Consider the following 285,023-nt stretch of genomic DNA (forward strand, 5'->3'; position numbering starts at 1 on the left):
GAAGAGGGGCTTCCAGAATGTTGCTTCTTCATGCCCAAAGTCATAGGCGCTACCTGCTGCAGATCGTGCAGGTGGTAAGGCAAAGGAGAGAGGTGAGAAACCCTGGTGTCAAAAGGCTGAGCTTGCTACTCTGAGGTGGTAGTGTCCACAGAGCAAGACAGGTGTAAGACTGTATGAAGAAGCACAAGGCCCAGGCCCTGGGACACCAAAGAACCTGCTCTCCTGTCCCTCCCTATTCCTTAACTGTCTCCTGTGTTCTCTGGGCTGCTGAGACGGGACTAGGGGATTCCTGGAGAAGGACAGAGAGGTAGAGCCAGGTCAGTTAAAGTAATAGAGGATGCCTTTACCCCAGGGAGAAGCAGCTCCCACAGAATGGAATTCTGTATTCTCCGGACCCCCCAGAAGCCACAGCAACTCAAAAGCTAAAAGGACCCATAGCTAGGAGCGTTCCCAATCTTCTCCCTTAGTGTTTCTATTAGCTAGGCAATGTCACAGTGCTAAGTATGTGGATGCCTAGGTGACCTCTTTACCAGGTAGATGCTCGAAACTTTATTCCTTTCTAACAGATGGAGATAACAAGGCACAGAGACAACTTTCCAAATTACAGCCAGAATTTGGTCCCAAGCAAGGTGGCTCCAAAGCCCGTGCTCTTAACCAGTATATCCCTGAGGGCAAAGACTGCATGCTGACCCTAGCCCCCCTTACCTCCCAATTGTCACCCTGGGCCTGTTCCCTCTGGGGGGCCAGAATTGCTGCAGTGGTTTGGGGGGAAAGGACATAAGGACACAGATACAAATGGTCCAGGTCAGAGCCATATGAACCCCTGATTGCCCAGGAGACCCTCAGTTAGTGGATGATAGGGGAAAGGGCAAAAGTGGGGGCAGGTCTGAGGAATGGGGCAAATTCGTGGTCAGCTTTGAAAGAATCTAGAAGTAGGAGTCATAACCCCAGGGTAACCGATCCTCTAGGCCTTACTGTCCTTATGTGCCCATTCCATGGGAATCCTGAGTCCTCTAGGCTTTGCTGAACAAAATAACTCTCCACTACCCCCAGGATAGCCTTGGGCTCTAAGGGGGAAAAATGGTGGAAGCTGAGTTATGAGCCCAGGGACCCTCACTGCCACCAGGCCAAGAAACATTCCCAGTGAAGGATCTGGGGAGGATTGGGGGGCTGCAAGTTGGCAGAAACATCTTTCCCATTTCAACAGGAGAAAGAAACTTGAAGATTGAGGCTCTGCCCTTTAGACCACCTCCCTGCACCCCAAACACAGGATATGAAGAAGAGGAGAGAAAGGGTCAGGGTCCTTACCAGGTCCTTAGAGGTGCCGAGCCTCTTGAGGCTGTCCAGGGGCAGCAGGTCAGCCGAGTCCTTGTGCAAGAACTGGGTGGCCTGTTTGAGTCGGCGCTGCTGGCTCAGGTGGGCTCGGTCCCGAAGCGAGGCTTCCTGGTCTTTCCTGGAGTCTCCCTCATCTCTCCTGGCCTCTTGCCCAGTGCTCATGGTCCTCTGTGGAAAGCAGACAGGATGTATGGGAGTCTCTCTCCACCTCCTTTTTGCTCCCAGCTCCCCCTATAGCTTCTGCCTTTCTCTGTCTCCGGACTGCAGTTCTCCCTCTGACAGGAGGGTCTCAGCAGGAAGAAAAGAAGAAATAAATAAATAATAGGCGAGAGCAGCCGCGCGCGTCAGACACCAGTTTCCAGAGATTGCAGTAGAGGGAGCGAGGTTCCGGCTGGAAAAACCCAGCCCTAAAGGAGAGGGAGGGTAAGCAGGGCCTGCAGCTGGTAGGCTGCAAAGCCTGCAGCTCTGGGGTCCTGCTCAGAGTGGGTGGTGGATGGTGTGTGTGTGTGTGTGTGTGTGTGTGTGTGTGTGTGTGTGTGTGTGTGTGCATGCGCCCGCGCTCGGGTGTTGTAAACTGTCAGGAGGCTGTGCCAAGTCATCAGAGAGAGGTGAGTGCCATTGTGTGGGGGCGCATGTTTGGTATGTGTGGGGAGGCAGGCATGCATGTCCCTTGTCTCTTGTGTTTTGTGGATCGGCTCTGCTGATCCCCTTCCAGTCTCTGAACAGTCAGCCACCTAGCTCTTTCCTCCTGCTGCTGTCCTTTGCTGCTAGGGTTTGAGGTGCTGGCCAGAGAGGGATAGTATGAGAGTGGTCTCCCCATCTCTCCTCCATCTGCCATCAGATACCCTCCTTGTTTGGCCTCCCCCTGTCAGTCCCAATATCTCTCTCGAATTGCAACGAGATCAGGAACGTTCTAGTAATACACACCTCTGAGATCTTCCTTGTTAGACGATGAAGTCCCAGTGATTCCATGCTGAGGAATTCTGGGGAATGTTCTGGGCCTATATACATCTCTCCAACTGGATTAGTCTGTGACTCACCTTGGTCCCCTCCCGTCCTTGTTAGAATCCCAACTACTTTTTTTTTTTTTCGTTTTTTGAGACAGGGTTTCTCTGTGTAGCCCTGGCTGTCCTGGCACTCACTTTGTAGACCAGGCTGGCCTCGAACTCAGAAATCCGCCTGCCTCTGCCTCCCGAGTGCTGGGATTAAAGGCGTGCGCCACCACGCCCGGCCAAGAATCCCAACTACTTGGGAAGGTGAGACAAGAGGATCACAGTTCAAGGCCTGCCTGGACTACAGTGTGAGTTCACTCTCAGGCTTTCAATTTAGTGAAATCTTTTATATATATAATTTGTTTATTATATGTAAGTACACTGCAGCTGTCTTCAAGCACACCAGAAGGTATATGATCTCATTACAGATGGTTGTGAGCTACCATGTGGTTGCTGGGATTTGAACTCAGGACCCTGGAAAAGCAGTCAGTTAAGAGACCTCAGTTAAGAGCAGCTCTTAACTGCTGAGCCATCTCTCCAGCCCAATTTAGTGAAAACTGTCTGTAACCCCAGTTCCAGGGGGTCCATGGCACCAGACATGCCCGTGGTACATATATACATATACATGTACATATGCACAGAGGCAAAATACCCATACACATAAAATAAAAATAAAAAGAAGGGTTGATGTCCCAGAGAAGGGGGATGCTAGTAGGGTGAGCACCCTCTTAGAGGCAAAGGGAAGGGGGAGGGGAGGGGGGCTCATGGAGGGGAGACAAGGAAGGGGAATAATATTTGAAATATAAACAAAAAAAGATTAATAAATAAAAAACAAAATAAAACAAAAAATTAAAATAAAAAGAAGGGCCTGGAAAGATGGCTTGGGACTTAAGAGTGCTTACTGCTAGCCCAGCAGTGGTGGTGCACGCCTTTAATCCCAGCACTTGGTAGGCAGAGGCTAGACGGATCTCTATAAGTTGGAGGCCAGCCTGATCTACAGAGCAAGTTCCAGGACAGCCAGGCTGCACAGAGAAACCCTATTGAGAATCCCCCCAAACAAGAAGCTTTCAGGTGGCTTACAGACACCTGTAACCCCGCATATGTTTCAGATACTCTCACAGACACATAAATACAAGGAATAAGAATAAAGTAGCAAAATTAGCTTAAATGACAGTAATCATAAAAGGGGGTGGGTGGGAAGAAGAGATAGCACAAACTGTGCTTACCGCCCTTGCAGTGTGGATCCTGGCGTCCCAGACAGCTCCTATCCACCTACAACTCCAGTGCTAGCCAGGAGATCTGACACCCTCTTTTGGACTCCTAAGCACATGTACCCAGAGATGTACCTGCTCCCACCCATGCACATTTCCAAACACAAAAACACATTTACACGTAATTAATTGCTTTTAGACAACTTTTTAAAAGTAAAAAGCTGCTGAAGGTGGTAGAATGTTTGCCTGACACATGCAGGCTCTGTTCAGTGCCTTCAGTCCCCAGTACTCCAAAACAGCAATAGAAAACACAGAATCCACAAATCCCCCAGGGGCCTGAGGCAGAGGGTTGCTCAAGCCCAGGATTCCAGGGTCAGCTTGGGTAAATCATTAGCTTGGGCAAGACCTTGGCAAATCATTTCTGGGCCTGGAGAGATAACTCAGAAGCTACAAGCTGGCTGCTCTTGTAGAGGACCAGGCTCAGTTTCTAGCACCCACACATGGTAGCTCACAATTGTCTATTTTAGGGCTTTCATACTCTCTTCTGGCTTCCTCAGGCACCGGGCATGCACATGTTTCACAGACATAGATGCAGACAAAACATCCATGCACAGAAAATAAACAAGTACATTTAAAAAAATCACTTCTAAGGAATAACTATTTGTAATTATTGTAATCTCTAACGAAGACACAGGAAGAAATTTCCAGCAGCCCTCTGTAAGGTTCTTGTCTCTTTGGTTGTGAGCCTATCTTTTTTTCTTTTCTTTTCTTAAGTAGTACTGGCTGTCCTGGAACTCCCTATAGAGAATGGTCTGGCCTCTAACTCCCAGAGATCCTCCTGCCTCTGCCTCTCTGCATGCTGGGATAAAGGCACCATGCTCTGTTTCTGTTTTTGGTTTTTTTCTTTTTTAGATTTATCTTATGTGATGAGTGTTTACCTGCATCCATGTATGTGTAGCATGTGTGTGCCTGGTGGCACAGGGGTCAGAAGAAGAGCCTTGGATCCCCTGGATCAGATGGTCGTGAGCCATTATGTGGGTGCTGAGAATTGAACCCAGGTCCTCTGCGAGAGCGCCAAGTATTCTTAACCACTGAGCCAACTCTCCAGCCCCCCTCGGTAGCACTCTTAAGGGATGGGGTGGAGGGAGGGTGTCCTTCCCAAGACACTTGAAAAATATGTCACTTCTCTCGTTTGGTTCATCTTATGGTTTACGTAAATACCAAAGTGGATGGATATAAACTCAGAAGTCTTGAGAGAAAAATGGAGGTGCCAGGATCAACCTCACTCCATGTCGCAAGTTCACCTTTGAGTGGTGTTCTTCATGCTTAGAAAACAGTATTTCCTGAGCCTCTTCAATGTACTAACTAGTCACTAAGCTAGCCTGGAGCATACAGGGGTATCATGGTTATTTTAATGACAACTTGTAACAAATTAAAATTACCTGAGTAGGAAGACTTAACAGAGGGTCCTGGCTGCCTTGATTGATGTGGGAATCCCCGCCCTAGCTGTGAGTGAAACTTTCAGGAAGATCTGCCCTAGTTGTGAGTGGCACCTTCAGACAGCAGCACAGAAAAATCACCTAGGCAGAAGAGTGTCTCCTCTTTTGCTTGCTCAGCCTCTTTTTCACTCGTGGTTGATCTCTCCTCTTGTTGTTTGCTTCACTGATATCAGAGTCAACATCTCCAAGCTTCTGTTGCAGACTAGGGACCAGTGGCTCTCCAGGAAACTTCCCAGCTTCCAGTGCCAGATTGGGGTTACTGAGGTACTAGCCTTAAGGACCACGTAACTACAGGGTTCTCAACACTCAGGCATGAGTCTGCTGCTGTTGCTCTTTTAAAACTGACTTAATAGTTCAGGTGTGTGTGTGTGTTCACTCAATCTTGTGGTTCTGTTCCTCTAGAGAATCATTCATATCCAGAGTGAATCTTCTCTCAGTTAAACCTCTCTAGAAACACTCTCACAGACTATCAGAGTTACATTGCTGTGAAGAGACACCACAGCCACAGCAACTATTATAAGAGAAAACATTTAATTCCAGGCTTGCTTATAGTTCCAGAGGTTTAGTTTATTATCACCGTAGCGGGGAGCATGGCAATAGCCTCGTAGGCAGTGGAGCAGCTGAGAGCTACATCCTGATCTGCTGGCTGAGAGAGGCAAACAGACTGGACCAGGCATGGGCTTTGGAAACCTCCAAAGTATTCAAATATATGAACCTCTGGAGGCAATTCTCATTCAACCACCATGTAGACATGTGTCCCTTAGCTGACTCCATATCTAGTAAGTTGGTACTGAAGATTGTGTGTGTGTGTGTGTATGTGCACGCATATATACCACATGCATGCTGAGATGAAACCTAGGGGTTCACACATACTAAACACATGCTCTACAACCATACACTCACTCCCAGGCCCATTTGTGATTCTAGGCTCATACTGTATCATACAGTCATTGAACATTTAAGACCAGCTCACTTGAAATAAGGTCTGCTTAACAATCCACCTTCCATTTGAAAAGCATATAGAAAACACTGTGAGACATCTTAGTTATTTCCATATGAATTACATTGTTGGGCATGAATAATATTTTGGATCTGTTTGGTTCAACAAAATTGAACTTATAAAGTCAATTTGTTTCATCTTGTTTTTTTTCACATATATAATTTTCTCACATATATAATATTTTACAATATAATTTGTTTATTTATATATTTAGGTTTGCCAAGGGCCTGACTATACACCTATGTAGCTCTGGATAGCCTAGAACTCATTTTCTACACCATGCTCACCTTGAGCCTGTGTTGGTCTTCCAGCCTCTCCCTCTGCATTTGGAGATTGTAGATTGTACCACCACACCCTGCTCATCTATTTTGTTATTGTCAAGGATGGAGCCTAGGGTCTCATGAATACTAAGGACGTGCTTTACCTATGTGCTGTATCCATGATCCTAGCTACTAAAATGTTTGAACCTACGGGGGAAACGCTGTTGTATTTCTATTGAACAACCATTGGTTTCAACAGGTGACACAGCTTGCTCCTCTGACATGTATAATTTAATTCCAGCATCTGTTAGTGATATCAGGAAATTCTTTATGTCTAATCTAAATCCCTGTGAGAATATATATATATATATATATATGCATATATTTACACATGTGTAATATGCATGTAATATGTGTGGGTCCGAGTTCTGCCCCACCGCAGGGCATGGCCTTTTGGGAGGCAAAATTCGGGGATCTTGACTGCGCTTATCCCATACCATTGCCAAGAGGTGCTGGGCTGTTCTGGGGGTGGAAAAATGAAATCAAAGCTGAGGTTCTCAGATCCCCGGGCACCCAGCCATCCCTGGGGTACAGCACAGAGGAGTCATGAACAAAGGATCAGAAAGGAGGGGGGGTCCACGGGCCCTCAATGAGGCCAGGACCAGAGGCTCCCAAACTCCTGGACATGTAGGCGTCCGCAGGCTGAGGACAGTGTCTAGCCTGCAGGTTGGGGGAAATGGGAGCTCGGGCTTAGCTCAGTGGTGATTGTCCTTAGGTTGGTGGCGGTTGTGGCTGGAAGTGCAGAGAGGCCTCTGCCAGAGACTTTAACTGCAGCTCTGTAGTCAAAGTCCTTCTCGATGCTCCCCATGGCAGATCTTGATGAAAGAGACAGTCCTTGGTTCCAAACTGTTCATGGTGGAAAATGGATACATACCAACTTCTCAGGGTGGACCCGAGATTAAATACCTTTTGCAGGGATGAATGTCTGGGAAGGGGAGCTTATTGGCTAAACTCTTAGGACCTCTAGGTACCTCATTAGCACGGAGAACTCTGTTTTGGACTACCTGACCAATGTGGGGAGCATGGCACGTGTTCAGACCAGGTGGGGAGGCGACTACCATCTCAGGTGTGTACCCACCGAGTCTCTGGGGGTCTCAGTCCTGCTCTACTTTACCAAGCTTCCTGGCATGGTTTACCATCCCACATATATGTATACATATAGTCTGACTAACCCAAGCTAACCTCAAACTTACTATGTAGCCAAGGATGACCTTGAACTCTTAACTTTGTTTTTTGTTTTTTGGTTTTTTTTTGTTTTTGGTTTTCGAGACAGGATTTCTCTGTGTAGCCCTGGCTGTCTTGGAACTCACTTTGTAGACCAGGCTGGACTCAAACTCAGAAATCCACCTGCCTCTGCCTCCCAAGTGCTGGTATTAAAGGAACCTTGAATTCTTTATCCTCTAACTCACTGCAGCTATTGTTTAAACCACAGGCAAGATCTAAAGGCATTTTTTTTTCCTTTTTTTGCCTTTAAACATCGTCATATCCTTTCAATACTCATTTCTTAACGCTGAATAGTGCAGCTCTTGCTTTGCTGATACCATGAGCTGGACCTGTGGGCTCCATGAAATCTCCTGGGCATCCAGTCTACCACATAAGGAAACTCCCAGAATATTCGAAGTAGACTGTGTTATTCAGAGCTGGACAGATAGCTCCCTTGAGCCACTGGAAGGTTGAGAGTAGCCAACTCTATTTCAGGCTTTGTCCTCTGGGCCTGTCAGATCTGCTGAAGGCATGAATGATGTGGCTTTCGAGAATTCCTCTGCTCAGCAAGGGTCCCTGGAACCCAGTGCCAATTTTGAAATCTATTACCAAGAGAGGAAACTGTCCTGCTTCCATGCTAAAAGAAAGAGCTTCCAAAAGACAGTCAGGTCAAGCTCACATTTGGTATTAGTGGCTCTGGCCTGATCCCTCCACTCTGTGGAGGCCAAAGCCAGGGTTCAGAAAGGATGGTGGCCTGTCTTAGCATGAAAATGAGCAGAGCAAGGGATGTGGAATTCAGATGTCTCTGCTAAGATTACCACAGCGTTGCCTGAGCAGGTAAAAGTGCCTGCCACAGAAGCCTGACCACCTGAGTTCAATGTTCAGAACATACTGAGGAAAGAGAGAACTGAGCCCCCCAAACTGTCCACACACACACACACACACACACACACACACACACACACTCACTCACAGGCAAACATGAACATACACTAAATAAGCAAATAAATTAAATAAAAAAACATGATGAGTAAAACAAAAGGCAGCTAATCCCAGCACTCAGGAGGCTGAAGAAGACTCACCAGCTGGAGGCCAGCCTGAGCTACATAGTGATGTCATGTCCGAGAGAGAGAGAGAGAGAGAGAGAGAGAGAGAGAGAGAGAGAGAGAGAGAGAGACTAAAGCCATATGAAGTGACTCATGCCTACAATCGCCATCCCAGGATATATCTCCAGGCATGTTGGCACATGACTTTATTCCAAGAACTCAGGAGGCAGACAGCAGGATCTTAGGATCTTTGTGAGTTTAAGGCTAGCCTGGTCTATACTGCAAGTTCTAGGCCAGCCAGTGCTACATAATGAGACCCCATCTTAGAAAGTAGAACATATCTGGAGCCAGTCGATGACACCAGGAAAAAAGTAACAAGGATTTCATGTTATTTTACTGGGCAATTCAGAGTGAGATCTGAAATACATAATTTGTAGAACTGGAATGAAGTTTAAATAAGAGATAGGCCAGCAAGAAGAAACTCTCTGCCTCGGTTTACCTATCTCTAAAATGGGGTGCACTACAGGGATTGAATGGGTTGGTTCTGTAAGTCCCTCACAGCAGCGCCAGACACAGCAAATGCCGAGAAAGCCGCTGTTATGGTGCCGTGAGTGCGCATGCACTCTGACTTGTCTGCCACTTTCCTCGCTCTGGGGTCCAGATGGATCTGTTACATTGGCTGTTGTTTTGTATTTAGGGTTTTGGTGGAGGCGGTGTTTTGAGTTGGGTTTTGCTCCCTAACCCAGACTGGGTTGGAATTCACTGTGATTCTCCAGTCTCAGCCTTCCCGAATGTGGGATTACAGGGTAGCTATCACACCTCATGATGCCTTACTTGTCCATTGCCCCATTCATCCAAAGGCTTACAAGAAGAGAAACATTTATTCCTCTTTTTGCACAAGATTTTTTTTAATTATTTCTTTAATTTTTATTTTACATGCATGAGTGTTTTGCCTGCTTATATGTCTGTGCGCCGTATTCCTGTCTCGTGCCTGTGGAGGCCAGAAGAGGATGTCAGCTGCCCTGGAACTGGAGTCATAAACAGTTATTAGCTGCCGTATGAGTTCGTGAGAAGTAAACCTGAGCCATTTGCAAGAGCAGTCAGAATTCCTAACTACTGAGCAACATTTTTAGCCCCTCTTACAAGGTGTTTGGTTGTTTGTTTCTTTGGTTTTTTGACACAGAGTTTCTTTGTGTTTCCCTGGCTGTCCTGGAACTAGCTCTGTAAACCAGGCTGGCCTTGAACTCATAGAGATCCACCTCCCTCTGACTCCAGGGTGGATGAACCCCATCACCATCTGGCTAGGGGTTGGTTTGTTGGTTTCTTCTTTATTTTTCTTTTCCTTCCTTCCTTCCTTCCTTCCTTCCTTCCTTCCTTCCTTCCTTCCTTCCTTCCTTCCCTCCTTCCTTTCTTATGAGTAAATTTGCTCACAAGATTCTACAGAGAAAACATTGTCATTATTCCATCTCTCTGCTGACAAAACAGTAATCCACTTCCTAGTTTGAATCTCAAAGATCAACGAATACCAAAGGTTCGCTCAAGACCCCTTGCTGCCTCTCACTTTTCCCTTACTCTTCTCTTTGGAACTTACTCTGACTATGCCATTAGGGTTTGGAAATGGTTAGGATAATTCATCCATTGCTTAATTCCTTACTTAATTACTTAATACCATTACTTAATTCAAGTAATGTCCTTGTGATAGAGCCCCGTGATTGTAGATTCTCTCTCTCTCTCTCTCTCTCTCTCTCTCTCTCTCTCTCTCTCTCACACACACACACACACACACATACACACGGTGTGGGTGGGGGGGAGGTGGGGGAGGGGAGGGGAGGAGGAAGGGGAGGGGGAGAGAGAGGTTGATTGAGAAAATCCCCATGTTATGATGAAGCCAAGAGAAGGGCAAGAGGTGGGGATTATTTTTGAGAGCCTTCTCCAGGCTGTTTGGATTTCCAGCCCTCGCAAACTGCAAGGTACGGCTGGAGAGATGACTCAGTGGTTATGAGGACTGGCTGTTCTTTCACAGGTCCAGGGTTCAATTCCCAGAAACCACATGGTGTCTTATAACCATCTATAATGAGATCTGGTGACCTCTTTAAAAAAAACCCAAAAACCTGCAAAGTAAATAGACCTCTTCTCTTTATGACGTTGTCTACCTCAAGCGCTTCATTATAGTAATGAAAAACTGTTTAATATAGTTTCCCAACTTTATTCTTTCTGTTGGTCTAGTTTTTATTTGCTTTTTATTTGAGTTCTTCAAAAGAAGGTCATGGTCATGGTCATGGTCTGTATCACAAGGTGGCCTTAAACTCACAAGGTAGCCCCAGATTGACTTAAAATTCATGGCAATTCTCCTGCCTCACCCTCTTGAGCAGCTGGGACTGTAGACACTGTAATATACTAGAATACTTTTCCAATCACGATCTTGTGAATTCTCTGAAAATATGTCAAAATCGGAATTGTGGTTCCTTCTAAATATTCTGGCCGTCCAGGCCTTAGTGAAGACTCCTGCCTTGCTCCTCCAGCCTCAGTGGTCCGCCCCTCCCACCCCTTCCAGCCTCTTCTAGGATCTACTTCTTTCCTTCCTCCTACATGGTTTGGGTCTGCCTCAACACCCATGCACACCACCTTTCTTTTCTGTCTCGTGCAAGCTACAGAAGTCACTGGATGTTATGAGTCACAACACCTAGCATCAATGTTCAGTGAACATATGTTGGTGACCTAAGGAAAGCCACAGTCAAGTTCAGACTCAGCCGGATGTAGCAGCATGATCAATAAGTACGTAGGCCTCTGTTGGACTCTGTCCATAGGCCTACAGGGGGGATGTTGGCTCAGGACTGATGGATGTATGAGGGGCAACCTCCTTTGTGAATAGTCAAGCAGTTAGTAAGTATTCAGTAAATCAGTAGCCTCTGAGTGGCTCCTGTAAGGCTGTCCAAGATCAACACAGTAGCTGCACCCGGGGAACTTGCCAGAAGCAGGACTCTCAGCCTCGCCAGATCTAACCATCTAGAAAGAACAGCTGAGTAGAACCCAGCAGTGTGTGTTGTAATGAGTTCTCTAGGGGATTTGGACACCAACATAGCTTAAGAGCCAGTCCCTTCAGGACATGCCCTCCAGGTGAAGTCTATAGGGCTTTTTATTGTTTTTGTTTTTATGGTGTATGTGTGTGTGTGTGTGTGTGTGTGTGTGTGTGTTTTAAGAGTCTTGCTTTGTTTCAATGGCTTGCCTGGAGTTCACTGTGTCATCCAGTCTAGACCGGAACTCACATCTGCTTCTGCCTCCTGAGTGCTGGGATTACAGTCTGGTCCTTCTTCCCTCCCCACAAGCCCTCAGGAGCTCTTCATTCCCATGGCTTTTAATACCCACCAGATCTGATCTTCCCTTAGGCTTGCAGCTGTTCAGATTACTTTCATGCAACCTGGCTCCTGGGACCAAGAGTGGAGGCTGAGAAGGGATTACTGGCTCTGAAGGCTTCCTGTATATCTGTGAAGCTGTTGGCAATCAGCAGGGTACAGGCTGTTTCTGGGTGTGGCTTGCTAAGTAATGCGCAGAGAGATGGACTCTACCCTTTCATCTTTTCTTCCCCTCAGATCTCCAGGTATGAGGCAAGAGGCCCTTTGGGCGGATCCAGTTGCTGGGCCCCTTACCCCTAACATCCACTTCTCACTACCTCACTGAAGGTCTTTAAGAATCCTATATTCATCAGTATATGGGTGTTGATTCCATATAATGAATTGGGGTATCTATGGTCACCAGGTGGCTTTATGTCATCTTCAAGACCCCAGACTCAAGAGAAGAATGGGTTCCATTGTCCCCCATGTCTCTAATGCCTACTGGGTGCAGGGTTTCAGGAGGCCTGCTTCCACATCCTTGACTTGCCTAGCTGGCAAGAAAGTCCTGCTTATGCACCAGGCACTTACCCATCATGGAAAAGGCTGGCCCAGAGAGAACGATGGGAGGGTGTTGAGGTCAGGCAGATGTCGTCATTGAGACTGGGAGTCTTTTGTGTTGGTGGGGGTGGGGGTGGGGTGGGGGTCTGGGTCTGCCAAGGTGGGGCTCTAAAGCACTTTCTGCTCTTTTATACTCTAAGGACAGCGAGTAAGTGAATTGCTCTCAAAAGCCCCAGTAGGAGGCTAATCAGGACCTGGGAGCCTGAAGGTAGAGGATCATCAGTTTGGGGCCAGCCTGAACTACATAGTGAGTTGCTGTTGAAAAAGAAGAGAGTAGGGGAGAGGGGAAAAAAGAAACTTGGGATGGGGTACGGTGAGAGGTGCCATAGTTCTGGATATTCAAGAATACAGTACTGGGCCAGCAAGATGGCTCAGTGATAGTCACTTGCTGCCAGTTCTAAAGACCTGAGTTCAATCTCCATGGCCCACTTGGTGGAAGGAGAGAATAGAGTGCACAAGTCATCCTCTGAACACACACACACAATTTAAAAATCAAAACATGGATCTAACAGTTATTTCACTCTGGTGAGGACTCTTGCCTGTCATGTGAATAATACACTGTTGGGGCGGGACAGAGGTGAGAAGGTGGCACAGCCACTACAAGGCCAGAGAGTGGTGTGGGCTGGTCTTGCTCCTTTATAACACACACTTTATGAGACCAGCATTCGGTTGTCCTGTGGGAAGAGGCTATGCCCACAACCTAATAACCCCCCATTAGGCCCCATCTCTTACAGTGCCACACTGGGGACCAAGCTTCTAAATCCTAGCCAGCCTGTTTGTGACCTTTTGTATCTGGCTGCTTTCACTTAGCATAATGTTTTTCTTTTGCAAAAATGCCATTGTGGGGTTCACTGGGTCTGCAGGCCTGTCTGAGGCCAGTCCAGGCTGGAACTCAGAGAGATCCACCGGCTCCTGGGTTCTGGGATTAAAGGTGTGCAACACCACAGCTGGCTCCCATCTGAAGCTCCTTGCTCCCTTACTCTTTTTCTAAAGCCACCTGTTGCTGTGTGCATGGCTTCCATGTGTGTCTTCTCCTTCCCCCCTGCAGCCTTGAGAGTCACAGCTTGCCTGCTCTGCGATTCCCTCTTAAACTCCAATAACTTGTCCTTGAGACTCAAAATTACTTTTCATTGTGATAAAGCATGCACACAAAATTGATCATTTTACTTATGTTATCATAAGTGTGAGTTGAGGGCATTAACAACACTCCCCATATTACACTGCCATTATCACCATCAATTTCTTCATCATCCCAACAGGAATTCTGTGCATATTAAACAATAACCCCTGGCCCCTCCCACAAACCCCTGGCACTTCTCTACTTTTTCTGTGAATTTGCCTATCCCAGGCCTCATCTATTATACAGTCTTTTGTGCTTAACATAGTGGTTTCCAGTTGTCTCTTCACTGTGGTGTTTATCAGTACCCTGCTCCTTGTTTGTGAGTGAATAATAGGTACTTTATTCTGTGGACGATGGCGGAGAGTCATTTAGAAGGCCTACACTATGCCAATGGTTTCCATTGTAGAAAACCAACCCAAATTCCAGAGGGGAGAGGTTACTTTCACACAGGGCTCACAGCTGCTGAGTGGTTGGTTGAGCCAGTGCTAGCTAAGCTCTGTGGTGTTTCAAATGCCAAGTGCCTGCGGAGCTTTAGAGGGGCTTAGAGAGATGGCTCTGCAGTTAAGCGTGCTTGCTGTTCTTCCAGAAGACCCCAGTTCAGTTCTCAGCACCTGTCCATACCAGGCAGTCCCCAACTGCCTGTAACCCCAGCCCCAGAGGATCAGATGCTCTCTTGTGGGCTCTGGGGCACAGATGCACTTAGATGCATTTAGAATGCACGTGCACAATGCCACACACAAACACACATAAACACATAAGGAAAAGTAAAATATTTTGAACAAAAGGTAAGTGGAGTCAGATTTGAGGGCAAACAGGCAGAAGGCCAGCTTAAGCAGGCAACCCACTTGAGAATATGTTAAGGGAGGCGCTAAGGAAGGATACCCCACCATTTATGTTAAGGGAGGCGCTAAGGGAGGGTACCCCACCATTTATGTTAAGGGAGGCGCTAAGGGAGGGTACCCCACCATTTATGTTAAGGGAGGCACTGCCGCAGACCCTCTGGGTCCCTGTGTCTGCGTGGAACGGGTCTCTCAGGCAGGTGGGCAAAGCGTTGGATGAATTGACAAACAGATGCACACAGGAGAGGTGTTGAATCTGAATGTATTGTCAGGTGGAGCATCAGACTTTTTTGTAGTACAGAGAATACCAGGGATTGCAAGTCGCATCAGGCAAGGTACATTGAAGTTTTCCAGATACAAGGGAATGACTGGGAAAGGAATTGCAGGAACCAAATAAATGTTTACAATAGAGATTAGCAGTCCTGCCTAGGATCAGCCTAGTGACAGGCAAGAATTTCACACTTTAGTGTTAATAGCACCAGGGGGGTTTTACTCTCGGCAGGCCTCAAGAATAATGTAGTGTCATGGACCCCTAAATTCCTAGGCCTTGCTAATTCTTATCTTATCTGGAGAATCTCCATTTGTCAGGAGAGTATACCAACTTGCTCTTGGTATGGAATGTAGCCTGTACTAAAGATTTCTATCTCAGTGAGATTCCCAGGCTCTTTCTGCAGACCAGTTGAGTCACTGGCCTCGTCTATTGTAATGCTTAATTAGTTACTGAATAGGTTAAACTTACTTGCTGCTTTCTGGGATCTTGGAACACTGGGTTTAGCTATGTCAGAATTCAATCTTAAAAGGCACTTATAATAGGGTAATACTAATGGAGAGCACGTGGCTCCATACACTAGACTAACATGGGAATGGAAAATTAATGTATGGGTTAGAGAGGTTAGAGAGAATGCCAGACTCCAGGAGGAGAGCTTCCTTGAAACGCTTTTTTTCCTCATGAGCAGCTTCCAAGCCTCTGCCTGTCAAGCTGACTTGACTGGAGAGCGTGGCATTTCTCCCTTTCTTTTTTTATTTTTCAGCCGAAGTTCCAGGATGTCCTGCCTCATCGTAGCTACAGATCTCAGGAGCACTCTAAAGATGAGTGGAAACACAACGATTACTAATAAAACAATGCCAAAAATAATAACAAGTAGGATTATATATTGAACCCAAATCCAGGGGGTTCAATGCACTTAGGTTGTTTTTCAAATCTCTAGCCAATACATCAATGTTCCAAGTGTCCAGATGGCTTTTACTAATATCTGAAATTTTTGCCTTTAACTGTTCTAAGTCATGAGAAATATCAGTATCTTTCCATATTCCCTGTAAATGAGCTTTAGTCTTTTCCCAGTCAGTGGTTGTATTATAAGGTCAGGGGGTGACACAAATGTATTGGAAAGAAGCATGACATTTAGCAGCTAACCTGGTCTTAATATTAGCAATATTTTGCCCTATTGCCAGCACTATTTCTTCTAGGGCGTTAACCTTTGCTTCTAATTTTTTATCTATAATATACAACTCTGACAAGGCTACAGAAATATTCTTATGCATATCATTAACAAAATGAGCAGTATGCAGTTGCTGAACTAAGGCTGTAGTAGATAATGTAAAGGAAGTTAAAATTGCAATTAAGGCAGTAATTCCTAAAATCAGCACTGCTACAAATTTCTTAGGTCTAATAAGTTCGTTTAGTCTTTTTAAAATTTGCAATCCTGAATTCTCAAACCAAGGATCATTTCCTAACTCTACAGGCAGTAAAACATACCCATGTCTCTTAAGCAAAATCATAACAGCAGATTCCTTGTCTAAATTAGGATTTACACAATTAGTTAATTGACAAGAATTACAATGGATATGAAAAGACTTGCCAAGATTGGTGATCTTAACTCTTAAAATTATCTAACAATATAGCATACAGGTAAGGTACACAATTTTTACAGTTATAGGGGGCTGGCCTGAATGGCCAAAAACAATGTCTTTGATGAAATCTTGTCCAATACTCTATAGCAGTCCCTCTGCCTCACAAGTCAGCTTTTTTAGTTGTCCCCAAGTCGACACCAGGTTGGCTCTCCTTGCTGTAGCCCATGGCAGAGATAGGAAGAGTTTCTTTGTTTGTAAGTGGCTGCTCTCTGATTTCTTTTTCCTCTGTGCACTCAATACAGCTTTCTGGTCACCACTGTCAGGGCAGTCACAGGTCACAGGTCAGCCTGTCACATTGGAAGCTAGCATGCTCTTGCAGCATTCTGTGAAAAATCAGAAACATTCCCCCTTTTCCCCATATTAAATATCTGAACAGTATCATGCCATGTGCCAATAAGTGGATCCCTTCATCTCATGAGTATGTCTGATTGTAGGGTGCCATAGACATTTAGAGAGTTTTGGCATTTAAATTAAAAAGATATAGATTTAAAGTTCCACAGTACTGTTTCCTTGAGAATTATAAAAAAAATCTCAGTAATATGGATAACATTAAATTGTTGACAAAACATCTCAAATGTTTGGCTGTAATAGCCAGTTTTAATTTGATTTGGAACACCAAGCAAAAAAATCAACACAGGCAACTATACTTTTAGTTGCTTTTTTTTGTTAAAGCAGTTGTAATTAGAAAGACTACAAAGGTATCAATAGTCACATGTGTATATTTTATTTTTCTAAAATCAAAAATGAGTATTCATTTGCAATAATTGATTAAGTATACGTCCTCGAGAATTAACACCAATGTGTGGAACAGGTAGAAACTGAGGACACTGAGAGCAAATCTTTACAATATGACACGCACATTTATTTATTTATTTATTTATTTATTTATTTATTTATTTTAAATACCAAATTATTATCTCAAGCCATTACTATTTTGATGATGTAAAGAATGAGATTATATGGCCAATTATTTTTGTATAAGATCCATAATCTACCTGGGATATAAATCTACCGTGGCATTGCCTTAAGAGGTCTTTTCCAGGCAATCTTCAACATTTTAAAACACCATCTATAGCACATAATTTAATTATCTGTGCTGAAGCAGGCAGAAACTCAAAAGAATAAACATGTGATCCAATTCACATATACTTTTCTCCCATAGAAGGGTTGTTTTTTTGGTTTTTTTGTTTTTGTTTATTTTTCGAGACAGGGTTTCTCTGTGTAGCCCTGGCTGTCCTGGAACTCACTCTGTAGACCAGGCTGGCCTCGAACTCAGAAATCCGCCTGCCTCTGCCTCCCGAGTGCTGGGATTAAAGGCGTGCACCACCAATGCCTGGCAGAAGGGTTGTTTTTAAATACAGCAAATGAGATGCATGCATGTATGAATTTATAGAAGATACAAAAGCATGCATAAGCAATTAACTTATTTTTAGGATGAATATCAATTTTATTTAAAATGATGGTATGCAATAGGTCAAATATCAATATTTTGCATAACCAATTACTGTTTGGAAAAAGGAATTCTTAATTCTTAATTAGCACCACAGCAGCCTTATAATAGGATGTTAAAACTTTGAGGTGAAGAAGGATGATTTTACATTAATGTTTTTTCTTGCCAAAGAATAGCTGTGGACACATTTAATAATAATAACTAGAATATGTAGCTAATATTTGATTACCACCAATTACAATCGATACCAATAGATTACAGAAGTTTTCTCTACTTTCTATTAAAGCCTTTCTGGTTCTCACCAGTTAATTTGAATCTCACTTGATAGCACCTAACAAAGGCTTAGGTTCTCCTGTGGTGAGTTTAAGGTGAGGTCTTAGCCAATTAACATCTCCTGGAAGCTTTTGAAAATAAAATTTTGAAGCAAATTTGTACTGCAATTTTCCAGTATAACTAAAAACCCTAAATATTAAAAAAGATATTGCCTTTGAATCTTATGAAGCAACAACTATTCCCCAGAACTTTAAACTTCCCTTTAGAGACATTAGCTAATAAAATACTTTTCACTTAAGAAACAATATATACTGAAAGATTTAAACTTTTTGCTTCTTGTATTGAAGCCGACAATAAAAATTTCTTACATATTGTAAAGCTATGTTAGCCATACCTAGGGGCAAAACCCTTTAATGGTCACCAGTTCACTAGAAGTAAACTCTTTACAAATGGAAAAAATAAACTTTCAAATCTATAATAATTTTATATGAAGTAGGCAAGCTATCTTGTAATGCCTTTATAAGTTCTATAGCCTGATTGACCTTTTATAAATCTTGAATTTAGACTTTATTATGAACAACACCTGGGTAGATCTGAAAAGAAAAATGTTGTTTAGCTAATCTCCCTGAAGGCAGGGAGGGGTGAAGTTTCAAGAACTTCCCTAAGCGCAGTCTGTAAAACACAAGAAACATTGCACAAGCTTCCCTGAGGCTGCTCTAAGCTTTGTATCAACCCAAATGTATATATTTTCCAATCTGAGCATCTTGGCCCTCCTGTAATGAGGACAGATTCCAGGGGAACAATTCAACTGTCTGTCTATGCCTCTAATTTTGGACAATCTTTCTTAAGATGACTTATACCTTAAACATTTTCTTTTATAACCTTTTATGGTCCTGCAAGGCCGCAACCATAGCCAAACTGATTGTGTGAGGGTCTAATTTCTACACAAAGACGAATATATCTAGTTAACTCTGCCTTGCTTTGTATGGCTGAATGGCCAAAGTGAGCACCATTAGCACTCTCATAAGATGGTTACTCTTGTAACAATCTTAATTATGGGTGAGTTAAAAATCTTAAGCTTTTGAGCCGGGCGTGGTGGCGCACGCCTTTAATCCCAGCACTCGGGAGGCGGAGGCAGGCGGATTTCTGAGTTCGAGGCCAGCCTGGTCTACAGAGTGAGTTCCAGGACAGCCAAGGCAACACAGAGAAACCCTGTCTCAAAAAAAAAAAAAAAAAAAACCAAAAAAAAAAAAAAAAAAAAATCTTAAGCTTTCGATCAAACTGCAAACTGCAGTCAATGGGACACTGGCAATTTTAACCATAATTTTTAAGTTTCCGTTGCAATATTAGAATATATCTATAACTTTTGGAAAGCAAGACCCAATTTTAAACAATCTATTCTCCTTAAAATCAATACTAGAAACATCACTATCATGTTACAAAATTTGGCTGCCAATTCATTAATGTATGACAGTTTAAATTTTAATGTTCCATTAAAGAGACATTGTTTTAAAATCTTATCTCTATAAGTCTACTTTTTAGGATAAAAATTACGGGGCTGGTGAGATGGCTCAGTGGGTAAGAGCACCCAACTGCTCTTCCAAAGAAGGTCCGGAGTTCAAATCCCAGCAACCACATGGTGGCTCACAACCATCCGTTAACGAGATCTGACTCCCTCTTCTGGAATGTCTGAAGACAGCTACAGTGTACTTACATATAATCAATAAATCTTTAAAAAATTAAATTAAAAAAAATTACATAAAATATTATCTCAATTTAGAAGTATCTTTAGAGGACTAGTTTTCTGGGCTGGTTTATGCCAGGTGCTTTTGTTTGAAAATGACTCTAGCCCTGAGTTACTACTTTTAAGTTAACTTTATAACCAGTGTTACATCTTTTTAATCATACCCAAATAACGTATAAGCCAATTCTCTATGACCAAGATACGCAGATCATATTTATACCTTTAAGACCAATCAAAACCCAAATGAAGTGGCTACACGAATCTTATAAATTTAGATCAATCAAAGAATTTTACTTTTTATAGCTATACTTATAAGATAAAAAAGCAATTTGTCATTTGCTAAACACAATAATCACAAAATTTCAGAGATATTTTTTTAGGAAAAAACAACTATTAGCTTATTTGCCATAGAACTAAGAGGTTGCAGATTCCTTTTCTTTAAAAACAGTTTATCAGCAGGACCTCTCCTGCTGTGCATGATTTTTGGCTAAAGTGAGGGGTCTCTCTCAGCCTCCTTTGTGCAAACTGAGAGTGAATCAGCAGGTAAAGTTTCAACCATTTATTTTTATTTTATTTTTTCAACATGAAACATAAAACAGTCAGTCATTCAGACAACGAAACAATCATTCAGATAACGAAACAAAAAACATACATGAATTGACATGTGATTGGTGCACCAAACATAGACAATACAAAGAGGGTAGAGAATTTCTCCTGAAGGGGCCAGAGAGAATAAAACAGGGCATCCCCCGATTTCTCTCTGTCCCTGGGAGAGTTCTAAAATCCATTTTCTTTTATCCCTTCCTTTCCTTTCCTGCTTGTAAGAGGCAGCTTGTCAAACCAAGATTAAAATCCAAAATTTTCTAACAGCTACTGGAAAGCATCTAAAACTTCTAATTTATTTAATCTGAGGGCAAATTTTTGAGAAAACTTACAATCTTTATACACTAAATGTCTCAAATAGCCTAAAAGTTTACCATGCTGAATTTTTTTTTGAAGCCATCATCAGTCCACACTTAGTCAAATATTTCATAGCCATCTGCAAAAACACTCTCTATTTTCTGCAACCAACAAAAATACTATCTATAGAATGAATTATATATGTTTTAGGAAATGACTTCTTAATTTTCAATAAAGCCTTTTCTACGAATTTTTTGACACAATGTAAGATTGGGAAATTGTAAATAAGGTAACAGTAAGAAGTGACCTATATTTTGACCTTTATGAAGTCTCTTTTAATACTTTAACCATAATTTAACCATAACTTTTAATTTTACCTAAAGTATCAGAATCCACCACTTGAAGTTTTTCTTATAACTGGAGCTGTGTCCTATATTGAGCTCCACAGTTCCTGAACGGGGCTAAGAGACTGCCCCTTTAGTTTTTTGCCTTACCCGCTCCTTTAGTGAGCAGAGTCCCATCTTTATGGGACTTTGACCTGCAATCATTCCTCCAAGGTTTTCTCCACCGCAGCCTGGACAGAGACCTGGAGAAAGGCCCTTCTTGTTTCCTGAGGGATTCTTACAATCCTTACTCAGGTGCCCCGGTTTTTCACACCGGAAACATGCAGTTCTATAGTTCTTTGTCCTACCTGCTTCTCTAGTGAGCAGAGTCCCATCCTTATGGAACTTCGATTTACATTCACTTCTCCAGTGCTTGCCACAACGCTGGAAGGGACCCAAAGGAATGCTCTTCTTGTGTCCTGAGAGATTTTTACAATCTTTTCTCGGGTGCCCCATTTTTTTATAACCGAAACATGTAATTCCATAAGTATTTCTAACATGTGCGCCAAATTTCTTCTCTTTCATTGCTACGGCATAAGCTATCCCCTGAATTATGGCCGGTGAGGCGTCTAAACATACTTTAATATAATCTTGTAGGGAACTTGTCTTACGGATTGGTCTGTTCAGGTCTTGGCACAAGGTATTTACTTTTTCCCAAGCCAATTGTTTTATTAATATATCAGTCCCTTCCAAGGGAGGAAGCATCCTACCTACTCGCTTCCAATCCTCCAATGTTAAGCTTCCCTCCTCTGGTAGCCAGGGACTAATTTTTTGCACGAAATTATAAAATTTATCCGAGACCTTTAGGCCTCTGCTAGACAACATGTGCTTAAAGACTGACAGAAACAACCTCTTCCCTTTCAATTCTGACTGCCCCATGATAAAACTTACTTGTCTCTTAACTGATCTATGAATCAGCCCGTCTGCAGCACGGTCACGACAAGATCCTATCTTTGCCTGAGAAAATAAAGAAGAGAAAGAAAAAAGAAAGAAAAAGAAATAAAGACTGCCAGGCATGGTCACTTGGGAGGCAGAGGCAGGCGGATTTCTGAGTTCGAGGCCAGCCTGGTCTACAAAGTGAGTTCCAGGACAGCCACGGCTATACAGAGAAACCCTGTCTTGAAAAACTCAAAAAAAAAAAAAAAAAAAAAGAAAGAAATAAAGACTAACCTGCTCTGGTGTCCCTGTTCAGGCGCCAAATCTGCCGCAGACCCTCTGGGTCCCTGTGTCTGCATGGAACCGGTCTCTTGGGCAGGTGGGCAAAGCGTCGGATGAATTGACAAACAGATGCACACAGAAGAGGTTGTGTTGAATCTGAATGTATTGTTAGGTCGAGCATCAGACTTTTTTATAGTACAGAGAATACCAGGGATTGCAAGTCGCATCAGGCAAGGTACATTGAAGTTTTCCAGATACAAGGGAATGACTGGGAAAGGAATTGCAGGAACCAAATAAATGTTTACAATAGAGATTAGCAGTCCTGCCTAGGATTAGCCTAGTGACAGGCAAGAATTTCACACTTTAGTGTTAATAGCACCAGGGGGGTTTTACTCTTGGCAGGCCTCAAGAATAATGTAGTATCATGGACCCCTAAATTCCTAGGCCTTGCTAATTCTTATCTTATCTGGAGAATCTCCATTTGTCAGGAGAGTATACCAACTTGCTCTTGGTATGGAATGTAGCCTGTACTAAAGATTTCAATCTCAGTGCGATTCCCAGGCTCTTTCTGCAGACCAGTTGAGTCACTGGCCTCATCTATTGTAATGCTTAATTAGTTACTGAATAGGTTAAACTTCCTTGCTGCTTTCTGGGATCTTGGAACACTGGGTTTAGCTATGTCAGAATTCAATCTTAAAAGGCACTTATAATAGGGTAATACTAATGGAGAGCACGTGGATCCATACACTAGACTAACACGGGAATGGAAAATTAATGTATGGGTTAGAGAGGTTAGAGAGAATGCCAGACTCCAGGAGGAGAGCTTCCTTGAAACGCTTTTTTTCCTCATGAGCAGCTTCCAAGCCTCTGCCTGTCAAGCTGACTGGACTGGAGAGCGTGGCAAGGCACTAAGGAAGGGTACCCCACCATTTATGTTAAGGGAGGTGCTAAGGGAGGGTACCCCACCATTTATCTTAAGGGAGGCGCTAAGGAAGGGTACCCCACCTTTGATTTCTCTTCCTATAGCTACTCATCCTGGCCCTTCCCACCAGGCTTTGATACCTGCACCTCAGTCACAGAAGACTCCTGGCTATTGCCTTTTGCAGGCCTCCACTTCAAGTCTTGTCTCTGACCCAGAGTCAATGCTCAGATCTCTGTAGTCAACAGCCACTCAGGCCCAAGACCCTTCGATCCCTTAGATGACTGCTGGCTTTCTGTAGGGCTCTCTGAGACACCATGTCCAGCAGACTAATGCTTTCTGAGGGGCAGTCAGTCAGTTTGATTCAACACGACACAGTAGCTGGTGTTGGTTCAAACTCTGGAAGTCTGACCCCGAGTAGTTTAATTTGGGCATATTTAAGCACAGCACAATTGGGTGAAGGATTTTCTGGTGGAAATTAACTCAATTCTGTGCACACAACAGAGCTAAAGACATAACAGCATCCAAACTTTGTAAAGTACAAAGGATGTCATCTCTAAAGATGGAATAATCCTATAGATTGACTGAGAAGAACACGCTGGTTATAAGGATCTGGGGGAGGATCTGGTGTGGTCTCAGCCACACAGATTAGTGCAAAGGGCACCAGGCTGTTAACCAGCCTTCTGGGCAGAAAACAGGTTATACCCCTCTCGCTTTGAAGAGACAACCCTGTGCATTTAACATTTTGGTCTTCCTAGGGCTCTGTGACCCCTACACCTTTCACCTTCAGTACCTAATTCATTCCACCCTTGCCCTGCTGAGGAATGGCTCCCTTCCTCAGGCCCAATTCTCCTGTCTCCCGCACCATCTGTCATCAAATTCTGCAGGGGAACTGAGAAGCAGCATTAGAATGACCTAAACAGTTGTGTCTGCTCTCAGTCCAGGCATCTGAGAGTCCACGGAGGAGATGGCAGTGAAGTTACATTTTTGCCTGAGACGTTTACTGACCCCTAACCAATCTCAGTGTCATTGTGAATGTGTTCTGAGAATAGAGACAACTTATTATTTTTTCCTATATGATAGGAATTGAACTTAGGACTTCACCCTTGTTAGACAAGTGCTCGACCTCTGAGCTATATCCCCAGCCTGCAATTCCTTGCTCACATTTCTTACCACACCCCCACCCCACACACCGCTCTATTCTTAAGAGCTGGAACCTACAGGTATTCTAGCTGCCTTGCCCTCTTACCCTGCCCCAATTCTCCCACACCATGTTGAGTCTTCCAAGAAAAACACAGAACAATTCTAGCTTCAGTAATGTCTCCAGAAGCCTGATACAGAGATGGCATGAGGCTAGAAGATGGTTGAAAGGTTGTTCTGTAGGCCCAGAGTCCTCAGTCTCCTGGGGTCTCTTGCTGAAGAAGGCTAGGCTGCAAACCCTAAAGCCCACCATGGTCTTCTCTTTCAGACATATCCAGGTCTCCTTTTTCTCTTTCCCTCTGGTGTTTTAGCAGGTCGTGCCTTGGATAGGTAGTGGACAGGTAGGGCAAGCCGGTCTTTTATCAGGGCTTGGTAGTCCTTCACAAGGTCTTCGCTCAGGGGCACGGTGGGCAGCCGAGCCAGCTTCAGGACCTTTTCCTGGTAATGAGGCTGATGATTTGGGCAGGGCCAGCTCTTGCAGATGTTATTGGGAATTGGGTTGGGTAGGAACTGGAGGCCCCAAGGCACAAGCCTTCCACCAGTAGATATGTACTGGGACCTGTTGGGAAAGTGGTTCAGAAACAACAAAAGTCAAGGGAGGGAGCCAGGCATGGTGGCTAGAAGGAGAGATGATGGTTTCTACCAGCTATTCCGGAATCAGGCATTTTAACATGAGCCACAGTGTCTAGCTGAACACCTCTCATCCTTTGCACAATTGCATAGAAAGCACCTGCTTTTTTTTATTTGTTTTTTGTTACATATTTTATTATATTAATTTTGCTATTTTAGGTGTGTGAATATCTTGCCAGAGTGTAACTACTTGTTAGCATGATTATCAGTGGAAGTCATTAGAGGGAGTGAGATCCCCTCAGACGAGACTTTCAGATGACTGTGAGATGCCATGTGGGTGCTGGGCATTGAACTCCAGTGCCCTTAACTGCTGAGCCATCTCTCCAGCCCCTCACCTAGATTCTTTTTATATCTCTGTGTAGTGCCAGGGATTGAACCCAAGACCCAACCTGTGTGTGCATGGTCAGCACTCCACCACCGAGCTACACCTTAACCCAGTTATCCACTCTTTGCTTTCTTCATCCTTCTCTTCATCTCAGTATGTGGTCCATGCTGGTCTCCATCTTGACATCTTCTTGCTCCACCTTCAGAGTGCTGGGATCACAGGTTTCTACCACCCTCCCTGACTCTATTTCAGGGTTCTGTCTAGATTCCAGATGATCATCACATCTCCCCTGTTCTACTAATGCAGCGTATACAGGAAGACCGCCGAACTCAGCGAAGCGTAGCAGATGACTTCCTCTTCCTTGCTGGCCTGTAGTATTAAATTGAACAGTAGCAAATTGACTTAAAAACAAAACAACAACCCTGTTGAATAGTAGCAGATTTTCTGTGCTTCAACAGGCTTTGTGCTCAGCAGATAACCCTGGTTGCTGCTTCGAGTCTCTTGCATGGTAGGCAAAAAACTGTATTCCTGACCCAAGTCCCCACTCCTGTGATTAAAAAAAAAAATTCCCAGGGATGTAGCCCAGCTGTAGAAACCGTGCCAAACACGTATATGACCTTGAGTTTCTATCCAGAGTCTTAGGGATTAACATAGACTCTCATAGAGCCCAGATCATGCCCAGTTTATTTGGGGCAAAGCACTGAACCTAGGACCTCATGCACACTCTGCCAACTAACTGACCCTATGCATCTGCCCACCCTCTTTTCTGAAAGAGGGTCTCGTGTAGCCCAGGCTGGCATCAAACTTACTATGTAGCCATGATATGATAGCCATGAACTCCTGATCCTCCCGCCTTGCTCTCTCCTAAGTGCCAAAATATAGGCATGCACCACCATGTCCTACACAATTGTAACTCTTTCTGACGAGGCCTGTATGACACACACTAGTCACCATGTATGGACAGCAGAGAAAGCCAGGGTCCCCAAGGTGACTCACCTCAAAAAATTGCTAGCCTCTGGTGCTATATTTTAAAAATTATATGTAGATATGCACACGTGTGTATGGTACATGCGTGTGGTGTGTGCATATGAGTGTGCAGGTGCTGGTGCAGAGGCTAGAAAAAGCCACCAGTGCCCTGCTCCTTCGATTTCTGCCTTTCTCTCTCGAGACAGAGTATCTCACTGAGTCGGGAACATAACATTTCCTGGAAGCTAACTGACCAGTGAGTTCCCAGAATCTGCCAGTCTCCATCATCCAACGATGGGGTCGCAAGCGTGCGTGGCTGCGCCCAGCTTTTTCTACACAGGGGCTGAGGAGTCAGGCTTGGGTCCTTGCCCCTTCACAGCAAGTGCTCACCCCCTGATCCCTGTGCACATGAGTGCCTGTGTGTGCGCTGGAGGTGGGACCTGGCCTTGCACATGCTAAAGGTCCCCTGAGCTGCACTCCCATGCTTCGCTGGTTTGGTTAGTTGATTTTAACTGAAGATCTCTAGATGTGGTGGCACACACCTTTAATTCTAACACTGTGAGTTCCAGGCTAGCCAAGGCTAGAGACCCTATTTCCAAAAAAAAAAAAAAAAAAAAAAAAAAAAAAAAATTCTCTTAGGGCCGAAGAGATGGCTCAGTAGTCAAAAGAGCTTAGTGCTCTATCAGAAAAGCAGAGTTCAGATCCCATCATCTATGTCAGGGGCTCACAAAACCCTGTAACTCCAGCTCCAGCTCCAGAAAGGGGTCCAATGTCCCTTTCTGGCCTCCGTGAGCACCTGTTAACCCCCCCCCCCCCGCCTCCCTATGAGGGATAGGCATGAGAAGACCTGCACAATTCCAAACCATCCCTTCTAAGGCCTCTCTGCTGGAACCACTCTAGCTGAGCCTGGATGGTTCAAACCCCCCCCCCCAACCTTCTGAAGGCCTTCTAGCCTTCCAGCCTTAGCCCTGGTTTCTGTTTCGAATCGAGGGTGGAGGGGGACACTCTAGCCCATAGTAGTCCTGCCTGCCCAAGAATTTCTGCAACATCAAATTTCTAATGTCTGTCTTTTCTTTTCTTTTCTTTTCTTTTCTTTTCTTTTCTTTTCTTTTCTTTTCTTTTCTTTTCTTTTCTTTTCTTTTCTTTTCTCTTTTCTTTTCTTTTCTTTTCTTTTCTTTTCTTTTCTTTTCTTTTCTTTTCTTTCCTTTCCTTTCCTTTCCTTTCCTTTCCTTTCCTTTCCTTTCCTTTTTCCTTTCCTTTCCTTTTTCCTCTTTTTCCTTTTTCCTCTTTCCTCTTTTTCCTTTTTCCTCTTTCCACTTTCCTCTTTTTCCTCTTTTTCCTCTTTTTCCTTTTCCCTTTTTCCTTTTTCCTTTTTTTCCCTTTTTCCTTTCCTTTCCTTTCCTTTCTTTCTTTTTCTGAGACAGGGTTTCTCTGTATAGCCCTGGCTGTCCTGGAACTCACTCTGTAGACCAGACTGGCCTCAAACTCAAAAATCCACCTGCCTCTGCCTCCTGAGTGCTGGGATTAAAGGCGTGCACCACCACGCCTGGTTCTCTAATGTTTTTCTTATCATATATTATACAGAAGGGATTTCATTGTATTCCACTCCTGTATATAATGTATTTGGGTGGCATTCACTCTCAAGACCCTTCCTTGTCCTGCTTTTCTAGGGATCCCCTTCCTCCCAACCAAGGAGCATGACCCAGTGCATTTCATTAGGATTAGAGAAGCACAGGCTCCTAAGCAGTGGCCTCAAAGGAGGTCTCTTTCCTCCAGGAACCATCAGCTTGATGGCACCTCATGCATCCACCCTCCTCTCCTCCCTGACAAGAGAACACTTAGCTTTGGTTCAATTTCTTTCTCCCGTCTTTCTTTTCTCTGTGGACGATAGACCCCAGAGCCCTGAGCATGTAAGCAGGTATCGTCCCACCAAGCTGCACTCTAACCTCCTGGTGCAGATCTGTTCCATACCGACAACCATTTCATCCTCACCCAGTGAGGCAAGTGTTTATGATCCTCCTTTAATGACCGAGCCTGGAGAAACCAAACCACGTGTGTCTGAATGATAATCTTGGAACTTCATTCTGACCCCAGGTTTCATTTCTGCTTTCTCTGTTAACAATGAACTTTAAAGGCCAGATGTGGTGGCACATGCCTGCCCACCACTTGGGCAGTAAGGCAGGAGAATCATGAGTTAAAGGCCAGTTGTGGTTACATGAGACTCCAGCTTTGAAAAGGAGATTTACTGGGGGGCGGGGGGTTAATACTCTTGTGCCTCAGGAATGTAATACTTTCTGTATTCTCCTTGTTAGAGAGAGAGAGAGAGAGAGAGAGAGAGAGAGAGAGAAGAAGAAGAAGAAGAAGGAGGGAGGGAGGGAGGGACGAAGGAAGGAAGGAAGGAAGGAAGGAAGGAAGGAAGGAAGGAAGGAAGGAAGGAAAGAAGGAAAGAAGGAAAGAAGGAAAGAAGGAAAGAAGGAAGGAAGAGGGCTGGAGAGATGGCTCAGCGGTTAAGCGCACTGACTGCTCTTCTGAAGATCCTGAGTTCAAATCTCAGCAACCACATGGTGACTCACAACCACCTGAAATGAGATCATGAGATCTGGTGCCCTCTTCTGGTGTGTCTGAAAACAGCAACAGTGTACTTACATATAATAAATAAATCTTTAAAAAAAACAAAAAACAACAAAAACCATGGCTGCTTTCAATTGTCTGAAACTCCAGTTCCAGAGGATCCAACAGCCTTTTCTGCCTTTCTCATGTACTAGGTAGGCACGCTTGTGGTGTACAGACATGCACACAGGCAAAGCACCCATACACATAATTTATTTAAAAACTTAAAACAGAAAAAAAAAAAGGTAGGCAGCCATGATGGTATGCATATGTAATCCTAGCACTCAAGAGGCTGAGGCAGGAGAATTGCCAATCAAGGCCAACCTAGACTAAATGTGTGATACTGCCTCAATGAAACAAAAGAAATGTAATAATGACATACACCCTCTCTCTCACACACATTTTGGGTGCTTTGCGGGTTCAGTATGGTTTTGGTAGCTGTCTCTTTCTATCTTTTGAAAGCAGGGATTAAATTACATTTCTCAGCATCCCCAGGCTAAGCAGATGTTAAATTCAGAGTACCCTCTCTCCATTTATAGTTAAACAATAAAGGGCCTTTCCACTGGCTATTCTTCCCATGTCCACAGCATGTGGTCAGCTACTTTCAGGAAGCAGTCAGGAGTGTGCCCTCCACGGCAGAACACTTGCAAAGCATGTGCAAGGCCATGGGTTCCAGCCACACAAAAGAAAAAGGCACAGGTAGCCACGAGTGGGAAAGTTGGAGAAGCAAATTAGATACCAGAAACAGGACCGGGGAGAGGAGGGAGGGGACACAGGCACGTGGGCAGAATCACTGCCTGAGAAGGGGTGAGCTTACTTCTTGAAGTTTGGCGGAGGTAGGATATTGCCATTGGCATCGAGGGGAGGGGCCCTTAGTTCGCTCCTCAGCTTGAGTTTCTCCACTTCCTTCAGCTCCTTCACCGTTCTTACAATTATCTGCTTCCTTCTTTTCGAGTCCACGACTATGGGGCTAGCACTGATGAAGGACAGGAAGCTGTGTGGGCCCATCCAGGAGGGTGGAGGGATTCCAGGCTGCGCAGCAGGGAGACTGTGGGCATTGGCGTGAGTCAAATGGCGCCAGACGTTGCTGTCATAGGGTACGTCCGGTCTGGTGGGAAAGGTAGCAGGCAAACGTCCCACATCAAGCCATGTGTGAAAGCCCCAGGTGTGCTCGGCTGCATCCTTGCTAGGATAGAGTACCCGGTGACGCACCTTAGACTTCAACTCTGTGCATGGTGGCTGCTTCAGGGCCAGCTTGTGGTAGTCTTGTAGGGTGAAGCCCGGGAACTCCTTGGTCTCTTTGGGGAGGAGGAACTCACGCTGAGTCCAAGTCTGATAGGTTGGGGAGGTTTCTTTGGCATGGATCATCTAGGGAGACATGAAAGGGAGCCTAGAATGGCTGTGCCAGCAGAGAACAGGATATGGCAGAGGTGCTCTGCTTTCTCTCAGGATCAAGCTGCCAGCATCCTCCACTCCAGGCCTCATCAGGATTAGATGGTCCCCACAGGGAGGCATTTCTCCATTCCCACTCTATCAGGAATGTGTGTGCACACATGTACATTCCTGTGGGCACATGTATATGCATGTAATCTATATGTGTATGCATGTATATGTGTGGATGTCAGGAGACGGCTTTGGATGTGGCTCCTCATCGGCCATCCACCTTTAGTTTTTTTTTTTTTTGAGACAGGGCATCTCTGAGAAATACTCATGTGGCTACATTGACTGGCCATGGAGCCTCAAGAATGCACCTCTCCCCACCCCAGTCCCCAGCCCTGGGATTGTCAGTGTTACTATGCTAAACCTTAAAAGAAACTTACTTATAAAATTATTTTATTTTATGAGTGTTTTGCTTGCAAAATATGTGTGTGTACCGTGTGTAGTAACCTCAGAGATCAGAATCCAGGGAATCCAGTGGAGTTAAAGATAGTTGTGAGCTGCCCCGTGAGTACAGGGAATCCAATCTAGGTCCTCTGCAAGAGCAGCAAATGCTCTTAACCACCAAGCCATTTTTCTAGCCCTATGCAAAGGTTTGTTCTATGAGTTCTCAGGACTGAACTTTGTTCCTTATGCTTGCATAGCCAAGTACTTACAAACTGAGTTGTGTCTCAACACTGTGAGCTTGAAGGGTTCTAGGATCCGTAGGATGCCAGCCTCTGGCACACGTGAAAGGGACTACCTGGCCTAGGTTAACTGAGGTGGAAAGAACTGCATCGACTCTGGTGCCACCATGCCGTGGGCAGGGGTCTTAAACTGAATAAAAAGCAGAAAGCAAGCTGAGCACTAGCCTCCTCTCTGATTCCTGTCTACAATGTGAACACCTGCCTTAGGCTCTTGCCATGACACTATAGTCCTGAATTGTGAGCCCAAATAAGCCTTTCTTCCCTTCCCTTTGCTTGCGAGGTATTGGGTTTCAATGAGCCACGTAATTGCACAGTCCAGAAGTTACTGTACTATCCTTCATGAGTTCCACAGACTTATAAAATCGCATTCTCCACTGATCACATTTTGGCTTTGATTTCCCATTCTCTCAACTTTCACATCATATACATACATATGTATGTGTGATGTGACTTGCTTATGTGTATGCCTGTGCACCACATGCCTAGTGCCAAAGGAGGCCAGGAAAAGGCATGAGATCCCCTGGAACTGGTGTTAAGAGATGGCTATGAACAACCATGTAGGTAGGTGCTGGGAACCTGGGTCCTCTGGAAGAGCAAGCAGTGCTTTTAAAAATTGGACATCTCTAGCCCCGACTTGCTTAAACATTTTAATGTTTAATTTACTTAGTGTATGTGTCTGGGGGTGTGATGGAGTATGTGAAGGCCAGAAGACAACTTACAGAAGCCACTCCTCTTACCATTTCTGGAGAACTGAACTTGGGTTCAGGTTTGGTGGCAAATTTCCTTGCTCTGGATTATCAACTTTCACTCTTCACCACTCACCTCCATTCCGATGTCCTCTTATGTGTCCCTGTAGACACATCGAGCCTAGGGGATGACCCATGCCAGCCATTCTAGAAGCCTACTGTCTTAGTCAGGGTTTCTATTCCTGCACAAACATCATGACCAAGAAGTTGGTGAGGAAAGGGTTTATTCGGCTTACACTTCCATGCTGCCGTTCATCACCAAGGAAGTCAGGACTGGAACTCAAGCAGGTCAGGAAGCAGGAGCTGATGCAGAGGCCATGGAGGGATGTTCCTTACTGGCTTGCTTCTCCTGGCTTGCTCAGCCTGCTCTCTTATAGAACCAAGACTACCAGCCCAGAGATGGTGCCACCCACAAGGGGCCTTTCCCCCTTGATCACTGAGAAAATGCCTTACAGTTGGATCTCATGGAGGCATTTCCTCAACTGAAGCTCCTTTTTTTGTGATAACTCCAGCTGTGTCAAAACTAGCCAGTACACCTACCTTCCCCGTTCCTAGTCCTGGAGACACCTTAGGCAATTTCCCAAAAGGAGGGCTAGGTGCCTTTTCATGCCAAAGTCCACTTATTACCTGTGCTGTCATGGGCATCTTCCCTCATTTCTCACTAAAGGTCAGTTGGTCTACAAAGAATCTAGAATGTTCTTTCCTTACCTTTTCTGTGACCTCTTCCCTACACCCCCATGAGCAAATATCCAAATTCTGCTATGGTTTGTGTCAGTGTCCCTCAAAGGCCTTTGTAAAAGGCTTGGTTCCAGTCTGAGGACCAATTGGGAGGCAGTAGAAGGTTGATGGCTTAGTGGAAGTTAGGCCACTGGGCACATGCTCTTTTTTTTTCTTTTTTCTTTCTTTGCCTCCCGAGTGCTGGGATTAAAGGCATGCGCCACCACGCCCGGCTTGGGCACATGCTCTTAAGGGGGACAGTGGGACCCTGGATCCTTCCTGTCTCTTTCCACACTCTTCCTCCATGTGCTGCCTCCCAGGTCTAGAGCAGCAGGGCCAAATGACCACACACAGGAGCCCAGGTGACCCTGTCTTCTTTTGAGTTACAAGTATCTTGTCACAGCAGTAGAAAACTGACAAGTCCCTAGATCACATGTGGAAAGACCCTGCTGCAGTAAGGAATTCACACAAGGTCTCAACTGAGTTGAGTTCGGGTTTAAGCTGTGTTCAAACTGTGTACTTAGCTATATGAAAAACGCGAAGAGCTTGTTCATAGTCAACCCAGGACAGAAATGTCCCTCCCTCTCAGCCTCTCTAGGACATTCCTCACTCCCAATACCCCCACCAGTTTCTTCGGTACCATCCCCAAGTCTTACTTCTTAAAATCAGAAACCCTGGTGCGTGTGTAAACACACACGTCATAGCATGCATGTGGAGGCCCGAGGACAGCGTGTAGGAGCCTGTTCTTCCACTGTGTGTGTTCTAGAGCTGGAACTCAGGCTGTCAGGTGCAGCAGCTGATCTCAGCACCTTAGCCGGCTCAGTGGCCGCCTGCATGTTTGTTCTCTCTCTCTCCTTCCTCCTGGTTTTGTGAGGCGAGGTCTCACATGTATCCCTGTGGAGCAGGCTGGAGAATGCTAAAATTAAAGGCATGCCATGCTGGACCGAATTCCCTAAGTCTTCTACAAGAGGAAAGGTCTGTAAGCTAACACAAACATGCCTAGTCTATCCCAGGCATGACAGTTAAGTGCTTGTAACTCTAGTTAGGAGGCAGCACTCCACAGGGTTGGCAATAACCTGGTCCAGGTATGCATTTCAACCAGAGCTATATAGGGAGGTTCTGTCTCAAAATTAAACAAACAAAACCAAAACTGGTCATACTGGCACAGATTTATACTGCCAGCCCTTGAGAGGGTTGAGACAGAGATACTGCAGGCTGATAGTATCAAGCTAGCCCGAGCTACATAACAAGACTGTCTCAACAAAACAAAAAGACCTAAAATCTGAAAATGTTGTATCACAAATGCTAAAAAAATATCCCGCCACCCACCCCGGGGCAAAGGCATGGCGTCTCAAAGTGGAAAATTCCACATTTGACCTTTGTGATGAGCCTCAGTCAAATCCTAGACATCCTAAAAATGCTGCATGCATTAAATCACCTCCAGGCTGTGTACGAGGTACATATGAAACAAAGGAATTTTATATTAAGTTTGGGGTCCTTGCCCAACATAGTTTGACATACATACATACTCCAAAACCCAAAAGTAAACCCCAAAGCTAAGCACATTTCTGATCCCAAGTCCTTTAGATAAGGCCTCTTCAACCTGTTGTCCAGGCTCCTCCTTTCTGTTCTGAGCTCCAACTTAGGGTACCACAGGATGAAAGCAGAAACTGGCTTATGTACCAGAGACTACTGCTCAGGACAACCTGAAAGGCTGGCCGCATTGTTGGGCCCCACTCTACCTTCAGGAAAGGCTCCCTGGTACGAGATACTTGGCTCAGGCTTGGCTTTTGGAGGGATGTTTTCTTCAGGATGTTGGCCATTCTTCCTCTGTGCCACAGAGCCAGGAGAGGCAGCTTTGGAGGAAAGCCCTTTCTGGTACCATTGTTTGCTGCTAGGGTTGCTATGGTGATGCCTCCTGACTGGTGCTGCTGGGAGGAGGCCCTTGCCTGTCCTGGGAGGCTCCTCAGTCCCTGATGCTTTTCGATGTCAGTTATGGTTACAAACTTGGTAACATGAGCTGAGGGAGAGCCTTGCCTGGGAAGGCTCAGGAGCAGGAAGGGGGCAGGCTCCTGAGCTTGGAGCTGGGATAGAGGTGGTAATGAGACACCTACAACAGTTTTGGCTTTCAGGCCTGAATACTGAATGGAATGGGAGGGCTATAACTGCTGCTGTTACCAAGGGATCAACAAGGACCTAAGTCAGAGTCTGGTCCCATGGAACAAGGTCTGGGGTGGCAAGGAAGAGGTGGGCAGGACAGGGACCAGTGGGAACTGGACTCTGTTGGCAGAATCTCATGTAGCATAGAGGGCTGATCCTCCAGCCTCTACCTCTCAAAGGCTGAGATTATAGATATGAATCATCACAACAGACAAAGCTGGCAACCTCAGAGTCCAAGAAGGGTGCGGGAGAGAGCATCTGTGGAAGGCCCATGCAGCAGGGGCAGGCCTTGCCCATCACCCCCAGGCTCCACCTCTCGCTCAATTCCAAGACCAGTGCCACGGGCTTTATTCAGTAGGTAGTTACAGTAGTGTTGTTCTGTAGCTTGTAGAGTGGGGTCTAGGGTGGTTTTATGCAAAGCTCAGGTGCAAGCTAAGGAAGCCAGGCAAGTCAGGGGTCACTTTCTCCTTCTCAGGCCTCAGCTTGAGATCTCAACGGCAGACTCCCTGGCTTGATTGGGAACACTATCAGAGAAACACCTAGTAGGGCTCCTGTGAGTACCCATGCTTTTGCTTCAGGCACACCCATCTCCCTACACCCAAATCCAATAGGCTTTCACAGCAGGATTTCTTCATGCAGTACCACTGGCTTGGAGACATGGGGAGCTGTGAGAAAAGGGCAGTAAGCAGGATCCTGGCACAGCAACCTGTGTTTCTAGAAGCCTATAGCAGAACCCACAAGTGTGGAGAGACTGCACTGCAGGTCCTTCCCCCAGAGGTCACAAGCAAAGTGCAACCCCATCCCTCTACCCATCCTGGCCATCTCTGGATAATGAGCTAAGGAAATACGCTTACATTTATAATTACAGGACAACTTGGGGAGCTGACACCATTTATAAGGGTTACCTTGCCAGGAGCAACAAGTGACTAATGGGCACTTCCTGGTCCTCATGGCTCGTCACACCCACTTCACTTGCCAGCAGGGAGTGGAGGACTCAGACTCTGGGGGATCCTACTGCTTGCATAGGTCCCAGAGTGGCTTAGATGTGGCTATTATCTTGACATAATTAGGTCAAAGGGCACAGCTCAGCCCTTGCCTGCTAGCTTCCCTCAGACGGCTTGGGGTACACTGAGCCACACAAGCGCCAGGATAGCAGGCGGCTTGAGTGGCAAGGGCAAGACCTTGCCTCTATTGCAGCTAAGGGATGAACTGAGACCAGTTGATGTTGTCAGGGCCCAGAGGATCCTCCTCCAGGCCAGGGAAACTGATGTCTAGAAGGATCTTGCTGAGGCTATCATTCATTGTGTCCAGGACAAGGCCTTCTGTGAGAGAACGGTTGGCTGAAAGGCTGGGAATCTGCAGCTCGGGGGAGCCAGGCTTGGGGCCTTCCACATGTGGTGGTGGAGGGCTGCCAAAGGGGTCAGAGGCAAGGTCAAAGGGCTCTGAGTTGAGGAGCTCCCGGGGAGAGTCAAAGAGAGGACCACTTTTCAAAGGGGTGGTATTCAGCTCCATCAACCCCAGTGAGTCAGGCAGAAGGCCAAAGGCACCCTGGGGGGTTCGTACTGGGCTGAAATCTAACCCCCCAACTTTGGCTGGAGGTGTAAGCCTCCAGGACTCAGGGTCTCTAGAGAGCACAGACTTGCTAGGAGTGGAGGAGACAGGCAATGTCTCCTTGATGGGGGTCTTGAAAGGTCCTCCCTCTTCCTGAGGGCAGCTGAGCTGGGATGCAGGCTCGGAAGACTCCGCCAGGAGCTCCACAGCTGGCCGAAATGTGCTGGAGTCCTCTGAGAAGAACAGTTCAGGCTCATCCAGACAGGGTGGCTGAAGGTGCTGTTTCCTCCGGGATCGGCTCACCTCCCTTTTCTCTCTTCGCTTAGTCACCAGCATTTCTGAGACACACCGCGTTGGGGACTTGAGCCCACAATAGGACTTCTTGGGCTTTGGGGTAGGAGAGCAGGAAGAATCTTCCCAGGAGTTGGATAGTTCCTCTTTGAGTGATGCACATGGAGAGGGCCACTCTTCCAAGGGAGGGCTCTCCACTTTGATAGGCCTCTCTAAGTGTGGTATGACCTCCCCAGGCTGCATTTCTTCTTCCTTAATGGACTGAATAGGAAGTAAAGGCAATAGCCCTTCCCCTCCAAGCAGGGGTTTCTCCTCCTTCAGTGGCTCTGTGGCAGGAAGTGGGGCTATTCCTTCACTGGATAGCAACACCTTGGGTGCAATGCGGACTCGCTTGCTATGACGGGCGAGCTCTGAGCTCATAAGCGATGCTGCCAGAGGCAAGGGAACCTTCACTGAGGGCTGTAACACCAGGGACTGGTTCACTGGGAACTGGATGGGCACCAGGTATGAGCTAACCCGAGGGAGCAGAGGCTTCATCTTTCGCCCTAGGAGGAAGCAGGAGAGATCAGAGGTAGGCAATGCTAGGGGTCTACTACTTCCCACTCCAGGGGCACTGCTCAACTGTGAACTCAAACTCCCTCTGAATTAGAGACATAACCTGAAGATAAGCCCCAGAACCAGGACTGGACGGGTCTGAGACCCGCCCCCCATACTCACGTGCGCCCAGTGGGATTTCGGTTTTGATGGCGACGTTTCTATGGAGCTCAGGATTGGGTCGTTTCTGCTGCTGCTTATTGGAAGAGAAAGAAACCTGGACTAGTAAGGTAAGGGGAGAGGCAGAACCCCACCAACCTGAGCTGATGCAGAAACTTTTCTGGCCTAAAAACCCAGAAAGAAAAGCTGGTTTGAATGATAGATGCAGGTAGGTACAATCTATGAAGCCATGCTGAAGGGAAAGGTGGACAACAGACAAATGAGGGAGGGCAGGACAATGCTATGCCTGTCCCGTGGTACTCACCACCCCCAGGGAAATGCGGTTAACTATCTGAGAGACAGAGACAAGCCACGCTGAGAGAACAGGCTGCCGCTACTGCCTGCAGGGCCCATGCCACGCACCTGTCCTTGCGATGGCAGGCCTTGCAGTGCCCACTTTGCTCTGCTCGGCACACCTTTGTGGTACTGTGCTCAGGGTTAGCAGTCACAGGGCCAAACACAGAGCCCTCCCCACGTCACAGCGTCTGCCCACTAAAGCCATGCTGAGCAGTGAGGGAAATCAGGCCAAGCCCCAGCCAGAGGAGAAGAGCCTTACTGATTCCACGAGCTCGGGCGACTGTGGAGACCCTGCTTCCAGTGGCTGCTGGCGGCCAGGCATCGAGGGAGAGAAATGAGATGCAGTTACCACAAATGTGGTCGATCTACTCAGACTAGGAAGAAACCTACTGTCCAGGGGACACCATGGAGAACGCTTCCCTTCCAGAAGAACAAACAGTACAGCAACAACATCCTTCCGGGTACCTAGCAGCTCTCAAAACAACAACTTTCGTCCTGACAACATGTTCTTATGGCTCCATTTTTAGTCTCTAGACTTAAAGAAGGGCTTCTTCGGAGCAAGGCTGAAAATACAAATTTCAAAGCTGGAGAGATAGGTCAGTGGGTAAGAGAGCTTGCTGTACCAAGCCTAAGGATCTGAGTTCAGATCCCAGGACCTACATTAATAAATGCATCTATAACCCCAGACCTATGAAGGCAGGGGTGGAGACAGGTGGGTTGCAGGGGTTTGCTGACCCCAGTGTAGCTCCAGGTTCCACGAGAGAGCCATCCCAAGGAAATAAAGAGAGAGAGAAGGACACCCAAGGTCTGGCTCTGGCCTCTACACTCCTACACAGATGCCCTGCCCTGCCACACCAAATTACTAGGCCTATCCCAGATTCACCAATCAGAACCCCAAGTAAGAGACCTGGAAGCTGTATTATAACAAGTGTCCATACTAAATAGAGGAGTTAGAGAAACACTCCACTATTTAGACCAGAACAGTTTTCTTTACTCTCTGGTCTAGGGCAAGGACTGTCACTTGGTATCTGTCGGCTGGCTGTTCAGGGCATTACGCAAGTCATGAATTGGGTGACTGGCTTCTAGCTTTCCCTCAGTCAGAGAGCGTCAGGAGTGAGGCTGCTTCTTTACAGAAGGCTCAGTAATCCCCAACTGGCTCTCCAGATGAAACAAGGACACTCACCTTAAACACTTGGTCCAATGTCAAGTAGCGATTGGCACTGGGGTGAATGGTCCAGAAGGAGACCTTGCCATTGGCAGATGTCTCTCGAACAAACATGTCATGGAGAGAAAGGTTGTGACGAATGGAGTTCTGAAAGAGACAGATACGCAGTCATCAGTTCAGTTAACTTTGGAGACATTGCTCTCGGAGTGAGCTGGGAAAGGCCAGGGCATCTCCCACTGCTTTTAACAGAGATATGCCACACTGCAGAGCTAACCTCAGCCATACATGCACGGAGATAAAGATTCATAACACACCCCAATTAGTGACCAACAAAACAACAAAAACCAGATGGCCTATGCCCAGGCCCTGAAGGTCTTAGGTGGAAGCCTCCCTCTCTACCCCTGCTCTCTATCCCGGCCCAAGGCTCAGGGGAAGAGAACACTAAACAGGATCTTTACACCCGCAATGCTTGCCTCATCACCTGTGCGGAAAATGAGGCAGGCTAAGCCGGGCAGCCAAGAACCCCGTGATTTCTACAAGTGCATCATGCCCTTTGGCATCAGGAGAGAGCGAAGACTCTGTCCACCGCACAGTCTATAGAGAAACACTAAAGGCTCAAGAGCAGCAGCAGGACAAGCCATCTGTATGCCTGGCCATGGTGGTGTGCCCATATGCGTGGAACGCAGGAAGATGAAGCAGGAAGATACAGTTACGGAGCAAGATCCTATCTCAGAGACTGGACTGTGCCAATCTGAGGATCAGATACAACGGAAGCACTGCTACCTGTGGCCTGGTGTCAACATTGCAGACATGCAGCACAGGACAGGCAGAAGAGAGGACACAAGGTCACATGCTGGTTCAAGGTCAGTCTTTCTGGCAAATCCCACTTCAAAGCCGGACTCTAGTGCATGGCAGGGAAGAACTCTGCCACTGAGCTCCAGCCTGACAAAGTCCATTTCTATCCAAGCTTTTCAATGGAAGGGATTGAAAAGTGGGTACCTGGTGCCATCCTGCACTCAGTCCCAGAACTCCCATCAAGAGAAATAACTCCAGCAAGCTGTCCTCTGATCTTCCCATGCTCACATAATACATACACCCCTTCTCCCACGAGCATATAAGTAAGCAAAGCACGCGAGCATGGGCACACGCGCGCGCGCGCGCGCGCACACACACACACACGCACAAACGCGCACACACACGCGTACACACACGCGCGCGCACACACACACACACACACACACAGTGTGATTCTGACAAAGACTCTGTCATAGAGTTCCCATGCATCAGATGAAAACCAAGACACAACTTGCCCAGGGGTCAGGGTGGCAATACCCTTGCAGTCCCATCTACTCCCAAGATTGAAACAGGAAGTTTATATGTCTGAGGCCAGCTTAGAGCATGAATTGAGACTGTCTCAAAACAAGAAAGAAAAGGAGAAGGCCCCGCCCACTAGATGTTACAGGACATTAATCTTGGGGCCACTGGCTCACTGTTCCTTTGTTGTCTCTCATTAGGACACAACCTAAAGCATCATGAGAAACAGACCAGAATGGCCTTGACGTTGGCTATGGGACAGAGTACCTTCCAGCCTGGCTTGGCAATGTGCTTAAAGTAAGGGAAGTGGTCCTCAATCCAAGTGTAGATGTCCTTCAAGGTCATGCGCTTTCTCTCAGTGCTGTTGATGGCAAACTGTATCATGGCCATATAAGAGTAGGGTGGCCTCTCAGACACAGAGTCCTGCCAACATGTTGACACTCCTGAGGGCTCCTCAACCTGTAGGGTGAGAGAAGCCAAAGGGAAAGAGAAGAGAGAATGACAGGGAAGTTTACGAGACTCACTCCCCACCCCAGATCCATGGAGCATCCTCCAGAACTTCCTGCCTGACCCTTTAATAGACAGTGCTTCCCGTGGTGACCCTGAACCATGAGACTGCCTTCGTTGCTAGTTCATAACTGTAGCTTTGCTACTGTCACAGTTCTAATGTAAATATCTGGTATTCGGGATACTTAACATGCAACTCCAAAGAGGTCATGACCCACAGGTTGAAAATCACTGCTCTAGGGGATAACAGAAACAAACTCATTTGACACCATTATTTTGTAATGGGATTAAAGTTTAATTAGTTTGTCTAGGCCCCAGCCAATTAGCAACGGATTCCCTTCCATCCTTTTCCTCAAAATAAATTGCCTGGGAAGCCTGAGGCTGGGGCATAGCTCAGTTTGATAGAGTGCTTGCCCGATCGATATGCATGAAGGCCTGGTGCTGGTTTGATCTCCAGCACCACATAAGGAAAAAACGGGTCATGGTGGCGTATATCTGTACTTTCTGCAGTGGAGGGGTTGAGGCAGGATGAGCAAGAGTTTAAGGTCATCCTCAGCTAGTCTTTTCTAAGCTATCCCAGGTTACATAAGACCCTATTTCAAAAGCAAGAAAACAAATGAGGTCTCTTCCAGTAGATTCTCTAGCTGGGATCCGCACAATAATTTGTATGAATTTTTCAGACTTGCAGGTCAAAGGACTTAGGTCTGAGATCCACATGTAGTCCTGATGGGACGTAAGCCCACCTTGTCTCAGTGTAGGTATAGAAGAAACAGTCAAAATTGTGGGGAAATGCTTACAAAAGACACACTTGGACGAGTCTTAGACAAAGATCTGATCAGTTTAAAAATTTGAGATATAATTTTACAAGTCCAGATATATGTTTAAATATACAGTTTAATTGATACAAATAAAATTCCTATAGAATTTACTTTGCTAACAGTGTACCTCCTAATAAAACTGTTGTGTTAACGATGCTACATTCAATTTGTACTGTTGGGATGCCACTTTAAAAGTCCAAGTGGCTTCTTTAACCACGACCCTTCATCATTTCCTGAATATTTACAAAGGGCCACTAAACCCAGTGCTAGAGAAACACAAAGCCAGGATTATGCCTTTAATGAGCAACGATGGGGACAGTGAGAGGTCCCAGGCAGTAAAGTCACTCAGAAGGCTGTGGTGGCACATGTGATCCTAGTTCCTCAGGGGCAGAGGCGGGAGGGCCCAAGCAAGGCCAGTGTTAGCTTGACCCTGCTTCAAAGTAAAACTAAAAAGGGCTGGAAATGCGGCTTAGTAGTGCCTGTCTCTCTCTTGAATCAGGGCTTCTCTGTGTAGCTCTGGCTGTCACGGAGCTCACTCTGCAGACCAGGCCTGCCACTGCCTCCCTTAAAGGCGTGCATCACCACCACCACCCTCGTGGCACATAGTCTTATGTAGTATTTGGCCTTGGGTTCACTCCCCAATACCTCCAAAAGAACAATATTTAAAAGAAACATTATGGCCCGGCAGTGGTGGTGCTCACCTTTAATCCCAGCACTTGGGAGGCAGAGGCAGGTGGATTTCTAAGTTCGAGGCCAGCCTGGTCTACAGAGTGACAGGACAGCCAGGGCTACACAGAGAAACCCTGTCTCGAAAAGTCAAAAAACAAAGAAACATTACATAGAAAAGCCTTAAGTAGTGCTAACAGAACTTGGATGTTGTTCCAGTAGCTCCTTGCTCCATTTCCTGTCTTCCCGAATGAGTGACAGAATAGCTCACCTTAACCCGATTCTGCTCCAGGTGACAATTCTCCTTCTCTTCCAGTTCCTGCTTAACGCTGCAGGGGCCCAGCCCGTCAGAACTCATCTTTCCAAGCCACTGGATATTGGTTAAGCTGTTGTCCAGCGTGCAGCCTGCCGCCTCACCACCAGCTAGAGGGAAAATAACCCAAGACTCCATTAGCATGCCCAGCATCTTCAGATGCCCGGCAGCTCTTTCAAAATCAATAGCTGGGGATAACCCCTCTAAGACCTGTACTCTAAGGGACAGGGAACGAATGCACGGTAAATCGTTGTGGCTCTAAGTTATTCTGCTCCACTATGGACTTCAGGAGACATTTATGAATAACAAATTGCCTTTCAATGAGCCAGAAGGGACCGTAGGCAAATTTTGGAGAGCTACACAAAAATGTCACATTTCTTCCCTGGGCTTCAGTTTATTACTTGAAAATGGAAATTTCTTTTTTTTTTTTTTTTTTTTTTTTTTGGTTTTTCGAGACAGGGTTTCTCTGTATAGCCCTGGCTGTCCTGGAACTCACTTTGTAGACCAGGCTGGCCTCGAACTCAGAAATCCGCCTGCCTCTGCCTCCCGAGTGCTGGGATTAAAGGCATGCGCCACCACGCCCAGCTGAAAATGGAAATTTCTTTACAGGCGTGAATAAGAATGGCCCACATAGACACATATATTTGAACGCTTAGTCACCAGTGAGTGATGACATTTAAAATGATGAGAAGTATTAGGGCGTGTGGCATTGTTAGAGGAAGTGTGCCAGTCGGGGTGGGGGCTTTGGGGTTTCAAAAGCCCATGCCAGGCCCAGGGTCTCTCTGCCTCTCTTGGCCCAGATCAGGATGTGACTCTCAGCTACTGCTCCAGTGCCTGCCTGCCTGCTGCCATGCTTCCCACCATGTTGATAATGGACTACCTCTGGAAGTGTAAGCAAAAGATGCTTTCTTTTATAAGAGTTGCCTTGGTCATGGTGTGACTTTAGAGTAACAGAACAGTCACTAAGACAGAAGTCAACACAAAGAATGAACCAACCAACCAACCCTTCTCCAACATAAAGAGAGCATAGTAATGCCACATTAAGGGGCTTCAGTGCTCAAAGAATAAAAAACCAAAGCCTTCACCTAGAACCTGTCTACCAGACATCAGCATGACTGACTGAAGATCTTTCCAGTGAGGAGAAAGGCCAACCTCCACACCCATCTGCCTGGCAGGGCACATACCATAGCTCTCCTGTCTTTGCCTTGGAGGGGCTCCAGGAGGTTTGGGAACAGGCACACCCTTAGCTGCTGGCTTCGGTCCCAACGTCTCCGTGATCACCTCTGCTCTCTTGGACTCCTTGCTGGTGTGAGCTTGAGGCTGGGAAGGGTGAGAGGAGGGCCCCCCAGAGCTGATGAGGATGAACCTGTTGGGCCCGCTGCTGCCGCTCTCCTTCCCTTTGGCAGTTAGCGCTGTGATGATGCTCTGGATATCAGCGTTGCTGGGGATGGCCACCACTTGTGTGTTGGGCGTGGTGGGGTGGTTGATAATCTTGATTCCGGCTGGAAATTTGCAAGAGCTGGACTCTGCCACCTCTTGAGAGGCCTGTGCTGGAGTAGGCTCCTGTTGGGCAGGGGACCTCTTTGCTTCTTCCTCTGATGTTTCACTCGGGGCATTTTGGACAGGAAGGGGCAGCCTCCGTCTTTTGAGAATCAGTGGCCGGCGGGGGCTGGTTCTCATCGTGAAGCTGTGCTTTCGCTCTCCATTGAGAATCACAAGCTTTGACCCTGAGGAGGGCAAGGAGAAGCTGCCTGTCAGATCCGCTGGGCTGAGACAAACTGCATGAATGGCCCAAAGCAGAAGCTCAGAGGCCCAGGGGAATGCTGCCCGGACCTTGGTCAAACCCTCAGACAATAAGGGGCAGAAGCTAGGTTTGATACACACTTGTATTCCCAGCACCTACAAGGTTCAAGGTCAGCATGGACCACATGAGATCCTGTCTCAAAACAGACATACAAAATAAATAAAGCCCTATTACTGACCAAGGAAAGCTACCAATTGCAGCAAACACTTCAAGATGGGACCCGGGGACTGGACTGGAGTCAGTGGTCCCCTGGAAACTTAAGAACGTTTTGCCAGCGATAGAGTGCTTGCCTAGCAAAGCCCTAGATTCAGTTCCCTGCACTACGAAAAGGAAAACAAACAAGACAAAGATGGGGGGAGGGGCTGGCAAGATGGCTCAGAGACTGAAACCATCAGCTGCTAAGCCGGGCCACCTGAATTCAATCCCCAGGACCACAATAGTGGGAAGAGAGAATCAGCCCCCGACCCGTTCCCTCCAACTTCCACATACACACTGTGGCATGTGGGACAATCCTGCCCCCAGTTAAAATGTAAAAACATCTTTTTAAATGTTTGGCCAAAGGAATACATGAGTCATCTACAAGAATGTGGAAATGCCTGCCATTGTGTACTAGAAGGCAGGTCACTTGCAATGACTGGGGAGAGGGATGAAAGACGATGGGTCGGGTGGACAGGCGGCTATTAGGAGTCCTGACAATACTTTTTTTTTTTTTTGGTTTTTTTCGAGACAGGGTTTCTCTGTATAGCCCTGGCTGTCCTGGAACTCACTTTGTAGACCAGGCTGGCCTCGAACTCAGAAATCCGCCTGCCTCTGCATCCCGAGTGCTGGGATTAAAGGCTTGCGCCACCACGCCCGGCTCTGACAATACTCTTCTGCAGTCCTTTCTGTGATAACGCCTTGGCCAGTTTACTAAATCTTTGCAGGTCACAGGGTCAGTGCATACAGAGGCAGAGGCAGGAGGCCCTATTGCCACAACACCGGTGAGATCAACCACTAGTCTGCAAGATCCCAGACAAAAGGGGGGAACTTCCGTACTTATGGCTCACAGCAACGTTGTGTAGACTGCAGTCTCATTTATTCCACAGTTTTCAGTACTGTGACTGAACTCAGGGCTACACATACACTAAGCAAGGACTCTACTCTACTCCTGAGCTATACCCTATTGCCCTTTTCCGTCAGTCTCAAATAATGCAGGGGACCTTAAACTTCTGATTCTCCTGCCTCCACCTGTTAGAATCACAGGTGCGGCTATAATACCAGGCTTATGTGGTGGTAGGGATTGAACCTGGGGCCTTGTGAATGCTTGTAAGTGTTCTACAATAAAAACCCCAATCCTTTTGAATTGAAAAAAAAAAAAGATTTTCAAGAGCTTCCATTAACCACTGAGCCATCTCCCCAGCTCCATTACATTAATTTTTTTTTTTTTTTTTTTTTTTTTTTTTGGTTTTTCGAGACAGGGTTTCTCTGTGTAGTCGTGGCTGTCCTGGAACTCACTCTGTAGCCCAGGCTGGCCTCGAACTCAGAAATCCGCCTGCCTCTGCCTCCCGAGTGCTGGGATTAAAGGCGTGTGCCACCACGCCCGGCACATTAATTTTTTTTAAAAGTGTGTTTTCCTTCTTTCAAAATCTGCAAAGCATGTGCACAGTGACATTTTGGTACCTGAAAGTAACTATATTTTAGTGGGATTTTTTTTGTTTTTTGGTTTTTGAGATAGGGTTTCTCTGTGTAGCCCTGGCTTCCTGGAACTCACTCTGTAGACCAGGCTGGTCTGGAACTCAGAAATCTGCCTGCCTCTGCCTCCCAAGTGCTGGGATTAAAGGTATGCGCCACCACTGCCTGGCAATATTTTAGTTTTGTAAGTATAATACTCTATATACCTTGATCTTCTGCTTCAAAAGTAAGATTGTAATACTGATCTCCTTCATACTAAGATGTGCCATCATTAATATGCTTAAGGTGGCTTTTATATTTGAAACAGAATCTCTTGTAGCCCAGGCTGGCTTTGAACTGCTGAGCCTCTGGCCTCTAATTTTCTAGGTGCTGAGATTACAGTCATTCACCACTATGCCTGCCTATGCTAAAGTAGCCTTGAAACGCTAAGGAAGGAAATCTTTAGAAAAAGCATTCCTATGGATTTTTTTTATAGGTAGATAGAATAATTTATCATTAAGTTAAATCCTGTCACTTTTGCAATCCTGTGAGAAACAGAGAAAGCAGCTGTCGCTTTAGGACACCTGCCAAAGAAGGGATTACACTCTTTTGACGTTTGCCAGCTGCTTAAGAGTTCTCAGGTCCCTTCCACCCTGCAGCTCTCTTCATACTCCGTTCTCTCGACCTTCAAATCTCAGTTTTCGTTTCCCTTCCCATTGCACCCCACCCCAATCAAATGTTAGACACCCCCCACCATAGGGTAGCTCTCTTTGACCAGCCTTTCCCTAACACTCCCAATATCTTCTAGCGGAAGGCGACTTGCAGAGCCACTCCACGACCCCATTATTCTCCACACTCAACAGGGAACCTTGCAACCAACACTCAGCCAGGATCCCGCCCTGCAGCGGTGGAGGCGGAGGCAGGGTTGACTGCAAATGCAGACTCCGAGGGCAGGCCTGTTCCCAGGGTCCGGGGATGCTAGGAGAACGCGGCGGCAGCAAGGCCGAGGCCGGAGGCTCAGACCTTCTTCCCGGCGGTACCCAACACCCCCTCGCGCCCCACAGCCCCGGCAGTGCCGACTCCGAGCCCTCCCTGGACCCGGCCGCACCCCACTCACCTCACAGGCCGCGTCTGCTCCACGCGGGGCCGAGCCGGGCCCGGGCGGCGGGTCCCGGCGGGACGGCCGGGGTGGGAGCCCGGGGCGGGGTGACGGGGGAGCCCGGGCGGGGGTGGGTCCCGCAGCGCCGCTTTCAGTTGTTCCGCTGTTTGAAATTGGCGCCGGCGGAGCGTTGCGGTCACGTGACGGAGCGTCGCCAATCGGCACCGGCTTGTCTCCGGGTTCCGGCCCCGAACGCTCGGCGTCCTGAGGAGCGGCGGCCGCGGCCGGGAGGGCGGGTAAGGCGGCCCTGGCGGGGCTCGAGGGGCGGCGGGAGGGACGCGGGGACGCGCGGACGGCGGCCAGCAGCCTGCTCCGTCCCGCCCCGGACCGCCCTGCCTCCGTGGTCGACTTCCTTCCGGGACAGCGTACGCCACTTCCCCGGGCTGGCCACCCACTCGGTTACCCCCGGGTCCCCCGCCCCGCTCAGTCCACGCGGCTCCGTGGGGTCCGGCTTGGGTTTCTGGCCCTAGACTTGCGGTTACGTGGCTCCGCCCCGCCCCGGTCTGTGGCCGCCTTCTCCCCGGCCCCAGCCCCCGAGGTGTCCCGACGATCGTTTATTCCCTCGACGTACTTTACGAAAAGAGCGAAGGATCCAGCGGCGGACCCGGGCGTCCTTCCCCCGGCCTCAGCGTCTGATGGCGAGGGAGCACAGAATGAGATGAACAGATCGGTAGAATTCTAGCTACAGAGGAACAAGTTAGAGGCCGGTGGGTTTTGTCTGACACAAGGTTGTGTAGAATTCTGGATCCTCGTGTTTCCGCCTTCGGAGTAGCCGGGGTCACTGGCTCGCTCTCCCGCAGCCTCCTGTGATAACTTTGTTTATTTTAATGAGATCTTGACTTAGGACAGTAAAGCCGTTCTTTCTTTACTTTTTTTTTTTTTTTTTTAAAGGAGCTGAGAACGCGGTGTAAGATCTGTTACCCATTACACAGAAGAGGGGGAAACCCTGAAGTAGATAGAGAAGGGAGAGCTGCTTTGACCCGGAGGAGGCCTTCTGAATACAAAGGCCTAAGACGTAGTGTGGTATGCTATGAGACAGGAGGCAGGGTCTTCGCCTTTCTGAATTTTGTTATTTAATATTTAAAGGAACCCAGTCAGTTCCTGTAGCCCAGTTGTAAGCAGCTAGGTATGTGGCACGTACCAATAATTCTGGTGTGAGACAAAAGGGCCTCCCATTAGTCTAGTCTGGGCTACATAATAAGACTGTGTTTGAAGAGTGAGCAGAGTGTGGTGGTGCACGCCTTTAATCCCAGCACCCAGGAGGCAGAGGCAGGCAGATCTCTGAATTCCAGGCCAGCCAGATCTACATTGCCAGCCCCAGGCTAGCCAAGGCTACATAAGGAGACTCTATCTCAAAGATTAATAAAAATAGGCAAAGGTTGAGCAGAAATGAGCCAAAACCTGACTTAGATTTTGTTTGGGTAAGAGATTATATAGCTAAAACTGAGACGGGATGTGGCTGGCCCTATTTCCTATTTCATGGGTTGTGGATTGATTGACTAAAAGTAAACTGAGCTGGAGAATTCATCTGCTTCCTGCCTGCTAAGGTGATGTGCCCAGCTGCTGTCAAGTTCCCGCTGCTGAGACTCCTCAAACCCTGGATCTGTGAGCCAGAGCAGGCCCTTCTTTCCTTAACTTGCCTTCCCAGTGGGGCCAGCCTGTGATTCCCATCATTTGGGAGGTGGAGAGACTACATAGTGCATTTGAAGCCAGAGGAGGCTATGTGAGACCCTGTCTCACAAAAGCCAAAATAATTCTATGAGGGCTGGTCTATAGCCAAGAGGTACAGTTACTGCCTAATGTGCTGAGGCCTGAGGTTCAGTCTGAGGGCCAAAAAGAATATATTCAGAATCATGCAAGGTCGGGATTGCTGGATGCTAAGTACATGGGACTCAATCCGTAACTCAGTTGACATCTCCTTATATGCTAGAGAATCTGTGGGCTGTTCTTTTTGTTGTTGTTGTTTGTCTTTTAACAAAACCTAGATGTGATTACAAGCTTCTATTAAAAACCTCTAGTGGTTACTCAACGCAACCCCACACTCATGTGGCCTCACCTGGTTTTCAGACCCAATATTGACACTATGTCTAATATTTTTTGTCATTCGTTCTTTAAAATGTTTTTTAAATAGGGTCTCACTTTGTATCCCCTTATTGTCGTGGAACTCACTATATAGACCAGGTTGACCTCCAGCTCCGAGAAATCTGCCTGCCTCCTGAATGCTGGGATTTAAGATGGATGTTACCACCCCTAGCCTCTTTTTCTTTTTCCTTTTGTTAGCTAGTCACAGCCTCACAGATAGTGACATTGTGTGTGAGGACGAATGCATTTGAGGGGACACATGCTACGCATATAGATGTCAAAGGATGTCTTTTGGGAATTGGTTTCGGCCTTCCACATTTTTGTGAGTTCTGGAGATCAAACTCAAGCCCTTGGGCTTGGTTTTTGTTTGTTTGTTTGTTTGGTTTGGTTTTTCGAGACAGGGTTTCTCTGTGTAGCCCTGGTTGTCCTGGAACTCACTCAGTAGACTAGGCTGGCCTTGAACTCAGAAATCCTCCTGCCTCTGCCTTTGCCTTCCAAGTGCTGGGATCAAAGGCTTGCGCCACCAACTGCCCAGCAAGCCCTTGGTTTTCGAGGCATGTTCTTTACTGCTGAGCTGCCTTTCCTACTCGGTCTACAGTGAGCTTGTCATTCTCTGAATTCACAAGACAGCTGTTTGGTTATTTAAGGTTTGATGTAACTCAGGTTGGTCTCTAGCCACAGGCAACCTTGAGCTTGGCATCCTCCTGCCTCCCCTCCTACGGGCTGAGGTCGTGGGCACGCTCCACCATATCCGGCTTGGTTTGGCTTTTGAGAGGTTTGATGTGTAGCCCAAGCGTGACTTGAACTCCTGATCTCTTGCCTAGTTGGGCTAATTAGCATGTGCCCCATGTCCAGCTGTAGCCATCTTTGCATGTGGTGCCTGCCCCTCAGCCTCCAGTGACCTTCCTGCTTTCTGCTTCTCTCAGCTCTCCTTCTACAGAAAGCCTTCTCTGACGTGAACTGAAGCGAACTGCACTATACTGAGATGTGACTGTTTCCTTCTAGTCAGCTCTCTCTTCTTCCTTTCCTTCGTCCTCGCCATTGTCCCCTCTTTTGCAGTTCTGGGGACTGAAACCTAAGGCTTTGTGCATGTTAGGCAAGTGCTGTACCACTGTGCCTCAAAAACGGGGACCTCTGTATCACTACAGGAACTTGGTACTCAGTACTGTGACTAAGAACTTGCTCATCTTTAATTCCTGGCATTTAGCATGGCACAATAACATGAGTTCAGCAGGTGCTCATTGAGTGAGTTTCCTTGAATATATATGGATAAGATAATGTTTCTCATGGTGGTGTAGGAAGCTGTTTTCAGCCGGGCAGTGGGGGCACATGCCAGCACTTGGGAGTCAGAAGCAGGCGGATTTCTGAGTTCGAAGCCAGCCTGCTTGGTCTATAGAGTGAGTTCCAGGACAGCCAGTGCTATATAGAGAAACCCTGTCTTGAAAAACCAAAAAAAAAAAAAAAAGAAAAAAAAGGAAGCTGTTTTCTCTACAACCTGAGTCTGATTGGTAATTTCTGGTAGACTTGTTAGCCTGATGTCATGAAGAATTGGGGGAAGGGTGTCACCCACATGATTTTCCCCCTGTCTCCTTTTTGTTTCTTCTTTCCAGGCATGGTTTGCAACTGGACCCTGACCCAGACCAGGAAGGCAACCTGCATCATGTGGTTACCAACTGCTCTTCATTTACCTATTGATGCCTCCCAAAAAGAGACGCAGACAGTCCCAGAAAGCCCAGCTGCTGTTTCACCAACAGCCACTGGAGGGCCCCAAACACCACTATGAATCTTGCCAGCAGCCCATTACCCACACTGTTCAGGTGCCCAGCAAGCCCATTGATCAGAGCACCGTCAATTCCTGGGTAGGTCCTGGCAATTCTTTGACCTTTGCTGTGTTAGGGTTTTCAGAATACGGACTCTGAATCCTTTTGGAGCAGGGTCAGGGCAATGGTTACTGTTCCTGGCTGTGGTATTGTCTTAGATATCCTCTTTTCTTCCTTCACACCAAAATATGCATTATATGGTATTGGAGCCTCCTCTGCCAGGTTCCCCTTAAGAGTTCTGATTGGACACTTAACTACCCAGTAGCGGGGTGAAGAAGCTAGAAAGGTGACCAACATGAAAGATTATTTCCTGCATTTTATATGAAAAATACTAGGTATTCTACGAGTTACTAAACCTTAGTGGAGAAAACCCCTTCCACAATGTCATGCTAATCCATGCAAATCCAGCACTGGGAGCTGCAGCAGAAGGATGTCAAGGTAAAGGCCTGCCTGGTCTTCATGGTGAAACTGACAAAAGCAATCCATAAGCATTGACTGAATAAACACGTGTGTTAGATCCCACTCCTCAACAGTCACTTCTATGGGGCTGCCGTTCATTATTCACTGAAGACCTTCCTGCCAGGCCTTCCCTCAGCCAGGCGTTGAAGACAGTCAGTCTGTCCCTGCCCTCCTGAGGATCCTTCCGACCCTGTTCTCAGGAAGGTTAAGGACAGGGAGTTAAACAAGCTATAGCAGTGTAGTGGTGATGAGAGAGGCCTTGTCTCCTCTCTTCCTCGGGCGCACCCTGAAGGGCAGAGCGATTGGATAGCTAGCCCAGGTCTCTTGCCTTCTTGTCATACCCCATAGCTGGATGGGTGTCTGTCCTGTATTGTAGCAAGTCCTCACAATTCTGGACAAAAATAAAGGATCAGACACATTTACTCTAGCTGCTTTGCAGTTGGCTCGCCACCACCACCATCTTTTTTTTTTTTTATGCACAGGTGTCACCCCAGTTTGATGCAGCAGCGGAAAGCCGGTTTCTGATACACCGGAAGCATCACCGAGACCAGGCAAGGCGCCCAACTCGGAGATCTGCCTGCAAATTTCCACGTCTAATCTTTGAGAGTCCACAGTCTTCCAGTTCAGAGACGCTGTTGCTATCCAACCGAGTGCAGCCCCAGAACTCAGAAAAGGACCCACCCAGAAGGCCTTTAGTGCCATTGTTCAGTCCCCAGAGCTGTGGAGAACTGTCAGTGCATGTACCTCACAGTTTACCTCATGTGTTCACACCCCCTGACATCCAGACCCCAGGGTCTTCTGTAAGAGACGATCCCATTTCCCCAGACCAGAAGGAAAACAGTTTTCCAAGCTGCATCCTTGGCCCTAGGACTCCCAGCAGCCCAGAGCCGGGGCCTGTTCTCGTCAAGGATACCCCTGAGGAGAAGTATGGGATTAAGGTCACGTGGAGACGCAGAAGGCACCTGTTTGCCTACCTTAAAGAGAAGGGGAAGCTGGATAGAAGCCAGTTCCTTGTGAAGATCTGAAAGGACTGCACAGACTTCAGTTAATCCCAGAGCTGCTGTGGGGAGGTTTCTCGAGTCATTTCTGGTTTGAAAGGATGAAAGGGGATGAACAGCAATAGGAAGACCACTTAGCCAGAGTTGCAGTTCAGTTTCTAGGGTTCCGTCTCGCACCAGGAACCGTTGAATTTAGTGTCATGAACTGTTGGTATTTTTCTCACATTAACTGTTTAAACCTCTGAAGTATCTTGTACTGTTTACAGCGTTTGTAAATAAATGGCTGCCGAGTTTTTAGAGAACCCAGCCGTTGTCAGTAATGCAGCCTCGTGCCCATCTATAAAAGGTCTATGCTTATTAGTCTTCTTCCTCGAACTAATTCATCTCATGCTTTTGGTACCGATTGTGAGGCTCAGCGACTGGAGAAAATCAAGAGAGAGCTCTGGTTTTTAATGGTTGACAGCCTTGGCTAGGGGACAGATGAGTACTTTAGGTTTGTGTTTTGAGATGTGTTTACAGTGGAAGAAATATGACGCTATCACATGTGGTGGAGAAATGGATTCCTATAAGTAACTTATCCTATGTGTCCATAAAGTGGAAGCTCACACTCTAGTGTGGGTACTGTGGATGTGCCAGTCTCAGTGGTCCTCTTACTCATTCAAATAGCATCTCTCTCAACCCTATTCATTTAGCACTAGCCCTTTCTAGGCCAAGCAGAGCTTGTGAGTGAAGATTTGTAGCGCGCACACACGCGCACACACACGCACACGCATGCACGCGCACACACACACACAGCAATCCAGAGCCCCACAGGGAGAGGGGCTAAGTGGGTACAATGCTTTCCTAGCCTATGTGTGCAGGTACCATATTTTTCCCTAGTTTTCAAAAATTAATTTCTGGAACCTGGAGAGGTGTCTCAGCAGTTATGAGCCCTGGATGCCCAGAAGGCACGAGTTCTATTCCCAGCACCCACATGGTGACTCACAACCATCTGTAACTCCAGTTCCGGGGTATCTGACAGCCTTGGGCACCAGGGATGCATATGATATGCAGACATACACATAGGTGAAACATATGCATACATATAATAGCCTAGGGCATGATGGCACATGCCTTTAATTCTAGCACTAGGGTGACAGAGGCAGTAGGATCTCAGAGTTCCAGACCAACCAAGGATAGTATAGTGAAATCCTGTCTCAAAATACATACATTATTTTTAAGTGAATTTTTGGACTCAACATCAGTGTGACTTTGGCCTTACTAATTAAGTTTATATGCTATAGTTCTGGTCATAAAGTCCTATAGGGACCAAAGCCACAAAGGCATTGATGGCTGGAGGCATGATTTACTGCAGAGAGGACAGCTTAGCTGCTACCTTCAATAAGGACATTTGCTGAAGGTCCCCAGGTAGGGATCCCTCAGTTGGGCTTTGGACAAGGGTTGGTTTGGGAGGCTGAAGGCCTCGGCTATCCCAGAGTCGGTAAGATAGATGGTGAGGCTTCAGGTGATAAAGATTCGAAAACCCAAGGACCACACCCTGGCAGCAGCCTGGATGTTCTCGGTGCCACAGAGGGGTGCTGGGGATCGCTCTGTGGGGGCCAGTCCCGGAGCGGAGGAATGGAGCAGCAGGCTCTTCCGACCCAGCCCCGGGGGGCTGCTCCCGGTTCTAGCGCACGCGCCTTCGCCTCCCGGTGCCTCCCGCCCCCTGGAAACCCTCCAGCATCGTGGCTAACGCCATTTGCCAGTGAGAGGGGAGCGCAGGGTACTGGACCAATGGGTGTCGGCGACAGTGCGGGGTGTGGTTGCCAGGGGCGGGGCCCGATCTCCTCCATCCTCTCCAGCCGGGCGGCGGCGTCTCCGGGTCTGGACGCTGATGCCACCGGTCGGGCGGGTATGGAGGCGGCGCGCTGCGCACCCGGACCCCGCGGGGACAGGTCAGGCGGCGGTGGGGCGGGCTGGGGTCTCCAGGGTGGTCGGGCAAGAGCGGAGGCCAAGATCGGGTCCCCAGGCTGGGCAGGCGCTTTGCACACCCCGCGTCGCCAGAGCTCTCTCGTGTCTCTTTCCTGGAGTTTCCCCCGAACCTGCTCACCCTACTCCCCTAGGGCCTCCGATTCCCTCATTTGCAATGCGCTGTGCATCCCGTGCCTCCAGCACTCTTGAGCCGCTCCCCTGGAGTTTACCCTGGACCAGCTCGCCCTGCTCCCCTGGGGTCCCTTACTTGCAATGCGTTCGCCCTCCCCCGTGTCTTTCACGAGTAGGATCAGAACTGAGCTGGAAGGAGGGCACTCTTGGGAGTCGACGCGGAAGGTCGCGGGTGATGGTTAATTGGTTCCAAGGCCGTTGCTTTTGGCAGTCATTGCGGAATTCTGGAACGAGTCCGAGTCCGAGAGCTGAAAATGCAAAACTGTTCTTTTCTTCTTTCTTCCTTCCTCTGAGTTCCAGCCGTTCTTTCAATCAGGACTTAGTTTAGACAGATCCGTACTCTTTCTTGTTCGTGCCCCTGGCTTTTCTACCAATACCCCTCTTTTTGCCTGGTTCACATAGTGAGCTTGGGAAGACAAACGGGCTGCAATCTCAGCCTGTTCATTTCTTGTCAGCTAGGCTAACGAAAAGTTAATGGGGGGGGGGGATCGTGTGAAATCACTGGCTCAAAACTTTGGCAATGTGTGAGGATTAAAATCAAACATGCCAACTGCATTCTTCCTTTACCATTCCATTACCACAGCGATAAAGGCTTGGCGTGTTAGGATTGGGTCCGACGTTTAAACTGGTTTTTAACTGATCGGAAACCATATTTTAAAAAGTTATAAAGACGGAATAGAGACCCCTACCCCCTCTGTGGGTCTCATACACACTAGGCTTCCCTGAAACTTAATAATAAGTTAATAAGGAGGACTTTGAACATTTGCCCCCCTACCTCTGCCTCCCAAGGCTGACCTGTTTTCATCTTTCATCAACTAAATTCTATAAACATGATAGCTGCTCTCTGAAACTTGTTTACAACTTCTCCATTTTGGGAACAGAAAATACATTTACAAGTGTAAGGTCGGGTTAGGAAAGTTAGAATTCAGCGTGGATCCATCCGGTTGAAATCAGATGATATCGCATTCAGTTGAGGGATTTAGTTGTTAACTAAATGATTTTAGAGAAGTAGATTTCATAGGGATGTGATTTTATTTTTTGAGATAGCTCTTATGTAGCAGGACTGAAACTCGATATTCAAACCAGGTTAGCCTCAAACTCATACAGATCCATCTGACTCTGCCTTCCATGACTCATGATTTTAGGGAACAAAGGACTTGACTTTGAAATTGGGACCAGCTAGCAGGTTTTTGTTTTGTTTTGTTTTCATCTCCTGGACTTGAAGCTTTAAGGAGTAATTTTAATGCCCCCTCCCCCAACCTTTTCTTCCAAAGAAGGAAATTGACTCTTTAATTTCCAGTTGATTGACAGGAAAGGAGCCCGTGGGAGCCCCTAGTTTCTCCTGCCCTAGGAGAGCATGCAGGTTTGTTGCTAAAAGCCAGTGACTGCCTTGCTTTTTGGGTAGTCATTAAGAGTGTTTTGAGAGAGACTGCGAGACTGACTTGACTGAATGTCAGTATAATCCAGTGGTCCAGGCTAGCCACAAACTCAAAATCTTCCCTGCCTGAGCCTCCCAAGTGTCTCGTGTATCACCACGCCTGGGTGGACTTGTGTACTAGGTGTCTTCTCTCTCCCCCTCCCCCCTCTCTCCCTCCCTCCCTCCCTCCTCTCTCTTTGTCTCTCCCCCTCTCTCTCTTAAATTTGAAATTTTCTTTACATCCTGACCAAAGTTCCCCCTTCCCCTCCCCTCCTCCCAGTATCCACCCCCATCCACTCCTTCCTTTTTCTTCAGAAAATGGCACACCTCCCATGGATGCCAACCAGCCATGGCATATCGAGTTGCATTAAGACTAGGCACCTCCTCTACTTTTAAGGCTGGAGGAGGCATCCCAAGAGGGAGAAAGGATCCCCAAATCAGGTAACAGAGTCAGATCCAGCCTCTGCTCCCACTGTTAAATAGACCGAGATACACAACTGTAACATGTGCAACGAGCCTAGGTTGGTCCCGTGCAGGTTCCCTGGTTGGGGGTTCATTCTCTGTGAGCCCCTATGAACCCAGGTTAGTTGATTCTGTTGGTTTTCTTGTGGTGTTCTTGACCCCTCTGGCTTCTTCAATCCTTCCTCTCTTCCACAGGATCCCCTAAGCTCCACCTAATGTTTGGCTGTGGGTCTCTGCATTTGTTTCCATCAGTTGCTAGGTGAAGCCTCTCTGATGGTGGTTATGGTAGGCACCTGTCTGCAAGTGTAGCAAACAGAATGTCATCAACAGTTTCAGGGGTGATCTCTCTCTCATGGCCTGGGTCTCAAGCTGGACCAGTCATTGCTTGTCCATTCCCTCTACCTCTGCTCCATCTTTACCCCTGCACAATCTACAGGCAGGACAAATTGGAGGTCGAAGGTTTTGTGGCTGGGTTGGTGTGCCTGTCCCTCCACTGGAAGCCTTGCCTGGTTACAGGAGATGCCCAGTTTAGGCTCCATATCCCCACTGCTAGGAGTCTTAGCTAGGGTCACCATCGTAGAGTCCCGGGAGTTTCCCTTACACTAGGTTTCTAGCTCGTCCCAGACAAGCCTCCCCCTTCCTGATTTCGGTTGTCTCTCCCAGTACTCTCTCCCTCAATCCCCCCCTCCCCGTGATCCTTCCTGTTTCTATCCCCACCCCTCCATTGAGAACCCTTCCACCCCCGCACCCCACCCCAAATAAAGTTGCTATGAACGTAGTTGAGCTACGTTCATACCTTGTGGTATGGTGGAGCATCTTTTGGATATATACTCAGGAGTCTTGAGGTTGACCGATTCCCAATTTTCTGAAAAAAAAAAACAAAAACAAAAACAAAAAACAAACAAACAAAAAACCAGTGTAATTGATTTCCAAAGTGGTTGTACAAGTTTGCACTCCCACCAGCAGTGGAGGCATGTTCCCCTTACTCCACATCTTTACCAGCATGAGCTGTTACTTACGTTTTCGATCTTAGCCATTTTGACAGGTGTAAGGTGGAATTTTAGAGTTGTTTGCTATGAGTTTCCCTGACGACTAAAGATGTTGAATATTTAAGTGTGCCTTGATCATTAGAGATTGCTCTGTCAAAATTATGTTTAGGTCTTTACCCCATTTTAAATACTGGATTATTTGGTTTGTTTATGTATAGCTTCCTGAGTTCTTTATATACTTCAGATATCAGCCTTCTGTCAAATGTGGAGTTGACGAACATCTTATCCCATTCGGTAGGCTGCTGTTTTGTCCTCTTGACAGTGTCCTTTGCCTTACAGAAGCTTTTCGGTTTCATGAGGTTTATGAAAGGTGTAAGTTACTTAATGTTGCCAGGCATGGTGCTCGAACGCCTTTTAGTCCCAGCACTTGAGAGGCAGAGGCAGGCAGGTCTCTGAGTCCAGACCAGCCTGGCCTATATAGTGAGTTCTAATATGGCCAGGGATATGTAGAGATACCCAGCTCCAAAAAAAGAAAGAAAGAGAGAGAGAGAGAGAGAGAGAAAATTTAGCTATTACTCATGAGTCGGGGGAGGTATAGCCAGAATGTGAAGTCAGAGAGCAGTGCTGTGAAGCCAGCTCTCTCCTGCCACATTGAGTGGGTCTGGGGACAGAGCTCAGGTCACCAGATCTACGTGGGAGTTGCCTGCTGAGCCATCTTTCCAGTTCCTGTACTTAAAAGCTTTTGATGGGGCTGGTGAGATGGCTCAGTGGATAAGAGCACTCGACTGTTCTTCCGAAGGTCCAGAATTCAGATCCCGGCAACCACATGGTGGCTCACAACCATCCGTAACGAGATCTGGCGCCCTCTTCTGGAATGTCTGAAGACAGCTACGGTGTACTTACATATAATAAATAAATCTTTTAAAAAAAAAAAAAAGCTTTTGATGAAAAGACTTGAATACAGATCCTGTAGTATTAATGCCTTTAATTGTGTGGGTGACACCTAACTTTTTATATCTCAGTGACAATTGGAGACCGGCTATACAAGCACACGCAGGAACTTTACTGAGCTTAAGTGGCTAATGCTGCTAATTCCTCTGAGAGAGCAGCTTAGGATAGGCTTAGGCAGTCTGAAATTTGCTAGTGATACTGGAGTTGCGGGGCTGGGGTGGGGCTGGGGGGTGCATATGACTCATGGACAGAGTGTTTGCTTGGCAGTTTGGAGGCCTTAGGCTTGATCCCAGCAGCACATATCCACAAATAGGCTTGTTGTTAATACAAAATCTAAGGTGTGTCAAAACCTTGTCTTTGTTTTTTTTTTTTTTTTAAGATTTATTTATTTAATGTATATGAGTACACCATTGCTCTCTTCAGACACACCAGAAGGCATCAGACCCCATTACAGATGGTTATGAGCCACCATGTGGTTGCTGGGAATCAAACTCAGGACCTCTGGAAGAGCAGTTGGTGCTCTTAACTGCTGAGCCATCTCTCCAGCCCGTGTCAAGACCTTGTGATCTAGAATTGCCTAAGGAAGTATTGGTCTGCCCAGTATGGTCATGCATAGCTGCAGGTTTAAGGTCAGCTTGGACTACGTGGTGAGTTCCAGGACAGCCAGGACTACACAGGCCCTGCCTCTGCCCATCATGTGTGATTTCCCTTGGTGCGGCCTGTTTGTCCTCTGCTTGTGGATGAGCCAATGCAAAGCTACAGACATGCACACACACAGAGAAATAAAAATGAAGCCTGGCAGTGGTGGCGCACACCTTTCATCCTAGAACTCAGGAGGCAGAAGCAGGCAGATTTCTGAGTTCAAGGCCAGCTGGTCTACAGAGAATTCCAGGACAGCTAGAGATATACAGAGAAACCCTGTCTTGGGGAAAAAAAAAAGAAAGAAAGAAAGAAAGAAAGATGGAAACTGGGCAAGGTGGGCAAACCTGTAACCCTAACACTGGGGAAATAGAAACACCAAATTAGGAGTCAGACTCAAGGCCAGCGTGAGCCTCATGAGACCCTGACTTGAAAGGAGCCCCCCTCGCCCCCAACTAGAGGGGTGACACCCTGGTTGAGAGCACACTATGGCACTTACAGAACACCTGTGTTTGGTTCACAGCACCTACGTAGTGGCTCACAACCTCCATAACTCCAGCTCTAAGGGATCCATTGCCTCCTTCTGGCCTCCACAGACACACATGCAGGCAGAATGCTCATGCATGTAAAATAAAATGAAAACAAGAAAAAGATGGAAGGAAGGAAGAAAGAGAAAGGAAGGAAGGAAGGAAAGAAAGAACATTTCTGGCTGGAATAGTGTCTGACATGCATTTTTTTTTTTTTTTTTTTTAATGTTGAAGGCCTCATCTGACTAGACAGGAAAGAATATCCTGTAACGATTCCTTTTTGCCAGGGTCCTTTGCTCTCAGCAGAACAGTTTGTTTCTGTTTCTTAGGCCTTCCTGTGGAAACCCTACCGTTTCCTGGCATCAGTGCCCACTGAAAGAACAAGTTCACGTTTGTTCTTCCCCGAGCAGAGAGAATGTGTGAGCTGGTTTCTTCAGAGGAGGAGTTGAAGCTGTCCCCAAGCCAGGTGTTAGGTGGTTGGGAGGCCCAGATGGTTTCTTTACTTCCCCTGTTAGAGAGCAGCTCCACTGGGGAGGTGGGTCTTGAGTGAACCAGAATCCCATTCAGGCGCCGTCCTGTTCAGCTCCAGTTCACCAGGAGTCATTTCCTGTCCTACTTAGTGTCCACTGCCTGCTTGGGCATTCTTCCTGTGGTTTTGTTTGATTCAGCTCTTTTCTAAAAAAAAAAAAAAAAAAACAAAACAAAACATTTTTAATTATGTGTATGTACATCTTTGTACAAGTGCCCTAAGGAGGTCAGAGGAGTCCCATCATCCCCTGGGAGCTGGGTTAAAGCCTGATGTGGGTGCTGGGAACTGAACTTAAGTCTCTCCAGCCCCAGAACTCTGTGTGTGTGTGTGTGTGTGTGTGTGTGTGTGTGTGTGTGTGTGTGTGTGAGAGAGAGAGAGAGAGAGAGAGAGAGAGAGAGAGAGAGAGAGAGAGAGAGTATCATTGTATAGATGAGGCTGGGGGAGGGGGCAGTGGAGGCTGGGGGACAACCTGTGAGACTCTCTTCTCTCCTTCCACTATTGGCTCCCAAGGGTTAAGCTCACCTCATTAGGCTTGATAGCAAGCACTTGTCACCACTGCTCTATTGCACTGGCCTGGCCCTGATCTTGAACTTCTGATCCGTCTGTCCCAGCCTCCCCAGTCCCGGGACTGCACGTGTTAGCCACCGTATGGTGCATGATACATCTCTAGCATATGAATTACAGTGACAGATTTAAGATTCTTTTCATTGACAAAGTATAGAAGAATTTCACACAAGCTCCTGAAGATTTAAATCATTGTCATTTATTAACTAGCCTTGCAGGGGGAAACTTCAATAGATTTCAATGCAATTAGAACAAAACCCACCTATTGGAACATATACAAGTTTCCACTGTGTCCAGAAAACTGGAGGCAAAAGTAGGGAGGGGCATTTTGATTGGATGACACTCTTTAGCTCTTTTGAACTTGCCATTATATATCTTCCTTACACTTGCTGAGTGGGGGAGGTTCCAGGACCACACCACCACACCTGTTGAGGTGGGGGGTTCACAGGACCACACCACCTCATCTACTGAGTGTGTGTGGGGGTTACAGGACCACCAACCACCCACCACCCCTGCCGAGTGTGTGTAGGGGTCACAGGGTTGACCACCACAGCTGGTTTTAAGGAGTGCTGGGTATTGAAGGCCTTCATTTGTGCAGGCAAACAAGCATTCTGACAATTGCTCAACATCCCCAGCCTTAAGCTGTACTTTTGTTTTGTCTTAGATCAGCTCTCAGTGTTTAGCCTAGGCTGGCCTTGAACCCAAGATCCTTCCACCTCAGCCTCTGGAGTACTGGCACCACAGGCTTTCACTACCGTGAGGAGCCTTAAACAGTGTTTTGAAAAAGCAGGAATCTGTCAGGATATGTGGTCCACTTGAGTGTGCTTCATCACTTCGGAGAAAGCTGGGCAATTGTCATTACCTTCACTTCATGGATAGGAACTTAGAAAGCTGGGCCTGGCGGTGTTTGTTCCTGTCAGTATCTATCATTCATGGTGCTGAGGCAAGAGAACTGCAGCCCAGGAGATTAAGCCCAGCCTGGATAATATAGGGAGACTGTCTCAAAAAATAAAAAATAACCAACAACAGGGAAAGGAAAAGAAAAGCCAGATAGTGGTTGTGGACACACTTGGGAAGCAGAGGCAGGCATCTCTGTGAGTTCAAGGCCAGCCTGGTCTACAGAATAAATCCCAGAACAGCCAGGGCTACACAGAGAAACCTTATCTCAAAAAATCAAAATGAGAGGGGGGAGGGACTGTGCTATACCTAAGATCGCATAATTCAATGGTATCGTGAGAAATACAGTCATTCAGGGCTGCTGAGATGACACAGTAGGTAAAGGTATTTGCTGCCAAGCCTGATGACTTGGATATAACCCTCCAGACTCCTATAATTTGTCCTCTGACCTCCATGTGTGTACTGTGGCACACGTGTCCACCCACCTTGTACACTCAAACCAAATAAGTTAAAAAAAAAACAAAAAAACAAATGAAGTAAACCCTTTCCTGTTCTGGGCTATAATGATATTAGGTGAGCTGGAGAGATGCTCACTGGCTAAGAACACTTGCTGCTCTTTAGAGGACTCCCTGTGATTGACTTCATCTCTAGAGCAAACTGATGCCCTAGTCCAGTCTCCATGGGAACCTACACACGCACAAACACAGTCTTTCAAAGAGCCCGGGGGAGTGGAAGGTAGGGTTTAGACATTTATTTTATACATGTAGGAAATTATAAAACATAGAGAAGAAAAAACATTTAAAACTAATTGAAGTTCAAGCTTTTGAGTTCTGTGGGTTCCTTTTTTTTTTTTTTGTCCTGTATTATTAAAGCATATAATGTAGATATTTGAGGGTTTTGGTTTTGAGATGGTATCACACACGGTAGCCCAGGCTTGCCCCAAACTCCGTGTTAGTCCTGCCATGGCCTCCTCAGTGCCTTGCTGGGATGAGGTACGAGCCACCGGGCCGACTACTGCAGGTATTCTGAATGTTATTTGTGCATATAAATGCCAACAACAGGTGCTGATTACATTTAAATTATTTTTAGAGCAAGTTGTTTAAGAAATTAAACATCCTGGCAATGTACGAATGAGTATCCATTTGGTGAGCCTCGGGGCCTTGGGCTTGCCAAGAACCAGCTCTTCTGGGTACTGAGCCCTACACTAAGCCCAAGAACGTGTCTTTGGGATTCTCAGCCAAAACACTGCTGTCATCTCTACCCCAGAAAGACAAGGAAAATAAACCGCATGCTGGAGAGAAGATGTAACCCAAGAAACAGGCGGAAGGAAGGAGCACGGCCTGTGGGTGCCGAGGAGTAGCTCTTTGCAGATCCCCAGGGATGGATGCGTTCTTTAGCTTCTGGATCATGTCATATATTATTAGTAACGATTCTGATGAGGCTAGAGTGGTAGAATATATAGAGTGCCTATAGTCCCAGCCTGTAATCTGAGGTAGACAAGATGATCAGGAGCTCAGGGCCACAGGGACTGCTTGACAGGATGCTGTAGCTCAGAAACCCACGCAAATCCCTCAGAAAGCCAAGCCATTCACCTCATGTTTTCCCCTTGCTCCTTGTATGGCCAGATCAAGAGGGAATAATTCTAAGTAAAGTCCTTGCTGTGTTTTCATGTTGTGTGAAGGCTTAGACCACTTTCTAACCTACTGACTCCTTCTTCCCCAAGCAATGCTTGCTTTCTAGTCTTACGTCTACTAATGGGCCTCTTAAGAGATGGATTTTCAGTCTCTGGCTTCAGTTAAGTTTGCTCCAGTTTGTGGCAGCCTTACGCTCCAGCCTCTCTGGGGGAACACAGCTGGTCTGGAATATTGGCATTTCTCCTCAGTTGAGGAAGGACTATGTAGAAGGAGTCTTTTCCGGAGTGTCTCATTTGTTCTTGATGTGTCTTTTCCCAGGGACAATATTTTGTTCTAGTCAGAATTATTCTTAGTGTTTCAGCATGTATAAAAATACAGCTTTCCAAGGTTAACTAAATTTAGAATTTGGACGAGGTGAATTTTATGTTATTTCGTTCGTAATTCTAGCTATTTGGGCTGCTGAAGCAGAATTCAAGCTGGGTTTCAAATTTATGACAGTTGTCCTGCCTCTGCCTCCCAAGTACAGTGTCATTGTCTAGGGGGAAAGATCTCATAAGCCCAGATTAGAGCAACAGAGACAACATTATCTCATTTAAAAAAAAAGTTAATTTGCATAGAGTAGGTACTCTAATTTGCATATTAGCATGGAAACTGTAATAAGCAACATTATGTAACCAATACTTTGTAGATCAAACTAAGCACACTGTTTGTTTAGTGATGTGACTGGGAATTATGACAAAAACCATCATCGGTATGTAAGAAAAAAAATCTTGATGGATGTTGTGGTGCTTGCCTGTAACCTTACCCTTGGGGTAGAAGTAGAAGAGTCAGGAGTTCAAGACCAGTCTTGGCCACATAGTAAGTTCAAGGTGAGCCTGAGTTACATGACTCTCAACCAAGAAAAGAGGGAAAAATATATTTTGAAGTCAGGCAGTGATGGTGCATGCCTTTAATCTCAGGTGGGATTTAATCCCAATTTGAGAGGCAGAGGCAGGCAGATCTCCGAGTTCCTGGCCACCCTGGTCTACAAACTGAGTTCCAGGACAGTCAGGGCAAATTCTATCTCAAAAAAACAAAGCAAAGCAAGCAAACAAATAAACAAAGAAATTTTGATCGGTAGTTGCTGAGTTCAAGAGTTCTGTCTTGCAAAATATAATTTTATATAAAGTTAATGTTATATGAACTAGGAAGAGATAGCGCATTGGAGGTACTGGGGCGCATCTCTCAGTGTCTCAGCTCTCAAGTGTCATTTAGTCAAAGACCAACCCCGAGTTATTTAGCAATACCCCAAGTTTAGATTTAATAACATGTTTAAAAACCGCCCTTACCACAATACGGGGCCCCTAATCTCATGCTGACTAATCAGGAGCGGCAGAAGTTTCTTATGTGGTAGAGGCTGAGGTGGCTGAAAGGCCACACTTACCCTTTTTTAACTGGCTGAAGAAAGAAAAGGAGGAAGCCAGAGAACACAGAGGAAGCCGGTGTCGTGTTAGTGGGCAGCTTGACCATATCTCTAACAGGTCATCACCACTAACAGACAGACGTGTACATGGCTTGCTTGAGACTTCAGACAAAGTTTGCTTTAAAATTTTACTTTACTTCTTTTGGTTTCTTGAGACAGGATTTCTCTGTGTAGCCTTGGCTGTCCTGGAAATCACTCTGTAGATCAGGCTATCCCAGGACTCACAGGGATCCAACGACCTCTGCCTCCATAGCACTGGGATTAAAGGTGTGTACCACCTCTCTCCGGCTAAAAAGTATTTTTTGATCATAAAATAAAATCCTGCAAAAAGCATGTGTCATCACTTCCTGTTGAAGTTGTTTTTTGTGATTTGTCAAGATAATAGTAAATTCTCCCTGCCAAATGTCTGTATTACAGCTCTCATTCATTCATTCATCCATTCATTCATTCTCTCTTTCTCCCCCCCCCTTCCTCCCTTCCTCTCCCTTCTTCCCTCAGTCTGCCTGTCTGTTTCTCTCTCTCTGCTTTTTTTCATTTAAGAAATGCATGACTTGCTGGGCAGTGGTAGCACATGCCTTTAATCCCAGCACTTGGAAGGCAGAGGCAGGCGGATTTCTGAGTTCGAGGCCAGCCTGGTCTACAAAGTGAGTTCCAGTGCAGCCAGAGCTATACAGAGAAACCCTGTCTCGAAAAACAAAACAAAACAAAACAAAAAAAAAAAAAAAAAAGAAGGAAAGAAAGAAATGGATGACTTAAAAATCATCTGTGTTCTGTACACCATGTACCTTTTAGCAGGGCAGAGTATAAAATCCTGCTGTTTTGAGTTCCTTTTGAATTCTGCTTTTCTTTTTCTTTTTCTTTTTCTTTTTTTTTTTTTTTCTTTTTTTGGGGGAAGGGGATGTCTCAGTGGACCCATGCCAAGGCATCCCTTTCCCCTGCGGGACCAGCCACACAACTGTATAGTATAGAATAGAGTTTTTTCAGGGCATGAAGAGGGGAGTTAATAGGGCAGTAGAGCCAGAGAAAGGCAGAGAGAGAGAGAGTAGAGGCCGGCCATGAACACTGGAGAGGGGGGGAAAGAGGGGGGAAGGGAAGAGCCCAAGAGGGCAAGAGAGAGCAAGAGAACTAAGAGCTGAATTCCGCTTTTCTTTTGAGCAGTTCAAGTATCGCTCTAATTGCTCTGCAAGTCAGCAAATAGCTCCGCAGAGCTTTGTTTTGGAAGTTGATCTGTCGTAGTGAAAACAAGAATTCCCAGAGAAGAGCGGACAGTTTCTCCGGGTGCCACAGCTGTAGCATACACACATTTAAGTGATACAAACGTGTGTGGGGGGGGGAGGCCTGGGCACCCAGGCTCCCATACTGGCACCAGCCACACTTGCTCCCTCAGCAGAGCCCCAGAGTCCTTTTTAAAAAATACTTATTTTTATTTTATGCATGTGTTTATTTTTGCATGCATATATGTGTGTGCCGTATGAGGGTCTGGTAGATGCAGAGAGGACATGGGGTCCCTTGGAACAGGGATTGCAGATGATTGGGTTAGCCATCATGTGGTTGTTGGGAACGGAACCTGGGTCCTCTGTAAAAACAGCAAGTGCTCTTAACCACTGAGGCATCTCTCCAGCCCCTCAGAGCCCTTCTTTTTTTTCTTGTTTTTGTTTTGTTTTGTTTTGTTTTTCGAGACAGGGTTTCTCTGTGTAGCCCTGGCTGTCCTGGAACTCACTTTGTAGACCAGGCTGGCCTCGAACTCAGAGATCCACCTGCCTCTGCCTCCCGAGTGCTGGGATTAAAGGTGTACGCCACCACACCCGGCTCTCAGAGCCCTTCTTAAGCATAGCCTGGAGTTCATGTCTTTAATGGCAGTAGTGGCATGAGTTTTAGATTTCTAGCTTATGCAGCAACGTTTCCAATTTTTTTTTCATGTAAAAAAAAAAAACCACATTGATTTGTTTGTTTAGTATTTTTCATACCCTTCTGCCTCAGTCTCCAAGTAACTATTATCACAGGCATGCAGTACTAGCGGACTTGTAAATGCATCTGTGGGAGAGAATTCTACAGCGTGTTTTGGGGGGGGGGGGGCAGCGGGGCGGGGTCTGTCTGTCTGTCTGTTTTATAGAGGGAGCACATGCCAGTTAGTGATTGATCTTTTTAAAGATTCATTTACTTTTGTTGTGTGTATGAGTGTTTTGCCTGCATGTATGTCTGTGCACCACATTTGTGCCTGATGCTCTGGGAGGCCAGAAGAGGACATCAGATCTCCTGGAACTGGTGTTGCAGGTGGTTAGGAGCTGCCACATGGGCACTGGAAACTACCGTCTGATCCCCAGTATACACCGTGGCATGCGTGCCCAAATACACATACGTACAAAATGTAGTACCATTCAGAAATTAAAAATAATATTGTGCCGTGTGTTTAGCATCCTGGCAAGCACCCTGGGAGAGGAAAGCCTGATTCTCCTGCACGCTGAGGGACAGACAGCTGAGGGACAGACAGCATGACTGCAGAAGGAGACTGAGTTGACTGTGGCTAGGGAAGGCACATCGGGTGTTTAATTACTACGTTGCTTTTGTCTTTTCTCTTTTATCCATGAGTTTAGTTGCTGTTTTGTTTTCCCCCATCAGTAAGAAGACAATTCACAAGGAAGTATGTGGTGTTTAGTCCTAACTGGAGGCTGCAGGAAGCAGACATGGCTATTTACACTGGCCTGCTGTTGGATGTTTGCATCTCTATGCCAACTCCACAAGAACCTTACACGAGGCCCTGCTTCAGTTGCCACCTCTGAGGCCCTGCTTCAGTTGCCACCTCTTTGCCTCTTTGTAGGCTTCTTTAGTTCAGCTGCAGGATTCTGTGTCCCATTATTGGAGACCTGACAGGCCTTTTGTGTTTGACATTTTGTTGTCTCACTTCCTTTAGCAAGGTGTGACATTCAGAAAGTTGTTGATAATGGAAAGAATTACAGAAGAAACAAAGACCAGGGCTGTGTCTGAAGAGGAATTTCTCCTCTGCTGGCTCTATCCCCCTTGTCTTCCACTTCCACCACTGTGTCTGTCCCTGCTTCCTGGGTGAAGGAACACCATTACCAACCAAGGCAGCTCTTAGAAAGAACAACATTTAATTGGAGCTGGCTTGTAGTTCCAGAGGTTCGGTACATTATCATCATGGCAGAAAGCACAGCAGTATCCAGCGGGCATAGTGCTGGAGAAGCTGAGAGTTCTATATCTTGTCCTAAAGGCAAACAGAAGACTGTCTTCCAATCAACTAGGAGGAGGGTCTCTGAAAGCCCACCCCCACAATGACACACTTCCTCCAACAAGGCCACACTTTCCAGCAGTGCCACCCCATTGGCCAAGCATATTCAAACCACCACAGAAGTCAGACTCCCACCAATGGGATGAGGCATAGTCTCTATAACTGCATCAGAAATAAAAGACAGAGGCCGGTGATCTTGGCTTGGTGTGCTTGCTAGCTGATTGCTGGCGCACACGCCCTATTTACATTACCTTTGCATTGTGTGTGTGTTTGTGCAACACCAAATTATACTTTCTGACAGTCTCATCTACATGTCTGGTCAGGGCACCCACTGTCAGATTTACAGACGTTAGTCATAAACATAAGTTAGTGAAACCAGCCATGTGTTGTTTAATAAGTTATTCTTTTTTAAACTTGTCCTGTAGGACCTCACATAATGTATGACAAAATTCCTTGGCAATGTGAGTGGGGTATAGGAGGTTACCACATAACACAATCTGAGTCACTTGTTGGAAATATGCAAAGCATTTGATACATTAATTTGAAAAGCATATGGAGATTTTCAGAAGTTAAGAAGGAATTATTAGGAAAATTTAAAGAGTTGTGTCTGGACGGAATACAGAGGCAGGGTCCAGAGCTGCACTGGCATGGGCTGTTGGGCATAAAAAGTTTATTATCGCCGGGTAGAGCTGCTGCCAGCGTTTGATCCCAGCACTTGGGAGGCGGAGGCAGCAGATCTCTGTGTGTTCAAGGCCAGCCTGGTCTACAGAGCAAATTCCACTATAGCCAGGGGCTACATAGAGAAACTGTCTTGAAAACAAAAATGTTCATTATCATTGTTATTAATACCATGGGTAGACAGAAAGACAACGGCTAGTCAGAGGCTCTGAGGAGGAGATTCAGGCCCAAGCAGCAGAGATGGGGCCCCTTCTTACAGATTTCAGAGGAGCCTGCTCTGGGGCTGCTATCTCTGATTCCCCAGCAGGCTGCGGGAAAAGAGTGTATCAGTGTACTCTAGTTCTATGATATGTCTGATTGTTCAGTCTGCCCATGCAAGGCGCTCACTTGGGGGAGTAAGAAACCCAAGTACCCGGGAATCCGTTTGTTAGAAATTCAGGTAGCTGGCTGAGAAGATGCTCGCCAGCTTCTGTCTGACCGGGGAGGGTGGACGACTGCTGCAGGTATTCCGTCCTGAGCAGCATCCTGGTCTGATGCTGAAGCCTGGAGAGATGGCTCAGTGGATAAGAGTGCTTGCTGCTCAAGCATGGGGACCTGGGTTCAAATCCCCTGACACACACACACACACGTATACGTCTGCAAGTGGCCATGCATATGCCTGCATCTGGAATGCCATGTGGAAAGGAGTCAGGAAAATTGCTGGAGCTTGCTGGATGCCACCATAGTTGCAAAGTTCAGTAGGAGACTCTGACTCAAGAAATAAGGCAAGAGAGTCATAGAACAGCACACTCAGTTATGGAGTCGGAATAGTCCTCTGAGGCGGGAGTGAGGGTGATTATAGGAAAGATAGAAAAAAAGATGCACGAGACAGACATGGGAGGTCTGCAGGTCATTACCACGCCAGCCCTCGAGTGTATTTCTCAATCTGCTGGTATCAGTTATTTGCAGGGTGACTTGGTATTCTTGGTTACTACGGAAGTGCAAAGTAACAGTCCCCTTTAGTGCATATTTTAGGTTAGTAGTTGAAGTACAGAGCAGGACCAGAATGCCCATCTCTTATACCCTGCATTTGCTGCTTAATGATTGTAGAACTACGTGGCCTCACTCAGAGGCGTCTCCATGTCCTCAGAGAGCGCGGACTAAACTGGATCCCCAAGATCCGATATCAAAATCACAGACGAGGGAGTCTGATTGCTCAGGTCAGGTCAGATATCTTCTGGGTGTGTTGGTTGATGGTTGTGGAGACATGGTACAGAGTAATCAAGTCCCCTTCCCAAGATGTGCCACAGTACATCCGAGGCTGGCCGTGCACAATAAATGTATAGAATGCTTCTTAGTGTGCTGGGATGTAGGCTTGTCCTACCATACTAATTCACATGCTTCTATTGCCCCGCCCCCCCTTTTTTTTTTGGACACTGAGTCTCTCTAGAGCCCTGGCTGGCCTGGAACTTGGCCGGCCTCTGACTCAAAGAGATCCTTCTACCTCTGAATGCCATCCCTCACAAAATAGAGAAATGTGATGAGTAATTTAATAATGAGTAATAAACAGTTTATTAAGGCTGTCTTGAGGTGAACCCTTCCTTTTGCCTTGCCCATAGCATCTCCCAGTACTTCTTGTCGCACACCACTGTCATTTATCTCCTAAGCTCTGTCACAGTCCCTCCACCCTGTGTATTTCTTCCGTTTGGTAGCCAGAGTAAGCCATTCCTTCCCCCTGGTTCCTCACTGTAATGTCTGAGATCAACAAGCAGCATTGCTGATGTCCAGGAGCCAGTACAGGAAGCGTTTGCTCTGGTCACTCCCTGCATCTCACTCCTTTGCTTTTTGCAAGTCTTAGCTTGTTCCCTCCCTGCAGGGTGGCTTTGCTCTCCCCAGGATCTCAGTCTTGCTCAGCCTCCACATCCTTGGCAAATGCGGCCAAGGGCTTCCATCAGCGTCCTTCTCTGGTGGAGCAGTCACTCGTGATCCTTAGCGGGCTTCACAGAACTTGTCGGGAGGTGGAGGTTGTTCAAGGATATTGAGTGGTTCAGTATCCGCCCATCTTCTGGGAAGTCCTGTGGTGTGAACATGTTCATCCCATACCCGCCACCACAGTTAATCAAACTAGCTAAGTTATGGTCTCAGGACATGGGGCTTTGGAAAAGTGATAGGTTGTAAGGGCAGAATCTTCATGGATGGAACTAGAAAGAGAAAGAAAGAAAACAGACCACTGTGTTCATGTGGTAGAATATGGAAGCTGTGGGGGTAGGTGGCTGGAGAGGTGGCACATTTTAGTTTCTGCTAAATGAGAATTTCAATTTACTCTTTAATTTTTGTAGTGCTCTAGATCGAACCCAGGGCCTTATGAATGCATGGCAAGCGCTCTGCCATTAAGCCACATCCTCAGCCTACGGGCTAACTTTGAGCTCCCCTGGCTATTGATGTGTAGGTGTTAACTAGACGTTACAGGTCTATCTATAGCGTCTATTTGCTGTTCCTCTGTCAGTCAGAAGGCTTTCATGATACCCTGTTATTTACATCTTCTGCTTAGCTTGCCCAGGCTCGCAGGGAGGAATTTAGTGGTGTCTGGATGCGGCCTTGGAGGACACCCAGCCTGCTGACAGTGTGAGGCCCTGAGAGGAATGCGTGAGGCTTCTGTGGTGTTCACTCAGGGTGGCATTACTGAGGTTCCAGCCCTAGGGAGGTGTGGTGAGGACAGGGGACAGCCTTCTCATCCGGGCCAGAAAGCAAGCGTCACAGTTTTGGTTTAGTATTGTAGGCACAGAGAGCGTGTGCAGAGCAAAAAGCATGTTTGCAGAAGCTGTTGGAAGCTAAGCTGTAGTCCTGGAGTCTTTTCTCTAGGTTACCCTTTCCCACATACTGTTCATGAACTCCCTCCCTCCTTCCCTGTTTCTTTCTCAGTCATTTTGGACGCCATCTTTGTACATCTGCACTAATCCCCACTGGTTGCTAACACTGTTCACCCTGTGTTAATGCAGCTAGGATTCAAGAGCATGCAAGTGAGGATGGAAATAGAAACATCTCAGAAGACATGCAGGGACCCCACAGGGGACCAGGAGTGGGCTGCGGCTGGGGGAAGGGGCTGCTATTCTAAGTGCTCCTTGGTTTTCCTGTTCCTTTGTTTTGTTTGGGATTGAACCTACAGCCTTAAGTGTGAAGCATTCTACCGCTGAGCTATACCAGTAGCCAGTTTTGTTTTATCTTTGAGGCAGGGTCTTACTATGTAATCCTGGCTGTCCTGGAACTCACTCTGTAGACCAGGCTGGCCTCAAACTCAGAGATCTGCCTGTCCAGTGCTGGGATGATAGGCATGAGAGCTACCACCTCCTGGCCATTTGTGAGGGTTGCTTTAAGGATCAGCAAAACAAGATGCACATACAACACTTAGGCCAGGTTGTCTAGGAGCATTCTGAGTACTTGATATACATTTTAAAACAAAAAGGAAGAGCCAGATGGGGCTCAATGCACAGGCTTAGCAGGCTCAAGGCCCTGTACCATCCCCAGCACAAAGCAAAGCAGGGGGGAGGGAAGAAGAGAGAAGGCAGAGAGAAGAAGAAAAATGTCTCTAGCATGGGCTTGTGTTAGCATCTTTTTCTTAGCTTTTGTGGGCACTGATTTCCTCTGGGCCCCTAGAGGCTGTGTGGTAGTGGGCGGGCCTGTGTGGTAGTGGATATGCCCTTTTGCGAAAGTAGGCAATATCTGGGAATGGACATTTTCTCTAAGGGAGAATTGATTGGTTGCAATTAGCCCATGGGAATGTATACATGGAAAAAAAAAATGAAATAATAGGCTTTCAGAATGATTTTGTCTTTATGTGCTTTCTTTCTTGTTGTTTTTGAAACAGTGCCTTTGAAGATGAGACCCTGAGGCTTCGGCAGCTGAAGCTGGACAATCAGGTGAGCAGGGGCTCCTGGAGGACTGCCCAGGCTGGTGCTGAAGTCCCGTCAGGGTCTCACAGCAAGACTAGAAGGGCAGGGTCACTCATGGTTACTCATTAATACTGTGTGAACTTAGGAGTCGCTGGGCCAACACTTGAAGACGGTAGCAATACACGGTTTTATTAATAATCAACGAAGATCCCCTAGCTCCTATAAGGCTTAGAAGAATGTTGTAGCTGGGCATGGTAGCACTAACTGGGAATCCCAGCCCCAGAGAGGCTGAGACAGCTCCCTGGGAGTCACTCTGAGCAAAGAGGATAAAAGACTTATTTACTTTAGCTAGCCCATATAAAAGACACAAAAAAACCTCTGATGTTTATTTGCAAGCTAGATCGAGTGGGTTCTATGTCCCTTGTTCCCTGCTGTTTGAGTCTTGCCTGGGCTGCTTTTGCTCCATCAGCCTGTCCTCCGGGTGCATTTCTCCTGGCCACAAGCTCATGATCTAGCCAGTCTCATGGCAGCCTCCTCCTCTCTCCAGCTTCTCCCCTCCCCAACTCCTGTGGTCTCTCTCCAAACCCCTCACTCAATTCTCAGGTTCTGCCTTTCTCTCTGTTCTGCCCAATCACAGGCTCTAGCCCTTTATTAACCAATAGCTTTAAAGTGGGGAGTAAGGTTTACACAACAAAAGCCAATTGGTATATGTGAGGATGGATGCTCTTGCCTGGATAGCAATCAGATTTTGGGTTTTAGAATTTAGCACTTGTATACATAGCCACAGTCCAACCCCCAACAGCATATCTCAATAACCCAAAATAATAATGATAATAAATAAGGAAGTAAAAATAATAATGATAATAAATAAGGAAGTAAAAGTTGCATTGGCCTATCTCTTGTTGCTATAACAAAATACATGAGATTGGGTGCATTGTTTTAAAACAGAAACATTTTTTAATTTAATAATTTAAACATTGCTTAGCTCACAGTTTTAGACACTAAAGTGCAAGATTTGACAGCTTCATCTGTTTGGTGTTTGGTGAGGGTCCCTGTAGGAAGTGCACTACAGACTTGCTTAAAGGTCCATCTTAAAGAAAGGCATTTTCTCAGCTGAGACTCCCTCTTCCCAGATGACGCTGGCTTATATCAAACTGACATAGAAGTAGCCAGCACAGCCCCCTAAGTTACATCTCAGCATGGCAGAGAAGCAACAAGGGAAACAGCTCAGTTTCTCGGAGCGGGGGATTGGATGGCAGTTCCTGGCTGGCCTCGAACTACAGAGATCAGCCTGCCACTGTGTCCCCAGTGCTGGGATTAAAGGCGTGCACCACCACTGCCCAGCTACTTTTATTTATTATACATTTATTTTTGACGTGGGAACAGGTTGGATTTTTGAGACAGGGTCTCACCCTAGCCCAGGCTGACTCCAGCCTCCCCAGTGCTGAGATTACAGGCGTGTTCCACCTTGCCTAGCTGCGTTTGTTTCCTTTACTGGACTAATTATTGAATAAGAACCAAGGGCAGGTTATAAGAGGCACATTGATCTTTGATTGACACATAATAACTGTACATATTTATGGGGCACAGTCACATCTCATACCAGGCTTATGTGGATGTGTGTTTGTTCTTGTGTGAGAAAATCATAGGGCAACCTGTGGGTCTCAGTCCTCACCTGTCCAGCCGGCTTGAGACAGAGCCGTGGGTGGCATAAGCCATCGAGCCATTGAGGTTAGCCGGCTGGAGCTTCTGCAGACTCCCCTGTCCCTGCCTCCCGGCTCCCCAGATGGACACCCGAGGATTATAGCCACTCGAGCTACTGCATTTGATCTCATGTTTCCAAGTGTAGGAGGAGGCGTCTAATCTTCAAGCTCTTAGTGTTGGCTTCTAGCATCTCAGTGGGTGTGAAATGCAGCCCAGTTTCCATCTCCCTAATGACTTAACAGGCCTAAACTGTTTCTAACTTAAACTATCCAGGGTCTCACTGTACAGCCCTGACTTCTGGAATTCCAGTTCCAAATCTGACTCCCTCTTCTGAACTCTGTGGGCACCAGGCATGCACTGGAGCACGTACATACATCCATTCAGGCAAAACATTTATGAGCAGAATAAATATAACTTGAAAAAAAATAGTACATGTGACAACGCTTTCCTTTCCATTGTACTGGAACCTTCCTCTCCTAACCCTTCATGCTTTTTTGCCTGACTTTCTTGCTTTCTTTATCTTGCTACTGGTTTGGTTTGGTTTGGAGGGACTTAACTTTACCTTGTTACCCAGTCTGGACATGAACTCCTGGGATCAAGAAATCCTCCTGCGCTGGGTGTGGTGGCGCACGCCTTTAACCCAGCACTTGGGGGACAGAGGCAGATATCCTCCTGCTTTCAGCCTCCAAAGTAGCTGAGACTAAATGAGCGACCCCAAACTCATTGGTAACCACGGCTTTGAACACACAGGGTGTGTAGGTTAGTTGTTGACACAAGCTGGACTCAACTTGAGAGGGAACCTCATTGAGAAACTGTTCCCTCAGATTGGACAGTAGGCAAGCCTGGGGGTGGGATTTTCCTTGATTGATGATTAATATGAAAAGATGCAGCCCACTATGGGTGGTGCTATGCCTGGGATGGTTAGCCTGAGGTAAACAAGAGAAAACTGAGCCAGCCACAAGGAGCGAGCCAGTAAGCAAGCCGCCATCCTCCAAGGCCTCTACTCTAGCTCTTGCCCCCAGTTTCCTGTCCAGACTTGAGTGGAAGTGGAAGCTAAGTCTCTCCTCTCTAAGATATTTTTGGTTCTGATGTTTAGCACTGCAGCAGTAACTAGAACACAAAGCAAATGCCCTGCCCCACCCCCTGCCTCTTCATCTTGCTTTTACCCACAGACTCTTGTTCTCTGCTCAGAATGTCCCAGGTGCCTTTTCTTTCTTCCCACTTCAGTCAAGGTCATTTGATTTTGAATTTTTGTAACGGAACTAGAATGCAAAACTGAGGTTGGCCTTGGGGGTGGGGTGCATCCCTGTAATCCCAGGATCTGGGGCGTCTGGGCAGGATTACTAGCTGTAAGTCAGTCTGGAATCCATAGGAACATTCCGTCTCAGAAAAGAAAAAAATAGTCTAAGCTATTCCAAGAGGGTAGGCCGTGTATTGTAATGCCACATTGTCTCTCTAGAGGGCACTGCTGGAGAAGAAGCAGAGAAAGAAGCGCCTTGAGCCACTCATGGTACAGCCAAACCCAGAAGCCAGGCTGCGAAGGTTAAAGCCACGAGGTAGTGAGGAGCACACACCTCTGGTGGACCCTCAGGTGCCTCGCAGCGACGTCATCCTACACGGTGTGTATTAGACAGTGCCACCTCTGACTTATGTACAGTTTTCACAGACCCGAGATAAGGCGGGGGATGCTGAGACGCTACACAGAGATAGTATTAGCATCCTTCATAATCTTTATAATCACATTCTGGGTCTTTATGAGGAAAAAAAAAAAAACGTGGAAGATGCCTTCAAGTTTAAGTCCACCCTAGAACTACTGATTTTGATGCAAAATGAATTGTACTTTCTGAAAGGAATGACTAAATCTCAAAATTCTCCAAATGAATGAACATTGTCTGGCACTGAGCCACTCCCCCAACCTCCTGGTCTCAGTCCTAGGTTCTGAATACAGCTTGAGTAGCCAAGTCCGTTAATAGAATCGGTCCCAGGCCTGGGTAGCCATAGGAGCACATCCCCGAAACCGGCCAGCTCAGTTCTGGTTAACTGTCACCCTTTCTCCTCCTCTGGGCTCCTAGGCATCGACGGTCCAGCTGCTTTCCTTAAGCCAGAGGCTCAGGATTTGGAAAGCAAGCCTCAGGTTCTCTCCGTGGGCTCCCCTGCCCCAGAAGAAGGCACGGAAGGGAGTGCAGATGGGGAAAGCCCCGTGGAGACAGCCTCCAAGCCAGACCTTCAGGAGATTCTCCAAAAACACGGTGAGGATGGTGCAGAGCTTAAGACTGGGTGTCCATCCTCCTTTCTCTCACTGGCTTGTGTTCTAAGTGGCCCAGGCTTGCTTGGGGTTTCAGCATCTTCGACATTGAAGTGGGAATCCTCAGCAACAGTCGTTGTTTATGCTGTTGTCTGAGAAAGCAGGTAGTGGACTACAGCCTAGTGGTTACTGTATATGATTTTTCCTTCTGACAATTATCCACTGCCTACTCCCACCTGTTACTCAGATCGTTTTCTGGAGGAGGCATAAACAACATGAGCACCTTCTAAGGTGCCAGTGACAAACTGAGGGCCAGCTCCACCAAAGGTCACTCTGTGGAAATAATGTTTATTTACAGAGCATGGGGAGAGGGGCTACTCAGAAATGGGAGCTCTTCCCCCAACAAACCTCAGCTGAAAAGCCTCACCCAGCAGATGTGAGGACTTCCCTTGGTGTTACAGATGGAGCCTTCCCCTCCAGCTTCCCCAAGGCTTGCAATTACTACAGGTGGTAGACAGAGACTAGCTACTCAGCTGAGGGTCTTGGGACTCTCCCCTGCCCTATGGGAGGGATTATAAACAGCATGCCCACTTTGGATTGTCCTTTTGCAAGAGGGTGCAGCTAAACACCCCAAGATGGTCATAGCTTGGCTTGAAGGATAGACACTCGCATCACCTCTTTTTTTAGCAGAGTTGCTCTTCACCACTTGGTCCACTACACTCTAATTCTGTGACAAGAGCCCGTTTCGTCAATTGCTGGTGTTACAGAAGGACATGCATTTTAGAGTTCCCCTGAAATCTCTTTTCTCCTTAAAACAATTTCACAGTGACATCAGGTGCCTGGTTTTGCCTATTTTTGCCCTTCCCCCCCCTTGAGACAGGGTTTCTCTGTGTACCCTAGGCTGTCCTGGAACTCACTGTGTAGACCATGCTGGACTTGAACCTGAAGATCCACCAACCTCTGCTTCCCCCCCCAGTGCTGGGATTAAAGCCATGTCCCACCGCTGCCTGGCAGCAATTTTGTTTCTTTAAAACCTGGTTTCCTTTTCCTTTTCGACAGGGTGTTGTTAGGTAACCCAGGCTGGCTTCCAGCTTAAGGCACTCCCATCTCAGCCTCCTGATGCCTAGTTCATAGACCTTCATCACCATGCTATATCCCCGCCCTTGAAGTGAGAAAGTGAAGGCTGGGTGAGGATCAGTGGATGTGAGGTGCTTGCATTGCCAGCTCCCACCGGGGAGAGTCTGCTGCAGCGTGGTAGGGTAGCTGGATACTGAAACAGGTTCCTGTGCTAGGCTCTGAGCATCAGTGAGCCAGCTTAGTGGTTAAAGACACCTACTGCTGACCGAGCCTGAGCACCAGAGCTCAGTATCTGGAGTTCCATAATGTGAAAGGAAGAGGTCAGCTCCTACAAACTCTCCCCCATACACACGCCTCTTAACTAAGTAAATGAATTTTAATTTTAAAGAAAAACAGTTCTGAGGGCCAAGGAAATGGCTCAGTGGGCAGAGGGACCTCCCAGGACCCACGTGGTAGAAGGAGAAAAACAACCCCCACCGAATAAACAAATTAAAATGTAATTTTTAAAAATAGTTTAAAAAAGAAAATGGGGGAGGGGTACTGGTGAGATAGCTCAGCAGTTAAGAGCACTGACTGCTCTTCCGAAGGCCCTGAGTTCAAATCCCAGCAACCACATAGTGGCTCACAACCATCTGTACAGCTACAGTGTACTCATATATAAAATAAATAAATCTTAAAAGAGAGAGGGGGGGGGCTGGAGAGATGGCTCAGCGGTTTAGAGCATTAAATGCTCTTCCAGAGGTCCTGAGTTTAATTCCCAGCAACCACATGGTGGCTCACAACCATCTGCAATGGGATCCCATGCTCTCTTCTGGTGTGTCTGAAGACAGTGACAGTGTACTCATATAAATAAAATAAATAAAAAAGAGAGAGAGAGAGAGAAAGAAAAGAAGGAAGGAAGGGAAAGAAAGGAAGGAAGGGAAAAAAGAAAGAAAGAAGGAAAGAAAGAAAGAAGAAAGAAAGAAAGAAAGAAAGAAAGAAAGAAAGAAAGAAAGAAAGAAAGAAAGAAAATGGGGCCCATGTGTGGTGGCGCATGACCTTGGCACTCAGGAGGCAGAGGCAGGTGGATCTCTGAGTTCAAGGCCAGCCTGGTCTACAAAGTGAGGCCCAAGATAGCCAGGGCTCAGGTTACACAGAGAAACCAAGGGGGGTGGGGAGGGAGAAGAAATGGGTTTATTCTGACAGAGGTTTTGTCATCTAGGGGGGTGCACACCTCAGTTTCTGGAGTGCTTGCCAACATGCGTGAAGCCCTGCGTTTGATCCCCGGCACTGACAGAACTATGTGACACATGCTTGTAATCCCACCACTTGGAAGATGGAGACTTATAAAGCGAGTTTAAGGCTATCCTGGACTACATGAGGCCCTGTCTCAAAAATAAAGTAATGGTTGTTTTATGCTAGGAGTGCCAGAGAGTCCCTGGATGCTCCTAACCCAGACTGGGTGGTATTGCAGAGTCCCAGAGGAAGTGTGAGGGCCTGACAACACAGAAGCTGGCCCACTGAGATAATGGCAGTGGAGCCGGATGTGATTGGGTCGGAGAGAGGGAAAATGGGCAGGGTGAGCCTGGAGGGCTTAGAAGAGCTGGTTCTGGGCATGGAGCTGTAGGGCATAGTGGGCACACCTTTATTGCTAGCACTCAGGACACACAGGCAGGCAGATCTCAGTGTGTTTGAGGCCAGCCTGGTCTACAGACTGAATTCAGGCCAGAGCTACATGGCGAGACTCCGTTTCAAACAAATCGAAAAGGAAGTCACAGGTTCCATAGAGTGTGGAAGGCCATAGCAGGACTTTAGAGTTTGCCTAAAACATAATGGGAGGTAGTGGTGAGACAGTTTTCATGTAGCCCAGGCTGGCCTCAAGCTTGTTTTGTAGCCAAGGATAGCCTTGACTTCATAGTCCTTCAGCCTCTGCCTCCTGAGTACTGGGACTACAAGCATGTACTACCAGACCTGATTCCAGCTAGTAATTTATTGCTGCTGCTGATTTATTGCTGCTGCTGCTGCTGCTACTACCACTATTACTACTAATTATTATTTAAAGATTTATTTATTATTATAAATGGGTACACTGTAGCTGTCTTCAGACAACCAGAAGAGGACGTCAGATTTCATTCCAGGTGGTTGTGAACCACCATGTGGTTGCTGGGATTTGAACTCAGGACTTTTAGAAGAGCAGTCATTGGCTCTTACCCGCTGAGCCATCTCTCCAACCCTACTATTATTATTATTTGTGTGTGTGTGTGTGTGTGTGTGTGTGTGTGTGTGTGTGTACATGCCTCAGCACACTTGTGGAGGTCAGAGAGCAACTTTAGGGAGTCAGATCTTTCTTTGATTCATAATGTCTGTTAGGTTCATTATTTCTGTTTCATTTCTGTCTGGATGGCCTTTCTATTGGTGAGAGTGGGGTGTTGAGATCTCCCACTATTAATGTGTGGGATTTCATGTGTGATTTAAGCTTTAGTAACATTTCTTTTCTCAGTGTGGGTGCCCTTACATATGGGGCATAGATACTCAGAATTGAATTCTGAATATCTTGGTGGACTTTTTACTTTGATGAATATGAAGTGTCTTTCCCCATCTCTTTTTGATTAATTAATTAGGGTCTATTTTGTTAATTATTAGAATGGCTACACCAGCTTGCTTCTTGAGTCCATTTGCTTGGAAAATCTTTTTCTAGTTCTTTACTCTGAGGTAGTGTCTATCTTTGATGTTGAGTTGTGTTTCTTGTATGCAGAATGATGGATCCTGTTTTTGAGTCCATTCTGTAAGCCTGTGTCTTTTTATTGGGGGATTTGAGTCCATTGATATTGAGAGGTAGTAAGAACTAGTGATTGTTAATTCCTGTTATTTTGATGGGGGTGGGAGTGTACATGTATGTTGTGTGCTTCCCTTCACTTGTTTTTGCTGATGTGAAATTATTTCCTGTATTTTCTTGGATATAGTTAACCTCCTTGGGTTGGGGCTTTCCTTCTAGTATGTTCTATAGGGCTGATTTATGGATAGGCATTGTTTAAATTTGGTTTTGTCATGCAATATCTTGTTTTCTCCATCTATGGTGATTGTAAGATTTGCTGGTTATAGTAGTCTAGGCTGACATCTGTGGTCTCTTTTAGTCAGCAAGACATCTGCCCAGGCTCTTCTGACTTTCAGAGTCTCTGTTGAAAAGTTGCGTGCAGTTCTAATAGGTCTGCATTTATGTTATTTGGCCTTTTCTCCTTGCAGCTTTTAATATTTGTTCTGTACATTTAGTGTTTTGGTTATTATGTAGCATGGTGATTTTCTTTTCTTATCCAGTCTATTTGGTGTTCTGTTAGCTTTTTGTATGTTTATAGGCATCTCTTTCTTTAGGTTAGGAAACTTTTTTTCTATGATTTTGTTGAGACTATTTTCTGGGCCTTGGAGCTGGGACTTTTCTCCTACTTCTCTTCCTATAATTCTTAGATTTGGTCTTTTCATGGTATCCCAGGGTTCCTGGATGTTTTGTGTTAGGAACTTTTTAGATTTAACATTCTCATTGATTGATGTATTAATTTCTTGTGTCACATATCTTCTACACCTTAGATTTTCTTTTCTATCTCTTGTATTCCACTGGTGATGCTTGTGTCTGTAATTCCTGTTTTCTTACCTAGGTTTTCTATCTCCAGGGTTGTCTCAGTGTGTGTGTGTGTGTGTATGTATGTGTGTGTGTTTATATGTGTGCTTTATTGGTTCTATTTCCATTTCCAGGTTATGAACAGTTTTACTCATTTTCTTTACCTGTTTGATTGCATTTTCCTGTATTTTTTAAAGGGATTTAGTTACTTCCTCTTTAATGGCCTGTAGCATCTTTGTAAGATTGGAATTCAAGTCACTTCCTTATGTTTCCACTGTGTTGGGATATCTAGGGTTTGCTTGGGATATCCAGGGTTTGCTGTAATAGGATAGCTGTCATAGGTGGTACCCTGGTTTTTCTGATGGTGTTCTGACACTTGCTTCTAGTTGTCTGGGTTTGTGGTTATTGTACGTTTAGGTGCTAATTTCTCAGTTTATCTTTGTTAGAGGTTTGGTTTTTTTTTTGTTTGTTTGTTTTTTGGGGTTTTTTTTAAATGTTTTTTTCCCCTTGGTTTCTGTTTCCTGTCTGGTCTTCTGGCCTGAGTGGCCTGTACTTCTGATGACCAAGACTTCAAGTCCAGTTGGTTGTCTCTGCTGGGGATTTTCTTTTTTTTTTCCTTTTCTTTCTCTTTTTCTTCCTTCCTTCCTTCCTTCCTTCCTTCCTTCCTTCCTTCCTTCCTTCCTTCCTTCCTTTCTTCCTTTCTTTCTTTTTTCTTTTTCAAGACAGGGTTTCTCTGTATAGCCCTGGCTGTCCCAGAACTCACTCTGTAGACCAGGCTGGCCTTGAACTCAGAAATCCACCTGTCTCTGCCTCCCAAGTGCTGGGATTAAAGGCATGCGCCACCACTGCCCAGCTTTGCTGGGGATTTTTGTGGCTCGTTTGAATTCTGGTGTTTTGGGTGCCAAAGTTGTCTCTGCAGTCCCTGGAACCTGCGTGAACTCTGGGACAGCAGAGGTCTCCTTCTGAAGTCATGGGTCAGAATGTGGAGCCCAGGTGGTAGGGTGCAGTTCACAGCAGTTTGGGGTGCTTTAATGGGAGTCTGTGGGCATTGGGCAGGGTCTTACCTGGGGTCCCTCCATACTCTTGATTCCTAATAGCATCTTTCCAAGCCACAGTTAGCAGCTACTGAGAGTGTTTCCTTTTTTGCCAGGCATCTTGAGTAGTGTGAACTATGACGAGGAGCCTGACAAGGAGGAAGATGAGGGAGGAAACCTCAGCTCCCCATCGGCTCGCTCAGAGGAGAGTGCTGCAGCCAGCCAGAAAGCAGCCTCGGTATGTTGTGCTGGAGCAGCTAGTGGGACTGTCCCCAAACACCTGACAAGTGTTTACCTCAGGGCTCCTGGGCCCCTGTTTGACCCATCAGGTCTCCCTTTGCCAGAGGAGTGAAGACAGAGTCGGGAAGAGGCAGAGGGTTTGGTCCACCAAGTGTCTGTTGCAGGAGGTGACGTTTGTGCCCAGTTCTGGTTGCTCACTTTGAACTCTACTTCCAGGAGACAGGAGCTTCCGGTGTGGCAGCCCAGCAGGGTGATGCCCAGCTCGCCCAGCTCGGAGAAGTGGAGAACTTAGAGGACTTTGCGTATAGCCCTGCCCCTCGGGGTGTCACGGTGAAGTGTAAAGTAACCAGGGATAAGAAAGGCATGGACCGTGGCCTCTTCCCCACCTACTACATGCACCTGGAAAGGGAGGAGAACCGCAAGGTATGGGTCTGTCCCAGGCCTCTCTCTTCTAATGCTAGGGGTAAAAAGGTCACACGTGCTAAGCTGGGACCCCTCCATCAAGCCACCTCCTAAGCCTGAGCCGCTCCCAAGAAGACAAAGTTGTTGTAGGAACCGATTATGTCCAGGAGGTCCCTCTAGTTAGACCACACAGCACATGACAGTGGGTCCTAGTGCCATCCAAGTCATGGGCAGGCCTTTTAGTTTCTCACACCTACCCACCTTCATGTGGAGAAGTGTTTCCCTGTGTTAGGGTGGAGCTCAGCCTCTGCACTGCGGTAGATGACCCACCACCAAACTGACAACCACAGAGCTGTCCCACTACAGAGCTGTCCCATCACCGAGCTGACCACCACTGAGCTGACCCACCAAATGCTGGCTTTCATTTATATATTTACTTATTTTTATGGGTTTTGTTTTTTGTTTGGTTGTTTGGTTTGTTGGTTGGTTTTTGTTTGGTTGGGGTTTTTGTTGTTGTTTTGTTCTTGTTTTTTGAGGCAGGATCTCTTTATGTAGGCCTGGTTGTTCTGGAACTCACTCTGTAGAATCCCAAATTCACTGAGATCTTCCTGCCTCTGCCTCCTGAATCCTGGGGTCACCTGCTGGGCCCAGATCGATTTCTTTGCATATGATATGATACTGATAAAGACTGTGGACTCACTGGACAGGTGTTCTACTGACATTTTTCTTTCCTCAGATATTTCTTCTAGCCGGTAGGAAGCGGAAAAAGAGCAAAACGTCCAACTACCTGGTCTCCACAGACCCTACAGATTTGTCTCGTGAAGGGGAAAGTTACATTGGCAAACTCAGGTGACGGAGCCTCAGATCCCTGGCCTATTCCTCCTGTAGTTCCGTGATTTCAGAGTAATGACTGTTGTATCCTTCCCCCGCCCCATCCCCCCTTCTGCCCCACCCCCACCCTGCAGTCTGGTCAGCTTCTACCCTTCTCTGTTACTAGGGATTAGACTTGAGGCCTTACTTACACTTGGTACATAGTTGCTCTACCATTGAACTACATCCCTAGCTTTTGCTATACTTCATTTTTTTTTTATGATTCAAATACATAGCTGTGTTAATCTTAAAAAGCAAAAAGTTAACCAGGGTGGTGTTAGTGCACGCCTTTAATCCCGGCACTCTGGACACAGAAACAGGTGGACCTCCATTCGAGGCCAGCCTGGCCTACAGAGCAGGTTCCAGGACAGCTGGGGCTACACAGAGAAACCCTGTCTCGAAAAACCCAAAAGGCAAAAAGTTAAAAATCTTGAGGCATAATGGCGCACACCTTTGACCCCGGAGCTTGGAAGATAGAAAGAAGCAAGTAGATCTGCTAGGGCCACATAGAGAGCTTGTCTCAACTAAAATAATGTCATTTATTTTATTAAATCCTTAGTTGTTAATAAATTGTTAATAACTTATTTATCTATTAAATTCTTTAAAATAAAAACGTTTAAAAAGAAAATATCAAATGGTGTCTGTGCTGTCCTCTGGCGAGCAGACAGACAGGTCTCCCTCTACTTCTGTCCTCGAGAGGAAGACTGCAGGTCATCATGGCAGCTTTCTCTCCCAATACTAGATCCAATCTCATGGGGACCAAGTTCACAGTGTATGACCATGGTGTCAACCCAGTCAAGGCCCAGGGTCTGGTGGAGAAGGCCCACACCCGCCAGGAGCTGGCTGCTATCTGTTATGTAAGTGCTCCCCTTGCCTCCCCTAGTGCTCCCCGCTGTGCCCTCCCTCCTGCATGCCTGCCAGACCCCCAAGCCGGCTCTTCTCCATCCTCCTTCCATGTTTCCTTGACCCCCTTCTAGGGGCTGACATCATTTAGATGACCACGTTCAGTTACGATCAACTCTGCATTAGCCTTCCTTTACTGATGCTTAAATTTACGCTTTGGTCAGAGGCTACAGTAAGACATAAGTTAAGATTAAAACCAGCTCTTTGCACTTAATCTTTCCCTCCTTCCCTCCGCTCTTTCCTCTTTCTTCCTTTTTTTTTTCTTTTTTTGTTGTTGTTTTTGTTTTGTTGTTTTCTTTCTAGGCAGGGTCTCCTTGTCTGCCCTAGCCTTCTGCATATTCCAGGCTGGCCTCAAACTCTCAACCTTCCTGCTTCAACCTGCTGAGTTCTGGGATTAAAGGTGTGTACCACCACGGCTGGCTTTCTTTTCTCTCCTTTTTTTCCTTCCTCTTGTGACAAGGGCTCACTACTTTGCCTAGGCTAGCCCCAACCTCCTGGCCTTAAGCCATCTTCTCACGTCAGCCTCCCAAGTACTAAGACATGGGTGCGCAGGCGTGTGCCACCACGCCTGACTTCCTTGTCCAGTTCTCGGTCTCTGTTTAGCTCCGGCAAGGAAACAGAACTGGTCTTGGCGCTCTTGGGGCAGGCTGCGATATCTGTGCCAGAGGACGTTGCCCGTGGAAGTTGAACACAGTTTTTCTTTCCCTTCCATTTCCAAATTCTGCCCTGCTTTACTGTCTTTCAGGAAACAAATGTCCTCGGTTTCAAAGGTCCCAGGAAAATGTCCGTGATCATCCCGGGGATGAACATGAACCACGAGCGCATCCCTTTCAGGCCACGAAACGTAAGTAAAAAACACCTTCCCAGTGAGCCCAGGTCGCAGAGACAGGAGGGAAATTATACTCCACCAGCAGAGGTCTCTAAACCACAGCAATACACCTCTTACGCAGTAACAGAGTACAGCAGAGACCAATTTTGAGAACTGCTTTTTCTGAAAGCCCAGGCTGGAATGGTCATCTTCCTCAGGAAAGCCACTGCTCCCAATCACCAGAGCAGGATGTTCCAGAGACTTTGATTTTAGAAATGCTAGAGGGGCTGGAGAGATGGCTCAGTGGTTAAGAGCACGGACTGCTCTTCTGAAGGTCCTGAGTTCAAATCCCAGCAACTACATGGTGGCTCACAACCATCTGTAATGAGATCTGATGCCCTCTTCTGGTGCATCTGAAGATAGCTACAGTGTACTTAGATATAATAACAATAAATAAATCTTTAAAAAAAAAAAAAAGAAAAAGAAAAAGAAATGCTAGAACAGCCGGGCAGTGGCTTTAATCCCAGCACTTGGGAGGCAGAGACAGGCGGATTTCTGAGTTCGAGGCCAGCCTGGTCTACAGAGTGAGTTCCAGGACAACCCTGTCTTGAAGCCCTCCCCCCCACCCCCCAAAAAAAGAAATGCTAGAACATTTGAATCTCAAGGCTGGGTCTGGAGAGATGGCTCAGTGGTTAAGAGCACTGGTTCCTCTCCCAAAGGACCCAGATGCAATTCCTAGGACACACACAGTGGCTCACAATTACCTGTAACTTCAAATTAAAACAAAAATCAGTAATTAAAAAAAAAATGTTAAAAAGGAATTCCACGGGTGACCAGAAGGGGAGCAGTTTGTGGGATGTAAAGTGAATAAAAAAGAAAAAATTGAATTTAAAAAAAAAAAAAAAAAGACTCCTGGCCTGTCCTGTCCTGATGCTGGCCTCTGGTCCTCTGATTTCAACCTTTCTGAAGTGGAGAGGCGGGATTGTGAGTAAATGACAGAGAAGTCATTCTCCCTCCACACAGGAACACGAGAGCTTGCTTTCAAAATGGCAAAACAAATCCATGGAGAACCTGATCGAGCTGCACAACAAGGCCCCGGTGTGGAATGACGACACCCAGTCCTACGTGCTGAACTTCCACGGCAGAGTCACCCAGGCATCCGTGAAGAACTTCCAGATCGTCCACGGGAATGACCGTGAGTGCGAGGGGAGGGCTGGGTGGGACTGGGGCAGGCACAGAAGTGACCACCTCCGGGGTGGCCCGGAAGCCGGACTGGAAAATGATCTCTTGGAAAGATAGCTCCTCAGGGTGAGAGGAGTCTTTCCGTGGCATATCAAAGGACTGTTGGGTGAGGCCATTAGGACCCAGGTGCCAGTAACCTCGTGAAAGCCGTCAAGTGACTTCAGCCCATCCATCCTCTGGTCCCACCGGCTTTTCTAGGCTTTCTTGCTGCCCTCAATGCTAGTCAGGAGTAATTTCCCAGTCTGAGGGAGAAGAACAGACAGAAAATTGAATGGGTTTACCTTTTTGAGATAAGAGCTGTGATCCTCCTGCGAGCTCTCTCTGTCTCTCTCTCTGTCTCTCTCTCTGTCTCTCTGTCTCTCTCTCTCTCTCTCTGATTTTGTGTGTGAGGCTAGGGCTAGTACTTCCCACATCCCAGGCAGGTGCTATACCACTGAGCCATTTCCCCCATCGCCCCCCCCCATTTGCCTATTGTAAAGAGAACGCTTGGTTACCCACCCCCACCTCCCAGTACAACCACATTGACCACCAATACAGTGTGGTTCTCAGCTTCCCTAATGCTGCGATCCTTTAATCGGTTCCTCACATCGTGTGACCCCCCCAACCATACGGTTATTTTCACTGCTGCTTCACAACTGTAATTTTGCTGCTGTTACGAATCGTAACGTGGATATCTGACACGTGGGCCCCATGAAAGGAGTCTCGACCCACAGGTTGAGAACTGGCTCTAAGGAGTTCATTCATCTCTTTCTGTTTCCAGCTGACTACATCGTCATGCAGTTCGGACGCGTGGCTGATGACGTGTTCACACTGGACTATAACTACCCACTGTGCGCACTTCAAGCCTTCGCCATCGGGCTGTCCAGCTTTGACAGCAAGCTGGCATGTGAATGAGAAGCAGCAAGTAGGGGATTTCTTCACCACAGAGCCTTCAGGAGCAGAAAGCTGCTGCCTCTGCCCCTGCCCCTGCCCCTGCCCCTGCCCCTGCCCTAGCACAAGAAGAGGAACATTCTGCCCCTCTGGTGAATGATCGAGTGTGTGTGTGTGTGTGTGTGTGTGTGTGTGAATGTGCATGTGTGTGTTTGTTTATACATGCATACACATTCACACATGGATGCATGCTTCCACGTACTCGTTCATGCCTTCTCTGAACTTCAGAGACCTGGTCATAGATTACAACTTTTCATGGGTGAGAGATGACTTAAAGCACAGGGAAGCAGACACCCAGGCACACTGGTGTCTCCTGATCGCACAACAGACTCCATGTGGTGAGTGTAGCTTTCGTGTGCTCAGGCACTTCCAACAGAATCAGGTTCTAATGATTCAATACTTGGGCCTCCTGTTTTGAAGACCCTTTCAAAAGGGGGCTTTTCCCTTGGATGCCTTTAGCCCAGGAGCCTGCAGCCTTCCTTAGCCAGTGGTCTGATAGTGTCTCTTGCACTGACCCCAGTCAGCTCCTTTAGCACAAAAACAGCCATAACTAGTTGGTGCACAAAGAGTGTAGCTGTATCCCAATAAAACTTTATTTACAAAGTGGGCATTGGCCTAGTTTGGCCTGTGACTCTGGTTCGCAGGCCTGCCTTGGCTGTGTCCCTGTCCTCCAAGGCTGGAGCATCTTCCAGGCTAGAAGTGAGGAGGCTGGGGCTGGTTTACTTTTCAGTAGCAGCAGACTGACATTTTATTTTTATTTTTATTTTTTCCCCATGGATCTCTGTGTAGCCCTGGCTATCCTGGAACTTATTCTGTAGACCAGGCTGGCCTCAGAGATCCCCCAAGTGCTGGAATTAAAGGCTTACACTACTGTGCCTGGCCACAGACAGACTCTTAAGAGGAATTCTTGCCGAATCCACTCTTGATAGCTTTTGCCTCACAGAGATTATGGCTGCAGAGTGTCATATATCATCTTGGGACATGTGACACTAGTTTGTTCGTGGGTCTGAAAGGCTCTGCTGTCCCAGCCTGCCTCTTGCTTGTTCTCAGAGCAGGTTGGTGGGCAGCCATCTCAGAAGCATGACTGTGGCCAGATCTCTGGAATCTTTGCTCTCTGGAATCTTAATCTAGTGTCTCCTTAGAGGCAACAAGAGTCTTGGTGAGGAGGTCGCCTCACCGACACTCACAGGATTTGCCTGTCAGCTTTGTCCTCCAGCCTCAAAGCCTGGCCCACACCAGTGCAGATACTGCCCTGCATGCTGAGGCTTTGAGATCTTGAACATCTCAAACATCTCCCAGCGAATCATGACAAATTCCTCAAGGTCCCCAGCCTACGGTGTACCTGAACTTGAGAATTCAAAACTTTGGGTCTACATTCAGTGGTCCCCCACTCAAACTGGCGACTACTCCGTGGTTTTGCCTGTATGGAGGAGGTCCCTTCATCCCTGCATCCTGTTGCTCCGTGCTCAGCATCACACAGCTGTGTGAGTGACAACGACAGCGTGAGATCTGGGAGGTGAGACCTGTGCTAAGACCAGTGTCTTGCCTGTCCCTTCAGATGTCACTGTCTCTGCCTCAGGCAGGCGTCCCATCAAGTGCCTTGTTCATAAATGTGCTCTGAAACCTGACACACCTCTGCTTTCCCAGACGAGCCACCTTTGTTGAGTGAAAGCTGCTCTCTGTCTCCACTTGAAGGGGGTGGGGCTATGGCTTTCTGCCCAGCCTAGAGAGCTGTATACTCCCATTTCACGGACTCTGCTTGAGTGTGCAGGTTTTACATGAATTCTATTTATACCTTTTGTATGCCATATAAATAAAGATAATTTATATAAAGATGTTGCTTTCCCAGAATACCATCCCTTGAGTTTCTCCTGTTGTGTTCTTTAGGAATGTTCTTTTAGCTCTTTGAGCCAAGTAGCAGCAGAATTGGGTCCTTGGGGTGGAGGTGGAGGCACCACAGACTAAGAACCCAGTTTAGGAGACAGCGTAGAAGCGTCATACTCACGATCTTGGAGCTCTGCATGGGTTGTGGAACTCAGCAGACCGTGCTAGGGGCCCAGGATGGCCAGGCCGAATCATCTTAGACGCCTACACTGGTCAGCCTCCTGGATCTAACAGTAAAACAGACCTCCTGTCTCTGTCTCTCTGTGTGTGTGTGAGGATCTTGTGGCTATTCAAGGCTATACTGGAAAGTAGCCCAGGCTGCCTTTGAACTCACACCCCTCCTACCTCAGCCTCTAGCACTGAGACTAAGAGCTCTGTCCACATTTAATGGACTGTGTCACCTGATATTGACACGTGGAGAGAAAGTCTGCACTCACAGACCTTTCTGAGCTTTTACTCCTTGTTCTGGCTGGTTTTGTGTGTCAACTTGACACAAGCTGAAGTTTCTCACAGAGAAAGGAGCTTCATTTGGGAAAGTGCCTCCATGAGATCCAGCTGTGGGGTATTTTCTCAATTAGTGACCAAGGGGGAAAGGCCCCTTGTGGGACCATCTCTGGGTTGGTAGTCTTGGGTTCTATAAGAGAGCAGGCTGAGCAAGCCAGGGGAAGCAAGCCAGTAAAGAACATCCCTCCATGGCCTCTGCATCAGCTCCTGCTTCCTGACCTGCTTGAGTTCCAGTCCTTTGGTGATGAACAGCAGTGTGGAAGTGTAAGCTGAATAAACCCTTTCCTCCCCAACTTGCTTCTTGGTCATGATGTTTGTGCAGGAATAGAAACCCTGACTAAGACACTCCTGTTAACAATAAAGACAAAAAAATCAAAAGCCCCAGCTGAGAATTTAGTTCCTAATAGCCTGATTTTTTTTCTTTTGCATAATTTTATGTGACTAAAATTGTATTATGATCTTTGGGTTGTTGTCTTGTTTATTTGTTTTGGGGGGGGGGGAAAGGGGCAGGGCAGGTCTCAGTAATTTTTTCTGTATGGGTTGTTTTTTTTTTTCCTGCACATGTTGTGCACATGTGTGTCTGGTGCCCACAGAGACAGTAACAGGGCATTGAATCTGCTTTAACTGGAGTTCCAGGTGGTTATGAGCTATTGTGTGAGCACCAAGAATTGAACCCTGGTCCCCTGGAAGAAGAGCAAGTGCTCATAACCACTGAGCCATCTGTCCAGCCTCTGCCTCAAGTGCTGAGGTCCAAATCCTTTTGTAACGTTTACCAAACATTTAGTGATAGAGATTTTCCTCTTCTGGTGCTGGGGATGGAGCCTAGGGCCTCGCACATGCTCAGTCACACTCTTAGCCCCATTTTAAAGCAAATCACTGAGCATGGTGATGTCCCTGCCGTTCCAGGCTTGGGCTGCTGAGTGAGGAGGCTCTCGAATTTGAGACCAGCTTGGGCTACGTAGTGAGGCGCTGTATGAATTTTTCTTCCTTTTTAAAGACAAGGTCTGTATTTATATGGCATACAACTAGTCCTAGCTGGCTTGAAACTCACTGTATAGACTAGGCTGGTCCTGAACTCAGAGATCCTGCGACACTGCCTCTTGAGTGCTGGGATCAGAGGTGTGCCCCACTGTGCTCAGCCTCTGATTTTTTTTTAAAGATAAAAGTTTCATGTTGCCCTAGGCTAGCCTGTACCTATGTAGTTGAGGATATACCTGACAAGTAATCCGTTTTGTAGGTGGCTGTGTTGTGTGCACATGTGCAGGTGTGTGAAGGTACACATGCATGTGGAGACCCGAGGTTAACCTCAAGGGTCACCCTTAGGTGATCTCATTTTCTGAGAAAACGTCTCTGTCCTGAGGTTAGGCTAGGCTGGGTGGTCAGTTACACCAAGGACTAAACTGGCTGGCTGTTATCACCAGGGATTAGCCTGTCTTTCTCCCAGAGCTGGGATTGCAAACTTCAAACCAGACTGGACAGGTCTTCGTGAGTTTGAGGCCAGCCTGATCTGTATAATAATGAGTTATAGAACAGCCTGAGCTATGTACAGAGACTCTGACTTGAAAACAAAGAAGCCGGGCCGTGGTGGCGCATGCCTTTAATCCCAGCACTTGGGAGGCAGAGGCAGAGGCAGGTGGATTTCTGAGTTTGAGGCCATTCTGGTCTACAGAAAAAAACCCAAAACCAAACAAAGAAAACAGGCATTTTCATGCTTGCATAGGTAAATGCTTTTATCAACTGAGCCACCCTCTGGTCCCTGTGCCCAAAAATAAGTGTCTATTCTACTAATTATGTCATAGATTAGGTTGACACTTGCTATGTAATTTTCTAAGGGTGCAGAGACATCTTGGTTCACAGAGGGAACACTGGGACTCCTTGTCCCCAGACTGGCTCCTTCAGAAAGAATGGCCCTTTTCTGTTTTGCTGTTAGTTTTTTTTTTATTCCTCAGTATTGAAGAGCAACAAGGTACCACCACATACTTGTAATGCCAGCACTCCTAACCGAGGCCAGAAACCTTTAATGCAGATCTGGTCTACACAGCCAAACTAATAAAACTTCAGAGAGTAAGATGTGTGTGGCGCCACCCTGTGGACAATAATTTACATTACAAGTTCTTAGGACCTATATTACAGAGCAATTCTCTCAAGGTATGAAAACTCTAGTGTGATGGTTTGTATATGCTCGGCCCAGGGAGTGGCACTATTTGGAGGTGTGGCCTTGTTGGAGTAGGTGTGTCACTGTGGGTATGGGCTTTAAAACTCTTGACTAGCATCCTGGAAGCGAGTCTTCCACTACCAGCCTTCAGATGAAGATGTAGAAATCTCAGCTCCTGCACCATGCCTGCCTGGATGCTGCCATGCTCTCGCCTTGATGATACTGAACTGAAAGCCAGCCCCAATTAAATGTTGTCCTTATAAGAGTTGCCTTAGCCGGGCGTGGTGGCGCACGCCTTTAATCCCAGCACTCGGGAGGCAGAGGCAGGCGGATTTCTGAGTTCGAGGCCAGCCTGGTCTATAAAGTGAGTTCCAGGACAGCCAGGGCTATACAGAGAAACCCTGTCTCGAAAAGAGTTGCCTTGGTCATGGTGTCTCTTCACAGCAGTAAAACCCTAACTAAGACAACTAGTTAAAAAAAAATTGTGTGGGGCTGGTGAGATGGCTCAGTGGGTAAGAGCACCGACTGCTCTTCCAAAGGTCCGGAGTTCAAATCCCAGCAACCACATGGTGGCTCACAACCACGAGATCTGACACCCTCTTCTGGTGTGTCTTAAGACAGCTACAGTGTACTCACATATAATAAATAAATAAATCTTTTTAAAAAATTAAAAAAAAATTGTGTGTGTGTGAGACACACACGGAGGGGGTGGAGGAGGGGAGGGATTGAGTCTTGGTAGGCAAGCTTTCTCCACTAAACTACATTCCCCATTCTGGCTCAGAGGCCAGTCTCACCTCTAGCACTTATGTGATAGCTCACAACCATCTGTAACTCCAGTTCCAGGGATCAACCCCCTCTTCTGACTTAAGCAGTCACCAGGAACACACATGGTGAACAGGCAAATTGACAAACCAGCCTGCCTCCATCTTAGGCTTCAAAGCCATCTCATAGTAAAGACGAACGAGGCTCATGTCTGTTTGTGATTAAACCTGTTTCTCAAGGATTGGGCTATGTCCCACCCATGACCTGTCCCAGGCAGGACACAGTAACCATGTCTTTGTTTCAAAAAAAAAATTATATATATATATATATATATATATATATATATATATGTAAATAACTAAAACCAATTTACAACCCTACCTTTGTTTGGAAAGGTTGTTATGACTGCCTTGCAACATCCCCTTGCCACCATGGCTGTGTTTCAGGTGGTCATCATGACTAACTTGCCCTGCTCTGTTCTGCTCCCATAACCTTGCCTATTTTGCCTGCCAAGTCCCCCATTTGGAAACCCCTACCCCTGATCTATAAAGACCTATCTTTCAGATCCAATGCTGATGTCTGGAATTCTGCCTTAGGGGGAAGCAGCCTGTGTACACCAATAGAAAAGTTTTCTTTGATTATTTACTTGCTTTAATTAATGAATTTGGCCATGATTTGTGTCCGTGGTCTTTCCCCTCGAATTTTTGAGATTAAAATCTATGCAAGCAAAACACCCATACACCATCTTTTGTTGTTTTTTTTTGTTGTTGTTGTTTTTGTTTTCCAGACAGGGTTTCTCTGTATAGCCCTGGCTGTCCTGGAACTCACTTTGTAGACCAGGCTGGCCTCGAACTCAGAAATCCGCCTGTCTCTGCTGGGATTAAAGCCATGCTCCACCACGCCCATCTTTTTGTTTGTTTGTTTTGTTGTTGTTGTTGTATATACCATCTTTTGTTTTGCATTTCAAGACAGGGTTTCTCTGTGTCGCCCTGGCTGTCCTAGAACTGGATCTGGAGACCAGGCTGCTCTCAAACTCGGAGATAACCCTGTCTCTGCTCCTGAGTGCTGGGATTAAAGGTGTGCAACCACCACCTCCTGGCTTTACACACCTTTTCTTAAAAATTAGATCTTATGCCAGACATGGTGGTGCAAGGCTTTAATCCCAAAACTTGGGAACCAGAGACAGACATAGCTCTGTGAGTTCAAGGCTAACTTGGTCTAAATAGTGAGTCCAGGACACAAACAAACAGTACTACATAGAAAGACTCTATTACAAAACACACACAGAGAGACACACACACACCGAGAGAGAGAGAGAGAGAGAGAGAGAGAGAGAGAGAGAGAGAGAGAGAGAGAGAGAGAGAGAGAGAGAGAAAGTAAATGATCTTTATATAAAAGAAAATCATCATGGATGCATCTGGGTAACTGTGAGTCCTGACCCTACCGACCAAGTGCCCACTTCTCTACTTTCAATCCAAGAAGAGCAGCCCTGACCTTAACTGACAATTTTACTGTTTCATCTCACTGGCTGGTCAGGAACTCACTATGCAGACCAGGCTGGACCCAACTCATGAAGATATTCCTGCCTCTGCCTCTTGAGTTCTGGGTTTTGAAAGTATGTACCACCAGGCTTGGTGGCGCACGCCTTTAATCCCAGCACTGGGGAGGCAGAGGCAGGAGGATTTCTGAGTTCGAGGCCAGCCTGGTCTACAGAGTGAGTTCCAGGCCAGCCAGGGCTACACAGAGAAACTCTGTCTCAAAAAACAAAACAAAAAACCAAACAAACAAAAGTATGTACCACCATGCCCAGCTTAATGGACATTAAAAAACAAACAAACACTTTTAAAGCATGTGACCCAGGGTATGGTGTCCAGCTCAGTCCCAGGCTCCTTCCATGCTGCCTTCCCACACAGTAGGCCTGGGCAGGAAAACTGGCAGGTACAGAGGAGACTGGCTTTGTTTTCTTTTTAAAATCCGTGGTGTTGGGGTAGAACCCAGTGCCTCAGAAGTGGAAGGCAGATGCCCTTCAACTACACTACATCCCCAGGTCCTTGGCACCTGGGTTTGGGATTTCTACCTTTTGGTTAGGTGGGCTCCATCACTTCTAGGCTAGAGGGTCAGAGAGCAAATGACAGGAGGTGGAGGGAGGCAAACTCACCTCCAGCCCTGGAAGCGGAAGAGAGGGGAGTGAGCCAGGTCCTCCATTCACCCTGGAAGGTGTACCCCCAATGGCCTAAGAGTCTCCCATCAGACTCCGCCTCCTCAGGGTCACTTATTCACCTCCCGATTGCCCAAGCTGGAGTTAGCCTTTCTATACAAGGCTCTTTGAGCACCAGTCAGCGTCTGAACTGCAGCTGTGCATGGGAGTCGGCCTGGCCTATGACCACCTCTTAGACTCATCTGGAGTTTACAGAGTTCCCGGAGACTCGGGACAATCTGCATACTCACATGAGTCCCGTGACCCTCCAGCATGTCTAGAATGATGATTAGCCAGCAGTTCTACTTGTAAGCTGGGAGCAAGAAGGCTAGTTTGAAGAGGGAATAAGAGGGCTGGCAAAAAAAGAGCCAGGAATTCGATGCTGTTAAAGGTGAGGGCTGGCTAGATGGCTCAGCAGGTAAGGGGGTTTGCTGCCAAGCCTAATACCCCAAGTCTGATCCCTGGGGCCAGTTCCCAGTGGTTGTCCTCAGATGGCCATAGGCACAAGAGAAAACAAAATGGTAAATTGTTAACTGTTGCCTGGTTTTGCTTTTGGATTATTTTACATTATGCTAAGCCAGGTATGTTAGGTATTAAGAGTGTCTTGGTCACCTTTCCTGTTGTACCAATAAAATGCCCAGATAAAGCAATTTAACGGGAAAGGATCTACTTTGGCTCTCAGTTTGGGGGTACTGATCACCATGGTGAGGAGTCTTGGAGTCAGGAGCCTGAGAAGCTGGTCACACCTCATCTGCAGAGATTAGCTATCAACATCCCAGTTAGGGCGTGCCCCACCCCACCTACTCTCCATAATTCTTCCCAGACATGCCTAGAGGCTGACCCACTCCAGATGATCCCTGGCAGGCATGGCTAGTGGCTCATCTCTTTGGTGATTCTAGTAAGCATGATGAACAGATGCATAAAATTGATAGATATGATATTTGAAAATGATACAAAGTCTACTCCTACCTGCCTTTTTCCAGTCAATCATTTCCAGGCTTCTCTTTAGCCTATATCTTTTATTTGTGTAAAAATGAAAATATGTCAGGAATTTTCTACCCTTTGTGCTCCAAAGGTAGCAGCATGGTGTATACTTGACTTTGTGGCTTGCTTATTCCCTGGATATATTTTCTTTTTTCTTCCTTCCTTTCTTCCTTCCTTCCTTCCTTTTTCTTTCTTTCTTTCTTTCTTTCTGTTTGTTTTTCGAGATAGGGTTTCTCTGTGTAGCCCTGGCTGTCCTGGAAATCCACCTGCCTCTGGCTCCCAAGTGCTGGGATTAAAGGTGAGTGCCACCACTACCTGACGGTGTATTTTCATATCAGCAGATATAGTTCTGCTAGGCATGCTGGCTCAAGCTATTTCTCTAATACTGGGAAGACTGAGGCAGGAGACTCATGAGTTTACTGCTCAGGCTACAAAGGGAGAGCCTGTCTTGAAATTAAAAAAAAAAAAAAGTTCTTTCTTATACTGTGTAGGCAACATACTGATCTAGAAAGGGGGATATTATATACAGTTTCTGGTTTTCATTTTCCTTAGGGTTTTCTTTCCCTTTTAACCCAATTTATTTATTCACATACTCATTATGGTTTTCTTTTTCTTTTCTCTTTTTCTTTTTCTTTTTTTTTTTTTTTTGGGGGGGGGGAATTGAAGTCAGGACTTCTGCTCTGGCCCAAAGATTTATTTATTATTATTATATGTTAAGTACACTGTAGCTGTCTTCAGACACACCAGAAGAGGGCGTCAGATCTCATTTCAGATGGTTGTGAGCCACCATGTGATTGCTGGGATTTGAACTCAGGACCTTTGGAAAGGCAGTCAGTGCTCTCAACAGCTGACTCCAGCCCCTCATGAGGGTTTCCTGAGACCAGGTCTTATAGATCCCATGCTGTCCTTGAAGTCCCCAATGTGACACAAGGCGACCTTGGATTACTGACCCTCCTGCCACCACCCCACCCCCAGGTGTGGAAAGTGCCAGCACCACAGGAACCTGGCAGTGCAGCGTTGGGATCAAGCCGGGGCTTTGAGCACACTAGGGGCATCTTGCCAACTGAGCGAGATCCCCACCCCTCCCTTTTTATTTCTTAAACATTTTAAATGGACACAAAAAGTTGTACATAATATGGGTATGGATACAAGGGCTAACATATCTTTCTTTTCAAACATTTATCATTGTTTTGTGAACAGACTTGCGATTTGTACGTTAACACCGTCCTGTGCAGGTACACCTCCAACTATCCCCCCACTTGTCATATTTCCTGCAATCCTGAATTCTCTCCTGGGCTATCTCGGTCAGTTTCAGATATTGCCATTTAGACTGTCCATGGCTATGTTGCCAACCAGTATAACCACTAGTACATAGTGATTATTATTTTTCATTTATTTAGTGGTCTTTTTGAGTCAGAGTCTCATATAGCCTAGACTGTGCTCAGCTGAACCTGGATGAGCAGGTGGCTTTTGTTTGGTTTTTTTGTTTTGTTTTTGTTTTTGTTTTTCTAGACAGGGTTTCTCTGTGTAGCCCTGGCTGTCCTGGCACTCACTTTGTAGACCAGGCTGTCCTCGAACTCAGAAATCTGCCTGCCTCTGCCTCCCGAGTGCTGGGATTAAAGGCATGTGCCACCATGCCTGGCTTGTTGTTTTTGTTTTGGTTTGTTGGGTTTATTTTGTTTTCTTTCTTTTTTTTTTTTTTTTTTTTTTTTTTAAAGGCAGGGTTTCTCTGTGTAGCCTTGGCTGTCCTGAAACTTGCTCTGTAGACCAGACGGTTTTTTGTTTTGTTTTGTTTGTTTTTGTTTGTTTTTTTTTTTTTTTTTTTTTTTTGTTGTTGTTAAGTGTTTCGGCATCTGAGGATAGAACCCGCGAACGGGAGGCCACAAGCACCAAAGACATAACACCGAGAGGGCCAGAGCCCTTTCTTCTCCCTCCATACATTACGGGGACCCGGCGGTCGCACGCCGGGTCCCCGCCAAGAAAAGGAGGATCTACAAAGTCAGGCCCAGTTCCCAGTAGTTCCCTTGCATATAAAGACAAAATCAAGACTTACTTGAAAACCACCCTTGAAAAGCCAGACTGGTTTTGAATTCACAAAGATGTGCCTACCTCTACCTCCCAAGTGCTGGGATTAAAGGCATGCACCACCACCACCTGGCAGAACTGTGGCCATTTCAATGCAAATAAATTAAGATCCAAAGCACCCCCCCACCCCACCCCACCCCACCCACGTTGGATGTTCACCAGGCCATTGAGATCTCAACTTTTGGTTTCTGTGGAGGTTGGAAGATGTCACTTGTCCATTTCCTGTGTGGAGGTTGGAGGATGTCACTGGTCCAGCTTCCAGGAGGCTGTCAGTTGCTTGAGAGCTAGGGAAGATGGATTTTGTTTCTGTGTCTCTCTAGTTCTCAGCTCCCATGGGGCCCAGGAAGTCATATATGTTCAAGGAGCCTGGTAAGCAAAGGCTGTATTCTCAGGACTTGCAAGGTAGAGGATTCAACTCCAAGGCCAATCTTCTCCATGTGAGGGGTCACCCTTAATGACCTAAGGAGCAGATCCAGCCTGACATAGGCTAAATCCTGTCTCAAAGGATGCAAGAATCAGGAGGTGGCTGGAAGGGTGGCTCAGCAGTCAAGATGATGACACATGAGGACAAGGGTTCAAATCCGCTGGGCGCGGTGGGGCACACCTTTAATCCCAGCATTTGGGATTACATCACAGGAAAGTAATTCTCTAGAAACAGAAACAGGGCTGGTGAGTGGATAAAGGGGTTTCTAGCCATAGGACAGTGTGCCTGACAACAGGAGTGGGTGGAGAGAAGAGGAGAAAGGTGGCTCCCAGAAGTTGTCTTCCAGCCTTCGTGTATACAATAAATAAACACATGTAATTTAAAAACGTTTAAAGATAGAGAGCCGGGCGTGCTGGCGCACACCTTTAATCCCAGCACTAAGGAGGCAGAGGCAGGTGGATTTCTGAGTTCCAGGACAGCCAGGGCTACACAGAGAAACCCTGTCTCGAAAAAACAAAACAAAACAAAACAAAGTTTAAAGGTGCCAGACAGTGGTGGTGCACGCCTTTAGTGGGAGGCAGAGGCAGGAGGATGTCTGAGGTCAAGGCCAGTCTGGTCTACAGAGCAAGTTCCAGGATAGCTAGGGATACACAGAGAAACCCTGTCTTGAGAAACAAAGCAAAACTAAACATAATAAATTGATTTTTCAGCAGCTACAGAACTGCAAAACAAAAAACCAGCAACTACAGCACTGACTCTATCCTACATTTCTGCATTAAGACAGCAACAGCTTCATAACAAGTGTTAAAACTTTCTTTGGAGATGAAGATGAATCCACATTACCGGTCCCTTTTGCCAAAGGACTGCTGTGGGTGCATGAGTGGTATCAATAATGGACGCAGCCAACTATTGAGCATAGTCTATATAACGTGTCTGTTGTTGGCTAATAGCGTCCTCTACTTTCTGCAAAGCCATTCGTCCCTCGTCTGTTAACTGTGGAGGGGATCAGGATTTGCGCCCTCCTTGAGGATCTCAAACAGAGGTTTAAGTTCTCCTGGAGTAAGCTTAAGATGAGGTCTTAGCCAATTAACATCTCCTAACAACCTTTGAAAATCATTTAGAGTAAGTAAATTATCTTTTCTTACTTGAGTTTTCTGTGCTGCAATCTGCTTAGGATATAACGTATGCTCCAAATATTGAAAAAAGAATTTGCCTTTGAATCTTTTCCGGAGCAGCAACGACTCCAAAATTTTAAAGTTTGTGGTACAAGAGCAAAAGTTTGAGTAAAACCTCCTCAGAAGGATCGGCTAATAAAATAGTCATATAATCAATAATATACACTGGAAGATTCCAAGTCCTAACTTCTTGTATTGAAGCAGTGACCAAAATTTTTTACATAATGGAGGGCTATTAGCCATTCCTTGAGGCAAAACTTTCCAATGATATGGCTTCATGGGTTCTTTAAAGTTACAAACGGACTAAAAGCAAACCCTTTACAATCATTAGGGTGTAAAGGAATAAAGAACAACCCTCCAAATCCATAATAATTCTATGTACAGTAGGCAGGCCAGATTGTAATGCCTCTACACGTTCCATAGTCTCACTAACCTTTCCCAAACCCTGCAGCAATCTCCACCTGCTGGATTTCTCTCTCTCTCTCTCTCTCTCTCTCTCTCTTTCTTTCTTTCTTTTTCGAGACAGGGTTTCTCTGTATAGCCCTGGCTGTCCTGGAACTCACTCTGTAGACCAGGCTGGCCTCGAACTCAGAAATCCGCCTGCCTCTGCCTCCCAAGTGCTGGGATTAAAGGTGTGTGCCACCACTGTCCAGCTTACAAATTTCTAATCATAACCAGTAACTAATAAGCCAATAATTTATAACCAAGACATGTAAAACATATTTGTACTTTTAAACCCATTCAGAAACAAAAATGAAATGGCTGCATACATTTACTTATTTAAACAAGACAAAATTCTTAATTTTTCTAGCTGTAATTTCAAGAGAGGAGCACCTTGTCACCTGTTGAACCCAATAATCACAAGCACAGAGATTTTTTTTGTAGGAAAACCAGCCATCAGTTACCTTACCATAGAACTTGAGAATCTGCTGGCTCCTTTAAGAGCAGCTTTTACAATCAGCTCCTAGCAAGGCTTCTCCAGCCACAACAGACTCCTAACTACAGGTGCAGGGCTCCAAAGACCAATTGATACTCTTTGTTTTTGTTTTGTTTTTTTTCTCTCTCTCTCTTTTTTGAAATGAGTTAAAACTAAATCAAGGGCTGAACAACCAGCAGATAGAGTTTTAACCGCCTTTTCTTTTGAACGTGAAACAACACAGAACAACCAAACCACAAAAGGAAAACACAGACTTCACATAAAACAGTCAGTTTTGACTGACATGGATGGATTGGCCCGCTAAGGACAGACAATAGACAGAGAGGAAAGAGAATTAGACGTCCCGATGGGACCCAGATATCCTACGTAAGAGACCCAGAACCAGGCATTCCTCCAGTAGGAGCCAGAGAGGAGGCAGGATGTCTCCTGACCTCCTCCTGCTCCTAGGAGAGCTCTGAAACAGCTTACGTTCATTTTCCTTCTCTTTCACCAAATCGTCCCCAGATAGTGGGGAGGACTGCTTTTCTCAAACCTGTTCTCTCGATTCTCAGGTGTAAACTATCTCTAGTCAGGGTCCAAGGGCTAAAAGCACCTATGAGTTACCTTCACTTCTCTAGATTTCCACGTAGCTCTAAACACAGACACAAACACATCTTACCTTCACCTTGCCCTTCTACAAGGTTTATTCACCGCTGGCCCAAATCTTCTTTACTTTCCTTTGCACGTGCTTCCAATTCCCACGGTGTCCATCACTGTATCCCGCTTACTGGAGCTCCAACGTTGAGGCGCCATCTGACCAAGCCCGCTCAGTCAGTCAACAGGTTCTCCAGCGCAGGAATGAGGATTAAAAAGAAAGACAGTCAGACAACATTGTAGCATGACCCCAGTCAATTTTGAGACTGAAGGCAAATTTTTATTTATTTTAGTTATTTTTATTTTTAAAGATTTATTTATTTATTATATGTAAGTACACTGTAGCTGTCCTCAGATACTCCAGAAGAGGGCATCAGATTTCATTACGGATGGTTGTGAGCCACCATGTGGTTGCTGGGATTTGAACTCTGGACCTTCGGAAGAGCAGTCGGCGCTTTTAACCACTGAGCCATCTTGCCGGCCCAAATTTTTATTTTCCAATCCACTTTTTATAGCATTTTATTTGCATGCAAGTCTTTTGGGCAAGCAGTGCTATAAGGAACAAAGCAGCTAGCGATTACTCCCATGACAGTTGTTTAAAAGGGCTTGTCATAATGACCGAAATACTTGAGCCCACTTCCTTGCCCAAGCCCAATATCTTGCCTGGAGCCTAGTTCTTCTGTTCCACCCAAAGACTAAAATTCTTGCCTTATCTTACTTCTCCATTACAACCTAAAGTTAGATTCTTGCCGAAACTTACTTCCTTATTATACCCTAATGCCAGATTCCTGCCTGAAGCCCATCTCCTTGTCCTTGGCCAATGCCAGACTCCTGCCAAGCGGTGCCCCAAAAGGCTTTCCACAGTAAATAAGTAAATAAATAAATAAACAATAAATAAATAAATAATAGAATAAATAAACACGACCTGTATTGTGTGCCTGTGCACTGTATGCCTGCAATACCTAAGAGAGCCAGAAGAGGGCGCATGGACCTCCTTCCTGGAGTTTTACAAGGTTGTAAGGCACCAGGCTGGGAACTCAACCTCTGTCCTCTGTGAGAGGAACAAGCGGTCTTGGCTGCTGAGCCATCTCTGCAGACCATGCTGTTTCTCTTTCTGAAACAGGGTCTCACTCACAGCCCAGGCTGGTCTGGAATTCATTATATAGCCCAAGCTGACCTCAATCTCATGGCAATCCACCTGCCTCAGCCTCCAGTACTGAGATTGCAGGTGTGAGTCATTATGACTGGTGTTTAATTGTTTAATTGCTTTTTAAAACACCTTGTGAGGTATGGGAGGTTAGCTTTTTTTTTTTTTTTTTTTTTTTTTTTTTTTTTTTTTTTTTGGTTTTTCGAGACAGGGTTTCTCTGTGTAGCCCTGGCTGTCCTGGAACTCACTCTGTAGACCAGGCTGGCCTCGAACTCAGAAATCCTCCTGCCTCTGCCTCCTGAGTGCTGGGATTAAAGGGGTGTGCCACCACACCCGGCGGGAGGTTAGCTTTTTGAAACACAGGGAAGGGATATAATTTAACCATTAGGATGTGAGGCGACAAAGGTAATTTGCCCAGAGTTTATTAATTTTACTTACTTATTTTCAGTTCTGGGGATGGTATTCACATTCTTGAACAAGCTAGGCATATCCAAGACCACTGATATGTACCTTCTGCTGAGAGTGACCCTCACCCTTGCGTGTGCGTGTGTTGGAACCCAGGGCTTTGTGTGTGCTGGGCAAGTCCTCTGTCACTAAGATAAACCTCCAGCTATGTCTTCTTTGGGGATGAAATAATAAACCTACTACAGGGCAGGTGAGATGACCATCTGTGGTCAGCAGGCTTGGTGGCAATCACCTTCACCCCACCCCCAGCCATCTTGCCAGCCCTTGTTTTGGAGAAATGGTTTGAATCACTTGGGAAAACTTCAGACTCACAAGCTGTGGCTTAGCAACAGTAGAAGTGAGCACGCTGGCTAAGGAGCAAATCTGTGAAAAGCTTGGGGCTTTCAAATGTCAGTGTTTCTAAAGCTCCTTCATGTATTGAATGCTTTAAACTACAGATAATTCTTTTCCTCTGTGTGTGTGTGTGTGTGTGTGTGTGTGTGTGTGTGTGTGTGTGTGTGGAGAGAGAGAGAGAGAGAGATCTAGAAACATCAGATTTCCTGGAGCTGGAGTTACAGGTGAGCTGCCTATCTACTGAGCCATGAAACGAAGTCTTCAGCAGTAAAGAGATGGCTCAGTTGGTTGTGACAGCTGTTTTTTTTTTTTTTTTAATTTATTATATGTAAGCACACTGTAGCTGTCTTCAGACACTCCAGAAGAGGGTGCCAGATCTCGTTACGGATGGTTGTGAGCCACCATGTGGTTGCTGGGAATTGAACTCAGGACCTTCGGAAGAGCAGCCAGTACTTTTAACTGCTGAGCCATCTCTCCAGCCCCCGTGACATCTATTCTTATTCTTGGCTGTCAACTTGACTATATCTGGAATTAGCTAAAATCCCAAAATGAAGGACACCTGTGAGGGATCATTACTTGACTTGAAGTGGGAAGATTCAATTCCCTTTTGTTTGTTTGTTTTTCAAGATAGGGTTTCTCCGGGTAGCTCTGGTTGTCCTGGAACTTACTGTGTAAATCAGGGTGACCTTGAATTTACAGAGATCCGCCCGCACCTCGGCCTCTCAAGCTCTAGGATTAAAGGTGTGCACTGCCTTCCCCATCCACTCCCCATCAATGGAACTGTAGCTATTTGTCTTAGTTAGGGTTTTACTGCTGTGAACAGGCACCATGACCAAGGCAACTCTTATAAAGGACAACATTCAATTGGGGCTGGCTTACAGGTTAAGGTTCAATCCATTATCACCAAGGTGAGAGCATGGCAACATCCAGCAGGCATGGTACAGGAGGAGCTACTCCTAATCTGGATCTCTGAGCTGGGAAGAACACCTCTAATCTGGGCCGTACCTTCTGCGGGAGGCCTATATAAGTCTATTGAAGAGGGAAGCTTTTCTTTGCCTGCGTACTTCATCTCCTTGGCAAGCCTACTTCTTCAGGATTCCAGCACATATGAAAAGCCAGCCGATACCTCCAGCCTTGCGGACTGAACTATTGGATCCTTGGACTTTCCATTCATAGGCAGTTAATTGTTGGATTTGCAGCCTGTAAGTCTCATTCTAGTAAATGCTCTCTCTCTCTCTCTCTCTCTCTCTCTCTCTCTCTCTCTCTCTCTCTCCACACACACACACACACATCTATAAGTTTTGTTACTATAGCAAACCCTCACTAATACAGTGATTAAGATTACTGGCTGTTTTTTTTTTTTTCAGAGGAAATGGGTTCAATTTCCAGTGTCTACATGATAGAGACCTCACAATTGCTTGTCCTAGGGTATTCAATGCCCTCTTCTGGATACCAGACAGGCTTGTAGTACACAAACGTATATGTAGGCTAAACAACATATAATAAACATTTTAAAACTTAAAGAGAAAAAAGTAAAAAAAGCAAAAAAAAAAAAAAACTTAAAAAGAATTTTTAAAGAATTATTGGGCAAGATTTGCTCATACAACTCAGGAAGCCGAGGAACGATTGCTTTAAGTTTGTGGTCACACTGGACTACAGAGTGAGGCATTGTTAAAAACAAAAAACAAAAACCAAATCCTTATAAGACAAAACAAAAATAACAGCAACAGCAGCAGCAACTGTGGTTTTGCGTTTAGCCCAGCCGCTTTGGGAAGGCGGAATGCAGAGATGCTAGCTGGACAGCATTTACCTGCGCGCCAAGCTGCTGCTGCTGCTGCTGCTGCTGCTGCTGCTGCTGCTGCTGCTGCTGCTGCTGTGCTCAACGCCGCTCAGGGGGGTGGGAAAACGCAGCCTAGGCTGTGGGGAGGCTGAAGCCGGGCAGCCTGATTACAGTCGCTGCTGGAAACCCCATGGAATCGGGAACGAAGGGTTGGGAGCAGGGGGCTCCCAAACTCCTAGACACCCAGATGCCACTGGGTCGCAGGGAGTGGGCCTGCAGGCTGAGAATGAGCCCAGGGCTGGGGGTTCTCAGACTCCTGGACATCCAGACTCCTGGAAGTTGTGTCGAGGAAGAGCAGAGATAGGAGGAGGCCCTTGGGCTGAGGTGAGGGTGAGCTCAGAGCGAGGGTGAGGGGCTGGGGTGGGGGAACTCATCAAAGCTCATAGGGGAAAGCCCTTAACTTAACAGTGGTTGTCTGGGAGCACAGAGGGGCCTTTTGCTGGAGGCTTAGGCAGCTCGGCTCTGTAGCTGAAGGCATTCTCCATGTTCCATCAATGGATATTGATGAAAGAGACAGCAGGGCAGTGGTGGCACACGCCTTTAATCCCAACACTTGGGAGGCAGAGGCAGGTCAACCTGGTCTACAGAGCGAGTTCCAGGACAGTCAGGACTATACAGAGAAAAGCCTAAAAGAGACAGTTCTTGGTTCCAAACTGTTTATTGATTGTTCATTGTGGAATATCGATACATACCACTTCTTCAAGGTCAGGCAGAGCTTAAATACCTTTTGCAGAGAGGGGTGTCTGGGAAAAGGGAAGCTTATTGGCTAAACTCAGGGTCTCTATATATCTCATTAGCATGGAGAACTCTGTTCTAAGTGACCACAGGTCAAGTTTCCTATATGAGAAATGTGGCACGTGATACATTGTGGGCTGAACTATTGGATTCTTGGACTTTTCAATCATAGGCAATCATTGTTGGATTCGCAGCCTGTAAGCCATTCTAAAGCTCGCTCTCTCTCTCTCTCTCTCTCTCTCTATATATATATATATATATATATATACACACACACACACACACACACACACACACACACACACACCTATAAGTTATAAGTTATAAGGGAGCCATCTACCTTCTCAGGTGGGTACAGGGTGCCAGGGACTCTGAAGCCAGCTCAATCTTACCAAGTTTCCTGGCACTGTCCACTCTCCCATAGCAACAACAAGCCCCAAACCTTCTAGAATCAACTGTGCACACTACTTAGAGAATCTGGCCAGGAAGTGGTGGCACACACCTTTAATCCCAGCACTAGGGAGGCAGGGGCAGATGGATCTCTGTGAGTTTGAGGCCAACCTGGTCTATGGAGCAAGTTCTAGGATAGCCAGAGCTGTTACACAAGAGAACCTTGTCTCAAAAAAAAAAAAAAAAAAAAAAAAAAGTGAGAGAGAAAGAGTCTGCTTTTTACGTGATAGTAAATCATAGATGTCTAGTTCGTTTAAAATATAGTGTTAGGATTGAAGAGCTGGCTCAGTGGTTAAGAGCACTGACTGCTCTTCCAGAGGTCCTGAGTTCAATTCCCAGCAACCAACCACATGGTGGCTCACAACCATCTGTAATGGGATCCGATGCCCTCTTCTGGGGTGCGTGAAAAACAGAGCAATCCTATCCATGAAATAAGTAATAAAATATAGAGTTGGAGCTGGACTGTGGACTGGTGTTAAAGCATATGTAAGGCCCAGGCTTTGATTCCCCAGCACCTAGCAAACAAATAAAAAAACTAGGGAAACTATCAGAAGTTTTAAACAGTCCTTTGTTACTTGCAGCTTTGACCAGTTCCATTATATAGACCTTTTGACCTTTGTGCTATAAAGGACCCTATGGATATTGTGATCATGACCCACACGGACTAGAAAAACAAAGCTCATTCCATTTCCAGAAATGGAAATAATGCCAAGCAGCATATGTGAACACTAATTAGTATGGTTTTTAAGTTTGACTTGGGCCTAATCAACACAAATACCCTTCCCACATCAAACCCAGCTCTGACCACAACCATCTTGCCTCTGGCCTCCACACGCTTGTTGGACTGGAGCGGTCTGGAGTTCAAGGAAATGGGCAAGGCATGGACCATGTGATGTGATTGGAGGGACTCTGTCTCTTCCAGCTGGGATGTAAATAGCTAAAACGTTCCCAGCAGCAGATTCATTCCTGAGGGTCAGTGAACACAGGTCCTGTCCCTTAAGTTTTCTGAACACGCCTGACTACCTCTGTAAAGTCACTGTCTGGGGGAATGGAAGGATGGCTCACTGGTTATTGAGTGTGCTTGTAGAGGCCTGGGATTGGCTCCCAGCACCCACCATCACTTGTAACTAGCTCCAGGGGATTTGACATCCTCTGGCCTAGTGCAGTACCTTGTGTGCATGTAGGCATACACATACACATCAATCAAAAAAAAAAAAATCAGCCACCAGCCCCTCAGATGGGTACACCCACTTGATTAGTTTTCTGTAGCAGGAGGTCTTCTGAGAACATCTTCATCTGCTCAGAAAATGGGATGCCCAAAGACCTAGAACTCTCTAGAAGCTTATAAGAGTACGAACCAGGAAGTGTGAAGGCACTTTCCAGCTTGGACTCCCAATGGTCTTGAAGAGAAGCAAACAAGCAAGCAAGCAAGCAAAGGGCTTTCCAATCATCCTCTGTGTTGTACCTGAAGGGCTATCCTCCCTTTTGCAACCACATTGTTATGGCCAGACTCCCCTTCCACATTATCCTAATTTCCTATAGTTTAAATTCAATAATTCTTTCTATCCATCTATCCATCCATCTATCCATCTATCTATCTATCTATCTATCTATCTATCTATCTATCTATCTATCTACCTACCTATCTATCTATGTATTAGCATTTATTGTGTTCTGCCTGCATATATACCTGCCCACCAGAAGAGGGCGCCAGATCCCATTATAGATGGTTGTGAATTATAATGTGGTTGCTGGGAATTGAACTCAGGACCTCTGGAAGAGCAGTCAGTGTTCTCAACCTCTGAGCCATCTCTCCAGCCCCTATATTTATTTTTGAGGCAGAGTTTTGCAACATAGTCCAGGCTGGCCTTGAATGTTTGCTCTTCCTGCTTTAACTTTCTCTGGCCCTGGCCACAGCTGGCCAGAGTTCTTCCTTCAGTTGAGACGTGGTTAGCTATCCTGCTGTAAATGCTTTCTGTCTCAGCCTCAAAGACAATCTCTATCTGCAGATGACACATGACCTTACCTTCATTTCTGGATCCTGAGCCTCTGTTCAGGCACAGGGTCACTTCTAGTATTTAGGACAGGACAGGGGTCTCCATATGCATGCAATACTGTCATCAGAGGGTCTAATGATAGAATCAAGAAAGTGAGTCCTGAGTCTGCATGGCCTTGATGACAGCCACATCTTCAATATAGCTTGTATGAGCTTCACAGTCTGGGGCTCACTTCTCTTAGTCTTTGGTTCACGCTGGTTTTCAGCTCCTGCTGGCATTTCATGTGTAGACTACCACAGGTGTGTAGCACCTACTAGCTCTTATTTTCACACCAAACCTTCCTGAAACAGCAGTTGGTGGACTCAGGTTTCCATCAAGAGCTGGATCAAGGTCACCCTGCAGACCTGGTAGCAGAGACCTGTAATGGAATTCCAGCTATTCCTAAGGCTGAGGCCAGAGCAGCTGAGAGAGTTCAAGGTCAGCCTGAGTAACTCAGTAGACTCAGTCTCAGAAACCAAAAGGAATCAAGGCTGGGGCCACAGCACAGTGGTAGAGCAGTGCCTAGCACACACAGGGAGCAGACATTGAACTGGGGAAAGTCACCCCAGTGCCTTGAATTCTGTTGGGTTTGTTCTTGAATTCATGTGGATTTGCAATAATGAATTACTGTCTTGCTTCGACAGTGAACTTCTTGAAGGCAGGGGTCTGTTTCTGCACTGAGCTTGGTACCAGGTTCAATGAAGGAGTATCCAATTAAGCGGTGGGACAGTTTGTACTTCACACTCACAGATAAGCTTGCTGCCTTGCAATGTTCTTTTCATGTGAATGGGATGTGACCAGGCTTTGATATGACTCACCATTTAATAAGCACACCAGAATTTATACATCCAAATGAGGGCTGCATCCTTCAAAGTCCTCGATTCGCAGGGCTGGATACTCAGTCCCGTGGTGATGCTGGCATTTCCGTGGACTCTTTAGATCACCTCTCTCGGGCACAACCCTGACATTTAAAATACTTTCTTTCAGCGTCTCCCCGTGCTACCCTACCCTCATGTATTATGTGTATCTCCATCTTGCGTTGTTAGCGTTGAGCAAACGATAAAATAATTCTGGAGATTTACTGCCGGCCCGAGTTTGTTTCACCAGCTCTGGCTGGGAGAGCCACAGCAATAAAAATTTAATGCTAGTGCTTCAGAGATTGTTTGATTTTGGGAAATAGTGAAGGCTTTTCTTTGATTTTAAGTTTCCCAAAGTGTCAAGGTGAATGCGAGAGCTAGGTAGTAACTGATTTAAGTCAAATGGTTCTAAAGACTCCCAGCCTGAGCCCACGTGTTTCTCCTAAATTGAATTGGCACGCTTCTTTAAAACTCAGACTTCTAACTTCATGGCGAAGCTGTCCTGTACCTTGGGTAACCAGCTAAGTTCCAGCTCTCTGTGAACCACTGCTGGAACCTAATCTTTATTATTTCTCCCAGCATCCGGTAGACCCATGACTGGTCTCCCCTTTCCTGCTCTTTGAGAAGTGACAGTTCTGCAGATCCCAAGGGACAAGGAAAGAACTGAAAGGCTGATGTTGGGGAGGGCTGGCGAGGGAAAGCGGTGGCGGATCTGAGAGCAGAGCCGGGAGTTCCTGCTTCCTGCTCCCGGAGCGAGTGTCCTCCGTAGCAGCCTCGGGGAAGGGAACAGCCCTTCCTGCTCCTGTCCGCGTACTCCAGGAGCGCAGCGAGGAGCGCCCCACCCCGGCGGAGGGGACGGTTTTCGGCTGGAGGTGGTGGAGGGACAGTTAGGACTCAACGCCACCCGGGGGTGTGGGGAGCTGGATGAGTGCGGGAAATCGGTAGATCAGAGTCAAGGCGTGTGGGTGCGAGCGGCGGGAGGTGCCAAGGGGTCCGCGGGGTTCCCGGGTGTCTCCGCAGTGTCCTGTCCCGTGGCTGCCCGCGGTTCCGGGGCTCCGCCCAGTCGCGGAGCCCAGCCTCTCCCTGGCCGGGTCTCCTCCCAAAGGTGCGGGTGGCAGCGCCACTCCCTCCGCTCCCTCCCCAGCCGCGCGCGTCTCATTCCAGCGCCCCATTCCGTGCATTCCTGCCGGGCTCCTCTGCAAACTCCAGCCCCGGGGGTGGGGACCGGCCTCAGCTACGCGCTCGGGGCCCCGCAGCCGTCGCCGCGGCTGGAAGACTTGGCGCCCCGCGTGGACCTGCTGCAGCCGGCCGAGCTCTCCCACCCCGCCTCCCGAACCCTGGGACCGGTAAGGCTGCTGAGTTCGGAGGACATCCGCGTCCCGCGTGGTCCCGGGCAACACTAGGGGACCAGTGGGGCACGTGCGGGCGGTGGAGTCTAGGGGCTGGACAGAGCAGGGTCGCTCGGCTGAAGTTGAGACTAACGAGCCTCATCCAGGCCCTTTTCTACTTTTCTGCCTGGAGAAGAGAGCCCATAAGGGAGGTGTATTGCCTGGACCTTGTGCAGAGGTCCCCAGGGTTTGAGACGCCGTTGCTCCCCAAGGTGAGAAGTGATGAGAGAGATGGACCGGAGCTCCCAAACTCCAAGGCACTATACTCTAGCAGGCAGCCCAGGGGCGCGCCGCGGTGTACACACGTGTCAGGGGGCTCCAGGCACACCCACACTCCGTCCGATTCAGTGAGTGAGTTCAAAGCTAGGTATTACTGCGCCAGCATCCTTAAGTTTTGGGTGTACCCGAGGAAGAGATATCTGTGCGCAGTGACTCACCTTGCTTCCAGGAGGTGGATTTGTTTGTGCTAAACGCGACCCTGTGTGCATTGCTACTTGAAGAGGGTGCTGTCTGAAATCCCGAGTGTTGGAGTGGGCGTGGGTGTGCGATGCCTCCTCTCCAGGACTCTCCTCTCCAAGTCCTCGCTCTGAGGATGTTGGTTCTGGCTCTGACTTCTTCTTCCTGAAGAACCGCGGCAGGGGACAATGTCTCCAAGTTCTTTGTGTTCAGGGAGAATTTGACAGTAGTAGTCGGAGGCGCCCCTCTTCCCATCCCTGTTGGGTTGAGCATTGCTGGCAGGAAGCTGCCTACACCTGCCCCCTTCCAGGCAGCTGTCTCTGTGAGGGAGTGGGGATCCTGTTCTGGCAGAATCCTTTAGGGAACTGCTGGTAGGCTAAGCAAAGCTGAGATCTTTGTTTGCCCTTAGGGACTAGGATGTTCATATTTATGGGGGTGGACCCCCTAAAAGGAGAAGAGCTTGTTAGGTTGTTTTCTTTTGAGACAGAAGTTTCCTGCAGTTTAGGCTGGCCTGGTACTTCTACCTTAGTAAGAGGTGGCTTTCATTCTCCTGCCTCTTTTTTTTTTTTTTTTTTTTTTTTCTTTTTCTGAGACAGACGCAAAAGACCAAGGAGGCCTTGAACTCACAGCAGTCTCACCTCAGCCTTCTAAGTGCTGGGATTACAGGCCGGATTTACCGGGCTTAATTGACCACTTTGGATACTGTTTGTTGAGTGGTTGGTAGTGTTTCTAAGTTGTCTTCAAGGACAGGGGAGTCAGTGCTACCTGTGGGAACCTTGAGCAATGAGGGGGAGACAATCTCTCATTCCTCAATAGCCAGGGTCTTGCTCTGGAACCTAGACTGGGTCCAAACTGGATGATCCTCTGCCTCAGTTTCCCCCTCGTTCTTCACAGTCAGCTAGGCTACCTTGTTTCTGTGGGGAAACGTGAGTGATCCCTATAGGGAATGCTTTAGTGACAGCTGGGAAAGGGAGGCAGCCTCGGACTTGGTAGCTGAGGCCAAGATATTGACAGGAGAGTGGTGTGAGAGTCACAGACAGACTTGGCACCAGTGTTCTCGCTCATTAGCACAACTCCTAGGTGATGGCTAGGGTTTCTCAGGAAGGAACAGAGAACCCTGTCAGGAGTGAGGGGGAGGGGCTCGTGTTTATCTTTCCTTCTCTCCTGCTGATATAGATTAGATAGTCTATTCCACCCTGCTCAGGCCATGCCTAGGAGAGAGACACTCTCATGGGTTTAGAAACGCATAGGCGTGGGGTCAGACAGACTCAGGCACGAATCTTTTTTTTTTTTTTAAAGATTTATTTATTTATTATATGTAAGTACACTGTAGCTGTCTTCAGACACTCCAGAAGAGGGAGCCAGATCTCGTTACGGATGGTTGTGAGCCACCATGTGGTTGCTGGGATTTGAACTCCAGACCTTCGGAAGAGCAGTCGGGTGCTCTTACCCACTGAGCCATCTCACCAGCCCCCGCCAGGCACGAATCTTGATACTCACTACCTTTAAGGCTCCTGGGCTCCATTTCCTGATGAGTAACCCTGGGGGGTGGGGATGGGGGTGAGTAACCAAAATCAGGGCAGAAAGCTTGCTCTGAAAACTCAGTGTTCCTAAAGTATCTGTCAGCACATCCCGGGGCCCCTGGAGATGGTGGATCCTATGTTTTCCTAAGCTTGCTTTGGCAAGACCCCTCCTGCTCCCCCTTTCCATGTTGAGGATTGGACCCAGGGTCTTGTAACATGTGAGACTAGTGGATTTTGCATGATGGTTCCCTGGGCACCCTTTGGGAAACCTCGCCGTGTATCGTATTTATTTTGCCCATGGCACGGGGCATTTGCTGTGGCCCCGTGCTGTGGGGAGACTTAACTTTGCCACCAGGTAACGTACTTCTCATTCTCCAGCTCCCATATTCTCATTTCCACTTTTGCCTGCCCTCAGGACATGTTTGCTGAGCACTGTTGGAGCCTCTGTCAATGTCAAGCTCCTTTGTGGGGGAAACTGAGACCTGGGGAGGGACCATAACGTGTTTAGAATTGCACAAGCTCTGAGTGGCAGAGTTGGGACCGGAACCCAAGCTCTTCACGTTGGATTATGTCTCCTGCTTTGTGCAGCCCAGTATCTGGGTGTGAAGACCCTAGCCACTTTCATCTAATGTGTGGAAACTGTAACAGTCTGACCAGGGTGGTGTCTTCCATCCTGTGATACAGACAGATGTTTGCAGGCAGGCATTTTCTCTTGCATCCCAGCAGAAAGTATACAGCAAACTACCCCATGGTAGGATATAAGCATGGCAGTCTGGGAGGATATCAGGATAGCTTTCAAATCTACTGTCCTTCCTCTAAAGGTCTAGGCATTACTCTGCCAGGTATGTGTTGGAGGTGTGTTACATATGTACATATGCACGCATGCATCTATGTATTTAACTATGTATGTACCTATGTGTGCAACTATGTATGTATCTATGTATGCAACTATGTATGTATGTATGTATATATGTATGTATGTATGTATGTATGTATGTATGTATCTATCTATCTATCTATCTATCTATCTATCTATCTATCTGTCTATGTATCTACTCTGTCTGTCATTTTGCTTTTTTGTCTAGGGATGAGCCCAGAGCCTCAAGTGTGAGCTTCAATTCACAGCTCTATCTTTTCCATCTCTCAGGATGCAAATGTCACAGCCTCCTTTGGCCTCCATTCTGCGGTCTTGTGCTGGTGACTGTCACAAAGCAACACCTATTGCCAAACTTGTGTCTCTTCCTTCTCAGGGGAGGTAGAAGACATCAGTTCCTGACTTTGGACCTCACCCTTCCCGGAGGTGAGGCCAGTCTGGTGGCAGTTGGGAACTTGGGGCTCCTGAGGGTGGCTTTACCTCTTTGCCCCCTTGACCCCTTGTTGGCAGAAGCAGGAACAACGGCTCTGTTTAAAGCTCTGAAATTGGAGCTGAACAGCTGCTCCCCGACACCCTGAGGGCGGGGGTGTCACCAGCTCAAGGGCCCAGGTGGAGGCTGGGGTAAGGCAGGCTGCCTGCCTGCCTGCCTGGGAGCATGGAGTCTCCATCTCCAGTATAGCCCTGAAGTGGCAGTTTTTCCTTGCTGTGCCGTCTGTCTTTAAGGTTGTACATTGAGGAGAGTCTAATCGCACCTGTGTGGTTGATCCTGGGGCTCTCAGGGGGTGGGCCAGGATCCATGGGAAATTTCCCACCAGAACTGCAGGCCAAGATCTGTGCCCATCTGTTTGCTTGTCATACAGGCCAGTTTCCAGAAAGGTAGGAGGATGAGCCAGCTCCCTGGTGTGGGCCAGCTCCGTGGCCAGGGTGGGCAGGCTGGTCCCCATGGGTGGGGACCCGGCTTCCTTTGACCCAAACTTAATGTGAACAATAGACTTCAGAGGAGTCACCAGGGGCAGGAAATGGGAGCTGTGCTAAGGCCAGGGTGACCCTCCTGGGGGGGGATGGGATTATATCCGGTTGAGTGTTAGGGCCAGTGCAGAGGGCACTGGGGAGGGGCTGATGACACACAGGGTGGGCCCTAGGGTGGGGCTCTCTGCCTAAGGGGGCTGTTGACTCAGAGTGAAACCTGAGCAGGAGGGCCCATTCTCTGACTGAGCACCCTGTTGTGTGTCTTACCAGCAAAGATCTTGTGTCTGACAGCCTCTTCTGCCAGGTTCCTGCCGGGCTTGCCAGGCCAGAACTGTGCCTTCTCCTTCCCCTGGAGCCCCCAGAATGGCTTCAGGAGTTGCCTAGGCCGGGATGAAAGACTAGTGTTGTTTCTTCCTGGCTGCATTCCAACCTGGCTGTCCTCCACTTTGGCATTGAGCCCCAAGTAGTAGTTGATGGGCAGGTAATGCTGGGTAGAGCTCTGGGTAAGGGAGACAGCAGCCTTGGGTCACTTGGACAACTGGGAAGAGATTTCTAAAGTCACAGTCAGTGCAAGACAGGCAGGGGGAGATTCCTGCCTAAGGCAGGTGGTGGAATGTTCTAGCAGACTGGACACTTATCTTGCCACCCTCTGTGGGAGGGTGGGACAGACTCTGTGTGAGAGCTAAAGTACACTTGGCTTGGGGAGAAGCGGGTGCCTTTGGGCCTTGGAGTGGCCATAGGACCACTGCCAGGACCCAAGAGGGGGTGGGGCAGAGAAAACACATGCTATCTTGATTTCTTTCTCCAAGGAACAAGATGAGCATCCTGGAAATGGAGCACTGGGCTTCTCCTTCATCCTTTGTCCAGTTCTAGATGTTTTTTTTTTTTTTTTGGTTTTTCGAGACAGGGTTTCTCTGTGTAGCCCTGGCTGTCCTGGAGCTCACTCTGTAGACCAGGCTAGCCTCGAACTCAGAAATTCACCTGCCTCTGCCTCCCGAGTGCTGGGATTAAAGGCGTGCGCCACCACGCCCGGCTTAGATGGTTTTATTCTATGTATCAGTTGGTTGGTTGGTTTGCCATGCTGAGATTGGATCCTAGGGTCTCATACATGCTTGGCTGGTGCTCTAACCCCAGCCTTCTGCCAGAGTTTTACACAAAATGACTAGGAAAGAATTGAGTTCAAAGCAACAAGTCTCTAGCCTGTGTGGTCTTTGGATGGAGAAATTGTCTTTTTCTTTCTTTTTTGTTGGTGGTCCTGGAACTGGAACTCTGGGCCTTGAGCATGCTAGGTGACCTCCATCACTGAGCAACACTTTAACCTTCCAGGAAGGTTTTTCCGGGCAACAGAAGTGACTGCATGCAGTGTGTGTCTGGCTGAAGGACTAGCCCCAACAATCATCCCTTCCCTCCCCTCTCGCCCACCAGAGGGAGATTTCTAGTGGAAGACACCACAGCTCTCTCTAGCTTCATTCTGTCCGCCCTGTGGGTGTTGAAGATAGTAAGCAAGCTCTTGCTGGCAGAACCAGGTCTGTTTTTTCTCATCTGGCTAGAATTTTCTAGGAGGTTGGAGATTAAGCAAAAAGAAGACTTTTGTTGTTGTTGTTGTTGTTGCTGTTTCCTTTGGTTTTGCTTTGTTTTGTCTTTTGAGACAGGGTTTCTTTGTGTAACAGTCCTGGCTGACCTGGAACTCACTCTGTAGACCAGGCTGGCCTCGAATTCATGAGATCCACCTGCCTCTGCTTCTCAAGTGCTGGGGTTAAATACATCTCCGTTGCCTGGTGACATGTAATTTTTGTTTGTCTGGAAAACAGTTTTCCTCCAGCGCTAGAGAGTGAACTCTGGGACTTGAGCCCCATCCTGAGACCTTTCAACTTTGGCTGTATTGTTTTCCAAGGCGAGTTTCTCAAGCTGGTTTCAAATCCGTTGGGTAGCTGACAAGGACCTGGAACAGAAGACTCCCACAGGCTCCCCCCCTGTGCGGGTTACAGGCATGTGACACTTCACCTGGTTAGGTAGTACTGGAGGTAGAACTCAGGGCTTTGTGGGTGCCAGGCAAGCATTTTGCCACGTAAGCTACATTCCCAACTCTTACTTTTTTGAGACAGAGGCTTAGGTAGCCCAGGTGGACCTCATCCTCAACATATACTTATGGATTAATTTATATTTCTTATCTCCCTCCCTCTGGCATCTGAGTGCTGTGAGCACCCACCACTGTCTTGACTCCTTCTTTGTTTTCCTACAGGGTCTCACACTGTTCCCCCAATTATTAAGATTAGAAGGTGTGAACCCCGCAACTGTCCTTTTTTAAAAAAAAAACATTTATTTATTTTATGTATATAAGTACTACAACTGTCTTCAGACACAGCAGAAGAGGGTATCAGATCCCATTACAGATGGTTGTGAGCCACCATGTGGTTGCTGGGAATTGAATTCAGGATCTCTGCAAGGGCAGTCAGTGCTGTTAATCTCTGAGCTATCTCTCCAGCCCCCAAAACCAGGTTTAAAATCTTTTATTTATTGTTTAAATGAATATGGACTCACTCATAGTAGAAAACCTGGAAACTAAAAAAGAAATTGAGAGGAAGCTCTCCAAAATGGCTTGTAATTCCATAACTTAGGAACAAGGCAGTGGAATTATGAGGTCTTTCTTAAACTCTATGACATTCTACCCATGCCAAGCCAAGAGCCATGTCTGGCATTTAAAGGAGAAATCTATTCTATCAGGAAGTGTGTTTGCTAGCCTAGTGTGTTTGCCTAGATAGCTCGACAGAGCACTGGATTTCATTCCCAGGACCTCTAAAAGGGAAAAGAGGACAAAATTAAGTTTTCTATTTTATTTATTTATTTATTTATTTATTTATTTATTTATTTATTTATTTATTTATTTTGTATGTGTGTGTGTGTGACAGTTTTTGTGGCTTTAAGCACAAATAAAATGTCTATTCATTTTCTTTGCTGTGTGGTCTGATGGCCTGTTGCCTTGGTGACTGATAGCCATCTCTGCTGCTCTGTGCATGATAGCTTTGTGGATCTTGGAGAATGCATTGTGGATGATCTGAGCACTTATCTCAGCACAGTAGGATTTGGGATAACGTGAGGAGCACTTCAGCTCCTTGGGTTTGTGGACCAGGAACTTCCTGGAAGCCTCTGAGCAGCGTGTCCTCATTGTCCTCGTCGTAACCAATGCTGGGCATCAGGATCTGGCCTTCGAATCTCCTCCACACAATGTTGTTTATACCCCTGGGTTCCCACACTTCATTTACTGACTGTGTCAGATGAACATCTTGGACCTGTTCTGTGTGTGTGAATTTGTGTCAAAGGGCAGTGGTGATGCTGAGCAGGAGCAGGCATGGAAGCAGGTAGGACTTTTGTGTCTCTTTCAAATTTGTAAAAATTTTATTTTTTGGTGGTGGTGGGGAAACACTTTTAATCTTCACTGTATGAGGAATTCCAAGAACAATAAATTAAGCCATATGTTGAACCTAAATTTCCTTTGTACAAATTATTAAAATACAATTGCATTTCTTTTTTTTTTTTTAAAGATTTATTTATTTATTATATGTAAGTACACTGTAGTTGTCTAGATATTCCAGAAGAGGGAGTCAGATCTTGTTACGGATGGTTGTGAGCCACCATGTGGTTGCTGGGATTTGAACTCCGGACCATTTGGAAGAGCAGTCGGGTGCTCTTACCCACTGAGCCATCTCACCAGTCCTGCATTTCTTTTTTAAAAAACATTTATTTTATGTATATGAGTACACTATTGCTGTCTTCGTCTGAAGATATCAGAGGAGTGCATTAGATCCAATTACAGATGGTTGTGAGCCACCATGTGGTTGCTGGGAACCTGAACTCATGACCTTTGGAAGAGCAGACAGTGCTCTTAACGGCTGAGCCATCTCTCCGGCCCCACAATTGCATTTCTAAAATGAAATCATAGGTATACAGTTGTAGTCACTAAGTAAACTGAGTTAAATGCTGTACATTAAAGAGAAACTTCAATGAGGTAAACGTATGAATGAAGACACTTCTGAACTCCCCCATTTCATCGAGCATCAAAACCCACCAATCTTCTAGCCCAAAAATGTCTGGCATGCAGAAATTTTTTTAAAAGATTTATTTCATGTATATGACTACACTGTAGCTGTCTTCAGACACACCAGAAGAAGGCATCAGATCCCATTACAGATGGTTGTGAGCCACCATGTGGTGGCTGTGAATTGAACTCAGGACTTTTGGAAGAGCAGTCAGTGCCCTTAACCACTGAGCCATCTCTCCAGCCCATAAAAATTTTCTTGTGTGTATGTGTGGTTTACCTGCATTTGTGTTTCTGTACCATGTGTGTGCAATATTTTTAGACGCCAGAGATGGATGTTGGATCACCCAGGACTAGAGCTACAGATGGTTGTGAGCCACTGTGTGGATGCTGGGGACCCAACCCAGGTTTCTGCATCTTTGGGAGAGCAGCCAGTGCTCTCAACTGTTGAGCCATTGCTCTGGGCCCTATTTTTTCTTTCTGAGTCAAAGTCTCACTAAGGAGCTCAGGCTGGCCTTGAACTCATTCTTGGACTCACAAAGTTCTAGATGGCCTGGGACTTTGGATCCCCAACTTTTCTGACTCTGAAGAGCTGCATGGGATTCCAGGCATTTGCTATGGTGCCTGCCTTAGACTGTCTTACCTGAGGCTTGTGGAGGGATTGGGAACTGTGATTCCCCACTGCTGTCATTCCTCACGGTGGAGGTGGAGGTGGAGGCAAGCCCTCTTTGTGGCCACAGCAGAGGAGGTTCACTGGGTCTGAGGTCCTGATGCAGAGCAGAGCGCTTCACCTGTCAACCCTTGGAGTCCCCTCTTAGAACCTGTAGGTGTTGTCTGGGATGTTGTGGAGGAGGTCTGTACTCTCTACCCTTGTGGGAAACTGGAAGGGATGACTTGGGTACCAGCCCTTCTGTGGTACTGGGCCCTGAGTTTTCATGTTAGCTTGGGAGGTCCCACTAGTGATGTTAGGGGAATTTTCCCATCTTACCTTCCTGCTAGAGGGACCTTCCAGACTGGAGGTGAGGGTGCGAGAGGGAAGCGTCCCGGCTGGTCAAGAAAGAGAATGTGACCGTTGCTATCTGCTCGCCCCCCACCCCCCATCCTTGTGTTAGAGTCAAGCCACACCTTAGTCCCACTCTGAAGCTAAGGTATAGGGAAGGTGACCCCAGAATGTAGTAGTAATTCAGATGTCAGAAAAGCGCTACCCAACAGATCTAGATTAGAAGACTGTGGAACAGTTCAGTAGCAGAGCTACTTGGTTAATGTGCTCAAGGATCCAGTTTCATCGGAGGCAGGAGGATTGTAAATGTAAGGACAGCTTAGGGTGTATAGTAAGAGTCAAAAAATGTTGGGCTCGGTAGGGCATCAGTGGGATGCTAGACTAGCAACAGGTGGAAAACCTCAGGTTTGGCTGGGTAAGATACTCCCTGCCAAGCTGGTAACCTGAACTCAGTTCTTGGGACCCAACTCCCCAAAGTTGTTCTTCTGTCTCCATGCTCCTACAGCGGGATGTGTGCAGCTCCTTCCCCACCAAACAAGTAAAGTGAAATGTATTTGTTGTTTTTTTGTTTTTTTTTTTGTGGTGGTATACACTTTTTGTTTTGTTTTGTTTTGTTTTGTTTTCCGAGACAGGGTTTCTCTGTATAGCCCTGGCTGTCCTGCCTCTGTCTCTCCCAAGTGCTGGGATTGAAGGCGTGCACCATCACTGCCCAGCTGGTGGTGTACATTTTTAATCCTAGTACTTAGTGGGCAGAGGCAGGTAGATCTCTATGAGGTTGAGGCTGCTGTGTTTCTGTATGTGGCTCCAGGCTAGCCAAGGGCCTTAGAATGAGACCTTGTTTCAGAGTCAAACAACAGAACAAAACTCGGCCTAGAAAGAAAGCCTAGCTGGTAAGAGCATTTACTGCTCTGACTAAGGGCCCAGGTTTAGTTCCCACCACACACCAGTTGGGCAGCTCACGCTGTTTGTAATTCCTGCTCTAGGAGCTACACATCCTCTTCTGACCTGTGCAGGCAGCAAGCACACCCGAACCACACATGCATGCACATACATACATGCACTCATGCCACACATGCATGCACATACATGCACTCATGCCACACATGCATGCACATACATGCACTCATGCCAAACATTCACACATAGAACACTACAAAAATATTTTTAAAAATAATATATTAAAAAAACCCTCTATACTACCTTCTCACTACCCCCTCTAAAATTTTATATTGTTTTGACTTGCTGTAATAGTATATCTTTTTTTGTTTTTTTGTTTGTTGTTTTTTTTTTTTTGGAGACAGGGTTTCTCTATATAGCCCTGGCTGTCCTGGAACTCACTTTGTAGACAAGGCTGGCCTCGAACTCAAAAATCCACCTGCCTCTGTCTCCCAAGTGCTGGGATTAAAGGCACGTGCCACCACCGCCGGGCATAATAGTATATTTTACTATATAACAGATGGAGAAAGGTCAGTGATGGAGAATTTTCCTTGCATGTGTAAGGCACCCTGAGTTTCGGTCCCTAAGACTGGGAAAAAAAGTAACATGATAAACGATAGATGGAGTTATTCATAGTTGGCATTATTCAAGTATTGAAAAATCACACTTAACAGGGCGTCTCAATTCAGATCAGCCACACCTCAGTGTAGCCCGCCACCTGCGGTCAATGGATATTGATTGAGAGTGTACCTTTCCAGTTAGCCTGCTTGACTCTAAGTTACTGTCCTGTCACCTAATAATAGCAGTGGGGCCCAGGAAGGTTTTTCTAAGGCAGGTTATTTAACTGTATGGCATGCCTCAGTTTCCCCTCTGCAGGATGAATATAAAAAAATGCTCAAAGAAACCCCATGTTCAGTGGCTCAAACCTGTAATCCCAGCATTCCGGAGGGAGGCTGAGTCAGCAGAATTTCAGAGTTCAAGATAGCCAGAGCTGCATGAGATCCTATCTCAGCCAAAGAAAGGAAGAAAAAAGTTAATAGCAGTTTCATAGTTGAAGTGAAGATTAAATGAGCTAGTGTATAAAGTGTTTTGGTTCTTGCTGGGTTCCACCTAAGCACTGTGTAAGTGCTTGTCAAATAAATGACTTATGGATGGTCCTTAAAAAAAAAAAAACTCAACAAGTTGGAAATTTTAAGGTGATATGCTTGGAAAAGTCCAATAGTAGAAGGCCTGGGGAGGCCAGGTCTGACCCCCACCATGGTCTGCTCTGTGAAACTGATTTCAGATGACAGCTCTGAGGTACAATAGAAGGCCTAGTCCCTGGCCTGATGATCAGTGCCCCACAAAGACTGACTGAATAATGACAATCTTCAAGATGAAGAAAGAGTAATTAAGGTCCAATGACTCATTGTGATGGGGCTGGGAGGAGCCAAGGAAGGCTTCCTGGAGGAGGTAGGGGAGAAGCTTTGTGAATGGGTCAGGCTGTGACAGTGGAAGCAGGGGATGGGGACACAGGTAGAGGAAAAAACATCTGTGTAGACTGAGGACTATTACCATGCAGTGACCAATGTGGCAGGGCTTATCAAAGGGGGAGATCTGTGCTGCACACATCAGGTAGGATGGAGGTATGTGTGCGTGCGTGTATGTGTGTGTGCATGTGTGCGTGTGTGTGTGTGTGTGTGTGTGTGTGCACATGGGCATGTTTGCTGGAGGAAGGCAGATTACCACTGAGCTCTGCCCAGGGCTACTTTAAGTTTACATACACCAAAACATGCTCTTGGTGGTGTGCTGTTTACAGGTTCGGACAAAGGCATGGAGTTGTAAGGGGCACATCACAATTAAGGTACAAGACAGTTCCAGGTTCCTGTATCTCTTCATTTACAGCCACCTCCCCTCCCCCATGTTTGTATCTTGGCAGCACCAATCTGGGGTGTCTCTAGCCCTGTGGTTATTTTGCCTTTTCAAGAAAGTCATGCAAACCAAACCATACAGTTGTGTAGCTTTCTGGGTCAGGCTTCTCTAACTCGCCATGCCTTTGATTCCGATTGTTCACTTTCACCTTGTACCTTCTTAGTCCTGAGTAGTCTCCATTGCTGTAAATGGATGGACCACACACAGTGTATCTAGTCATCTTAGGTTTTCCAGCTAGTTGTGAATAAAGCTACTATTAGCATGTTTTTTTCCTGTTTTTTTTTTTTTTGTGTGAGCACAGGCTTTTTATTTTTCTTGCATAAATACTTAGGAATGGGATAGCTGGGTCTTTTGTAACAGCTATGTCGAATATCTTGACGCTGCTTCATGAGGCCAGGGAGCTGGTTGAGAGCACTGGCTGCTTTTCCCAAAGGGTCTTTGTTCAGTTCCCAGCACCCGTTCCTAGGATTTGGCACACTTCTTCTGGCCTCCATGGTGACCAGGCACACAGTGCTTGTGGAATTCACATCTCAATGCAGAGACAGACGCTCATACACTGTATTTGAACCTGCCACCCTGGTTTCCAGGATGCACTGTTTTGCGATTCTACTTAGCAACATGTGAGTGTGTTCCACGTTCAGCCTCCCGTCAGGGTGTTGCTGCTATTTATTTGTTCTATTATTTGTTCTATGCGTATGCTGTACCACTCGTGTGTCTGCTGCCCACGGGGGCCAGAAGTTGCATAAGATCCTCTGGGCTGGGCAGTAGTTGCGTAGAGAGAGGCAGGTAACCTGGCTTACAGGGCAAGTTCCAGGACAGCTAGGGCTACACAAAGAAAACCTTGCCACAACAGCAGCAGCAACAACAACAGCAACAACAGCAACAAAACAGACAGAAAAAAATCCTTTGGAATTGCAGTTACAGGTGGTTGTGAGCCACCTCATGGGTGCTAGGAGCAGGAGCTGGGTCCCTGCAAGAAGAGCCAGTGCCCTTAACTGCTGAGCTGTCTTTCCAGACATGTTTTATATTTTTTAATGGTTAATGATGTTGAACATCTCATTTGGTTATAATTCATTTGCATATAACTATAGTGAAGGGTCTGTCTGATATTTTTAAGATTTATTTATTTTTGTGTGTCTCCATCTGTGTACCATATGTGTGCTTGGTGCCCCCTAGGAGGTGCAAAGCCTCCATGTGGGTGCTGTGGATGGAACCTGGGTGGTCTATGGAGAAGAGGTAGAACAGTGCTACCCCTCCTCCCCCATCGCCAACCCCACTATCACCCATGAACGTCTGCTCCTGGCTTAGCACCCGATGTAGAACTCACTTCAGAGGAAGAGGCTCAGGTTCCGGTGGGCATCCTCTCTGGCTGGCCAGTGGAAGGTACCTGGTCTTTCATGCATGGTGGGTCAGGCAAATCTATCTCCACCCAGAAAAAAACAAAGCTATTGCCCCAGCCTGCACCTCAGCCATTTACATGGCCTTATTTCCAAATGGAATGACCATTTGTTCTGGAATGGGAGGTGGGGTGCTTGGCAGGCCTTCAGGGGTGCTGGGGGTGTGGCTGAGATTCAGTGGGACTCAGTGGGGTGAGTTTTCTGGGTCAGGGTGGATCCTCTGATTTGGTAACCTTGGTCCAGTGTCTCTGTCTTCTTCCCAATCTCTTGGCTCTCAGACATTTCTATGGTAAACGAGCCAAGGCTAGGTGGATGCTGCCTCCTATCTTTTTTTGGAGCTGGGCCTTCCTGTGTACTGGGGGGCATGGCTCTGTCATGGTAGAGTGTTCCTTCTCCATGAAGGTCTTGAACTTAGTGAGGGGCCGAGCTCCAGCTACTGGTTTGTGCTTAACCTCAGATCCTGGATGGATAAGGGTAGCCCTGAGTGCCTGGGGGAGTAACTGAGGGCCAGCTCAACCCTAAGGCTGGGGAGTAAACCTTAGTGTGTGCAGCATCTGCCCCAAGGGATGCATGATGGGAGTCCATAGACGGCTCCCAGGGCCTGGCTGCCAAAGACTCCCTAGGGAGCTTCCTGTGTTGAGAGCTGTTCTGGGACCGCTCTGTTTCCTGTAAAGTCAGTGTCTCTGTCTTCGTCTCTGCTTCCCAGTCCTTTCTTTGGCCTGCTAACACTGCCATCGCTTCTGCTTCAGTGTGAAGCCCGAAGAGAGGTCACTAGGAGGAAAGAATACTAGAGAAAGAATATGTCCTTCCTGTTCCACATTTAACGTTTTGTCTGTGTGTTGTTTCCCAAGACTGGTTCTCCCCGTGTAACTCTGGCTGTCTCAGAATTTTACTTTGTAGATCAGGGTAGCCTTGAACTCATAGAGCTCCACCTGCCTCTGTCTCCTGAGTGCTGGAATTAAAGGCGTGTGCCAGTGCTGCCACTGCCCAGCTTAAAATTAATGTTTCTTTTTAATTGCATTTTTATGGTGTGTGTGTGTGTTTAAGAGAGAAAGATCCAAAATACACACGTGAAGGGAGATGAGAGGATATCTTTCAGGAATCCGTTCTCTTCTACCATGTGGGTCCTGGAGATTGAAAGCTTGACAGCAGGTATCTTTACCTACGGGACCATCCTTCTGGCCCTAAATAGACATTTTTCCCCCTTCACTATGGAGCTGTGGTTGGCTTGGAACTTGGTCAGTAGACCAGGCTGGCTTCAAACTCACAGAGATTCAAGCTTGCAGATTGCCTCTGTCTCCTGCACCAAACCCAGTAACTAGGTTTAAAAATAACAGTTTGGGGGCTTAGTGGTTAAAAGCTAAAGGCCTGCGTTGCTTTTGAGGATCTGAGTTCACTTCCCAGGACCCGTGTCCCAGCTCTGTGTCCCAGCTCACGATCTTAACTCGAGCGCTGGGGGATCTGACACCCTCTGAGGGCACCTGCACGCACATGCCCGTAGCCACCAGGCACAGACATCTGTGCATACACATAGTCAAAGTAACAAAGGAAACCTTAAATATGTTTCTGTTTGGAGTTTATAGACAATGGAGGAGAAAGTATAGAGGTCCCAGATTTATGCCTCTTTCCCCAGTTTTTCTGATTGCTAATATCTCAAGTCAGTGTGGTGCCCATGGGATAAACTGAGCTGGCGTTAGCAGGCAGACAGCTTGCAGAAAGGCTTACTCTGGGGCTCAGAGCCGGCATAACGGTATGTATTCACCATGGCAGTACCAGGCAGGAGAATTCCACAGCCCTAAAAGTCCTTTTCATCTTTACCCCCAACCCCAGATAACCTCTTTGCCCAGGGAGGTCCCCCGTCACTGTCTCTTCCTCGATCTAAAAGAGGTGTAGTGGGTGCCAGAAAAAGAATGTCCTGTGTCCTGCTCTGTCATGCTTCACTTTATCCCCTTGAGACAGGGTCTTCCTGAACCTGGTGATGGGGTAGTGGCTAGCAAGCCCCAGAGATCTGTCCGTCCTCCCCTCCTCTTCCCTCCTGCCCTGGGAGGTGCGGGTCTGTGAAATCTCAACTCAAGCATTTGCCCAGCAAGTATTGCCACCCACAGAGCCGTGTCTCTGGTCTGAGCTGGGGGGCGTCCTTGTCCCACCTCACGTAGGCTGAGCTTGAGACTACAGTCTCTCAAGACGCTTATCCTCAGTTTCTCTGGGTTTGTGAGCCCCCGTGTTTTGTCGTTTCTAGGATGGTTGAGAAGGCAGAGACTCATCTTTTCAGACTCTTCCCCCATGGCTTGATAGCAAGTGCCTTTTTTCATCTCTGAATACTTTCCCACAGTATTGACCTTTTCTTTTTGGAGTTCAAAGAGGCCCAGTGTAAGGCTTTCTAGAGGTTCCAGCAGTCTATGGCAAACCTGAGCTTGAGTCTAATTCTTCCCCACCCCCCGGCCCCCCTGTCCTCCCCCTCAGCCCGTTTCCAGGGGTGTAAAACTGTTTCCTCATGGCCTTGTTGCCCACTGTGAGGCCCCAGACAGAGGGTGGAGGGGTGTGGAAGCCAGTTGCTGTGACCCACTTCCTGGAGGTTTTAGGGACAGGTCGGCAGACACCCACGGCTCAGCTGTTTGGAAAGGCTAGTTTGGGCTGGCTCCGAAGTTTCCGAAGAACAGAGGCTGGGGTGCTGATCTGAGTAGGGTGGCCTCCGCAGCCACACTCAGGCTGAGCTTGAGCCCTGTGGTCTCTCTTAAGACTCTTTATCTCTCTCCATTTCTCTGGGTCTTGGAGCTTCCCTTTCCACCTCTCCCACGTGAGGCTCCGCCTGGGTTTCCTTCCCCAAGTGCTTCCCTGCCCACTTACGTCTCTGCCTTTCATTCCTCCTGATTCACACACCGCCTCCCCCTCCTCCGCCCCTCCCTGCAACGCTGCTGTAACTCTGTACCCTGGTACTCATGGCCAGGCTCTGATGGATTCACATTGTTTATGTATTGGTTTGTTGGTTTTAGAGACCTGGGGTTCATCTGGAGCCTTGCCTGAGTAGCTCAGAACTACCTACCAGCAGGCCAGCACACCTGAATCCTCACCACTAGCGGCGTGGTTATATTTTGGATGAGTTATATTTGGATTGGTCTTGAACTTGGGGCTCTCTTCCTGCCTCAGTCCCCAGAGTTATGGGATTACAGGCATTAATTCACCATACCTGGCTACAATTTTTGTTGCTAAGGTTCAAACTCTGTCTGGCTCACTGCATGCAAGCTGAGCAGCCACGTAGCTGATAAGAGCTAAGTTTGAACTCTGGAAGCGTCTTTTAAGTAAACTAGATTCTAATCGAAATCAGAATGAAGGCCAAGTTAAGTATTTAGTGGTGATTTTAGGCACTGGGACACCTAAGTTTGGCTTGATCCTATCTGTGCATTGCTGGGATGGAGACAGGAGATCTGTGAAAAGGTGCTAGTCCACTGAGCCAAAGCCCTTCCTAAGTCATAATACACACACACACACACACACACACACACACACACACACACAGAGACACATACACACACAGAGACACATACACACACACATACACACAGACACACACATACACACACATACACACACACAGAGACACAGACACACACACACACACAGAGACACAGACACACATAGAAACATCCCCCACACACAGACACCCCCCCCACCAAACACCCCTACAGACACCTACACACAGACACACCCTCCCACAGATACACACACATACCATACACATGCATACACACACACACCACACACACACACATACACACACACACACACACACACACACACAGTAGAAGGCCTCCTTCCCATCTCCAGCAAGCCTGCCTCATCTTTAGAAGGTCACTCTGGGGTTAGTTTTTCTGGCTGAGTAAGTGGGCCTGTGCCCAGGGCAGGCCCCTTCGCTTGTTTTCTTTCCCCTGCTCGTTCTTCCTCTGTTCTCCAGGAACCATCCACCCACCGCTGACAGGAAACTTTCTTGTTTGGTCAACTTCATTTCCAACTACAAACAAGCCACCTTTCTTTGTCATCTGTACTTTGGGGTCCCTTGAAGTGCCTTCTCTGTCACATCGTTTTTTTTCTTCCCCACTCTTTTTTTTTCCTCCTTTTTTCTCAGGGTCTTACTATGTAGCCCTGGCTGACTTTGAATCTGCTATGTAGATCAGGCTGGCCTTGAACTCTCTGGTATCCTGCCTTTGCCTCTTGGAATTAAAGGTGTGTCATCTTGCCTGGCTTTTTAATGACTTTTAAATGCCCAGGAACAGAGATAAGGTGGTAGTTGTCTGTAACCCAGCACCTGAGGAAAAAGCACCGTAGGTCCAAGGCTCTGTGTGTGTGTGTGTGTGTGTGTGTGTGTGTGTGTGTGTGTGTGTATGTGTGTGTGTGTGTCTGTAGAGCAAGCCCATGCCTCAAACCCAACAGATAAACAGTTCTTATGGTAAAATACTACAGGCCAGGCCTGGTGGTGCAGATTTGCAATCCAGAGGCTGAGGCAGGAGGATTACAAATTCAGGGCCTGCCTGGGCTTTACAATATATTTGAGGGCAGCAAGAGCCCATCTCACAAGGTAAGAAGAGGATTGGCAATGGAGCTTAATGTAGAACGCTGGCCCAGCGTGTGTGTGTATGTGTGTGTGTGTTTGTGAGGCTCTGTCTTCAATCCCCAGTACCTCAAGTAGCCAATCAAATATACTCATGGAAAAATACCCTCGTAGCGTGTTTTGGTTTTTCTTCCCTTCTTTCTGCCTCCCCCTCCCCTCTCTCCTTTTTTGATAAGTTGAAATTAGCCGGGCAGTGATGGTACACTGTAGCTGTCTTCAGACACTCCAGAAGAGGGAGTCAGATCTCATTATGGATGGTTGTGAGCCACCATATGGTTGCTGGGATTTGAACTCAGGACCTAGGGAAGAGCAGTCAGTGTTCTTAACCACTGAGCTATCTCTCCAGTCCATGTTGTATAATCTAAGATAGACTATAGCTTGCAACGTAGCTCAGGCTGGCCAAGAACTCTTCAGGATTGGCTGCCTTGGCTTATTTTGGGGGGCCCGGTTTGAGAGAGGATCTCATTACATAGACAAAGGTGCCTTGAACTCATTGAGCTCTGCCTCCTGAGTGCTGGGTTAAAGGTGTGTGGGATCACAGGTGTGCACTACCACTTGACTCTACGTGGGGGTAGCTCCGGCTGAGTTTCCCAGGCTGGCCCCCAACTTGGCAATCCCCTTGCTTCAGTCCCCCGAACACTGGGCTTGCGAACATGTGTTACTATGCCCAGCTTTTCATCGTAATACGTAATTTTTAGTTTATGTGTATTTTGCCTGCATGTATGTCTGTGCACCATGTGTGTGCAGTGCCTCCTGGATGCTGGAAGAAGATGTCAGATGCTCTGGAGCTGGTGTTAGAGATGGCTGTGCACCACCATGTGGATGCTGGGAACCAAACCTGGGTCCTCTGCAAGAGCAGCAGCTGCTCTTGACCACTGAGCCGCTATGTCAGCTCCTCTGCAAGGCTGACTCCTTTACATCTGCAGTTCTGTACTTAAACACCTATCACCGTCACCCGTTTCCTTAACGTTTTATCCTTGCCTACAGAATCTCCCTCCCTCCTCCCAGCTTCTGGTAACCACTGTTCTCATTCCTGGCTCTGAATTTGACCGTTGTAAGTACTTCTTGTAAAAGTGGCCAAAGATGGAGGACATTGTGTCTGGCATGTTCTGGCTCATTCCACTTTGTAGAATCTGTTCCGTGTTCACCCATGTTGGGGCATGTATCAGAATGCTATTATTGTTTTTTTCTGATTGGATACTATTCCATCGAGTGGCTATACCGTATCTTGGTTTGTCACTGGTTGAGGGACACCTGGGCTGTTTTCACCTTTGGAGAATTCTGGAATCTTCCTGCCAGAAGCTCACCTCGCACACTGGCTGTGGTACTCTGGGCCTTGAGCTCAGCATTACCCACCCCTCCACAGTCCTTTACCTATGCTATTCTCAGTAGGTACAATTTCTTTGTTTGTTCTTTGAGACAACATCTCACGACTTGGTCCAGGCTGGATGTAGACTTAGTGTCTTTCTTCCTTAAAGAGTCCTGGGGTTATAGGCTTGTACTGTCACACCCAGCTGACCCACTGGTGTTTTTCATGGTTAATTATGTCCTATAAAGGCACCGAGTTAACAAATCCTGAATCATTACTCATAGGAGAAACACTGGGTTGCATTCATGCAAGCCTCTGGTCACAAGATTTTTGTCAGCCAATTAACTTACAGGCTTGTTTTGTGGGTGCTTCAGTCCCAAGACACCTTGCTTAATGTACAGTCTGATTCACTGACCCTGGGCCCAGAGCAGAACTCATGGCTGCTGGAAGCCTGGCTAGGGCACGTGTTTTCTCCCTCAGGCGCATTCCAGCCTCTGGTGCTTAGGAACAGACAGTTCTTTGCTTGGGGCTGTTCAATTTGCTTTTGTAAGGATCGCTTCTGTAGTGTCTGGGCAAGCGCTGAGGGTTAATTGGTGCTGTGCTTGGCAGCTTAGCCATGAAGAGTTAAAAGTAAATGGAGACAGTGAAGCAAAATAAGCTTGGAGAAGATAAAATGCATACATATATGTGTGTGTGTATATATACATGTGTGTGAGTGTGTGTGTGTACACACACACACACTCACACACATACACACACGTGTTTATTCTTTTGTTTTTTTTCATTGATTTGGAGACTATATCCCCTGCCAGCTTGAAACTTGACAATGTCAACCAAGTTGACCTCCATCTTGCGACCCTTCTCCCTTTGTTCCTAAGTGCTGGAGTTCCCAGTGTGTACCCCTGTGCCTGGTGGCAGAGTGTAAATATGTTTTGTGTTTTACAGAGAATATTTTCTTTCTGTGTATGTATAATAGCTTTTACTGTCTTAATTCACAGCTTGCTTGTTCCCTACATAAGTAATGACTTCTTGCAAATAACATACCTGTTTTCTGTCAATTAACAATTATCACATGCAGTTTGATTTTCTTTCCATTCATACTTGACTGAAATATTCAGCTAAAAAGCTAAGAGTGTGCGTGCGTGCGTGTGATGTGGAGTTCAGAGGACAACTTGGGGGTAGTTAGGTTTTCTCCCTCTAGCACATGGGCCCTGGGGATTGGACTTAGGTCATTATAGCTTGGCTGCAAGCACTTTTACCTGAGGAGGCATCTCATTGGCTGTGGGTCTACTATGAACAATGACCCTGTAGGTCATACCTGTAAGTCTGGCCTTAAGGAGGCTGAGGCAAGATTTCATAATTCATGGGCATAGAATGAGATGATTTAAAATATATGGAAGGATGCATGTAGGTTATACAGGGGACACACACACACACACACACATATGCTTCAGAAAGTTTGAGGTCCTCTGCCTGAAACCATGCCTTGGTGGTCACCAGAACCCATAGATGCTCAGGTCCCTTCTGTAAACACTCCCTGGTGATATTGGACATCACAGATATTCCTGAAGACTGTGATTTAGAGAACTCATTGTACTTGATCTTATGGATGACTTTGGGCCCTCCTTCCACCTTGTACACATTTGATAGAAGGACATTGCAGGCAGGGCCAGGTCTCACGTGGCTTTGTCACCAGTGCCTGGCATGTAATGCTTGCTCATACCACTTATTCTTCTGTATTTACTTTTTGAGACAGGGTCTCCCATAGCCTTGATCTCCGAGTGTAGCCCAGGATGACCTTGAATTCCAGATTCTCCTGCCTTAGTGCCCCCCCCCCACCTCTGCAATTCTGAATAAATCATGGAAAAGGATGGGCGTGGCAGCTATGAAGTGGGAGATTTCTCTGGCTCTCCCTGGCTGGGGCCCACTCCTTTCCTTCTTGAGAGTATAGCTCCTTCTAGTTACTGGGAGACATCCAGGCTGTATTCACAATGAATCAGAAAGCCAGGGCTCAGATGTCCCAGTCCCAGCCTCAACCAGTTCTGAGGCCATTGATGGCCACTTCCCTTTCTAGGGTCTCAATCTCCTTACCTAATTCCAGACATCTCCAGGTCCTCTCTGCAGGTCTGTTTCTCTCTGACACAAACATTAAGGAGCAGCAGAACTCTCTGCTGATGTCAACGGGGGCCGGGGAAACCACAGCTCCCATCTTAAAGGGAATAAGAGATCGTTTATAGCTGTTATGAGTGACCATGGCCCAGGAACACAGATTTAGGTTTCCCCAAAATTCCATGTTCCAGTGTGGAAGTAGTTTTACAGATTATTATTATTATACAGAGTTTCACAGAACAAAGGAAGTCATAAGGCAAGTTTGGAAGGCATCAGTGGGTACATCACAGGTGCAGATACAGTGGGTTGGGGATCTAGTCTATAGGCCTGAGATGCTATGTGGTGACACTCTTAGCAACGTTGACAGATGCTAGTGTCTGTTAATAGCGTCTAAGAGGTTTTCAGTCCTTGGGAGGCAGAGGCAGGCAGATCTCTGAGTCTGAGGCCAACCTGGTCTACAGATTGAGTCCCAGGATGGCCGGGACTACACAGAAGAAACCCTATCTTTAAAAGCCAGAAAAAAAAAAAAAAAAAAAGAAAAGAAAAGAAAAAAAAAAAAGGGTTCTATTTATTAGCACAAGGTATTGGTTCAGTACAGAATGGGGTAAGGAATGGCTGTTCTAGAAAGTTAAAACTAGGCCAAAATAAGGGTATTAGTGTCTGAACCTACAAAATTCCGTTCTCCCCGCTAATACAGTTTCAATCGGTCCACGTCTCTGCAGACACAGGAACTCATTCCAGGAGTTTTCTGTTTCCAGACAGACACAGCTGCTTTTCAGGAATTTCATTCACAGTGAAAAAACTTAGGAAAGCTCATTGCACAGAGAGACCACCCAGCTCCTCAGCTGGTTACCCTCCTTACCTCTGATTTACATCCCTCCTGCTGTGGTCAGTCAGATCGTGTTCCCTTCTGGTGACTTGCTGTGAGGAAGAGCCTCTGAGCCTGCACTGGCTAGCTGTGGGGGCACTGCACCATGAGGTGTCTCAGTTTCTCCATCTGTGAAATGGGCTGGGCCTAACCAGCTCAGAGGGTTATCTAGAGTGAGGGAAGACATAGCCTAATGACTAGTCCAGAGCTTGACACTTAAGGTCATTTATTCTCAGGGTAGAAGGTGTTCCTCAGTGTGCAAGGCACCTTCTGCAGACATGTAGTTCTGTAGGCTTCTCGGCCATGTGTGTGTATGTATCAGGAACAGGATCATGGGAGGAGGCTGGGAAGGTGGTCACTCTAACCCAGCGCTGCGGTCCTCTCATCAGACTGCCTCCTCCCCCTCTACTCCTGGGTTGTTGCTGAGCATTGAAGACAAGGTGGTGGGCAGAGGCAGCATCTGCCAAAGCCAAGGGACACCATCCAGCTTTGTGTTAATGTGTGCTGCTGCAGGAGGCATGCAGAGCCTGTGTATCATCCTGTGACTCCTACCTACTTCCACCTTAGCATGACTTCGGGGCAGAATAGCTAAAAGGTGTGTTGCTTGAGAAGGGAAGTATCCTGAATGATTCATCTGGGATTCAGGAAGAGAGGGGAGGGGAGGGGAGGGGAGGGGGAGGAGATTGTCTCTCCCTTTTCCTCCTTTGTGAAAGTGGAGGATCAATCCTAGAGCCTTGTGCCTGCCTACAAGGTGCCAGACAGGCACACAACCAGCCTGGTGTTTCTCTCTCTCTCTCTCTTTTTTTCTTTCTAGATTGGGTAGCCTGCCCTTGAACCACCTACTTCAGCTTTCTTATTGTTGGGGTTACCAGCCTGCATCACTATGCTGGCTCATTTTTATGTTTTTGAGACAAGTCTCTCTATCTGTGGCTGGCTTGGAACTCACTATGTAGCCGCCCCAGGCTGCCTCTGAACTTGTGATCTTCCTGCTTCTGCCTGGTGAGTGCTGGAATTTCAGGTCATAATGCATTGCCTAACTTGTGTTTTCCTCTTCCCTTTCCTTCCTTCCTTCCTTCCTTCCTTCCTTCCTTCCTTCCTTCCTTCCTTCCTTCCTTCCTTCCTTCCTTCCTTCCTTCCTTCCTCCCTCCCTCCCTCCCTCCCTCCCTCCCTCCCTCCCTCCCTCTCTTTCTCTTTCTTTTTGTTGTTATTTGTTTTTAATACAGAGTTTCTCTGTGTAGCACTGGTTGTCCTAGAACTTGCACTATAGATCAGACTGGCTTTGAAGTCATAGAGATCAGTCTGCCTCTGCCTCCCAAGTGCTATTGAAGGCATGCACCACCTCTGTCTGGCCATTTTTAAAAAATATATGTTTTAAAATATATAGTTGTATTTTATGTTCATTGTTGTTTTTCCTGCATGTATGAAGGTGTCAGAAACCCTGAAACTGTAGTTATAGACAGGTGTGAGCTACCATGACCATGTGGTTGCTGGGAATTGAACCCAGGTCCTCTGGAAGAGCAGCCAGTGCTCTCAACCTCTGAGCTATCTCTCCAGCCCCTTCATTCTTTCTTTTTGGAGATAAGGTCAGAATAGTGAAGGCTCAAAGTCTCTTCCCTGCCTTCCTTGAATGTTTCCAGGACTATCTTCTACTCTTGCTTCAGTTATTGTATAACTCTAGATGAGTGGACTGTGGTATAGCGAGCGTCTAGTCTGGTAGGACTAGCCAGGGCTCTCTAGCAGTCAGGAGCCATTGTACTAGATGGGGCCAGGCCTCAGTAGTGTCTCTCTGACCAAAGCTAGACTAGATCAGGGCAGAGTATCTGGGTTTAGATTTGTTATTTCTCATCTCACTCAGCAAGCCATGCAGGGAACTCTGCCAGCCCAGAGGACGATTCCTGGGCTGGGATAGATTTTATCTCAAGCTGTCTCCATTGTGAACTGCTGCAACTGTTCTGTTGTGTCCTATGTCCTTAGGTTAGGGTGGTGTCAGAGTCCACAGGCAGTGAGGGTCGTGGTGAGGCTGGGCCTTTGTCCTACACCTCCAAATCTCTGAGAGTCAGTGGCTGGAGAGGAGGCCCACGGGAACCACTTCTTTCTTTGTGCGCCACTCTTTCCTCATTTCTGTGTAATCCAGGGATATCTTGTAAATATTCTGAGTTTCAATTTCCATCACATCCTGTTTGGATTGGAGTCTGTGGGGGTTGGTTATAGATCACATATTGACATCCCATGAGTTAATGAGCACAGACAGTCCCCCGGGTACAAAGGTCAACATGTGACGTTTCTGCTTTACAATGGTGTGGAAGTGATACACTTTCAGTAGAAATTGTTCTTTGAAACTTGAGTTTTGCTGTTTTCCTGGCTGGTAAGAAACAGAATGTTTCTGCCATGTGGGACAGCAGCTGTGAGCCATAGTGTCTAGCCAGCCACATAGCCATACTGTTGTCAGCATCCCTTAGATGTGGGTATGGAATATACTTCAGGAGATATACAAAACTGTAGTGTAAAAGTATGCAGGCAGGGTGTAGTATTGCATGCCTTTAATGCCCTCACTAGGGCATCAGAGGCAGGAAGAGCTCTATGAGGTTGAAGCCAGCCTGGTTTATATAGAGAGTTCTAGGCTAGTTAGCTGGTTCAGAGTTACATAGTGCAACCCTATCTCAAAAAAGAAAACGACAACAAAACAAAACCAGTTTTATATTACTGCTCTAACATAAACACAAAAAACAATGCCCACTGTGGAGCTGGGGAGCTGGCTCAGCAGTTAAGAGCACTGGCTACTCTTGCAAGAGGACCTGGGTTCGGTTCCCAGCACCCACATGGCAGGTAGCACATAGCCCTCTATTACTCTAGTTCTGGGGATTTAACACCCTCTTCTGACCTTCGCAGGCACGGAGCACACAGGGGCACATACATATATGCAGACCTAACACCCATACACATAAAATCTGAAACTGTGCAGAAATGGAAATCAGAAATGGAAACCCAATCAGAATGGGGTGACATGGACATAGCATCAAAAACTCAGATGACTCTAGATGACAGTCTCAAACTCACAATCCTCCTGCCTCAGCCGCCAGAATGCTGAGATACCAGCACACCATTCCCTTCTACATTAGGGTATTATTAACTGACTAGTAAGTTTACCAGAATGTATCCTATTGTGTGTGGGAGAACACACACAAAAATAACAGCGTTATTTTTCCTGGCCTAAAGAAAGGGAACCTTTGGCAGAGTCAGCTCATTAACAGTAATGCTGACTGCCTAAGTTCTGGCTACCGAGCCAGGAGCAGGGCAGACTCTGATGTCTGAGCGATAACCGTGTTCTCTGGTCAGGGGACAGGCAAGCACAGTGAAATCACAGCCCACAGCCTGTCACACCAGCACCTTATACTGACTGTGTGTTGTGTCTGGGGATGTGTACTGACTGTGTGCCGTGGCTGGGGAAGTAAGGTGGGGTTGAACAGTCCCTGTGGTCTTGTGAGAGATCGACCAGCATGGAGGGTCCAAGAGCTTGGCTGGCAAATACTCTACCACAGAGCTACAACAGTAGCAGTCTGGCCCCTAGCAGTCTGGCTTCCTTGCTGCCTTGCTGTCCCAATCAAACTGTCCTCCTCTGTACCACCACCATGCTGCTCTGGGGCGGTGCCTCTGTGTATGACCTCAGGGGCAGTGTCTCCGTGTATGACCCGAGATCCTCTTTCTTTTCTGTTCCTAGAAAACGATTCTTAAACAATCCCAATTCCTGATTCTTCTGAAATTCCTCCATAGCCTGCGCCTGTGGGCCTTGGGGTGGAGTGGCATGGTCTTTGGGCCTGGGACATCTGTTGGCTTTTGGGTGGGGCAGAGACAGAGCTGGAAGCCTCTGCCCAGAGCCCAAGAGCCATTTGGGGAATTATTTTTATTTCTTTGGCCGTAGCACATGGTCTGGGTGGTGCTGACATCTGTTTCCCACCCTACCTCTCTCCTGGCTGGCGGTCCCTGGAGGGTCACTTGAGGGAGGAGCAAGGGTAGAGAATGTCTCTGGGCTGGAGTTGACTTACCCCATTCTTCTGGCCACAGGGCAGGCTGTGTGGGCAGTTTGCCTAGGAAGAGTGGGAGCGGCCAGCCAGTCACTACCCGGGAGCAGGAGCACTACAGCCACACAGCCAGGGACAGCTCACTGCAGTAATAAATCCTATGTTCTAGGGCCTTGCGTGACCCGCTGCCCCACTTTCCCTGGGACAGACCCAACCTTGGGAACATGGAGTGCAGGTCCTCAGAAGACCTCTCCCGTGGGGCTGTCTGACACAACTGGTCTCTGGTTCTCTTAGGCCTCTTCTTCTGGGCTGTTTTGGGCCCAGCATTGGGGTGTAGGAGAGGGTAGTGTTGAGGAGGGGTAGGGCCCAGAAACTACCTCCTCTGGCAGGGTGGGGAGGGGCGGGGCCGGTGGGGTCACATAAGATAGTATGGGGCTCGCTGCCTCTTTGTCTTGCCCTCCATCCAGCTCAGAGTGTATGGCTGTGCTCTGTCAGGCCCCAGAAGAAAATGAAGCCTAACAGCTAAACCAATGCCTTATGCATTAGAAGGTTAATTAATTACTGTCAAGATATTAATCATCATTACCTATGTGTACCTGCCTGGCCTGTTTAAGGTTTCAGAACTTGTATGCCAGGCTTAGAGCTTAAGAACAAGGGTTATTAAATACCCTGTACATAGCACAGACTGGAGGCAAGCCCTGTAGTAGACTGCACACCAGGCCCCCCTCCCCCATGGGTGTGTGTTAGGGGAGCTCAAAGCCTAGGGCCTTGTGCTTCTAGTGTAAGAACTCTCACACTGAGTTAGCTCTGTAGTCCCGGTGTCTGCGCATTCACCGCTGTGGGAACACCCTCCTCCTCTGAGTATTTATAGGGTGCACTGGGAGGCCCATGGAGAAATATAGGGTTCAGGTGTAGAGTGTGCGCCACAGACATTGCCAGCGCAGAAAGAAAGAACTCAGGTCCCTGGATTTCATGGGCCAGAGCAATGATGTAACTTACAGGAGGTCACTGGTGGCTCTAGGGAAGGAGCCATTACTGGTCGGTCTCAGTTCTCACACAGAATGGTTCTTTCTTTCTTTCTTTCTTTCTTTCTTTCTTTCTTTCTTTCTTTCTTTCTTTCTTTCTTTCTTTCTTTCTTTCTTTCTTTCTTTCTTTCTTTCTTTCTTTCTTCTTCCTTCCTTCCTTCCTTCCTTCCTTCCTTCCTTCCTTCCTTTCTTTCTCTCCCTCTCCCTCTCCCTCTCCCTCTCCCTCTCCCTCTCCCTCTCCCTCTCCCTCTCCCTCTCCCTCTCCCTCTCCCTCTCCCTCTCCCTCTCCCTCTCCCTCTCCCTCTCCCTCTCCCTCTCCCTCTCCCTCTCCCTCTCCCTCTCTCTTTCTTTCTTTCTTTCTTTTTTTTTTTTTTTTAAATAACCTGAAGCCAGAAGGAAAACCAGAGCCAACCCCCATGGGAGAGCTTGAGAGTCACTTCAGCTGTGTGAGTGCAGAATCTGCTTGTTAGAGGTTTGAGAAACACCTTGTGGAAAATTTTAAAATCACAATCTCACTGCATTTGTGTTGTGTCGTTCCCCCCCCCCCCCCGACACACACAAATTAAACTTCTTTTGGTCTCACTGTGTAGAGTCAGCTGGACTGGAACACCCTTGTAGATCAGGCTGGTCCTTAACTGACAAAGCCGCCCACCTCTGCCTCCCCGGTGCCCCACCACTGCCCGACTTTGGGGAGTGTTTGAAGTGTTCAGAGCCAGCATCCTTGATCTTACCGGTAACTTAAAGGGATATCGTCTCCATTGTTCTAGCAGGTGTACACTTTGTGTACGCTCTCAAAAGATGTCCTTGCTCAGATTGGAGAAATCAGCTTTCTTCTCTATCACCTTTCATTGTTTATTTGATAACAGTCATTGTTGTGAAGAGGTCTTAGGTTTGATCAAGTGGATAACGGGGTGCTTTACCACTGAGCCACGGTTCTGCGTTAGCTTCTGTTCCTGCGTTAGCTCCCCGTCCTGCCAGAGCCTTTGCTCATTCTCTGTGGATTATCTTCTCACGCCAGTTTCCTGTTTGTATTTTTCACACACCTCCATTATTCCCATCTTACATTTCTACTGCTGGGTGGGATAAAGATCATGAACAAAGCAACTTGGAGAAGAAAGGGTTTGTTTCGGCTTACAGTTTTGATTTCCCCATTGAAGGAAGTCAGGGCAGGAACTCAAGGCAGGAGCTTGGATGCAGGAGCTGTCCCAGAGGCCACAAAGAGGGCTACTTATCAGATTGCTCCACATGGCTTGCTTAGCCGGCTTTCTTGTTATACACCCCAGGATCACCTGCCCAGGGAAGGCAACACCCACAGTGGGGTGGGTGGGTCTTCCCATGTCAATCATTATCAAGAAAATTGCCTAGAGACTTGCATGCACACCATTCTAATAGACTCTCTTTGAGTTGAGATCCTGTCTTCCCAGAGGACCCTAGTTTGTGTCAAGTTGGCAAAAAACTAAGCAGCACAATTCCCTGTTCTTTTCTCTCTCTCTTTTTAAAAAAACATTTATCTTATTAATTTTATCTTTATAATTATGTGTAGTTGTGTGTGTGTGTGTGTGTGTGTGTGTGTGTGTGTGTGTAGGTGAGTATAGGCATCCACATGGGTCAGAGGTATTGGATCTTCTGGAGCTGGGGTTACGGGTAATCGTGATCATCGGGTGTGGGGATGCTGGGAACTGAACTGGGGTCCTCTGAAAGAGCAGTATGCACTTTTATGTGTATGGGTGTTTTGTCTCTGTGTGTGTCTGTGCACCATCTGAGTTCCTAGTGCCTACAGAGGCCGAAAGAAGGCATCAGATCCCTTGAAACTGGATTTTACATTGTTGTGAGCTGCCATGTGGGTCTCTCTCTCTCTCTCTCTCTGTGTGTGTGTGTGTGCATGTGTGCACACACATGTGCAGGTAGACATGTGCCGTGGGACACGTGGAGATCAGAGAACAACTTTCGTCTGTCTCTGCCTCCTATCTCATTGTATGAGTGCTGGGAGCAGCACAGGTGTTTACCAAAGCGTCTAGCTTTTTAGAGGACCAAACTCAGGCCATCTGGCTCCCGCATTGCATGCTTTTACCCACGTAACCATCTTCCTGTGTTGAGTCACAGTCTCTTGATCCTGACTGTAGCAAATTGGCTCCTGAATCTCAGGGATTTTCCTGTGCCTTTCTCTCATCCACAGTGGAAGCGCTGACATTACAGACATGGGATATTTCGATCAACACATGTGTCTGGGGATCTAGACTCAGGTCTTCCCAGTTACAAAGCAAGTGCCTCACCCACAGACCATCTCCCAACTCTTTTGTTGGGGTTTGAGTTCTGGGTGAGAGCTATTTTCTCCAACAGTTTGGAAATATGTTATTTTGAGTCTTTTTGTATTACTGGTGAAATCCACTATTAATTTAATACTTATTTCTGGGCTTGGGGTTGGCTCATTGGTACAGCATCTTTTTGGCATACAAGAGGTCCTAGGTTCTATGCCCGTACAGCAGACTCTTGCTGTAGATAATCCGCCCTTTTTCTAATTTGCTCTTTTTCATCCCTGATGCTTTTACGGTCTGTTTTGGGCATTGTTTTATTTTATTCGAATTCATCCTGATTAAGATTTATTATGAGGGCTGGTGAGATGGCTCAGCAGATAAGAGCACCGACTGCTCTTCCAAAGGGCCTGAGTTCAAATCCCAGCAACCACATGGTGACTCACAACCACTTGTAATGAGATCTTATGCCATCTTCTGGTGTGTCTGAAGATAACTACAGTGTACTTATGTATAATAAATAAATCTTTAAAAAAAAAGATTCATTATGGTTCCATAATCGGAGGATTCTGATCTTTCATCAGCTGAGGAAGTTTCCTGGCCAATTGCTTCTTCAGCTGTTGGCTTTGCTTTGTTTGTCTATGTCATCCCTTTCTGGAATGATTTCTTGTGCCCATAGGGGTTGAACTGAAGGCTGTGTCCTTGCTAGGCAGGTTTCCTGTCAGTGAGCAACAGCAGCCTGCATGGCATCTTCATCTGTCAACAGTGTATAGGGCCCAGCCAGGACGTATGTCCACATTATTGCACATCAACCCGATACTCTGTATCCACTAGACAATTCCCCATTTCTCCCTCCCCAGCCTCCGGCAACATCTACTGTACCTTATTTCTAAGAATCTGCATTAGCTTCTATATGTACACCTATACATATGACTGGCTTCTTTCACCACAATATCATTGCCAATTACCCGTGTTATAACAAATGGCAGGGCAACTTCCTCCTTAGCGCTAATATTATACCCATGCCATATTCTGTATTGATGTAGGGATGAATGCAGGGTGGCCTCCAGTTTTTGGCTGTTGTGAATAGTGCTGCTTTGAACATTGGTATACATATGTTTCTTGGAGCTCTTTCTTTCAATTCTTTTGAATATATATATATATATATATATATATATATATATATATACACTGTTTCACCTCCCCCGTATTATTTAGGATCCTTTTTGCCTGATTAATGTCTGATTGAATCTGTCTCTTTGCCTTTGTTTTCTACTTCCTAGCCTTGTGTGTGTTCTTAGAGGTACAGTCAGGGAGTGTTTGCTTGTTTTCGAGACGGGGTTTCTCTGTGTAGCCCTGGCTGATCTGGAACTAGCTCTGTAGACCAGGCTGGCCTCAAACTCATGGAGATCCACCTGCCTCTGACTTCTGAGGGCTGGGATTAAAGGCTCAATCAGAGGGGTCTTTTATGCTCATTGGGCAGTTTAGAAGCTTGGTTTGCTGAGGGAAAACAACCTGTTCAAGCCTCCTTGACTTCTGACCCCCAATCCCACCCCCAGACCTTTTACTTTGTTTCCTGAGTAACTGGCCTGTACTACTTGGGCATCCTGCAGTGTGCACCATTCTTACTGTGCCTTGTTTTGGCTCTAACAGGTCCAACGGGCGCTCCTCCAAGCCGAGCCTTGGAGGGCAAGGCCGGCACCATTACCTCCAACGAGTGGAGCTCTCCCGACTCCCCCGAGGGGAGCAGCATCTCTGGGGGCAGCCAGGCACTGGACAAGCCCATCGACAATGATGCAGAGGGTGTATGGAGCCCCGAAATTGAGCGAAGCTTCCAGGAGGCCCTGGCCATCTACCCACCCTGCGGCCGCCGCAAAATCATCCTGACAGAGGAAGGCAAGATGTATGGTAAGGAGCCTGTCTGAGCTGGGCAGAAGCTGGCCTTGTAGTTGAGCAGGAGTGGACACAGTAACCTTGGGGTTCTCCCAAACGACCTCTTGTGGCTTCAACTGAGTGCACAGTGCTTTCTTCTGTCCTGAGTTCCGAGCATCTGAGAAACCAATGGGTGATGAGCATGGGATCTGGTGAGGAGACTGTGTACTAGTAGGAAAAAAATGTTTGTTTGTTCAGAGACAGGGTTTTTCTATGTACCCCTGGCTATCCTGGAACTCACTCTATAGACCAGACTGGCCTGGAGATCCACCTGCCTCGGTCTCCCAAATGCTGGGGTTAAACGTGTATGTCACCACTGCCTGGCAATAGAGAATTTTTATGAGGATTATCGGGGGTGTAATAAACTATCTCCCCAGAGCAGACTAAAAATTCTTACTCTGTCTCTGTCTGTCTGTCTGTCTATATCTCTCTCTCATGCTCTCGCACATGCATGCACGCACATGCACACACCATCATAAGCAAATGCTTGATCTTCATGCCACCAACCTTAGATACAAAGAGTAACAAAATTGGGGACTTTGCCTGGGTGTAGCTCAGTAGTAGAGCATACTTGCCTAGCATTAAGGAATGTCCCGAGTTTAATCCCCAGCAGCAAATAGAAGGGAGAAAAAGAGAAAGGAAAGGAAAAAAAATTGAAGGGATTCGTTTGAAGTAGGACTCCTCGTGCTCCCTTCTCCTCCTTCCCTGCTCCCTGCACCCTCCTCCCTGCTCCCTCCATGTATCCAGCACATGGCAAACAGCAGTTGGTGCAGCAGGTGTGGTTGGTGTCATGGAGTGGGGACATGGACACACAGCTGACAGTTCTCTCAGGCAGGCTGTGAGGGCTATGCCGTCCTTCAGGGAGGACCCCCATATCCTTCAGCTTCTTGAGTGACCAGGATGTGGGACACCACATTTAGCAGTCATATGGGAAGGACCAGCAGGTTATATGAGTGAGTCTATATGGCTTTGGAGGAGAGGATTCTGGGAAAGTTAAAACAGACCAAAACTGAACAGCTAGAGCAAGACCCAGGTCAGAGTTAGATCAGGCTTCTGCTCCCACCGGAAACATCCTCAGGGGTTAGTGCTTCAAACCGTATGTTGAGGTTTGAGAAGGCCTCTGCAACTGGTGACATTAGGACAGCAGAGGGTTCGAAGGCCAGCTGCCACTCTTGCTCCAATGGATTTCCACTCATGAGTGTCTCTCCCCACTCCCCACAGCACAGTGCTTTTTCAGCTGTTAGAGAGCCACTGTGTAAGAGAATTGAGTGTATTAGTGATTGTCACCATAGAGTAACAAGTTCCCACAAGCTGCTTCAAGGTTGAAAACAACAGCAACGAGCTGGGGTAGCTTGGAGGGAGAGCATGACCTCGGCATGCATGAATAGGCATGGAGGTGGCATGCAGATACAAGCAGGCAGAGCAAAAAGACGGAAAACCTGTTTATTTTTAAGTGTATGTGTGTGTGCCTGAGTATATATCTGCACTACATGCCTGGAAGGTCAGAAAGGACATCAGATCCTCTGGAACTGGCATTACCAAGGGTTGTGAGCTGCCACATAGATGCTGGAAACCAAATCCGGGTTCTCTGAAAAAAACAGTAAATGCTCTGAGCCATCTCTCCAGTCTGCCTCTTACCTTACAAAGACACTAGTCACTGGGTTTAGGCTATGTTTTAGTCCAGTATGATCTCAGCCTAAAACTAAAGCACCCACAAAGCCCCTGTTTCTAAACTGGGCCGTGGGTTGGGCTGTGGTACGGTTCAGTGGTGGAGTGTTGGCCCAGCATATATAAGTTCCCGATCACATCTCCGGCATTGCACATTACAGGGTGGCCCGATGCTGAAGTTACAGGTATAAGCTCTAGGGGCTTAGTCTTCAGCATCCCTCAGCTGATGAAACTGAAGTCCAGTCCCAGGGCTGGGGGCAATAGAGCTCTGCCAGCTCCTGGTTTTGTTGTTGTTGATGATGTTTTGTTTGCTTTCTTTCTCTTTTTTCCATTGTCTTCCCCACGAGACCAAAACAGCGCCTTTCTTTTCTTTGGTTCCTTGCTCCTTTCACCCTAGCTCTACTCCCTGACACCAGTTAAGACCTCCCCATCTCCCTCTGCACCCCTCAGTTCCCAGAGGCACCCCCTTACCATCCCCTGCTCTGATCACTTCTGGTTCTAACAGTTGTTCCTCCAGGGGAACTTTCTAGAGGAGAAAGCTGACCTGTGGAGCATGCAGGGGTAGCAGCTGGGGGCAGAGCTCTCCATGGGGCATCCTTCCATAGCTGCCCCAGATCCAAGGATCTTTGGTGGAGAGCAGGGTGGATGGCAATAATGAGATCAAGTGTGACGGTGGGAACCGGCAGGAGGTATATTGAGAAGCAGGGATTAACAGGAAGCCAGAGTGCGTGCACAGGATACTGAGAAGGAATTACTGTATATGGAAGCAGATGAAGTACAGGAATCACTCAGCAGAGGGTAGCGGCTGAGGGTACTACAGTGACTGAGAAAGGCCCTGAGGTGAAGCCAGACTGTCTTAAGAGTTTCTACTGCTGTTGTGAAACACCATGACCAAAAGCCAGTTGGGAAGGAAAAGGTTTAGTCCACATCACTCAAGCAAGGCAAGAACTTGGAGGCAGGAGCTGATGCAAAGGCTGTGGAGGACTGCTGCTTACTGCCTTGCTCCCCAGGGCTTGCTCAGCCTGCTTTCTTATAGAATCCAGCCCAGGGGTGGCCCCAGTGACAATGGGCTGGGTCTTCCCCTGTCAATCACTGATTAAGAAAATGGCTTAATCACTGATTAAAAAAATAGGCTTGCCTGCCTCCAGCTCTACCTGAAAGAGGTGTTTTCTCAATTGAGGTTCCTCCTCTCAGAGGACCCTAGCTTGTGCTAAGTTGGCATAAAACTAGCTGGCACAGGGACCCATGCCAGGAAAATTAGAAAGTTTGAGGCCAGCCTAGGCTATACAAGACACTGTCTGTAAACACAGGGTGGGGAAGATGCAGGGAGGATGGCTCAGTGTTAAGAGCGCTTGCTCTTTCAGCAGACCTGAGTTCAGTTCCCGGCATCCGCATTGAGCAATTCACAACTGCCTGTAAGTCTAGTCCCAGGGGATCTGAAGCCCTCTTCTGGCCTCCACCGGCACCATTATACACGGGACACACACTTACACTTAGTAATTGTCTTAGTCAGGGGTTCTATTCCTGCACAAACATCATGACCAAGAAGCAAGTTGGGGAGGAAAGGGTTTATTCGGCTTACACTTCCATACTGCTGTTCATCACCAAGGAAGTCAGGACTGGAACTCAAGCAGATCAGGAAGCAGGAGCTGATGCAGAGGCCATGGAGGGATGATGCTTCACCTGGCTTGCTCAGCCTGCTCTCTTATAGAACCAAGACTACCAGCCCAGAGATGGCACCAACCACAAGGGGCCTTTCCCCCTTGATCACTAATTGACAAAATGCCTTACAGCTGGATCTCTCTCTCTCTCTCTCTCCCTCCCTCCCTCTTTTCCTCCCCCCCATATACACACACACACACATCTTTTTTTTTCAAGGTAATTAAGCAAAAATGAATAAAAACACACTAAAGATTGGCTCTGTGGTCCAGGATCTTTGCTTTCCATTTAGTGACATTCTGTGACTCACACTCTCGTTCTAAGCATCGCGCCCTTCCCCTGCAGAAATGCTGTGGCCTCCAAGTAGAACTTTGTACCCCTTATTCCCTCCCTCCCTCTCTCTTCCTTTCTCTCTCTTTCTGACAGGATCTCGTATGTCATCCTGGTTGGCTTGGAAATCATTGTGTAGGTCGGGCTAGCCTAGAGCTCACAGGGATCTAAGAGCCTTTGCCCCCTGAGTGATGGGGTTAACGCGTATCACCATGCCCAGCTCCTCAGGCAGCTGATGCCTGTCTTTCTCAGTGGATCTAACCATTCCAGTCCCACAGTGGGATAACGTATTTGACTTAGCTCTCTTCCTCTTCCTCTTCTCTTCCTCCTTTTCCTCCTTCTTCCATTTCCTTCCTCTTCTTCTTCCTTCTTCCTTCTTCTCTCTCTTCCTACTCCTCTTCTTCTAACTCACTCAGTGTCATGTTCATGTTGTAGTGTGTGTCAGAATTTCCTTCCGTTATATTGGACATCCATCAGTGGATACTTGGGCTGCTGCTTAGATTTATTTAGTGGTTGTGGGTAGCTATTTCTTCCCCTACCTTACGTGTAAAGGAATGGACATTAGTCTCTCAGGTAGTAAGAAGAGCAGGGCTAGAAGCCTCCATCCCCACCTACTTTGAACTCCTTAACTGTCCTTCCTGGTCCTGCCTCCACCTGGCCTTGGGTCAGGTGGGTCAGTCCCGGGCAGGGGGACAAGAGCATCCTGCTCTATCTGATGACTCACCTGGCCTTGGTGAAGGGAGGTCCTGCAGTGAGCCAGACACTGGCTTATACTGGTCTCTTGACCAGCTTGGGGGTGGCCAGCACAGCTGGGAGCTATAGATAGCTCTGAGCTCACAGCAGTGTGTGTGGGGCAGGTCCCCAGGGAGACAGACTCAGACCTTCTCTCGCCCTGGCTGTGCCCCTCTGGGCCTCTCATCTTCCCCGAGGAACCTGTTGTACCTCACCTCTAGTCAGCGTCAGCTGCCTGCACCCCAGAGCCCTGTCTTTACACTTCCTGCATGCAGAGATCATTTCCCAAGCGGACCAGTCAGTGGGGCCCACAGTCAGCTGACAGCAGATCCTAGAGTTGGGGCCATGGCCTTAGTGTTTTGACTACAGGGATTAGGCCTGTTACCAGCTCAGGCCACCGTACACCAGAGCCAGGCAGCCATGCGGGTGACATGCAGAGCCGCAGCACAGCTTAACACCTGTTATTTCTGAGCCGAGGCACCCATGCTTGTTGGCTTTGGTCTCCAAACTGAACACCTCTCGTCTCTCCAGTACAAGCTCTCATGCCTGGGGTGCCAACCTCCTGCTCATGGCTCCGTTCACTTTTGCCTTTTCACTGTGTGACTCTCAGTCTGTAATTGAGCAGTCTATTCTCACATCCTATTCTGACATCCTATTCTGATTTCCTTTGGCTAGCCTGGCCACAGGTCCCTGGGGATGGAGGTAGGGAGGAAAGAGGTACTTCTTCACTCTTGCCTGCATCTGTCCTTTCCCCTCTTCCTCCCCTTAGCAGCTGCATTGAGGGATGCCTTCCTCCTCCTCTTCCTCCTCCTCCTTTTCCTCCCTGAGGCTGGCTCCTTAATCTTTTGCATCTGTTCTTCCTGGTCCCAGCCTTCACCTACCATACCTGGAGGCAGCTCTTGTATGGCTGAATCTTTCTGCCCCTGGTTTCATTCCCCGTGTCTTTGATTCCTCTGCTATGCCCCTGGCTCACCATTAGGCTAGTCTTATGAAGCATCATCTCTCCTTGAATCTAGCTGGAGTAGGGGTTGGGGAATTTCTGTTCTTCGTGACTCCATGGCTAATGAGAGAGGCAGGAGAAATACCTTTTGTAAGGGAACCACCCAGAGAGGCATGTAGTAGGGTGGAGCCAGGAAACCAGAGGGCTGGGTTGTCTTGGACCTTTCTGGAAGGAAGAGGGTCCTCATCTGGTGGGGGTGGGGGGTGACAAATGTGCTCTAGGCAAAGGAGCTAGAGTCTGGCACTAGCTCATAGGTAGGACTCGACAGCGCAGCTTTGAGAGAGCCCAGTAAAGCATCCAGACAAAGCATTGCCAGGAAAGGGTTAGAAATGAGCAACACACTATTGAAAGCTCCCTTTTCAGGCTAGACTTGGGCAGCCTAAGCTGGAGTCTTGTTGAATTTTTTTTTTTTTTCTTTTACTGTGGGGATGGAGTAAAAAGTGGGAGACTGGCCTGAGTTTCCTCCTCTGTCTGCCTTGCCTCCCCCATATTAATTGTTCCTTACTGGTTCTGACTTCCTTTGGCTAGCCTGGCCTTGGCATTGCTCCTAGGTGTCCTAGAGTGCTTTCCGTTGCTGAGGTAAAACAACTTAGGAAAAAGTTTATTTGACTTCCAGGTCACAGTCCACTCTCAAGGGAAGCCACACCAAGGCAGAAGGAACCTGAAGGCAGGAACTGAAGCAGACATCGTGAAAAAAGGCTGCTTACTGCCTTGTTCCTCATGGTTTTCTCAGCCTGCTTCTTTTTCTTCTTTTTCTTTTTTGGTTTGGTTTGGTTCTGTCTGTTTATTTTGGGGGGAGTGGGGTGGAAGAGACAGGTCTTACTTTTTGACACCGACTGTCCTAGAACTTACTATGTAGACCAGACTGGCCTCGAACTCTCAGAGAGAGATCCACCTGCCTCTGCAGCAGGCTCATACTGCTTTTTTATATACCATGAGTGATGGTGTTACCCCCAGCACAGGCCAGTATGATGAAGTATTTCTTTTTCAGTTGTGGCTCCATTTTCCCAGGTGACCCTTGTTGTGTCAGGCTGACAGGTGCTTGGGTCTTTGCTCATTGCTTCTTTGTGCTTTGTGTTTCCAGCTCTTACACTGTTCCCGTAGGCTGTCACCTCTCTCCTGCTTCTAAAGGCCTGTGGAAGCCTACATCTCTTCTACTCACACTGCCTTGATGGCAGGTGAGATCTAGAGCAAGACTTAACCTTGCTGAACATTGCTTTTCTTCTCTGTAGGATATGCATGACTACCTCTGAGGAAGGTGTTTTGACTTCTTTTATTTCATGGTAGGATACGGATGCTAAGCTGTTTGTATGAACAGTGTTCAGTGGCGTTAAATATATTCAGTTTTCCCTTTAAATTTTATAATCTTTAAGAAGAATCATTATTTTGGAGCCGGGTTTGGTGGCACATGCCTTTAATCCCAGCACTCCGGAGGCAGAGGCAGGCGGATTTCAGTTCGAGGCCAGCCTGGTCTACAAAGTGAGTTCCAAGACAGCCAGGGCTATAGAGAGAAATCCTGTCTCGAAAAACAAAAACAAAACAACAAAACAACAAAAAAAGCATCATGATTTTGGGGCTCAGTGGGTAAGAGTGCTTTCTATACACGCACAAGGACCTGAGTTCAAATTCTAAGCATCTATGTAAAAACCCAGAACAGCCTGGTGGGCAGAGACAGGAGGATTATTGGAGCTTGCTGCCAGCCTATCTCGGTGTTCATTGAGAGACCCCATCTCCAGGGAGTAAGGTAGAGAGAGGGTGACAGAGCAGGACATCTGATATTCTTGTCTTGGCTCTGTGTGTGGATGTTCATACCACATGTACACACACATTATTATTTTAAATTTACTCCATTGATTTGCTTTGTGTATGTGTGTGGGTGCTCATTTGCTGAGGTATGGTATATGAAGTTCAAAGGATAGCTTCTGGGAGTGGGTTCTCTCTTTCTACCACGTGGGTCCCGGGGATCAGACTCGGTTCATCAGGCTGGAGGCAGGCATCTGTCTCACCAGCCCCCACGTTATTAGTATTTTAATGGTGCTGAGGATGGAACGCAGAGTCTTGTGTATGCTTGGCAAACCCTCTAGACAAGCCCCAACCCCAGCCTGATACATTCACATCGTCGTGCAGCCGCCGTTACCACCCCTTTCTAGAACTTTCCATCACCCTCAAATAGAAATTGTCCCCACCAATCAATAACTTCTCATTCTTTTGGGCTCCCATCCATGAGAACAGCATCTCTCTCACGTTCTGTCTCTGTGGCTTGGCCTGTTCTAGGTGCCTCAGAAAAGTAAAATTGTGCAAAGGTTCCTTCAGTGTTTGAGAGGGTTTTGTTTTTATATGGAGGGTGGAAGCCAGGGCTTTGTCCATGGGAAACACAGGACCTACCAGGGAACTACAGCGCAGGCCCAGACATCTGGCTTGCTAGCCCATCCATCATCAGCAAATGGACTTTTGTGTTGTCCATGTCCTTGCAGTTTTGACACTGCTGGTGAGCATTAGTGTGTCAGGGTCTGAGCCCTGCTTTGTAATTCTTATGGGAATCCCGGAGAGGAAGGAACTGTTGACTCCGATGGTGACTTTATATTTAACATCAAAAACAGTGTTTAGCTGAGCTCGGTGGTGCAGCCTTTAGTCCCTGCACTCAGACAGAGGCAGGTGGATCCCTACCTTTGAGGATGGAGACCAGCCTAATCTACATATGGATTTCTAGGATAGCTTAAGCCTACATAATAAGAACTTTTTATCAAAACAACCAACCAAACAAACAAACAACAATGTTTGCTGTTACTCTCCTTCTTTTCCTGTTGCTGTGATAAAAGACTCTGTCAGAAGCACATTAGCAAGAGAGAGTTTACTTGGCTGAAAGTTCAGAGTTACAGTCCACTGTGCTGGGTTGTGACTGCAGGAACTTGAGGGAGCTGGTGACATCATTGATGTTCACTACTAGTAGGTAGACAATGGTGAATTTTTAAATAATAGAAAAATTAATTTATTTATTCTATTTATATGTGTGTGTATTTTTATTTTTAATTTTTATTTATTTATTTTTTCTGTACTATGAGCATGCTTCGTGCCTCGGAGGCCCGAAGAGGGTATTGGGACTCCTGGGACTCCAGTTCTAGGTGGTCCTGAGCCAGCATGTAGATGCTGGTGATTGCATCTTCATTATCTGGAAGAGCAAGTCATCTCTGGGCCAGAGAATGATGTTTGTTGAGTTTTATCCCCCCCCCCCGGCACCCCCATTCTTTTGTATTTTCCAGACAGGTTTTTTGGTTTTTGTTTTGTTTTTGTTTTTGTTTTTGTTTTTTGGTATGTGTGTATTCTTGTCTGTCCTAGACCTCACTCTGTAGATGAGGTTGGTCTCTAATTCAGAGATCTGCCTGCCTCTCTGCCTCAGGAATGCTAGGATTAAAGGGGTTGGAGGTGGGGTGGGAGTGTGTGTGTGTGGCTGGGGCTTGGGGGTGGGGGCTCATGTGTGTGTGTGTGTGTGTAAGTGTGTGTGCGCGCGCGCATATGTGTTTATGTGACTGGGGTTTGAGGGTGAGGGGTCGTACATGTGTATGGGGAGGTGCTCATGTCATGGCACTAACATGGAGGTCAGAGGACAGCCTGCAGCTCCAGCAGGTTGCTGGTTCTCCTTCTCTACTGTGTAAGTCCCAAGAATGGAGCCTAGGGTATCAGTGTAGGCAGCTACCCTTACCCACTATCTCAGATGCTCCAAGATAGATGAATTCTGTGCCCAGCTCTCCTCCTCTCCTCATCCAGCTCCATTAATGGAGCTGCTTCCTTTTTGAGCCTAACCTAAGTAATCGCTCTCAGGTGTGCTTGGTGCCACTTCTCCTAGTGATTCTAGATCAAGCTGACAGTCCATCGCAGTGCCTTCTCCATCCCTGTTCCAATGAAGCAGAAGGTTGCAGTTCTTCCACATGCTTGTGAGCCTTGCTATTTCCCCTTTTCTATTTGTAGCCATCCGAGTAGGTGTGAGGTAGTGTCCTGTGACAGTGATGCTCAGTGATGCTGAGGTGCCCGGGGTGATGGACACCCCCGACCCCTCACAGTTATGAGAGGTCCAGTGCAGGGAAGACATAGACCTGAAAGCACAAGTCTCCTCTCAAGGAGACTCCATGTTTAGTGGGGACTGTGACACAGAGCTCAACCAAGGAACTTGAAGGCCCAAGCCATCACCTGGGAGTGGAGGTGGGAACAGGCCACACCCACACAGTCAGGGAGAGCTCTTGGGAATGCCAGTCAACAGAAATTTCACCAGAAGTCTTGGAGCCTGTTCAGGGATGATGGTGGTGACAGCTCAATTAAGTCCCATTGCTCTGGTCACTTCTCCACAAACAAGCTCCTCCCCATAGCCCACAGCATCGGTGGATCTTGGACAGAGAGGCGCTCCTGCTATCCAGGTTAGAGAGCATAGCTTCTCCTTCCTGGACCGCGGGTCATAAGAGGGATGGATAACAGAGTGTAGAGAAGGGGACACCTCTCTGGAGAGAGGTTCTTAGACCATTTCAGTTTTTAAAGCCCATTGCATTTATTAACAAGGCCTTGTAAATAGCAGAGCCTGGCAGTCTGAGGAAGATGACTGTCCTAGCCTTGGGCTAAACAGCCTGTCTTTTACTTCCTCAACGCTGTTTTTATGGCATAGAGGGAAGGCTGATGTGACATGGACACTGCTCTGCCTGTTAGCTGGTGGCTTTGTGGGAAGCAAAGAGGTCATGAGATGACCAAGCTGATTTCTCATCAGAGATCCCCACCCTCAGTCGGTGGCCAGGCCGAGGCACTCCCTTCTCCTTGGGCAGTCCTTCCCATGGTGGGCCATGTATTTGAGCTATGTGTGTTAGCTGTTGGACACTTGTTCTCTGACAGATGGGTCTACCATCTGTCTGGTGGGGATGTCCTTCCCAGCCCCTCCCAGGTCCTCTCTAGGGTGGGCCAAGACCACCTGCCACATTGCAATCTCCAGCTGCTCAGGATCCCCCAAAGGCCAGGGTGGCTTCCTGCTTCCTTGGCTTCTGAGCTCAATTGCTGAGGGTGAGGCCTGCCGTTATACAGCCGGTGGCAGGGTTGGGATGGCAACACGTGTCTTCTTCCTTCTCTCTGAGTTTTCTGGGCTTTCTATCCTGTCCCTCCTCCTTCCCACCTCTTCCTCCTTTTTTTTCTCTCTTTTGGTGGAAGGTATTTTTGAGACATACCACTATATAGCTCAGGCTAGCCTTGAACTCACTCTGTAGTTCAGGCAGGCTCCCAACTAAAAATCCCTCTGCCTCAGTGCTCAGGTGGTGGGTGTGCCCCACCACTCCTGGGGGTCCCGCAGGTTTCTTCTTGCCAAGGCTCCTTGACAGGCTTTGGCAGCTCTCTCTTCAGGACCACATTCCTGTCTGCCCCTTACTCTTCCTCATCCATCAAATGTTTTCCTGAGCTCAAGATGCCACTGTCTACAAGGGTTGAGACTATGGCGCATCCTTGGGTGGTCTTGGGGGATGGAGGTCTTATCTGTGCTGACACTCAGGAGATCTCGATGATCCACCAAAAGTTGGGGAACAGAATGGATCCTTGTGAAGGAAATCTACTGCCCGTGGGGAGAAGGCTTCCACAAGAAAGACCAGCCTTTGTGTCACCATGGTGATGAATAGTCACCATCCTAGAAACCAATCTTCATAGTGCCTGGGCCACTAACAAGCCATGTGGCCATGACTGAAGCGTTTCTCCATCCTGGGCTTCATTTCCTTCTTTGGCTTAGTCTGTGGGAGCACCTGCTTCTAGGAGACATGACCAGGTTCAGTCACAGTTACACCATGTGTTTGTTAAATGGCCTCCTTGTGGGCATGGTGGTACAGATCTTTAGTCCTTCCACTCAGAAGGCAGAGGTGGGTGGATCTCTGTGAGTTCGAGACTAACCTGTTTATGTAGACTATGTACATTGTATTGTGAATTCCAGGCCTGCCACATTATATAGCAAAATCCTGTCTCAAAATAAACAAAACACACATCAACAAACAAAACAAACAACCCAAGACAAAGGCCGCAGAGGGATCAGGAGTTAAGAGCATTTGTTCCACAATTGTGAAGCACAGAGTTTGTATCCCAACATTTCTTTAACATGCCAGGTTCTATGTATGCCTGGCTCTGAGGGCATGGACAGAGACAGAAGGCTCTTTTGGACTCCCTGGCTTCCAGCATAGAAAACAGCAAGAAAACAGGAGCCCTGGGGTCAGGGAGAGACTCTGCCTCAAAACAACAGGCAGAGAGAGACAGGAGGACACCAGACACCCTCTTTTGGCCTCTGCATGCATTCTGCATACTTGAAACACACACAAACATCATCTCAAGCATGTATGATTTGTGTGCATGTGTGCATACATGTGCTGTAGTATAGGAGTGGAAGCTAGAGAGCAGCTTTCAAGAATCAATTCTCTCCTACTGTGTGGGTCCTGAGGCTTGAACTCTGGTTGTCAGCTTGGTGGCAAGTGCCTTCACCTGCCTGGCCATCTCTCTACCCCTAAATAAATCTATAAATAAATAACTCTTTAAATGGAAGGAAGGAAGGAAGGAAGGAAGGAAGGAGGAGAGGAGAGAGAGAGAGAGAGAGAGAGAGAGAGAGAGAGAGAGAGAGAGAGAGTCAGTCTGAGGCTAGATTGCATAAAGCTGACCCTCAGCCACTTGTGGGGCTATGATCTTGACTAACTTACTAAACCTCCTCATCGGTGGCATGGAGGTGATAGCACCTGCTGCACAGAGCTGTGTGCGGACCTACAGCTGTGTGCAAGTACAGCTGTGACTTCCACATCTGTATGTGTGTAAACACTTACACTCATATGGCAGCATCAGTGACTGCTGAGAGCACTGCCGGAGTCTAAGGAAAGAAATACCTAAAGCTTCCCCTGTGCATACTGGTTTGAACTGGATAACACACTGTGGGCAGTGTGTGGCTGCTGTGACCTTTCCCATGCAACAGGAAGGAAACTGTATGTTCCTCTTGGCTCCAAACACCCTCAGAAACTCTACTTCCAAACGTGGACATGCACTTCTGCCAGCATCTCCTGTGGCAGGAGGGTGGATGGAGTGGTAGCCGGGGGTGAGCAACTGGGAGACGGGAGAATGCAAAGGCATAGACAACACACTGAGCCAAAAGAGCAAACAGAGAACACTGGACACTGTGAGCAACCCTTAGCTGTGGAATTTAAAATGGCAGCTCACAGGAGAGAAGGGAGAATTTGGCCAGCCAGGAAATGTGAAGATGGTGGCCTGAGGTTTAAAGGTGCCATTGGGTAGGAGGGACCATTCCAGACCATTTCATAGCAAGATGTGCACCTCAAAATTGCTGAGGGTTTGTTTTTTGTTTTTGTTTGTTTGTTTTTTAGATTTTTGAATTACTGTCTTGTTTGCTTGTTTGTTTTTCTTCTTTTCTTTCCTCCTCTTCCTCCTCCTCCCCTTTTTTTTCAAGACAAGCTCTGTAGACCAGGGCAACCTTGAACTCACAGCGATCTGCTTACCTCTGACTCCCAAGTGCTGGGATTAAAGGGTACACCACCATTGCCCAGTTAGGGTCTTGTTTTATAGCCCTGACTGGCCTGGAAATTTATTATGTAGTTTAGTCTGGTCTTTAAACTCAAAGTGATCCTCCCATCTCTCTCTTGAGTGACATAATTACACACCTGGTAGCATTTAAAAAAAAAAAAGAAAAAAAAAAAAAAACCTTGGGTGGCAACATATTTGTCATGCCAGCACTTGGGAGGCTGAGGCAGCGAAGGCAGCAGTGGCTTTTTGTACTGAGTGCTCCTCAGGCTTGGGGAAGGGTGTCTGACAGCTTGTATTGTGGCCTATCCTGTAAGAGGCATTGCTGAGCATCCTCACTGGGTCTGGCTCAGTGCCGCAAGCAAGTGACCTGGGCAGTCATCTCCTAGATCTGTTGATGGATGTTTTGAGTGAGAGTTTTTCCAGCTTGTTTTGATATGTAACAAATAGGTAGAGTGACGTGACTGTTGTTAGGAGAGATGGGCTTACTCTTGAGTTTACGAGCTGACACTACAGGATTCCCTGTTTGCAGGCGTACCTACCACACCCCTGAACTTAAGTCCTTATAGTTCAGGCTGGCCTGGCTGTGTACCTGAAGGTGACTTTTCAAAGGAAGTTTGAACTTTAATTTTAAAAGAGATTTAATTAATTAATTAATTAAAATATTTTATTTGCATTGGTGTTCTGCCTCCATGTATGTCTGTGTAAAGGTGTCAGATCCCCTGGAACTGAAATTACAGGTGGCTATGTGGGTACTGGGATTTGAACTCTGTCTCTTTATTAAGCAGTTAGTGCTCTTAACCACGGAACCATGTCTCCAGCCCCTAATTTATTTATTTATTTTTTAAAGTACATTTATTCATTTGTGTGGATATTTGTGGATGGGTGTGAGCATGCCACCATGTGCATACTGAGGTCAGAGGACAACCCCCTCCCACCATGTGGGTCCTGGGAATCGAACTCAGGTCTTCAGTTTTTATAGCTAGAACCTTTATCTGCTAAGCCATTCTTGTTTACTCTATTGATTGGCTGGTTGGTTGGTAGGCAGGTTGATGTATGAGTATATGCTATGTTTGATTGGTTGATGTGTGTGTACATGCTATAACATGTATGTGGAAATCAGAGGACAAGGACAGAGTTGGTTTTCTCCTTCCACCTTTATAAGGGTTCCAATGATCACACTCTGGTTGTGAGGCTGTGGGGCAAACACTTTACCTGCTCAGCCACCTGGAGATCCTGGTAACCTTGAATTTCTGATTGATCCTATGGCCTCCACCTCCAAAGTGTTACAACTATAGGCATGTACCTGGGTTATGCAGTGCTGAGGCTCGGGGCTGAACTCTGGGATTCCTGTACGATTGTCAACTACTTTACTCCCTAACCCTCCAGGGAGGTTTCTGGGTATCTGATATAGACCAATAATAAACACCCCATTCTCAGGGTGCACTTCTGGGGGGAGGGGCAGTGCTCAGAGTATCAGGAGATTACGTGGTGCTCGGAGCACACTGAGGGTGACAGTGAGTGAGGCTGAGGTGTGCTGGTGGGGATGGAGATCCTCGCCCTCGGTTCACCCACCTTCAGGGAATATGTCACAAGACCATGGCAGCCATCTCCACCCAGGCCACAAGGCCATTCCAGACACTGCCAGGAACATGAAGGTGAGGTTCCCTGCAAGCACAAATCCTATTGGGCAAGAGGACCCAGAACATTCCAGGAAGCAGCTCAGAGTGGCAGGTAGATGACCTTCAGGGAGGTGGCTGAGCTGGATATGAGGGTGGACAAACCCTTTGGGTGCTTCACTGGAAGGACTTGAACGAACGTTTCGTGTGTGTGTGTGTGTGTGTGTGTGTGTGTGTGTGTGTGTTTCAGGTTCCTTGTGTATACTAGGTAGGAGCTCTATTGCTGTGCCCAGCACTCTGTACCCTTCCCCCACACCCTCTTGTATTGCTTAAGCTGAGGACCAGCCCCTGGCAGAAACAATCCTCTTGCCTCCCAAGTAGCTGAAACTCTGCTACCACATCTGGCAGGCCTTGGACTCTTCATCTGAGGCAGATGGGAAGCCAGGGCAGCACCTTTTGGATTTTAGTAGAGATGCCAGCTGCTGGGCTGAGAATAGTCTGAAGCAGGAAGCCAGGTGGAGCGATTAATAACCCAGGCCAGTATCGGTCTGTGAGAGGTCTCCATGCTAATATAGTATCTCGATGGGCCCGCCTTGGGTGCGATATTGTTGGTCTGCATTTCTGCCTTGCCACTGGGATGCCGCTGGCATGTCACTCAGGGAAGGTGAAACACAGGGGCAACAGGCTGCATGTGTGCCTTGCTGCTGGGAACTGGAGCACTGTGGAAATGTTGCTCAAGGAAGAAGAACACAGTCTAGGATAGGGGGTCCCAGCCTGTGTTTCTCCGAGTGAGAAACAGCAGGAACTGGGACAGATGTTGTGGTTCTCAGTCTCCTGTGTACCCACACACTGCCAGCAACTTTGAGGAGTTGAGAATGGTTGTCCTCGCAGGCCCACGCTGAGCCCTTGACATGATGTAGGTGGAATCTGGCTTAGTTCTGAGTACCAAATGTAGGGAGGGGCTGGATGCCCAGGAAGGGAAGCTCATTGGCTAAACACACTGCTGGTCTCTTAGCAGAGTGTCTTGGTTACATGTTTCAGGACGGGTAGTCTGAGGTAGTCCTCCGGCTGGGAGCTGATTCTAACACCTACCATTCTCAATAATGAGATTTACCTGGGTTTTCGAAACTGCTTTGACCTGCCAGCTTTTCTGTTTGGTGACATGGTTGGTTCCACTTGCCCCACAGGCCAGAGCATGGTAGCTTGGACCACAGAACTGAGGTGGGGAGAAGGGGTCTAATTTGGGGAATTTTTTTTTTTTTTTAGGTTTTTTTTTTTTTTTTTTTTTCGAGACAGGGTTTCTCTGTATAGCCCTGGCTGTCCTGGCACTCACTTTGTAGACCAGGCTGGCCTCGAACTCAGAAATCCGCCTGCCTCTGCCTCCCGAGTGCTGGGATTAAAGGCGTGCGCCACCACGCCCGGCCATAATTTGGGGAATATTTTGAAAGCAGAATGGTGAACAGACTCAGTCATTCATTCCTTCACCCGTGCGTTGATTCCTTTCATCTGGTTCCAAACACTGGAGATATTAACTTGTTTTGAAACATGGTCTCATTATGTAGCCCAGGCTGGCCTGTAATTTCTGACACTCCTGCTGTCCGTTTCCCAAGTACTGGGTCACAGGCATGGACCCCGACTGCTAGCTTTGGAGGTACAGACTGGAGTAAGAACAGACTGAATCGTGTGCTGTGCATTCTTTTCCTCTGGGACACTAAGAACCTAAACAGATGCAGATAACTGATAAGCTGCCAAGGCTAGAGCCAGAGGAGCAGCCCAAGAACATTGCCCAGACATCCCTAAGGTTGCAGCATCCCCTGCTGGGTTGGCTAGTTTTATGTTAATGTGTCACAATCTAGTCAGCAGTGAGGAGGGAGCCCCCCCTTGAGAAAGTGTCTTGCTAAGATGGACTGTAGGCAAGCCTGGAGGGCATTTTCTTAGTGATTGTTGTGAGGCCCAGCCTGTTGTAGGTGAGGCCACCCCTAGGCTGGTCCCAGGTTCTATAAGAAAGCAAGCTAAGCAAGCCATGGGAGCAGTCTACTAAGCAGCATCCCTCCAGGTTCCTGCTCTGCTTAACTTCCTGTCCTGACTTCCTTTTATGATGAACTGTGATGTGGAAGTGTAAGCCAAATAAGTCTTTTCCTCCCCACATTGCTTTGACCATGGTGTTTCATCATGGCAATAGCTACCCTGACTAAGCCTCCTGCCTTCCCTTTCCATCCAGCTGTCCCGCCACCAACACTCAGACTCGCCATCGTGTCTCCAGCCTTGGATTGGCCTGTGGTTCTCAGAAACCTCTTCTCTGTCATTCCTAACCTATTCCTGGCCTTTGTCTCTGAATTCTGATAGATTCTTTAAGCTAAGAGTGTATTCTCCTTCCCAAGAGACTGACTGAGCGGCAGGCTTCTCATCCTGTCTTTAAAATAAAAAAATAAATAGAAGGACTGGGTTTACCCTCTAGCCCAGGCTGGACTCAAACTAGAAGCAGTTTTCCCTGCTTGGACTCCTAAGTGCCTCCATAATAGATAAGGACTGCCATGCTTGGCCAGAGTTCTCACAGAGCCAGTGTTAAGCCGGGCAGTGGTGGCGCATGCCTTTAATCCTGGCACTTGGGAGGCAGAGGCAGGTGGATTTTTCTGGGTTTGAGGCCAGCCTGGTCTAATCTACAAAGTGAGTTCCAGGACAGCCAGGGCTACACAGAGAAACCTTGTCTCAACAACAACAACAACAAAAAGCAAGCTTAACATCCTAAGTGAGTAAAAATGTGTGCAATCAAATATAGAAGAAAGACTTTAGAAGAACTAGATTGAGCTAGATTAGAAGGCAGAGATCCGCTTCCACCAGCTGGCTGTGCTCCCAAAGCTCCTTTGTAGAACTGGAAGTTCAAGCCCAGCTCTCTAAACCCTAATGTTGTGGTCGCCTTCCCATTACCAACTGCTGAAGGCTCAGGCTTTGTAGCTGCAGCACAGTCACCTTTAGTTAGACACGGAGTAGAACTGCTGGACATTCATTGCACTGCCAGCAGCACCTATGGACTATGTCTCCCTCCAAAGCTTTGGAGGAGACATCTTTCAGGACTCATATTTTTAGGTGCAGACTGTCTCACACAGTGCCTGAGGAGCCCGGTTCCTCCTTTTGCCTTCCTCCCTCAGACACAGACAGGCCAGCGCTCTCAAGGCCAGCACATCTTTCTGGCAGTTGAAGGCTCTTAATTTGGACTTGGCTGTGGGGAAAGGTCAGCTTGGGGGCCAGCCTGGCTCTAGCCAAGCTCTCTAGTTACAGCCCAGGGCTCGCCTCACCTGCCCCTGTAATAGCAGCTTCCTCACATGGCCACTCCAGCCTCAGCTGACAGGGCAGGCCTCTGCTATGCCCCCTGGCCTACAAGTCAAGCACAGAGGTGATAGCTTCCCCTACCTCAGCCTTCCCTCTCCCTCATCTGGTGTTTACACAGAGGTTGACATCCCACTGAGGCCCACCTGCTTCCCAAACCTAAACTCACCCCGCCCCCCCCCCCATTCTCAAACATATCTGCTCCATGCGGATATGTGTCCCCCTAACCTAGATACTGACTTCTGTTTATTGGACAGAGGGAGGAGGATCAAGGATGGACACACGGTCTGAGCCAGCCAGGGCTAGATAGCAATTCCTTTTTTCTCAAAAAGCAAACACACACACATACAGCAAAATATCAACTATGAAAAGTGACTGAGGATGTAGCGTAGGTAACTGTTTGCTTAGCGTGTACAATGCTAGGCTTGGTCTCCAGCACTGAATCAGAACCTGGCATGGTGGCACATGACTATTAATATAGCACTTGGGATATGGAAGCAAGAGGGTCAGGAGTTCAAAGTCACTCTCAGCAACATAATGAGTTCAGAGTCGGCCTAGGAACTAATAATAGTAACAATAATTAAAAACCCAATACGTCCTCTTTGATCTTATTTATAGTAATAGAAGATGTGGCTGGCTTGGGGACACAGTATGGCCTCCAGGTGATAGTGAGGCAGAGCCTTGAGCTACAAAAGCAGCCTGGGTTTTGGTTTTGGCTTTGGTGAGATTGAGAATAGAGGCCTTTTGCCTGTTATACAGATCTTCTAGCATGGAGCTATTTCTCCTGGCTGCCCTAACTGGATGAAGAGGCAGGCCTCCTCCCTGGAAACTATTAGAGTCCCAGGACCACACCTTCTATCTTCCCCATTGCCCACCAACCATCTTTAAGGTCCTCCTCATTTCCAGAGGCAGCAGAAACTATGAGAGCCTCACAGGCAAGGGCCAGGTATTTCCCACCCAGAAAGCCCTGGGAAGGACCAAGGTGTTGAAGCAGCCACTGTGGAATGAGGAGCTTGGGCTGAGTGGTAGTGGCCCACGTGTCCTGGTTCCACTCCTATCACCAGTCTGTCTGGTGACGATGTAGTCTTTTCTCACTAATGGGATATCCCTGTGTTCCAAGGAAGGCAGGGGGAACTCACACAGTCCTTATTCTAAGTCTCCACCCAAGGTGGGCAGAGTAAGCAGCCCACCTTCATGCTCTCCCCACTGAGAGGTTGTGGTGTTTCTGCAGGTCGGAATGAGCTGATTGCACGCCACATCAAGCTCAGGACAGGGAAGACGCGCACAAGGAAGCAGGTGAGTCTGAAGAGGACTCCCCAAGGGGATTGGAGAGGCATCCAAGTCTCTGGGTGCCCTGGTTCTTCCATTTACCAGCAAGTCAAACTCCCACTCTGGGATACTAGGGGAAAAACAAGCCCCCCCCCCCCTGCTTGTGAAGTACTGCCAGACTCAAGGTGAACTGGGCAGGCAGGAGTGAGCTCCCCACATTGACCTGCTCCTCACACAGTACATTCACAGTGTAGCCAGAGAGCCATGGAGGGCTAAGGGTTGGGGACACACAAGCTGACTGGGAGGTAGAGACAGGAAGTCTCTCTTTCTGCAACAGGTCTCCAGCCACATCCAGGTGCTTGCCCGTCGAAAAGCCCGGGAGATCCAGGCCAAACTCAAGGTAAGGAAAACCGTCAGCAGAGAGAGAACCCTCCTGGGACTTGGGGGTGGGGGTGGGGGTTGTGAAGTGAGGCTTTCCAGAAGTCACCGCTCTTTTTCCGGTTAGGAAAGTCAGCGCTGTGGGCCCAGGGGCATCCATTGTGTTGAGCCTGTGTGTGTTGTGTGCTTCTTGCTGTTAAGGACAGTTGAGGCCTAGCCTGGGGCATCTGTATAAAGCCATGTGTGTGGGTGGCAGTCTCCTGCTGGGCCCTACCTGGGATTTAGTGTAGCAAGGCCCAGACTCAGCATTTCTGTCCCCCCACCCCTGTGTTCTCTGAGATGAGCAGTTCCAGCTCTTCCCTCGATGGCCCTCCGTGTAAGGTGATGGGCCACCTCAGTCCTCCAGGACTCTGGACCCCATACCCTTTGGGTGAGCACTAAGAGAGGGTGAGCCTTCTAACAGGGAGACCCTCCCTCATCCCTCCCCCCCTCCCCAAGGGTTTCTCTGTGTATTCTTGGCTTTCTTGGAACTCACTCTGTAGACCAGGTTAGCCTTGAACTCACAAAGATCCACCTCCAGCCTCCCGATTGCTGAGATTAAAGGAATGCAACACAGCCACCTCTAATCCCATCACCTCTTATCTGACCGGGGCCCAGATTCAAATCGGTAGAACCACGGACCTCTCTGCCTCCTGAGAAGCTACACACACTGTCCTCATGCTTCTGTTCCTATCCTCTGCCCAGCTGTCTGACACACCCCAGAGCTGCGCACCTCCATCCTTTGTCCCCAGGACAGCTGGCCTGCCTTCAGCTGTGGATCCCTCCCTGGAACACTTACAGCCCTAAAGCCCTGCTTGTTCTCCAAGTACTCTCTCTGGTCTGCTTCTGACATACTGGGAGCCCAGGTGACAGCAGAGGACAGAATAGCTGTGTTATGTTTAGAGTGTCTAAGGGAATGTCCAGTTCCTTGGGAATCTCTCTACCATGCATCCTTGCTTCAAGAAATCTTGTATCTGTTTATAAATTGAGACTCGAAGGCAGCGGTCATTGGTCCCTAGTCAGTCATCAAGAGGAGCCACAAACCTCTTAAAATGCCCAAATTATCATGTATTTCCATCTTCCCCAGTGACTGGCCTGGGAACTATGTCCTACTTTCAAGGCTCCTGGGACCATAGTTATTAAGTTCTGGGGTGGACAGTAGGATAGGTGGGAATCCTTGGGCTTGGTGCTGTCCATCTTCATATCCTTCATGAGCCCTGTTTAGTGTCCTCATCTACAAAATGTCAGGATGATGTGGCACAGTCATTGGTAATGTCCCCTTCAACTAGAAGATGCAAGACTCTTGGCTCTGCTGTCTGGCCATTGATGTCATCCTTATGCTGTCCTTTCCATTTCCTCTTGCCTCTTGCCTCATGCACCGAGGATGTGGTTTTCTGAGCCCTGTCATTTGTTTAGATTAAGGATACAGGAAGGGACACATGTTGCCGGCATGGAACGGATGGAGCTCTCTGGACTTGGTACAGTTGTAAATCTCAGTAGCCCTTAGGATATGGCATGTCAAGTCACCTCAGAGAGAGGACTGGGAGAGCTGGCCTAGGATGTCTTCTTCTCCCAGAAGGACAAGACATCAGTTATCAGAGGCAGCCTTTAAGAACAAGGCTAAAGTTTATCCACAGAAGGACAGTAGTTGAGGATGCCAGCAACAAATTTCACCCATTCCCTTCTTTCACAAGCAAGCACATAGTGGAGAACAAGTAAGCACATAGTATGACTTCCATGTGCTCTGTAGTGAGTGCTGGCTGCCGATACATCCTAACACATTTCCACTGTCCCCTTGGCTGGCACTGCCTTCTGTGCCAGCTTGCAATGTCTCAGTCATTTTTCTGAGACAATAAAAAAATTTCTCAGTCTGGGTAATTATAAAGCATAAATATGGATATGATTGTGTATGCCTATAGTCTTATCAGCAGGCTCACACAGAAAGCTCTTGCAAGCCCAGGCATTTGAGAACAGCTAAAATAGGCAGACTGTCTTTTTAAAAAGAGGAGAACTGAGCATGATGGTCCACATGTGTAATCTTAGTTACTTGGGAGGCTAAAAGAGGAGGACCCAAGTTCAATATCAGCATGGGCACTCTAGTGAGACCCTATCTCAAAAGTTTTAAACAAAAAGGGGCTGGTGGTAGAGTATAGATTGCCTCTGTATTGTAAGGCCCTGAATCCAAGCCCCTGCATCATGAAAATAAAATGGATTGGGACCGTGGATATAGCTACTGCAGGGTTGAGTGGTTACCTAGCATGTGCAAGACCCTAGGCCCAAACTCTAGCACAAAAAGAAAAAGAGAGAAAGGCTTAAAGATTATGGCACTGGAGAGTTGGGCAGTGGTTAAGAGCGCTTGTTGCTCTTACAGGGACCTGGGTTCTGTTTCCAGTACCTACATAGCAGCTCACATCTGTAACTCTAATTCCAGTGGGTCTGACACCCTCTTCTGGCTTCCGCAAGCACCAGTCATGTATGTACGCACTGCACATAGACACATTCAGGCAAAATACTCACACGTATTAAATAAATAATTAATGAAAAAAAAGAATAATACAATCTCACAATCTGAGAACATGGCTGCAGTATTTATTCAGCATCTGTGGGGTCCCTTCTTCCAGCATGAAAGCATGGAGAAGGGCGTCACCACATAGAGAGCAAACTCCGACCAGTCAGTCTTCCTCTCCTTGTAGACCACTAATGCTGGCTGTCAAGTGGACTTACCTTCCTGACTTTGCTGAATTACCTTCCGAGGGTCCCAGCGCTAAATAACCACCAAGCTGTGAACATGGTGGAACAGTTGAGCCCCAGAGTGGACCACTCTTAAGGCTATCCCTGCCTAATCTGTGACTCAGTTCTTCATAAGAGATATCCTCTGCCCTCCTGGGGTCAAAGTGTACTAGCCTTTCTCAAGGTCCTTTGTATGCTGCTCCAGGCCACACCTATTTCCAGATTGCTCCCGAGTAGCTTCTAATTGTCCTGCAGATTTTTAAGCTACACAGGTATCTGCCAATCTCAGCTTTTGCCTTACTCAAAGCAGACTTGGTTCTACCAAATTCTCACTCACCAGGAGATATTGACTCACCAGTGTCTCCATTTGATAAAGATGCTAATTGGAGCCTCAGGTTCAATGGTAGAGCTCATGCTTAGCATGCTTGAAGCTTGGGGTTCCATCTCCAGCACTAGAAAGAGACAGAGAGGAGAGCTAGAGAAGGCAGTGTGGAAAATCGGGCAGGCAGCCTGGCATACATAGTCTCTAGCCAGGTTCTTGTGTCCCCAACAGATGAGGAAACTGATCAGAGAAGCCAAGCCACCTGCTCAGTCACCAGCACATTAGTACTTCAAACTTCAACCTGGCCTGCAGATCTGGCTGCCAGCCCTGCACAACTTTTCTGACCCCAAGGCCAGACAACGCCTCCCCTGAGCCTGGTTGGTGGCCCTGCTCAGGTGTTCCCTTCCCATGTCTCCCCAGGACCAGGCAGCTAAGAACAAGGCCCTGCAGAGCATGGCTGCCATGTCGTCCGCACAGATCGTCTCGGCCACAGCCTTCCACAGTAAAATGGCTCTTGCCCGGGGCCCTGGCTACCCAGCAATCTCAGGGGTAAGTGGGGCAGCCCAGAGCAAGAGGCCAATGCAGCTTTTCCTCAACCCTTCTCTTCTGCAGAGTAGAACAGTGGCTAGTCTCAATTCCTGTCTTCTGAGTCCTTCCAGGGCCCATTCTAAAAGCATAGCTTTGCCCCGTGGCAGAACCTCCGCTTATTCTTTAGCAGTAACACAGCAGGCCTTTGGAGAGAGGCAAGGGACTGCTCTCGTAAGCTGCCCAATGAGAATTGGCTTAATTTATAGTTGAGGAAGCAGAAGGATGGGAACCCAATCCCAAGGCTTTGACGTCGCACTACGGTGTCCTCAATACCCACCCACCACTCATCTTGCTTGTCTCTGCTCCTGCTCTGCACCCCAAGAGTGCCCGTTCCGAGTGGAGAGCTGATGTCTAGGGACAAATCTGTGCTCAGATTTCAACTTTGCCAGCCTAACAACCAGTCTCCAAGCCATGTCTGCATCGTCACACTTTTAGAATGTTCCAGAAATGGTCCTCCTTCCCAAGCTTGTCCTACAGCCTGAATAGCTTTTCAAGATGCCCCACTTGCACTGTCCTCCCAGATGGGGAAGAACCACTGAATGTCTTGAATTCCACATGTCTTTCCGTTATCATAGTGAGAGAGAGTCTTAGTGTTAGTCGGAATGTTAAGTAGATGGGACATAAAATGTGTGTGTTGACACTTGGATTAAATCATTCTTTTTTTTTATATGTGCGAGATGGGAACACAACTCAAGAGCAAGCTAGGCACACGCTCTACCACTGAGCCCCTGAGTAGACTTCTTGGCTCTGGGAACTCAGAGCCACACATGCTTAGAGGCCTTACATTGCCCTGTGATTCCAGATGGGAGGGAGAAAGTGCCCGGTCAGCAGGCTGGGCTTTCCCCATGGAGCATAGAGAAAAACACACCTTGGTGTGGCCGCTGCCTGTTAGCATTGGCTCAGAAGCCTTGGCTTGCCTTCCTCCACTGCTGGAACTGCCTCTCTTCTGCCTTTTCCACCTGGAGGCCTGCATGGCCTCTCCCTCACAGACTTTCCCCACGCTCCTCGCGCGCGAGTTCTGGCCCCATGCACAACGCAGCTGTGCTGAGTCTGCACTTTTTTTTTTTTGCCTCCACAGTTTTGGCAAGGCGCTTTGCCAGGCCAACCTGGAACGTCCCACGAGTGAGTACGGTTTACCTTTTTACCCCTCACTTCCTGAACTGAGCCTGGCTAGGGGAGATGGGGCAGGGGGGCACGGGCTGCATGCAGTATGCGATCAGCCTATTCAGGGTAGCTTTGCTCTTGGACATCACTTACTTAGTCTGCAGTGTCTACACTCAGAGCCATTTACTTAAATGCCCGTCTGTACAGGGTGTAGGTGGAACTAAAGCTTGATACCCAAAGGGGCATCAGGTTGGCCCCAGAAAGGATGTGAGGTGGATTGCCTCAAGAGATATTGCTTCTATAACTCAAACACAAAGCCTGGGGGATTTGGCAGGGGAGGGTGTTAGAAACCAAACCAATGTCTTCTAAGGCCTAAGGCCACCAATGGCCAAGCTACCAGAGCGACTCCAACACTCTCCCCAGAGCCTGATGCCTCCTCTCTCTTTTCTCCTGCAGTGTGAAACCTTTCTCTCAAAACACCTACCCTGTCCAGCCTCCGCTGCCTCTGCCAGGTAGGTGGGTGGTGCATGATCCCTGTATGTGTCACACCCTCTGCCTCCTGCCTCAGGTCCCAGGCTCCCAGCACCCGGGTCCTGCTCTTACCATGGCGAGATGTCATGCTGCAGCCATGCCTCATGGGCCCCTTGTGGCATTCTGGAGTGACACCAAATGCTGTACTTGTGCTCAGGGCCGGCTGGATTGGATTGACACAGAATGGAAGGAAGCACTTTTGTGCCCAGGTTGCCCTTGTAGGGTACATGTGCTGCTGGCTCTTCAGGCTTTCCCCTCAGAGTGCTACCATCGCTTCTCAGTTGGGAGCTGAGAGGCACAGCTTTCCAAGCACAGGAGACCCTGATGCCTGCTGGGCATTGATACCTAAGCAGTTGCTGGTTTGGTCCCTCCCCCAGGCTTCAGTTCTGAACTTCTCGCAGGAGGCTTCCTCATCTCTTTCCACACTGCAGTCCAGGCCAGGGTTTTCACCCTTCCTTGGGGAGAGAGCAGCTATACCATTCTGGTTGTGGTTCCTCAGGCTTCCTGGCAGCCCTGGTGCCTGCTCACTGCTTCCTTCATCCCCATACAGAGCATCTCTGAGTTGGGTCCATTCCTCATGTCCCTGTCCTCTTTTCTGTTCTCTTCCCTCTGTCCATGCTGATGCAGTCTGCACTCAGATCCACCTAATTCTTGCCTGGAATACTGCAGTCTCCTCTTCACTGGCTCTCTCTCTCGCCATGCTATTCCCAGCCTTAAGATGCTTCTAGGCAGCGTGGTTCCTGTCGGTGAGCTCTGAGCTCTGCAGTGGATCTGCCGGACTCCTGAGCCTCAGCTTCCTGTGCTCCCTGTTCTGTCCACTGTGCTCCCTGCTCTGCCTCTGGGCTGTGGTCACTGCTCCTGGGCCATGGATCCTCTCTCCTGCCCCCACCCAGGTGCCCACTGTTTGCCCAGTCAGGGCTCTGCAGACCTCTGTCTAGCCGAGGTAGTCTTCTTTCTTTGCCATTCCTGTTTGTTCTAGGCCAGCTGTATCTGCATATCCTTGTGGGTCCTCACTCTCTGAACACCTTCCTGGGTGCCCTGGGGCTAAAGGAAGGAAGGAAAGGGGGGATGGATGCCCTCAGCATGGGCTGGTGTGTTCAGCATGGCTGGCTTCTCTCCTGGACTGTTCTTTCTTGGTCTCCTCTTCCTTTTGTTTACCCTGGGCTGTGTCCACTGCTTCTGTCCAGGATGCTAGAGGCCATGAGGCTCACAGAAGAAAAATCTGGATCCTGAAGACCTTGCCTCTACTGTGTCTCCCTCTGTCCCATCCTTTTTCCACAATGAAGAAGGAATGAAAAACTGCCCAGTTCAGCAGCAGGGAGCTTGCCTAGATTGCTATCTGCATCAAAACCACAGCTCCCATCTTAAATGGAATAAGGGATAGTTTACTCTGGAGCCATTAGGATTGACCATGGCCTGGGAACACAGATTTAGGTTACCCCCAAACTCCATGTTCCAAGTGGACATGGGATCACAGGGGTTTTATATTTTTACTGGACAAAGAAAGTCATGAATCAAGACAACTTTAAAATACACTGGTGGCTATACCAGAGAGGCAGGCACAATGAGATACAGGGAGCTATTCTACAGGTCTAAGATGCTCTGTGCTGACGCCCTTAGCTTTTAGAATGGCAGAAACTAGCGTTCTGCTAAGTTAACAGCTTCTGAGAGGTGGCTATTTATTGCCACGTGGTATTAGTTCAGATACAGAGTGAGGTAAGGAATGCATGTTCCAGAAGACTACAACTAGCGTAAATAAAGTAATTAGCCTCTGAAATAAATTCCCGATCTTCCCACAGTGCTGACATTCCAATTGGCCCATCAGTCTCTGTAGACGCAGAAACTCCTTCCAGGAGTGTTTTGTTCCCAGCCAGACACAGCTGCTTTTCAGGAATTTTTTTTTTTTTTTTTTTTTTTTGGTTCACAGTGCTTGCTCCAGGCAGGCTTCCATCCCTAGTATTACCAGGAGAAAAAAAAAATTGTGAAGCTGACCATTTCTCAGCCCAGCTTAGCTCATCCATGGCCTTCCTTGACTTGGGAATGGAATCCATCCTGTTTGCCAGCATCCCTGGCTCTCTACAGAGCCTTGTTTCCCACTACCAATCCAGAAAGGTCTTCCTTAAAGCTCGGCTTTCCAGATTCAGTCAGCTGGTTCCCAGCCCCCACACACTTGCTTTGGCTGGTTCCCAGCTTGGAGCACCCCCACCCCTTCTAGACTCTCATCCTTCCTCCCTCCCCTCTCCCTCTTTCAGCTCTGTAGAGCAGGCTAGCCTCGAACTCACAGCATTCTGCCTGCCTCTGCCTCTTGAGTGCTGGGATCAAAGGTATGCCCCACCTCTGCCCTGCTTCTTAATGCCTTCTTTAAGCCTCATCTTCCTGATTGGCCTCAAAGGCACCAAGAAGTCTTCTGTGGTGCTGGGGGCCCTCCCACCTCATCAACACTAGCCTAGGTCTGTGTTCACTCCTTAGAAACCTTTGTCATAATTGATATTCTATGGGTTTGAGGCAACTGTGAGCCCTCCAGGAAACTTCCTGCTTCCAGGGCCTCTGAATTAGTGTGCTGTTTGGTTCTGCTGGTTATCTTCCTACCTGGACTAGAAATTACCCTAGGGCAAGAATCCTGCAGTGCCTGCCCTAGTTGCTTTCCAGGCAACCTGGGCTGCTGAGAATCCATCTGCGTTGATCATAGGCCTGTGCAGAAGCTTGGGACCACTGAGCTGGATGGGGCACAGGGTCTGCCCTGCCACGGCACATAATCACTGGTTTTGTCAAGTTCTTACTGAGGATAGGAACAGGGAGGACAAGGAGGGACAAGTCCCATGTGTCTCTCTCCCTTCATGTAGGCTTTGAGTCTCCTGCAGGGCCCACCCCCTCGCCCTCCGCACCGCCCGCTCCTCCGTGGCAAGGCCGCAGCATAGCTAGCTCCAAGCTCTGGATGTTGGAGTTCTCGGCTTTCCTGGAGCGCCAGCAAGATCCCGACACAGTAAGTCCCTCTCGCATCTGACTGTCAAACTCCAAGAGAGGCCATCGTAATCTCAAAGGTTCTGCTGCCATTGTAGGGCCCCAGTCTTGCAGGCCCAGAGTAAGTCACCAATCCCACAGGCCTTGTCCCCAAAGAAAGTCCTCGAATCCTGCAGCTTCTGTCTCCATGCTATATGTCACTGTTAGTGGAGGCCCTAGTCACATAGTAGGTCCTCTAATACCCACCCTATTAAATGGATTCCCAACCCTGGAAGTCCTGCCCCCACAGAAGACCTCACCTTCCAACCTTCCTGCCTCTTCTGGCTTCCTTCCCTTTCCCTCAGGTCTTAATAGATTACTTGTTCTTTCTTCTCCCCTCAACTGTCTTATGTGTCATCACTCTCTCCTCCCTTCCCCTTCTTTTACTCTGTTCTTTCCCTTGCTTTGTGTATATCTCCCACCTCAAGCCTTCCTGGCTTTGTTCTCCCTTTCTGTTCTCTCAGGCTTCTCCCTGTCTCTTATTTCTCTTCTTCTTCTAGTGTCCTTTCCTCCTAACCCTGCCCCCTACACACCACCCCGTCCTCCACTCCTTAGCTCTGAGGGGCTCTCAGGAAGCTAGGATGACTCTAGTGTGGAATCCATATCATCTGAGACAATAGCAGGGTACAGCAACAGGTTACTCCTGACCTTGTCATCTAGGGTTTTACTGCTGTGGACAGATGCCATGACCAAGGCAACTCTTATAAGGATAACATTTAATTGGGGCTGTCTTAAGGTTCAGTCCATTATCATCAAGGTGGGAACGTGGCAACATCCAGGCAGGCATGGTGCAGGAGGAGCTGAGAGTTCTACGTCTTCATCTGAAGGCTGCTAGTGGAAGACTGACTTCCAGGGAGCTAGGAGGAGGGTCTTAAAGTCCACACCCACAGTGACACACCTCCTCCAGAAAGGCCACACCTTCTAATAGTGTCACTCCCTGGGCTAAGGATATACAAACCACAACACCTCCCTTTTCTGAATGAGGAAACTGAGACCTGCTCAGATAGGTAAAGTTATTTGCCCCAGATCGCAAGTAGGCAGTTGGGCTGTCTCTCTAGCCCACTCTTGGCTAGAGAAATTCTCAATCAGACAGTCTCAGATGGATTGTTCTTCTGTCCACAGTACAACAAACACCTGTTCGTGCATATCAGCCAGTCAAGCCCAAGCTACAGTGACCCCTACCTCGAAACTGTGGACATCCGCCAAATCTATGACAAGTTCCCAGAGAAGAAGGGAGGCCTCAAGGAGCTATTTGAACGGGGGCCCTCTAATGCCTTCTTCCTTGTGAAGTTCTGGGTAAGCCCTGGGCCTCTCTTCCCTTCATTCAGTGCCTTGAGATGGTGAGGAAAGCTGGAAAGAGAAGGCACAGTGGTGTGTAGGAGGCAAAGGGGGTGGGGTGGGGCGTCAGGAGGGAATACACACAGGAGACCACTCACCGCTTTTGGAAGCTGGGTGTCAGATTGTGATAGTGAGGCCATAGAGCTGTGCAGACAAAAGGCTTTTGTTTCCTTTCTTTCTCTCTCCTTTCCTTGGTCCGTTTCTTTCTATGCCAGGGATAGACAGCTAACTGGGATAGATAACTAAGGCATGTTTCCCAAATCCTGCATGAACTAAGAGACTCTTTTTGGATGGTGGCTGTGGCAAGATCCTGGCCAGGAACTGGGGGGTTTAAGGAGGTAGTAGTCCTGGGGAAAGACTGAGAGGTAAGTAACACAGGGCTAGGAGAGTCTGCATGGTTGGTTCTGGGCCTGATGCTGGTCCCCACCTGGTTCTCCGGGGCTCATCTGTGAATCTTACTGGGCTCGGCAGAGCTGGGAAAAGAGAAGAATGGCTTAGGATGTCTCTTAGTGCAGCCCAGCCTCCCATAAGGAAATACTCATGTCTGTCTCAAGCAGTCCTGTCCACAGGCTTGGCCTCTGCTGTTCTCCTCGTCCCTCTGTGGATGCTGGGTACATAGAGTCAGTTCACAAGATGCTCTACTCTGAGATCAGGAGTCACAGAACTGCCCACAGCTTTCTTCCAGGGCCTACAACACACAGAAGACACATGGGGGACACCAGGGCAATGGCTAGTAAGGGCAGGAAGTCCTCCAGGCACCTGACTGAACTTCAGATATGGAATTTTTCCCATATCTGACACCAGGCCTGGGATCCAATGCTGACTCTCCCTGCTCCCTGTGGTCTCTGCCACAGAGGACCACCCAGATGCTTTCCTTAGATCTATGGAGTGCACTCTATTTAGTTGCTTGTTTTTTTGGAACTGTGGTTGGAGGCCAGGACGTCAGCCTTGGTAGACAAGTGTTCTACCTTTGAGCTGCACCACAGCCCTGCCAGCTGGCTCCTCTTTCTATCTACTTCCGTCCCAGCCTAATTTGCTCCTGAGCCTCTTGGTAAACTGGGAGTCTCTCGTCTTGGAAAGAACATGTTGACAGTGAAGGTGTATACAATATCCCAGGTGGCTTTCAGTCCCTGCCTAGGAATGCCCAGCCCAGCCCAGCTCTCCCTACTGCTGAGCCAGCACCTGGCTCTCAGCAGAAGACTACAGTGCTGTGTTAGAGACCCGGGGCCTTGCCTAGATAGACAGTGTGCGATTTTTTTGCCCTGTGATTGCAGGAATAGCTGGTTCTCCAAGCAGGTTGGTCCCTGGATCTGGATCTGAGGTCCGCAGGATCTTCTAGGCAGAGAAGAGGAAGGCCATTTCCTCCCTAGCAATGGATGAATAGAAACAGGAGAAAGGAGCAGGGAGGTCTGAAGAAAGGTACCTGAGATAGAGTAATAGAAAACAGAGCAGCCGGGCAGTGGTGGCACATGCCTTTAATCCCAGTACTTGGGAGGCAGAGGCAGGCAGGTTTCTGAGTTCAAGGCCAGTCTGGTCTACAGAGTGAGTTCCAGGACAACCAGGGCTACACAGAGAAACCCTGTCTCGAAAATAATAATAATAATAATAAAATAGAGCAGCTAAGGTGATGGTTCTAGATGGTCCTTAATTTAAATTCTAGGGCTTAATTAATATGGATGAGAAATATGCAGTGTGTGTGTATGTTGGTGATCAACTCAGGGCTTTATATATAAAGCGCTTGCTCTACTGTTGTGCTACATAGCATTCCACTGATCTTCTTAGACAAGTGTGTTTATAGCTATGAATTCCAAGAGTCTTTAATCAGTAAGGAAAAGCTTTTGATTCTTGTGCTGATTCCTTCCTAAGACCTGGAGGGTTAAATTGTGATCTTTCTTTCAGTTTTATATCCTGTTAGTAAACATTTATGTCACTGTATCTTGGTGTCATAACTAAGGCATTCTAGATTTATTTCATTATAGAATAAAAACCCGCTTTACATCCCTTTCCATTACCTGAGACTACTCCCATGGAGCGAGTCCTATATCCTTGAGCAAAAGCCACACAATGTTTGCAAAGAGCTGAAGGCTATGCTGTGACTACGTTTCCTCTGTTGCATACCTTTTCTTTCTCCTGTAAGTAAATGGCTTTGTTTCTTTGTAAACTGGGTATTTTAAATGAAGATATTCTTAAATTTTACAGATGGCTCCATGAGAGCCACCCTATAAAACTGACTCAGCTTCCGGGGGTTCTGGGATTACAAGTGTCCACCACACCATGTAGCGTACAGCAGCCCTTTGTAAACACACCGCTCTGCTGCCGTGTGATGCCTGGCTTGTCTTGCAATGTGTGTACCTGGTGCCGTTCTGATTCACTCTGCCTAGGGAATTTTATGATCTGCTTTTCTCCTTTCTGAAAGTTTTAATATCGCCTCGATTTCTGTGTTTTCAATTTCATATTGATGATCTTTGGGTTATATCCTGTCTTTCTTCCCATCTTTGGCTCTAAACTTTAGAGTGTAGGCATCTTTAATGATAAGATTAGAGTCTTCCTATTTCAGGACATTTAAGTGTGTTATTTCTTTGAAGCTTTCTCTCCTTCATTTTGCCAAATCCCTAATGCTACCCCAATCCCTGGCTTATACTCTTTGTTTTTTTCTTTTTTGGGAGGTAGTAGGGAAGTTGAAACTGAATCTCACTGAATGGTCTAGGCTAATCTGTGACTCATGATACAGCCCAGGCTGTCCTCAAACTTGTAGTGATCCTCCTGTCTCAGCCTCCCAAGTGTCAGGATTATTGGTGTGAGTCATCACTGTGTTTGTGTGTTGACTGTCTCTTGTCCTGGAGATCACTAAGTAGGCTAGGCCAAAGCCCCAGGGCTCTCTTTCTTCCCCACCTCCCCCAGCCCCATCTGGGATTACAAGTGTGACCCTGAGCCTGGTCCTTCTTCATGGATTCTGAGGGTTGAATTCAAGCTCTATTCTTGCAAAGTAAGTCCCTCAATTACTATTTTTTTAAAAAATATTTTCCATTTTATTTGCCTGGTTTCTTTTCTTGGAGACTTGCTTCTCTTGTCTTCTAACTTGGATTAGTTATATCTGAGTGCATATTATCCAAAGCCCAAGGCATCAGTGCATAAAGCAGTAGTTTTCCATTCCTATAGAAGAAGCCTGGTGGTGGACCCTCCAGGGATGAGCTGACTTCTCTGTAATAGCCCGGGAGCCTGAGTCCTCTCTCCTTGTCATCCTCAGTGTGTGGCTTCTGTTCTCAAGGTCATGGACACTGGAATTCCAACCATTATCTCCACATTGCAAACATTAGGAAAGAATCCTATGTAGCTCCCTGTGGGGTCCTTTCTAAAGTCCTACACCAGGTGTAATTATCTCTATGGCTGCACCTTGCTCTGATGAACTAGGGAGATGCGAACTCGGCAGCTTTGCTGTGGGTTTCAGTTAGAATCATTGGGGTAAACAGGCAGCCTCCAGTTTCTCGTGTGTTTAGGGGGAGTCCTGGGCTTCCCTCCATTGCATTACGTTAACTAGTGGCTTTCTCAGCGCTGGTCCAGCTGCCCCTTGGATGTGACTGGAGTCAGAAGGGAGACCCAGCTGTCAGTGCAAGATGTGGTTATCAGTTCTATACCTTGGAAGACAAGGCATATTTAGGGCCTTCTTTTAGCTGGTAGGCTGGTAGTTTCTCTCTCTATATATATATGTGTGTGTGTGTGTGTGTAATTAACATATATTAATTATACACACGTGTATATGTGTATGTATGTACCTATATTCTGCGTATAGGGATTCCAGGGCCCTGCCTATGCCAGGCAATCCCTGTACAAAGCATGCCAGGTAAGCCCTATACAGCTGAGAGCTGCTTCCTGGTGCAGTTGGTGGCAGTAGTTTTTATCTACAGACACATTTCAAATAAGGCTCATCTTAGAATTCCATTTCACAAACAGTAGAAACTGACACATTGTGCAGACAAGGGCTTCAGTCTGAGGCATGCTTCCTTGGCTGGGTCTCTTGTTCCTGTGGCCTTTTTCAGTATATTCAGGGAAGACAACAGATCACAGGAGCACTCACGTTATGAGGTCGCATGGACTCCCTCACTTTTGATTTTTGCTACATCTCCAAAGGTGGATCTGTGGATAATCTTGTCTTCAGAGGAGAAAGGGAAACATGATCAGAGTAAACAATTTCACCAGACTTAACCCAGTCTGTTGTAGGACTAGAACCAGACAGCAGACCTCAACAGTAAGGCTCCAAGGTCAGGCAATGCCCCCAGACACAGCTTTGGTGCTCACCCTGGTCCTGGGAGGAAGCTGAGGATTGCTTGAAAGACTCCAAGGGATGTCATTGGTAACAGAGAAGAGGTCAGACTTCACTGAGATCATGCAGGCCGAAAGGGGAGCAATCAGGCCATTTGATTTTCTAGATCTTAACCTTCCTCCCAGGAAACGTTGGCAAAGTCTTCCAGGTGGAAGTGAGTTAGAGCCTCCCTCTGTTACCTTGTTAGGCCCATTTCCTCTTTTCCTTCCCTTAGGGGACCGGGGTGGGGGGGCAAGGAACTGATAGAAGAAGTGGGTGCTGGGACAGCTGGAATGCCAGAAGTTTGACTGGGCAGGTCCCACAGACATGCTTGGATAGGGCTGTATTAAAAACCCACAAGGCCATTGCCTTCTGGCAGCACAAACTCCATAGTAAGTCTGGGCCAGCCCAGCACATGGTGGCTATGAGAGCCCTCACCCTGTGGCAGGCAGCTGACTTTTGGGCTTAGCGTTTCCTGTGAGATTAAGTCACTCTTCCTCCTTTCTTTCTTTTTCTTTTAACTCTTTCCCCCTTCCCTTTTCCCTTTTCTTCCTTTCTTTGATTTATTTATTTATCCGATGTATATGACACACCAGAAGAGTGCATCAGATCTCATTACAGATGATTGTGAGCCACCGTGTGGTTGCTGGGAATTGAACTCAGGACCTCTGGAGGTGCAGTCAGTGCTCTTAACCACCGAGCCATCTCTCCAGCCCCAGTCACTCCTCTAGAGAGCTGCATCTTAAGATTAAGTCTTGGCTTCTGTGCCTCTGTTTCTCCTTCTTAAAGGTTAGCTGTTATTCTCATGGGCTTCAATCTGGGAGCTCGGATCTTATCCTCAGCCTGAGTGCTGCCTCCTTAGGGAAGGTGAGGTCAGAGAGGGAATGCCAGAGACCAGCACACTGTCTGTCCCCATGTGGGAATGGCTCAAAGGCAAAAAAAATACAGTGAGATCAGGTCAGTCACGGGCAGTCTCCTGCCCCTGGCCTGTTCGCTCCTCCTATCACTGTCTGCTGTGGTCTTGGACACACACTTAGGAAGGAAACCTGTCCAGACAAGAAACTGTTGCCTGTCTCACGGCCAGCCTTCCTCCCGCTGCCTGTTTGCTCCATCTGCCTGCCAGGGTGCTGCGGAGCTGATGAGCAGAGCCCGCCCAGAGCAGGGCCCACTTTGATTTCTCAGAGTCTGTGCAGCAGCTCCTCCCTCTCCGGAGAGTTGCGCTCACACTGAGGGGCTGTGGTGGTGGTTCTGCCACAGGCCTGGGCTTATCAAATGACATCCAGGTACAGCTGGCAGGGGAAGGGAGGGGTGGAGCTGTTAAGGCCCAGTTCTGAGAGGGCGCCCACTTGAGCGAGAGCTGGAAAATGGAAACCCCGTGCCCCATAACCAGTTGAAAATTACCAGGGGCTGCCTCTCCTTGTCAGGGGAAGGCGTGCCATTTGGCACACTGGGTAGAGCCAGGACAATTCCATGGGCCTTTCCATCATTCATTCCACAGCTCCCTTCTGGGCCCGACATTCCTCCCAGACACATGACAATCAAGGCTGTCTGCTCATCTGTCAGTCACCCGATCCCTCACACCTGTTGCAGGCCCAGTCCAGGAGCTGCCCACCCTCACGGAACAGCTATGAATAGGGTGCATGGAGGGGGTAGTGTGTTCCAAAGGCTGGCCACCGAGAGGAACAGCTGTCCTGGGCTACAGCTGCAGGGTGAGCTGGTGGTAAAGTGGGATGGATCCCGGAACCCAAGGACTAGCCGAGGCACCTTGAAAGGGGTCCTCTGGCATTAGCCACCACCTCGAAGATCAGGGTGACACTGGCCCCTCCCTATCTCACCGGTCCTACTTTGTTCTCTGTTACAAATTCTTTCATAATACACAAATATTCCGTAGCCTTTTCTTGCCCCATAGTCCCCAGAAACACTGGTGTTTTGAAAGGATCCTAGGGTGGGAGGGGTGGGAGGTGACTGAAGTGTTTGCAGGGCTCAAGTCGAGGTCTAGGACTCAGGGGTAAAGTATATACCCCTATACACCATACACCATACACACACACACACACACACACACACACACACACACACACATATATATATATATATATATATATATATATATATACACTCATACATACATATACATATATATGTATATATATGCACATACATATGTTTATGTGCAAAATACATATGTGTGTGTATAGATATATGTATATGTACATATGTGTGTGTGTAATATAGGTGTCTTATATCTGTCACAGTACCACCCATAGCTACATGCCAACCTTTATTGAAAGGCCTGGTGTGTGGCCACTGAGTAAGATTTGTAGAGAACAGGGCTTTTGCCCCATGGACCTTCCCCTGGACAAGTCACATGAGCATGGGGTGCAGAGATAGGGGCAGGCTGTCTTTATGTGTGGCTGGAGAGGCTCTTTGGTATTGGGTCTTCCCAGCATGGTATTTGGGGATGTCTTATAAGTGCTACATCTACTGACGTATCTTAAAAAACCAAACCAAACAGCAACAACAAGCAGAGTCCTTGTTTTCATGATTGTATTGCTGAGGGTAAAATTACAAATAAAAGAGAGTTGATGTCACTAGGTGGTGGTAGCACACTTTTTAATCCCGGCAGAGGCAGAGGCAGAGGCAGAGGCAGAGGCAGAGGCAGAGGCAGAGGCAGAGGCAGAGGCAGAGGCAGAGGCAGAGGCAGAGGCAGAGGCAGAGGCAGATGGATCTCTGAGTTCAAGGCCAGTCTGGTTTAGAGAGTGAGTCAGGACAGCCAGGACTATACAGAGAAGCCCTGTCTCAAAACCAAAAAGAAAAAAGAAAAGTAAAGTAAACTGATGTTAAAGATATCACAAGGGTCAGCGATATGGCTAAGTGAGGAAAGGTGCTTGCCTTTAAGCCTGATAACTCGAGTTCAACTCCTAGAACACACATACTTGAAAGAGAAAATTGACTCATGCAAGTTGTCCTCTGACTTACATATGCCCACAGTACAACATCTCACACACACACACACACACACACACACACACACACACACACACACACACACACATGAGTCCACACACATCATCATGAGCCCACAAGTATCATCAAAAGATAAGAAATTAGGTGGATATCTGTAATCCTACTACTCAGGAGGCTGAAGTCAAAGGAATGAGGGTTGAGGTCAGCCTGGACTACACAGCAAGTTCTTGGTTCAAGCAAAGGCACCATGAGGGTCTGGTGTGGTTAATGAAGGTAACACTGGTCAGAGTCCTGTGAGCACGTGTCTGTCATCTGAGTCTTGTTACCAGATCTCTGGCCTCAGTAACTTTTCAGACCACTGGGACTCATGACAGTGTTTTGTTTTCTTGTTGATGAGTGGTCAGCATTTCTGCCCTGTTCTAGTCACAGCATAAACTAAGTTCATAAACTGTCTCTCAACGTTTTCAGGCCAGTCTGACAAACTAGGTCTCCTGGGTTGCTCCTATGACTTTGAGAACGTGGGGGGAGAGTCTGGGTTCAGGTCCCTGCTCACCTCATTTGTCACCAGAAGACCTTGAGCCATGGCTGACCCACTTCCTCCAGGACTCATGGGTTGCTCTCCTTGCCTTGCTCCACCCCCTGCAGCTGCCCTTTGCCAGTGGATTATAATGGACACGGAGTGGGGAGTCTGAAGCCATCCTGGGGATAGAGAGTGGTCAGTAGAGGGGACTGTTTGTTTCAGAGGCTAAGCATCAGCTCGGATGCTGCAGTGATTGTTTGCGTTTTCTTCCTCCTAATGAACGGCTCCATTTAAACCATACATAGCGCAGAGACATTCCAAAAAAAATCTCCATAATTGCTTTCCTCCTTCAGCAAGTTCCGTTCATCCATAGTGGTGAAGGCTAGCCCTTCTCAGCAGTGTGCATGTGCCTCTCTTTGTGTGTGTGTGTATAATATGTCTTCCACACTACCTTAATTACAGCATAACTAACACTCCCTTGTCAGCTTACACAAAGATTTTGCTGTAGAAAGGAGGTGCCAAAGGAGAAAAACTGGTACTTGAGTGTCACCTAGTGGTGTAAGACTGCTTGTCACTTGCTCCCAACTCCTACCCAGACCTTCCTGGGTTCTGCACAAGAACGGTAGGTCTCAGAACCTGCATCAGGATTGGCAGTGCACAGCCTGCACTCTGGTCCATGTGGCAGTTCCCTCTGTGTTGTGTGGTAGGTGAAGAAGTCTCACATAAGAGTCATCCTTCTCCTGGGCAGTGCTGGTACACACCTTTAATCCCAGTGCTTGAGAAGCCCTCGTCTACAGAGCAAAATCCAGGACAGTCAGGGCTACACAGAGAAACTCCATCTCAGACAAACAAACAAACAAACAACCCCGAATCACTGTTTTCATGACTGTATTGCTTAGGGTAAAATTAAGGAATGAAAGAGAATTGGTGTCGACGGGCAGCCGGAGTGCACACCTTTAATCTTGGCACTTAGGAGGCAGGCTGGTCTACGTTGTGAATTCCAGGGCAGCCAGACCCACACAGCAAGACCTGGACCTCTGAGCTGGACCCAAGTCCTGCCCCTTCCACCCCCCCCCCCTTGTAGTTGAAAAGCTCATTCATGAAATTTTTATTCCACTTACACAAACTTTAATTCATGTGCTCTTAACAAGTGTACTTGGATTGTTCACGAAAATTTCATGACATTAAAACAAAGCTAGGCCTCATCTCAAGTTATTTCCATGTGTTTGTTTTCGTTTTTTGTTTTAACAGCACATACATGTCAAGCAAGTATCAAAAAAGAAAAAAAATCACAAAAGCCAAAAACAAAAAGCTAAAAAAGAAAAAAAAAAAAGCTAAATACTTGGGATTTTGTTTACAGCTGTGCTTTGTTTACAGTTTGTGTTTACAGCAGTTCATTTCTGCTGCGTCTAGACTTTTGCATTTGTTCTTAGATTGCCTAAAACATTTAAATACAAATATACTATGTAGCAAAAATAACAAAAGCAAGTAGCATGGAACCTTACAAATAATGGACCGTGAACTGTTTCTTCCCTTAGAGCAGATTGGGTTACAGCTCTGTCTAGGGACCACTGGTAAAGAAAGGGTGTGCATGTGAAGACACAGGAGCTCATTGTGCGTCCATCCTCTGGATGTTTGTACCACAGCCTAACAGGTGCCCCAAACCTTAAAGTACCCACAGACACCACACTCCAATTATGTCTTTTGTTCCCTATCAGTACAAAACTAATATGCAGGCGATTTTCTTTGCTTAGTCATGGGAGCAGTTTTAACATTGGCCCTTCTGAAGCCACAATGTACCAAGAGTACTATGCTAAACACGCGTAACTCCTATAAAAATGCCACATCCCCATATTGGCCACTTCAAGGTAGAAATGTGTACGTTCTTAAAGTCAAGGCATGTGTAGACAGACAGTCAGACAGACAGTCAGACAGACAGAGTCTTGTATATATCTCAGGATGATCTAGAACTCAGTCTTTCTGCCTCAGTCTACTCTGCTGTCCCTGCCCCATTCTTTTAAATTCCTGTTCTCTGGTCCAAGACATGCACTGGGCACCTAAGGACACACCTGCAAACAACCCTATCTCCCCCTGTCTCCTTCAGGCAGACCTCAATACCAACATTGACGACGAGGTCAGCGCCTTCTATGGGGTCTCCAGCCAGTACGAGAGCCCAGAGAACATGATTATCACCTGTTCTACGAAGGTCTGCTCATTTGGCAAGCAAGTGGTGGAGAAAGTTGAGGTAGGAGCCTACCTGGTGGGTGTAGGGCAAAAGGGTGGACTGTGTGCCTTCTCCTGGGGCCAGGATTGCTAAGGGGGGCCCTGGGCAGAGGTAGACGCCATGCCCCTTTTACTGCCTTTAAGGAAGTGCATATTTTGGGTTGGGCATGAGGCATCTGGTAAGTTACTGATTTAATTGCCTGTCCTGCACCTCAGAGCCCTGGCTGAGTCTTCTGGCTGGGATTCCTTTCAAGCCTTCCTTGGAAGCATCCCACATCTTCTAGAGCAGGGCCAAAGCACAGGCTAGCCCAAGGATTTCTCCCTAATCCATCTGTGTCTCTGACAGCTGAGTGTGGGGCTAGGAGAGAGGCCTTTCCCAGGCACACAGCTCTCTAGAGGCAGAGGCAGGGGAGGTGGGTGGGTGTTCACGGTTTGCTGTTTACTCCTTGAGTGCTAGAAACTTGTGGAGTCCTTTTGCTCCAGTTGTTGGGGTTTCTGTAAGAACCTGGGTGTGCTAGGCAAGTACCCTACCACTGAGAATACCCTCAATCAACTCCTGATTCCTCCTTCTCCCCCTCTCTCCCTCCTTCCTTTCCTCCCTCCCTCTCTCCCTTCATCCTTTCCTCCCTCCCTCCCTCCTCCCTCCCTCCCTCCTCCCTCCCTCCCTCCTCCCTCCCTCCCTCCTACCTTCCTCCTTCTCCCCCTCTCTCCCTCCTTCCTTTCCTCCTTCTCTCTCCCTCCCTCTCCCTTCCTCCTTCCTTTCCTCCCTCCCTCTCTCCCTTCATCCTTTCCTCCCTCCCTCCCTCCTCCCTCCCTCCCTCCTACCTCCCATCCCTCCTTCCTTGAGATAGTCTTTAGATGCTCCTATCCCAGAAGCACAGAGCTCACTTTTCAGTTGTGGAGTGCCCCAGAGACCTTACACTTGGGGCAGAATTTCCTGCTTCTCTTCAGGGCAGGCAGCCTGGTGGTGAGCACAAGCTTAGAGGACCCCTGTTGATCTCTGCACACCTCCCCCACCCCCACTTCCTGTTGGATGTTTGGGGTTGTTAATGCCCTACCCCCATCTCTAAGGAAGTATCAGTTTGTCTTTATCATCCACTGGTTCCAATTGCAGCGACATTCCGATCCTATTGTGTAGTGACAAAATGGCACCAAAGCCTCCACCCCAGCATACCTGTGGCCCTAAAGTCTATGACCCTGTCTGTCAATGACTGACACTGTGCATGGTGCTAGTCTGGTCACCTCTTGGCCCATGGGGAACTGAATTGATGCTGTTCTCCACCTGGGGTTGACAGCCACCTCGTGTCAAACAGCTAGGTGCCATGAGAAGGGACTGTTGCTTTGGGATCCCAATCCTAGAATCGCCAGGAAGCTTTCGATCGATACGTATGTGTTAGCACCACCGATGCTCACTCATGTCACTGCTCTCCATCTTGGGAGGGTAGTCCAGTTGTAGCACTGGGTGTTTGCAAGTGTGTTGTGTTTTGTTTGTTTGCTGCTAAAGATGGATGACCGGGCTCACTGTGGCTAAGCATCTATCTGTCCTGCCTCGGCAAAGGCAGTTTTTACAAAGCTCCTCTAGCTATTTACTTTTGTTAAACATATGGAGGTATTGAGATGCCCGTGGCTCTAGCCAGTCATCATCCCACATGTCATCCCTCTAGCTCCTAGGCCAACAGTATCCACTACCGAGGTTCATGCATGTGGCAGTTCCATCTTGAAGGCGCTGGTATTCTCCCCTACCTCAGCCTCATGTGCAACACCTGCTCACTTGCCCTATCTCCTTGCTGCTACTTCTGCTACTTCCAGGTCTCCTGGAAGTGTCTGCCTGTCTGGTCAGTGACAAAAGAGAGAGGCGGAGAGGCCTGGCTTCATGCCCAGGAACCTGAGAGGATGACCCTACCTGGGACATCTTCTGCCTCTCTGTCCCATCGGTGGTGATTGGATTTTAGTACATCCCTGCTGACTTGGGCTTGGGCTGGAGGGGAAGGGATTCTAAGCCTCTGTTGTCCCTGGGGTTCTACAGACGGAGTATGCCCGCTATGAGAATGGCCACTATTTGTACCGCATCCACCGGTCCCCTCTCTGTGAGTACATGATCAACTTTATCCACAAGCTGAAACACTTACCCGAGAAGTACATGATGAACAGTGTGCTGGAGAACTTCACCATCCTGCAGGTACGATGTGGGGCAGATGCCCAGTGGGTGTGCTGACAACGGCTTCCATATCCAGGGCTTTGACCCTCACCACCTTCTCCCCTGCAGGTGGTCACCAACCGAGACACACAGGAGACCTTGCTGTGTATTGCATATGTCTTCGAAGTTTCAGCCAGCGAGCACGGGGCTCAGCACCACATCTACCGGCTTGTGAAAGAATGAGAGACTTGGAGAGCGATGGTAGGGGGGACAAGTCCAGGACATGGGGACCTGGGAGGGGACCTTCAGGGACAGTCCCCTGGAAGTGCCAAGAGAGCCAAGCAGAGTTGCCAGGTCTCTTCTTACCAGGAGCAAACTGCCTGATCTTGCAGTGCTCAACCCCCAATAAACCCAAGGTGTCAAGTATTTTCAGAGGAAGCTAGTTTGGCCTGTGTGAGCCCAGAAGGGCAGGGGAGAAGGGGGCATCAGGAAGCAAGCTGGAAGCAACGGTCCAGAGTGCTCCAGGACAGCCAAGGAACCAGAACCCTGGTGGACTCAGCCAGGCATATCACCAAGACACCAAAGCTCAAGACCCAGCTGCTGGAACCTCACACTCCTGCTGCTGGTCACCCTAGTGGCCTGAGGACAGATGGCACGTGGGTCACACACCCAGAGATGCTGTGCGTGACTTTATGTACACTGTCAGTCAGTCCTGCCATTGGTGCCTGAGAATGGCTACTGCAGAAGGCCCCATCCCTGCAAACAGGGCTGGATTTAGGTGTGGCTGCAATACAGTTGTTGGAGGGAGACTGGGTAAGAGCTACTCAGGTGGCTTTGTTCTTTCTGCAGTGGCCCTGCAGGGGGCAGGGGCTCCAAACTGAAGCAAGGCTTGGAGGTAGGGCATCCTGCCTCAGGGCCAGCATTTCCAGCTGCCTGGCCTCCACAGGCTCCTCGGCTTCTCTATTAGTCTCCTTTCTTCTCTGCTCAGCACTGACGAGGGGAGGTGTCTGTAAAGTACCCGGGTCTTGCGGTGCCAGTTAAATAATCTAATCCTCAGCCCCATTGCTTCTCTCCCTCTGGAGGGCCTGGATCTGTCTCTCTGCTGCCCTCTCAAGGCTTTCTGGTGTCTGCTTTCCCCAGTTGGAGCCAGTTCTAATAGTCTGGAGCCTCAGGAAGAAAGATACAACCTGGGCATGTTTGTGTGTACCCAGGACTCAGGGATGCATCTGTGAGGATGCAGAAATGGGCAGGACAGCATTGTGGTGATGCTACAGAGGTGAGGGACAAGGGCTCTGGAGTCAGTCTAGCCTGACTTTGGTGTGCAACCTTTTAAAAAAAAAATGTTGTGGTGCCTCAGTTTTCCCCATCTGTAAAATGGGTATAACATTCACCTACCTCGTGTATGGACAGTGCCTCACACAGTGCTGAGCACATCCACATGTTCAATAAATATGCATCGGTACTAACTGTGAGAACTTCAACTCCAGCGAAGGACCCTGGCTGGAGAGCTATATGCACTAGGGTGGGGTGGTCCCTACAGTAACTGCCTGTCACAGAGAGGAGGAATCCGAGGGTCTCAGGGAAGAGGTAGTCCTTGAGGGAACAGGTTATGAGAGGAAGGTGGCTAATATTTATTGATGTTATTTCTGTGGTTTTTGGTGTTGGGGCCAAGGTTTGACACAGGCTAAGTGACTATGCCAGAAGTATGCAAATAGGCATATGGAAGGAGGTTGGCTGCATCTCAGATGAGGAAGACAGACAAGCCGCCCAGTCTTTCTGTAGCCCCAAATTCCTTCTCCTTAACTCAGAGCAATTTAACCCATATGCTGCTCCCCACTGTGTTAGGATGGTGGCTAGACCCAGGCCTCCTCCCATCCTACTGTACTGTGTAAAGGTCCTGCTATCAAACAGGGCCAGGGTCCCAGAAAGACTACTGCATCCCTGGCCTTGTGACCAGGATTCACCAGTCCACATGCAGGCCTATGTTTGCAGCACCCCCCCCCCCCAGCATCCCCGAGCCCCCTCCCCTGCTTATGTTGCCCAGGAGCAGAGTTCCTGCAAGCCCCAGCCTCAGACATTTCAGACTTCGATGTATGTGGTCAGCCTTTTTGGAACATGAAGGGTATAACCTTTTCCGATCGGAAGCAGGTCAGTTCAGATGTTCAGTCCCAGGGTGGGTTCTAAGTTTTTCCTGTGTTAACTGACCTCAGTGGCCTAATGGAAAGTCACCATAGAAGACTGTCTTACTGCCTCTCCATTCAAGTTAACATGGCACTTGACTTAGGGAACCTCACTTATCCTACTGAGCTGGTACTGTGCTGAAACCATTTGTCTTTTTTAGGTGAGGTCTTCCTCTCTTGCCTGGGCTATTGATTCTAGTGATCCTCCTGCCTCAGCTTCCTGGGACTACGGGTGTTCCTCACTGTGCCCTGCTTTCCTATTTTAAAGACTAAAAAAGCAAGGCCCAGAGAGCTTTGGGAAGTTGCCTAGGTTGATGGTTGTTTGTTTTTCATTTGCTTTGTGAGAGGTTATTTGACTTCTGAGGTGTGGCAGACTCTGGGAATGTGTCCATGATCAGAATAGACAGGGTGGCTAGGAGCTTACTTTGGACTGAGGGGAGGGCAGCGACTGGAAACAAGTTAAGGAGACTTGTAGGTAGTAGGAAGTGCTGTGTGTGTGTGTGTGTGTGTGTGTGTGTGTGTGTATACCTAAGGTCAGCTTCACTTTAGGGGAGGCTGTTGAGGTCCGACCTCTGCCCTGACCACTGTAGAGCCGACAAGTGGATCGGAAGGAACATTCCAAGGGAGAGTGGAGAGGCCTGGAGACAGGGAGGGGATGGGTGTGCCTCAGGGGTGTGCTGACTGACAGAGGTTGGACATACCGCCAACGAACGGGCCAGGTAGGAAGGCAGGCAGCTCAGTCTTGTGGCCCCTGTACTCCGTGTGGATGTGCACTTTGGAATGCTCTCAGGATGGTGGCAAGGCCTGGAGGTGTAGCAAGGGAACACATTCCTTTGATGCTATATTTAAAAATGAGCTCTAGAGCATTTGGTTTGTACAGAGGAGCAGGTGAAACTGTTGCTCCTGAGCCCATCTAGCCTGCTCCCCTGGGTGTCTGGGGGTGGAGACTTTTCTACGTCACTTGGCAGCTAGGCTAAAGGCAAAAGAGAGTGAGCCAGGCATGACCAGTGTCATTGGGCCTGTGAGATGACCAAGAGTCCCCAGAGTCCTGGGGATAGAGAGCCCTCCATCCTGGGAGTGGAAACCTTCTGGTGTGTTATCTAGTTAGCAGGAAATGTTAGAGACTGCAGTAGGGACAGGTGAAAGGTCTGTTGCCTCACAGGGTCTGACACTGATGGAGCAGATTGTGTCAACAATGTGTCACAGGAATGGAAAGAATGTGCCCTGAGCCCACCTCCCCACCCCACCCAAAAAAACCCCATAAAACAAAAAAAACAAATAAATGAACACGCACACACGCACATGCACATGCACACGCACACACACACAGAGTGAGCGAGCGAGCGAGCAAGAGAGAGAGAGAGAGAGCTTGTCTATGTATTGTGTAAGTGGCTGTGTCCTAGACCTCTTCCATAGGCCTTGTGTCCCCAGTCTATGCACACTCAGTCTTTCCCAGGCTGGGGGTTGAGTTAGATGGCAGAGGTTGGAGGACTGAGGGAAGGCAGTGACTGTGGGCCAGTGTAACCCCTCTCTGGCCACCAGGCACAGAAGAGTAACAACAGAACAGTGGGAGCTGCCTCCAGGGTTGCTACCCAGGGGCCACGTGGGTCTGACCCCTGCTGAAAACCTGTTAGAGCTCTGGTTGCAGGGTTCAGTGGCACCTTGGACAACCTATCTAACAGATCAGAAAGAAAACTACCTTTCCCCCAAAGACTTGACTCTGTATAGAATGTGTAGCTAACTAATATGTCCAGCCAGGCACCTGGCTGCACAGCTATAATCCCCTCTGCCCCCCAACCCCTAACCCCCAGGAGAAGAGCGTGACCATCATGGACTACACAGTGAAGCCTAATCTCTGAAATAAATTTCTTTAAAAAGTGTCTGGAACTTGGCTTTTGTACATACACTTAGTGAATTAGAAAGGGCACAGGTATGCGTGTGCCTTCCTAGAGAGCCAGAGCCCAGGCCGCGGGAATGGTGGCTTTTATTAATTTTTTTTTTTTTACACTCACAGATGTCTAATATTCAATTTTAAGGTTTTTGTATTTGTTTTTCTATGTAAGCCCCCTTCATCTCTTCAAATCCTCAGTAAAGTCTGCTACAAACACAGATGTCTGCGCTCGTGTGATTTCTTTGTACAGAAATGGAGTTCTGTGCCTGAGCACACAGACCAGGGGTGCCCATAGGGCAGGTGAGCACTGGAGCACGTGGACCAGCGGTGCGCACAGGGCAGGTACGCACTGGGACAGGTCCTGCTGAGCAGAGCCTATGGGAATAGGAACCGAACTCAGTGCTGAAGAGTTAGAATACTCTTGAAAAGGGCATCCTAGGAGGCTGGCTGTGGTTCCACAGCACTACTGGGCATCTTACTCAGATCAACTGCTCTACTGTTCTAAATTGAACTGGTTTGGGGTTCACAGAGGTCTGATGCAGAAGCCCCACCTGTACTTGCTGCATCTCTCTTTCTTCGCTCCTGGTCCTTAGCAGAGATCGGGGAGGCCTTGCCTGGATGACTGTGCCTGCCCTAGGGTGGACACTTTCCTGCTTGGACCAGATTCAGGAAAGACAGCAGATTCTTATTTGGGTTGGGAGTTGGGGACATGACTGAGAGGAGAGTTGGGGCTGAGAAGAGAAGCTGTGGTCAGCCCTGTGCTGAGACGTGGTGTGTATAGGGTAGGAAGAGTTGGAGAAGCAGGAGTGTGATTTGCTGTCAGAGGTAATGGAAAGGTTTTGGGGCTAGGGGAGGTCAGCTGCTGCTCTTCACAGGGAGATGAGGATGAGGATGGAGAAGTGACACTTAAAACAGAGACCCCTGTCTCCTTTTCAAATAACAGGACCAGATCCCTGTGTTTGGATAGACACTCAGAATAACACCACATTTTCCAGCTTTCACACTGCAGTCCAATGTGGTTATGTTTGGCCAGTGGAGGTAAGCAGATTTCCAGAAGGGAAAAAAAATCTAGGGAATTGTATGGAGTATGATGTAATGGCTGGATGTAGTATAACTATGTAGCAGTGTAGCTACATTGGACTCTGAGATGACCTTAACTGGCAACCACTCAGGACAAAGCAGAAAGACCATAGTGTTACACTGCTCTAATAGATTTCATGTGAAATATATTTTCCATGTTTAAGTCATTTCATTATGGAATGACACAATACTGTTTTTGGAATTAGCAGCCAAACTTAATTCTATCCCATGACAGTATTCAATCTGGTAACAAATTTGGAGACAAATGGCAAAAGGAGATGATATGATGATAATGATGATGGCAAGAATGATGACTACAATACCTACCTACACCTTTTGAGACAAAACTTGCCATCCTGTCTCAGCCTTCGAAAGGCTTCCATTACAGGCATTCACCGCCACGCTCTGCTCGTCCTTGCACTTTACAGTTTACAAAGCCCTTCTAAAACATTTTCTAGCTTGATGTCCACAGCTGTACTGTGTTCTTGCAGACATTCTTTTTATGGATGAGGAGGCTGGAAGATCAGTGACTAATCTCAGTGAGCATCATGGTCTCAGCATGTAATGTCCCTGTAGGCCCATGTGTTTGAACACTTGGTCCCTAGCTAGTGCCACTGTTCTGGAAGGTTGCAGAGCTTTGCTGGCAGTAGTATCCTAAAGCCAAGGCTTGAGAGTTGCAGGCCAGCACAGTTCCCTGTGTCCTAATCTACCTAGAGATGATCGAACTGTGCCACCACCCTTGGAGTGAGCAGGTCCTGTTACCATATCTCCCATAATACCCTGTGTTCCCTCAAACAATACCTTGCTTCTCTTTGGTATTTTATCACAGTGGCCAGAAAACTTACACACCTAGAAAATACACTGCAGACCTTCTGCCTCCCTTGGCACCTCTGCCCGCTCTCAGGAAAGCAGTCAGGCTGATAGTGGGTGGTCAGGATTTGCCTGAAGCTGGGTGAGAGACTGCAAAGCCCAGCAGGGATACAATGTAGAGGTGGGAATAGTTCATTTGTGGAGCACTAGCCTAGCATATATGACCCTGGCTTGCATCCAGGAAAACAAAACAGAAAATTAAAACAAGATGAAGAAAACTTTTTGTTGTTGGTTTTTGTTTTGGTACAGGAAACACCTTGTATGTAAAGGAATTCTGCTGTTAAGGATGATATGGTGGCCAGGAGGCTGTGGAGCTATTAGAGAAGGCAACAGCGAATGAACAGCTCCATTGGAGGGAAATGTGTTTGCCAGTTTCCAGACACGGGAGCCCATTCTAGAAGGAAGCAAGAGTCCTCAGATGATTAGCCAGAGTCTGCTGAGTGTCCTGAGACCTTTTATTAATTTATTTTTCAGGCCAAGCTGGGAGTTAGAACATTGGCACAATATTTTCATTCTACCTTTCCCCTTTAGTTACATTGTTTTGAGACAGGATTTCATATAGCTTAGGTTGGCTTTAAACTCACAATTTAGTGGAGGATGACCTTTAACCTTGACCCTTTCAAAGACTGGGATTATAAATATGTGCTACCACCCTTGCCTTCAGTGATGACTTCTTTCTAGTCTTGAAATCCGCCTGAGACCTGACAGTGACACAGGGCTGGTGTATGCCAGCTCATTGGCGACAGTGCACAAGACCTAGTCCTGGCTTCAGGCTGCTTACCCAGGTTCTCACTCCCCTTGCAGATGGCCCTATGTCTTCTACCTCCACATGCTGTTTTTCCAGGTTCTGCTCTGAGGAGCAAGAAGCCCTAGAAATCCCATTCTGTCCAGCCCTCCATGGTCCCTGTAACCTTGAGTGGCCCATCTCTGCTTGGCTCGGGAGGCACATTAAAGCAAGCCTGGAATGCCTCCGCCCAGTTGGCCTCGCCCCTCCCAGCTGTGATCTACCCACTTGCTCTGTCTCTTCATCTCTGGTCTGGGATTCCTGGCTGTGCTCCCTGGCTTTGATATTTGTCTCTGAGTTTTCTGGTTTGGCAACTCACCATATTTCCCTGTGACTTTGGGGTGTGGGGTCCTGGATTTTGTTGGTTAGCCTTCTGCTGTGTCCTCTGCTCTGATTTTATGTACCTACTTGGCCCTTCATGAGGAACATTCTCTCTGGTTTGGGCACTGCCAAGTCCTACGGCTAAGCTAGGATTGAAAGTGGCCTTGCAGTGGCCTGTGGTACCCAAGTTCTGTCCCTGGCTGTAGTTGACCCTTGAGGGAGACACAAGGCACATCCCAATAGCCATTTCTGATTGTTCAGGAAGGCTCTACTCTCTCTAGCTGCTAACGATGCGGCTGAGAAGAAAACCAAAACCCCTGCCCTCAAAGAGCATTTGCACAGAAGTCACAAAGTCTAGCCTATTAAGTTCACTCATAAATGGCAGCCATTGAATCCATCCCCTAATTTTGGGGTCTGTTCTCTATTAGAAGACAGCAACACACAATCAGTAAATGAAGTGAGCCAGGAATGACAGCAGTCCTAAGATCTTAGATGAAGGTCCAGCTGTTGTGCTCCATGGGCAGTGATGGGATTGAGCTGAGGGCAATTCCTGGTGGGAAAGAGCCTGCATGCACCCAGGTGGTCACTGAGAAAGAGTGGCCACTTCCGGGTGGGGCTTGTGCTTGTGTGACCTGGGAACTCTGGAGCTCTAAGGTCTTGCTGACAGTTTTGGGACTTTACACTACCAGGTGATTCCTAAGCATGTTAAAGTTTGAGAAGTCACTGGGTTGGACTTTTTCACCAATTCCAGAGGCAACTCTACTCCCAGGCTATGATGATAATTTTTGGTGATTTCTTCTTCTCAATGAAGCAGGTGATTGGGATGGAATACAAGTGCCTACTGTCCCTGGGAAAAGGTCTGTAGTCGAACAGCATAGTCATTGCTGTGAAATTACTTTTTCTTTTTAGAAAGAGATAACAGGGGCTGCAGAGATGGCTCAGTGCTGCCTTTGCAGAGAACCTAGTTCAGTTCCCAGCACCTACTTGGCAACTCTTAGCCACTTGCAACTCCAGTTTCAGGGGATCAAGTCATCTCTTCTCCCATGGACATTGTATGTATGTGGTGCACATGTATGCATGCAGCAACACACGCATACAGAGAATGAAGGTAGTAAGAAAAATCTTTTAAAAGATAACAATAAGAAAATGAATGTAAGAAAATTCCAAAAAGTTGCTTTGATATATAATCCTTTTGCTTGTTTTTCTATAAGAGAATAGAATGTAATGTAGCTTACCTAAACAAGTTCATGATTCTAATTGGCCTGCCTCCATTTCCAGTGTGTTAGGCAAATAGTATGGTGCTTTGCTATTCATAATCTTTTCAATTGTCCACATTTCAAAAAATCACATCATATATATGGGTATTGTGTCTTCATGGATGCCTGTGCACCACATGCATGCAGTGCCCTCAGAGGCCCGTCGAGGGCATCAGATAGCCTGGAATTAGAGTTATAGACAGTTAGGATCTGACATTTGTGTGTTGGGATTCAAACCCCAGTTATCTGGAAGAAATGCTAGGGCTCTTACCTACTGGGCCACATCTCCGATTTCCTTTCCCTTTTTTTTTTTTTTTTTAAAGTCTTACTCTATTGCTCATGAAAATCTCATTCTCTTGAGAATTGAAAAAAAAAAAAAAAAGCCAACAGGTCTGACTCCACTGTATCCTTTTGTAATCTAAAATTATCAGCAGGGTTTTTAATGTCTAAAGAGAAGTTTTTTTCCATGGGAAAGAATACTTGAAGATCTTTGTCTATTTACTCATTTTGAACAAATGAAGGACTAGTTTTGTTGGGTTCAGCTTGCACACCATGTTACTTTGTGTATCAAGCTAGTGTTGTTATGTTGTCTCCTTCGTTTGCTCGTTGATTGATGCTCAGTTACCTCACAGGTCCTCTCAGAGTTTAATATCACTTACAAGCTTAATTAAATTAGCTTAGACCACAGAAACTAATTAAACAGCTGGGCATGGTGGAGCACAGCTTTAATTCCAGCACTGGGACACTAATGAGTTCTACACCAGCCTTGATTACAGTGCCAAATCCTATCTCAAAAATCAAAAGAAAACAAAAATTTAAGAGAAGAAGGATAAATATAAAATTTAGCATTTTAATCATTTACTATCTAACCTGTTATCTTAGGATTTTATTGCTATGAAGAGACACCATGACCAAGACAACTCTTATAAAAGGACAGCATTTAATTGGTGCTGGATTACAGGTTCAGAGGTTCAGTCCATTGTCATCATGGCAGGAAGCATGGTAGTATACAGGTAGAAATGATGCTGGAGGAGAAGAGAGTTCTACATCTTTATCCAAAGGCAGCCAGGAGGAGACTGGAATTCTACACTGGGTGGAACGTAAGTATAGGAGACCTCTAAGCCCAACCCTACGGTACAACACTTAGTCCAACAAGGTCACACCTCCTAATAGTGCCATTCCTCAGGGCCAAGCATTCAAACACATGAGTCTATGGGGGCCAAACCTATTCAAACCACTACATCTGTCTAAAGCTGACTTGAAAATCTAACAGAATCTTCTACATTCAACATTTAACACTAAATTAACTTAATACTAATCAAGTTTTGAAATAATTTTAGGAAAAGAGTGCTATGCCAATTAATTTGAAAATTTAGAGAAAATAGACAATTTCTTAGAAAATATAACCTACCAAAATCAAATAGAGGGGTAAAGGAGCATTTACATAGCCACTGGAGAGTAAATAGGGAGTCATAGAGTTTCCCCCAAAAGAAAGCACCAGAAACAGGTATCTTTCCAGAAAATTCTGCCATACATCCAAGAAACATGAACCCACTAGGAAAATAGCTCATTGGTAAAGCCTGTGTGAGATTCTGAGTTCATTCCTATGAACACACACACACACACACACACACACAGACACACACAGTGAAGGAGAGAAACAAAGTCAGACACATGGATCCAAATTATTACAAACTTTTGAGTAAATAACCCCAGGAGACTTTACTAGACTGGGAATCTTTGATGCTAAAACAGAAAAATAAAAGCTAGGTGTAGGGTTACATGATTGTAATCTCAGCAATGTGGAAGCTGAGGCAGGAGAATCTCAAGTTCAAATCCAGTCTGGGTACCATAGCAAGATTAAGGCCAACATAGGCTACATAAGAACATCCTGTCACAAACAAAAAAGTAGACAGATAATAAAGTAGGGGAAAGCCAGGAACATGTTGATGTGATTCAACAAAACATGCAAATGTAGAACAAAATCAAACAATGGTTTAAGAAGAAATATGATCACTTTCCAGGTCTTCCTGGGATCCAGGGCTGATCGTGTTAGATTAAAAGGGGAAAATGATACAGTTGTCTCAAAGAGGGGAAAAATAACCCTGAACAAATGTAAACATCCATTAATAATTTAAACAAAACAGAAACAAAATCTCTCTAGGTAGGATTATATGGGAAATTTATTGACCTAATAAAACCTACAGTGGGTGGATAAATAGCCAGAAGATCCCTTTCAACATCAAGAAGAAGAGATGAGGGCTGTGCTGAGGCTAAGCACCCTTAGAGAGGTGCCAGCCAGAGCAGCTAACCAAAGAACATGTGTCTAAGAACTAGAAACATGATTCTGCAGGGCTTGGACCATGCAAGAGAAGGTGCTATGGGTCTGTGGTCCTTCAGAGATTCACAATTCTGACTCAAGTTTGCTTTCAGTAAATAAGAGGCATTTGTATTAAAAGACTGACCAGAGCCAACAAAGAGAATTCTCTAGATAAGGCCAGGGCTATTGCTAAAGGATTATATGGCAAAACCTACAAAGTAACAATTTTGGGAAGCCAAGGTAACTCATATCTTCTCCCAGAGCAGGCAAGACTTGATTTAGTAACAAAGTCCAACAGATGCCTCAGACATGCAAGCCAGCAGGCAGTTTGTAAAAGGCAGAACTAAACCATTAGCCTGTTTAATCTTGTGACGCATCACTTTGTAGGAATAGCTGTGGCACTGAAATATTTTGCAATATTCAGCTTTTTTTTTTAAAGAGTACCTCAACGGTACCAGGAAGTGGTCCATCTCAGGCTACCTGACAGGGTACATTCAAGACAGAGTAATTTCCTCAGGGCTTATGCAACCTAAAAACAATTTTGTTTTTACAAGCCTAGCACAATAAATGTATCCTCTAAACAATGCTTGCCATCACAAAGGCAGCCCTGCTAGGTTATTCAGCAATGTAAAACCAATGTGGTAGTTTCAAGTTTTTTTCTTGGAATGGGAACAAACCCGTCAAAGGTGTAATTAGAAAGAAGAGAAAGAAGCCTGGTACAAACAAAATGATACCTGGGGAAATAACAATCACAAGAAATTCAAACCTTTTACAGAAAAAAAATACATTTTTTCCTTACAGTAAATCATTGGTATAGATATATGTGAACATTTTGTTAATATTTTCAGTGGAAAAAAACAAACAGTATGTGTCTCAATTCTTTTCTCACATTTTTGTAAAAATATCTTCATACCTTTGAGAATAGATCAAAGATATGCTCAAGGTGGGGGGTGGGGGTGAGGCTGAAATGGACCAGAGGGTAAAGTGCTTGCTGTTTAATCATGGTGGCTGGAGTTCAGATTCCAGGACCCACAGAAAACACCCACCTCTGTAACTACAGCTGCAGTTGAATTCTTCCTACTGTTTTCTAGGGAGGAGTTAAGGGCTTGTGTTATTGGTAGGATTGTAACTGAAGTAGTGATGTATCTTTCTCAATGGATCTTACTGACAATGGTGAGATTTTATTTATTCTCTTTGGGCTTGATCCTTGGTAAATTCGTACCAGTTTCGCAAGTTTCCTCCAATACTGAAACACTGAACCATTCCACCCTTCATTGCCTATGAAAGGAAGCCCCTCAGGCAGGAAGGCAACAAAAGATCTCAAAATGGTCCCTGAAATTGATCAGATTCACTAGTCTCCTTCCCTGCCAGAGAGCAGTAAAAGCTGAGACTCCCTCACAGATGTAAGGAAGCTGAGCTGCAAAGAAGACTCTCAAAAGAGCCACCCTCATACCAGCTGTCTGCAAGAAGTCCAGACCAACTGAGGCACCTGGAAAGGACATTCTTGAGCCCTTTTATCCATCTACAGGTAGTGCACTTTCTCCAGGTTCGCAGCTTTTGTGAGCTGTCACTTATGCTGGGGTAGGCTTTGGCAATGCATCTGTTTTTGAGTCATTTCTGCTCCTGTAAGTAACCCCTCACTCATATTCCTATATGTAACCCCAATAAAATTTATTGGTTCACCAAGTAGGACTTTGGTGGTATAGGCACTTTGGTCTGTCCTGGGCTCCTTATGCAGAAGAGAAACAAATTTTGTCACACAACACTACCTACTAGGTTTTATAACTGTAAAATTCTATTTATTCTTTGTAATTAGCAAGCATATTGTGTGTGAGAAGATATTTAGAAGGGCACTTAAATGTCTATAATTGACCATGATGGGACAGTTTCCTAAAAGACAAATGGTCCTAGTCAGGACCAGCTGAACGATGCTGAGAGGATTTAGGTAACCCTGTGCTCTGCTGAAGAACTGAGCTATGTATCAATACATTCAAACTTCCTACTCGGGCAAGGGAGTGCTTTGAAACCCTGGACCAAGTTGGGGTTGGGGAGGGCTTCCACCCTCCAAAACCTTTGCTTACTGTTCTTTCAGGTGACATCACACCCAGCCATGGAACCTTGAAGGCTGTGCCTAGGGGCAACCCTGTGAGTTAAACATCATTCGTGAGGTTGCCTATGAAGTGTTAGCTGCTGGGTTTAGGCCTGGTGTCTTACTCGTGATTAACTAGGACGATCAGTCTGACTTAGAAGTGTTGGATATTTAGCTTGTTACAGCAGCCAAGAAGGATACTTCTGAGGAAGTATTCTTAGAACTCCTCTGAGTTTTCCAGAGTGGACCCTGGTGAACTGCCAACCTCTGACTATTCACCAATCAGTCTCTGATATTGACAGCTTAATTATCTCCATTCTTTGACTGACCCTGACCTGCAAAGTCAACTGTTTATAAAGGAGCCTCATAGGTTTGTGACCTTGGACCAACCATCTACTGGAAGAAGTGATTCTTCAGACATCAGAGTGAACGACCCAAGAGTACCCACCTGGAGCCAGGCATAAGGTTGCTTTCGCTTGGAAATTAGAAAGGCAGTACTATACCGGAATCAACACCATCGAAAAAGCAGTCCAAGCAGTTGTACATGTGGCAACCTAAACAGCCTGGGTTGGAGTTGAAGCCCGAAGCTTCAGGAAAAGGGCAAAAATGCAAATGCCAGGATGAAAGTGGGGCAGAGATAGAGTCTGAAGCTTTGGGACAAGGTCCAAAAAGGAAATGCCAGGATGGAACAGGGATGGTATTTAAAGAGCCTGGCAAGGCTCAGAAGAAGACCCCTCAGGAGCCTCAAGACCTAGAGCTCCCAAAAGAACAGCCTAGCAAGGGTCAGGTACGGAAACCCCAGGGAGAGACTCAAAAACAACTAAAACCCCTAGAGTTGACCGAAGGACCTCCAGAGCAGGCTGTAACTGGGAGGAAGCCTGCTGATGGTGGCAAGGGTCGCAAGCGGCCCTATTCTGTCATAGAAGAAAAGGAACAAAGCCCCCAAAAGGAAAAGTACAGAAGGTTGCTTCAACACCTTCAGTGTGACCAAGATGTGAGGTCAGACCCACACAGGCCTCACCCATTCCTTACAAACACCTGGAAGATCAAAGTGGGCGAGTCAGGAGACAGTCATGGATCAGAAACAACTCAGAGAGATAGAGAACCATCTACTGTTGTGGCTCTAAAAGAACGTCTTTCACCAGAGGAGAGAGAGAAGTGGTGTTCTGAGGAGAAATCTGTTACAGAGAAGAAAGATTGCATAAAGGGTGAAGGAAGAAGGGGGAACAGCTTGGAGCCTGATTTACCGGGAACACGGGCTCAGATCATCCTGGATAGCGGCAGAGGCAATAGCTTACTCCCCAACAAGGTGGCAGTACTTGTGGCAGAGGAAAAAGCCTATTACAGACCAAGGAAAGGACAGAGAAATGGATCAAATCCTTGATATTACAGAGGACATGGAGAAGGAAATTGAGAATGCACTGGGTCCAGGACCCCAAGAGGAAATCCTGAGTTCCAGATTCAAGTTGCAAATCACCAGAGGAGATATCCAGACCCTGGAGAACGGTCAGTGGCTCAGTGATGAGGTCATCAATTTCTACATGAACCTTCTGGTTGAAAGAAATGAAAACCAAGGCTACCTGGCTCTGCATGTCTTTAGCACTTTCTTTTACCCCAAGCTAAAGCATAGTGGTTACAGTTCTGTGAAAAGGTGGACTCGCGGCATCAACCTCTTTGAGAAAGAACTCATCTTGGTGCCTATTCACCAGAGGTTACATTGGAGCCTGGTGGTAATCGATTTAAGAAAACAAAGTATTGCATACCTCGATTCCATGGGACAGACAGGGAAGTCTATCTGTGAGACCATCTTCCAATATTTACAAAATGAGAGCAAGACACGCAGGAACATTGAGCTGGACCCTTTGGAGTGGAAGCAGTACAGTGTGACATCAGAGGAGATTCCTCTGCAACTGAATGGGAGTGACTGTGGAATGTTTACCTGTAAATATGCAGATTGCATCGCTAGGGACCAGCCTGTGACCTTTTCTCAGCAACACATGCCCACCTTCAGGAAGAGGATGGTCTGGGAAATCCTGCACAGTCACTTACTGTAACAACACCCACCTGGTTGCTATGGTCCCCATCCCTGTTCTTTTCCATCACTGTTTCTAATATACATCAGGTAGGATGAGTTGAAGAGATTTAAAACAGGTACTGAGCTGTCTCACTGGATGAAGCCCACTCTCTTCAACATAGTCCTCAGGTGGGATGTGAGACTGATGCCCTAATGCCATCTCTAGGATGCATGCAACTATTGCAAGCTTAGAAACTGCTGCTGCCCAATCCACAAGAGACCACGTGTTCAAGAAATACTGTTTCAATGCTGGAATTAAATGAATTCATGTTTTTTGTTTTATTTTGCTTTTTTTTTACTTGCTTTTTTTGTTTTTGTTTGTGTGTGTGTGTGGGTTTTTTTGTTTGTTTGTTTTGTTTCTTTAATGTTCATTAAGTTTTGGGTTTTTTGGTCTCTTTTTCTGTTTTTTTGTTTTCTTTTTTGTTTTTTTTTTTGTTTGTGTTTTGTTTTGTTTTGGTGTTGTTTTTGCTTTTTATTTTTTTGTTTTGCATTTTGTCTGATTTCTTGTTTTTTGTGGTTTTGGTTTTTCGTTTGTGTTTTGTTTATTTTTTTGTTTTTTGTTTTCCCTTTTTTGTTTGTGCTTTTTTGTTTGTTGTTTTTTGTTTGTGTTTTGTGTTTTGGTTCCTTTTGTTTCTGGTTTTGTTTTTGTTTTATGTTGCCTTTTTTATATTTGTGGTTTTGTTGTTTGTGTTTTTGGTTTTGTTGTTTGTTTGTGTTTTTGGTTTTGTTGTTTGTTTTGTTTTTTGTTCTTTATGTCTGTTTTTGTTTGTTTTTTTGTTTTGTTTTATTTTTGTCTTCCTGACCCCACTCCACTGATTGTTTTCCTTAACTCACTTGCAAACCTTGGCCATTGTCATTTCCCATCCTCTAGTCCTTGTTTGAAGTGTCTATTTCTGAAAGGAATGCCCATCACAGTGCCGTTTCCTGTTGAAGATCAGGAGGGACAGCAGGAAGAGGCAGAAGCCCTTCACTAGCATCTCTAATGCTGGACTGTATGCTGTTAAATTGAAGCAGAGAATAGTGGTCTTTTTTTTTTTTTAATGTTTTCTTATTTTTTTTAAAGCTTGAAGATAGTATGAGAAATGGAAATGAGTTGCAGAGACTGGTGCTGTTCTGCACCACTGTACTCTGCTGGACATGGACAGGATGTAGAACTGCAGTCAAGCTACTGACTGGACTCCAGGACCAGTAAGAAAAGCACCATGGTCATTTAAAGACTCATCCTTTCCCAGACCTGCCTTAGTTTTGGAAGTTGATTTGAAGCAACTATAATGGCAAATGTCCATTTCTATCTCAGGTCTCATTGAATACAAACCCCATCTATTGCTGTATTGAATTGTTATTTTTTTTTGAAAAGTTCTATTCAATTTAAATTTTTTTCTTAAAAAGTTTTGGCATATATTAAGGTGAAATTGAGATTTTTTTGCTCATGAGATTAATATTCCCACTGTGCATAATTGGGGATTTAGTATTTACAGTTGAAACCGCCAGTTATGTAATAATCTATTTTACATGTGATAGTTTGTATTTAACTTTTTTATTCGTTATCTTATGGTTGTGTTTATGAAATTTTTACTTAATAAAGTTTAAAGTTATTTAAACATTTCCAAGATCTGGTGTCTCCTGTTTCTTTTATGGCATACTAATGAAGCCTGGTTTGTGAGGTGACCTAAGAAGCAGGTGTTGAGGGTGTGACTCACCAGCTTAAGCCTTAGATACATTGTGCCCGCCAGTGATTGTTACTCTGTCCTGGGCCTCTGCAGTGGAGTTGGAACGTTCCAGAGAGCATCCACTCCTTTATCGAGGGTTGTAGAGGGAGAATATATGTGCAGCTCAGTTGAGCAGTGTCCAACTGAGCTGTAGAGTGGGAGCAATGCTGAAACCTATTGATGTACATGGGACCACTTGTCATTGAAGCTACTCTGCATTACTGTAAATGGAAAGTCAGGCAGGTCGACTCTTGACTCCTGCCACAGACTGAGACTGACCCTGGAAAAGGAAACAGTGTCTTCATAGTTTGGCCCAGATTTAGGGAGAGAAAATGTCTCAATTCTCTTTTGTCTATAGCAGCTTGAGGATGTATAGAAAAGACAACACATAGTTGGGGGAATGGCTCAGTTGGCCAAGTACTTGCCAGTAAGTGTAAGGATCCAAGTTGCACCCAGGGCCCCATTAAGAGAAGCCATGATGGGTGGCCGTGAGCTGGAAGAGCCCAGGTCCTTTATGGCAGAGTGGTTTTCCATCTTATCTCCTTCCTCCTGCCCAACTCCTCCCTTGGGAATATGTTTTTTTTTTTCCTAATCAGCCATTCTTGCTTTTTCTGCAAGTAGAAGTCTGTAATTGATTCCTTGAGGACAGAATATCCTCAAAATCCTCTGGAAGGTCTTCTGAACCTTGCTATCATCCAATATCAGCAGTGTCTATTTTCAAATGCTTAATGTGTATGTGGAGAGATGGCTGACAAACCTGAATCTCTGTGGTAAATGGGAGAGATTACCCATGTATGGTGTGTGAGTCCTTGTGTTCAGCCCTCAGCACCTGCAAAAGGAAGACAAACAGAGTTTGGAAGGGTAATACATACATATTGAAGTTTTTTTTTATTGTTAAACTTGTAATTAATAAAAATTACATACTAAAGTTTTATCAAGAAAAAAATACAATATATCAATAGACATACCATGTAATATATAAGCACTTAATAACAAAATGAAGTAAGGCTTAAAACGAGGGGAGGTGGTGGCTATAGAGATGGCTCAGCAATTAAGAACACTGACTGCTTTTCCAGAGGACAGGGGTTCAATTCTCAGCACCCACATGTCACAACTCTCTGTACCTCTAGTTCCACGAGATCTGACACCCTCACAAAGACATACATGCAGGCAAAACACAAACCAATGCTCATACAATAAAAATGAATTATAATTTAAAAAGGCTGATCATCATAAAATATTTCGAATCCAGTCACTTATCAAGAAAACACCAGAATAAATGTGTGTCTACACAAAACAGCATACACTGCGGAGACATTTGAGCTAAAAATGAGAAAATTACAAAGTCAAAGCACAAGAGTTTCTAAAGCAGAAAAATGGATCAGAAATTACAAAGAAGAGAGAGTGGTATATTTGGTGCTGCTTAGAAATTTAAAATTGATGTGTATCTAAAGACAAGCACTAAGCCAGGAGTGGTGGCAAACACCTTTAGTTCCAGCAGATCTAGGCAAGTCAGACTTTGAGGCCAGCCTGTTGTACAGAGTGAGTTTCAGGGCAGCAAGAGCTATACAGGGAGATCCTGTCTTGAAAATTAAAAAACAATAACCAAAAAAACCCCCAAAAGACATGTAATTAAAAAGCAAACAATGAGCTGGTCAGATGGCTCAGCAGGTAAGAGCACTGACTGCTCTTCTGAAGGTCCTGAGTTCAATTCCCAGCACCCACATGGTGGCTCACAACCACCCATAATGAGATCTTAAGCCCTATTCTGGTGTGTCTGAAGACAACTACAGTGTACTTATTTATAACAATAAATAAATCTTTGGGCCAGAGCAAGTATGGACTGAGTGAGCAGGTTGAACCAGAGCGAGCAGAGGTCCTAAAGTAAATTCCCAACAACCAGATGAAGGCTCACATCCATCTGTACAGCTACAGTGCACTCATATACATAAAATAAATAAATAAATCTTAAAAAAGCAAACCATATCAAAATTCATAGCAACTGTGACTGAAAAATCTCTATTGTCATACAGTGAGGATGGAGATCTCATAAAACTCAGTAAAATGCTAAGACCTTCCCCTCCCTGAGACAATGAACAAAAATACATAATTGATGAGTAATATGTAAATAGTCTATAAGCATGGGAAAATATAAACAAAACCAGAACAAAGCAATGCTTTTCAACCTATACACAGATACGTGTTATCAAACACTTAAAACCATCTGTAGATTTATTTTCTGTGTAGAAGTGTTTTGGTTGCATGTATGTCTGTGTACCACGTGGATGACTGCTACCCTCACAAGTCAGAAGAGGGTGCTGGATCCCTTGGAACTGGAATTATGGGTAGCTGCCATCTGGTTCCCAGGTTCTGGGAACTAAACCTGGGTCCTGTGCAAGAGCCACAAGTGATTTTTAACTGTAGAGCCAATTCTTCAAGTCCTCCCCACCCCTGTCCTCCTCCAAGTAAATGATTTTCAAAGAATGCACTTGAAAATGCTAAGCTAAGGAACTGGGGATATAGTCTAGTGATAACATGCTTACCCAGCATGCATAGAGCCCTGGGATTGGTCCTCAGCCCACATGAACCAGGCTCAGCTGTGCATTCTCACAAGTTAAAGCAATCCTCAGGAACACAAGTCTGAAGCTAACCTGGGGTACATGTGTGTGTGTCTCTCTGAGTTTTTCCATTGGCAATAATACTGCTATTGAACCAAATACTGCCCACAGATCCAAAGTTAGTAGTGCCAAAAGCTGGAAGACACGAAGGATATTTTTACAGAAAGCATAAATGGCACAACTATGTTGTGATGCCACAAAAATAACTTAAATTGAGGTGATCTCTCATACCCTGTGTTACTGATGCCATTAACACTCTATTAGACCTACTAGAGGTGTCTAAATCGAGGTTATCTCTCATACCCTGTGTTGCCAATGCTATTAACACTCTATTAGACTACTAGAAGTGTTTAATATTTAAAATCCTGGCTATACCCCATGCCAAATGGCAGAGAGAGAACATCTGGATTGTTGGACTGAAAGACCTGATAGCCAAAAATCTGTCAGGGTATTCCAATAACCAAGAAACATCTGGAAACCTGCAACATCTCTATTCCCAGGATAAGTCCCTGAGAGCCTCTCCATTGAAACCAAAGACTGAAATTCTATTAATAGCACCATCTGTGCAAGACAGCACTGAGGCCTGGCAGCTTAAGAGACCCATGGATGGGTACCTTCAGTGGGACACAAAGCTGTAGCTTTAAAATGTTTGTGGATGTTCCACTCCACAGGGAGCATGTAGCAGACAGCCAAGCTCAGTAAGAAGATGAAGTTTCCAAACAGCAGTTGTATTCCAGATGGCTCGGTTCCTTCACAGGACGACTCATCATGTTCATGTGGTGTGCCATTCGATGTAGCTGGCCTTCAGTAAAGGCAATGCAGTCTTTGGAAGAGCAAAGTGGACCTGGAAGAGAAGACATGATGTTACATTTATGATTGGCATGCTCGAAGAAGCTTGGAGTCTCTGTGAGAAGTCAGACATGGCAGCAATGAGTGGAGTCCCAGGATTGGGAGGTAGAGATATGGTCAGACAACCTAGTCAGTCAGTGAGCTCCAGGTTCAGTGCACAAGGCAAACAAACATACACTCAGGCCCACACACATGAGATAAAAACAAATAAATCTTTAGAAGCAAAAAGCAAGATGAAATCTCAAAGAGGGAACAATTACATGTCTTGTAAAAGAGATTATTTTAAAGCAGGACATGGTGACCTCTGCCTCTAATCCCAGCTCTCAGGACAAAATAACAAAAATGAAATGAAAGAAAACCGGGCTACTGAGATGGCCTAGCAGTTAAGAACGCTTGCTGCTCTTCTGGAGGATTCTGGTTCAGTTCCCAGCACCCACCTGCTCACTCACATCTGTCTTAAATCCAGCCCACGAGGAGCTGATGAGCTCTTCTGGACTCTATGTATAAACATATAGAGCGAGAAAACACCAGAAACATGAAAACCACAAATAAATTAAAAAATATGAAACAGGCTCAGAGGAGATGGCTCAGCAGTATTCACTCTTACTGTACATTTTTGTGCAGTTTTACTCCATGTAATGAAAATGTTCTACTGTAGATATCTATTCCTTTTCAATGAGGAACAACTATTAAAAAATGACTCAGCAAATGACTCTTTATTATATATCTTCTGCTTGGCCAACAACTTTGCCAAAATATGATCTCTGCTCCCTGATTAGGACACAAACATGCTTTCAAGTACAGAAAAGTGGGTACAATCTTCTGCTTGCTTACACAGATCAATACTCTCTGCAGTGCTCCCCCTGAGGATATGCCAGTCACACTGTATGGGGTCCTTGGGAATAAAGCAAGGTCTGCAGCAGATCTTGCTTATGCAACATGCCTTAAATGCTATGTTTACTGCAGCTAGCAAACTAGGAAATCAGAGGAGCCTGTCAAAACCATTATGCAGCAGCTTTCCTTGAGATTTGTCCTGAAAAACCAAAAACAAACAAACAAACAAACAAACAAAAATAAATCTGCCTGCTTTGAAAATTCTTTTCCCTCTCATCATCAAAGTCAGATCTGGGTTCAAGGTTTGCATGCTCTAACTCTCGAGCAGTAATAGCCTGAAACCGATACACTCCAGCACCAGACATGCTTTGTCTACAAGGAATCTGCTTACTCAGCCCAGCCTTCGTGAGAGTTTATGTCATCATCTGACATTTGGAACAACGTTACTGTATGTTCATTGAAATCAAAATACCAAACTGACATGAGATAGATTGATGCTGGTTAAAACAAGAGATGAACTGTAAGTCGACCAGAGGCTTGTGAAGTTAGTATATTACAGTTAGACCAGAGGATGATGTAGTTAGCACATTACAGTTAGACCAGAGGTTGCTGTCGTTAGTATGGTACAGTTAGACCAGAGGCTGGTGCAGTTAGTATATTATAGTTAGACAAAAGGCTGGTGTAGTTAGCATTTTATAGTTAGACCAGAGGCTGTGGTACATAGCATATTATTGGTAGACCAGAGGCTGTGGTAGTTAGCATATTATAGTTAGACCAGCGGCTTATGTAGTTTGCATATTACAGTTAGACCAGAGGCTTGTGTAGTTAGCAGATTACAGTTAGAACAGAGACTGGTATATTTAGAATATAACAGTTAGACCAGAGGCTGGTGTAGTTAGCATATTACAGTTCGACCACTCAGACCTGCTGGGACCAGCAAGGCTGACCAAGGTGACTGTCAATCCTTCTCTGCTTTATTAAAGTTCTATGTGCATATTCTTTGCCTTTACAACTTGCAGTTCCCATCATGCACCTGACACCATGGCACATCAGCATCCTGACCCCATCAGTGTAGAAAAGAGAACTAAACCCTATTCTGAAAATCCCAAACCCATCCCTGGATTTCCCATCTTTCCTCACTTAACTCACAATTTCCCCCATTAACGTTTTCCCATAAGTTGAGCTTCTGAAAATCCCAAGTTGCAACTCCTTCAGGAAACCTGAAACAGGCAGGGCAGAGGGAGTTGCATACTTTTAATCCCAATACTTGGGAGACAGAAGCAGACAGGTTTCTATACATTCAAAGTCAGCCTGGTCTACAGAAAAGTTCCAGGACAGCCAATGTTCCATGGAGAAGCCCTGGCTTAAACAGTCCCCCACCAAAAACAAACCTGATCCACCCTTGGGGTGGGATCCTTTGTCCTGTAACAGTCTTCACCCAAATTCCGTACTTTATCTGGTCTCTGAAGTCTTTCTTTGATGGAGACAGGGAATACTAGAAAGAGATTTCTATCTGGTTTCTAACTTTATGGTCTTCCCAGCCGACCCCACACATATACCATCTATGAAAAGTCACTGAAAGTACAGGGTCTAAAATGAAACAGTGAAAATAGCAATCTACAAAGGATACCCATAGCCTATTTTTTTTTCTGAAATGTGTATTTTCTGAAATGTGTATTTTGTTTGTTTGTTTGTTTGTTTGTTTGGGGCAGGGTGTCTTTATGTAGCCCTGGCTGTTCTGGAATAGTTATGTAGACCAGGTTGGCCTCTAACTCAGAGATCTGCCCGACTCTCCTGAGTGCTGGGATTAAAGTTGTGAACTATGACCAGCTTGCTGAGTTTTTTCTTTAAAAACTTGTTTATTTTTATTCCATATGCAATGATGTTTTGTCTGTTTGAGGGTGTCAGCTCCCCTGGAATTGCAAATATAGACAGCTGTGAGCTGCCATGTGAGTGCTGGGAATTGAACCCGGATCCTCTGGAAGAGCAGCCAGGGTTCTTAACCCTTGAACCACTCTGCAGCCCTGAAAGGTGTATATTTCATAATGGAATTACTGTAAACAGAGAACTGTCGTTACATCAAAGGTGTGTTGGTTCATAAGTGATGATCCCTAGATAAAAGGAGATGAAACAGACATCCAGCCTTCAGCGAGAAACAGAAAACCATCAGCTTGGTTACTGCGCCAACAGGCATGCACACCCTCATCCTTCTCCTCAGGGAATCCAGCAAAGCTTACCCACTTCCAGGTGAACCCGGGTCCAGTTCCCAGCACTCACGTTCAGCACACACCCCGAAGCCTTAGGGCTCCCCACTCAGTTTGCACCTCAGGTACTCGGAGTGAACCATTTTCTCTGGCCTGGTGTGGCCAGCAGGCTCTGCTACTGTCCAATCATCTTGTGTGATTTCACTCTCTGCTGCCAGCAGCTCTTACTCTAGGGGATCCAGCAGGCTCTGCTACTATCCAATCATCTTGTGTGATTTCACTCTCTGCTGCCAGCAGCTCTTACTCTAGGGGATCCAGCAGGCTCTGCTACTGTCCAATCATCTTGTGTGATTTCACTCTCTGCTGGAGCAGCCAGCAGCTCTTACTCTAGGGGATCCAGCAGGCTCTGCTACTGTCCAATCATCTTGTGTGATTTCACTCTCTGCTGGAGCAGCCAGCAGCTCTTACTCTAGGGGATCCAGCAGGCTCTGCTACTATCCAATCATCTTGTGTGATTTCACTCTCTGCTGGAGCAGCCAGCAGCTCTTACTCTAGGGGATCCAGCAGGCTCTGCTACTGTCCAATCATCTTGTGTGATTTCACTCTCTGCTGCCAGCAGCTCTTACTCTAGGGGATCCAGCAGGCTCTGCTACTGTCCAATCATCTTGTGTGATTTCACTCTCTGCTGGAGCAGCCAGCAGCTCTTACTCTAGGGGATCCAGCAGGCTCTGCTACTGTCCAATCATCTTGTGTGATTTCACTCTCTGCTGGAGCAGCCAGCAGCTCTTACTCTAGGGGATCCAGCAGGCTCTGTTACTATCCAATCATCTTGTGTGATTTCACTATCTGCTGCCAGCAGCTCTTACTCTAGGGGATCCAGCAGGCTCTGCTACTGTCCAATCATCTTGTGTGATTTCACTCTCTGCTGGAGCAGCCAGCAGCTCTTACTCTAGGGGATCCAGCAGGCTCTGCTACTGTCCAATCATCTTGTGTGATTTCACTCTCTGCTGGAGCAGCCAGCAGCTCTTACTCTAGGGGATCTCCCAGCAATCTCCCAAGTACCACTTAGTTTGTGTTAGGATTTTGGTTGCAAAGTTATATACCTTCATTAAGTGGGCTCCTGCCGACTAAACATTCTAATTACATTTTAGTCAACTTGATATTTATTAGGCAATAGAAAAACACCCTGTTATAACACTAGAGACTCTTGTTTGTTTCTATGTAACTCTGGCTGACTTGAGACTTGCTGGGATTGGCTTTGAACTTGCTGTGACCTTCCTGCTTCTGCTTCTGGGGTGCTAGCATTCCAGGACTACACTTTAATACTGGCTTTTTACAATAAAACTTGCCATAAAACAATTTAGTGGCTGAGAGTCAATTATTTTAAACAGTGGAAAAACCCACAATAACTACACTTCCCATAAAGAGAAACAAGTGGTATATTATGAAATTTGTGTGTTTTGTTTTTCTGACACAGCGTCTCACTCTTCAGCCCTGGCTTGCCTGAAACTTCCATAGAATTCACAGAGATCTATGTGCCTGATTCTCCTCTTGAATGATGGGACTAAAGGCACGTGCCATCAGGCACAGCATAAAACATTCTGATTTTTATATGGGTGATAATCAAAATGGTTTATTTCAAATTGACATGTATTCCTATAATATTTCAAAATACAAGCCATTGCAAAGTGGCTAAAAATAAAATGTTAGTGTTAGATACTGAAATGTTATAGAAATTTTTAATAGAAATGACTACTAGTTTTAGATTCAAAATGCTATTGAAGGAAGGAATGCTTTAGTCTTGTAATTTCCTTCCTTCTTTCCTTCTTTCCTTCTTTCCTTCCTTCCTTCTTTCCATTCTTCTGTCTTAGGGTTTCTTTTATCGTGAACAGACACCATGACTACGGCAACTCTTATAAAGGAAAACGTGGTACACAGACAGACATGGTGCTGGAGAAAAAGCCAAGAGTTCTATATCTGGATCAGCAGGCCAGAGGAAATGAGTACCACACTAGGCCTGGCTTTGAGCATCTTAAACCTCAGAGCCTGTCCCCAGTGACACATTTCCTCCAACAAGGCCACACTTCCTTATAGTGCTACTTACTCCCTATGAGCCTATGGGTCCCATTTTCTTTCAAATCAATGCTCATTCATCCTCTCTTCTCTTCTCTTCTCTTCTCTTCTCTTCTCTTCTCTTCTCTTCTCTTCTCTTCTCTTCTCTTCTCTTCTCTTCTCTTCTCTTCTCTTCTCTTCTCTCTCTCTCTCTCTCTCTCTCTCTCTCTCTCTCTCTCTCTCTCTCCCTCCCTCCCTCCCTCCCTCCCTCTCTCTCTCTCTCTCTCTCTCTCTCTCTCTCTCTCTCTCTCTCTCTCTCTCTCTCTCTTTGATACAGGGTCTCTCTATGTACTCCAGGTTGTACTAAAACTTGCTATGTAGCCCAGGCTGGCCTCAAACTCATAAAAATCCCTTTACCTTTGCCTCATGTGTGCTAGGATTAAAGGTGAGCTCTAACATGCCCAATGATGCAACATTCTTAATGGACCATTCAGGCCCGAAACACCCACATTTGACACAATGGAAAAAAAGGGATTACTGTTCTAGTTATTATTAACTGTGAAGTCGACACTGCCTAGAGGTGTCAAAAAAAAAAAAAAAGAAAAAGAAAAGAAAAGAAAAAAGGTCTCAACTGAGTAATGAGCTGTATAAAGTTGGCCTGTGGGCAGGTATATGAGAGCTTGTCCTCATTATCTTAATTGATACAGAAGAGCTCAGCCCATTGTGGGTGGCACCATTCCCTGGGCTGAACAAAGAAGCTAGATGAATGGCTGGAACATCTTTCTTCCCCGGGACTTCCCTCCAGGTTCCTTCCTGCCCTGACTTCATTCAAAGATGGTTGCGATCTAGCCATATAAGCCAAACACACCTTTTCTTCCCTAGGCTGATGTTGGTCAGAGTGTTTTATCACAGCAACAGAAAGGAAACTAGGACATGTATGTTTAAGGAGAAGGTAGAATAAGGCGAAAGTGAAATAGGTTATTAGGTTTCTTTGCACGTTCAAAAAGATAGAACTGACTTACTCTGTCTTTGAAATAATTCTTCCATACCAAGTATAATATATAACATATATTTAAATATACCCAGATAGCAATATCGAGGTTCAAAAACAAGTTTTCAAGTACATCTGTTTTTCTTCAGTGCTGGGACTGAATCCAGGACCTCACTGATGGGGAGCCAGCACTCTGCCAACCTACAATACCGGTAACAACAAAAAAAAAACCTTCCAATCACGAAGATGAAAAGATAAAAACAAAATATCAATTCTAGTGGAGTGGAAAGCACGTACTTCAAAGCAGAACATGATTATGATCAGCTGCTTCTAGCTGGTGATTTTCAAAGTACAAACTGTGGCTCAACAAATCTTTGAGTCTCACTTTCACCTAGCTAGGGCACAGAGCGCCCCCTACTGGGAGTTCCCGACTGAATTAAAAAGCTCACTTTTAATATATACTTGAGTTTAACACCAATGTTTGAAACTTTAAGGGATTTTACAACTCATCGTCGTTTCTTGTACCCAAAAAGTTCATTTTCAACATTTCCCATCAGAACCATCCTAGCCTCACAACAAACGTCAGGGCTCTCATATCTCTCTGCTTTTTCACTACCTCTCCCATCATGCCTTCCATTCCCTCCCATCCTAGGTGAGTCTCGACCTGGGTGCTGAGAATAAAACCCAGCTCCTCTGCAAGGTGCTTTTAACCACGGAGCCAACGCTCCATCCGCCTCCCACACTAGACACCCGCACCTTCCAAATCCCCCTGAGGGACTTCAACCATGACCCCCTGAGCCCCCGCGAGTTTCCGGAGCTCGGCTGGGTGGGTGGGAACGTGGTGCGCTGGGGAGGTATAGATCGCTTTGGTCAGCGCCTGCCCAGAGGAGTCGGGAAACAGCATCCACAGCTCCTCCCTTCCCAGCCATGGCCTAGAGCGACTAGCTTGGGCACTGGCCACAGACAGAGTCTGGCAGTTCTAAACCCCACCCCAAGCTGACCACTGAATCCCTGGGCTCTGCCTCTCACACATTGTTAAGTTTATCCCTCCCTCCGTTATTGCACCACTCCTGAGCAACAAGCACCGCCCTCAGACTGGTGCCTCAGGCCCGAGCTCCGCCTCTTGCCTGCCTACGTTCCGCCCTCGTCCTGTTGCTCCCCAGCGGGCCCCGCCTCTCGAGCATCAAGCCCCGCCCTCAGTCTATTTCTCCACATCCGGGCTCGGCTCTCTGGGTCCCTGAGCTCCGCCCTCAGCCTCTGGCGTCACGCCGAGGCCCCGCCTCCCACGTGCCAGCGCTCCTCTCCCAGCGCTCACCGGTCCTTCCAACCGTCCTCAGGTTGCACGCGACCCGCAGTGACCTTCCACTGGGTAGGGGTGGGAAGCCGGTGGCTCCGGGCAGCCGTGATAACCCGGCACAGAAGCAGAGTCGCATTTCGGAGCGTCCACTCGTAACGCGGCCTCTCGGACACGGAGCCCGTAGTCCAGGGAAGAGGAGGCCAGGGCGGCCCTGGAGAGGTTGTAGGTGCAGGCGGATCGGTGAGCCGCTCGGAGCGGAACTCCTTTCCCTGACAGTAGAGTCTCCCCTCCCCCTCCGGGGACCGTTACTGGTCGCCTTCTGAAGGATCAATCTGGGATTGTCCCCTAAAGTGGCCGTAGGCACCGTTAGTCTAGGGCACGCTGGCTTGTGGCCTCAGAAGGTAGTGCTCTGGGGTACCACTTTTATGTAGGGATTGTGCCCGGGGCTGGGGCATGGGCGGGAGCTGATGTCCACAGGCAGTGCTAGCAATATGCCAAATGCACCAAGCACCAAGGCAAAGCCACAAGAATGCAGGTTCTTTCAGACAACCCAGTTTTGTGCTAAACCTCAATAGACTTTCTTTTGTCAGGACCATGCAAAGAGTGGAACACCAGCTATTCAGGATGTAGATGAAAGTCGCTCCCCAAAACTAAGAGTGGTGTGAATTATATTTAGTTCCTGCCTCCAAGGGTTTATTAAGATAACTTAAAATGCCTTTGAGATGACAAAAGTTAAGACTCATCATTTTACTTAGATTTTCCTCCTACCGTTATAATTTTAGGCTCTTTCATAATCCTACTAACATTTTACTATATATTATTTTTTCATTAATTCATCAATTTCATTTCATCCTGGCTATGTTCTTTCCTCACTTCCTTCCCAGCATGCACTTGTACCTGCTGTAGACTCCATTCCCTTCAGTACTACAACAGGATTACTTAATCCTTAGAGGATGTACAGCCAAACAAGGTGACTAGCCATCTGCCAGGAGAGCTTATTAAAAGATTTCATTTCTTGGGCATCCAGGTAACTTATCCACAAAAACTCATTGTTTTTTTAAAATATTATTTATGTGTTTTGGTGTTATGACATATATATGTATGTATGAACCCTTGGAACCCTGAAACAGGAGTTACAGACATGAGCTGCCATATGGGTGATGGGAATTGAACCCAGGTCCTCTGGAAGAAAAGCCAGTGTACTTGAGTCATCTCTCCAGTTCTGGGATTATTTTTCAAGACATTTCTCATCTGTGCCTTAAAGACTAATAGAACTGTAACTTTTAAGTGTATCTTTTTTTTTTTTTTAAGATTTGTTTATTATATGTAAGTACACTGTAGCTGTCTTCAGACACTCCAGAAGAGGGTATCAGATTTTGTTATGGATGGTTGTGAGCCACCATGTGGTTGCTGGGATTTGAACTCTGGACCTTCGGAAGAGCAGTCGGCGCTCTTAACCACTGAGCCATCTCACCAGCCCTTTAAAGGGCATTTTTTTTTTTCCTGGAAGAAAGGTTTATTGCATAAGGAAATCAATAGTGTGAAGGTAATTAAAATATTTTTAATTTATGCAAAAGTGTTTCATCTGTATGAAAGTTTTTGTTTGCTGCATCGTAGTATTCAAGAAGTTCTGGAGAATTTCAGATTTTCAAGATTAGGGACATTTAATCGTTTGGTTTTTTTATTTTTTGTTTTCTTTGGAAAGTTTTGGTAGGTTTACTTTCTATTACTTCCACATCTGGGGGGGGGTGTGTCTCAATATATTGCCTGTACCTGTCTCTAACTCCAAGGCACAAGCAATTCTCCTGCCCAATCATATGCTGGAATTACAGGATTGTGATTTCATAACCTTCTACCTATATTTTGATAAGACTTTGGATTTACAGTTTGATAGTGACATGGGATAAGAATTTGGGGACTGTCAAAAAATATATATGAGAACTTAGAAGCTTGGAGAGCAGAGTGTTATGGATTGAATTAGGTTCCTTAAAAACTTATATGTTAGCCTGGTACAGTGCCATATAAATCTATAATTCCAGCACTTGCAAGATAGAGGTATGAGAATTATAAATTCAAGGCCATTCTTGTATATGCATAGATAGATAGATAGATAGATAGATAGATAGATAGATAGATGGATATAGTGAGTTTGAGGCCTGGCTTGGCTATATGAAACCTTGTTTCATATATATGTATGTATGTATATATATATGTATCAAGAAAAAATCCCCAATGATATCATATGGTTGCCCTCACAGACTAATATAACCATTGTCAAGAAAGTAAAATGGCCCAGGTACAGGGTGTATGCCTGTCATCCCAGAACTCAGTACAGCAGGGCAAGAGCCTGGGTTACATAATGGCACTACCTGAAGAAGCAAATGGAAAGACAATACAGAGGGCTGGAGAGATGGTTCCCTGGTTCAGAGCTCTTACTATGCCAGGCATGGAATCAACCTTCTTTAATCCTAGTACTCAGGACACAGAGTCAGGCTGATCTCTGTGCGCCCAAGGCCAGTATGTAGAGGGGCTTTTTTAACCCCCGCCCCCCAAACAACAACAACAACAAGAATCAGCTCCTGTTGCTTTGCAGAAGACCTAGGCTTGGTCCCCAGCACCAACATGGTAGGTTACAGCCTCTTATAACTACAGATGAAGGGGATATGATCCCTCTTCTGACCTCCATGTGCACCACCACACCTGTGAAATCACACAGATGCATGCTGGCAAAACACTTGGACACATTAAATCTTTAAATGTTTTCTTTTTTTAATGATAATACAGATTGGGAAAACAATTTGCAAGCTCTGTCTCTTACAGTCTGTCTTGAATATATGAATAACTCTAAAGTCAACAAAAGACAACCCTATTTAAAAATGAGAAATGATGGTAGGCAAGTGACTAAAGTCTGTAATTCTAGCTACTGGGGAGGTTGAGGCAGGAAGTTCAAGGCCTGCCTCAGCAACTTAGTGAGGCCCTGTCTCAAATTTTAAAAAGGAAAATCAGGACAGAGGGTATAGCTCTAGTAGAACACTGAGCAGAGAGAGAGAGAGAGAGAGAGAGAGAGAGAGAGAGAGAGAGAGAGAGAGAGAAGGATGAGAGGAAGGAGTTGAAGAGATCTTTCTTTTCTTTCTTTCTTTCTTTCTTTCTTTCTTTCTTTCTTTCTTTCTTTCTTTCTTTCTTTCTTTCTATTTGCTTTTTTTATTGGATATTTTCCTCCTTTCCAGGTCTCCCCTTCAGAAACCCCCTATCCCATCCCTCCCTTCCCCTGCCTCTATGAGGATGCTCACCCACCCACCCACTCCTCTCTTCCCTCTCAGGCCTACACTGGAGCACAGAACACCCTCAGGCCCAAAGGCCTCTCCTCCCACTGATGTTCAACAAGGCTACCCTTGCCACATATGCAGCCAGTACCATGAGTCCCTTCATGTGTATTCTTTGGTTGGTGGTCCACTCCCTGGGAGCTCAAGGGGTGGTGGTCTGGCCTGTTGACACTGTTGCTCCCTTCATGGGGCTGCAAACCCTCTCAGCTCCTTCAGTCCCTTCTCCAACTCCTCCATCTGGGACTCGTGTGCTCAGTCCAATCAATGGTTGGCTGCAAGCATCTGCCTCTGTATTTATCAGGCTCTGGAAGAGCCTCTTAGGGGACAGCCATATCAGGCTTCTATCAGCAAGGACTTCCCAGCATCCACAATAGTATCAGGGTTTGGTGGCTGTATATGGGGTGGATCCTCAGGTGGGAGAGTCTCTGGATGGCCTTTCCTTCAATCTCTGATCCACACTTTGTCTCTGTATTTTCTTCTCCCTTCTAAGAAGCACTGAAGCATCCATATTTTGGTCTTCCTTTTTCTTAGGCTTAATATGGTCTGTGAATTGAAACTTGGGTATTCCAAACTTTTGGGCTAATATCCACTTATCAGTGAGTACATACCATGTGTGTTCTTTTGTGAGAGTTACCTCACTCAGGATGATATTTTCAAGGTCCATCCATTTGCCTGTGAATTTCATGAAGTCATTGTTTTTAATAGCTGAGTAGAATTCCATTATGTAAATGTACCACGTTTATGCATCCATTCGTCTGTTGAGGGATATCTGGGTTGTTTCTAGCTTCTGGATGTTATAAATATGGCTGCTATGAACATAGTGGACCATGTGTCCTTATTACATGTTGGAATATCTTCTGGGCATATGCCCAGGAATGGTATAGCTGGGTCCTCAGGTAGTACTATGTCCAGTTTTCTGAGGAACTCCAGACTGATTTCCAGAGGGGTTGTACCAGCTTGCAATCCCACCAGCAATGGAAAGGTGTTTTACTTTCTCCACATCCTCACCAGCATCTGCTGTCCCCTGAGTTTTTGATCTTGGGTATTCTGACTGGTGGAGGTGGAATCTCAGGGTTGTTTTGGTTTGCATTTCCCTGATGACTAAGGATGTTTCTTTAGGTGCTTCTCAGCTATTCGAGTTTCCTCAGTTGAGAATTCTCTGTTTAGCTCTGTTCCCCATTTTAAAATATGATTATTGGGTTCTCTGTAGTCTAACTTCTTGAGTTCTTTGTATATATTGGATCACATCTATCAGATGTGAGATTGGTAAAGATCTTTCCCCAATCTGTTGGTTGTTGTTTTGTCCTATTGACAGTGTCCTTTGACTTACAGAAGCTTTGCAATTTTATGAGGTCCCATTTGTTTATTGTTGATCTTAGAGTGTGAGCAATTGGTGAACTTTCCCCTTGTGTCCATGTGTTTGAGACTTTTTCCCACTTTCTTTTCTATTAGATTTAGTGTATTTGGTTTTATGTGGAGGTCCTTGATCCACTTGGTCTTGAGCTTTGTACAGGGAGATAAGAATGGATCAATTCGCATTCTTCTGCATGATGACCGCCAGTTGAACCAGTACCTTTTGTTGAAAATGCTGTCTTTTTTCCACAGGATGATTTTAGCTCCTTTGTCAAAGATCAAGTGACCCTAAGCGTGTGGGTTCATTTCTGGGTCTTCAATTCTATTCCATTGATCTACTTGCCTGTCTCTGTACCAATACCATGCAGTTTTTATCACTATTGCTCTGTAGTACAGCTTGAGGTCAGGGATGGTGATTCCCACAGAAGTTCTTTTATTTTTGAGAATGGTTTTCACTATCCTATGTTTTTTTGTTATGCCACGTGAATTTGAGAATTGCTCTTTCTAACTCTATGAAGAATTGAGTTGAAATTTTGATGGGGATTGCATTGAATCTGTAGATTGCTTTTGGCAGGATAGCAATTTTTACTATATTAATCCTGCCAATCCACAAGCATAGGAGATCTTTCTGTCCTCTGAGGTCTTCTTCTATTTCTTTCTTTAGAGACTTAAAGTTCTTGTCATACAGATCTTTCACTTGTTTGGTTAGAGTCACACCAAGATATTTTATATTGTTTGTGACTATTGTGAAGGGTGTCATTTCCCTAATTTCTTTCTCAGCCCATTTATCCTTTGAGTATAGGAAGGCTGCTGCTTTGTTTGAGTTAATTTTGTATCCAGTCACTCTGCTAAATTTGTTTATCAGATGTACGAGTTATCTGGTGGAGTTTCTAGGGTCACTTAAGTAAACTATTATATCATCTGCAAATAGTGATATTTTGACATATTCATTTACAACTTGTATCCCTTTGACCTCCTGTCTAACTGCTATAGCTAGAACTTCAAGTACTATGTTGAGTAGATAAGGATAAGAAAAGGCAGCCTTGTCTAGTCCCTAATTTTAGTGGGATTGCTTCAAGTTGAAGAGATATTTCTTTAATGTTATAAAAGTAGCAGTAAGAACATGGAAAATTTATTGCATAATCATTTTTATAATGCATGTAAAACACAAATCAAAATTTTACTAAGATACCCCATGAAACTTTTAGGTTGTCTGAAAGAGAAAGTTTTGTGGAGGGAGATATGGGTTCCCTTATACACTGATATTGGAAATGTAAAATGATTTTAAGAGTCGTATTACAAAGAAAGCCCCTTTGAAAACCTATGGAATACTTCTTTGAAAATTCAGTTACCATGTGACACAGAAATTCCACTCCTATGTGTATAGCAAGGAGTAAAAATATATGTCCACTTCAAATTTGGTACACGGGTTATTTCTAGGGAGATTTCTCAGTGATAGAGACTGTGTTCAAGCCCCAGAACCAAAAAGAAAAGGTTAAAACAAATTGGTATGGACTAGAGACATGGCTCAGCAGTTAAGAGCACCGACTACTCTTCCAAAAGTCCTTAACTGAACTCCCAGCAACCACATGGCAGTTCAAGACTATCAGACACTGACTTCTGGTGTACAGATGTACACTATACATGCAGACAGCACCATATACATAAAATACATACACAAATGGGTACATGAGTATTATACTAGCATTATTCATCACTGTAACCATCAAATCAGAGAAAAAAAAATTCAAAGCCCCAGTGATTAGCTCCTGAGAATTGCCCTTACGATTTCACTGGTGTATAAACAGCTTGCTCAGGTATTTTCACTAATTAAAAATTGGAAGCTGGTAGGAATGAGGACTTGGCTACCTTAGCTGCATTCTAGATACAAGTCAAATTAAAATCAGTTCTATTTATCTCCTATGCAGAGACCAAGGATAAAATAGCAGTTATCACTAGGTTGTGGTTTCCTCATAGTGGAAAGCAAGCACACATGAGGCTAAGTCACAAAAACTCAGCTGGTCTGTTCACTCCCTGCCAGGAACCAAACCCAGGGCCCAGTGCTTTGTACACAAGCACTCTGGCATGGAGCTCCTGCCCCAACCCCTAGGAACTCATGGGAGGCCTCTGACTATGTATGTTATATGTCCTATGTAGTCACTTTAGTTAACTAAGGAAGCTGTGTGAGAAAGTTATGTGGGTTCCCATGGAGTAGAGAAGTAAACGGGAAGGAGAAGGCATGGTCAGTACCTTTCGGAAGACTTCCTAATACTGACCTACACCTCTGATATATTGGTGTTAGGCAAAAACTTAGTACATGTATCATCAGGATGGCTTAGCCCATGAAGCTGCTTGTCACCAAGCCTGATGATCTCAGTTGATCCCCTGAACCCACAGATCAAAGCTGAGAATGGATTTCTTCAAGTTGTCTTCTGACATCTACACATGCACTGCCATGCACATGTATACACACACACACACACACACACACACACACACACACACACACAGATATAATTTAGAAACTTTAATATGTGGTCACTACTTGTCTGAGGACAGAATGGAAATACATACAGCCTTTATTCTCATCAGTCACCCAGTTAAAATGAAGAAAGGTTAGCCCTATGTCATAATACACTCTTGTATGAGACACAAGGATCACGCATTTGAACCCAGCCCACTCTGTGTAGTGAGACCCAGTCTCCGAACCAAAGTCTATTAGTGAAATAAAGATTTGCTGCTGAGAAGAAAACGATTAACTTCTATTAGACTTTCTTAAGCTTTATTAAATTGTAAACCTCAATAGATAATTTATTTAGATGCCTCTATATAGAGGGTGAAATAGAAGACTCAACTGAAGAAAGGGTCTACAGTCAGTGTGGAGGCAGAAGGAAATGAAGTAGATATGGAGGAGGTGGAGAAGATTTAAAATGGAGTTTCTAATTGTAAATTCCACTAGAACCCCAGAAGGGAAGTTGAGAATGGATGTGAGTTTGTTTTTAAAAGATGTTGAGTTCTTTCTCCAAACTATTGAAAATTAGATTACTAGGTCAGAAATCACTAAGAATACCAAGGAGCATACATAAGAATACTTGCAACCTAGGTACATTGGAGTCAAACAGGGAACAGAAACCAAAGAGTGGGACTTAAAATTAGTTGCACTGGGTTCTTAGGGCTGCCACATCCAAGTGCTGCAGACCGGAAATTTATCATCTCAGGTTCTGGCCTGAGGATGTAGCATAGTGGAGGAATACATAGATACTTAGACTCCATGAAGTCCTAAATTCAGCATCCCTTCTTTCAGAAAAATTCATAGGATGTTGACAGAAGTATGCTAAAACTGTACTGAGTTTATGATATCTAAAACCTTTATTAGGGCTCCCTGTGCCTCTTCCTGGCTCTGATGATTAGCTGAAAATCCTTTGTCTTTGGCTTGCAGCTGTAACCCCCAAGTATCTCCTTCTCTCCTTCTTTCCCTCTTCCTTTCTCCCCACCCCCTGTGTGCTAGTAGGTTTATTTCAGGACAGGGTCATGTTATGTTTCCTGTGTGAGCCTTGGTTGCTCTCTTGAGGTCAAGTAATCTTGCTCCTTCAGTGTGTCAAGAAGCTGGGTACAGGTGTATGCTCTGTGTGGTGTTTTCTGCTTTTATGGAACACCTGCCATGGCTTGGAGATATAGCTCCATAGTAGAGTGTTTGCGTAACATGTTCAAAGTCCTAGGCTTAATGTTCAGCATAGATATAAAATAAACAAGCAAACAAATGACCACAGATACCAGCTCATGTGTAATTCCAGCAGTGGGAGGCTGATGCAGAAATATTTGTCAGGAGTTTGATACTAGACTGAGCTACACAGTAAAGTTGGGCTAGCCTGGCCTACAGGGAGAATAGCCTAAAACTCTAGATTCTTGTGTTTCCAGCCTTTCAAGTGCTGTGATTATAGATGTGCATATGTGGCTAGTATCACCTCCCCTTAACTAAGTATGTCAGCAATAACAGATGGTCCTCCGTTTATGGGGCTAAAAGCCCAGTGGGCTCATTTTAAATGGAAAGTATCTTAATCTAAAAGGCAATTAAGATGGACGTGGTGTCAGTGTTTGTAACTCCAGCACTTAGGAGGCTGAGGCAGGAGGATCTCAATGAACTCAAGGCCAGCTTTGAACTCAATAATGAAGCCCTTCCTCAAACAAACAAACCAAGCAGTTAATACCCAAGTGCCTAAACCTTACAGCATGCCAATACAGTGCCTTGTACAGTATCTGGTATTTCCCTATCTGAATGCGTGACTGAGAGCTGAAACTTCTGTCGTTGCCCAGCCTCACAGAGAGTATAACAGGCTCAGCTCTGAATGCGTCTAAACTGTGCTCTGTCTGCCCTGCATAGGGGTGGCTAGTCTCCTGGGTTTTGTGGGGATTTAGAAGGCTGTTCTCAAGACTACCAAGGAACCAGAGGATGGGTGATAATAATCAAGAGGAGAAATGATTGTTTAAAAAAAAATAGCCAGTATTTTCTTGTACGGTTTAAATTGGCTGGGTGATTTTTCCACCAGCCAGTATGAAATAGAAAAGGCTAGAAAGTTTTGGTAAGTAGAAAAGTAATTTCTTCCAGGATGATATTTAGATATTTATTAATATCTACTCATAGATATTTAATGCCCTATTCCCGAGAGTAGTACATTCTAAGAACAAAATGAGTCCTTACTGACTTCATTACACCACAAAAGATGCATATGAACACCTTAAAATCTTAATGGACATGGTTGTTTGTAGAAGAAGTCAGCTTCATCATGCCCCATTGACACAGCCAGTGTAACCATAGAAATCTCAGGACACAGAATTTTATAAGTTCATTGTAATGACCAAGGCAAATAGATGCCTACTTGTGTAACTGACAGTGTATCTCAGGAGACAAGATGAACATCTCATCTGGCAGTTTTCTGGGACTAATAAAAAGTAATATGCAATAAGCTAGTTTTGGAGAGAAAAGTCTCTTTGATGGTAAATTAGAGATCACACAGTCTTCTAAGCACCTTCTTAACAAGAAAATAGATCTAATTAAGGAGATTTATATCTAATTTAGTTCTATACCTCCTTTCCAGTTAGTACTAGGAGAGGAATGAGCGTGTGTGACCAAAGGTGACAAACTTCATTGAATCTAAAAAATTTATAAATCTCATATTACAGGGAGGAGTCAAAACAAAAGCTCATGTTACCTTGCAAAAGATGACAAAGCTTTTGAAAGTAAAAATTCCCAAGCCAGTGACCATTGGAGAAGCCTGGCCAACATTTTGTTGAATATTGTGTCCTGAGTCTCTAACCTGCTACCCTCTGAACTGAGACCTCAAGTGCCGGCCCTGAAAGGAAGAAAAAGGATGACTTGGAAGCAGGGCTGCAGAGAAGCACCTCAGCAGGCAGAGGCCATGTTTTGATCACATGCTGGTAACTATTTATAAATGAGAGAGGAATTCTATTTTTTTGCCTGAAATAGGCAAGAAAATGGGAGCTGCAGGATGGTTCAGGAGTTAAGAACATTTGCTTATGTGGAGGACCGAGGTTTGATTCCAAACCACATGTTGGCTCACAGTGTTCTGTCAAAACAAGAACTTCGATACTGTAGCTCCAGTATCAAAGGTCAGCTGGTATCCTCTGGCCTTTGAGGGCACCATGCAGGCAAAAGTGTAGTGAGCATGCAGATACATGTACCCAAACACTCATGTATAGAAATGTCAGCAGGTGGAACAGTAGAAATAAGCTCTCCTGTCAACAAAAGAAGTTATGTAAAATTTTTCACAAAGCCCAAGTCGTTATGTATAGCTAGAGGTATCCAGATGTACCACCACCAAAGGCCCATTTCTGGATCCATTCTCGAGAATATGGAGACGGCACTTGGATAAATGAGGTACCACTGAAATGGCCACTCTCTTGAACTTAGTGAAAACCTTCCCCTGGCTTCCATAGCACTAGAGAAGCCTTTTTTTTAAAGGGTCCCTATGAACAATGTTCTCTGATTTGAGTGCCAGAAAGTCTCTTCTCATTGTATAAATATAGCTACTTACACACACCCATTGTTAGTGACAGAGCCATCCCTCCCAGACCACAGGGAGCACATCTCCCATAAATCATTGTTTCTCCTATCCATACAGCAGTCATTTTCTCTCCATTAAGAAAGCTAATACTGTTTAGAGGCCACGTTCAAAATAGGAAAAGGCATTTGTGGAGCTTGTTCTTAGCACAGAGAGCTTCAGAGACCCCCAACCATTTCCTTCTTTCTCCTACAGCTCTGTGTCCTGGGGCCATTGCAAACCAACCCAGCACTGCAGAAAAACAAGTCCAGCAATGAAATGCTTTAAAAGCTGTGACAGCAAGCTGGATACAATGTCTCATACCTGCACTTGGGAAGCTGAAGCAGGAGGACTGCTGAAAGTCTGAGACCAGCCTGGGCTACATGTGAGACTGTCTCAAAAAACACCCCCCCCCCCCAACAAAACAAAACAAAACCAAAACGAGAAAGAAAAAGAATAACACGATGTCCTGGTGTCAGTGGCTCTTGGATCACTCTAGTTTTCTCTACTCTGACTGTATCAACAAACTAACTCCTTAGAAACCACCATGTGGCGATGTGACCTGCAGATGCCTCAGAAATAGCTACTGTCTGGCATCCCGGTCGAGGTTTTGCATGATTTCTTTCATGGCTGCACATGCTTTTCTTCTTAAGGCTTTGGCTTGGCCTACTTACTAGAAGTGTTCAATGGCACACAGATGCTTTCTCTGTACTGTCTATTCTCACTCTGTCTAGTTCCGCATTTGATGTCGCTATCTTCTCCAGATACTAATGCCAGAGTGTTGACATAGGCAGAGTTCATACAGCTTTGTATTGTGCTTAAATGTCTTTGGGTAAATGCCTGTCTACATAATCACTCATCATTGTAGGCCTTGCATCTGTGCTGGCCGTGACATCCATAGTCAGAGCTGGGTGAGGCTCTTCTTCAAGGAGGGACATTACAAGAAAGCCTCTGCTTTCTCCTCCCTTGTGGAACTTCATGAAAAGCTTGGCTGAATAAAGCGCAGGATGGTTTCTCTGAGTCCTGATAGGATGAGAACTATATCCTTGCATAGTCCACAGAGCTTCAGGTCCTTTGTCTGCCCTTAGAGGTATGTCTGCTTCTTTCTCGCCACAAGTCGGAAGCCCAGAAGCACCAGAAAGTGAAGGTCCTTTTTAGAGAACGTAGTCTCTTTTTCTGGTGTGACTACTTTTGTTCTCTGTCTCTCTCCTCTCTTTTATGTTTTAGCCCAGGCTGTCATAGAACTTATCATCCTGTGGCCACTGCCTCCTGTGTGACCAAATTGCATGTGTACACCAGCATGCCTGGTTTTTGGGTTTGTGCATGCTCCACAAACACTCTACCAATTGAGCTATATCCCAACCTCCATTTTGCTTTCTTTATGAGGGTCCAGGTTTTCAAATTGGCCCAGTTACATGCTTGTGTGAAGAGTCACAGAATGCATTGGTCAATGCCACTCTGCAATTCCCTTTCTTAAAACCATATAATAGAGTTGACCATTGGCTTGCTTTGGTGAGAAACCTATGTAGAGAAGCAAGGTAGTCCAGAAAGGAGGCTGGGTCTGTTGCAGTCAATGGGATACTCTTTTGTTTTTAGTCTGAGAAGTGCAATCTATTGGAGAGAAAGTTTCAGTTGCCCAATGATCAGAAGTCTGAGAAAAAAATGCTTTCATAGGTGCTAGCTGGTGACTGTGTGTGGGAAAGAGAAGCTGGAAGAGCTAGGCTTGCCCTCTGGCCAAGGGACAGTGCTGAAGGTAGCAGCCTGACAGTGTTTGGGTATGGGGCAGTGCTGTTGCCCACATCAATCTGTGTGATTGATTGTGCTCAGCCTTTTCTTCTCTGTTTGAGATAATCTTGCACTATTACAAAAAAAAAAAAAAAAAAAAAAAAAAAAAAAAAAAAAAAACACACCAAACCAAACAAAAACAAACAAAAAAACCAAAACAAAAAACTGAAACAAAATACCAGATTAATAGCTACATTTTGTTGTTTCTTTGAACAAATATTGAAATAGGACCATTTGGGTGCAGGTCTGATCATTTGAATCTGAACAGCACCAACTGTAAAGGGCATCTTTTCTCTGCATTGTAGTAGTAGCTATATCAAGGTTTGGTGCATGGAATGATTCTGGGAGGACAAACGGCTGGTAAATCACCATTGAAATGACCACTGGCTTGGGAAATAGGTAAAGGTGTCATTTGATATCCTTTACCTGTAGAGAGACCTTTGTCCTTTCTGCTTCATTAGTGACATTTTTCTTGCTGGTATAAGTGCTGGTTCTACTTCTGATAATCTCCGTGTTTTGGGAGGGCACTGCATTGCCTCTATAGCCCTTAGTGGTAAAAAGCCCAGAGGGAGGAAAGCTTTGTGTCTACTGTACAGCTGATGCTGGCCTCCAAGCAGCACTGATGGTGCTGCAGCTTTCTTGGAGCTGCTGCTCTAGCTTGGTACCAGCAGCTGAATATGAGGCCCCGAGATGGTTCTCTCTTGACCCTTCTCTTAGAGACTGGCTTGGACTCAGCTGGCTGCCTCATTTCATTGTCTGCATCTTTAGGATAATTGGAGTCAGTATTGCTCAGGGTTAAAAGGCCTTCCAGATAGGCTGACTGACATTATAGTAGTCCATGAAGGTTAAGGCAGAGCCCATGTTTCTCCCACCCTGGCCAGGTTTCTTTACCAGCCAATGCTCTGGTCATCAAAACCAGCATTTGCCTCACTTTCCAACCTACCATACAGGAATCATTCATTTGGAAGCAAGACATATGTGAGGCATTTTTCCTAGGATCACATTTACTTGATAACTGACTCACAAATGAAGTTATTTGTTCTATAAATATCCTATAGCAAGTTTTGGTCAAAAGTTACACAAGCGTCAAAATTATATTTTCTGAGTCTATTTTCTAGTTGTAAGTTGGAGGAAGTAGGAGACCAAAGAGAGCTTTGATGTCCGTACTGCTAAGTTTAGACGCAGTCATCTGATTGGATGAAGAATGTTTTTCAATCTTCTGAAATCCTCTAGACAGGTATGCCAGGATTTAACATTGGTTTTGGGAAGCTGGTCTAATATTCTTTGGGTCACAGTACTTTTCATCATGTAGACCTCCATATCACACAGTCTTGATGAAGCTAATCTTCCTAGAAGAGTTTTCAGGTTCACAGTCTAGGTGTACTTGGACTCTAGACATTAGTTTATCCTTTCACTCTGTGCAGGAATTCACATTGGCCAATGGCTTGAATTGCCTTTTGTGAGGGGATGCTTTGGTTTTTAAAAATTCAGACATCCGAACATATCAAATAGGTTTGGACACATGTCATTCTCACAGATTTCTAGGTCAACATAGGGGAAGGATGTGTGAGCAAGTTGTGCAGGGGAGGACCAGGAGCCCACCCAGAGGCCCAGTTGACTGCAGGGGCTCTAACACTCTTCTGACCTGCATTTGTCTGGTGATGGCTGTCATAGGGGGTGATCTTCAGGATGATCCGGCACTGCTTCTCTTGGGCAGCTCTTCCATGAGGAAGGAAGCCTGGGTGTTGGGAGGGGTTACGGAATCCTTTAATTCTCATGGCAGGAGTGCAGTGTCTAGAAATGGCTTGTTTGGATTCCATAGGATAGTTGTTCACAGTGAGTGGCTATGCTGCTGCAATTTCCAGGGTTAATCCATAACTGGTTATGTTCTTCTAAACTGGTCACCCCTAATGGTGCTAAGTGTCAGGATGGTGGAGTAGTCTAAGGCTCCAGCCTCCGGTTAGGCCTCTCTACCATTGGGAAGGCCCTGATGATCACATCATTTCCTGTATCTGAATTCATTCCTGTTACAACTTTGCAGTTATCCCACTTCTGAGATGGCTGGTAAATATTTTGAGGAGAATACCCTTTGCGTTGTTGTTCTCTGTGTAGACAGGTTAAGACTGTAAATAACATGAACCAAGATAATTAGGGATTTCCTGGGGCAGCAGAATTGTAGGGTAAGAAACTAGAAAGGCCGAGAAACCATCGGTCCTTCTATTCTGGAGAATTATAAGTGGCCTGCCATGTACATATCCTACACTCCCCTACCAAGGAAGTTATGGTGTTGGTGCTGGGTCTCCTACTTTATCCATATAGCTTGCTGCCTAAGTAACAGCCAAGTGTATTTTATTTTGACCACAGTCAACATATCACTGAATGGGAAAGGTGCCATTTGCCTCCACAGGCACTCTGCAGTACTACTTAGCTGTCCTATTGCAGCAGATAAGAAATAGCATAATTAGCCTCAGGACAACTCTAGAAGAACTTTCTCTGGTTTCTCCTACTCAACAGTTTTTGCAGGAATTTTCTAGAGTGGAGGGTATTCTTCCTGTTTTCAGCAAATGTTTTCATTTTCTTCAGTTGCTAGTGGCCACTTCAGGCCAGTGTACCCGTCTCTGATAACTTTGGAGCTGACCATACCAAGGCCATCTTGTGGGACCAATGTGGACAGGGAAAGGTGATTCCTTAATTCTTGTCTCCTTGAGGCTGAGGGTACCTGATTGTGGATCTAGTGACAGCTGGAAATGTCAGGTGGCTCAGGGATCACTTCTATACTGGTTAGGAATGTAAATACCACAAAGCTGAGTTATTGAGAATTACCTGGGCTGAGCAGAGAGTGTAGGGTAAGAAGCAGAGAAGGCTGGAAATCCTTGTATGGGTCACATGGCCAATATTTACTGAAGCTTCATGGCAACCAGTGCATGTGTAGGGAAAGGATGCACGTTGGTCTAAGGACTACGGTGTGGAAGGCAAAGCAGGAAGCACCCACTGTTTCTTTCAGGATCTTGTCACTGTTCTCAGTACCTCTCAGGATCCAAAACATTGCTTCCTTGAAGAATATCTTGCAATAAATCTGAGCCAGATTGAGACTCTATGTGGCTAAGACCACAGGCTAGTAGATAGAAGTACTAGGCCTCAGAACATAATTGGGCAACATTGAAATTTGTTTACCTCTGTTCCACCTGCACGTGATCACAGCAGGGACATGAAGGAGACCTTGCAGTACATTGCATGCACGCATGGACACATTCAGAGGGACTGGCTCTGTGAGACCTTCTCCCAGGAGGCTTCCTCATCTCTTTCCACACTGCAGTCCAGGCCAGGGTTTTCACCCTTCCTTGGGGAGAGACCAGCCATACCATTCTGGTTGTGGCCCCTCAGGCTTCCTGGCAGCCCTGGTGCCTGCTCTCTGCTTCCTTCATCCCCATACAGAGCATCTCTGAGTTGGGTCCATTCCTCATGTCCCTGTCCTCTTTTCTGTTCTCTTCCCTCTGTCCATGCTGATGCAGTCTGCACTCAGATCCACCTAATTCTTGCCTGGAATACTGCAGTCTCCTCTTCACTGGCTCTCTCTCTCGCCATGCTATTCCCAGCCTTAAGATGCTTCTAGGCAGCGTGGTTCCTGTCGGTGAGCTCTGAGCTCTGCAGTGGATCTGCCGGACTCCTGAGCCTCAGCTTCCTGTGCTCCCTGTTCTGTCCACTGTGCTCCCTGCTCTGCCTCTGGGCTGTGGTCACTGCTCCTGGGCCATGGATCCTCTCTCCTGCCCCCACCCAGGTGCCCACTGTTTGCCCAGTCAGGGCTCTGCAGACCTCTGTCTAGCCGAGGTAGTCTTCTTTCTTTGCCATTCCTGTTTGTTCTAGGCCAGCTGTATCTGCATATCCTTGTGGGTCCTCACTCTCTGAACACCTTCCTGGGTGCCCTGGGGCTAAAGGAAGGAAGGAAAGGGGGGATGGATGCCCTTAGCATGGGCTGGAGTGTTCAGCATGGCTGGCTTCTCTCCTGGACTGTTCTTTCTTCGTCTCCTCTGCCTTTTGTTTACACTGGGCTGAGTCCACTGCTTCTGTGCAGAATACTAGAGGCCACCAGTCTTGAGGAAGAAAAACCTGGGTGATCCACAGTTCTCCTCACAGGCTGATGCCACCAAGTGTTGAAGATGTGCCTTTTCAATTCCTCTTTACTTTATGGCCTGGCTCACTCTTCACTTGAAAAATTCCCAAGTCCAGGCTTGTAATGTGCTGTATCCCAAACTAGGGCAGGAGTGCACAAAAATGCAAAAGTAGCCTGGTGATGACCCAGTGATAGGAAGCTTGCCTGGATGCATGCCAAGGCCTTGGGTTCCATCCCTGATGCTACAAGTTCATAATATCAACAAATCAGTGCTAGCCATTTCCCAGCCAGGCTTCAATCCCATGACTCAAAGATAGAAGCTGTCGTGTCAGGCCTGCATACTTGTCTGGCTCTGCACTCTTGGTTCTTGCCAGCAGCCCACCTTTGCCCTTTTCTACCTCTCCAGACACATAGAGCTAGGTTCCTGGCACTGACTCTTGCTAGTTGCAGGCTTAGGCTAGCCTTTCCCTGTGTCCACCCAGGACTTGTCCTTTAACTTCATGCTGCTTTCAAGCCACACCTTCCTGACCAGCCTCGGGAGCACCAAGAGCTCCTCTGTTGTACTGAGGATCCACTTCATCAACGTCGGCTCCATCGTCCTGTGTAGCAGCTGATAGTCTATGGATCTGAGGAAAGCCAAGCCATCCAGGAAATTTCCTGTTCCCAGAGTCCCTGCAGAGTTGTGAAAATTGTTTCATTGCACCGTCTTCCTCCGTGGACTAGGAGAGCCTCATGGTTAGCCATTCCTTAGTGGCAGGCCAGCCTGCTCTCCAGGACAGGTGACCTGAAACCCTGCAGAACACATCTCCATTGAGTTTGGGCCCATTGAATGATGGTGTGAGCACTTGTCACTGAAGGCTGCTCCCAAATTCCCCAGCTTGTGCTTAGACCTGTCAGTCAGTGTTCTCACTGACATAGCTGAGTACTCAAAGATGGGACTCCAGATTCCACGTGCTTGTCTCACCTGTGTCGGGTGTGAGTCTGCTTCTGGATTTCTCTACACATCTGGTACACCAATGTTAGGGCAACAGTGTGGCCAACTCCAAGTTCTGGACCCTGGACTTTGTTTTTGCTTCCTGGAGCACCAGTGTGACCTGGACAGGGTAGGTGCTCAATCCTGGAGGCTGGGCCTTCTCCCCTCTCCTTTAGCTTCTTGCCTGTTCCTCTTCAGGGTTTATTGTAGCTTCCTTGGTCTTCACCAGCCTCCTCTTGCCTGTCTTACCTTCTATCTATAATCTTCCCTCTTCTCTCTCAGCTCTTAGACTCCTCCCATGTCCCTTATGTTCCCCTCTTGTTCTCATGTGTCCCCTCTTCCCATCCCTGGTCCCCCTTTCCTTCCCTCTGCTCTAGCTTTTGCCCACAGAAAGCTAAGGAACTTCTGGCATCTGATCCATGTCTTTAAGGACGCTAGCAGGGTAGAGCAGGCTGGCCCTGGTGTGTCCCCTTCAGTGACTAGGACCTGAGGAAGGAGAGTCATCTGAAAAGACCAGAGTAGCATGAGGAGGTGGGAGGCATGCACAAAGGGATGCTCTCACATTCTCTAGCTTAGGTTTTAAACTGATGTCTTTATTAATCAAATACACATTTACTCAGAAAATCCTGTGTGAAAGCAAACCTTTCCCATCTCTTTTTCCAGAAGGGAAAGATGGTGAATCATGGTGAAGTAATTTGTCCCAGGTCATGAATGGGGTGGATGCTAGAGCTGGCTCTCTACTCTGATACCCTCTGGGTGTCACTCTCAGATGAACTACCCTTCTGTCCACAGTAACACACGCACCTGTAAAGCATATCAGCCAATCAAGCCCAGGCTACAGTTAGCATTGTGTGGAAGTCATCATGGACATCTACCAGATCAATCACCAACTCCCAGAGATGGGTGGCCTCAAGGAACTGTTCGAACTGAGATTCGCCAATGATTTGATCTTCATGAAACGCTGGGTAAGCCCTGCATTGGGATTGTGGAAAGGGAGCGTTGTTTCCTAACTGAGGCAATCAATCAGAAGAGGGGCCCACACACAGGAGCCCGCTGCAGGAATGGGGCCAAGGTTGGAGCACTGCAGGTGGGTGGAGGTCTTCCTTTGGGTGATTTTCTTCCCCTCCCTGTCTTATTCTCCCTACTTATTCTTTCTCTGTGCACTGGGGTGGAACCTAGCACCTCTCTGCTAGCCTCGCTAGCTAGCATTCCTCGACTGAGGTGCATGCTCTTAGCCCAGGGTCTCTGGTGGTTCCTATGGCATCCAGGCAGGAGCAGGAAACAGGACAAAGGAGGCAGGATTGCTGGGATCAGGAGCAGTGGGAGCAGGAAGGGAGCTGGCACAGAGCATGCCAGCTGAGCCTTGTCTTCCCTGCCTGGTGCTGGTCCTTAGTCGTCCCTCCAGTGTTCTTCTTGAAGTGTTGAGCTAGACTGACCTTGGAAATGAATAGTGTAGCTGAAGGTTGCATCCTGTCACTGCTGCAGACCAGTACTCCTAAAAGGAAATACCGTGTCAACCCCCAAGCAGTCCCATCCATGATGTAGCCTGCTCTGTTCTCCTCCCCTTACTCCTGGGTAGGGTTGTGTGGCTGGAGCTGGCCCACAAGACACCTTTAAGACCAGGAGGCATAGAACCACCATCACAGCTTCTTTCCAGGGCCTAGAACACACAGAACAGGCATAAAGGGGAGGCCAGGCCAATAGCCAATAAGAGCAGGTAGTCTTTCAGGTCCCTGAGTGAACATCAGCTGTGGACCATTGGCTGTGTCTGACACTAGGCCTGGGAGGACCATTCAGACCCCTCTTGCCACTCCTCCACTAACACACAATGCTCTTGAGCTGTACCCCGCCTGCTGATCTTTCTAACATGGTTGTTATTGGTAACAAGAGTCTTTTTACAGTGAAAAGCATTAACTTTGTGTCACCTTATACCCTAGCTGCAAACCCCTGGAGTAGTGAGTTTTAGCTGCGTGTTCTGAGTTCTGTCTTCTGAGTGCTAAGAGCCAGGCTTCTCTGAGCACTGCCACCTTATGGACAGTGAATTGAAGTCAGAGAGGGAGTGCCAGAGGACAGGGCATTTAGCAGCCTTCACCTGTTTTTCCTAATGTAGGAGGGGCTCAAAGGCAGAAAATGCAGTGGGTAACATTTGCCAGTAGTGAGAATAAAGTCAGTGCCGGGCAGAATAAAGACCTGTGCCCTGGCCTGTTCCCTCCTCCTATCACTGTCTGCTGTGGGCTTGGGTACATACCCATAGGAAGGAAACCTGTCCAGACCAGAAACTGTTGCCTGTCTCACGGCCAGCCTTCCTCCCCCTGCCCCTGTTTGCTCAGTCTGTCTGCCAGGTGCTGCAGGGCTGATGAGAACCTGCCTAGAAGGAGTTTTAGGCTAGCCTGGTCTACACAGAGAGAGTTCTAGGACACCCAGGGCTACACATTATAAATATGTCTGTAAACAAACAAATAAACAACAACAAACCTGTCTAGAGCAGGGGCCACTTTGGCTTCCCCCAATCCAAGCTGTCACCTCCCTCCCCTGAGTGTTCTTATTGTTCTGATGGGGCTGTAATAGTAGCTCTGTAGCCTGCCGTGGCTTATCCCCACCCACTGCCAGTGGCATCAAGGTGCAGCAAAGGAGGGGATGGGGTTCTTAAGGCCCAACTCTGAGGAGTACTCTGAGTCCATCAGAGATGTGTCCTTCTGTCCTTGGTAGGAAAAGGAGCTAAACCTATCTGTGTACTGGACAAAGCCAGGACCGTACCTTAGGCCTGTTCTGCATATAGCCTGCTGCCCTCTTCTGGGTCTGACATATCTCCCAGGCACATACCATTCCATGCCAATGAATCTGAGGCTCCTGCCCCTGTGCCCATTCTACAGCAGACAATGGCCATCTGAGCTCATTTTTCAGTTACTTGATCCCCATACCTGTTCTAGGCCCAGTTTGTGAGGTGTCTATCTGAACCTCAGAGTATGGCAGCATTCAGAAGGGTGACCAGTGAAGAGGCTGGCTGTCTTGGACTATACCTGCTGGGAGAGGCAGTGTTGGGCTCTGGAGAGCAGTGGACATGCTGTGTGGTAGGTCTCCTGTGGCAGTGACCACCATCTCATGAGGTTGTATATCCCAGCTCCAGAGCAGGTGCTGGGACAAGTATGGGATCCACCTCCATCCCACCCACTGACTACTTTTGATCTCAATCATAAATTCCTTCATAGTTAAAAAATAAAAATCTTTTTCCTCTTTCAGCCTAATGGTCCCCAACAGTGCTGGGCTGGGACTGGGTAAATGGATGTCTTAAAGCAGTTCCCAGGGTAGGAGGTGATGTCCAAAGGTCTATTGTGGAGATGGGGTCCTGTAATCAGGGAAGGGTTAGGTGCCTCTGTGTCAAAGGACCTTCTCATAGTGCCACCCAGAGGTAAGAGGTGCAACAGCTGCGTGCAACCTTTATTCAAAGCCAGGATGTCAGGCATTGGGCTTTGAGGAGACCTTGCTCCCTGTCCCAGGGACCTTCCACTGGTCAGATCATGAAAGCATGTAAATATGAAGGGGTGTGGAAGGAGCTCCTGGAGCACCTAGATAGGCGTGTGTGTGTGTGTGTGTGTGTGTGTGTGTGTGTGTGTGTGTGTGTATGTGTGAGAGTGAGACAGCTTTTTTTTTTTTTTTTTTTTTTTTTTTTTGTAGAGGGTCTCCTTTGTATGGTGCACAGAGGGGTCTTTTAGATCCACAGGCACAGCCCTTTCTTCTTTCATAGTTACACGGTTAGTTTCACAGAATCTTTGCTGTCTTTACATTGCTTTGCATGAAATTAAAGTAAAAAAACACCACAAGCCAAGTTCATACCCACAATCCTAGTATTTGGGAAGCTAACACAGGAGTCTGATCCCAGCCTGACCTACATAGCAAAATAAGGCCTGAAAAAAAAGAGAAGGTGCCACAAGGGCATAGGAGAGTGTGTGTTGGATGATTAGTAATGGGGCATTGGAAAGAAGCCTGTAGTCCTGTGATTTCAGTCCACGAATCGGCACCATTTTAGGCTCTGAGCTTATTCGTTGAAGCCCCTACCTTCTCAGACAGCATCAGTAAGAGTTTGCTGGCCTGTAATTCACTACCCAGCGTGGGTCACCCTCAAACTCATGGCAGCTCTCTGCCTTAGCCGCCTGAGTGCTGAGATTAGATGTGAGTCACTGTGACCAGCCTTCCTACTAGCATTTTATAAAAAGGTGTGGTCCACAGTTCTGCTCCATGTATCTAGTCAAAACAGAATCTGAACACACAAACCATCCTTGAACTCCATTCAGGCCAGTCTGACAAACTTGGTCCTCTAGGATTGGTCTAAGACTTAAGTAGGAGAAAGCCCTGGCTCTGGTCCTCATTTATCACATGAAGAAGTCAGTCCTGTTCAGCTGTTCTTCCCTTTGGGATCATGATGGAGGCATGGTGGGAGACTGAGCCATCCTGGGTAGGGACTGGTGGGTGTTTAGTAAGGGGACCATTTGTTTCAGAGGCGCACCATTGTCCCGAATGCTGTTGTAATTGCTTTCCCTTCCACCTAGTTCTGCATTTAATTCGTGCATGGTACACTGAGCCACTTGCTATTCTATTTCCTCATGGAAATACTTTTCCTGGACGTCCTTCTGAGCATTTTTGTTACTGCACAATCTTGCATTGTGCCATAGGGCAATTAACACTGCCACCCCACCCCTGGCAGTCTGCAGAAAGAACATACTTCAGGGAAACTGCTGCATGGAAATGGAAATAATGTGTGAATGTACCCTGAAAGGCTCTGGCGACAGAACTGCCTGTGCCCTGCATCCTGTGCCCTCAATCCTGCCCAACCTGGTTCTAGTGCTGTCTTTGTTCTTACGGGAGAGTTCTGGGTATCAGGGCCTGCAGCTGCATCTGTGTGTACACCCTGTACTTTATGGCAGTGATCTAAAACCAGCTGTTCTGTGGGTAGAAAAGGCCTCCCTGTCTTCTGCATGTCATTTGCAGGAAAATTGGTAGAATCACCACACAGCAATAAGCCAAGTAAGGCAGACTCATATGTGGGACCTATGTTTTATATACATGAATGCATATATACATATATTTACACAAATGAAAGACAGAAGTAGGAGCTATTTGGTGGGAGGGGCAACAAGAGACAGTACTGGGGATAAATATGAACCAATATGAACCTGTCATAATTAAACACGTCAAATGTCAGCATTGCCAGGTATGGTGGATCATCCTTGGGATTCTAGCACTGGGGAGGCAAAAGTGGGAGGATTGCCACAAGTTTGAGACCAGCCTGGTCTACAAGAGCAAGTCAACAGTCCAGGTGCCCCACACAAAAGGAAACAAAACTCAGTCTTTGTACTACAGCTATGTCCTACTTCTACTTCTAGCAGATGGTGACTCATTTAATGTAGAGCTCAGTTACAGGAAACTGTCCCATGCAGCACTTTCCTCCAATTGCTGGGCTAAGGCAGCATTAGACTTAGAGTCTCAGACTTGGGCCTGACACTAGTCCCTGGTCAGCTGCATGACCCTGGGAAAGGCCCACCCACATCACCAAGGCTCTCTGATAACCCAAAGCTGATGAGAGGGAAGCATGAAGGCTACATTTCTGCTCAGCTCAGTAGATGCTGGAAAGGAAGGAAGAAGGTCTTGTCTGGAGCATGGCAATGAGCTCTGGAGAGGAATGGCAAGCGGCGGGACTGGAAGGACCCACGAGCCAGGCCAGGGACTCAGATGATTACCCTGTGTACTGGCTAGTTTTGTGTCATCTTGACACAGCTGGAGTTATCACAGAGAAAGGAGCTTCAGTTGAGGAAATGCCTCCATGAGATCCAACTGTAAGGCATTTTCTCAATTAGTGATCAAGGGGAAAGGCCCCTTGTGGGTGGGACCATCTCTGGGCTGGTAGTCTTGGGTTCTATAAGAGAGCAGGCTGAGCAAGCCAAGGGAGGCAAGCCAGTAAAGAACATCCCTCCATAGCCTCTGTATCAGCTCCTGCTCCTTGCCCTGCTTGAGTTCCAGTCCTGACTTCCTTTGGTGATAAACAGCAGCATGGAAGTGTAAGCTGAATAAACCCTTTCCTCCTCAACTTGTTTCCTGGTCATTATGTTTGTGCAGGAATAGAAACTCTGTCTAAGACACCCTGGTAGTCAGATGGCTCTGTGGACTGGTTTGGACTAGAGTGACACAGTCAGACCTGTGTTTTGAAGAGAATGCTTAGAGCAGTTGGGATGAAGCAGAGGAAGGGAAGATGGTGGGAGGTCACTGAGCCTGGTGGCTGAGTCAGAGATTTGAACAGAGGGATGGTGACTTGACTCTGTAGTGCCAAGGGTTGTGGTGAGTGGCCATCTAAGAGCCTTGTCCTGGAAGAGCATCACCAGGGACCAGTGACAGATTGTCCAGAGGAAGAGACATGGAGAACTTCCCAGCATGCCGTCTTTTGCCAGTCCTCTGTTCTGCTTTGTGTCCTTGTGTTTTTTCACTATCAAAACTGACTCTGCAAAGGTTCTGCTATCTTGGATCATGAAACTGTCTCTTAGAGACAACACAGACAATCACATTGCTAGAGGTGTTGGCATCTATTATTGCCTGAACCTTGACTTTCACCTTAGGCTCATGTTTTGAATGCCTGTCTCCAACTTGTGGCAATACTTTGGGGACTGCAGAAACTGAGCAGTAGGGTCTGGTTGGCAGAGACAGAGCATGTGTAGTCAGCCGTTGAAGGTTATATTCATCTTGACTGTAGCTACACTCTGATTCCTGGATAGGAACACGCTTCTCTCCTGTGCCCAGTGTCTTCCCATTTTGAGACCTCTGAAATGATGAGTCAACATAAGATGTTCCTGTCTTTAGTTCTGTTAGATCACAATGCAAAGTATCAATACTAAAACTTGCTTCTAGTGAAGTGGTATTGTTTCAGTGTAAGCCAGACTAGGTGGTTCTAGGCCTTTGGGACCCCCTTTGGAAGGAATGTAGAAGAGTTTGGAGGTACAAGCTAGAGAAGCCTCAGTTTGTTGTAAGTGATTGTAATGGCTCTGGCAAGGTTGAACAGGCCAGAACGCCTATAGAAGTGGACAGTAGATTGCCCATAGGTTTCAGATGGGGTCAGGATTCTACTGGGAATTATGCAAGGTATTTTTGTTGTATTTTCATAATGAATATCTATGTTCTGCTGGTATTTGAGGAAATAAGAATTTTAAAAAGCAGTGAACAGATTTCCTTGGCAGAGGAAATGTCAAGGCAGTATAATATTCAGGCCGTGGCCCCATCATTGCTGCCTTTTAGCCAGGTTTATAGTGAGGACTAAAAGCAAAGAGCAAGACAAAAACATTTGAGATATGTGTGTGGGCAGGTGTGCATACAGTTGAAGTTGCAGACAAATGGAGACAAAAGAGTTGTATTTTTAAAAAAGATTTATTTATGTATGTGTGTGAGTACATGGTCCCTCTATTCAGACACAATAGAAGAGGGCACCAGCACTCATTACAGATGGCTGTGAGCCACCATGTGGTTGCTGGGAATTGAACTGAGGACCTCTGGAAGAGCAGTCAGTGCTCTCAACCACTGAGCCATCTCTCCAGCCCAGGTAATTATTTTTTAAAAAATTGTCTCACTGTGTACTTGTTTTCAATTTTTTTCTTTAAAAAAAAAAAACCTTTACTCTGTGTGTGTGTGTGTGTATGTATGTATGGTAAGAGGGATGTTATATTCCCTGGATCTGCAGTTACCAGCAGTTGTGAGCTCTCTGATGTGGGTACAGGGAATCAAACTCAAAATGGGGGCTGGGGGGCCTGTAAGAATAGTATGTACTATTAACCACTGAGCCATCCATCTCTCCAGGCCCAAGGCCTGTAACTTCTATAGAGATTAGAAGCCTTGCACTTTGCACTGGGACAATAGGAATGGTATCCTGAGGGCATGATCCCTCTGAAAGTAAGCTTCAAGATCTACACCTCCAAGTCCATTAGAAAAGAGTGCAAGCTGAAGGGGAATCCTGGTCAAGAGTCACCCAGGGAAGTGTTTCTTACTCTCAGTTGCACAGGGCATTTGGCACAGAGAGGCCTGTCTAGTTCTCAGGCTGGAAGCAGAACCCGGCATTTGACATGTGGTGCTAGTTTTTCAGGATCATAGAATTCCAAGGTTATTGGATCATAGGCAGCGAGCGCATCGACATCCCAGAGATAAACCTGGAAGACCTGGTGACATGTAATAGGGTCAGATTTCGTGCAGGGTCCCTCCAAGCAGGACGCACACGAAACTGTGAAGGTGAGACCTGAGTTATACTGTGAGGGTGAGTTGGAGATGTGAGCATGTGGGATGATAATTTGCCAACAAAGTCAGATTCAGTGAGTGGAGCTGGCCCAAGACACCGTGGATGCTGTAAATGGCAGGGCCATACAGCCTGAGTTGCCCAAGTTTCTTGGAGCCCAGGTGATGCCACCATGAGTCCCAGATATTGGATATGGAGCTATAGGATTCAATGTTTGCCTTGCTAGGTTCCAGGTGTCTTGCTTTGGTCAATTCTAAATTTTCTTTATTTTTATTTTTTGCTGTTTTCTTATTTCTTCCTTTTGGAATAGGAATGCTTACTTAGGACCATTTTATACCAGTACGATGTCACCTTCTTTTTATTTGACAAGGGCTCATAGCTAAGAGACGACATAGACTTCGAACACAGCAGGCATATGGAGGCTTTGAAGTTGCACTAAATGCACTGCATTCTGAGATGACCACGTGCTTCCCAGGCTAGGAGTTTGCTTTGGTTAGAATCTGACATCTTTTCCACTCCATGCTCATTTCTTGAATGTTTATTCTCACTTGGTGGGGCTGTTTTGCAGGCAGAGGAGACTTTAAGAGGCAGGGCATGGGTGGTGACACTGGGACACTAGAGCATGGCCTCTGAAGGTTCTACCTGACCCTGGTTCTCTGTGCCTACTCGTCGACCTGTGCCTAGATGCCCACTTACGCTTCTGCTACATTAGGTGGAATGTGTTGGCATACCCTGCCATGTCTGTTCACTACAAGGGACTGAAGCTGTGAGTGAATAATAAATATTTCCTGACATAGTCTGACAGGCATTTAGCCACTCAGTGGAAATGTCAAACAGTACAACATCTGAGCAGGGGCCAGGAGCTCATGTGGGCATTTAGTTTTCTATTGTTTAGGAAACAACCATTTTTTTCTCCAGGCCAGGGTAGGCAGGAGTGGACTCCTTCCAAATCTTCCTTACAGGTATTTTACATCTTCTAGAGCAAGACCAAAGTGTAGGCCAGTGCAGATTTCTCCATAATTGGAGTTTGTCTTTCACTGCTGGGCCTGGGGAGAGGAGAGATACTCCCAGGCACCCTGCAATCTAGAGGACACGGCAGATGAGGATGGGTGTTTGAGGTCTGTTCCCTTCTCACCTTTTACTCCACAAAAGCTGAAAACTGGCCATGGATCTGGGAATACAGCTCTGTGGTGGGACACTTGCCCTGTATGAGACCTGGGGTCAGTCTACAGTACTCACAAAACAGGAAAACCCACAATGAAACTGTGGCATTGTTTGCTTGTCTGTCTGTAATTATTTTGGTGAGAGGTTAGGTCCCCCAGCACGGTCTCCAGCTCACTAGGTAGCCTGAGGATGGCCTTGAGCTTCTGATCCTTCTGTCTCTACTTCCCTGATGTTGGATTACAGCACTGTGCAGCTACGTGCAGTCTTGTGTGGTACCTGGGGATCTAATTCACACCTTCATCTTCATGCATGTGAAACAAGCCCTCTGCCAGTGAAGCTCTGCTCACATCCCTGGCTTGATGTAATTGTTTTGTTTTCTGGTTTCTTTTTGTTTTTGTTTTTTGTTTTCTATTGCATGGAATTGAGCATGGGCTTCTCTTCCCTTGATATTTAGATTCTTTCTTTATCTGTGTTCTGTCTCTCCTGTATCTATGCCTGTGTGTCTGTCTTTTTGAGTCTGTCTATGTCTGTGTCTGTCTGTCTGTCTGTCTGTCTGTCTGTCTTTCTCTTGTGTAACTGTGTGTGTGTCCCTGAGATTGCTACCAAGTTTCAGGCATATGGGAGTTCCACACTTAGCCCCTGGGTGTCCTCCTCCACCTCAGCTACATGTTCAGTGCCTGCTCCATCTCATCTGTTGTACTAGTCCCAAGTCTCTAAACCTTCCTGGACTGGTGTCTGCCTGTCATGTCACTGATGAAGCAGAACAGCCTGGTTCAATGCCCATCAGCTTCAAAGGATGGCTCTACTCCCAGGTCCCTGGCCTCTAGCCGTATGTTCCTACTTGACAATGATTGGATTGTGGGACGTCCCATAGACTTGGACTTGGGCTGGAGGTGAAGGAATCCAAAGTATTCTGTTCCTGGATGCTACAGACAGAGCTGTTGTGTGGTAGTCTCTTTGGAGCCAGCCTCAGGCCAACTGATGGTCCTCCCTGGGAAAGAGCAAGAGATGAACAGAATCCAACAAGCCTAGAAAGAACCCACTAGGCTTCCCTGGTTTATTTGAGAACCAGCAGGTGCTTTGGGTAGGTAGTCCTAGCTTCAGGGCTAGTATTCAGTGCTTACAATGAGAGTGGCTATTACTCAAATCATATCCATTGATCCCCTACCTGAAAACCTATGTTCACATTAATTCACAGGGTGAAGAACCTGCTTAGTAATACACAAGGAGCAGGCTGATGGAGAGCTTCACTCATGGCATCCCAGTCCGTGGCTTCACCCATCACATCTTTGTCTGGCCTGCAGGTTATCATCAACAGAGGCTTGCTTGCAGGAGACTTGCTGGGGATTTCACACACCTTTGAGGTATTAACCAAGCAGCCTGGAGTTCAACACCCAATCTAAAAGCTGTGGACAGAAAGAGGAAAGAAATGAGAATGGTTATCAGGGACTTAGAAGCCCTGCAGTGACAAGATACGGAGCAAAATAAGTGCCCAAAGTATGAAGCAAAAGTACACCACTGGGAGCGAACTGACCGATCCTGTGGTGCCAGTGATCCCATTGTATCTCGCATTTTTCAAATGAACTGAAATGTTCATTTGAACATTGTTCTCCCCAACTATGGCAGAGCTGAGAAGAAGGATGTATCCGAGAGCCTAATGGACTCAGCCAATAACATCACCAGATTTTGAGGATCCACACCCAAGGGTCCCTTTGCTTCCACTCTAACCAGTGCTGGTGCTGTTGGTTACACTGCTTCAAGCAATCTGGAGCAGAGGTGGAAGGTCCAACCTGGGAGGGTTTGTGTGTGCCCAGCTCTCATGAGGTATCCTGTGGGAAAGCAGACATGAGCAGGGCAGCAGAGGTATGGTGCAGAGCAGAGGTGAGCAGCACTCTGGAGTCAGTCCACACTAACTCAGTGCACAGCCTTAGGGCAACACACTTCATTGCACTGTACCTCAGTTTCCTGCCTGTAAAATAGGTACAAAGTTATCAACCCTATTTATGAGCAACGCTTTACAGTGCTGAGCATATCGTCCAGTTCCCAAATACATGCATTGGCATTAACTGACTTGAACTGAGGGGACAGGCTAGTGAGCTATGCAGTAGGGTTGGGAGGTCCCCACAACAATTGGCCACCACAGATGGGAGAGATCAGAGCATGAAAGACATGGAAGAGGTTTCCCTTGAAAGATGAGAAATAATTATTGATGTTATTTCTTTATTTTGAGGCACTAGGAATTGTACCCAAGCTTGGCAAAGGCTGGGCAAGTGTTTTCATCCCATAGGCAACAGCTCCATCATGTTTTAGATGAGCACATGAGGAGTCTGACTGATCCTAGTTGGGGAAAACAAACCCATGTTCTTGACCACACTTTTCCCTCTAGCCCCACTGTGATCAATTGAACCTCAGGCTGGCTGCACGACTGTAGTATACAAGGAAATCTGCTCTCAAGGAGAGGAGAGGACACCAAGGAGCCTGGAGTAAGTCTCTGAGCCAGTGGCAAGAGACTGCCTGTGACGATAGGAGCCTCTGTTTGCAGTTCCCAAACAGCCCCAGCCTTCTCCCTAGCTTGGTGTGGGTCCAGGGCCAGACAGGCCCCTGGAGGTAGCATGGAGGCAGCCTCTTAGCTGTAGGAAAATGGCAGACACAGCCCTTTCCCTAAACACAAGCTGTAGGTTGGTAATGATGTTGACTCTTAGTGTTGTTGAGCACAAGCTTCCCCTCTGCCCCAACCTCAGTGACTTTACTTACTTAGAGGCCTATTGTCCAAAGAGTTGCCATAGAAGAAAGCAGCTTAGGAGCCTCTATACTGGTGGAGTCCTACCTTGGCCAGTAGGAAGGGGAGCTAGCTGTTTCTGCTGTTCTTCCCTGCTTCCCATAGACCTGAGTCTAGCCTTCCTGGCTCACTGGCTGCCCATAGCCTCCCATAACGAATAATGTCCTTCCTATTTCCTAATGGCTACCTGTGGCTAACTTTATAAGAGACCTCTAATAAGTACCTCCTCTTGTGCCACAGTTTGGTCATGCCTTCCTTTGTACCCACTCCATGAGAACTCATATTACATGGTCCAGAAGAGCGCATCTTCATGGAACTGACAGTGTCACTGATAGAGGTCTCGCTTTCTTGTCTGTGCTGATCTTTAGCTTCTGGGTTTATGTGAACCTTGCCTTTGCTTTTCAAGAAGTCAGGACTCCAGACAAGCCTCGCTGTTCATTTTAAAGAAGAAAGTGTGGCCTAGAGAGCCCAGCTATATTGCTGTGACTGGTAATGCATTTGTATACTTGCTGTGTCATAGTTAACTTCTGAAGCGCTTCAGACAATGAAGCCAAGCAGCACAGAGCAGAGTCCCTGGAGCTTCCTTTGGACTGAGGAAGAAGGAGGAGGTGACCTGTCGGTTGTGGGAAGAGGAACGGAAAGCCATCAGGTCCCTCAGAGGGGGCTGAGGAGGCCCAGCATTGGTGTCAGTTTGTGAAGATCATGCAGAACCATGCCAGAAGGGTGAGGGGGCTGCACTTCATGTTGAGAACTGTAGGTCCTAGAGGCAAGAAGTGGATGGAGGTGTCTCAGGCATCAAGAGGAGACCCTGAGGGAAAGAGGAGGTTGGCCTGCAGAGAAGCTTTGCATTTTGTTGTTTGTCTCCTTGTTAAGTGTGGGGAATGGCTTTCCCATGGGGCCAGAGCCCAAGCAGTAGACTCGACCACACTTTTTATTTTCTTTAAAGCTCTTGCATGTCTGCTATAGTGTTGCATTTTTGCTATATAAGCCCATGTCATCTTACCCACTTTTAGTAAAGGCTGCTACAGACATGAAGGTCTTTGTGCATATTTCTTTGTACAGAAATGATAGAATTCCACACCTGTTAATAGATCACAGACACCAGCAGCCGGCGTGTCCTGGAGCAGGTACACAAAGTAACAGGTGCACACTAGGGAGGCACACACTGGGCAGGTGCACATGAGTAAGGCTCACTGAACCATGGGAACAGCAACAGGCCAGCGCTAAAGGTCCTCTGCTAACTTTACAGTGCTACTGACTAAGGGCACAGGATGTGGCCAACATTCCTCAAACACTACAGAGTTCCTGTCAGTGAAAGCAGCCACTGGAAAGCCCTCTGAGGCAAAGGTCCAGCCAGCATCACTGTGTTATCCAAGAATAAGTGCATTACAAACTACCCAGGCCCTGCAAATTTTTGGTCATATCTCTGCCGAGCCTCCAGCAGGGGGCTCCTTGTTCAGTTTCTGAGTGCAAAACCCTTAATGGAAGAAAAGGACTCAGAAATCATTGTATTAGGTCTGAGGAGGGCGTGGGGTGGGGTGGGGTGGGGTGGCGGGCAATGGATTCAGACAGGGCCTGCAGTAAGAGTGTGAACTTTACTTAGCAACTCAGGAGCTCAAATTTAGCACTTGACACAGAAGTAAAATGGCTTACTGATCAGCAAGCTGCCCAGGACAAGCTTATGGTCAGAAATCACAATGGCATGACTGATAAGCTCATGTGCCACTCTAGTAGGTCACACCCAACAGCTACACTTCCGGAACACTAGGACACTCTGTCTGCTCTCTGGTACATTCCATCCTTGCAGGGGGCCCTTCCTCCATGGGAAAGCACTGGTGCCTGAGGCTGGCATCCACATTAATAGGAGTTGGGATGACATTAAAAGAGTGTGTACTTCTTTAAGTCCTGTGCCCAATATAAGGCTCTGGTTCTCCCATCCAAGGATCAAGAAGTCCAATTTCTAGGCATTTATTAGCAGTAATCTCCTCTCTACAAATAATTTATCTTTGACAATTTTATACATGTATATATGTTGAACATAACCACCTTGAATTCTGGCCAGTACTTCCCATCTTCATAGCTTTTGTCTTTTTCTTTCTTTGGGGCCCAAGATGTCCCATTGCATCATGCTGAAATGTCAGGAGCACTCATTTATTCCACAATACTACTGAGCATCTTACTCATATCAACTGCTCTACTGTGCTAAACTGAACTAGTCTGGAGTTCAGAGATGTCTGATGCATAAGCCCCACCCGTACCTGCTGCATCTCTCACTCCCGGTCCTGAGCAGGGTTTGGGGAGGCCTTGCCTGGATGACTGCGCCTGCCCTCAGTGGACACCTTCCTCCCTGTACTAGACTCTGGAAGTACAGCAGATTCTTGTTTGGGTTGGGAGTTGGGGACATGACTGAGAGGAGAGTTGGGGCTGAGAAGAGAAGCTGTGGTCAGCCCTGTGCTGAGACGTGGTGTGTATAGGGAAGGAAGAGTTGGAGAAGCAGGAGTGTGGTTTGCTGTCAGTGGTAACGGAAAGGTTTTGAGGTCAGGGGAGGTCAGCTGCTGCTCTTCACGGGATGATGAAGATGAGGATGGCGAGTGACCAGTTATGATACAGGCCCCTGTCTCCTTTTCAAATAATAGGACCAAACCTCTCTGTTTTGATAAACACATGGTCACTCAGAATAACACCACATTTCCCATCCTTTCTTGTACTTAAAGGTGACAACGTTTGGCCAGTGAAGGCCAGTAAGCAGAAGCAGAATTTTCAGGGGTGACCTGCAAAGGAGAGGGCATCATCTTTATTCATTCTAAGAAGCTGACTGGAATGTTATATAATGACTGTTTTTAGTTTTTTTAGACTTGTGTTTGTGCATCCACACACCTCACTGGATGTGTGGAAGCCAGAGGACAATTTGTAGAAGTGGGTTCTCTCCATCTATGTGGGTTCTGGGGATCAAACTCAAGTTCTCAGGCTCTGTGTCAATCATCCTTAGTCTCTGATCTCTCCAATCCTTGGCTGGATTTCGTGTATCTATTTTGGACTAAAATAATGTTAGAAATGGGTGCTCCCCATGGTTAAAGCAAAAAGATAAAAGGATCGTGGATCCTCGATACAATAGTCTTATCATAGCTCTGGATAGATTCCATATGATAAAGAAGAGTGTTATTTCAATCATTTATATTTTAGATTATTTTTTAAAATTAGAAACCAAACAATTCTAACCCAGTAACAAATGTGAAGGCATACAGTTAAGGTATGAGAAGTGGTAGTCATAATGACAGTAGTGCTTTGCTTCTTGAAGCAGGGCCTTGGGTAGCCCAGGAGAGCCTAGCCCTCAGCATCTTGCTGAGCGCTGGTATCAGGCTTGTGCTACCCACCACACAAGGCTCTTCCTGACTTGGAGGCACTCTTCAGTTACAAAGCACTTCCGGATACACTTTCTTGCTTGACAGCCACAGCTGCATGAAAATACACTACAGTGTTTCTTGGGCAAAGACATGGAGCCGCAGAGAAATCAGTAGCTAACCCACCTGGTGAGTGAGCTGAACCTTTTCTCCTCCCACTGACCTGGTTCCTCAGACAAGAATTCATTAATGCAGGGGACAGGGAGGGGGAGGAGGGGTGGGGTGTGGCAGGCCAGGAAGGTTCAGGGTTTGCCTGATGATGGATGTGAGAGCTCACCTCAGGAGAGCACAGATGCAAGGAACTAGAAAACTATAAGGAAACAGTTTTGGGGCAAAGGGTAGATCAGTGGGAGACTGTCAAACGTGAGGCCCTGGGTTCCAACCCCAAGACTTGGAAAAATAAAGGAGAAAGCTCTTCTTTCTTTATTTCTTCTTCTTCTTCTTCTTCTTCTTCTTCTTCTTCTTCTTCTTCTTCTTCTTCTTCTTCTTCTTCTTCTTCTTCTTCTTCTTCTTCTTCTTTTTTGTACAGCAATCACCTTTCATAAAGCATTTCTGCAGTTGTAGGGGTGATGTGGGGCACAGGAGGCTGTGGAGAGTAAAGAGAAATGAGCAGCAGAAGGGGATCGGAGGGAAATGTGTTTGCCAGCTGGCGGGCTCGCAAGCCCATTTTAGAAGTAATCAGGAGTCATCAGATGCTTAGCCCGAGTCTGCTGAGTGTCTTGTGACCCTGTAAATGCTTTCTTGGTATCAAAGGGATCTGCTTCTCTCTGCAGTCCTCCCTCCTCAGAGGACAGCCTGGGACTTTTTGGGAGTCTTTCCTCTTTAGTGACAACTTTGCTGACTTCTTCCCAATTCCTTTCTTGAAATCTAGCCCTGAATCCTGAAGTAGACACTAGGAGTGGTGGTATATGCCAGCTCTTAGGGGAAGTGGGTACCCAGGTCCTCACTGTCCTAACACAGGCAATAGTATGATTGTGTTAGTCAGAATGTGGAAGCCAGGCCTTAAGCAAGCTATGTGCCTCCTCCTCAGGTTCTGTTCTAAGAAACAAAGAGCCCAGAAAATTCCATTCTGTACAGCCCTACCATAGCCCCTGTAACCCACCCCAGCTTGGCTCTGGAGGCACATTAAAGCAAGCCTCGCCCCTCCCAGCTGTGATCTGCCCACTTGGTCTTTCTCTTCATCTCTGGTCTGGGATTCCTGGCTGTGCTCCCTGGCTTTGATATTTGCTTCTAAATTCTCTGGTTTGGCAACTCATCACATTCCCCCCGTGGCTTTGGAGGCCTCTGGATTTTGTTGGTCGGCCCTCTGCTGTGTCTCCTCCTCTGATTTTATGTCCTTCCTTGGCCTTGCATGAGGAACATTCTGGTTTGGGCTGTGCAGAATCCTACGGCTACGTCAGAGTTGGAAGTGGCATTGAGATAACTTGTAGTAGGGAGCAAGGAAGACCCCCCCCCACCCTCCCACCCCCCACTTCTGCCTGTGGCCACAGTTGCTCCTCTTGTGAAGGAGACACAGGCACAAGGCACCCACCACTGTTGACAAGCAGAGCTGTAACATCAACCTAACATTCAAAGCAAGAGGCCTTGGGCATCCCACAAATCGTTTCTGAGCACACAGGAAGTGTCTGGTTCTGTTCTAGTTCCTTGAGACATGGCTGTGAAGAACACCAAAGCCTTACAGGCAAGAAGACTGCATTCTAATTGGAGGAGTCATACAGAAGAGAAATAAAATCAAGGCAGACCTCCCAATAATTTCTCTTGCTGAGAAGTGTTGGCATAGAGTCTTGAGTCTGCCTCCATACTTGGGAGCATGGTCACATGCACATGTGTTCAGGGACAGACAGACAGACAGACAGATACACACACACACACACACACACACACACACACCTCACCACTGGAAATTCAGAATAAACACCATTGCTCTAAGCCTTCCTTAGCTAATCTGAGTCCTGCTGTTACATGGGAAAAGGGAGGGGTGGGTTGCGGGTAGGAGGTGTACACTGGAGGGAATGGAGGAGACGCCCCTGGCTGGAGGTCAGTTCCAGGTCTTGTTAACTGGAATGATGTGCAAGATCACTTGCACAGGTGGAGATTAGCAGTTTTCAGGGCTAGGAAGTATGGTTCTGGGTCAGCTAGTGCATACTTCAGGAGCTTTCTGGGAATACAAAGTTGCCTCTCATTCTTTAAGTCTTTGGTCCAGCCCTGTGGGTGATTCCCATGCATATTGAAGGCTAAGAAGCAACTGAGCACCTGGACTGGACTTTATGTCTAAATGCAGGTGCTTTTTTATTTTTATTTTTCCACATTTTTTGAGACAGGGTCAAAAATCCCAGGCTGGCCTCAAATTATCAACCCTGCTGCTTCAGCCTCCTGAGTTATAGGTGTGTACTGTTGGCTATTCACACCAACTCAGTTTAAACACAAAAGTTTGCCTTTGTAAGCCCCGCCCCTGGAGACCTCCAGATACCATGCTCCAGCCCTAGACTCTTCTCCAAGCCCTGCTGGAGAGGTCCTTCAGGTAGGAGCCCCTAAGCAGCATTTCCTAGTCTATCCCAGACCCCAGGTGGGAGAGGCCAGGTCCCGCCCTTAAAGAAAAAAAAAAAAAACACCAATCCCTGAGCTTGCCCCAAGATCAGACCACATAATCTCTCCAATCACAGACCACGTTGGAGAGCTCCACCCCTCCAACTCCCGCCCCTCCCCCCAACCTTATTTAAGCCCTGTTTTCCCGCTCATTTCTCTGCTGTCGCTTCTCATCTGAGCAGAGTCATCTGCCTTCCTGGGTTTTGCCCTATCCCCCAAAATCTCTTGTGTGACTTTGTAATATTCCGTGGCTCCTTCCTGCCATTGGATAGCTTTCCAATTGGAGCTGTGACACATGTACCGCTGTGCCTGGCTACTTGGAAGGATTTTTAACTGTTTTCAACTCAGGCACATCATTCTGTAGCTTTTCCTTCTTTTATTTGGTGTTGGGGAAGAAACCCTACTCAGCACATGGCAAGTGCTTCACCACTGAACGACTCCCTCATCTCCAAGCCAATGTTTGTATTAGTCTGCAAACTGCTACATGTTTGACAATTATTTTATTGCCTTAGGAAAACTTGTATGTAATAGACTTAGGCAATGCTAGAAGATATTTCTACATTATTTTTTCAGTTTATGAAAGTTATACTTTTTATTTTATTGTTTTATTTTTCTTTGAGATAGGATCTAACAGTACAGCTCAGTCTTGCCTGGAAGTTGTTGTGTAGCCCGAGATGGTCATGAGTTTGTGATTCTCTTGGCCTCAGCCCCTAAGGTACTGGGACTTCAGACCTAGCCAAAAGCTGTAAGTTTTAGGGTCCAGTTTTGTGACGTTCAGTGTGCACATCATGTCTCTGTGCTCACCAGTGTTTTTTTTCCCCTTTTTTTCACTTCTTCTTTTTTATTAGATATTTTCTTCATTTACATTTCAAATGTTATCCCCAAAGTCCCCTATACCCTCCCCCTGCCCTGCTCCCCAACCCACCCACTCCTGCTTCCTGCCCCTGGCACTCCCCTGTACTGGGGCATATGATCTTCACAAGACCAAGGGCCTCTCCTCCCATTGATGGCCGGCTAGGCCATCCTCTGATACATATGCAGCTAGAGACACAGTTCTGTGGGGTACTGGTTAGTTCATACTGTTGATCCTCCTATAGGGTTGCTGACCCCTTTAGCTCCTTAGTTACTTTCTCTAGCTCCTTCTTTAGGGGACTGTGTTCCATCCAATAGATGACTGTGAGCATCCACTTCTGTATTTGCCAGGCACTGACATAGACTCACAAGAGACAGCTATATCAGGGTCCTGTCAGCAAAATCTTGTTGGCATGTGCAATACTGCTCACCGTACCCCTTCTTCATATGCTGTTTGACTAATGCTCCATTAGCTCGTGAGATCCCCCCCCCCGCCTTTAATATCACTTACAAACTTGAGTAATTAAATTGGCTTAGACAGCTTAAAATATAATTAAGCACTTCAAACATTTGACTTCTAACATCTGCCTAAGGCAGACTTATAAATGTTACAAGATCTTAGAAATAAGTGTTTAACGCTAAGAACATCAAACGGTGTTCAAAAAACACAAGGCTTCCGTTCATAGCTCTTAGCACACTCATCCATGCGTTCTGACCACCATACCCGGTCTGTCTCAGCACTAAACACTACAAAGCATGCTTTTGGACATTTCCAATACCTTAAAAGGCAAATTCTACCTTTCAAATTGGTTAACGTTGGGCGCAGGGGACTGGGGAGAACGGTACAGACAACACAGATGTGGGAAGGAAGAGGGAGGACAATAGAGTGGGAAGATGGCAGGAAGAAAAACACGAACAAATTGTGTTTGATTGTCTCAGACAGAGCTTCTCTACATATCCCTGGGTGCCCTGGAACGTGCGATTGGAGCAACGTGCTATTACAAACCAGATTAGCTTTGAACTCACCTGCTTCTGCCTCTCGAGTGTTTGGGTTAAAGGCACATGCTTTTCTTTTCTTCTTCTTCTTTTTTTTTTAACCTACTACACCTAGCCACATTTTGTTTAAATCACATATAATGAGACCCAATTATTTGTAAAGTAATAACAAGTTAATTTTAAAAGTCTTGGATTAAGATGAAAATTAACTGCTTTGGAATTTACATATTGTTCTGATTTTCTAGATTAAGCAGAAGCCAAGAATTCTTTTAGGAAATGGTGGCTGGGCCAGGGAGATAGCTCAGTTGGTAAAGTGCTTACATCACAAACACAGGAACCTGAACTCAATGTCCCAACCCACTCTTAATAGCTGGGCATGATGGCATACATCCTAGCTCTGAGAAGGCAGAAACATGTTGAATCCTGAAACTCACTGGCCAGTCAGACTATCTGAATCCAACAGGCCCGGGTTCATGAGAAACCTTGTCCTAAATAAAAGTGAAGCATGCTTGAGGAAGACTCTTGGCACCAGCTCTGGGCTCTACACATATACATATGAAAAACATATGAAAACATGTACACACGCACGCGCGCACACACACACACACACAAATACATCTCTCTCATTCTGTCTCTGTCTCTGTCTCTCTGTCTCTCTCTCTCTCTCTCTCTCTCTCTCTCACACACACACACACACACACACACAGACACACACACACACACAAATACATCTCTCTCATTCTGTCTCTGTCTCTGTCTCTCTCTCTCTCTCACACACACACATACACACACAGACAGACACACACACACACACACAAATACATCTCTCTCATTCTGTCTCTGTCTCTGTCTCTCTGTCTCTCTCTCCCTCTCACACACACAGACACACACACACACAGACACACACAGACAGACAGACATACACACAGACAGACACACACACACTGGCTAGTACTGAATCTCAGGTCAATTTTTCCATCACTTTTTTTAAGCAAAAAAAAAAAAAAAATTAAAACCAGAATGTTAAAGGCTTGTGGCCTGAGCTACTGGGAGGGGGTGGAGACATGAGGGGACACCTAGTAAGAGGTTTTTAGGAATTATTGTTATTTTGTTTTGTTTCTTTGAGGCAAGATACTCTTCAGTCACCATGGCTGATGAGGTAGTTGCCAGGCTGGCCTTGAACTCAGAGGGCATCCTCTTCCCTCAGCCTCCCAAACGCTGGGATTGCAGGAGCTCACTGCTATAACCAGCTTGCCAATGAGCACATTGTTTAGAATACTGGCAGTTTTAACCATAATTTTCAAGTTTCTTTTGTAACGTTAGGATAATATCTACAACCTTGGGAAAGCAAAACCTAAGTTTAAAACAATTTATCATCTTTAAAATCAATATTAGAAGCATTACCATCATATTACGAAGTTTGGCTGCCAATTAATACCTATGAATACATGTAAGCTTTAATACTTTAATAAAGAGGCATTGCTTTAAATCTTATCTTTAATTTTTACTTTTTAGGATAGGAACCATATTAATTATTATCTAAACTAGAAATATCTTTAGAGACTCAGCCTCTTGGCCTGCCTAATGCCATGTGTCGGAAGGACTCTAAACTTGAGTTATCAAATTTAACACTACCCATCTGTAGCAATGTAACAATTATTAATCTTAACCAACAACTTATGAGCTGAATGTGAAAACATGCAGAGCACATTATCAATAAAAAAGAACCAAATGAAGCAGTTACATTTAGACCAATCAGAGAATATTAACTTTTGTAGCTACAATCATAGAATAAAAGGAACCTTATCATTTGTCAAACACATTAATCACAAACCATTTATCAGCTTTTTTACCCCGAAACTAAGAGGCTGTGTACTCACCCTTTTTTCTTAAAATGAACAGATTTTCCAGCAGGGGCCCTCCTGCCATGTGTCTGATTCCTGGATGGAGCACATGGCAGCTCTCGGCTTTGCAGATAAAGTTTTTTATACCATCTTTATTATCCAACATACAACAGAACATTCATTCATACAGACTGGACACGAACATGCATGAATTGAACACGAGAACAGATTGGTGCACCAGACATTAGACAAGACACAAAAGGGGACAGAGTACTTCTGCTATAAGGCCCAGAGAGAACAAAGCATGGCACTCCTGAAATTTCTCTCGTTTTTTGGGACATTTTCTTTCCTCATGATGCAGTTGTTTTTTTGTTTTTTTGTTTTTTTGTTTTTTAACTGCGGCAATCCGCCTGATTATTAATTTCCTTTTAATAAACTCTTTCTTTTCTCACGCCTAAAAATGTAGCTTCTGAGAGCCAGGGCCTACCACCTGTTATAGTTCCCAGCTCCTGTTAAGCTTCACTGCTGAACCTAAGTGAACCAGCGCTCGGGTTTAACACTGTTTCAGCTTAGCCCATACCGACCTTCTCCGGTATGAATTTCCTTTATCCTTTAATTATTTTCTTTTTCTATGGAGCTCCAAACCAGCAGTGTCTCTTCCAAATGTCCTCTGCCGTTTCTCAGCCCCACATTGGGCGTCAAATGTTGTGTCCGGCCAGCAGATCACAGCCTGGGTTCTAGCCTGGAAAGGCATTTTGGAAACCTGGAAGAGAAGAAGGGCTAAGCGGGTGAGAAAAGATGCAGCTAAGACAGGCATTCTGATCAAAGCTCATTTTTTTATTTCCGACACTCAGTTATGAAGGACAAGGACGGGGAGGGACCTGATTCCCGCCAAATAATCTTGGAGTAAGGTTGCAGGTGAACACATGATGGCTTTGGAACAGCAAAGCCCGGGATCCAGCAGTGGGTGTGGCAGAATGATTGAGCGGGAAGCTCCACCCCTGAACAAGTAGGTTTCGGGCTGGGGGAGGGGAGACTACACATTTTGTCTTTTTCTTCCTTTTGCCTTTGCCGGGGATAGAACCCAGCCCACTATAGTACGATTTGTACGTGTCCAGATACTGGCCTCTAATAGTCTGACCACTTAAAGACATGGGGCTTCCTCAGAGAGCAGCTGATTCAATGTAGGAGTATAAGGAAAATTAAAGTAAACCTGGTAGCTGAGGCCAGAAGCACATTAGTCTCTAGCCAGGCTGATGACAACATTAAAAGAAAAACAGACTCAGACAAACCACATCAAACCAAGCCAAACAAATAGCCAAACCAAACCAAACCAAAACCAAAAAACAAGCTGAGCTTTGACCATCACTGTTTCAGAAAGAAATCATGTATGAAACAGAAAACCTGATCTGTAGTGACAATGTGTGTGTGCATGCGTGTGTGTGTGTGTGTGTGCGTTCATGCGTGTGTGAGTGCGTGCATGTTCTCTAGTTGGCCATTATGCGAGAAACAAGCCCAGCAGTGCTGGTTGGTCAGCTTTCCATTACCATAAAGATACATGTTTGTATGCCAGGCAAACTGCACCATGGCAGAGCTTAAGGTCTGAAGATGTTGGTATCCCTTGTAGGGATTGTGGGATCCTGGTCCATTTCTGGTTTTACATCCCAGCCATGAGGTGACTGGCTGTGCACTGTGGTGAGGCCATCAGAATGTGCTGCCTCCGTGTAGGCCCTGAAGCCACAGGCAGACACTCACGGGCCGAAACCCCAAAGTATCACTCACATAAACCTTTGGTTTCCATGAACTGATTTATGTCTGGCTTTTTTTTTTTTTAAATAACATCCAACAACATGGGTTCATACATCAATTGAACAGTGGGCATTTTAGGGAACTCACACCTCCCCCCCCCTTTTTTTACAGAACATATCCATTGTCATGACAGACTCTGGCTTTTCATAAAAGATTTTAAAAATATATTCTAATGGTCAAAGCTTGCTCTTTTAAATGTCTGTGTCTGTTTTTCCTTTACTACTACAGTCAACACTGGCCAAGAACAACTTGCTCCTGGCCCCAGCTACCAGGTGTACTTTGATTATCCTTGCAGTCTGTCTCGTACGGAATCAGCTGCTCTCTGAGGAAGCAGTAGCTGTGCTCTTGAGCATGGAATCCTATCATCCACTGAGGACTGAAGGCAGTGTGGCTGCGGCTAGACTCCTCTAGTGAGAACTGGAAAATGAGTTCCCACTGATGTGTCCAATTTAACTCCAAGTCCAACAAGTCCTTCAGAAAACTTACCCTACAGTGAGAGGTTTCCATTTCGTCTACCCTCTCCCTTCTGGGGTCATCTTCAGGGCCTTGTGCATGCTAGGCAAGCACCCTACCATTGAGAGATACATACTCCCAGCCCCTCCCCACTTCGAACTCTCAATTTCTTCTACTGTTATTCTTTGTTAAATACCAGATCTCCCTCCTCCCCTTCTTCATAGCATCTTCCACAATGTATTGTTTCCGACAGAAAGGTAACATTCATAATCAGAGAATCTCTTAAAACTCAACTCTACAGTCATAAACTATCTGGGACATATTTTGCCTTATTTCCCATGAGATAGGGTCTCATGTAGTCCAGGTTGGCTTCAAACTTGATATGTAGCAAGGGATGACCTTAAACTCCGGAGTCTCCTGTGTCTACATCCCAAGGCTAGCCTGGGCTACTTGTGTGAGAACCTGTCTAGACATACAGCAAGAAAGATGAGAGAAAGAAGGAAGGAAAGCAAGAAGGAAGGAAGGGAGGAAGGAAGGAAGGAAGGAAGGCAGGCAAGAAGAAGATTGTCTGACCTAGGGCACCAAGCACTTACAGCTCCATATGGGGAGTTGTCTGCTGTTACCTTTTAAACAAATGACCTGCTGCTGTTAGAGCTTTTGAGGAGGAACCAGACTGTCACACAAGGGAGTGATATGTCAAGGGTCGAGGGTTCTATATGTGAGATATTGAAGTAGAATAAGAAGTAACATATCAAGTCTGAAGTATGCAAGGAGTCTGGGGCAGCAGGAGGTGGCTCAGTAGGGAGAGTGCATGCTTATAAGCATGGCTTCAGATGATCACCAGAACCCACACAAAAAGTAAACCTGAGTGTGGCACTGTGTGTCTGTAATCCCAGTACAGGGAAGGCTGAGACATGAGTCCCTAGGGCTTGCTGGGCAGGTAGCCTAGTCAAACTAGCAAGCTCCATGCTCAGTGTCTCAAAAATAAACTGGAAGGACCAGTGAGGGGGCTCAACAAAGGTGCTCGCTGTCAAGCCTGAGTTTGATCCCTGAGATCTACATGATGGAAGGAGAGGACTGACTCCCACAAGGTGTCCTCTGATCTCCATGGGGACACTGTAGTACTCCTGGGCAACATGCGTGTATACACACACACACACACACGAATAAATATATTTTTAAAGGAGAAAATAAAATGGAGAGTGATTGACAAAAACACAACCTGCCCCCCGCCTCACACATGTACATGAGTCCATGCATATCACACACACACATGTGGAGGTACAGGGAGACATACAAGAGACACAAAAAGAATCCATCCAGATTTAAGGGGAAATTTTCTAAGTTGGAAGATTCCTCCTGACCTACTTGTTAGAACGACAGGCGAGGAAGTGACTAAAAATGAGCTAAAAGAAGTACGGGAAAACGACCAAAGACACCATCTGCGCTGGCTAATCTTCATTGTCAGTTTGACTGGATTCAGGATACCTAGGAAATGGTGAAGGACATCTTTCAGTGTGTCAGAGGGATTTTCAGAGAGGGTAAACTGAGAGGGAAAGATAGCTCAGAAGGTAGGTGGCATTCAATATATTGAGGGTTCCAGTTGGGGACAATGGAGACAAGGAAGCCAGCACAGTCATGCAAGCTTCTCCCTGAAAGAGTGTGCCCAGTGTCACTCCCATCCCTATAGGGTGTCAGATTCCAGCCTGGACCTCATGCCAGGCCTGCAGTGTCAGACAGGACCACTACAGCTTCCAGATTCTTTTTTTTTTTTTTTTTTTTTTTTTTTGAGACAGGGTTTTTCTGTGTAGCCCTGGCTGTCCTGGAGCTCACTCTGTAGACCAGGCTGGCCTCGAACTCAGAAATCCACCTGCCTCTGCCTCCCGAGTGCTGGGATTAAAGGCATGCGCCACCACGCCCGCCCGGCTGCTTCCAGATTCTTAAATGTGTAGTCATTGGGTTCTCAGACTCTCCAGCTTGTCGAGAGTCACTGTTGGGTTATCTAGTCCCTATGGTGTAAGCCCTGAGTTCCATTTTATAATATATATTCCAGATTCCAGTGTATACACACACACACACACACACACACACACACACACACACACACACAGACTGCGCCTCTAGGGAGCCTAGCTAATAGCATCTGATGGCCACAATGGGTGGATCCCAGGCAGACTTGTTCAAAATAGGCCAGTGTGAAAAGGTACAACTCCCCACCTCCCCAGTACTGCTGGGACAATGCCTCTTGTCCTCTGTAATGAACGTGGAAATTGATGGAAGTTTCATTGAGCTGGGACACTTGGCAAAGGAGGGATTAGAATCCACTAAGGAGATGGGTTTTGTAATTAGTTTTAAAATTAGACTATGTTGATTTTTTTTCTTAGCAGTAAGATTTTTCAAAGCAATTACAGCCCGTGGAGGCGCGGCTTTGCCCTAACGTGGATTCTTTAAGTGCCATCTGTAGATCAACAGGGAGACCGTATAATAATTCTATTTCAAGACCCTTTTCTCCTTTTTAAGAGATAAATTTTATTGTTAAGCAAGGAGAAAAAGTCAGTAAAGTCATGGATATAGTCAAAGAAAAGGGAGCAGATGGCCTGCCCTAGTTAATTTCCCAAGCTCTGAGGTTGTGCTGCTAAGTGAGGGAGTGCAGCCGCAGATTCGCCAGCGGGGTGGGGGTGGGGGGCAGCCGCAGATTCAAGATTCGCGGGGCAGCAGTAGAGTGTACTTAAGTTCCCACTGGGCAAGGCCTCGCTGTCTAGCCCAGGCTGACCTTTAGCCCATGATCCTCCTGGGTCAGCCTTCCAAGTGCATGCATGGGTTACTGGTATATGATACCCTTCCATGTTATAATCAGCCGCTAACTTTTGTTTACTTTTTCTCATATAAAAACATATTTAATGTGTCAATTTCACACATGTATATAATGTCTCGATCACATATACCTATCCTTACCCTTTCTAATCCCACTCGCACTTTCCCCCAATAAGTCCTCCTCTTACCTACCTACACAGTTTTGTTTTGTTTTTTTCTTTTTAATGGCTCACTAAGTTTAATTATGGCTGCTTACACGAGCGTGGGTGAGGAGCTATGTACCGGGGCATGATCAGCTTACCAGTAGCTACTTCACTGAAGAAAAACGCTACATCACTGGAACAAAAAACCAAAAAAACAAAAACAAAAACAAAAACACCTTCCTGGCTCCCCAACAGCCATTAATAGGCAAGAGCCCCTTAGCCAGTGGTGGGGTCTCATAAACTCTTCCCCTATCCATGGTGGACTCCTGAAAGACTCGGTCTTACACAGGAGCTCATAAATGCCTGGCCACGCTGCATCCAGAAAACAGTGTCCCTCACTGTCCTTCCACACCCTTCAGCTCTGACATCACTTCCTTGCTTCAGGTTTAGAAACTGATACTAAATTTCTGTCAGCTAAGATTTTGGCAGTTAATTTGATTAATTTAATCATTGAGACCAGTATCAGGTAACCCAGGCTGGCTTTGAACTTGCTAATAGCCAAGATGACCTTGAGTCTCTCAGCTTCTTGCCTCCATTTCTCAAGTACTAGGATCACAGGTAGAAGTTTTTCATATTTACATGTATTTACAAATATTTAAAAATTAATATAATTTTAGATTTGTACCAAGTATGGAATATTTCCAAACAGCTTGCCCAGCTTATTGCAACTGTACATAGTACATAGTACCTGAACTTGCATATTAATTTTATTTTATTCAGAAACTTGGAGAAATTATATATTGTTTTGCATTTGTGACTAACCGTCTTAAAATCATCTTAAAATTTCTTTTATATGCATATTGCTTGTTCTTAATAGAGCTGACTTTTAAAAACACGATTGTTAAAGGACACTTATTGACATTTAATCTGTTCAGCGTACAGTGAGCACATTATGAAATCAGTGGAGGTACGATGAACCATAAGCAGAGGTTTATGTCTAACAGTGTGCTAATGACCACAACTGTGTATGAAAACATAGCAGAACTTTCTGTTATAGGATTCTTAATCATCTGAGCTGTAGTCATTACTCATTACCAATTTACACGCAGCATCTGCTAGGTCTGGCATTTGATTTTTTTTTTCCTTAAGAAAGAATGAATAGATAGATGACATTTCAGAACAGACATTAATTTTCTTCTGGACACAAAAAAAGAACACTGTAACCAAGGTCGGTATTGATGGCCAGGAATAATTGACAAGGTGTAATCCCAGCACATAGGAGAGAGAGCCAGAAGGATCCCAAGTTGAAGGCTAACCTGGGCCACATAGCAAGACTTGGTTTCAAAAACCCAAAAGGAGAGAGTGCATGCGTGAGAGCCCAGGCCCCTGTATAAAGACATCACTGAAAGATACCCTGTGATAGCCTCCAGGTTTCTGTGTAGGTGCAGGTGCTTTGAAATTCCAATTCTCCTGCCTTGTCTCTCAGGTTTACATGCCTGGGCCACCACCCCTGGTCCCATTCCCCCCCCCCATTTTTTCTTTTTTCTCTCCCTTCATTTCCTCTCCTCTCCCCCTCTTCCCCCTCTCCCTCCACACCCCCCCTCTTTGAGTGTGTATGCATGTGGATGCTGTCTGTGTGGAGGCCTGATGTTGAAATTGGATGCCTTTCTCAGTTGTCCTTCACCTTGTCTGCAGAGGTCTTTGCTGGACCTGGAGCTGAGATTCAGCTAGTCTAGTTAGCCAGCTTGCTTGGGGGATCATCCCCAGTTTCTGACTCCTTAGTGCTGGGATTACAGGCATCTGCCATTCCTGCCTGGCTTTTGTGTGTATACTAGGGATCCAAAATCCAGTCCCTGCACTTGTATGGGATGTGCCTTATCCACTGAACTATCTCTCTAGTTCCTCCATCTTGCCTTTCCGAGACAGGGTCTCAATCTAGTTCTGTGGAACTATGTTGCCCAGATAGGCCTGGAACTCTTGGTACTCATCCAGACTCCACATCTGCAATACTGAATTTTCAAAGGCAGGTTTCCGCATCTGGCTTATTTTATTCATTCATTCATTTGGTGGCAATGGGAATTAGACCCTGGGTCTGAATCATGGTAAGCACAAATTGTACCACAAGATTACACTCTTAATCTCTCTATATTTTAGTTGTAGTATTAATGGACTCTTCTCTGTCATAAATAGATACATATTTACTGTCTGTTTTACACTCCGTGTCTTATAAACCATCACACTCTGGTCATCTTACTGGCAGTCACACAATTTAATTACACCCAGCTCTATTCAGTGCACTTGGCTTTGATTCCAACTTTGAAGCATTGGCTTTGACTCGACCCTCTAGGAGCTGAGAGCTGTCTTTGCCTTCTGACTCCTGCCTGCATTCTGTGCTTTAGATCACGGTGTGTCATTTTTCCTCTCGCTCTGTCATCTTCAGGACTCCTCTCAAGCTGTCCCTGTGTGTGCAGCGCCTGCTAACCATCTCCTCGGTAAGAAGGCTGGGCTTTTTGGAGGGACTATAACCAGTACATGTCTAACAATGTGCACCCGTTTGGCACACATTTTTAAAGTATGTAAGTCAATGGATTTGTTTTTCACACAGTATGCATGGTGGGAAAAGCAAATAGCGTGGTTCTCACCAGCTTGGATGGCAAGTTGACGCAGTCTTCTCCGCCCATCATCATCTGTCAAGCGCCATCCTAAATGTTTTTGCCCTGCCTCAGCTCCCACCATGTCTGGCTGCGCCCTCCCATTTCCCACCGCTGTACTGGACTGCCTTATCATAGCCTGCAAAAGGCTTTCTAATTCCACTTTCTTCATTAGAGGACAAACCCTAAGAGATGCTCAAGCTCTCAGGCTCCTGGTGCTCACACCCAGTCTGCTGCTCCCCTGGTGTGTGAGCACATGGTTCCGAGACTTAATTCTGTTTCATTTTCCTTTCTTTCCTTTGTGAGATGGAGTCTCACTACATCCTTCTCACTAGCCTTCTCCCAGATGCTGGGACTACAGGTAGGTGTCACCATGCAGGGCATGTTGGCTTATTTGTGTTTGTGTGTGTGTGTGTGTGTGTGTGTTATCTGAGAAGAGAGAACCTCAAGTGAGGAAATTTCCCTACCAGATTGGCATGTAGACAGATCTGTAAAAGATTTTCATGACTAATCATTGATGTTGAGGGTCCGTCCAGCCCACTGTGGGTGGTGCCACCCCTGGGCAGATGGACTCGGTTGTACAAGAAAGCAAGCTGGGCCAGCCACAGGGAGCAAGACAGTAAGTAGCACTCATCCATGGTCTCTGCTTCAGTTCCTGCCTTGAGTTCCTGCTCTGACTTGCCTTCATGAAGGACTGTAAATTGTAAGTGGAAATAAGCCCTCTCCTCCTCTAGTTGCTGATGGTCGTGGTCTTTGTCATCGCAGTGGAACCCCTGCTGGGGCACTGGGTTTTGATCTTGCTTTTAATAAATGGCAATGGTGGCTGGGTGTGTCATCTGTGGTTTTATTCTGGCTCCATCTAAAGATTTCTGGCTGGTGTGGTGGAATAGAGGGTACATTAGGAGTACTCTTGTGGCTGGTAACTGAGGACAGCTGCCAACAGACTTGCAGCTAGAAGCTAAGACCCCCGGGAATTCAGCTATCAAGGAAAATCAAGACAACACCAACTTGCCAGGACCTTGACAACACTTTCTGAGGTTCCGAGGAGATGCCCTGCTAGGGTATGCTGGGACTAACTTAGAGAAACTACGCAATACTAAATGTGCATAGGTTTTTTTGTTGTTTGCCTTTATTTCTCTGCTTCTTTATTTTTATTCATTTATTGTTTTTTTGTTTCTTTTGTTTTGTTTTATTTTGGCTTTTTGTCTAGGCTGGCCTCAAACTCACTATGTAGCTGTGACTGGCCATGAAATCTAGACCCCCTTCCTCTACCTCCCAAGTGCTAGCAAACTCAAGTGATGGAGAAGAACCAGCCAAAAGGGAAAGACTAAGTATATGGTCCCAGGTGACCACACCAAGCTAAATGTGCATCTCCAGCCCCACTATATGGTAGCTGGTTAATTTATTATAAGTCACAGCTTAAGAACAGAAAAACAAGGTTGCTGTCTCCTTTTCTTTCCATCCCAGTCACCTATTTGTGCCTGAGCTATACAAGCATGTCATCTTCTCTGGAGCCTCTTCTACTGCATGACCTGGTCCTCATTGTCATAACATCTACCCCCATCTTGCATCCCCTTGCACCCTCTTCTGCCCTTATCATGGGCAGATTCAGTATTTGGATGAGTGAACTTTTCAACAGGCAGACACTTGAAGACTGTCTCTCCTCCTAATCCGCTTCCTGCAAATCATGGGCTCCTGCGTCAGTGAGTCAGAGCCCATCTTCTCTGGTGTCCTTCTCCTTTCCCTCCAGCTGGCCCCTTCAGTTCTCCTCATTACATGGTCCTTCCCACCATCTGCATCCAAGGGCTGGGGCTCTACTCCCCCCCCCACTGTTAATTATTATATTGTCTTCCTTTCCCGACCAACCTTAGAATCCATGCCAATGATAGCCTCAAGCCTCGAACATGTTGTCACACCAGTTTGACAAAACCAAAACTTCAGATGAACTCAACCATCCAATATCACCATGCCTGTGACAGTCATCCCCAGGGCACACTGGTTTATATGAATGCTTAGGGACTGTATCCAGGTCTCATATGCTTAGTCTTTTCCTCTTGGTTGGCTGGCTCCTTACCCTAAATGCGGAACCTGTGTGTGTGTGTGTGCACAATTTTTTCTCTATTGGGTATGGTGGTGTACGCCTGTAATCCCAGTACTCCAGAGGCTAAAGGTGGTAAGTTCCAATATAGCCTGGGCTACATCACAAGAACCTTGTCAATCAATCAATCAATCAATCAATCAATCAATCAATCAATCACTGTCCTATTTCCTTCTGGAACTCCAAATATTTACACTATACATTTTATTACTGTCCCACATGCCTTGAGACTTGGTTTTCTTTTTCTTTTCAATCTCTTTAAAATGGATAATGCATTGATCTGCCTTCAAGCCCATTTGTCCTTTCCACTGAGCTCTTCAGTGGAGACTCAGTAGGCTCAGCTAGTTAATTTTTTTTTTTTTTTTTTTTTTTTTTTTTTTTTTTTTTTTTAGATAGAATCTCACTATATAGCTGGCCTTGAACTTGCAGCAATTCTTCTGTCTCCGCCTCCTATGTGCCAGGATTTCAGGCCTGTGTCACACTCCCAGATTGATTTTTTATTTTGGGTAATTTATTTCTAAATCTTCTGCTCGAGTTTTCCAGTTTCTGCTTTTAGGCCGTGCTTGCCTCTGAGTGCCTGTTCTCTCTAGGTTCATTTCTTATTACCTTGGAAAAACCATAGCCATTTGAAAGCCCCTTGTCTGATAATTCCAACCTCTGGGCTATCTTGACATTGGCTTCTGTGATTTGTTTTTGCCCTGAGAGTGCTCACAGCTTTCTATATGCTATGAACTTTTGGATAATACCTTGAAGATTTTGAAGGCTGTATAGGAGAGAGCTTAGATTTTATTTTATTTCTCAGAAAACAGTTGATAGTTTTTATTTCAGTGGATGATCAATTTGGTTAAACTGAAAATCCTCCTGAGTCCCTGGTAGGCTCAGCTCCCGCCTCAGCTCCATGCTCCGCTGTAGCTGGGCTGCCTGGGATTTCCCTGTCCTGGATTCCTTCAATAACGACCTTAAGTGTGGAAATGTGAGCCAGTCCTAACACACACACACACACACACACACACACACACACACACACACACACACCAGCCTCTTAAAAATCCTACCTACTCAGGATAGCTCTCCAGAGCTCTCAGATGGGTTTCTTGTTTGGTTGCTTTTGTATATTGTTCAGAGTAGAGAGCTCTTGTGAGTATTGTCTATGTGAGTTTTGACTCACATTGGATAGGAAGACCCCGCACACCCAATAGGCCTCTTGTCATGAGGTTGTGGTTTTGTTTTTCATAGTGCTGTGTATTGGATCCAACAACTTTTAAAAGCGATTATTTAATTTAATCTTATGTATGTGTGTGTTTTCAGGTTTAGGGTTAGGGCACTGAGGGATAAAAAGCCTGAACTTGACATCTTGTATAACCAGGCCAGTCTTCCAGTGGAGGGATTGGGACATCAACCCAGCCACAAACCCTTGACCTACAATTTTCCTGCCTGCAAGATATGCTGGGGTATGGGTGCCCAACCAACTTGAGACCCATGTCAGGAGAAGGAGCCCATGCCCAAGCCTAACACTGCCTGGATGTCCAAAAACCAGAGGCTGGATACCCCGGAGATCTAGGATGGAACCAAATACGAATGGGGAAAAAAGTCAAGGAAATGATTCCTAATGATATTCTGCTACACTCATAGACCAGAACCTAACATAATCATTACCTGAGAGGCTTCATCTGGCAACTGATAGGAGCAGACGCAGAGACCCACAGCCAAGCACTAGGCAGAGCGGGAATGGGATTAGGGGAAGGAAGGACTGTAGGAGCCAGAGGGGCCAAGGACACATAAGCACACAGCCCACAGAACCAACTAGCCAGGGTCCGTAGAGGCTCGCCGAGACTGGAGGGACAATCAGGGAGCCCGTATGGGAGTGACCTGGGCTGTCTGCGTACATGTGATAGTGGTTTAGGTTGATGTGCTTGTGGGACTACGAACAGTGGGAGCAGGGGCTGTCTCTGACTCTTTTGCCTACTTTGAGACCCTTTTCCTGCTACTGCATTGTCTCATCTGGCCTGGATATGAAGTATGTGCCTAGTCTTACTGTAACTTGTTATGCCATGTGTTGGTTGATAGCCCTGGGAGGCTTGTACTTGTCTGAAGGGAAATGGGAGAAGTGGGTGTGGGGGAAAAGAAAGACATGGGAGGAGGACTGGAGGCATTGGGGACCTGTGGTCCAGACGTAATATATAAGAGAAGAAAATATAAATAAATGAAAAGTTATTTACTTCTTTGTGTTCATGTATATGTGTATGAGTGTACTTTCCCTGTTTGTATGTATGTATGTATGTATGTATGTATGTATGTACATTGCGTGTATTGGTGCCAGAAGAAGGCACCAGATCACCTAAAAATGCATTTATAGCCATTTATTAGCCATCCAGCACAGTTGCTAGAATCAGAACTCAGCTCTTCTGGAAGAGCGGTCTCCACGTACACACCTCCATTTTTTTTTTTTTTTTTTTTTGAGACAGGATCTTACTTTGTTCCTTATGTTCACATTCCCCCAAGAAGCTGAGACCCCAGGTATGTGCCGATGTGCTTTTATGCCTGAGTTAGGCAATATTCTCTCTCTCTCTCTCTCTCTCTCTCTCTCTCTCTCTCTCTCTCTCTCTCTCTGTCCCTCTCTCCCTCCCTCCCTTCTTTCTTTTCATCAGTCCTCATTTTTTTTCAAGACAGGGTTTCTCTATGTAGCCCTGGCTGTCCTGGAACTCACTTTGTAGAGCAGGCTGGCCTCGAACTCAGAAATCCGCCTGCCTCTGCCTCCCGAGTGCTGGGATTAAAGGTGTGCGCCACCACACCTGGCCAGTCCTCATTTTTTAAAAAAGATTATTTATGTATATGAGTATTCTGTCTTCTTGTCCATCTGCATGACAGAAGCAGGCTTCAGATCTAAGTATAGAAGGTTAAGGTTCACAGTGTGGCTGCTGGGAATTGAACTCAGGACCTCTGGAAGAACAAGTGCTCTCACCCACAGAGCAATCTCTCGGCCCAGCAATTTTTTCTCTTATTTTTTTTATTAGATATTTTCTTTATTTACATTTCAAATGCTATCCCAAAAGTTCCCTATACCCTCCCCCCGCCCTGCCCCCATATCCACCCACTCCCACTTCTTGGCCCTGGCGTTCCCCTGTACTGGGGCATATAAAGTTTGCAAGACCAAGGGACCTTTCTTCCCAATGATGGCCAACTAGGCCATCTTCTCCAGCAATCTTCTTGAACGACCTGTCTCCCTACACCCCCTGCCTCAGCTCTCACTCCCATCTCAGCTCTCTCCACCACCACTTCTGCCTGGTCATAGTGAAGAAATGACTTCCATCAAAATTCCCCACCTTCTGCTTATTTCTCATCTTCCTTCAACTCTCCGATGACCTGTTAAACATCTCGTTCCGCACCTCAGCAAATGACCTACCAACTACCTTTTCACACCAGTCAGAAGCCCGAGCCCCCACCTCTTGCCTCGCTTCCTGGCTTGCTGCCCTCCACATCATCTCCTGTCACAGGCAGGGATCACACACCTGCACCACCAAGGCCAGCTCTTGACCTTTCTTTTTTCCAGTCTTTCATGTCCACCGTGGATCTGTACAATTCACTTCTGAGTTCTCTCAGGTCTATCCAGGTGGCTCCTCCCTCCTTCACCTCTACTAACCAAGACAAAGCTCCGTTTTAGCTTTATTGTTGAAGCCTCCTGTACCCGTTTTTTAAAACCGAGTTCCCTCTAATCCCTTCTCTACTCCACCCAGAGTCAGAGGTTCAAAATGCAAATCTGATCACATCACTTTCTTTTTAATGTCACACACAATCGCCTATAATGCGTGATTCTTGTGATCCGCTTACCTCAGCCTTAAGTGCTGGGATTACAGGCATGCGCCACTACACACGACAAGTGTTGCTCTCTTGTTTGAAACACTTTGGTGATGACTTATTTAGTAAAGAGCATAAATACACATGGAACTCCTGAGCCTGGCAGGCGTGCTCCTCTGCTTATGTGAGTCTCTGTCTGTATCTTAGATCAAGCCCACCCGCATCACTGGCTTTTTCAGTGCTATGGCAAGCTCACGTTTGGGTATAGTGTTTATTTACTATTTTATTTTTTGAGAGTCTACTCTGTAGCCTTCTCTGGACTGGAACTCACTGTGTAGACTAGGCTGGCTTTGAGCTTATAGAGATCTGCCTGTTCCTGACTCCCAAGTGCTAGGATTATAGTGGTGGCCATCATTCCTGGCTAAAGGTTTTATTTTATATCTTTAAATTATTTTATCATTATTTTATGTGTATGGGTGTTTTTCCTGCATGTATGTCTGTAAAACCTTTGCATGTCTAGTGTTCTCAGAGGCCAGAAGAGCAGGGATCTTGACCTCTGAGCTATCTCTTCAGCTCCTGTTGATTTATGTTTATTTATTCATTTATTTATTGAGGCAGGATCTCACTATGTAGTCCTAACTGGTTTGGGACTCACTACATCAACCTGACCTGCCTATAATTCAAAGACTCATCTACCTCTGCCTCCCATGCACTACCGTGTGTTTTATTTTATATGTATGAATGCTTTGTCAGCAATCACAACTGTGTACCATGCGGGTACAGCACCCCTAGAAGCCATCAGATGTCCTGGATTTGGAGTGAGTGCTGGCAATCAAACCCAGGTCCGCTGGAAGAGCAGCCTGCTCTTAAGCACTGAGCTACCTCTCTACTCCCACCACCATGATTTGAATTGACCAGTCTTTTATTTTCTAAATTAATTAATTAATTTTTTATTAGATATTTTCTTTATATACATTTCAAATGCTATCCTGAAAGTTCCCTATACCCTCCCTCTGCCCTGCTCCCCTACCAACCCACTCCTGCTTCTTGGCCCTGGCATTCCCCTGTACTGGGGCATATAAAGTTTGTAATACCAAGGGGACTCTCTTCCCAGTGATGGCCGACTAAGCCATCTTCTGCTACATATGCAGTTAGAGATATGAGCTCTGGGGTTACTGGTTAGTTCATATTGTTGTTCTACATATAGGGTTGCAGACCCCTTCAGCTCCTTGAGTGCTTTCTCTAGCTTCTCCATTGGGGGTCCTGTGTTCCATCTTATAGATGACTGTGAGCATCCACTTCTGTATTTGCCAGGCACTGGCATAGCCTCATATGAGACAGCTATAACAGGGTCCCTTCAGCAAAATCTTTCTGGCATATGCAATAGTGTCTGGGTTTGGTGGCTGATTATGGGATGGATCCCCGGGTCGTGTCTTCTCTGGATAGTCCATCCTTTCGTCTTAGCTCCAAACTTTGTCTCTGTAACTTCTTTCATGGGTATTTTGTCCGCTATTCTAAGGAGGAATGAAGTATCCTCCCATTGGTCTTCCCTCTTCGTGATTTTCTTATGTTTTGCAAATTGTATCTTGGGTGTTCTATGTTTCTGGGCTAATATCCACTTATCAGTGAGTGCATATCTAATGACTTCTTTTGTGATTGGGTTACCTCACTAAGGATGATATCCTCCAGATACATCCATTTGTCCAACAATTTCATAAATCCATTGTTTTTAATAGCTGAGTAGTACTCCATTGTGTAAATGTACCACATTTTCTGTATCCATTCCTCTGTTGAGGGACATCTTTGAGCAGTCTTTTTATATGTGCTCTTCAGGGTAGAATCTGAGGTGTGATTTTTAAACTATGTCACTGCCCTCAATGAGCAGAGACTAACATTCTGTAGTTGCTCAATGAGAAAACTGATGGTTAACATGGCTAATATGTCCATCACTATTGTATTTATTGATTTCAAGCAACCATTTGGATTTCACAGTTGCTATCCACATGCTTTGCTGGTGAGTGCCCGCATGCATGTCCTCCCCCTGTCCCCTCCCCTCACAGATAGTTACCACGTGCTTCTTCATGCTCTGCACCACATGGAGATGAATGCCCACAGCATTGCTTCACCGGAAGGTCTCCTGCAGGGGAGCTCTGCTTTCCTTGACTTCTGGGATTCCTGTTGTGGTTTGAGGAATGCCTTTCTCTCTTTACACAGTCCATGCTGACCCACAGCAATCCCAGACACAGAATCTGCTTTTCTTCAGGCAGGTCTAATCAAGACCTTATAAAACTCACCCTAAACCTGTCTCTACTTGAGAGGCACTCCTTCTGTGGGTGCAGGCCCATTTTTGGTCACATACATGCATATACATGCTGATAGAATTGCTGATCATCGCATACATGTATATACATGCTGATAGAATTACTGGTAGTCATTATGCTCAATGATTAATCTTTTTCTGTGTTTTACATTCCCCACTCCCACGATACATCTGAGGCTAGGCAGGAGTTGGCACACCCCAATATGAAAAAGACACTAGTTGGAGGTGGAGTTGGCAGACTGAAGTTCAGTGCCTGTTTTTGTAAATAAAGTTTTATTGGGACACAGTCATGTTCATTTATTTTTGTACAGTTATGTTTTTTTGTACAATTTGTTCTGCATGAGTGGGACAGAGAATGTATACCTACAGAGCCAGAAGTATTTACTCTCTGAGCCTTTATGTTTGCAAGTCTTTGATTCAGTGCATGTTTTATTTTGTTCTCTGTTCATTTGCTTTTGTTACTGAGAGAGGGAGTTGCTATGCAGCCCCAACTGCCTGCTAATGAATGTTTTGCAATTGTTTTATCTATGATCAATGAAATGGGCACAGTTGCCAGACTCAGCTATTAAAGAGCAAAGTTATTTCTTTGTTTGTATTGGGGACTGAATCAAAGGCCTTGGTGCATGCTAAGCATGTGGTCTACTCAGAGCTACATTTCCCAGCCAACACCAGTAACACCTAAAACAAAGACTTGTTACTCCATCATCATTCTCTCTCTCTCTCTCTCTCTCTCTCTCTCTCTCTCTCTCTCTCTCTCCCTCTCCCTCTCCCTCTCCCTCTCCCTCTCCCTCTCCCTCTCCCTCTCCCTCTCCCTCTCCCTCTCCCTCTCCCCCCTCCCCCAGATGTCAGTGTGGTGTCTTTTTCTATTCTTTTCCATTTTTTTTTTTGTTGAGTTAGGGTCTGGAGTTTGCCCCACTGTCTAGTGAGTCCCCACTATCCTCCTGTCAGAGCTCCTTACTGGGGGATTACCAACGGATGTATTACGCTCAGGTCCTCATACTTAGTAAAACATATAATCAATTAAGTCACCTCCCCGGCCTCCTAGCTTAGTCTTTGTTGTTGTTTGAATGGCCTGAGAGGAATTCCCTGGCTTTCTGAGGCTCAATCTCCCTTTCTATAGAATGATGGGATAGTAGAGGTTGCTGTGGAGACAGTGATGGCACAGGAGTTCCTGGTAGATGTTAGCTGTCACAGTCTACAGGAAACTCAGTGTCCTTGCAGGACCAATTCTTCCCATGAGGTGGCACTAGCCATCAGCCACTGTCCCTTAACTTGGGGCGGCTGGCTGGAAATGTACTTTTGCTTATTATCATTTTTGATTTGGTATGGTAATTTTAAGGGGATAAACCAACTTTCTATCTTACGAAACTCTGGGAGACCCAGAAAAGCCAGAAATATCATTGGCATTCGGGGCTGGAAGGAGCTGTTCCGAGTATCGCCTGTGGTCATAGTTAAAGTGGCATATAATTTATTGTGCAAATTAGGGTATCCTGAGAGCAAAAGCAGAATTATTAAAAGCCATGCCAGGGCAAGAGGAGTGGATGGAATGTGCCCCCAGAACTTGGATGAACTTCCTGTATGTGTATCTAGCTCAATATACAGTTATCCTTCACTGTTTCTGAAACATAGTGGAATTCTTCAGAAGCCTGGTACCCATGGGTTTTGGAGTTCTTTCTCCAAAAGCTTCTGGCTTCACTGTAAGGTTTATTTGTGTTTTCCCTTCAGTGGACACAATCACAGCATGCTTACCACCCTGGTTCCGCAGCCTTGGGGTAGCTTGTGTGAGTGCCCAGCCCATGAGTTCCACCTTTCAGGCCCTGCCCTCCCTCCGTCCAGCCCCAGGAGGGCGCGGCGCCGTCAGATAGTCGCAGGCGACTGGCGCAGTAGTGCCACCTTGGGAGAACAGGAGAGCAGGGAATCGGGGTGCAGAGGGAGGTTCCTAGAACCCGGAGAGGAAAGCGGCACCATACTTCCTCCAGTGCTTACGGGGGACACAGGGCCAGAGTGGAGGGGGCTCCCCTGAGGCCTTCGCCTCTTTTAATCGTCTTTGCTTTGCCTCTGGCAGCCGGGTCCTCCCACAGCTCGCACGCCTGGTCCCCATTCTGTCCGCCCCTCCCACCCCGCCCCTTACTGGTCCCGCCCCCGTGCAGTCAGACCCCCGCCCCGCCGCCCGGTGAGGCCCCACCCCCTCCGCCTGCCGGCCCCGCCCCCCGTTTCCGCTGGCCGCCGCGGTGCGGGAGGGAGCGGAGCCGGGGCGCCACACCGAGTCCAAGCGCGGTGAGTGCGGCCCGGGCGGGCAGGCGACTCGGGGCTCCGGGGCGCGCGAAGTTGCTGGGGTTCAGCGCGGCGCAGGCGGGGCCCGGCCTCGATCGGATTCCTAGCAGGGTGGGAGTCTGGGGGCGCCCGGGGAGGCGGAACTCCCGGGGGTGGGGGGAGGTGGGAGGGCGGGTCGAGGGAGGGGTGACAGAGGAGGGGCGGGAAGGGGCCGGGACGTGAGGGGCTTGTCACCGCGCCCCCGGGCTCTTGGTGAGGGTCAGTGAGGTCTCAGGAATGTGGGGCTGCAGGACTGTGGACCTCAGCCGCCTTATTCCCCAGCCCAGGGATGGGAGACACTAGATGCCACAGGAAGGGAGATCCCCCCGGAGCCGTCAGGGATCTCGTAGACCGGCTGAAGATGGTTCACCCAGGGCCGCAGACATGGTCTGGGCCTGTCTACAGACCCACTGGAACCCCCAGCTATTCCTCAGGCTACTGCTGGCCGAGAGGCTCTTAGAGTGACAGGGCTTTGGCACACCCCTGAGATGTAGCCCATCTGTGCGCTCAAGTTTGGGCCTTTAAAAAAACTTTCATGTGGTTGAAAAAAAAGTCTATAAACAAGCAACAGCTTGTGACAGCGGCAATTGTAGCTGTGCATCATGGACCAGAGTTTTGGGTCGCTTCTGTCTATTATGAAGGATACTGATCTCTTTAGCATCTTTCTCCAGATGACTGGAGAAGTTGGCAGTTGGTGTAGTAAGCTCTCTGCAAAGCTGGAATGATCTTGCCTCTTCACACCTTGGGCAAGAATGCAGCCTTTTACCTTTCTTGGCTCCGAGAACTAAAGTTGCCTTTTTGACCTGCATCTGCTCCCTCCCCTGGGGTGAACTCAGGCATTTCCTCCTCCAGGCAGCATTCCTGGACTAGTGGAAAGCACAAAGAACTCTTGCTTTGATTCCTACAGACCTGTCTGTTCCTTCTCTATTCAGAACAGCCTCCGGGAAGGGTGTGTGTGTGTGTGTGTGTGTGTGTGTGTGTGTGTGTTTTCCAGGTGCGAGCAATAGGAGAGGAATTGTGAAGCATCTCAAACAATGGACTTGGCAAATCATTTATATTTAGCTGAGGAATGCAGCAGGCAGGAGTCAGACAATCACAACACTTCCTATATCAGCCTGGTTCTGGTGCTTGATGTGGCTGAGTCTAGAGTTGGTGGTGGGTGGGGTGAGAGAGGGAAGGACATTGGGGTATGTACAACTCCAAGTGTTACTCAGTTCTTTTAGTTGAAGACCTATTGTGCACAAGGCCAGGAACAACAGGAGTGCTTCAGAATGGACTGCTGTTGTCTTTTCTTCTCTTTGGTCTGCTTGGGAGGGCTCTTGAACTCTGCGAACAGAGATGTAATATTAATACTAATAACTAGTGTTCATGTGGTAATTTATGGTAAGCCAAATGCATTTGCCACACATACGCTGGATTTACTGTTAATGATCTATACATGCCCTTGGGGTCTTACTTTTACTTGCCTTATTGGTTAGGGAGATGGCACTAGAATAAATTATCTTTAATGTTACAGAGCTTACTGAGAGAGAAGTAGGGCTGGATCTGGAAGCTTCGTAGTGCATCTGTCTGTCTCCATCTTTACTGAGCCTATCTGCTCCCTCCCTTCCACCACGTGTGAAGCCTTGGGCAAGTTCCTGTCCATCCCTGCTCCCCATTTTGGAGGACCAGGTTGAAAGTCTCCAGGGCCTCTTCCAGTAGCACCTAAACTAACAGTGTAGCATGAGCTCAGCACCCAGTCAATTTATACGTTGCATTTTTTTATTCTTTTAAGTTAGCATACAAAGTAACAGGTTCCATTATGACATTTTTGTATGTTTTTTTTTGAGCCTTCTCCCTCTCCTCTTCCCCCTTCTCTCTGCCTCTCCCTCTCTCTATATATATTTTAAAATTTTAGGTCATGTGTGTATTATAAGTATGTGTTTGCATGTGTAGGTAGAGTCTAGAGGTCTATACTGGGTGTTTTCTTCAACTTTTATTTTATCATATATTATATACATATTATCTATATATAACGTATACATAAGAATATATATATGAGATAGGGTCTCTCACTATATATGTATGTATATATATATATATATATATATATATATATGTGTGTGTGTGTGTGTGTGTGTGTGTGTATATATACATCCCTGGCTGACCTGAACTTATATGCTAACCAGGCTGGACTTGAACTCACAGAGCTCTGTCTGCCTCTGCCTTCTAAGTACAAGGTATAAGGGTACCTTCCTTCGGCCTTTCTGCTCTCTGTATGAGTGTAGTGTCTTCATCTCTTGCTGTATGTATGTATGTATGTATGTATGTATGTATGTATGTATCTACCTTAAGCTTACTCTGAGCTTCTCCATAGGCATTTGGGAGAAGCAGCCTGCTTTGCTGGTACACAGCATGGTGGCGGTGGCGTGGGCTGGCTTATGGGGTGTTCTCCCTCCTCCCTGGCTCTGTGACCTCAGTGCACCTGGTCCTAGGAAGGAGGGATTGAGGTCAGGCCTTGGGCGACAGCTTTCACCCTTGCTGGCCTAGGCTTTCTGCTTACACAAGGTGGACAACAATACAATGTTTCCAGGGCTGTGGGAAGGAGCCCTGACTGTGGGGAGAAGCTTGTAGCTCAGGGCCTCATACACAGCAGGTGTGCAGTGAGTGGAGGCTGTTATTTATAACCTAGCCGGGTGGCTAGACTCACATGCTGGGAACATGAGGACAAGGCTTCTCTTCTCCCACTGAGGCCCAGGAGTGCTGCAGTGATCATCTGTGCTGACTAAGGAGTGGATGTTACCCAGGTACACTCACCTTCTTTTCTCTTCTACTCTAGGCCTTCCAGGAACCCACAGGTCCTGCCAGACTGGTCCTCCAAACATGCTTTGGTCACTTCTTTTTAGCCCCAGAGTTTATTCTGTTCCACCTTCCAGAGTGTCCTTCTGATTTCTATCTTTCTGCTCTCTAAGACTATTCAGTTGGAGCTCTTTTCAGGGCCCTTCTGAGTCACCTTCAGTGAACCTTTGCTTTGGAACTCCCGTGACATTTCGTGTCTTTACCTGTCTTTTGCTGGTAATTCCCTGGTGAATTTCATCCCCTCCCCACTATCATCATCATCACCACCACCTTCTTCCTCCCCCCTCCTTCTCTTCTTCTTCCTCCTCCTTCTCCTCTTCTTCTTGTTCTTCTTGTTCTTCTTCTTGTTTTTGTTCTTCTTCTTCTTGTTCTTCTTGTTCTTGTTCTTCTTCTTCTTCTTCTTCTTCTTCTTCTTGTCTTTTTTATTTTCTTTGAGACAAGGTCTTGCTATATAGTCCAGGATGACCTTGAACTTTTGATCTTTTTACCCCTGCTTCCAGAGTCCTGGGATTACATGCATTTACCAACATGCCTTGTATCCTTATTAAATTTTTGTGCTATCTTCTGATGATATATAAATAAATAAAAATGATCGAAGTTGCTAGGCATGATGCATATAATCCCAGGACTCTGAGGCTGAGGCAGGAGGATCGGAAGGTTAAGGCCATCCTTAGCTACCTCCTGAATTTGAAGCCAGCTGGGTTGAATGAGACCCTGTCAAAAAGAACAAAAACACACCAAAAAAGGGTTCTTGTTTTCCTTGGACATATGATTCAGTCAAGAAGTTAGGATGGGGTTCACAAAAATCACAGTTTAAAGTATAAAGTGAGATAGGGGGCTGTCTGCCATAGTTCCAGGTATTTGGGAGGCTGAGATAGGGGAATGGCTTGGACCCAGAGCTGAGGCATAGTTAGTGAGTCCTTCTGAAAGCAGAATGTTGTGAGAAATCTAAGTTTCAGTAGTCACCCTGATTGAGGAGGTATACTTCAGGCAGCAGGAGGAGAGACACCAACTTCAAAGGGGCCTGGTTTCATAGGAGGAGGGAGGAGCAGCCTGAGGACAGATGAGAGTCAGCTCTGAAGGGCCAATGAAGCACCAGGCAGGTGGATGAGGTACACTGTAGCTGGCTTCAGTTGTCCAGCCAGGGATGAATTCCATCCATCTACCCATCCATGAGAAATGGAGTGCCTGCTACGTGCAGGCATGGGTGGCGAGCCTTGGGAGGTCCTGGGATACTTGTGGTTTTGGCATGAGGGTCACAGAGCAGGTCTCGGCTCAGGGAAGTGATTGATGGATGGAAACCATGGTGAGTGGCTGGGACCTGCCAGGAGTGGTAAAGACCTAGAGAGACTTTAGGAGCAAGACCACCTGAGGGGGCTGGGGTGTGGCAGGGTGGTAGAACACATCTCTAGCATGTGTGAGGCCCTAGGTTCCATCCTTATCATTACAAAACAAACAAACCCCAACCAACCAACCAACCAACCAAATAACAAACAAACAAACAAACAAAAAACAAAAAAACACCAAAACCAAACCAAACCAAAATGGACTGTGAATTTGTCACTGGTGAGGAGCCAGCCAGCCAGTTCCAGGCTGTAGTCCCCATCAGCTCAAGGAGTTTCCCTGATCCTTTAGGAACCTTGACTCAGGCCAAACCAGGGGTTGTGACTTCAGCACAGAGAAGAATTTCAGGACTGAGCAGTATGAAGCAGAATTGGAGATTTTATGGAAGGTATTTTAATATAGACTAAAAGCACAGGGGTGAGCAGGGAGAGAGGTGCTTAGAGAGAAAGCCACTGAGTCCGTGCTCATCAGAGGAGATTGTGGGAATGGGCTTTTCAGATAGTATCATGGTTAGTTGTCTTAGCATTAGCCATATGTGCAATTTTGATGGATGTCAATTTATATTTTAAAAGCTTGCTTAGACCCCCCCATCCCCATTTAAATTAGAAAGAATTAAAGTAAAACATTTATTTTGTTTATGTTTATGGATGTGGGCATGTATATGTCTCTGAGTGTGAAGTCAGAGGACAGCTAGGGGAGTCCACTCGCTACTTGTGTCATATGGGTTCCTGGGGATTGAACTCAGGGCTCATCTGTCTCCCTAGCCCTTCTGTCTGTTCTGATGTGAGGTTATAGGGTGGCTCTGGGGAAGCCTCGGATGGAATTAGAATAAGATCGGGTAAAATCAAGAGCCAGCAAAGTTGCACAAGGAGTTTAATTAGTACATGTCCTTTCCCTGCAAATAAGCTTTCTGGTCAGGTTCCTAGAAACTTGCAGACACATCTGGGGATGGGGAAAGGCCTCAAGCAGTTGTCACCAGCTCCAGAACTTGCTTCTCTGCTATGAGAGGTTTGGATCAGAATCTTGGTGAGGGGCTGCTCTCCCTTCTCATGTCCCTGTGATATTCTCTGTCTTTCTGTCTTGCCTAACATTGCTTGGCAGGAGCTTGGAGAGATGGCGTTAACTGTTGAGTGCTTGCTACTCCTCCAGAGGGTCTCTCTCTGGTTTCTAGCTCCAGTACCCACATCAGGTGGCTGACAGCACCAGAGGATCCAGCATCCTCTTCTGGCCTCTGTGCATACACACACATACACACAAACACACACACACACACACACACCACACACACACCACATATACATACCACACACACATACACACATACATACACCACACACACACACACACCCCACACATACACATACACACACAACACACACCACACCATACACACACCACACACACATACATACACCACACACACACACACACACACCACACATACACACACACCACACAACATACACACACAACACGCACCACAACACACACCACACCACACACTACACACACCACACACCACACACACCACACCACACACACACACATACACACACACACTACACACACCACACCACACACACATACACACACACACACACACACACATCTTCCCATAAAGACAAACATATGTAAATATATGCATAAGCCTTAAAAAGAGTTGATCATGAAAGAAGCATGCCTGAGAATTGGCACTGGATCTGAGTGAGGTCTGATTGCTACACTGTTTCCAAAGGGTTTCATTTTTCTGACTAGTTTCTGAGTATCTTTAGGATGTGGCTTCCAATAGCCTCTGATATCCCTGTTGTATTCACTGCTTAGAGGCAAACACCAGGCTCAGAGTCGCTCCTTGACATTCATAAGAAGTGATCCTTGTGTCTTCTGGAATCCCAACTTTGCACCCACAGCAATATCTGTACACCGGCCCAGTCTTCTCCGGGGGTCATGTTTCCGTGGGGAGTCAGATGTTTCCTGTGTCTGTCCTCATGTCCCAAGTTGACTGTCGGTAATGTCTGCTGCAGTTTCTCTTTCTCTCCTTGACTCTTTTTTAGCAAGTTGAAACTGCTCCACTAGAGTTGCTGTGGGTATGGAAGACATGGGAACAGTACAGTTCCTTCCTACCAGCCCTATGGTAGAAGGAAACCAAAAATGTACACCTCAGGAAAGTTACAGACTCTTACATGTTGGTGAAAATTGTAAATACTAAATCACTGGATTTAGTCTTTAGTCTACCAGTCTACCCTGAGGATGTAAATATATGGCATGGATATTGTTACCTATAAAACTGCCTAGAGCAGACATTACTAATCAATTACATCTGCCTTTCCTGCTGAGCTAGGGCTTGGGTTGTGCTCATAATCCTTTAGGCACCCACCACCAGCTAAGTAGAGTTGGCACCACAGCTGGAACCCATTTGCCATTTCTGGCCTTTGCCAGTTGTTGAATGAGTGGGTAGGAGACGGCTGCCCTCCAGAGTGGCCATTGCTGCCCAGAATTGACCCTGGTGTGGCTCCACAGCGAAGCAATGATTTAAGTTTGCATTTTCGTGCAGGAGCATCCCAGAGCCAAGCTGCTTGCAAGAAATCCAGGGAAACCAGGTCTGTGTCAGTCTGGCCCATCTCGTGCTAAGACCTCCTTTCCTCATCAGCCTGTCTGAGGTCAGCTTTGAACATTTATTGGTTTTTGTGTGTGTGCGTGTGTGTGTGTATGCGTGCGTGCGCGTGTGCCACAGCACAGGTCTGGAGGTTGGAGGGCACCTCTTTGGAAGTCACTTCTTTCCTTCCTCCTTGTTTTGAGGCAGTGTCTCTGTGTTTGCTGCTGCACAGCAGAGACAGCCTTCTAGCTGGGATGACAGGAAGTCCTGCCTTCACTCTTTGCTTGAGTTCTGGGGGCTGAAATCAGGTTGTCAAGGCTTTCCTGGCAAGCACTTTTTACCTGTGAGCCATCGCCCTACACACCTCACCCCCATACCTCCGCCAAGGCCAGAGTTTCACTGCTTTCCTGGGACTGGCCTAGAACTTGCTATGCAACTAAGGCCTTGAGTTCACAGTCTTTCTGCCTCAGCCTCACGCATACTGGGATTGCAGGTGCAAAGTCAAGGTGTTCTCTAACTGTGGTCTGGGGCTAGATTGGGAGACTGACTGACTGTGCTCTTCTCTTTAAATTCGATTTTGCGGTCAGGAGAGGGTGGTTTGGAGGAAGCAGGAGGAACCAGTAGTTCCTAGCTTCCTGAATTCCCCAATAGGCTGGGAAGCCTGTTGGAAGGGCTTCCCACAGGCAGGCAGGCAGGCAGGCAGGCAGGCAGGCAGGCAGGCAGGCAGGCAGGCAGGCTAGAAAGAAGCTATGGGAACCTCGTAGACCCTGGTGCTGCCGTTCCAGCACCGGGAGTGCCCACTGCTGCTCCTCCAGGCTCCTGGATCCTGCTGGTGGAGTGTCTGTTCCCATGGCTCACTTACATTCAGGGCCCTGCCGAGCTTGCTGTCCAGAAGCTGCTAGCAGGACTGGATGGATGCTGCTGATTCAGGTTCCCTGTGGGAGCTGCTTGCAGACCTGGGCCATGAACAGTTTTAATTTATGCACGTTTTATCCCGTGGCTTCTCCCTGCGAGGTGACTTGTAAATCTCTTACCTTCTGTGAACCCTGAAGTGTGGTTGGTGGAGGAAGGAGTAAGGGCTTTGATGGTACATGTCTGGTGGCTTATTTCTGCCAAAAGAGCCCCTGCCTGCGAGTCCTGGCAACGACTGTTGAGTGGCCCAAGAGCATCTTGTCCTGGCAGGTTTTGCACATTGACAGTTAGATTGTCTGCGTTTGTAATTTGTCAGCATTTAACCCCAGGTTTTGGGTTTTTACGTGTATCCACCATGAATTTAATGTGGCTCTGTTTAACAGTGGCTTAAATCTCATTTTAAAATATGAGGTTAACATAGGTTAATATTCATAACAGTCCTAAGAGGTAGTGTTTTACAGGAACAGTGGTTAAGGGTGAGGTTCTGCTTCTCGTGGGGTATGGAATAGGGAACAGCCCAGGTACTCTCCCTGCCTTGCCTTCTGCTGACCTAGGCAATTTCTTATCCATCCCTGGGACTAGCCTGTACGACTCACGGGAAGGACTGACCAAATCAAAAACCAGGAGATCTCATGTGTTTTGGGAGTGGGGTGGGCTAGCTCTCGCTGACTTGAAACTCCCTATGTAGACCAGGCTGGCCTTGAACTAACAGAGATCCAGCAGCCTCTGCTATCTGAATGTTGGGATTAAAGGTGTGTGCTCCCATTTTTAAGTGTTTTCCCTTCTTTCCTGGGCCTATATCCGTGTGGGTACCTGCTCTTAAGGACTTAGGGACAAAGGATGGTTTTACTGGGCACAGCCCCATCCCAGACCCTGTTGTCTGTGTTCCTGCTGGGCCTCACAGGCTGCAGGATAATCCCAGGGGGCCTGCGTCACCTCGGGCAAACAGACAGCTCCTGACATCATGCCTTTCCCAGCCAGGTGACTTGGGCTTCCTCCTGCACATCTGTGTTGACACCCTGAGTGAGAGACTCCATGAAGGACTTAGCAGACAGGAAGTTTGTCCTCACTGATGGGCTGCAGCCTCTGGGGCTTCGGTTTTGCCATTTCTTGTCATGCTTGTGAGAGTCTGGAATGATGTCCGACTTGGTGGAGGGGTCAGATTCTGGCTCCTGCCTTTCATTGCAGGTGACCTTTGTAAAGTCATTGCTCTCTTCAGGCTGGGGGACTGGGTACTAAGGTCCCCCTGGTTCCTGCCCAGGTGGTTTTCAAGTTCCCTTCCAGACCCAGGCCTTCCTAATTCCTCTCCTCTAAGGCTCTCTTTGCTGCTGGCCTAAAGAGGGGTGGAGGAGGGAGGGACGAGAGTTAATGAGTAACTTCAGCTCTGATTTCTGATGGAGGACAGGGATTGTTTGGAGAGATGGCTGCCTGTTTGGGGTGGCCTGTTCCGCAGCCTCCCTTCTGGCCTGTCCCTTCCCTTCCCTTCCCTTCCCTTCCCTTCCCTTCCCTTCCCTTCCCTTCCCTTCCCTTCCCTTCCCTTCCCTTCCCTTCCCTTCCCTTCCCTTCCCTTCTCTTGGACCTTATATTTGGGCTCCCCTCTGCTTACACTGAATTGCTAATTTCTTCCTTTTTCTTTTAAAATTCTGCTCTGGGAATGAGACTCAGGGTTTCACGTGTGCCAGGAAAGCTCTCTACCCAGTCACAGTCCAGCTTCTGATCAGCAGCCTTTATTTGCAGGGTGGCTGCAACAGAGGCCCTGTGGCTGCTGGCTTCAGCCTTACAGCTCCAGCTTCATTTGGAGCCACAGCCAGCGAGGCGAGAACACCACCAGCCTCTGCGAACTTTGGCTTCTAAAAAGCCAACCCAAAAAGCCAGGCGGAACTGGGCTGGGCTGTGAGAACGGGAAGAACGCGCAGGAGAGTCTTTTGGCCACATGAGCCTCACATCCTGAGAGCTCAGTTTGTACTCCAGGGCCAAATGTAGCATTTTACTTTTTCTGACCCATCCCTTGGTTAACATTGTGTGCGCTTTGACCTTGCCACACCCTTCCATCCTGTTTCCCCTCTTGCAGTGGGGTATTTGGAAGTGACTTTATGAACCTTGTGACTGTCTCTGCTCACAGAGCCAATATTTGCTGAACCGTTTGCTCTTGTTTGTGACACAGGTAGAGAATAGCCAGGAGACCTTGAAGGGACAGGAAGCCCCTAGATGTTTCTGGGCCACCTTGACTAGTTGGGGAGACCTAACTGTCCCTGCAGGATCTCTGAAGGGCCCACGATCTCTGGGCAGTATTTTGTTTGGTTTTGGTTTGGTAACTTAGAGCAACTTTGTGCAGATTTGAAAAAAAAAAATGGCGATTCTCAAGCCGGGTGTGGTGACAGACACTTGTAATGCCTTAAATTAATGAAGAGGTAGATGGACTTCTGTGAGCTCAAGGGCACTGTAGTCTAAATAGCAAGTTCCAGGCCAGCCAAGGTACACAAGGAGACCTTGCTTCAAAACAAAATAGAACAGAAACAAAAACCATAGAAAGAAAATGGCCATTTCTTAGATTAAAAAGAAAACCTGAAACTCACACACACACACACACACACACACACACACACACACACACACATACACGCCCATGTACATGCGCATACACACACACACACCCTTCAGGAGCTCTGGTGGGTAAGTGGTCTGTGTTGTGAGTGCACTGTCTCCTATCATGGAGTACGTATACACATGTCGCTGGCAGCACACATGTGTATTTCCCTCTTAATGACGGAAGCATTGTAGGTTCAAGATCAAGGAGAGGCCTCCAGAGCATTGGAGCATGGGAGTGACCTTGGTCAGAGGCAAGCTCAGAGTTTGCTTGTAACAGGGTCTGACCATGCACATGTGTGTTAGTGCGTTTGTGCACAGCTCATGGTGCCCACGTGGATTCTTCACAGATAAGACCTTGGTGGTGCTCTGGGATTCAGCTGAGAGGCCTCTCAGTAGATCAGCGCATACCTGTGCCTCTCTTTAGTAGACATAGTACTGGGAACCCTGCCTACTCCCTCTGCTCTGGTAAGCTGCCATGGAGTGGTGTCTGAGGTAAGGCCCAAACACTTCAACCAGCTTAGGGGTAGAGCTGCCAAGGATACAGATGAGCAGATCTTGTCTCAGCAAGCTTCTAGCCTCCACTGGGCCACAACCTATGGGAGGAGTGCTCTGGGCGGCAGGGTGTCTGGCTGGGTTTGAGTGGAGTGTGTGTTTTCTGGTGTGTGCGCACACAGAGTGACATGTTTTGTTTTAGAGAAAATGAGGTTGAGGTCTGGGCTTGCAATTTTCCACTTGTCTTAATCCTGGGAGGATCTAAACAGCTTTGTTTAAAAATTGGACATGGAGATTGCAGGGACCTGAGTGACTAGGAGCTCTTGGGTCCCCCAGGAAGGCAATTAAGTTTGCAGCCAGTGTGTGGACCTGTGTGACCAGTATGTATGTGTGTATGTATGTATGTGTATGTATGTACGTATGAATGTATGTATGTATGTATGAACATATGCATGCATGCAGCATATGGGCCTGTTGGTTAATTAGGCAGAGCACTTACAACATAAACCCTGGCACAAGTCACTAAGTAGACAGTGGATTGTCACTGGGTCTCACTTGTTTGCTGCTGAGGATGTTTGGGAATGGGGGAGGGGAAGTGCCAGGCCGTGAGGGGCAGAGACAAGCAGGATTGGGATTGCCCATCTTGGGCCTGTTGTTCTCTAGTGTTGGAGAAGCTAGGGATGGGATAGCCAGTCAGCCTGTGTCTGGGGAAAAAATAAACAACAAACCAGCCTGTACCTCAGTGTACAGAGAATAATACAGGGCAGTCCACAAAGGGAGGAAGATCTGTGGGGGAGGTGGGGCCTGGCCTGCAGGGAAGGCTGGGGTTTGGGTAGATGCAGGAAAGGGGCTCTGGCTGGAAAGCTTGGAGATTGGTGGAGACAAATGCTGTTTGCATAGAGAAGGAGGAGCTGGCTGGCCAGGAGGGTGGGGTCCTTATTCCAAGTGCTCCCCAGAGGGGTTCGGGTTTGGGAAGACTGGGACTGGGAAGCAGAGGATGGGGGATGAGAAAGATGCTTCAGGAGACACAAGCTTAGAGCAGACATCAAAATGAAGTTTCAAAGACAGCAATGGCTGCTTCCTCCTCCTCCTCTTTCTACTGTTGCAGACATAAAACAAATATTCAGATATTACATAAATTTTAGAAACGGACAATCTCTCCCACCTCTGTCCTTCAGAGAGAATGGCTGTCAATCCTTTGGCTATGCTCTTTCCAGATGAAAAGGGTTTTTCTTTTCATGTTTATTTATTTATTTATTTATTTATTTATTTATTTATTTATTTATTGTATCCATGCAGGTCAGAGGGTGCATGTATGAGGTTCAGAGGACAACTTTGTGACAACTTTGTAAGAGTCAGTTTCTCCTCCCATGTGAATCCTCAGATGAAACTTAGGTTTTTAGGCTTGGGAGCAAGTACTGATGCCCACTGAGCCATCTCTGTAACACTTTCCAGGTATTTTTATGGTAAGCCAGCCATCTGGCCATTGCCCTCCCCATCTTCTCTGTCCACAGACCCACTGGCTCATTCACTCATTCTTCAGCCATCTTTCCACACCAGAGTGACCCCATTCCTCTCAGTGGCTACGCAGATCCACTGAATAATAGCCTTTGTGTCAATTTTCTAAGCAGCAGACTAGCCGGTTCCAAGATTCAGTGGGTTCATGTAACTGCTGTCCATTTGTTCTCTGTGCTGTGGCTTGGCTCTGTATTCTGAGCCCGGCTGCCCACGCCCAAGCTTTAGCATGGTGGCTGTCCACTGGTGACTCTTCAGATCCTGGCGGGTCCAGGAGGGCCTGGCTCACATGTGGGGTGGCCGACTCTGGCTCTCAGGTGCTCCCCTTTGATAGGTTTTCTCACTATGAAGGAAGCTAGCAGTCTTTCAGTTGAAATCTGTTAAGTTCCACTGAGATCTGGGCTCTGAATGCTCCCAACACAATCCATCTATTGCTGGTGAAGGCAAAGCTCCATCACTGGAAAAGGGAAGGCTCTGCTATCTATTGCTATAAAGACACTGCTCTAGGGTAGGAGAGAGGTTATGCCTTTGTGACAGGGCTGGCCAGGCCACACTCAAGATCCTGTGCCCAGGGATGGAACGATATGGGTGTACAATTCTTCCCTGTATACGGGGGTAGGAGAACAGAACAAGGACCAGACCCTACATTCTGCTGAGCAATGGAACAGTCCCCTTCTCTCCCCGGAGCTTGCTGCTCATCCTCCGCGAGTCAACTACGGTTACCCTAAGAGGATTCCGTGCTGCCTTCGGGCACTGCCTTGGGTAGATTTGGTGTGCTGTGTGTGCTGTGGGGGTGTGTCTAACAGAGTCCTGGGTTTTGTAATAGATAGTATCTGTTATCCCCAGGCTCCAGGATTGCCCCCCCCCTTCATCCTGTTTGCCCTTTGAAAGTAGTCAAGAGCTTGGCTTCTAGATACCCACTGTGTTTTTTTTTTTTTTTTTTTTTTTTTATTGTCTCTTTGAAAACTGTCAGTCTGGGTGACAGGCCTTTAACAAAGCCAGATGGACACGCTAGGTCCAGGTCTGCTGGGATTTCATCCGTCCCTTTGTTCAACAAATCTGTCATAGACTCTGGGCTTTCTCCTCATCTCCTCGAACCCCAGCTGTGGAAGAAGAGGACCCGGCCCTTCTGACTCACAGATTTCACTTTCCCAAATTTCTTAGGCAACTCACAGTGGACTTGACATTTTGACTTCCCACAAGGTGTTCGTTTTTTAGTTTTCTCCTTCCCTGCCTCGGTAGCTCTTCTCTCCCTGTGAAATGTCATCTGTGGCCTGGAGGCTGGAGGAAGCAGGGACAGGTCACCAGCAGGATGCTAATGAATCCCTCTCCCAGTTATGAGGTTGCTCTCTTGGAGCTGTGGTGGGGAAACTGCCTGACTCTGGCCGTTTATCAAACTCACCTCTCCCCGGGCACAGCTGGCCCCAAGTGGGGCATACTCCCAGAGCATAGCCCTGCTCTCTTGCCTGCCATCCTTCTGGCCTGTGTGCATTCTTCAAAAAAGAACAAAGGCAGAGTAGACCTTCCTCATTCGGCTTTCTTTTCTCTCAGCTCCCTGGCAGCATCTTTTGGAAAAGAAATGTTTTGCAGCCAAGAGGTTCACGGTGAACGCGTTCTGCACCCCAGGCACAAACTCTTGGCAGCCTGATATGTCTCAGCAAGGGGACTTGGTGAAGACTGTAATTGGGAAGGGAATGCGGCCTTGTGCACCTGGGTGAGTTAGGGACACAGTATCACGCTTCTGTGGTGGCACCGATGGTGACTGACTGTTCCATAGGTACCAGTGCTAAGTGCGGATGGGCATGTGTAAAACTGACTCTGCAGTCCTTTGAGCAATCTGGCATTCTGGGCAAGGCCATAAAACCTTAGCCATACTTTGGCCAGACATCTGGAAAAGCTGGGTGGAGGTCCTCAGCCTGCTGGGTTGGGTTTGGTAGTTTGAAGCAAATGGGCAGTCAGCTTCCCATCCAAGAAGATCCAGGAGGCTCTCTCTGATACCCAACTTCCTGGATGTAACCTCATTGCTCTCCTTCCCCACCTCCCATTACATGGCTGCGAGGAGTGATCAAGCTTCAGTGTGTTCGGGGACCACAGTATCAAGGAAGCAGCGGATAATTGCTAAACACTCCAATTCTTCCAAAAACTCTTGGACTAGGTGCTCTGAGCAAAAAGAGAGCTGTAGTTAGGCTAGGGCTAGGTGCATTTCAGCTTTTTCTGCTTGTGGCTACCAACTCTTTGTTTTATTTAGATCTCTGGTTTCCTGCCAGGATGGTCCTATAACACTATGTGGTACCCAGGAGTGGGCTGTGATGACAGCCAGCCAAGTAGGGTAGGAATTGGTGCAGATGCAGCTAGCACCCTCTGTGTGGAGCTCAGATAAGAAGCCCCACCTTTGGCAGAGCTGGGGTTTTCATAGTTACACCAAGTGGGCATAGAACATTGGTACCCAATGTCACACCCTCATCCCCACTTGCTGGTTATCCAACCTGTGTCATGGTTGTTCGCATCCTAGCAGAAAGGGATTATTCTTGCCTGAGGATGCTCACTGGGCTATGCCTTGGGCCGTGGGGACCATTTTAAAGGAGACAGTCCCAGGTAACACCTCTGGAATACAGGCGTGGCTGAGAGGGAGTTAAGAAATGGAGAGGCAGGCCTCCCTGCCACCATGCCCAGTGCTGGATGAGCTGGTGGGTGCCATGTACTTTCTCTTGACTCGAGCACTGCAGTTTGGGACAGGTCAGGTGGGGTGGCCTTTCTGTCTAAGGAGCGCACATGTCCACATGCAGAAGGACCCTGTGCGTATGCCAGGGCTGTGGGTGGGGCCTTCTCTATGGTCTTCTCCCCAGCCAATAGGCTTCCTGGCTTTAGGGAGCATTACTTGCAGGGCACACATATCAAGAAAGGTAGTCACAGAATTGGCTTCAGCCCTGAGGGACTGGCACACATTTGATTTCCTGGACCTACACTGCAGCTGGCCCTGGTGGTGCTATGCCCATCAGAAGAGGTGGGTGGGCCTGCCTCTGTGTGTGTGTTGGGGGGAGGAGCAGGAACTCTAGTCAGGGAAGGGAGACAGTGACTCTGGGCTAAAGGACCTTTGCCTCCTTTAGGTCCACGTGCTCCCTAGACTAGTGTGCTGAGTTTGACTCTGGCCCATGGCTGGAAGAAGGAAGAAGACTGGATGGCAGAGTTGTTTAGCTTACCATGAAAGCCTTGGTTTACTTTCAGAGAAGTGGGGAGGGAGTCAACTATACAAGGTGAACGTGCCTCCTCCAGGCTGTCTGACTGCACTCCTGGCCGGCTATTGGCGGGTTGGCTCCCTCTCAGAAAAGCCACACCCTTAGGAGGCCTCATTAAATGTTTGTTGATGAAGATAGGAAGAACATAGTTACAAATTTGGAATGAAAACTGGGCCAGCCGTGGTGTGAGGGGCTTGTGGACCTATTTGTCCCTAGCCTGGCAAGTTGCCGAGGTCCTGCCACTTGATATCATATCTGTCCTGTGGAAGCTCCCAGTGAGGCAGGCAGCCTGTGCCAGTGTGCCAGCAGCTTGACCAGGCATCTGGGGATGAGATCTTCAGGGAGGGCCAAGCCAGACACACATGTCTGAATCCTTCCCTGTCTTGCCTCCAAGGGAATAATTCCTTAATCTGTTCCTCTTGTAGATGCAGAAGACCAACTAGGAAATGCTCCCTGGCCTTCCTGAGGCTGCTGTGCAGTTTTAAAGAACCCCCTCAGAAGGTGCTGTTTTGTGGTAGTGGAGCTTTTAAAGCAAGCGTCTTTAAACCATCTTAATTCATGCCAGGAACTGAAGCCATGCTGCTACCACATTCTAAACCCAGTGGGATAGGCCTACTCTGTAGCCTCTGGTCAAATAGAGTTAACATCAGCCTCAGGGCTAACACAGCTTCTACTGGCCTTCTATGCTGGTGGGGCACACACACATATACACAGATGCACACACACACCACAGACTCATACACACACAGAGTCACACACATAGACATACACACACAGATATACACATGTACACAAATACACATATACATAGATATGCACACATGCACATAGACGCACAAACACACATAGACACACAGACTCACACACACAGATACACACATACACAGACACACAGACACACACAGAGACACACGCAGAGCAATAATAGCTGTTTTAATATTAGGGATCAAGCCTATGGCTTTATGCATGCTAAGCATGTACTCTATAAATGAGCCACGCTCCTACCCCCTGTATTTTACTTTTAATAGATTAATTTATGGGATATAGTATGATATCCCCAAATATATGTATAGTTTGTAGTGATCAGATCAGGATAATACCTCGTGTGGAAAACATTTATCACTTCCTCATGTGGAAGATACTCAACATCTTCTCAGTTGTGAGATATGGTGGTACTTGTCTTTAATCTGAGCACTTGAGAGGCAGAGGCCAGTGGATCTCTGTGAGTTCGAGGCCATCCTGGTCTAGAGAGTT

At 46.7% G+C, this 285,023-nt stretch overlaps 7 protein-coding genes, 2 long non-coding RNA genes, 1 other non-coding gene and 1 pseudogene across 18 annotated transcripts in view; 6 read left to right on the plus strand and 5 right to left on the minus strand.

The window, feature by feature from the left end:
• Positions 1-1,810, minus strand: part of Nrip2 (nuclear receptor interacting protein 2) — a 9,427-nt gene extending 7,617 nt beyond the window's left edge. The window contains exon 1 of the mRNA XM_021165548.3: positions 1,309-1,810. Within this exon, the coding sequence (XP_021021207.1) occupies positions 1,309-1,497 (189 nt within the window). The 5' untranslated portion in view covers positions 1,498-1,810. The remainder of the gene's footprint in view (positions 1-1,308) is intronic.
• Positions 1,811-23,529: 21,719 nt separating this feature from the next.
• Tex52 (testis expressed 52) lies at positions 23,530-34,395 on the minus strand. Of its 3 annotated transcripts, XM_021165223.2 has the most exons (3): positions 34,313-34,395; positions 29,802-30,352; positions 23,662-25,012 (listed from the first exon to the last, which is right to left on the minus strand). In XM_021165223.2, the coding sequence occupies exons 1-3, from the start codon at positions 34,391-34,393 to the stop codon at positions 24,718-24,720; spliced, it is 927 nt and encodes a 308-aa protein (XP_021020882.1). In that variant the 5' UTR covers positions 34,394-34,395; the 3' UTR covers positions 23,662-24,717. The 3 variants fall into 3 exon arrangements, with proteins under 3 accessions (XP_085695988.1, XP_021020882.1, XP_085695989.1); XM_085839862.1 differs by lacking the exons at positions 23,662-25,012; positions 29,802-30,352 and adding an exon at positions 23,530-23,592; XM_085839863.1 differs by lacking the exon at positions 29,802-30,352 and having other exon boundaries at positions 24,873-25,012.
• A 14-nt stretch (positions 34,396-34,409) lies between these two features.
• On the minus strand, positions 34,410-44,125 carry Foxm1 (forkhead box M1). 2 transcript variants are annotated; one of them, XM_029479026.2, is made up of 7 exons: positions 43,590-44,125; positions 42,364-42,515; positions 40,369-40,560; positions 38,806-38,934; positions 37,882-37,926; positions 37,290-37,359; positions 34,410-37,117 (listed from the first exon to the last, which is right to left on the minus strand). In XM_029479026.2, exons 1-7 carry the CDS (start codon positions 44,083-44,085, stop codon positions 35,928-35,930), a joined length of 2,274 nt encoding a protein of 757 aa, XP_029334886.1. In that variant the 5' UTR covers positions 44,086-44,125; the 3' UTR covers positions 34,410-35,927. The 2 variants fall into 2 exon arrangements, with proteins under 2 accessions (XP_029334886.1, XP_029334885.1); XM_029479025.2 differs by having other exon boundaries at positions 34,411-37,117; positions 37,882-37,929.
• Positions 44,126-47,193: 3,068 nt separating this feature from the next.
• On the plus strand, positions 47,194-52,697 carry Rhno1 (RAD9-HUS1-RAD1 interacting nuclear orphan 1). 3 transcript variants are annotated; one of them, XM_021165097.3, is made up of 3 exons: positions 47,194-47,254; positions 50,711-50,959; positions 51,862-52,697. In XM_021165097.3, exons 2-3 carry the CDS (start codon positions 50,795-50,797, stop codon positions 52,402-52,404), a joined length of 708 nt encoding a protein of 235 aa, XP_021020756.1. In that variant the 5' UTR covers positions 47,194-47,254; positions 50,711-50,794; the 3' UTR covers positions 52,405-52,697. The 3 variants fall into 3 exon arrangements, with proteins under 3 accessions (XP_021020756.1, XP_021020755.1, XP_021020757.1); XM_021165096.2 differs by lacking the exon at positions 47,194-47,254 and adding an exon at positions 47,267-47,725; XM_021165098.3 differs by lacking the exon at positions 47,194-47,254 and adding an exon at positions 47,933-48,041.
• Positions 52,698-54,150: 1,453 nt separating this feature from the next.
• Tulp3 (TUB like protein 3) lies at positions 54,151-89,266 on the plus strand. Its single transcript, XM_021165044.3, has 11 exons — positions 54,151-54,311; positions 72,360-72,411; positions 75,548-75,707; positions 76,161-76,337; positions 82,153-82,274; positions 82,493-82,699; positions 83,415-83,527; positions 84,291-84,405; positions 85,197-85,295; positions 86,283-86,454; positions 87,262-89,266. The coding sequence occupies exons 1-11, from the start codon at positions 54,151-54,153 to the stop codon at positions 87,393-87,395; spliced, it is 1,512 nt and encodes a 503-aa protein (XP_021020703.2). The 3' UTR covers positions 87,396-89,266.
• On the minus strand, positions 59,894-106,094 carry LOC147003795 (uncharacterized). The gene is made up of 3 exons (XR_015047553.1): positions 106,032-106,094; positions 101,197-101,362; positions 59,894-60,179 (listed from the first exon to the last, which is right to left on the minus strand). It is a non-coding gene; the product is annotated as an uncharacterized LOC147003795 (long non-coding RNA).
• Positions 97,757-97,906, minus strand: LOC147003796 (small nucleolar RNA SNORA57). The gene has a single exon (XR_015047707.1). It is a non-coding gene; the product is annotated as a small nucleolar RNA SNORA57 (small nucleolar RNA).
• A 3,766-nt stretch (positions 106,095-109,860) lies between the features above and the next one.
• On the plus strand, positions 109,861-184,825 carry Tead4 (TEA domain transcription factor 4). Its single transcript, XM_085839865.1, has 13 exons — positions 109,861-109,975; positions 110,199-110,380; positions 141,366-141,620; positions 160,732-160,796; positions 161,107-161,169; positions 164,659-164,787; positions 165,905-165,948; positions 166,387-166,442; positions 169,305-169,444; positions 170,584-170,757; positions 180,691-180,831; positions 182,836-182,988; positions 183,076-184,825. Exons 1-13 carry the CDS (start codon positions 109,959-109,961, stop codon positions 183,187-183,189), a joined length of 1,533 nt encoding a protein of 510 aa, XP_085695991.1. The 5' UTR covers positions 109,861-109,958; the 3' UTR covers positions 183,190-184,825.
• A 12,270-nt stretch (positions 184,826-197,095) lies between these two features.
• Positions 197,096-197,791, plus strand: LOC147003797 (sentrin-specific protease 2 pseudogene; annotated as a pseudogene).
• Positions 197,792-210,365: 12,574 nt separating this feature from the next.
• Positions 210,366-241,198, plus strand: LOC110296252 (uncharacterized). 2 transcript variants are annotated; one of them, XR_015047554.1, is made up of 6 exons: positions 210,366-210,605; positions 211,250-211,392; positions 220,223-220,477; positions 221,317-228,099; positions 228,762-228,934; positions 238,595-241,198. It is a non-coding gene; the product is annotated as an uncharacterized LOC110296252 (long non-coding RNA). The 2 variants fall into 2 exon arrangements; XR_002378165.3 differs by having other exon boundaries at positions 221,317-221,485.
• A 26,942-nt stretch (positions 241,199-268,140) lies between these two features.
• The window catches only part of Tspan9 (tetraspanin 9), a 182,779-nt gene continuing 165,896 nt past the window's right edge, over positions 268,141-285,023 (plus strand). Inside the window, exon 1 of one of the 3 annotated variants that reach the window (XM_021165588.3) lies at positions 268,141-268,214. The gene's annotated coding sequence lies outside the window, so the exon portion shown is untranslated. Of the gene's footprint in view, positions 268,215-268,303; positions 268,323-285,023 lie in introns of those variants that run through there. The other 2 variants (XM_085839867.1, XM_085839866.1) reach the window with 2 other exon arrangements.

Source organism: Mus caroli, unplaced genomic scaffold (genome assembly GCF_978045245.1).
Source record: "Mus caroli unplaced genomic scaffold, Mus_caroli_1 scaffold_7, whole genome shotgun sequence".
NCBI lineage: Eukaryota > Metazoa > Chordata > Mammalia > Rodentia > Muridae > Mus > Mus caroli.

Excerpts from the sequence above, each read along its gene's own strand:
- Tex52 (XM_021165223.2), bottom strand. The coding sequence starts at position 34,393 with ATGGCCAACATCCTGAAGAAAACATCCCTCCAAAAGCCAAGCCTGAGC. Across the intron at positions 30,353-34,312 it reads CCAGGGAGCCTTTCCTGAAG|ATGATCCATGCCAAAGAAAC; the intron begins GTAGAGTGGGGC and ends ATGTCTCCCTAG. Across the intron at positions 25,013-29,801 it reads CCTCCGCCAAACTTCAAGAA|GTCCCAGTACATATCTACTG; the intron begins GTAAGCTCACCC and ends CTTTCCCAACAG.
- Foxm1 (XM_029479025.2), bottom strand. The coding sequence starts at position 44,085 with ATGAGAACCAGCCCCCGCCGGCCACTGATTCTCAAAAGACGGAGGCTG. Across the intron at positions 38,935-40,368 it reads TTGCCAAGCCAGGCTGGAAG|AACTCCATTCGTCACAACCT; the intron begins GTACTCTGTCCC and ends TGTCTCTTTCAG. Across the intron at positions 37,118-37,289 it reads CGAAATCCCACTGGGCGCAC|GGCGAAAGATGAAGCCTCTG; the intron begins GTGAGTATGGGG and ends GCTTCCTCCTAG.
- Rhno1 (XM_021165097.3), top strand. The coding sequence starts at position 50,795 with ATGCCTCCCAAAAAGAGACGCAGACAGTCCCAGAAAGCCCAGCTGCTG. Across the intron at positions 50,960-51,861 it reads AGAGCACCGTCAATTCCTGG|GTGTCACCCCAGTTTGATGC; the intron begins GTAGGTCCTGGC and ends TTTTATGCACAG.
- Tulp3 (XM_021165044.3), top strand. The coding sequence starts at position 54,151 with ATGGGTGTCGGCGACAGTGCGGGGTGTGGTTGCCAGGGGCGGGGCCCG. Across the intron at positions 82,275-82,492 it reads CCAGCCAGAAAGCAGCCTCG|GAGACAGGAGCTTCCGGTGT; the intron begins GTATGTTGTGCT and ends CTCTACTTCCAG. Across the intron at positions 82,700-83,414 it reads AAAGGGAGGAGAACCGCAAG|ATATTTCTTCTAGCCGGTAG; the intron begins GTATGGGTCTGT and ends TTCTTTCCTCAG.
- Tead4 (XM_085839865.1), top strand. Across the intron at positions 164,788-165,904 it reads GCTACCCAGCAATCTCAGGG|TTTTGGCAAGGCGCTTTGCC; the intron begins GTAAGTGGGGCA and ends TTGCCTCCACAG. Across the intron at positions 180,832-182,835 it reads AAGTGGTGGAGAAAGTTGAG|ACGGAGTATGCCCGCTATGA; the intron begins GTAGGAGCCTAC and ends GGGGTTCTACAG.